We start from the raw sequence: 219,268 nt of genomic DNA, 5'->3' as shown, positions 1-219,268 counted from the left end.
TCTGACACATGAACCACACCACTCATTTCTGAATCTAACTATTGCTCTAGTAATTCTACTGACAATTTCAGTTGCTATGGCTTCACCAGGGTGAAGTTTCTCCAAATTGAAATTTAAAGAATTTTTTTTTAATTTGACAGAGAGAGAGAGCGAGAGCGCACACATGCCCGAGAACTCAATGGGGGAGGGGCAGAGTTTAAAGCAGACTCCCCGCCAAGCCTGGTTTGGCGCTTGATCCCAGAACCCCAAGATCATGACCTGAGCCAAAGGCAGATACTCAGCTGACTACCACCACCCAGGTGCCCCTCCAAATTGAAATTTAAATTAAAAAAAAAAAAAAACTACCCAAGAACTACAATGACTCCAAGTTGTCTAAATTAGTACTACTACTAATAGAACACAAAGTACCTGAAAATTTTGCCTAGAACAATATAAATAATGACTTTGTTGCAATATAGAAAAGAAAAATAAACCTAGCAGCACAAAGATAGAATAATTTATGAATTTTGTCTCTATCACCCATACACACATCACCGGCCCATTAACAAAGTGCCAAGACATTTACAATAATAATTCAAGTCAGTTTCTTTGATATTTTTGCCAACTTTCTCCAAGTAAAAGCCAAGTCTTTATAAATAGAAATGTTTTGTCATTTTGTCATTATGAAGACACACTTGTTGAGACAGGAGGGTAGAGCGTATTTTTATGTATCAGTTGGGAGACTTGTTAATGACTTTTAAACATTTGGACACATGGCATGTGGGCCTCCACTCCCACTCCTGTCCTGGGCCTTGCCGGTGGCGGGGAAGGCCAGGCTGGGGGCCTCCAGTTTCGGCACAGTTTCACGCAGGAGTGGTGGACGGTTCCATTATCGATCATGGGAGCTCCAATGCATCTCCAAGCAGGGGGTTGGCGGGGGAGCCCTTTAGCCAAAGAGCTCTGAGCAAAGCCCATCTAGGGGGCATGGTAAGTAGAAGCTATTCCCCAGACGATGCATTTCTTGTGCACGTCCTTCTCCTCCCTCTGGGTCATTGTACAAGTCAATCCAAGGCCCCAGCTACTGGCTCTAGGTCTTAAGAGAGGGTAGGACCAGGAGTTGGCCGATACGGCTGCCCTGAGCTAGGATGAGCCTCCTGGAGTGGCTGTAAGTGGTACAATACTGGAGGAGCTAAAGTGGAGTGAGCCCACAGGAGCGCTCTCGAGGCACTGCCCAAACCCGATGCTCGGAGGACCTGACCTTCCCTCCTTCCCTGGGCCACGTCCTGAGAGGGCATGAGGGTTCCTGCTGTGCGTCTCTAACAAATGCATCTACACCCTAGGCCACGTGGTCGTCCCGTGGCTGAGGGGTGAAGGATCAGGGTGGAAAATCTGGAGCCCCTGCACTCCCTTCCTGAGGCGGCATCCGTCTCCCCCGACCAGGGGTAGGTTCTGTGCCCCCCACAGAGAGGGGAGCATGTTGGGCACGGCTGACCCTGGGGTCAAGAAGCTGCCGCTCAGGGAAGCCGCCGAGGGGAAGACAACATGCTAAGCCGGTGGTGCTGAGTCTTTGGAGATTTCTAGTCCCCAGCCCCGAATGCCAAGGGACTTTCCAGCCTCGGCAGGGTTTGCAAGGCCGGCATCTGGCAGCTGTGAGCTCAGCATCCTTTGCTCACAGGGGTTCTCTGGCCGTTTTCACAACTGACTGAAGCTCGGTCGGTTGTCAGAGTCAAGAGGCTGATCAGACTTGGGTCTGAAGTGCCCGAGAGCCACGAAATCACCCTCGGGTGTCCCCGAGAAGCTTCCATCAGCCCAGAACCCAAACCCACACGGAACACACCATGCTCTCTCCCAGAACTGCAGCATGTCAGCATTTCCAGGCCATTTGCAGCACCATGGCAACCCACACACGACACACAGCCGAGTCTGGAGAAGCCAGACCGTGAGCCTGGGGCCCAACGCGAGAGACTGAGCTGCGCCATGTAGACAAGAGGCTCATTCACTGAGGGGACTCGAATTAAGAATTTAAGACACGAGGACTTGATAAATTCTTGACTTGATGATAATTTTTCCTCACGTAATCTAGAAGAGGAAACAAACCCGTGTGTCTGGTTTCATTCTGACCAACAGGAGGGACAGAGGAGGGGCAGGGAAGAAGTGGGGTCACTGCAGGGTGCCCAAAGATGCGAGGCCCTCACCAGGCGTTTTTCCTGGGCTCTTAAAAAAGCAGCTCACGGGCTCCTGGGTGGCTCAGTCAGTGATCCCGGGGTCCTGGGATCAAGCCCCTTGTCCGGCTCCTGGCTCAGCAGGGAGTCGGCTTCTCGCTCTTCCTGTGCCGCTCCCCCTGCTCATACTCTCGTGCGCATGCTCTCTCTCTCTCTCTTCCTCAAATGAATAAATAAAAATCTTTAAAAAAGGAAAAAAGAAAGCAGCTCTCAAAAGATGTAGAGGAGAGCTGCATGTCTCAAGGGCCTGGAAAATCCTGGCTCGGCTCCTACATCACTCCCGTGACAAATAGTGGAGTCCAACAGCAACAAGGCCACACAAGGACTTGGCCAGGGGACAGCGGCCGCCTGCAGGAAGGGGACCTGGGAGCTCAGAGTGCCTGTGCCAAGGCCCTGTAGGCCAGACCTTCACAGTCTAGGGGCCACGCTGGGCAGAGGAACACAGCAGCCCAACGCCCAGCTCCCAGCTGGGAGAACACTGCACACCCCAGACCATCTCTCCTCCTTGGTCCTGGGGGCTCGTGCCTTTTCCCAGAGGCTGCGGCTGCCGCCACCTTCGTGGTCACTACCACCACTTAGTCACCTTGAGCTTGTGTGTCCTTCCAGGCTGTGGCTCTTGAGGCTCTAACCCCTGCTGTTATCACAGTTGAGGAGCCCAAAGATTACAAAGGGTTTTGCTGAGACCTTTGTTTCTAGTTTCTCCTAAGGCCGCAAGCAGAGGCGTCTGTCATGCCAAGAAAGAGAAGAGTGACAGAGGCGTGCATGGAGGAGACCCCAGGCGGATTAAAACCAGCACGGCGGGAGCTCCTGGGTGGCTCAGTCAGTTAAGCGTCTGCCTTTGGCTCAGGGGGTGCTCTCAGGGTCCTGGGAGCTCTCCTCAGTGAGGACTCCGCTTCTCCCTCTCCCCGCCTTGCGCTCTCTCTCTCTTAGATAAATAAATAAAATCGTTTTTTAAAAAATAACCGCCATGATTATGCTTTCCAAGATTTCTCTGATCGTGAAGGTTGTCTTCACGGAGTGAGCACACTCGTGACCCACTCCCTGTCTGTGCAGGAGGCTCAGGAGCTCTTGAAAACCATCTGGCCCCTTCCCTCTTGTCTGCGCACGGCAGTAGTTAGACCCTCCACCTCTGATTTGACTTCACCAGGTTCCTTCATTTGTCCCTAGATGGTCTCTCTAGTCAGCCTCTACCAGCTGATGATACTCTGGACCATTTACCTGGCTTTCCATTGTAACATGCTCCCAGAGTCCACCCAACCCTGGCCTTTCAAGGAGAAAATCAAATAAAAGGAATCCTCATTTCTAGGGTGCCTGGGTGGCTCAGTCTGGCTCTTGGTTTCAGCTCAGGTCATGATCCAGGTTGGGTCAGGGAATCAACCCCCGTGTCAGGCAGGGACTCTGCTTCTCTGTCTCTTTATCTCTCTCCCACTCCCTCTGTCCTTCCCCATGCTCATACTCTTTTTCTTGAATAAATAAATGAATAAAACCTTAAAAAAAAGACTTATTTCTTACAGAAGACCTAGAAACTACAGAAAAAAAATAAAGAATACAAATTACCTACATACCCCAAACCAAGAGAGAATCGCCAATGACATTGTAAGGAATTTCCAGGAATGTATTATTTGAGGGTACCATTACTGGACTTGGTGTGTGTATATTTATGTACACATTCTGGTGTTTGTTTACTCACATTTTTCATCTCTACATATGTATGTATATGGGCCTACAAATTCTTTTTTTTTTTTTAAGTAAGCTCTACACCATAGTGGGGCTCAAACGCACACTCCTGAGAGCAAAAGTCACATGCTGTACTGACTAAGCCCGCCAGATGCCACAATACTTTGTAAACATTTTACTAAATAGCTACATGAGATTCTGTTTTAGGAGTACACCAGCAGTCAGCCACTCCCCTACTGCTGGACATTTAGGTTGCTTCTGAATTTGACTTTTCGTAGGAAGAAACAGCTTTGAAGGTCTTCTCCAATGCTCATGCTTCAACATACCCAAGAGCGTGATTCCATAACACACGCTGTTCCCAGTTCCTCCACGAAAGAGGGGGAGTAGCTCATTCCATTGTGCAGAGTTAGACTCTAATTTAGATCAACATTTTACCAAAGATCAAGGTCACCAGGCCTCGAGAGTGGGCACTGTGCAATTCCTCCTTCACAGCCTGGCTCAAACGTAGGCAGCCCTCTTGACTGCGCTGCTCTACTCTGTCCCCTGGTATAAAGAAACCTGGGACTGTCATTCTTGCGGTTGTTGGGTGGAGTGGACATGAATTCGGTTCTACCTTGTCTTGCCGTACCACGCACCTGACCATGTGGAGGCTATATCTAGATTAGGCATGAGAGCGGAGAGACCTTCAACCCCAGGACTGCCCCTGTCCCCCAAGATTGGGGCAGGGAAAAGGGAAGGACAGAGCGAAAATATATTTTTACTTTTGTGTTGTTCTCTTTCAGCAGTTTAATGCCCTCTCTCCAGCAGATGTCTAAATGTGAACTCCTTATCTCTAGGGGTACATTGGGGGGGTATGTGGCAGGGGCAGGGGTTCAAGACCCACCCGTACCTCCAACCCTACCCTTGACATCACACAGGTCCTGGATGTAGGTGAGGCACGGTCATGCTGGACTCCCCTAATGCCTCGGCCCCTGCCCCTCTCTTTCAGGGGTACAGTTGGCACTGTACCCTCCCAAGAGCTTTTCTGAGTTTATCGCTAGTACCCTCCAGGAGATCTGTGCAATTCTGCAGACACTAGAGGGTTGAGCTGGCAGCCCCTCTTATGCGAGCACCCCACTGCCAGGGTGGGGTGTCACCTCGGCAGTCCTGTCAGTTGGTTCAAGAAGGGGAGGGAGTGGGGAGACCACAGCACCCGCTGCCCCCAGGCCAATAGCCCTTCCCAGCCCATCCTCATGGCTGCAGCTTGCAGAACCCGCTGGCACCGCCCCTCTCCCTCTCTGCTGCTGCTTCTGCTGCCATGAGCCCCATTCCTTTCTCTGGAATGGGGACACTTGTCACTCACTGACCTCTCTTCCTAGACAGAAGTAGTTACGTAAGCAAATGGACCACACTTCAACCAGCTGCTGAAAATCATTTGCACTCATTGCAGAAAGAAGCTTTGTTTTATTGTCATCATCAAGGTTGCTTTCATAGCTGGATAAATAAAACAGAGGAAAGCACCCCCTGAAGTGGAGATTCCACGTAAGTTTCTACGACTCCATGGTCACCAGCCCCAGAATTCTGTTCTCAGAAGCAGGGCCGTGGAAGGAGCCAAGTGAGCAGAGGGGAGCAGGAGACCCAAGCCACAGGTCTAGCAGGACTGGGAGGGCTGGCTGGAAGTGACCAAGGAGCTTTGTGCCAGGACTTTCTGGAAGCGGGTTGCAGGCGCAGGTGGAAAAGCTTTGGCCGCACAGAAGCCTCACCAAGTAGACACGGCTCGGGCCGGTGCACAGCGTGTGCTCAAGAAAGTTTCGAGTCCCACATTAAATTCAGACAAGAGAAATTTCAGTACCGTAGGCTGCTTCCAAGAAATTTTGTGCAGTCACTATGAAGACAAAACAAGGCTTTTTCCCAACAGTCTTAAAATGAATTCTGAAGCAAGAACATGAGAAATTCACTAATGTTGGGGATAATATTTCATAGCTCAGAGGGCCAACTTTATATTTAAAAATGCTGCTAGGTCTCTGGAAAACACGAGTGCAGCAATGAAAACATTGTAAGAATAGGAGAGGATTCAGGATATAATTTCATTTAGTTTGTGAAGTAAAAAATAGAAGGAGGATTTCTGGGTTGAACCGATGGATTGAACACACGCATCTACATTCACGTCCCCCGAAATCTCCAATAAACGGATTGAACAAAGAATCAAGCAAACAAAAATAGAAACTAATAAGGAGAGAGAGAACAGGGAAGGGAAACAGTGACCACATTTTCAAGGCTGGACATCAAGCTGCCCCTGACAGGAAACCTAAGAAAGCCAGTTCCTACCCAACAGTGAGAACAGCTGAGAGCCCTTGGTTTATATGCGGAACCTTGAATTGACATTGGAATGGGCAATAGCAGGGACTTCTGGACATAGAGGAAAGGGGATGTGCTGAAGTGAGGGCTGGCTGGAAGCTCTTTGGTAATCACACGGACTCCTAGATGCCCTCCCTGATCTACGCGGCTGCATGACAGCCTCACCCTCAGCACCATCTTGGTAAAACAGGACCCAAACCAGGGGGTGGCAGGAACACTCGAAGATGTGAGTGACATACCAAATGCACATGAAGGTTGAGTACAGAGAGCCTTTGCCGCCTCTTGGACTCCTAGATGGCTGGCATCCAGGCTGTCCCTCTCCACAGAACGACTGTGTCCTGAGGAACCTGGCTAGCCAGAAGAAAACATCTCAGGTTGTGGGCAACAGGAGTGCTCCCAGGAAGTGGTGCCCCGGTCATCCTAGGGAAGAGTGTGAAGACAAGTTCCACCCACATACACCGAGTGTCCAATAGGTTTTTGAGTTCCCACTTCATGATCAAGGATATAAACCATCTGAGAAAACCTATTATCTAGGAAACCCAAGAGAAACAAAAAAAAGAACTTGGTGGAAACGAAAACCGTGTAGAGAAAAGAAAATTAAAAGAAAAAGTTATCAGTGAGAGATAACAGGAGCTATTACATCATGAAAGACTAAGGCACTATGAAAAGGTTATAACCAGAGAACCACTCTGAAAAACATGAGTGCATCAATAAAAACTCGACAGAGTTCTAGCAGCGCATTAAGCCAAGAAAAACAGAAAGGCATAAAGATCAAAAAGGACAGAAGTAAATCAATATTTGTAGACAAAATGATTATATGGAATCATAAGGAATCTATAAAATATTATAATCGATGAATTTAAAAAAGAATACAAGGTCAGTACACAAAATAATTGTATTTCTATACAACAGTTCTATACAACAGAAATACAATAATTGTATTTCTATACAATTTATAAAAATAAATTGTTTAAAATTTTAATATAGAAAAAAGGGCAAAATATCGCTATAGATAACCTCAACAAGGATAGTACACAGATGGCAAATAACCAAGTGAAAAGACACTCAAAGTTATGCCTCACTCAGGATTTGCAAACTCACATGACTGCACATCCAACAGCATGGCCAACATCCAGAATGCGGGCCCCTCCAAATGCTGGTAAGGATGTGGAGCAACAGGAACTCTCATTCACTATTCATGGTAAAGCAAAAGGGATAGCCACTTAGGAAGACAATTCTTACAAAACTGAACATGCTTTTACTGTGTGGTCCCACACTCACACTCCTTGATATTTACCCAAAGGAGGTGAAAATTTCAAAAAAAGTTGCACACAGATAGTTATAGCGGCATCATTCATAATTGCCCAAACCCACAAGCAACCAAGATGCTCTTCAATAAATAAATGAATAAACCATGGTCCATCCAGACAATGGGCTAACCAGCCATGGAAAGACACAGAGGAACTTTAAATGCATATGACAAAGGGAAAGAAACCAATCTGACAAGGCCACATGCTATATGATTCCAACTACAGGACATCCTGGGAAAAGTCAAACTATGGAGACAGTAAAGAGATCAGTGGTTGCCAGGGATTGAACAGAGGACACATGGGATTGTGTGGGCACTAAAAGGACTCTGATGATACTATGATGATACCAGCCCAAAGAATACACAACACCAAGAGTGAAGCCTAACATAAAATATGAACTTGGTTGGTTCATCGATTGCAACAAATGTTCCACACTGATCCAGGGATGTTGATGCGGAGGAAGGCTGGGTGGGGAGGAAGGGTTGGGATGGAGATACATAGGAATCTCTCTGTACATTCTGCTCAATTTTTCTGTGAAACTAAGACTGTTCCAAAACATAAAGTCTACTTGGGGCACTTGGCTGGCTCAGTTGGAAGAGCATGTGATTCTTGATCCTGAGGTCATGAGTTCAAGCCCCATGTAGGGTGTTTTATTTAAATAAATGTTTTATTTAAATAAAACATTTAAAAATAAATAAATAAGGTCTCTTAATTTAAAAAAATACCATACTGTGTTCTGTTTAGGGAGTCCTTTCCCCACTTAGAATGTTCTCATCAGGGGCATCCAGCTGGCCCAGTTGGAAGAGCATGGGACTCTTGATATCAAGGTTGTGAGTTCAAGCCCTACGTTGGATGTAGAGATTATGTAAATATTTTTTTAAAAAAGAATATCCTCTTCTAATATTTTTATGGTTTTGATTTTTACATCTTCATCTTTCAGGAATTTATTTCAGTTAATAGAAATTAAAACTGTCATTCTGTCAAGGGAGGGGAACAGGACAGGAGATCAACTGATAAATGGCAGAAGGGAATTCACTGGAATGGTGGAATGTATACATCTTATTCAGTGGTGGTAACATGAATATATATCTTTGTTGAAGTTTATCAGCTGTGTAGTTTTTTTAAAGATATATGCACTCCATGCTTATTGAGTTTTTTATTTTAATTTCATTAGTTAATATAGTGTTATATTAGTTTCAAGTGTACAATGTAGCGGTTCCACACATCACCCTGTGCTCATTATGACAGGTGCCCTCCTTAATCCCCATCACCTCTTTAAATGGCCATCCCACTCTGGTAAACATCAGATTGTTCTCTGTCATTAAAAGTGTGTTTCTTGCTTTGACACACTCTCATTTTTTTGCTTTTGCTTATTTTGTTTCTTAATTTCTGCATATGAGTGAAATCATATGGTATTTGTCTTTCTCTGACTTATTTTGCTTAGCATTATACTCTCTTGCTCCATCCATGTCACTGCGAATGGTAAGATTTCATTCTTTTTTATGGCTGAACAATATTCCATTGTATATATACACATCTTCTTTATCCATTCATCAGTCAATGGACATTGGGCTGCTTCCATATCTTGGCTATCATAGATAATGCTGCAATAAACATAGGGATGGATATAACCCTTTGAATTAGTACTTTCATATTCTTTGGGTAAATACCCAGTACTGTAATGTGATCACAAGGATCTTTTCATGAGTTTATTGACCATCTGTATGTCATCTTTGGAAAAATGTCTGTTCGTGTCTTCTGCTCATTTTTAACTGGGCTATTTGTTTTTTGAGTGTTGAGTCCTCTAAGTTCTTTACATATTTTGGATACTAGCCCTCTATTGGATAGGCCATCTGCAAATATCCTATTCTGTAGGCTGCCTTTTAGTTTTGTTGATTGTTTCCTTTGCTGTGCGGAGAGTATTTTGCTGTAATCCCAATAGTTTTTTTTGTTGTTGTTGTTTCCTTGGCTCAAGCTGTATGTTTTTAAATCTATGTATTTTATTTTATGTAAATTATACTTCAGCATACATTAAAGTAGCTTACTAGAAGATTTAGAAAGTAAAATTAAAGAAATTTCTCCAGAAAATAGAAGGACAAAGAAATTTTAAAATAGTCAAAAAAAGATTAGAAAATCAGAGGACAGTCCAGGGGACACTACTTACAAATAACATGAATGACCCCAAAAAGAGAACCAAGATTATAAAGGGAATAGAAGCATCAAATAATCTTAGAAAATATCCCAGAAAGCCTTCTATATACACGCTGTAAATCATGACTCTTTATTTAACCTTCCTATTTGGAGATCATTGCCAATGTCAGTATATAAAGACCCATCTCACTATAACCACAAGGTATTCCTTACAGGGTAGCTCAAAATGACTTAACCAGTCCCCTAACGACTGACATTCATGCAGCTTCTAATCTTTTGACATTTTTTAAATTTTCAAATTTTTTAAAATTTATTTGACACTGAGAGAGCACAAGCAGGGGGAGCAGCAGAGGGAGCGGCAGGCTCCCCGTTGAGCAGGGAGCCCAATTGTGGGGCTCAATCCCAAGACCCTGGGATCCTGACCTGAGCTGAAAGTGGATGCTTAATCGACTGAACCACCCAGGCACCCCTAATCTTTTGACATTTTAAGTAATACTGCTAATATCATCTTCACACATTCATCATTTTCCATGTGAGAGTATATGTCTAGGAAAAATCCTGGAAGTTAAATTGCTCAGTCCAAGGAAATATGCAGTTTAGTTTTAATCTAATTTGGCCAGACTCCCTCACCCAGCCCATGCAGGTAGCACCATTACGATCCCGCCCTGGGATGAGCCCCCTTTCCCTCATTCTCAGTAATGCACGGTATCAATAACCTTTCTCATCCTTGTCAGCATCATTGGTGAAAAACACTATCTCTTGTTATATTTTAATTCTCTTTTCTCAAATTGAAGTTTTTAAAAGGTGTTTTGGGGGGCGCCTAGTTGGCTCTGTCAGTTAAGCTCCCGACTCTTGATTTCTGCTGAGGTTGTGATCTCTCAGGGTTGTGAGATCAGGCCCTCCATCAGGCTCCACGCTGTGCATGGAGCCTGCTTAAGATTCTCTCTCGCCTTCTCCCTCTGGCCTTCCCCACTCTCTCTCTCTCAAATAAATAAATAAATAAGGGGAGAAAGTGTTTTTGTGTTGAATATCTGGGAATGACATGAGAAACAAAACAAGTAATATTGGATTATAAGGCAAAGGATAAATATCCATGAGTCCATGTGGATACCAACTATTAGCTGTGCAAGTAAGTAAATGTGAGAGAAGTGACAACTCTTTCTTACAGAAGAATTCCAACTAATCAATTTAGAAGGAATGGAGAATGGCAATAGGAGATCACATTAAAACATCACAGCAAGGGGCACCTGTGTGCCTCGGTCAGTTAAGAATCTGCCTTCAGTCCAGGTCATGATCTCGGGGTCCTGAGATTGAGCCCCACATCAGGCTCTCTATTCAGCAGGGATCCTGCTTCTCCCTCTCCCTCTGCCACTCCCGCCTGCTTGTGTGCTCTCTCTCTCTGTCAAATAAATAAAATCTTTTAAGAAAAAAAAATCAGAATAATGACTGTTATAGGCAAATTCACTGATGGATGCAAAAATTAACGAGTAAAAGTTAAAACACAAACAGGATATTTGCATAATCTCAAAAATATCTCACCCAAAAGATTTCAGCATTTCAAAGGGAAAAATTGTAGAGAAGCCCAGCAGGCACCACTTCAACCAAGTGATCAGGGTTGACATACCAAAATCATGTATTCTTGACGATGCACTGAGAAGGGTACCTATGTGTCCTTCCCAACAAAACACAAGCTCAAACCAATCACAATAAAATGCCAGACAAATGAACAGTGAGGGGTATTCTCCAAAACATTTGATCAGTACTCTAAGAGTGCCAAGGCATGAAAGTCAAGGAAAGACAGAAGACCCATCACAGATGGGGAGAGACTAAGCAGACAGTGGAATGCAGTCCCTTACTGGAACCTGGACCACAAAAAGGACATGCATGGGAAAACTGATAAACTATGAATGAATTCTGTACTGTAATTAATAGTATTATATGGAGGTTAATCTCTTAGTTTTGATAGTTGTGCTGTGACTACATAAGATGTTGATATTAGAAGAAGCTGGAGGAAAGATACAGGGAGACTATATTATCTTTGCAACTCTTCTGTAAGTATACAGTGGTTTCAAAATAAGGGTTTGTTTTATTTATTTTATTTTTTTTAAAGATTTTATTTATTTATTTGACAGAGAAAGATCACAAGTAGGTAGAGAGGCAGGCAGAGAGAGAGAGGAGGAAGCAGGTTCCCTGCCGAGCAGAGAGCCTGATGCGGGACTCGATCCCAGGACCCTGAGATCATGACCTGAGCCGAAGGCAGCGGCTTAACCCACTGAGCCACCCAGGTGCCCCGGGTTTATTTTTAAGCTGTTCTTCCCTTTCTGCTCATACACACTCCTTTTTAAATTTTATTTTCTGCCTTTTACATAAGGATTTTTAGGAATTCTTTCTTACATTAGGGAAAACAGGTTTTGTCATATGTACTACAAATACTTCTTCCCAGTCATTTGTCTTTGATTTTGTTTCTGTTAAATTTTAAAGCAAAGATATATTTCATTTTTACTCAAATTGATTAGCCCTTCCTTTCTATATCATGTATAGAAAGTTATTTACCCATTTGGAAACTTTTCTTCTAATATTTTTATGTTTTCCTTTTCCTCATGTAAACCTTTCTTCCTCCTGGAATTTATTTTGGTATATTTTTTCAAAAATGGCTACCTAGTGGTTTTTTTTTTTTTTTTCAATATTTCCACTAAATTATCTACCTTTTTCTCAGTGGTAGTAAACCTGCCTATATTCTATACTGATTTTTTATTTTTAATTTAATCTTTTTAACAAGGTAGTCTCTGTGCCCAACAGGGGGCTTGAAACTCATGACCCCAAGATCAAGAGTCCCATATTCTACCAACTGAGCCAGGCAGCTGCCCCTATAGGTTTTTCTAATTAAACAAACTGCTTCTGAGATTTCCATAAGTAAATACTCAAAAAGAGCCAAGGAGACTCCGAGAAGGAAATATGATGAGGACAGTACTAACCCAACCAGATAGGAAAGTGCATTTTTATAAAGATTTTATTTATTTGTCAGAGAGGGAGAGAGGGGGCACAAAAGTGCATTGTAAAGCTACTAGTAATTCTAAAGATTTGTTTAGTAGACCATGAGCTTGTGGACTGCGAGGACTGACTCATCTCTGCATATAGCACAGTCCTGGTGAGAACAGGGAACCGACAAATGTTTTCTGAATGAGTAACTGACAGCGTAAACAGGTTGGAAGAGGTCAAAGAAACTACGTTGTTGAGAGCCTATTGTGTTTCCAGTGCTTTACATTTGCTTTCTTTTTTACCTCCATTTTCTACCCCCAGTTTACCCTGAACAACAGTTGAGACAGGGTACTCAGCTGATGGTGAGGGATGGAGCTAAGATGTGGCTTTCACACTCAGTCTACAAAGCTGCCCAGGACCTTGGGGCCCACTTGTCCACATGCCAGGCTGTAAGGGCTCCAGTCCCCATGCAGGAAGGGTCAGGGTGGGTGATGGTCTGCCATCAGGGCTTTCCTGAGCCACCACCCAGAAAAAGGTGGAGAAGGAGGGGATTTTGCAGAAAGGAAAGCCAGGGTCAGAGTGAAGAATACACAAGGATGCTGTGGCCAGAGAGGCAAGGTCTGAAGGCTTCAGTGGGAGAGAACGGCAGGAGGGAGGGAGGCCATACTGCTCTCTGTAGATTATAAAACATTTTCCCACACATTAGCTTTTTGATCTCATAAGCACCCCATGAAGAAAGCAGATAATTATCCCCATTTCATAGGTGCAAAGACTGTAGCTCTGGGAGAAAGAGCTTCAGCAACCCATCATGTCATAGCAAGTGTCTGAATGTTCATTTATTTCTTTTTTTAAGATTTTATTTATTTATTAGAGAGAGAGAGAGAGAGCGCGCGCGCATGGCAGAGGGAGAGGGAGAAGCACTGACATGGGTCTCGATCTCAGGACCCTGAGATCATGACCTGAGCCGAAGGCAGACACTTAACCAGCTGAGCCACCCAGGTGTCCCTGTCCTTCGTTTTAAGGCTGAATAATATTCCAGGACATGGCTGGACCACATTTTGTTTATCCCTTCCTTCGTCAATAGATACTTGATTTGCTTCTACCTTTCAGCGGCTGTGAATAATGCTGCTATGAACACAAATGTGCAAGTATCCCTTTGAGACTCTGCTTTCAAATTTTTTGGAAGAAGTGGAATTGCTGGATCACGTGGTGATTCCATGTTCAAGTTTTGGACAAACTTTGGTTTGTTGGTCTGTGGTCACAGAGCAGAAAAGTTCCATTTGAAGGCAAAGTCCTTACTCAGCCAGGATCTTCACAACTGTTGGAGAGGGCGTACGTGTTCTGAACATCATGGCGGACATTACTGCGGACTTCAACTGCATTAATTGGAGACCCACAGCTAACGAAGAAGTTAAAGTAGTGCTTCGGTAGCTGACTAACCAGGTTAATAGTGGTCATGCCAGGGATCTCTGACCCCAAGGATCCCTGGAGCTTTAATCAAAGACTAAATGGAAATGTGTGAGCATATTAGCAGTGACTGTGTTTAGGAGGAACCCAGAAGTGATTTTTTTCCTGCCTTTTAAAATTTTCCTCATATATATGTATTGCTTTTATCATGGAAAGAAATTAAAACAATCCTATTATCTGTAAGACATTGGAAATACAATTTTTCAACTCTTCTACTAGCTCTGTATTCCACCACAGTTCAGTCGATGTAGTTGTTAACTGATTAGTCATAGCACATTTGCTTCATTTACTAATGTTCTAAAGGAAATGTTCTCACAGTCCTTAGCATTTATTTAGTAGTTTTAAAAAGCTTCATTTATCAAAATGACATGTTTATAATAAAATTATAAACACTCCAAGAATGTGGAAATTATCCAAAATTTCACACCCAGACAGAACCTCTGGTGAATTTTAGTGAATACTTCTGGTTTGCACAAATCCATTTTTTAATTGATTTTATCTCTTAGTTGTGTTTTAAATGGGTTATATATATTTATAAGGTTTAAAATCAAGCTTCAAAATGTGCAAAAGGAGACGCAGAGGAAAGAGCATCTTCCTTAACAATGGATCGGTGAATCTGTAGATGTGCCTTGTTCCTTGGAAGGGGACCACAGTCCGTGCTTGGCAGGTACTCTAACTGATTTCACCTGAGCCGGTTGAAGGACGCTCTGCTGAATTAGATTCATTCTCTCCAAGCTACGAAATCACACACCACATGCAGATAAGTAACCTCTCCGAGATATGCCATCACGGCCTCTGCTTTTGAGCTCACCTGGATGAGACCCATTTCCTGCCCATACCAGCACCTCTTGGTTTCAACAAGCCAGGCCTCATGGATCTCAGTGAAATGCCATTTTTTGCAGGACCTAGATATCTGCTTTCCAAATTAGCTCTGCATTTGAGAACTAAGTTGGCAAGAAAGAGAAAGGTCACCTTTACACATTGAAGGCTTCTCTCTTTTGCAACGTCCTGCCTTCCCATGGGGCTGAGGCCCTTCCGGCACGGCCAGCGAGCAGCACCCCTGACAGTCCCGAAGTACACTTGTATTCTGCAAGTTCATGATAAATCGGTGGGAAGAAAAATCCAGTCGGGACTGGGTGTGTCTGAAACTATCCAAGCATCTAGCACATTAGGAACAATGTTTTTTGGAGTGTTGCCTCCCCTTGTTCAAAAGGGCAATCACTGGCATGTGATGTTGTCGCTTGCCTTCTTTGTTTTTCGAGCTGATTCTCCACCACCCCCGGAAGCAGCAATCTGGTCTGTCTCCTTAGCTAAATATTTCTCCTTTTCTTCTTCCTCAAGGGCACATGTATCCACACACATTTGAATTCGGGGTCACTCCTCTATGCTGCACTGACTATGGTTTGGAAAGACCAAATAAGAAAAAGGAATAACATGTACCTCAAAGATTGCTTGAACTTCCTGGAGCTGAGAGAAAGGCTCAAGAGACCTTGGCCTTTCAAACAAGGTCCCCTGTGTGGCCAGCATGGGACAGGTGCCCCGCCAAGTCTGTGGGCGGGACTGAGGCTGGGGATGGAGCTAAGTGGGGAGACGGCAGCCACCATCTCCCCGTGTCCACACGCATAACACGCCTCACATTTCCCATCCATGCAGGGGGCGTTTTCTAGAGCCATCTCTCCCCGAATCACAGGGGGAAGGACAGCAGGCCGCAGCCTGGCCCATTTCAGAAGGAAGTGGATATTCAGGGAATTCATCATTGTTGGTCACAATGTCCAAGACTGCACAGGAAGGCAGTAAACCATCCCGGTCCAGGGGCGTCCAGGCTCAGGGAAGGGAGAGCAGCTGCTTTGGGGAAGACCATTTTCCAGCTGGAGTCACCTTGCATCTCTCAAAATGGCCCCGTGACCTTGACTGAATGATGGAGTGGCTAAAGCCTCAGCCTGGCTGCCGAGTTCTGGTCCTGGCTCCACCACTGAGAAGTCCTGTGCCCTCAGTTCAAGCCAGTGACATCTCTCAGTGTCCTTAATGGTAGCAGTGGCGCCTAGTGGTAGCGGTATACCTAGGTGGTAGTGGTGCCTAGTCCTCCTGAGGGCTAGCGGAGAAGCAGGTGCCTCACCTCCTAGAGGACTTGACGGCTGTTCACTAGGGTTACTCCCCTGAGCACACCATGCAGGGACCAGCCAGACCTGCTGTAATTACAAGAAACCAGGGAGGGAAGCCACTAGAAGTCTTAGGTCGGATGTGCTGACAGACGGAGACTTTGCTCCTCCTGCTCCAGATGCAGGATGTCAGGGCTAGGCCGAGGCCCTGAGCCCGGCTGCCCTTCAGGAGACACTGAGTTTACAGGGCTGTGGACTGCGCCGGTCTGCAGGTGGCCAGCCTCGTGGAGGACAGTGCGGGACGGCTCAGGGAACGGAGGCAGGGGTGGGGTGGGGAGGGGCCTGTCCAAGGGCCTGCGTGCAGTCGGTGGACAAGCTGGGCCGGCCCCGTTTTCTGTCCTTGGGCCCCCACCGTCTTTCCTCTCCCTCCAGGGTCCCTGCAGCCAGGAGGCCCCTTGGGAAAAATCAAGGAGGATGCCAAATGTCCTTCAAAGTTGTTTTTTTTTTTTTTTTTTTTTTAACCCCAGCAGATAGAAAGTTGCATTTTCTGCCCACATACTTCCTCTCATCTAAAAGCAAGCAAACTTCAGGGTTTCAGACACAGCTGGATCCAGCCAGGACCTTCACTGGCCCCACGTACAGATAATCCACCGGCTGGTGGGCTGAGCTGAGACCTTTTTAATTTAGAGGATTGTTTCCCTGCAACTCAGGAAGACGCGTGCTCAGCTCCACTTTAGAATTCGCTCTTTTCAGGAGGATGAATATCCGTCTGTTGTTTTGAAAGGGAACATATGGGCGTCAAATGACCATCATTTTCCTTTAATGGCAAACATGTGTTGATGAATATGGAAACGTCCAGAGGTGAGGCTGGTGGAGCTTGGCTGTTGCTGGGCTGGATTTCTTTGAAAGAGCCTTTGCACCAGATGGCGTTTGGGCTGCCAGAGACTAAAGCTTGGAGGAAGAGGTCTTTGCTTCTCCCTCCGCATCCTCAGGGTGGGGGTTGGGGGTGAGCAGCCGCAGGGAGGAGCCCTGTTGACTGACTTCTGTGCTCCTGGGCCACACCTCCCCCTACACCCCCTTCCAGGAAAGAGAGGAAGGAGACACACGGGCCTCTGAGTCCAAATGATTCTGCCCACGTGGCCTCAGCTAAATGGGCCTCACTGTCATCAGCACAGAGTGTAGGTGAGGCTACCTGGGTGACACATGTCACGTGCCCAGAGCCAGGCGGGCAGCGGGTGTGTTGTGAGTGACAGCAACTATATTCTCCCAGGCCTAGACTCCCCACCGGCCTGACCTGGTTTGGGGCTGAGATGTTGGCTCACGGCCATGCTGTGCTCTAAAAAGGGAATGTGTTGGGCCACAGCCGCAGAGTAGCAGGAAATAGAGCCCGCTCGCCACCCTGTCATTACTGGCCCAAGAGCTCCTCCTGGGCTTCTGTCTCCGCTCATAGGGAAAGGGCTGGATGGAGGTGCCCCCAGGGTCCCTCCGGCCTCAACAGGCTATGCACTCAAATGCCTGCGGATTTACATCATAATGAGCAGTCGGGTTGAGATGGCCAGTCACCCAATGAGCTCTTCCACACTACCAGTGGCCCTGGCCATGCTCTAGACTGGTGTGAGTGTTGGTATGTTGCTAATGCCCCCCTGGGGGAAGGTAGAGAAGAGCCAGGGTGGAGAAGCACTAATAAGAGAGATGTCCTCTCATGGAACGGTTTGGTGAGCCTCACAAATCCAAGGCCAGCAGTATTCAGGTATGAACTTGGCACCCTGAGCTAACTGCCCCATCCTGGCCAAGTTCTAGGCTGTTATACAAAGGCAAATTTCCAAAGTTCAGCCTACAGGGCCTGTTCCACTCCCCTAGTCTGGAGGTAGTAGATTTGTCTAGGAGTCTTTGGGGTCAGAGGTCAGGTCTAATGTGGGCTAAAATCCTGGTGGAGTGGCTCAGCACCCGCCCACAGGCTATCCTTAAAAGGATCCTGGTTCAACCACACACCCACCCATGGGCTAGGAAGGGCAGCCTGCTGTGGGATGGGTCCACACACTTTCTGACAACTGGGTCAGCCCGTTGACAACCTCTCGACCCTTCCAGATCTTTGATGGTCAGCAAAATGCTAAGGATAGATCCAGTAATTTTAACAACAACTTCATAACCATCTGTTTACTGAGGGCTGGCTCAGTGTCCGGCCAATACTACTTATTTCACATGCATTAGCCAAATTCTAACTCCCACGGCATTCAAGCGAGACAGAGGGATGGTCCCTACTTCATATATAAAAAGAAATAAGCTTGGTAACTAGCTCAAGTTCCCATCAAGAGGAAAGTTGCTAAGCCAGAATTCATTCCCTCGTGTAACAGGCCTGATTGCCCCCGATCCCTCTGCCAAGGCACCCTGCACCGCCCGCCTGGCATGTGAGCCTGAGGTTGCAAGGTAAGGGGGCCCACGGAACACACTTACATCTATCTGTTGGTGCATGTGAAGCTGGGGTGCAACTCCTCTACATCTAGTTCTTTCAGTTGTAATCCCCTGTAGCAGAGCTCAGCTCAACTCCTCGGGAACTTCTGCTTCCAGCTAGGACACTGTAGCTTCTAGAAGACCAATTTTCCCTATGGAAACAACCAGGAAAACTGGGCAGCACACACTAGTGTGCGTGAACACACACACACACTCATACATACACTCCCTTGCTCTTTGAAGGCATCTGAGAACTTCTTAGACAGCCAGGACTTAGAATAACACTAAATAATTCATCAAAAGAAAGAAAAAAGGAAGAGGGAAACAAAATAGGTAGGATAAATGGAAAATAAATGTTAAAATGGCAGATTTAAATCCCAATATATCATTGTATAGATGTAAATAGACTAAATGCTCCATTAAAAGAACCTTTATTTTTAGAGATTTGGGGTAGAATGGCACATTCTTGGGACTGATGCCATAATGTTCTCCCATCTAAGACTGTACGGTTTATTTATTTTTAAATGGAGAGGAAGGGACTTGGACAGATATTAACTATCCTGGACAAAAATGAAACAGATCAATAAAAGGACACGTGGAGAGGTCAGACATTTGAGGTCGAAAGTGGTCTCAAACTCAGCTGCCAAAGACACACTAGTGGCAAGGAGATGATGACGAGAGCCACCAGACACAATGGACAGACTGTGCTCAGAAAACAGACTGACGGCAGCCTGATCAGGCAGAAGGCAGCGAGTTAACACCTTCCTAAGGAGTGGGGGGAAGCAGAGAACTATACACCCAGCACTGTAAACCCAGCAAGAGTATTTTTCAAAGATGCAAATGGAAATGAAGGCATCAGATAAACAAACTACCAGAGCCTCCCTGACTAAACTTCTGAAGGACGTGCCTTTGGGAGCGGACTGTGATCCCAACAGAAAGAGCCAAGGTGCCATCAGGAGAAGTGAGACCAGGACTCCTGGACAGGACTCTCTGCCACCCAGGAAACTTCTCCCAGTTCCCAGCTCTACTGCCAGCTCCTCCCCGCTCGCCTTCCCTGAGACAGCAGCTTTCTACCGTGAGCTGGGGGCTCAGATAAGGACACTGTTTTCTACAGCTGTGATTCTCGAGAACAATTTGGAGACTCTTCTTGGGGGCCCACAATGTCCAAACTATTTTTCTTGGCCAAGCTATTTTTATACTACTACGAAATTATTAGACTCTTGCACTCCTGTTCCTACATGAGCACACCACGGGGTTTTCTAGAGGCTCCATGATGTGTGATACTGCAACAGACTAAATGTAGAAGCCAGTAGGAGCTTTCTTCTGTCTTCTATTAAGCTCTGTATTAGGGGTGCCCATGTGGCTCAGTCAGTTAAGTGTCTGAATCTTTTTTTTGTAAGATTTTATTTATCCATTTGACAGAGAGAGAGCACAAGCAGGAAAGTGGCAGGCAGAGGGAGAAGCAGGTTATCCTATTGAGCAGGGAGCCGGATGCGGGGCTCAATCCCAGGACGCTGGGATCATGACACAAATCGAAGGCAGACACTTAACTGACTGAGCCACCCAGGCGCCCAGCATTTGATTCTCGATCTCAGCTCAGATCTTGATCTCAGGGTCATGAGTTCAAGCCCTGTATTGGGCTCCATGTTGGGCATGGAGCCTACTTTAAAAAAAAAAAAAAAAGCTATACATTAAAGAGTCACAAAAATGTAAAACATTACTACTATTCTAATTTTTTTGACATGGAAAATAAAGCTATTCTTCATAAAAGATATGCTGTGTTCATGTTAACAGGCTTATTGTAATTTTAAGATGAATTGATGTGTTTATTTTGTATTTTTTGTATTTTTAAGGAAGCTCCATGCCCAATGTGGGGCTTGAACTCACAACCTTGAAATCAAGAGACTCACACTCCATTGACTGAGCCTCATAATTTGGTGAATATTTTTAAATTTCCTCAGAGTATAATGCTCTTTTTAAGAAAGTACCACAAGGGGCGCCTGGGTGGCTCAGAGGGTTGAGCCTCTGTCTTCGGCTCAGGTCTTCATCTCAGGGTCCTGGGATCGAGCTCCATCCACATCGGGCTCTCTGCTCGGCGGGGAGCCTGCTTCCCCCTCGCTCTCTGCCTGCTTGTGATCTCTCTCTCTCTATCAAATAAACAAATAAAATCTTAAAAAAAAGAAAGTACCACAAAATCTAGCACTCAAAAAACACAAAATTTACAATGTCTAGTATCTAATAGAAAATTACTAGACATGTAAGGAAGTACGAATAGGTGACCCACAAACAGGAGAAAAATCATTAGAAGCAGACCCAGAAGTGACTGTCATAGTCAGCATGGACTATGACTATTTTAACAGAATCCCGCATGGCTCATATACTGCACAAATGGAATGCTCGTGGTTCTGGAGGCTGGAAGTCTGAGATCAGGGTGCCAGCATGACTGGGTTCTGGTGAGCAATGTCTTTCTAGTTTGCTGATTGCCATCTTCTTGCTGTGTCTTCACGTGGCAGGGCACTAATCCCATTCACCTGGGCTCCACACTTATTACCCCATCTCCTCTTAATTACCTCCCAAGGGCCCACCTGCTAATACTATCCCATTAATGGACAGAGTTTCAACATATGAATTTTAGAAGGACACAAATATTCAGTCCCTGAGAGTGAAAGGGATGATTAAATTAGGCAAGTATATTTAAACAGCTATTATAAATATGCTCAAAGATTTAAAGGAAAGAGGAACCTAACAGAAGAGAAATGAAGATATTTTAAAAAGACTCCAAATGGAACTTCTGGAGATGAAAATTATTATAATACCTGAAATAAAACTTTCACTGGATAGAATGAATAGTAAATAGAATTCTGCGCCAAAAAAGATCAGTAACTGGACAGAGCTACAGAAGCTATCCAAAATGAAAGACAAAAAGAACAACAACAAAAAAGACTGAAAAAGGAAAACAGAATCTTGTGAACCATCGGATGGGAGTCAGCGGTTTGAGGTTTATTTCGTTGGAGTTCCAGAAAGGGAGTGGAGACAGAGGAACAATTATCAGAAGAAATAACTGAACATTTTTCTAATTTGATTAAAAAGTATAAACCCACAAACCCAGAAATTTCAAAGGCTAAGCACGATAAATAAGGACAGTGAAACCAAAAGCACATTATAATCAACTTGATGAAAACCTATGATAAAAAAAAAAGGAGATCTTAAAAACAGCTAGCATTTTAAAAAGGGGAAAAAAGGCATATTAGGAAAAGAAGAAGAAAGGTAACAATTATAGATTTCCCACCAACTACTTAGGCCAGAAGATAAGAGAAAAATCACTCTAAAATACATAAAGAAAAAAGTCATCAAAGTAGATGTGTTTACATAGCGGAAATACCTTTTTTTTTTTTTTTTGGAAATACCTTTTACAGATGAAAGTAACATAAAGACCTTTTTCAGACAAAAGGGGGAAAAAAGTCAAGAGAATTTATTGCCAGAACTAATCTATGAGAAATGTTAAAGGCAATTTTTCAGACAGGAAAAAATGGTATCAAATGAAAATTCAGATCAACATAAAATGAATGAAGAGTGTCAGATATAGTTAATATGTGGGTAAATATAAAATTTGTGGACTTCAGATACAGCTGTATTTAAAGGGAAATTTGTAGTCTTAAATATGTGTCTTAGAAAATGGATACCACTATATCCATCATGGGAAGCAAAGGAAGCAAAAAAAGGTCAAGAATATGTGAAAGTCAAGTAAACAAATAACAGAGATAAAAGCACAAATGAAATAAACAGATTTACCATTTTTTAAAAGTCAAAACTTGTTTTTGAAAATAAAATAGATTTACAGAAAGAATGAGCAAGAAAAAATAGGAACAGCACATGCTACCAATATTGACAGGGAAGATTTAAACTACTTATGAAACAGTTATTAAAAACACAGTGAGAGCCTTGTCCTAAGGAAGTCAATGTTCATTGAAATATTTAAGGATAAATGTAGCAAGATATCCCCAACTTGCTCTAGAAGATTCAGGAAAAAAAAAAAAAGGGGCAGCAAATGGGACAAAATGTAAACAATTTTTGATCTCTGGGTCAAAAACACACAGAGGTTATCTGTACTATACTTGCAACTCTATTAGTATGAAATTACATATAAAGTCATAAAAATCGTGTAATAATATCATAAACAACTTTATATCAGTAATTTAAAAGTGAAATGGACAGATTGCTTGAAAAAGTAATTTACCAGGGTGTCTGGGTGGCTCAGGGGGTTAAAGCCTCTGCCTTCTGCTCAGGTCATGATCTCAGGGTCCTGGGATCGAGCCCCGCATCGGGTTCTTTGCTCAGCAGGGAGTCTGCTTCCCCCTCTCCCTCTTCCTGCCTCTCTGCCTACTTGTGATCTCTGTCTGTCAAATAAATAAATAAGATCTTCTAAAAAAAAAAAAAAGTAATTTACCAAAACTGACACAAGAAATATAAAATGTGAATAGTCCCATATCTACTGAATAAATTGAATTTTGAAATAAAATCTTCGAACACAAGACACACAAACATTCTGGGTATATATAGCTTCACCAGAGAATTCTTTCAAAACAATTCAGGAAGAAATAACTCCAATATTACATAAGCTCTTTCAGAAAATCAAAACAGATGGAACAATGCCCAGCTGATTTTATAAAGCCAACGTAACCTTGATTTCAAAACTTGATAAAGACACTACAAGAAAATGACAAGTGGAGGTCTTTTGTGAACAATAATGCAAAATCCCTTAGCAAAATATTAACTAAAGCCTGGGATAAATGGAAAGGGTAATACCCCATTGAAATTTACAAATCAAAGATTATTTTCACATTTAAAAATCAAACAGTCTAGTCTATTTAACCAAATATGGGGAAGAGTCACTCGCATTTGGTAGTCAGTCATCATTCGTAGTAACAAAAACTCTCAGAAGACTCAGAAGATCATAGACAGCTAAGAAAGCTTCCTCCATCCAACAGAACATCTGCAAAAAGCCCATCATAAACATCATACTGAGTGGAAGTTATTGAAGGCTTTCCCCTGGGATTGGGAATGAGACACGGATATACCCTACCACTTTTATTCAACACTATACAGACGTCCAACAAGAGCAAAAAAGGTGAAAAGAAGTAAAATCTATAAAGAATGGAACTGAAGGAGTGAGACTGTCATTATTCTTGGAAACACGGTGGTATCATAGAAAATCAAGAAATCTGTAGATAAACTCTTGGAATAATTTAGCAAGGTTGCTGAATACAAGGTCAATATCAATAAAAATCAACCGTATTTCACCATACTGGTAACAAACAAGTAGAAATGAAATTTTTTTTTTTTTTTTATTTGAGAGAGAGAGACAGTGAGAGAGAGAATGAGCGAGGAGAAGGTCAGAGAGCGAAGCAGACTCCCCATGGAGCTGGGAGCCTGATGTGGGACTCGATCCCGGGACTCCAGGATCACGCCCTGAGCCAGAGGCAGTCGTTTTAACCAACTGCGCCACCCAGGCGTCCCTAGAAATGAAATTTTTAAATATTACTGTTTCTATTATGTGTGCATGTTTGAACCCACATGCACTCAGACATGCTCACACACCACAAATGTCTTAGAATAAAACTAATTTTAGTTTTGCAAATAAAGATTTGCAAGATGCCTACTGTCAGTATTGCAAGAAATTAATAAAGACATAAATAAATGTGTAGATATATCTGGTTTATGGGCTTACTGTTATAAAGATGCTAATATTCCCAATCGATCTATACATTCAATGCAATCAAAATCCCAGCAAGACTACTGGGAGAATGTGGAAGCTGACAAGTCCATCCTCAAGTTTACATGCAAATGTGAAGAGCCAGGAATAATGAAGATGAACAGAACTCCAGGATTTTCCACTTCCAGACATCAACAGCTGTCATAAACTGACACTGTGATAAACAGCCCACAAGGACAACAGAGAGATTAGAAACAAACCTGCACTGGGGGTTCCTGGGGGGCTCAGTTGTTTGAGTATCCAACTCTTGATTTTGGTTCGGGAGTTGTGGGATCAAGCCCCAAGATGGGCTCTGTGCTTGGTGGGGCGTCTGCTGGAGACTCTCTCTCTTCTTCTCCCTCTGCCCCACCCCTCACTCTCACCCTCTCTCTTTAAAAATAAATTAATTAATTTAAAAAAAGAAGAAGAAAGAAAGAAAAGGAAAAGAAACCTGCACTTGATTCAACAGATGTGACAGCGGGGTGCTATGGGAAAGGGTTATCTTTAATTACTGGGGCTGAGCCCGCTGGATATTCAAAGTGAAAAAATAATTTTTTAAAAAGATTTATTCATTTGACACAGAGAGAGAGAGCACAAGTAGGCAGAGAGGCAGCCAGAGAGAGAAGGGGAAACAGGCTCCCTGCTGAGCAGAGCGCCCGATGCAGGGCTCAATCCAGGGATCCTGAGATCATGACCCGAGCTGAAGGCAGAGGCTTAACCCACTGAGTCACCCAGGCACCCCGGGGAAAAAATAAATTTTGACACTCAGATCACATAACATACAAAAATTGTGCCCTTACTTCATACAATATGCAAAAATCAAAATATGAAAAGTAAAACAATAAAGCTTCTAGAAAAAAAACTCGGAAAATTTTCTTAACTTTGGAATAGATAAGGATTTTTTTTTAAAAGATTTTATTGTTAAGGGGGACCTGGGTGGCTCAGTCGTTAAGCATCTGCCTTCGGCTTGGGTCGTGATCCCAGGGTCCTAGGATGGAGCCCCGCACTGGGCAAAATGCCCGGTGGGAAGCCTGTTTCTCCCTCTCCCACTCCCCCTGCTTGTGTTCCCTCTCTCGCTGTGTCTCTGTCAAATAAATAAATAAAATCCTTTTTTTCAAAGATTTTATTTATTTATATGACAGAGAAAGAGAGAGATCACAAGTAGGCAGAGAGGCAGGAAGAGGGAGAGGGGGGGAAGCAAGCTCCCTGCTGAGCAGAGATTCCCTTGTGGGACTCGATCCCAGGACCCTGAGATCATGACCGGAGCTGAAGGCAGACGCTTAACCCAATGAGCTACCCAGGCACCCCAATAAATAAAATCTTTTTAAAAAGAAGATTTTATTTTTACATAATCTCTAAAACCTACATGAGGCTCAAACTCACAATCCCGAGATCACGAGTCGCACGTTCTACCAACTGACCCAGCCAGGCGCCCCGAGATTTCCTAAATAATCTGTAAAAACACTTAACCACTAAAGGAAAACAGCTGGTAAATTGGGTTAGATTAAAATTTAAAGTTTCTGTGCAGCAAAGTAAAAAGTTAAGTCACTGAGAAAAGATATTTGGTTATCTATGTGCATATATGTGCACACATACACACAACACACCCGCACATACAATATGTACACATATACATATTTGAAAACCATGTCTGGAATATGTAATAACTCCTACAAATCAACAATAAAAAGACCACACAACAGGAAAATAAGCTCAAAGAGGAATTTTACAGAAGTTATTGAATAGGGACACCTGGGTGGTTCAGTCAGTTAAGCATCTGCCTTCAGTCATAATCTTGGTGTACTAGGATTGAATCCCACGTTGGACTCCCTGCTCGGCGGGGCATCCTCTTCTCCCTCTGCCCTGTCCCTTGCCCACTCATGTGCTCACACTCTCTTTATCCCTCTAATAAATAAAAATAAAATCTTTAAAAAAAGAAGAAGTCATTGGATGATCAGAAAACACACAGAAAGCTGCTCCCCCTTTGAAGTTTCCAGGCAAGCATGACTTCAAACCACAGTGGCAGGCGCTCCCACTAACCGTCATGGCTAAAATGTTTAAAGCTGACAGTACCAAGGGCAGACAAGCATGGAGCTCCGGGAGCCCTCCTACCTGGCTGTTGGAACAATGCTGAGGCGACAGCCCCGTGAACTGCTGGTCATGTCTCCTAAAACCAACCAGTTACCTGCGCCATGACCAGCAACACACCCTGAAATACGTACCCAAAGAAACGCGGACACCGGTCTACCAAAACACAGGATAAGAAGGTTCCAACGGCATTATTGGTGTCCCCATCCCCGAAAAGCCTCCAATGTCCACCGTGGTTGGACAGTTGCTGTACTCAGCCACACCGATGGACCCCACAAACCTAACGGTGAGTGGAGGAAGCAGACGAGTTTACGAACAGACTAAGCGAACGGATGGCAAATGTCTTGGCTTGGGCTGCTGTAACAGTACCGCAGACCGAGGGCCTGCAAATACCAGAAATGTACAGAAATGCATCGCTCACGGTTCGGAAGGTCTGAAGCCGGAGATCCCGCGCTGGAGCCGGTGGGTCCCGGGGTGGCTCCTGTTCCTGGTTTGCAAGCTCTCTCCCAGCTCCTCTCAAAAAGTCCCCGGTCCGTGGGGCAGGGAGGTGGGAAACCGCGTGTTGGGTATTAAAGAAGGCACCTGTTGTGATGGGCACTGGGTGTTCTACACAACTAAGAACCACTCAACACTACATCAAAAACTAATGACTTACTGCATGCGGGCTCACTGAACATTAAACAAAAAAAAAAAAGTATTCACAAACTCAGGAAAAAAAAAAAAAAGTCCCTGACCCCAACATGAGAGCCCCACCCTCACGACCTCCTCTAACCCTACTCACCTCCTAAGGGCACCGCCTCCACATACCCTCCCGTTGAGGATTCGAGTGTCAACATAGGCATCTGGGGAGGACCCAAGCAGTCAGTCCCCAGCAACGAGAGAGAGGTCAGGAAGTAGGAGGAACGACTGAGAGGGAACATCAGCGGGCCTCCTAAGGCACAGGTATGTTCTGTTTCTTTTTCAATTGAGGTGTAATTGACATATAACATTAGAATCAGGTGTCCAACATAATGGCTCGCTACATGTACTGTAAAATGATTGCCGCAGTACGTGGATTCCCCGCTTTGTGCTGGTTTCACAGGTTTGTTTGGTTTGTAAAACTTTAACAAGCCGTATACTTATCATTTGTGTCCTTGTCTGTATGTATGTTACACTTCCATAAAAATGTACTCCAACAAAAGGGAAGGGACGGGGAAAGAGGGTGGGGTGGGGGATTAAAAAAAAAGAGAGAGGAAGGAAGGGGGAGAAGATGCCACATCTTCCAGCTAAGGAAACGGGGCGGACAATTGGTCCCAGCAGGTCTCCAGGTGCCTGGAGCACGAGTTCCCAGCACTGGTTGCAGTGATGTGCATTCACACAGGATTTGGTGGGGACAGATGGCTAGAGGAAGGTGCCAGCGATCTCTCCCGCCATCCCCCTTCTCCTGAGGGCTTGGATGTCACTCAGCCTCACTCCCAACTCTGTGCCCGCTCTCCCCGGGTGGGTGGACATGTGCGTGCCAGCCTCCGGATAAAGAATAGGGATTAATTTGATCCTGCACCTGCGTACCTCTGAGTGGGCAGGCCTGGGGAATGAGCAGGTGGCGTGTGTGCATGAGCCGCAGAGATGTGGCTGACCTCCGCCTTGATCCAGCTCTCCCCGCGCAAGCTGGGTCAGGGGAAAGGGGGCGTGCTGGTTGGGAATGGGTGGCCGAGACTGCAGCTGCTCAGGCAAGGTCCCCTGACCCCTGCCGGCTCTGGCCTGCCTGCCTCTGTGGGCCAGGGCACCAAAGAGGGCATCGCAGGCTGAGCTGAGGACAGCCAAGCTTCCTGAGTGGGGTGCCAAACCCCATGGGGGCTCCAGAGCCAATGCTCCAGCCTGTTCCTTGTTTACTTCAATCTGGGACAAATGTGGCCGCGATGATCTCTATTGGGCTAACTTTCTGAGTCTGGGATCGTCTGGAAAGGACGCTGCTGAAAGGAGGCAGGTGGCCTGAGCTCTGGATCTTTCACTGGCTTGGTGACCTGCCACCCATCACAAGCTACCCTTGCCTCAGTTCCCTCCATGTGCCATCAGCAGTTAGCATCCTGTGCTGCCCAGCGTGGTAGCCACTGGCCATGCGGCGTGTGGCCCTTTAAATCTAGATCCCAGTTAGTGACAAATGAATTAAAGTAGGGGTGCCGGGGTGGCTCAGTCGGTTAAGCATCCAACTCTTGATGTTGGCTCAGATCTCAATCTCAGGGTTGTGAGTTCAAGCCCCACCTTGGATGTAGAGATTACTTAAATAAGTAAATAAGTGAATAAAAGTAAAAACTCGGTTCTTCAGTTGTGCTAGCCCCTATTTTAAGAGTTCAGTAAGCCACAGGGGGCCGGTGGCGACCGTAGTGGTTGGTGCAGATGAACTTTTCATCAGGGCTGCACTAAACTAATCCATGGTTTCCAGACCATTTCTATTACCCAAACCCCAGTGTAGTCAAGGCATAAAATAAGGGGTGGCGTGGTGACTGGGGCTCTAGTGGTTCTCCCCAGGTGAGAGGAGAACATTCCATCTCTCCCACCTGCTCAGGGTTTTGACCAGAAGGAACTTAAACAAGCACAGCATTCATCTAAATAAACAGGAGAGAAGAAGAGGAGGAGGAGGAGGAGGGAGAGGACTTTACCGGGATAAGAATCCCCGCTGGGGGGGCGCCTGGGTGGCTCAGTGGGTTAAGCCACTCAGGTCATGATCTCAGTGTCCTGGGATCGAGTCCCGTATCGGGCTCTCTGTTCAGCAGGGAGCCTGCTTCCCTCTCTCTCTCTGCCTGCCTCTGCCTACTTGTGATCTCTCTCTGTCAAATAAATAAATAAAATCTTTAAAAAAAAAAAAAAAAAAAGAATCCCCGCTGGGCACCTTCCATACCTCTTTCTTGGATGCTCTGTGGTTAGTCTCACGGCAACCCTGTGATGTAGGCCAGGCTGGATATTAGCATCAGCCCAGTTAAAGGATAAGTAAACTGAGGCTCAGAACGCCGCATAGCTGAGATGGAACCCACACCCATAGCTTGGCCCGTGTGTGGTCTTAGACCCGGTCCCCACGTTACTCCCTCAGGCTGACCATCCCTTTGTCGGCTCCTTGGCTGAAGACACCATGTCAGTGTAGTGACCTCCCTGGTGAGGGATGCTAGCAGTCCGGGAGCTCTGCATGTGTAGGAGTAGGGAGTGTACAGGAATTCTACTTTTAGCTCAGTTTTGCTGTTAACCTAAAACTGCTCTAAAAAAAAAAAATTTGTTAATTAAAAAAAAAAAAAAAAGTACTGGTTACCCACTGAGCGCATCAAGCTGCCTCCTCTGTCCCAGGCTTTGCACCTGCCATCCACCTCCTCTCGTGGGCCTGGCCAGTTTTCTCTCCCACCTTTCTGACGAGATGTCCCTCCCACCCAGAAGCCTCCCCTGGCCCTCCTTTGTGCTAGTCCCATACTTTGAAGATGCATTGCTCGTTTCATGTATCACATTGTATTCTCGCTTATTTCACAATTATTGTCCCATCTGTGCGTCCCCTGGGGGCCTAGAATAATGCCCGACCCAGTGGAGTCTCTCCGTGTTGTGCTGTGGACTGTCCTGGACCATGCTGCCTCTCTGTAGACTCTCCTGAAGCTTCTCTCTGCACACCTGCCCCAGACCCAGTTCTGCACGGATAGATCCCTTACATCCCTACCGATGATTAACCAAGTGACTGTGTTGGCTGCTCTCTGGAGCTCTAGACCAGCCACTCCTTGAGAGTTGTGTGTCAGCAAGGGCTTTATAGTTGCGAGGAACAAAAACTATTTCTAAAGTTGGCAAGAAAACAGAATTCACCAGGGGGATTCTGAGGAGCACACACTATTGGAGACGAACCAAAGGGCCTGGACCAGGCTGGGCAGGAACTGGGACAGCTCCAGGGATGTCAGGAGTAGGAACACCGTAAGCCCTTCCTCCAGGCTATGGCCACCAGGTGACTCGGCTCCAGCCCCTTCTGACTCTACATACCTCCCTCAAGACGTGAATTTCACCCTTCGTCAGCCTTACTTTCTCCGAGCAGGGAACTGAGATCCAGGAGGGTGAGGTGTTTTGCTCAAGGTCCCTGCATCGTCAGGATAGGTTTCTTCAATCATGTAAAGGTCAGGGTTCATTCCACTGTGCAGCTGTTACCCTCTGTGCTGACGGAGGGGTCCTGGGGAGCCTGGCCTTGGGCCTTTCCTTGGTGATTGGATGTCGGCTGGCTTGTTCCATTTGGAGCCACTTTTGCTTCTTTGGTCCACAGATCCAGGACGATGGCAGCTTGGCACAGACAGGCTGAACGGCACTGTGATTGCCTCATCCTTGGTAAATGTGCAGCACGCACACCTAGGCTTTCTTCTACCTGTATCAGCTAGCTATTGCTGCCTAACAAATCAGTCTCGAAAAGCAGAACCTTCTAAGAATAACCTTTTCTCTTACTCACAGTTCCACAGGTTGGGAATTTAGGCTTAGGTTGGCTGGGCAGGGCTTCTGGTTTGGCTCAGCTCCCTCACTTACCTGCAGACAGATCTGTTACCTTGGCTGGGTGCTCTCCTGTGTTTGGGGATCAGGTGGCTGTAGACACAGTCTAGGGTGGTTTCGGTTGGGACATAATGTCTTTAATGGTCCAGCAGACCCTCCTAGGTTTGTTCTCACGGTGATGGAAAGGGTGAAGAGGAACAGCAGAAACACAGAGGCCTCTGTTACATTCTATTACCCCATTTATTACCAAATCACAAGGTCAGCTTGGATTCAAGGAGCAGAAAATAGACTCCCCCTCTTAAACATGAGAGCTTACCTATTATAGCAAAACTCATGGAAAGCATTATTCAAAATTACCAAAACGAAGAAGCAATGCTAATGTTCACAAGCTGATGAACAGATAAACAAAATGTGGTATATCTGCACAAAGTAATATTTTGGTCATAAAAGGAATGAAGTATGGATATGTGCTACAACCTACAGAGATCTTAAAAGCATTATTCTAAGAGGAAGAAGCCAGATACAAAAGGCCACATATTGTATAATTCCATTTACATGAAATGTTCAGAACAGGCAAATCCCTAGTGTCAGAAGGTAGATCAGTGGTGTCCAAGGACTGTAGTGCACAGGGGAAACGAGATGGGGTTTCTTTTTGGGGATGATAGAAATGTTCCAAACTTAGATAGTGGTGGTGGGGGCATAATTCTGTGAATATACCAGTAACTACTGAATTGTATCATTTGAAAGGGTGAATTTTTTGGTTTATGAATATCTAAATAAAGCAGTTATTTAAGTAGTAAACAAGTGAAACTTAGGGACCCTGGGTGGTTCAGTCTGCTGCTCCCCCTGCTTGTGTGCACTCTCTCTCTGACAAATAAAATCTTAAAAAAAAAAAGAAAAATGAAACTTATTCAAAACAAATCAACCAAAATAAGAAGACCTCTTTTTAGAAATGTATAAATCAGGGCCATGAAATTTTAAATATTTTTTAAAAGATCTATTATGTTTATTTGAGAGAGAGAGCATGCGTGCTCACACACATGAGCGGGGGGAGGGACAGAGGAGAGGGAGAAGCAGACTCCCCACTGAGCAGGGAGTCAGACCCTACTGGGGGCTCCATCCCAGGACCTCAGGATCCTGACCTGAGCCAAAGGCAGATGCTCAACCGACTAAGCTGCCCAGACACCCCAGATTTTAATCACTTTTCATGAACTTTCATCTGATATACATAGAAATTTATTGATAATCTACTCAAAAGAGAGATTTTAAGATTTTTACAGCCATTTAATGATTCTCGTCCTCAATGAACAATATTTGAAGTAGTACAGTGAGCTTTATTGTTACTACTCAATAAAAATGATTCCACTGGAAGAATTTACAAGTAAACATCATTGATTTTGTGTAGATAGTGCTCGTGTAAAGCTATTAAGGAAATCTTAAAATTTGGCCCAAAGTTTAGAATATTTTCTGGATGTTTGATACCTTGTGGATATGTTCAATTATCTATGAATTATACAATAAAATATGTAAATCACCTAAATCACTATCTTTTCCTTTAAAAGCACTGTATTTACTATCACACCAAATAACTATCCAAGAAAATTAGAGAGTGTATCTTATGAGCTGAGAACCTATAAATTGAAAATCAGAAGACTATTTGGATCCATGGGCAGTCCAAGATACTCAAGCTACAGGAAGAGTTTGGAAATTGAATTGAGTCTTCAATTTTATCTTTAATGGAAATTACAGTGTAGGAGCAGTTGGCATTTGGAAAAATGAAAACAAAGAGTTGTAGTTTTAGGAAATAATTTTCAGAGATGTCAGGACTTTGAGTACTTTGTTGAGTTCTACAAGAAAGAAATGTTTTGATGACTGAAGCTGGTAAGTAGAGGGTGAGCATAGAAAACTGATAAAGGAAAACATGAAAGAGGAACAGAAGGTATTAGAAAAACAAAGAAATATGCTGTCTTTGAAAACAACAAAGTGGCAGTTCCTAGGGAAAAAACTATTAAATTGTCTGACGAATTACACGAGAACCTATTTGCTATTTTATCATAAAAATAAAAGAGTGTAGGGGCGCCTGGGTGGCTCAGTCATTAAGTATCTGCCTTCGGCTCAGGTCATGATCTCAGGGGCCTGGGATCAAGCCCTGCATCGGGCTTTCTGCTTGGTGGGAAGCCTGCTTCTCCCTCTCCCACTCTCCCTGCTTGTGTTCCCTCTCTTGCTGTGTCTCTCTCTGTCAAATAAATAAATAAATAAAATCTTAAAAAAAAAAGAAAATGAGCATAAAGGTGCCTGGGTGGTGCAGTCAGTTAAACATCTCACTCCTGGCTTGGGCTCAGGTCATGATCTCAGGGGTCATGAGATCGAGCCCTGAGTCAGGCTCTGCTCTCAGTGCAGAATCAACTTGAGATGCTCTCTCCCTCCCCCTCCGCTCCTCCTGCTCATTCCCTCCCTCACTTTCTCTCTCTCTCTCAAATAAATAAAAATCTTTAAAATAAATAAGTAAATGAGCGTAGTAAGCTTTGCTGTGTTTTAATGGATTTAATTCTGAAATTGACCAACTGACGTTTGCAAAGCTTCGTGGATTTTCAATGAACAAAATTTAATAAAATTGAACCAACTTATCTGACAGTCTAATAAAATATTTGTAAAATAGGTGATAATAGAAATTGGCTGTACAAAAATGTCACTACAATAAAGGCAGAAAAATTCCAAATGCAGATGCTGTGGGTTTAGTAGACACCAGAAGTTCAGGGTTCAAAGCACAACTGTGGATGATAAAAGCGATTCTCTACTTCCTGAGACTCTGTGTCTCCCAATGCTATTGATTTCCCGAGAAAGCCCCTGGAAAAATTTGATGCGATCCCTAAGTCAGACTGTGGCCCAGACAGGGGCGCCATTGAGCCAGCAACAGCTGTACTGAAAAAAGATCCCACCCACAATTTCTGAACTCCAATAAGTGCTTGGAAATGATTAGAATAATGTAATGAACAGTTTAAGTTACTGTATATACCCCTTCATTTTTCTATGTCTTTCTATATGAAATGTCTTTATATATATCTTAGGTTTATTTCAAAAAAATAAGAGAAAATATATTAGCTTTATTATTGCCATGTTAATTTATATTCCCCATTACTGCATATTTTTACTATCATCCTGCCTGTGGAATAGTACAGTAGGAATTGTCATCATCTGTGTTTTTATTTTTTCCCATTCTTTATTCTGTACGTTTTCAAACATACAGAAGAGGAAGTCCGCGAGCATTCGCGTACATTCGGTCACCTGGCTTCCGCAGGTGCTGACCTCTGCTGCATTGTCTTTTTCTGTATCCGTGGTTTTTGAGCCGTCTGAGTGTACATTGCAGACAGCATGACTTTTCACCCCAGAACAGACAGCTCCTGTATTTCCTAAAAGTCAGGAGATCCTCTCACTTATCTTTGAAAACTTCGAAAACTGCTTATCTTTGAAAACTTTCATAGCGGAGAAAAAAAGAAGGAATGAATGATTTTGAGATGGTGAGGGGCAACGCAGCCGAACCAAAGAGCCGCAGCTGACCGACCGCGACCGTGGCCGCCGGGCTGGGTCCCTGCTCCGCCAGCGCACCAGCGAGGCGAGCCCCGTGCAGCAGAGTGAACGTTTCCACCCCCGTTTCAAAGGGCACAATACCTTTAGTCAGCCTTGCCTCTGTAAGATCCACTTAACGCTAGTCTGCTCCATAAAAGGCCACAAACTGTTTTCCCAAATGGCCAAAGGATGATGCTGAAAACGAGTGCTGTTTCTGAAAAGCGGAGTTTGTTCACGGAGGAACCCTTCGGACCCTTCAAGCTCGTCTCCAGTGCGGCGGCACCAGGCCTCGCCTTTGAGCGCAGCTGGCAGAAACCTATTCTGGCCTTGGAGGAAAACCGGACCCATGAAAGAAAGGATACTCACGAGACTGCTTTCCAGGCCCTTCTGTCTCTCCAGGGACTGCCTGCCACTGTCTTCAGAGATGATCCTGGCTTCTTAAAGCACCCTTCCTAGGAAGATGTTAAAATGAGGTCCGGCCCACTGTAAGATAACAACTTCTGTGGCGCTTTTCAGTCTACAAAGGCATTTTATTTCTTTTTTTATTTGACACAGAGAGAGAACAAGGGGGAGGGGCTGAGGGAGAGAGAGAGGCAGGCTCCCCGCTGAGCAGAGAACGTGGGGCTCCATCCCAGGGCCCTGAGATCAGGACCCGAGCCCACGGCAGCCGCCCAACAGACTGAGCCACCCAGGTGCCCCAGGAAGTTGGTCTTGAATGGAAATCCCTCAGTCCCCTCCCTAGCCCCGACGCTGTGCTGGATCTGTGCCTGCCTTGTGCGCGGTATGACGGCCCTAACAGGCTGAAGGAGGAAACTCTGAAGGGTGTTTTCAGGACACGTGCTTAAAGGAGTAAGATTTAACAAGTGAAGATTTATCCAAGCAACTTCCTCAGATGACCATCTTCATCTTACCGCCTTTTCTTCAGAAACAAGTACATCTACGGGGCGGTTTGATTTGGGTCCCCCTATTTTCATTCAACAGTCAAGCAACAGGTCTTTCCTGGTACCCGCTCTGTGCCAAGATTGTGCTGGTGCCGAGTTCTGAGATGCCTCAGAATTTCCTGCCCTTGAGGGCTTCGCGGCCTACGGGGCAGTTCCACACGAGCCGGACTCTGTGCGCCGTGCAGAGTGCTCTGTCCCATACGGGCCGGGCACCCGACAGGTGTCAGAACAAGTACTCAGGTGGCGCAGGCCTCCCAGGTGAGACAGGGAGGTTTCCTAAGGGAGGGGACATTTGATCTGGGCCTTAAATAATGAGTAGGATGTGACAGATTGAGAAGATGGACAAAGTTTTCAGGATTTAAGTTGCGAAATCTCACGTGTGCCAGCTGCCTGCCTTGGACTGTGTTTCTCGAGAATGGTTAGGTAAGGTCTCCAAACTCCTTCCACACACCACACCCTGAAACTGTCTAAAAGGTCTTTTGGATGGCCCACCTTTTAGTACAGCTAAACCACATATATTTATTTTTCAAGATTTTATATATTTACTTGAGAGAGTAAATGGACATGGACAGGAGGCAGAGGGAGAGGGAACAGCGGACTCCATGCTGAGCAGGGAGCTCAGTGCAGGGCTCTTCCCTGAGATGGGACAGAGTCTCGGACCCCGAGACTGCAACCCAAGCTGAAGTCAGACACCTAACTGACTGAGCCACACGGGTGCCCCTAAACTACATCTGTTTTCTAACCAGTCAAGAGTAACGACTAGTGGCCACGAGCTGTACCGAGCGGTGCGCACAACTGGAAGGCCACAGCAAAGGCATCAGGCAAGCGTCTATTTACTTCGGAATCAAACACCTCCCAGACCTGTTTGTACGTGGGATGGACCATCAAGGGTCTGCACCTCCAAATACTGAACACACGGTAAGCTTCCCGGAGCAGGAAGGATACGAAACTGAAGAGTAGTAGCCAGCAGGACACGTGAACCTACTTCTCTGCAAGATGAAGGAAATCGGGGCGCCTGGGTGGCTCAGGTCATGATCCCAGGGTCCTGGGATTGAGCCCCAGATCGGGTTCTCTGCTCAGCAGAGAGCCTGCTTCCCCCCTCCCCCGCCTACTTCTCTGCCTACTTGTGATCTCTGTCAAATAAATAAATCTTAAGAAAAAAAAAAAAAAAAGATGAAGGAAATCACTCTTACAGTTTAACACCCCCAAATCAATTTTGTGGGAAGCACAGTTGCCTTAGAGAAATATAAATAATTGCTTCAGTTTTGAATCACTCCCAAACTCAGAAGGCCTTTCTTATGTGCTTCTTGGAAATTTAGGAAATGGATTCCAAAGGAAGGAAAGTAGAATTGACTCTAGTAGTATTAGGGGAAAAAATCCGCGCCAATGCAAAACAAAATGTAAGTACGTGATTTCATCTGGAAATGAGAGAAAAGTTGAATGCAGGGAAGTTAGCAGCACCCATGAGGCCGTCTATATTGCCTGCAAGTCTAAAACACTGCAGTGCGGTGGCCAAGAGACCCGGGGACCAAGAGCGTTTACCGGATCACCTCTTGGGTGCTGTGCATGAAATAAATCGTGTAACCAGCAACCCATCATTTCTAAGTCTCTTGTCATACAAATACTTATTGCAGAAATACTAGAAAATACAAACAATGGTGGGGAAAAAAATCGCCTGCATTGCCCTGACCTCGAGACAACATGGCTGATACTTTTGGGTGAAGATCCTTCCAGGTTGTTTTCTATCAAAAGCAGTTTACCTCTCTCTCCCCCATAAGAATTAGACCATGACTTACATACTACTTGGAAACCTGGCTTTCTTCATGTACCGAAAACCCATCTTTCCACGGCAAGACATCTTTTTGATTCCCATCTCAGTATTTTTATCGGCTGCAGACTTTTTTTTTTAAGATTTTATTTATTTATTTGACACAGAGAGAGAGATCACAGTAGGGAGGCAGAGAGAGAAGGGGAAGCAGGCTCCCTGCTGAGCAGAGAGCCCGATGTGGGGCTCGATCACAGGACCCTGGAATCATGACCTGAACCGAAGGCAGAGGCTTTAACCCACTAAGCCACCCAGGCGCCCCATGGCTGCAGACTGTTTCTGTCGGTGTACTGCATCTAACCACCCCACTATCAGGAGGATTAACTCCCAGTTTTTTGCTGTTAAGGCAAAGGCTACGGTGAACATCCTTTGGCTAAATCTGAGCACACCCAGAAAGCCACTTCTCAGTGCACATTTTGGTCCGTGCATGGCACCTGGCATTCAAGGACACGTCTCCCTGTTGATGTTCTGAGGCCTCACTGCTAGAGAGGGGGTGCCCCTTCCTCCCTCCCCAGGGGTCAGAGTAACCCCAGAGTAACCCAGTTTGGATGTGCCCCAGGTCCAGACTCTCCTGCTTTATTCAGGACATCACAAAAATCACTGTAAAAAGGAAGGCAATTTAAGCGAAATCCCAGAACTTTTCCAAATCTGTTTGCCATCAAGTTGGAAAGTAAACATTTTCCGTTACTTATTAGTACCACGCTTGCAGAAACAATTTCCCTTTCAGTCTCCCCGTCTGGCAGAATTACGGTTTGCTGTGGAAAGAAGGATGCAGAACCTTGTAGAAGGACGATCTTTTAGTAACTGAAATGAAACGGATGCTCAAGGCCGGACACTCAAGGCAGAGCAGACCCAGCACACAGCTAATAACCATTCTTTCTTTCTATTGTATTTTTATTTTACATTCCCCAGGTTCCACCTCCTTAAGAGACGACTCACAAGGCAGTACATTGAAGTCTTTTTATTAAAGCAGTTATTGTCACTGCTCCCCTCGGTCTGAAATTTTAAAACCTATATCCTTAGGGTCTGAATGTTTCGGGAGGAGATTTCCATTTTTATGTTTTCTTCAGAAACGTATTTGTCTTCTCCAGGAAAGCCAATTGTAACATGTAATTAAGTATCTCCAGACTTCTAATAAGTTAAAAGAATCCAGTCTTCTTTTCTCTCAATAGGTGGAGGAGATAGAGTAGAATCCCACATTTTTTTTTTAAAAGATTTTATTTATTTGACAGACTGAGATCACAAGTAGGCAGAGAGGCAGGTGGGGAGGGGGGAAGCAGGCTCCCTGCTGAGCAGAGCCCCAATGCGGGGGCTCGATCCCAAGACTCTGGGATCATGACCTGAGCTGAAGGCAGAGGCTTTAACCCATTGAGCCACCCAGGCGCCCCTCGAATCCCACATTTTAAAATCCCCCTGAAAACAGCCTATCACCTAGATCTTGGAAGAGATGCCTCACTCACCAGGAACGGCTCCCACGGAATCCAGAAGGCACTTGTTAGCCAACATGACATCCTCCCAAGGCGGTTCTGTCACCCCTCAGACACTCTAACAGCACCAAGTTCTATAAGCTCCAGATGGTTATGCCGACTCAGTCTGAGGGGTCTCTTGAAACAAGATCAGCTCTCCCTCGAAAGGTGCCTTTGGGGGACTTCCTAAACTCAGCCTTGTACTCAACTGGTGCTCCTCTCTTGACACTCAACACACGCTCCTTGAAATCAACAGAACATTTTAGTAAATTGTGTTCTTGGATCTCCCCCGAAAGCAGCCTTACCAAAACGCTGTGTGCAGATGAGTTTTCTGACCTTTACAACTGTATTAAATCCCCTGAGAGCAGCCTGAACGAGAACACCGAGGCGAGACCTTTCTGGGGCGCAGACACACAGGAAGACAACGGTACCATGATTAAATAAGTTTTTATTGTCACATTGAACTGCTTTGTCAGCTATACATTGTAGGTTTCAGTATGGCATAAAAATAAAGATATTTTCCTGAATGTCAAAATCTGAACAGAGAAGATGGCAATGGCACTTAAAACAAAAAAATAAAATAAAATAAAATAAAATAAGTTCACACTGGCGCTGAAGCCGCTAGAAGGGAGCTGATAAAAACCGCAACACGTTTGCAGATAAAGTGGTCTGCAACGTTTCAAATCCAATGGCAGTGGTGTAAGGCCAACAAAACCATGAGAGCAGGAAAACACAGACCCCACAGCGCGATTCTCTGAAGAACGGCAGTTTTAGTATTTCATGTTTCATTCTACACTGGGTAATTTCATATTGGAACTAAAGCTCAGGGAATAAACTTCTCTCCAACAAAATGAAACTTTTTCAGAACCTGGATTTGAAGTCTCTTGGACACCTTCCTTATTCTCCTAGGTTTTAGCTAGTTCAAAGGAAAGGCAGTTATGTCCCAAAGCATTAACTTCATGGGCTGACCTTATCAGTCTCGTCATTTCCAAACCAGGAGCCTAACGTGCTCACAAATGTCTTTAGTGGTTTCACACATTCTGGGCAAAACTAGAAAACAAGCAGTAATTAAATAAAAATATAAGTGCATCCCAACAGAAAGTCTCTACACATTCCACAACTATCCTCCAAATAGCAATGAAAAAAAAATAAGTATGGTTATTTGGATTTAAAATGAATCTTTATTCACCAAGATTCCCAAACAGTTTATTAAATGTCTTTTCCTCCACAAATAAAACTAACACTAGGATTTGTCAAAAGAGCTAAATGAATTATATCCCTTATGTACGAACTTGGCTAAATCCACTGTGTCTGGAATCTGTTCATCAGAAAACTCAGGTCTGGAGCATAACTCCTTTCTGATGTACCCACTGCTGTGTGTCCTTCATCTTTAAGACTCCAGAACAGAGATCATAAACGTGGCTAGTGCAACATAGCAGTCACTGTAATTCCCCGAAAGAAAAATAAGTAATTTATTTTATGACATACTTATTTGGATGATTACTTACTGGTAATTAGTATTTCTACATTTTTTTTTTAAAGGCAACCATTTTAAGTGACAATATATATCAGGCTAGTAGAAAAAAGTTGAAACAAAGCCCTCTCTTTTGATCTCACAAAGTCATGCAGACAAGAGAAGGTATATCCGATTTGTTCCAATCAGGCTTCTTGGAATTATCAAAATTTCTTTCTGGCAAAGATGAATTTGGCTCATCATAAAAAGAAGGTTCTTTGAAGGCTGCTGCTAAACTTGCTTCCCTTTGAAAAAGTAAATTTCAAGGCATGATAGTGCAAGAGGTAAGTTTTTGATTTATAGAATATTTATAGACTAATTGTGCTTAGTCTCTAATTTCCAATTTATCTTAAAGAACAGAAACTATGTTGATAAGTTTCACTTTGCCTGAATTTACCAGTACATCCATGAATCGCACCAGAATTAGGACAATTTGATTATCTCAAGGATTCTGTCATGAAATCTGCACACTGGGTCTGCAGGTGAGAACCGGCGATGTGAGGCCCCTACCAGCTCTGTGCTCGAGGACCCTCCTGTGGGGTGGCCAGGGGTCTGAGAACGCAGTTCCCCCACCCCGGATTAAGTCCTCAAAAAACTCTCTCAATAAGCCGTTAAGAAAAACAGTGCTAAGTGGAGAGTTTCTTTGTTTAGCTAAATCTGGGAGGTCTGAGTGTTCCTGGAGCCCCCGTCGGGATGTGTCAGGGGTCGAGAATCCCGCGAATGGGAGCATTCACTATTAGAGGGTTCTGTGGGGTCAATCAGATTTTCATAATCGCTGTCATCTGATTCCTCAGCACTGTCTGCAGCTGCTCTTTGGGAAGGAGGAAGGTCTGTGACGCTTCCGGGACACTTCAGTCCGGCACTGGTGGAAGCATAACTGGAAGAACCCACGGCTTGAGGTCGAGGCATAAAGACACTGGTTTCCATGCGCGAATGGCTCAAAGTACTTTCTTGATTGTTTGGGTGAAAATCGGAATAAGGGGGAGGAGGATCAGAGGCCTCTGCATCTCCGAGTGGACTTCTACCTTCGGCCGCAAGCCCAGAATAGGGCATCCGAGGGCTGAATGCCGGCCCCAGACTTTCGGATGGCACCTGTCTGTGGATCATCGCCTGCTGCAATCCTGGACGAAAACAGAGAGAAAATTCTAACATTTCCTCTAGTTTCACAGCTTTGCACTCAGTGCATCAAACGGTCAACCTGAATGTTCTGGAAAATGGCAACAAATAAGTGAAACTGACAATTATCTTAAACTTGCACAGTACTTCCCAATTTATAAATCCCGTTGCTATACATCAATCGATTTAGGCCTCAGAAAACCCGAAGTGTTACTGTCATCATCACAAATATCACTGTTTCCAAATCATGAGGCAAAGAAGCCAGAGTTGAGAAAGGGGAAGTGACTTCACTAAAGGAGTGGCTAGCAGCGGGGCCCCTGATACGCAGAGCAGCTGTTTTAGCTGCAGGTCCTGCGCTACTTCCCTCCCCTCTGCTCACCCTGCTCTCAGACTGCGGGGATGGAAAGATGAAATACACAGTCTTTACCATGCTTGGCACTCATCTCTGTGTGAGTTTCTTGGACAGGCCTTGCATCACAAAACCATATTTCTTTTTTCAAGATTTTTATCTACTTATTTGACAGAGAAAGACACAGTGAGAGAGGGAACACAAGCAGGGGGAGTGGGGTGGGAGAAGCAGGCCTCCCGCTGAGCAGGGAGCCCAATGCAGGGTTCAATCCTGGGACCCTGGGATCATGACCTGAGCTGAAGGCAGAGGCTTTAGAACTGAGCCACCCAGGTGCCCCTCAAAAGCCCCCCCCCTTTTTAAAAGATTTTATTTATTTACCTGACAGACAGAGATCACAAGTAGGCAAAGAGGCAGGCAGAGAGGGAGAGAGGGAAGCAGGCTCCCTGCTGAGCAGAAAGCCCGATGCGGGACTCAATCCCAGGACCCGGAGATCATGACCCGAGCCAAAGGCAGAAGCCTAAGCCACTGAGCCACCCAGGCGCCTCAAAAGCCCATTTCTTCCCAATGATGGGACACAACATACACATACACCATTTTCTTTTCTTTAAACAATGTTTTCTCCTTTAAAGTTTAAAAGCCCTGTGTTAGGTGGCCAGTTTTCCAGGTTCTGGACCATAAATACAGCACTTTTTTTGTTTGTTTGTTTGGTTTTTTTAGACATAAGCTCTACACTCCATGTGGGCCTCAAACTCACAACCCCGAGATCAAGAGCTGCACTCTCCACCAACTGAGCCAGCCAGGCTCCTGATACAACGTATTTTCAGGCATATTCTGGAATAGTCCAGAGCATATCTGGACTCATATCGATGAGTCCCTTGCCTTGAAAAATACTGGTATAAAATTTAGAAAAGAACAAGGAAAATAAAATCACCCATAACTCTATCACCCAGATAACACCATCAGACTTTTGGAAAACAGCACAAGATTTGGGGTTAAAAGATAGATGTCGGCCCCTCCCCCCTTTTCTAAATTCCAGTTTTATTATCCAGCCGTGTGTGTGCGTGTGTGTGCGCGCACACGCGTGCCTACTTATCTCTGTCAAATACATAAATAAAATGTTTTTTTAAAAAATAAAAATAAGGGGCGCCTGGGTGGCTCAGTGGGTTAAGCCGCTGCCTTCGGCTCAGGTCATGATCTCAGGGTCCTGGGATCGAGTCCCGCATCGGGCTCTCTGCTCAGCAGGGAGCCTGCTTCCCTCTCCTCTCTCTCTGCCTGCCTCTCTGTCTACTGTGGTCTCTCTCTGTCAAATAAATAAATAAAATCTTTAAAAAAAAAAAAAAAATTAAATAAATAAATAAATAAATATAAAATATATAATTATAATTATAAATATAACAATTTATAAATTTTTATAAAGATAAAATAAAAATTAAAAATAAGTAAAAATTAAATTAATAAAACACAGCTGAGATCATATGTTTATGCCATTTTATATCCTACTGTTTTCACTTAAGATTATATACTAGGGGGGGGCGCCTGGGTGGCTCAGTGGGCTCAGTTCATGATCCCAGTGTCCTGGGATCGAGCCCCACGTGGGGCTCTCTGCTCAGCAGGGAGATTGCTTCCCTTCCTCTCCCTCTGCCTGCCTCTCTGCCTACTTCTAATCTCTGTCAAATAAATAAATAAAATCCAAAAAAAAAAAAAAAAAAGATATACTAGGCATTATCCTGCGTCACTAAAAATTCGCTTCAATGGGACGATATTCCACCATATGGCTACCTCATCATTTAGTCAACTATTCTACTGCTAGTTATTCAACCCCTCCAGTAAGCTGTTTCTCAGATTTTAGAATCATAAGGTTGTGATTAATATTCTTATACATCAATCCCTGTGTGCATTTGATTGTTTCTCAAATAATATAACACTAAAAGTCAGGGCTGCCTGGGTGGCTCGGTGGGTTAAGCCTCTGCCTTCAGCTCAGTGTCATGGTCTCAGGGTCCTGGGATCAAGCCCCGCATCGGGCTCTCTGCTCAGTGGAGAGCCTGCTTCCCCCTCTCTGGCTGCCTGCCTCTCTGCCTGTGATCTCTCTCTCTCTGTCAAATAAATAAAATATTTTAAAAAAATGAATCAGATATCATCTACCCAGAAATAGAAATGACATTTTAATTGGTTTGCAAGTATTCTTTTTCAATTAGGAAAGGTTATAAATTTAATGTACAAACGTTAAATCTGGTAGTATCACAGTCAACATGTCTATTCTCATGCTAGAATCAATAGATTCCCGGGCCGCCTCCTCATTCAACCAGCTGGTTCCTTAGCTCATTTGTATCCATCCATCTACAGCTACCAAAAACCAGACATTTAAAGCCTTTGTTGTGACTGTGACTATGAATCAAATATGAAGGGATAAGAATATTAGGTAGCTCCTTTAAGTGGCTATGTGAGGAACACAGGATGCGGTCCCCACACGCTAGGTTCGCAGGGGGTTAACTCAGTGAGAAACATCCCAGCTGAGGTAGAGATCATAGTAGTCCACTCAGACACGTCTGCACCAACCGCTTCTCGGGATTTACTCTAACTTGCTTCCGCAGAGGCGCTTCTACAGTTAATCTTCTTTTCTTTCCTAGTTTAAAGTAATTGAAGGGGGCGGGGCACCTCAGTTGTTAAGCGTTGGCTTTCAGCTCAAGTCATGATCCCAGGGTCCAGGGATCGAGTCCCGTATCCGGCTCCCTGCTCAGCGAGGAGCCTGCTTCTCCCCCTCCCTCTACCCCTGTTTATGTTCCCTCTCCCTGCGTCTGTCAAATAAATAAAAATCTTTAAAAAAAAAAAAAAAAAGATAACTTGAAAGGGTAGCATGAAAAACAGTCGTCTGTTCTGGAAGTACAAGAATGCTCTTTCACTAACAGCCTCACAGGGGGCTTGAGGACTGTAGAAGGATTCCCGTGATTCATCCTATGGTTTGATGTTTGAAAAAGACATTTCCCTGACACCGAGTGGTGAAAACAATAGGAAAACTCACTTCTTTCTTGCTCCTTTTCATTTTTCCTCTGAGTGATTTGTCTTCTTAATTTGTTCACTTCTGCCTGACAAGATTCAACAACTCGCTCACTCTTTTCTACATCTGCACACACTGCCTGAGGGAAAAATGACAACAGGAACAATCAGTTTCAAATCCGAGCACAAGACAATCCATGAAGAGAGCCCGGACTGCAACCCTAGGAAGAGACCAGATGCTTTACTGAGTCAAAAAGCAGACATGTGAGGCAGAACAAGATCATGAGGGTCCAGGGGACCAGTATAGCGGTTCACTGACTTGTTTTTCTTAATTTTGTTATGATGATTAGCTATTTAGCCTGGAAATTCTTGAAAAGTTAGGGGAAGGTGGGAAAAATTTTATTTTTCCCCTCAATGATTCTTTTTTATTAAACTGAAAGGAGTTTGATACCAGTCTAGCATACAAAGGACGAACAAAAGAGAAGACAGGAATGAGATGCTTTCAACTTTAATTTATAACCAACAAACAAAAATCAGATGTCACAAATAGACTTACTTAACAGAAAATATTTATAACTGGGGGAGTGGGAAAGAAATTATGTTTCAAAGTCAAGAATCTAAATAAAGACAGCGAGTGAGGCTACAGCCCTCCCCTCTGACCATCGGGATCAGGGCTCTCTATGTGAGACCGGGGTTTGCAGAGCAGGCCTTAGTCACTCAGCAGCGAATGCAGAACAGCCACTTTGAAGTTGGCTAGATAGTGCAGTGGCCTGAAAAGAGCATGGTCATGAATTTGGGACAAAAAGCTGTTTTTCACTGCACGTTCCTTCCACAGCAAAAATCCCAGAAACTGCTGGAAAGTAGGCCAGCCACCAGTGAGCCGGTTTCACTGCTAGGTGGGCCGTGACCCGACTGTGGAACGCAAACACTGGAAACTGCCTATTGTAGGCTTTCCCCTTTAGCCCCAGGCAGATCCCTCTGCTTTCTTCTTTTTCAGCAGCTGCCTACATTCCCTTCTCTGTTCCTTGCGGCTTCTTCCTCAAAGCCAGGCTCTCTCTGGGCCTGGGAGAGCTTCTATCAGGCCTGCCACCCTTCTTCTCATTCTCAAAGCCTCTTTTGTTCTTAGGGTTTAGGGTAAATGACTCCTAAGAACACACTGGGGATGATGAAAAGCTCGTGGGAAAGCACTGGGAGCACCTAGCTCAGGAAGTGGCTGGTAGGAGACGTTTCCATAAATATTTGTTGCATGAATGACTAGGAATGAAGAGGCTCCGGCACAATCCTCCCACTCAATGAGGTAGCTGGGGGCAAAGCGAGTGACCCAGAGCGAAGGGGCAGAGCTGTACCAATTACGGGTGCCCTCTGATGCGTCTCAACTTCAAGCATACTGATGGAGACAGCTGGGGTCTTAGCAATCCTCTAAACTCGGAAGAGATTTCCCGAAAGTAAACACGGTTATCAAAGGGGCACGCGCATTCAGAATAGTAACAGAAACGCTGGACTTCAGACACTACTTCGGGCGCATCATGAGACAGCCTTTTGTAGGCCAGCATGAGTAACTACCCTGCACATCTGAGATTATTTTGGGAAGGCACATTCTGACTTTTGGACCATGATTCATTCGTCAGTTGGGAGATTATTAAAAATTAAAGTAGAACTAAAAGCACTGGGCATTAGAAATAAGACAAAAACTAGTGAATAACTCGGTTACCTGCACTTTCTCCTGAAGTGCATTATAAACCTGATAAATCGCCCTGATGTCCTTCATGACTCCGTCCTTGTCAAAAAAGTCAGTACTGGAAGACAGGAAAAAGAGGTCACAAAATTTTTTTAATTGCTATGGACCCGAAAGGCATTTTCCTATCATTTGCACCTTCATTTATTACATAAATGCTGCAACTCCAAGTGACCGTCTGAGCAACAATGCCCACGCTACTAGAATTACAGAGAGGGAAAAAAAAGAACCCATGTTACCAAGACAACTTGAAAAATAATAAAAAGCTATATATTTTTCGTTGGCCACATTTAGCTTTGGAACCTCAGAAATATACATACATACTCTGTCCAAACTTTTACATAAAAAAAATTTTTTTATGTAGCAAATGTTTAAAAAAATTACAGGTAAAAACAAATGATCTTTTTGATCAGTACAAAATTCTGATATTCGGTGGTGGTGGTCTAGAGGATGACCTGACTGCGTTCCTCAGTTTCCATCACATCAAAACTGATTCTACATGTCTCCATAAACCCGTGAAGCTCTCCTCACAAAAGACAGAAAGACATTTTCATTGTACTTTCAACTCACCCATGCTCTTTGATAACTTTGGCGTAACTCTGAGAAGTGTTTGGCACTGAAGACACTTTATACTCCTGCTGGCTAGTGTTGCCTAGATTGGGGATGGCAAGGGTTATCCTTTGATTATACCTGCGGGAGGATCCAGAGAGACCGTGTTAAAGGCGTTGCTCTTCCTGAACTCTGGGTCTCTGTGCTGCTGAACTAACAGGCTTCATGGGGCAGCTACTTGCACAGATGACCCAAGGACGCCTGAGTGAGTAGAAACTTGACGGTAAACTCCTTGAGAACAGAGGTCATGTCCCCACAGCAATGGGCAGAGTGCTGAGGTGGTTTTAAGAGCTCAGGAAATACCTGCTGACTGACTGATGAATGAAACCTTGAGATGGCTATTTAAGAATTTGTTTCCGTTGATGTTGATGTAATATAATCTCCAAGTGAATTTCCAGAAGGAAACCTTTCTCTTATTGACAGACATCATAATCGTATGATTTTTTTTTTTTTTTTTTTTGCTCTCACAAGTTCACAATGCAGAACCTTCATTAACCAGTAGGTGGATCAATTTGACAATTTTGTCTTTGAAATTGGTTTTAAAATTACAGACTTCCAGAGCAGTAAAACCGTGTATCTACATAATGGATCATGGATAAGCAAATGATGATTTCCAGCTGTGTATTCCTGTAAGAATTTATGCACAATTAACATATCTTGCTAATGCTTCTTGGTTCAAAACCATTTTAATTTATACAGCTGACAGGAAAACACCTTCTCTCAAACAAAGAAAACTAGCTGAAAGGGAATTATAAAAGCTTTTCTTTAAAGATGCTACAAAATGCACATTTTCAAAGTTATAAATCCCAATTACATGTACCAACATCTTTACTATTTATTTGAGGCTGGTGGGAACGCTTTCTTTACCTTCGATTTGGTCTAAAGAGAACGTATTCTAAAGCATGAGTGGAATTGTTGGCGGTGGAGATGAAGCTGAAGAGAAGGAACACGAGGTCGGGCACCCCAAGGATGCGGGTGAGCTGCTTATGGATAACCTGCTCTCGGTACGACATCTGCTGCTGTGTGTTTCGCCGGAATCTGTACCATCCAATAACTTTCTGCAGTAAAAACAGAAGGAAAAAAGGATGAAAGGTTGCATGAAATCTTAATGAATTTAATTCTGAATGTATCCATACAAACACTTGTACACATGTTCATAGCAGCTTGACATACAACAGCTCAAAACTAAAAAGCAGCCCAGTTGTTCATCAACAGGTTAATGAATAAACAAACAAAATTCCTAGAAGAAAACATAGGCAGTAATCTTTTGACATCAGCCATAGAAACATTCTTCTAAATATGTGTTCTTTGGCGAGAGAAACAAAGCAAAAATAAACTACAGGGATTACATCAAAATAAAAAGCTCGGACACCTGGGTGGCTATTAAACGGGAGATGATATCTGCAAATGATGCATCCAGAAAGAGGTTACTACCCAAACTACATAAAGAACTCATACAGAGGCGCCTAGGTGGCTCAGTGGGTTAAAGCCTCTGCCTTCGGCTCAGGTCATGATCCCAGGGTCCTGGGATCTGGCCCCACATCGGGCTCTCTGCTCAGCAGGGAGCCTGCTTCCTCCTCTCTCTCTGCCTGCCTCTCTGCCTACTTGTGATCTCTGTCTGTCAAATAAATAAATAAATAAATAAATAAATAAAATCTTCAATAAATAAATAAGTCAGTCTAAACAAAAGAAGTAAAGGTAGCTTAAAATTGTTAGTGTCATATTAAAATTAACAGTAAAGTGGCACCTGGGTGGCTCAGCTTTTATGCATCTGCTTTCAGCTTGGGCCATGATCCAGGAGTGCCGAATGGAGAACCACATTGGGCTCCCTGATCAACAGGGAGCCTCACTCTCCCTCTGCTCCTGCCCCTGTTTGTGTTCTCTTTCAAAGAAATGGATAAAATCTTTTTTAAAAAACTAACAGTAAGTTTAGGGGTGCCTGGGTGGCACAGTCAGTTAAGCGTCTGACTCCTGATTTCGGCTCAGGTCACGATATCAGGGTTGTGGGGTCGAGCCCAACATCAGGCTCCACACTCAGCACAGAATCTGCTTGAGTTTCTTTCTCTCTCTGCCCCTCCCACTCATACTTTCTGTCTCTTTCTCAAATAAATAAAAAAATCTTTAAAAAAATAAATAAAAATAAATAAATAAATAATAATATTAACAGTAAATTTAGATTATATTTTGGTACTTTCATGTAGGAAGTGAACCAACCTTTGTTGAGCCCATGTGCCAGGCCCCCAGGTAGCTTTATTACAACTATTTTCACTGATTTTTACAACCCTGGGAGGCAAGTAATGTCTTCTCCACTGGGTTCACATCACAATTAAGTAACAATTAAGTAACTACAGGAAACCAAGGAATAGTTCCTGCCCGCATGGAGTACTACTCAACATAAAGTATAACTTCTAATTATATAAAGCAATTAACTCTGATATTCTTTATTTAATTTCTAATTTTTTTAAAAGATTTTATTTTGGGAGGCAGTTGTTGAGCGGCTGCCTTTGGCTCAGGTCATGATCCCAGCGTTCTGGGATCGATCCCCACATCAGGCTCCCTGCTCGGCGGGAGGCCTCCTTCTCCCTCTCCCACTCCCTCCACTTGTATTCTCTCTCGCACTGCCTCTCTCTCTCTGTCAAATAAATAAAATCTTAAAAAAAAAAAAAAAGATTTTATTTTTTAAGTAATCTCTACATCCAATGTGGCTCAAACTCACAACTCCAAGATCAAGACTCGCAAGCTCTGCCGCCTGAGCCAGCCAGGCCACCCCAATATTCTTTAAACAAAAAGGAAACCCAAACACTTCTGACACTGTAAATCCTGTAAGAGGGATGTTTTGTGCTAAGTCGCTGAGCTCACAAGTGACAGCCAAGATGGGAAACCTGTCTTTTCCACTGTACAATGGTAACTTCACAATTCCAAACTGGTCACATGACGATGGTCATTAAAAAGTGAAGAGTAGGTTCTAACAAGTTCCCAGGTGCCACTGATGCTGCCCGTCCAGGGACCACAGCTTGGAAAACCAAAGCTCCAGGGGTGCCTGGGTGGCTCAGAGGGTTAAGCCTCTGCCTTCGGCTCAGGTCATGATCTCAGGGTCCTGGGATCAAGCCCCGCATCGGGCTCTCCGCTCATCGGGGAGCCTGCTTCCCCCCTCTGTCTCTGCCTGCTGTTCTACCTACTTGGGATCTATATCTGTCAAATAAATAAATAAAATCTTAAAAAAAAAAAAGAAAAGAAAAACAAAGCTCCAGCTGAAGACCCTCCACATCTAAAGATGAAGGGAGGGAAACAGAGGGGCCTTTTGAACACTTACCCTCATTTAATGAAACATTTAGATTAAAATACCATCATTAATCCTTCCACAATGGGGAAATCACAGTGAATCATTTCACAATGTATACGCTTATCAAATTAACACAATGTACACTTTAAGTATCTTACAGTTTTATATGTCCATTGTACCTCAGTAAAGCTGAAATACCAAAAAAAGAAAAAAAATGTGGAGAGGTAGTTTCCTCTTAAAAAAAAAAAAAAGAAGAAGAAGAAGAAGAAGAAGTCGGTAAGAAAAGCCATCGCCTGGCTAGAGGTATTGATGCCTGAGAACATGGCATGTCGCACTCTGAGCAGTATGTCTGGGGCATGAGGAATAACACTGGAGTCAGCTCCTTCGGAGGCCTGGGGGTGTCTTTACTCCCTTTCCCTGGCACCCTGCAGAGACCTGAGCTTTGCCATAACATTGGGTGCTCTCATGAAACGCTCACGGATGAACAGAATCTTACAGGTGGCTACTGGATGAGGCATAATGCTTTTCACTTACGTGGATTCCAACTGTTTTATTCTACCTGTATTTTCTGAGAGACAGGAGCCTGATGCATTTATTTTGGATATCAAGAGACAGAAATCAACGTATTCATTTGTTATATGCTAAGAGGACAACCCCATTATTCTTATTAATGAAAGATGAGATGCCAAATTAATTCACATTTGTTGACAACCCAAGATTGTACTTTTTAGAGCTAACAAGATCGTTGCAAGGCTACTGAGAAACTTCCTGATGCTAAAAAGCCCATTTCTGACAACTATGCCTGGGCCGTGATGAAAAACTGCGGACATCTTTCCCTACAACCTTATTTCAGCCAAAGTTTCATAGACAATTTCTCACAAAGACTTTCCTCTCTACTCTCAACTAGATATTCACTTATACTTTTTGGAGCCAAAGGAACCGTCCCCAATAGAGGACATGCTTGTTATCTTCACCTCATGAGCCTTTGAGCCTTATGATGGTTTTAAGGTGGCAGTTATGTTTATCATCATCTACTGCACAGCAGATGATTCCAGAAGGCAGAAACCCCCTTCTCACTTGCTTTTTTGGCCTTGGTCCCAAACCTGAGGCTTGTGCAAACTTGGTAAACACAAGACGTAGTCTGCCAGGGCAGTAATTCTGCACGTTGCAGTAGATGACCATGTTGTACCTACTGGAGGATTCTCATATCAAAAACATTAGCCTTTGGATGCCTGGCTGGCTTAGTTGGTTAAGAGTCCAACTCTTGATCTCTGCACAGGTCTTGACCTCAGAGTCGTGAGATCGAGCCCCATGTTGGGCTCTCCACTGGTGTGGAGCCTACTTAAAAAAACGAAAAATAAAACATTAGCCCCTATCTTAAGTCTACGGTTAAAAAAAAGTTTTAGCAATGTTGTAGAGTTTCTACATTTGAGAGCCACATACCTTCCAGATAACAACAGATGCAGGATGTACTAAAGATCAAAAGAGCAAATCCAATTTTATTTTGTTAATTATTATTATTTTAAAGATTTTATTTATTTACTTGAGCGAGAGAGAACAAGTACACGAGCTGGGGGCGGTTGGGGCAGAAGGAGAGAGAGAATCTCAAGTGTGGGGCTCAACAGTAGATCCTATGCATGACCCCAAGATCATGAACTGGGCGGAAATCAAGAGTCAGATGCTCAACTGCCTGAGCCACCCAGGTGCCCCAATTTAATTTTTTTAATAAACTCTACACCCAACATAGGGGTTGAACTCATGACCCAGAGGTCAAGAGTCAAAAATTCTACTGAGTCAGCCAGGCACCCCCGGCATATCTGATTTTTAAACCCCCAAATTAATTAAGAAATGTGTCCTTATCTACAGCTAAAAACAAAACAAAACAAAACACAGAAACAAAACAAAACCCTACCTGGTAGACTCCTCTTTTTTTCCCCAACTTATTTTCAATTAACAAACACTGTTACAAACAAACTTTTCCCATAAAGTTCCCCTTCATCAGCATCACCTCTCCATTCCCTTCCCCAAAGTAAACACTTTTAAGTTTGGCTGCCTTCCTTCCTGATCTTTTTCTGTACATCTAAATACTCATTCAGGGACGCCTGGGTGGCTCAGTTGGTTAAGCAGCTGCCTTCGGCACAGGTCATGATCCCAGGGTCCTGGGATCGAGTCCCACATTGGGCTCCTTGCTCTGCAGGGAGCCTGCTTCTCCCTCTGCTCTGCCTTCCACTCTGTCTGCCTGTGCTTGCTCTTCGCTCGCTCTCTCTCTGACAAATAAATAAATAAAATCCTTTAAAAAATAAATAAATAAATAAATACTCATTCAGATTTGTGTTTTTACATAAAACAGGTTCAAATTATAACACTACTTTTTTCATGTAACACAACTTTGAGATCTTTCTAGGTCATTACCCGAGAACTTCCCTTACTCTTTGCAATGGCTGCTTCATATCCCACAGTGTAGAGGTGTCAACACAACCGACTTGACCGTTTCCCATTGGTGGACATTAAGACTGCTTTCAAAACCCTTACTATTAAGCAAAGACATAATAAGCACCATTGCATGCTGGGTTCCGAGGCCAGACTGCTGGGGTTAACCTTGGACTGGGGACCTTTAGCAAGTCACCCACCCCTGTTTCCTCAATTGTAAAATGGGGATGGTAAGAACAGCAATTTACCTCCTAGTTCCAACACCCGGAAAGTGCTTAGAACTCGGCCTGGCACAGAGTTGAGCTATTCATTAACGCCAGCCTTTCATAACTTTGTTCCTAGATCCAAATGTTTACTTGGGCCAGATTCCTAGAGGTGGGACTGCGTATTTAAAATTCTGTTATAGCAGGTCACCTGGCTGACTCAGTATGTGGAGCACGTAACTCTTGACCTTGGGGTCCTAAGTTTGAGCCCCACATTGGGCATCGAGATTACTTTAGTAATAATAGAAAGAAAATTAAAAATAAAATTCTGTTACTGCAAAACTCTTCTCTTAACTGTTTGTTATCAACTTACATTCCCACCAACTACAGCTTCCCCATTTCCCAAAGCCTTACCCAAAACTGGGTAATAGAAATCCCTTTACACTTTTGCTAATCTGATGAGCAAGAAAATAGTATCATGCTGTTTCAGTTTGCATTTCCAGATTGAAGATAAACATCTTTTCATTATTTCTTGGCCATTTGTGTATTTCTTTTTTCTTTTGTGAATTTCCTGTTCATATTCTTTATTCATTTTTGTCACTTTGAATTTTTTTCATCTATTTAAAAAAATACTTCAGGGCACCTGGGTGGTACTGTCCCTTAAGCATCCCAGTCTTGGTTTCAGCTCAGGTCATGGTTGTGGGATTGACCCCCACATCCGGCTCTGCACTCAACGTGGAGTCTGCTTAAGATTCTCTTTCTACCCCCCTCTCTGCCCCTCCCACTCATGCTGTCTCTCTCTCTCTCTCTCTCTTCCAAATAAATAAAATCTTAAAAAAAAAATACAGGTGCCTAGGTGGCTCAGTTGGTTAAGCAACTGCCTTCAGCTCAGGTCATGATCCTGGAGTCCCGGGATTAAGCCCCACGTCGGGCTCCTGCTTCTCCCTCTGACCTTAATGCACTCTCTCTCTCATTCTCTCTCTCAAATAAATAAATAAAATCTTTAAAAAAAAATACTCCTGTTACTTTTAATGTGTAGTGAATACTCTAGAAAACTGCTCCGAAGAGAATTTTCATGGAAGAAATTTCAGTTTTAGAAAGTATAATTAAAGTTCACTGTCTAAAATATAAATGGAATGAGGAGATAGGTTGGAGGTAGGATAGGAAGGTCGGACTCCTGAGAGATTCCAGAACATATGCTCCTGGGCACGTCACTGAAAACAAGAGAGCTGGACCCCAACGTCTGTGGCTGCTCTAACTCCCTTTCCCGGGTGGATGGTGACAGGGTCCGATTCCAGAGCCCTGAGCTCATCATCATCCATATAGCGGTCTGTCCTTTCTTCCGGTCTTCCCAGTCTTCCTTTCATGCTTTTCTTTCTGCTTTTCCAACTGACGGCGCAACTGAGCCAGCCCGCCCATCGCCCAGGCGGTGACTTACTCTGACTGCACCCTTACTCCTGGTGCCCTTCTCCAGACACCTCAGGAACCAAGGCCTACGGTGCTGATTCTTTTTTTGCACAAGTAATCTTTTAAAAGCTTTTTCAAAATACACACTTCTAAACAAAGGCATTTGTTTGGTGACAAACTGAAAACTTTTATTAATATTTTTTTTCTTCAAGGCATGGTTTAATAACAAATCTACTTTTCTGGAATTAATATTTCAAGGTAGAAAAGTAAAACCCACACATGGTACAACAGAATAAATTATAAATGAGATCATCAGACAATGCCGCAGCAATAAAACTGGTTCATTTTCAATTCTATTCAGACTTGCTTACCATACATAATCAGAACATTATATGCATATGTTGACAGAAATAATAAACACATGACCTTTTGGAAAAATATCTATGTTTGGCATTAATTGAACTTGAAAGGGTAACATATCCAGAGATGTTTAATTATGACTTACCTTTTTTAGAACTATTTTTCCTGGTTATAAAATTAATGCATGTATGTATGATACTTGCAAAATTACTTTTTAAATTACAAAAGAGAAGAAAAGAACCACTCAGAATCAACTCAACTAATTTTTAACTCTCTAGAGTATGGTTCTTGTTTTTCCTTCCGATTTTTACATAATGGAATCACACTATAAATATCTAAATTTTTTTTTCTATTGATAGGTTATAAACATTGTCTCACATCTGCATTTACCCTTAAAATCTACTTAAGTCAACAGAACTCTCATACATTAATATCAAATCCTATTGTTTCATTTTACATTCCCTTCTGGTTTTAAGTTTAGGTAATAAAATAAACAGTGATTTCCAAATCGGACTGGGCAACAAACAGGACATACCTTTCTCCGATCCTTAAGAATCCTGTCCAAACTCTCTTCGTTAACTTTGCTTGCATAGTCATAAAAACTGTTTTTTTTAAAGAAAATACATTTTATTAAAATCGTATGGTATTTTGGAAATGAATATACTTAGCCTCATGTGTCTATGGGTCACTGGATCCTAAAAGTTGGTAATCAAGACATAAAGATACAATTGCTTATCTTCAACAGATAACCAGAGAAATCAATCTCAGTGCTTCACTGATGATTCATCTTTTGCATCAAAGAATACTCAAGAGACTGTTACATTCAAAAGGTATTACTTCCACATGTGGGAGGTACTGATAGCAAGTAATTAGAAAACGTGTGGTTTCCAATGGCTGTAACATCTTTTCCTTGTTTCTAAGTATCAGTTACTTATGGGGGAAAAAAGAATACAGGAGCTTATTTTCTGAGAAATGCAGAAGGGAAATGAACATCTGTTGAATGTTTAAGAGGCCTCGCTGCATGCTTTCTCAGCTTATTTCTTTTCATTCCTGCTTTAGTGCTGGTAAGTAGGTATTACTGCAGCCCAACGTGGCCCAAGTTTTATTCCCAGTTTTGTAGATAAAGATACTTAAGTGACTTGCCCCAAACTCTACAGGTGGAAGATGGAAGAGCTGGGCTTTGAAGCCAGGTCTGCTCCTCAAACAGACCTAGCCGACCAGGATCCTACAGTAAGCAGGCATAATGATGTTTGGGTTTTTCTACCACTGATTGTGCTTTTAGGAATCCCATTCTTGGACACTGGGGGTGGCTCAGGTGGTTAAGCATCTGCTTCAGGCTCAGGTCATGATCCCTGGGTCCTGGTATCGAGTCCCTCTTCACGCTCCTTGCTCAACAGGGAGCTTGCTTCTACCTCTCCCTCTGCTCCTCCCTGCACTCATTCTGCCTCTCTCTCTAATAAAATCTTTTTTAAAAAAAAGGGAAAGCCATCCTTCCTCCCTCAACCCACAACCATTAGGCCCAGGCCTTATAAAGCAGTAAGAAGTTCAAGAAATGGTCAAAACAAAACAAAACAAACAAAGAAAACCCACTGAACTGGGAGTCAAGAGATACCTGCCCCAGCCCAGCTCTGCTTCTCACTGCATGATCCTGGGCGAGCCACTGCACCTACGTGCTCTCCACTTCCCTCTATGCAGAAGAAAGAGTGTGGAGCAGACACATGACTTCTAAGGTTTCCTTCCACTGTAAGAATTATAGGTATGTGATTTAAACTTAGTTAAATCCCTCTGAGACAATTTTACTGACAGCCTTACATGGAATTCCTCAGAAGGGCAAGGCAGGGCACACCTAGAAGAGCTTCGCAGAGTCAGGGCCAAATCAGACACTTGTGTGGACCAAACACAGCCAATGTGTGAACCATGGTCTGAATCCTTTCATTTGCTCTGAGATTCTTCTCGAACGAACTGCTCGTCTTGCTTCCCTCTCCTCTTTCAGTTACATGCAAACCTAAAAGTGATGCGGATCTTGGCTGCCTTTAGACTTTGTCCACAGGTAAACTTCCTGCATGAGGACAATCTTCTAAAATAATAAATGGATGGGTATCTGTGTGTGGTGGGGCAGGGGGCCCCCCAGCAGTTCTTGGGTGCAAGGGCCTAGGTGTGTGGGTCAGCTGAGAATAGGACAGGGATCAGGGTCAAAGCAGCAGGGGACACACAGCAGGAACAGCCAGGCACCAAGGGTTGGCAGGTGTTAGAGAAGGGAGTGCTGACCAAGAATGCCGAATCCTACTCCGGGAAGGGAAGTACTGGCTCCTGGGAAGGTAGAACATGCTGGGCTGGGGGGTGCTGAAGAAGGAGCTTAAATCATCATACCAGCCAGCAGGTGGAGGGCTCTGGGGCCGAGAGAGCAGACAGAGGCCTGCATATTGTCTGGGGAGAAGTCTAGTGAATAGGGGATACTGGCCCTTGTCTCTCTCACCCACCACACATCTGTCATTTGCTCCCTCCCTTCCGAATGTCGCTCCTCCCATTTCTTTCTCTTGCTGTCCTTTAGTTGGTCTTAGTATGCAACTAATGTATGTTAACTTATATACACGCAAAAAGAAAGTTCCATGTTTCCTTTCCTTGCATTTTAAAGTTGAACACTGAACATTTTTTATTCTTCTTAAAAACACCCATTAAATTCTTTTATCTGTATGTGATTCTTGACTAATTTCCTGCTCTGTGGCTGAAAAGCCCTTGCTTGGGAGGCTGCTGGAGTAGACTTTTACTGTAAATCACGGAGGCCAGGATTTACACCATCCCTCCCCTATCTCTAACCTTACACACACTGGACACTCAATAAACAAGTGAATTTGGATGCCCTCAGTTACACCTGGGACTTTATAGCCACAATCAGGTACAAACCTAAATTCAATAGTTTTTAATCAATTAATCTTTCAATAAGGACTAAAAGTGACAAAGGAAGATGTGGCTTACCTAAAAAGCTTTGAACACGGCTGATGATTATGGATTTCTATAATTAGAAAGAAGGAACACAGCTTAGTTAATCACGTAAGACACAGGCAAGTACAAAATAGCCTACTTGTTTGTTTACTGAAACCTCAAACAATAAAAAGACAGTTTTCCTCTCCCAGATAGGTGCCGCATGTACCCTAGTGAGGGCAGTGTGTCTTCTCAACACTGAAACTCAGGGACACCTTTTCCGGACAAATTAAGCTGGAGAACACATTCTGTTTCCATTTGTCCATGGCTGATGAGCACATATCCGAAAGCTTTTACTCAGGAACACACAGCCATTGTGCGCCCTCATGCAATCCCACCTAGTTAAACAAAGCAGAAGAGGGAAAAGTAACAGCTAACTGAAAGCATTTAATCAAAGCGGATAAGCAGGGTGAGGGCAGCTTGGGGAGAGGAGGGCCTAACCGCCCTACCACCAATAACCCACTATTGACTCAGAACAAGCTGGGCCAGGCGTTCTGAACGGAAAGGGAGGAGAAAGCTCTGAACGCCTGTTAACTCCTTCAAAGATGGTCAACACCAAGGAAAATAGTCCTTTGTAAGGCAGATCCTAACAGCTTCTGGAAAGACTGCTCTGATTACCCAGAGGAAACAAGTCCTTCAAGCTCATCAGGGGGCTTAGGATCTGGGTGGCTTTCTAAGACCATGAGACTAATTAACCACTCCATCCTATTCCTAACATTCTTCTAGACAGAAACTCATCACCTGCTGTCTAAAAAGCCACAGCGACAGAGCTCCAGGCTGCCACTTTAACACAATTAAAATGAAACCATGACCCTGGTGGCCATGGGACTCTGCCCGTTAGCTTCTGTACTGATGTCAATGCCGCTAAAACATACGCACAGATGCAATCCTTCCACTGGAAAGACGAGTCTCCTTGCCTGGCACGGCTGTTGACACAGTGATGCAAATAAGAAAGCTTCATCCAGAAATTGTTCCTTCTTTTACCAGCAGCAATAATACAGTGTGCCATCCTACATTATTTCTGAGGTACTATGAGTAAATTAATTAGAATGTGGAACATTTATAGCAAAAACTTTACAGAGGGCTCAGGAGAAAGAAAGAAAAGCCCACCTTCTCCTTTAAAGGAACGAATATTTCTTAAAAACCCTACAGTGGATCTGGATTCCCAAACACACAGCGCTGTCATCAACTGCCCCAGCAGACTTCTGTCGTGATTTACAACCGGGATTAGCAGCACACTTAAGATACACCCTAGATATCATGTGGCATTTGCTAAAGAAAGTTGGACCTTTGTCTGTAAGACTATTTGCAATGCCTAAACCCTCCATGGAAAAAACAGGGTGAAGGCCTCGAACATGATCAAGACGCAGACTGCGGGCGCCTGGGTGGCTCGGTGGGTTAAGCCTCTGCCTTCGGCTCAGGTCATGATCTCAGGGTCCTGGGATCGAGTCCCGCATCGGGCTCTCTGCTCAGCAGGGAGCCTGCTTCCCTCTCTCTCTCTCTGTCTGCCTCTCCATCTACTTGTGATTTCTCTCTGTCAAATAAATAAATAAAATCTAAAAAAAAAAAAAAAAAAAAGACGCAGACTGCAACGAAGCTGGCAGGCACACTGGCTGATAGACCGCTGGAAACCGGCAGGAGCAGGGCAGCCCTGTGTGGGATTCCAGAGTCTACCATGCTCTACAGTTCATCCACACGGCAGATTGCTCTTCCTGTAGGTATGACTGCACTCATTCCCTTAGCAGCTCTCCCCACCCCCTCCTCCGCCTAGTCTCACTGATCTTCCTACCTCTGCTTCTCCTCCTGATGGAGACTCAACAGTTCCACTACTCCCTCCTCCATCCTTTCCAGTAACTGCAGTGGCATCATCTAATTAACTAAGGAAGCTCTTCTGTGGCTGCCTGCTCCCTCCCCTTCTAGAACTAAGGGTAGACAACTCTGCTTAAAGTGAGTCAGCCCAGCTTTTAAAATTAATATGCAGTTAACACAGAATGTGACACTGCGTGTTCAGAATGTAGCACTCTGGATGCAGTCCTTACTGTACAGAGTAAAAGTGTCCGTGCGTGGATTCAGTCATTTGCAACAAATAACAACTTCGGTAGACTCATTTTATTTAAAACATCTTATTCTGGAGTTAGGCTATGCGAGAAAATTTCTTGATACCACTGGTCTGGAATACTACTCATGGCACTTGACCTAACCTTTGGCCTTCCAACCTAGGTTTGGAGTCCCTGTTTCTATTTCGAACATGTACTTAGTTTCAAAAGAAAACTACTGCAATGGTAACAGTGCACCTAAGATAATACCAGTAAATACTTTGCCCATGAGAGCCACAATTGTTTCATACAATGAAGGGAATATAGCTAATAAATTAAACGTTGTGCAGCAGAAGATGGTTGTCATGGCGCTGCATTAACCGGGGCTCTATCGATTGGTACTTCTCTGTATCTACAGTACCATGGAAACGTATTTACTGAAAGAACCAGAAGGTTTATGAATCAGATACAGTGCATGAAGCTGTAGAATTTGATTATTTACCATTCTACTTCTTTTAAAATAAATAAATAGCCAGAATATTCACCAGAAGTGTTATTTTTATGGTCACACCAGGTAACAGAGCTCTTTCTTGCTTGGTGTGCTGTCTGTTAACTACGTCTGACATTTTAACCTTCGTGTACCCAATTAGTTTTGAAAATCCAAGTGCAAACAATAAAACTACACCCATGTTCCATGAAACCAAATTCTCCATTTTAGGATTTTAAAGAGTTCCAAGAAATAAAAACAAAACCTCAGTGAAAGAACAGCTGGAGACAGCATATTGAGTCTTTATTTAACAAGTCAGTATTGTGAGGAATGGGTCTTATCATATGGGTCCTTGAGGAAATGAACTGTTCCTTGTTTTCCCCTAATCCTAAACCCACCTCAATCCTCATCCTGGCCTCCCAACCCATATCCTAGAAGGCTATCAGAACTGGAAGGCTTGAAATTGATGATGTGGTCCCAACATAACCTAACCTTCCAGCAATACTTCAAACCAAAACCACTCACCTTCACACATTCTGTATTTTCTCCACATAGAAACAGGCCAGATTACCTGTATATCTTGTGTACTCCCTGCTCTGTGTTCCCCTGAATCCACTCCCCCCCGACCCCAAGTTCACCATCTTCAGGATACCTTTACTCTCTACTACTTTTACCCACTAGCAGGGATGGGATTTTCTCTGTTCCTTTCTTATAGTACTCATCTTGTACAGTTGTCTGGGACTTCTGTGCACTTGTCCTATCCTGCCCCACTCCAGGAATTAGGGATGCACCTGGGTACTCCTCTCCTTGCTTGGCACACGCTTCACACACAGACGGTCAGTAAATGGTGGTGACCTAAGTGAAGCACCCCTTGCTGAGACCTGAGTATCAGGATACGCTGTTTGGTGACATGCTCAATGTGCAGCTGGAAGGAGTCTGATCCCTATTTATCAAAAGGAGACTGATCCGAAGAGGAAAAAAAAGAAAGACAGAGAGAGAGAGAGAGACTGACCCAAAGACAGTCAGTGCATCTATAAACACTTCTTCGTCTTCCCCAACAATCAACCCCAAACTATTTGGATTGTCCTCCAGAAGGCTGTGTAGATTTAGCCAATAGCTCATATAAACAAGTATGAACACCTTTGGCAGATCCCCCCGGGAAGGACCAGCCCAAAAGATCCTTGCATTTCAGTGTGTGGTGATGTCGACAATGGGGAACAGCCCAGTATGCGATCTAAGGGTGACTGTGGTTTTGAAGAGACCATCATGAGCAAAAGCAGACAGCGATTCAGTAAAAGACCAGTTGGTGGATAAGAGCTTTATAGACTACCCAACCTTACAGCCACCACTGCACGTTCACACTGATTCGTAAAACATTTCATACCAGCTATCAGTGCAAACGATTTGCATTGTGATTTTAGCTGCTTTGTATGTACTCTTTTTATCTTTCAGATTAAAACCAGTTAAGGACCAAAGAACAAAACAAACAGCATTGATACAGAAAAAATATTCCTAAGCTCAGGGGTAAACTCACCAATTACTTGCAGAAATTCTGTGTTGCTGATTTGTGAGTCACTGATGCTAAAGGTTTCTTCTTGTCTTACTTCTCCGAGCAGAAATCCTTCCTAAAAGTAATTAAAAAAAAAAAAAAAAAAAAGAAAAAAGAGATAGTTGCAGACTAAAAGTATTTTTTACTGGAATTAAGACGAATTGAGAGCATTATAATTTTAAAATAACTTTGACATTAATCCAAATAAGCTTACTATTCTATAAACCAATAAGACTAAAGTAATCTGAGATGTACCTATTAACTAGATTGCTTGGAAAAAGGATTCCATACACAATGAAATATTTTAATCCCTTAAAAAAAACCCTGTTTTTTTGAAGCAAAAATAAGCAGAGTGAATCCACTTCCTAAATCCTACCGAGTGTAATAACCAACATCAAAAAAGCTCAGGAAGCAGAAATATTCCAAGGTTGTTTTCCTGTAACAGCATAAAATGTATTTCATTGTTTTAAAAGCCCTATTAACGATACAAGGATAAAGAAGTTAACACAATGCACAACGAATTGCTCTTGTACAGGGTGTGGGAAATGAGGACTTCAGCAAATAAATCACTCACATGAACGTTCTTCCTCAATAAACGCTGAGGTTACTTTCTTTACACCTTTGGTGAACACAGGCCATAAATTCTGGATTACGCAGCACATAACCTACTGTGGGAGCACTCGCTGTCATGCTGAGCACAGGCACGGTGCAGAACATCAACTCTATGTGCCTCGGCAACTTCCCTATGAGGATGGGCTAACAGGCTGCCATGCAATCTCCTTTCTTGAGAGAACCACATGGCTTGCTCCTTCCCTCCATCTGGCTTTTTACTCAAACAGCACCTTATCAGAGAGGCCTTCCCTGGCCAATGTAACAAAAACAGGGCACGCCAGACACTCTGTCCCCTGTGTTTTCCTCTCAGTCTTCTCCCAGTAGCCACATCTTTACAATAACAAATGCCTACACCTACTAAAATCTAAGCCCTGTGAGAGGGACTTTGTGCCTGTATATCTCAGCAACTAGCACAGTGCCCAACACATAGCAGGTGCTCAGTACATACTGGCTGAGGGTATCTGTGGGAACAGTGACCTTGTACTACGTACCTTCCTATTCCAGGCTGACCCTTCGAATCAAATACAGAGATTGCTTAGTTTAAAAACACTCCCAGTTGGAATCTGTGGGGGTGAGGAGGGAGAGACAGATGCTTTACAGCATAGCTTTTGTATTGGAATAGGGGAGGGAGTGTCCTAAGTTCCCAAACCATCACGTATAGGGATTTTCTCAATCTTGAGTAATATACAAAATCTCCCTTAAAAAAATTCTCTCAAACCTGAAGGAATATCTATGACTACTAGTTTGAGAAACAGTGACTAAATAAGCTTGTTTTATCCCATGAAAGCCTTTCAGTTAAGAATTCTCACTACACAAGAGCAGCTTTCTCTTTATAACAAGTTAATAAAAATTAAGGTAAAAGCAATTTTTAAAAATTCCTACAGAACTTTACATTTTAAGAACATATCTCCAGATTCCTAGTGTTCCACAGTCTAGGGATGCCAAACTTAGAAAATAAAAATATAGGATACTGTTAAATTTGAATTTCAGATAAACAACAAACAATTTTTGTGTAATATTTAGGATATACTTACTCTAAAAAATTATTTCCTATTTATCTGAAATTCAATTTATCTGAGTGCCCTATATTTTATCTGGGACCTCTATCATAGTCCTCAGTTTGAAAAAGTCAACAATGACAGCAAGACATTCTAAAGCAAAGTATGAACCAGTGCTTCTTATCTGCTGGTCTGGATTGTCTGAACACTGTTAGTTTATAGAAGGAGGAGGCAAACTATGGTGCGTGGGTTAAATCAAGCCTCATGCCTGTGAGTGTACAGCCCACAAGTGAAGAATAGTTTCCACTTTTAAATGGTTGAAAAAAAAATACGAATATTTCATGATGTGAAAATTATATGAAATTCAAATTCAGGGTCCATAAATAAAGCTTTATGGAAACTCTCACCCTAATTAATTTATTGTCTATGATTGCTTTCTCTGTACAACAGCAGAACTGACCAGTTGCTACCTAAACCACATGGCTCACAAAGCCTAAAATATTTACTTATCTGGAAAAAGCTTGCTAGACCCAGCTCTACAGAATGAGTGGTTTTAAACTAATTTCTTGCCTGGAAAAAACAGGAATGTGCTACGAAGGCAAATTTTGGTTCCTCAACTTAAAAATATGTAAAATTGACAAAAGTATTCCACATATATAATTGTGGCAAGGTTAACATAACCAGACCAGTTATGGTCACATAAAATACACTTGCAAACTACTGTTACGGTGAAAACTTCCATGAAGTCTAGCACCATGCCTGGCACAGAATAGGTATTAAAGGAATAGGTGTTGAATTAAAATTAGTAACAATCTAAGGAATGTAGCCATCTCCCTGCCATTTGTAGAAAAACGATCTGCTTTTCAACAGGTAGCTGCTTATTCTTAGAGTAGCCTCGCCTTTTACATAAACTGTGCTATTACTAAGTACTCCAAGAACTAGCGATGTTAAAAAGCATTACTGAAACCATATTTAGTACTTTCATGGACACTAGGAGTATCACAAACCACCTATTACATTATTAAATAGCTAGCTCCAGCATCAAAGGCCTTAGCATCCAGAGACATCTGCTAACTCTGGAAAAACCCACGTTGTGTGTATTCCTATCGTTAATCTCTACCATCAACACTACACAGAGGAAAGTAGAATAATTTAATGCCATCCAATTATCTAACAGAATCACCTCTATGAGATCAGTTTTTATTAATGGAAGCTAAAGTTGCAGACATCAAACCAAATCCAGTTCCTTATTCTACAGTGTATCATTTTGCTTTGTAATGAGAACCTCAACGCCCCCCCCCGACTTATTAAATGAATTTGAATAACTCATTATTAACATCTCTTAAAACCATCTCTCAACTTCGTGGGCAGATTAATTATGGACTTAAAGATAAAAATTATCTAGTTTCACTAAGAAACTTCCAGCTAGGCGAAAGACATTAAAAGACAATTCGGAAAATAAAGATATTGAAGCAGACAGGCTCTGCTCCCTCTGAGCTCCGAAGCCTATGCGTTTCCGATCACTCATACGTAGGCCTGTCATTTCCCTATTTCACTGCGATTAGCGCCGTGGCTTTAAAACATTCGCCAAGGAACTAAATGTGCAACTTCAAGGCAAGCAGACCCGACACCTAACACTCCTGTTTACATTCTCCATTTTCCATTGAGGCGAAGAAAACACATGAACGCATCTCACAAGTATGAATAGTGACAGCCATGGTTTCCCTCGTCGCACCCCACGACAACCTGTGAGACCGGCGGGCGGGGCTGGGTGCCTCCGCTCCTAGACCAAAGCTCGGTCTCTCCGCTCTCTGCCGACCCCGGGAGACCCTCGCAAGTCTAGAAGCCTGACTCTTAGGGAGGGGCAGACGCTTGGTCTCCAGTTAGCGACTCTTGACACTGCCGGCGGCCAACCTAGACAGCTTTGCTGAAAGGGAGACGGTTGTCCTGAGAGGGTCAGGAGGCGCAGGCACTGAGTGTGGGGGCCCAACCCCGGGACGAAGGAGCTCTGGGTAGCAGGAGCTCGCCGGGGGCGGGAGCCGCCCGGGTCACCAGCCCTTAGGGCCCGCCCGGGAGCCCGGGGGGCGGGGGGCGCGAGCCGCGAGTGGTCCGGCTGGGCCGCAGACACGGGCCCGGGACCAAGGCTGGAGGCTCCAGCCGCCGCGGCGGGGGGCCCGGCACCTACGTGGTCGGCGTTGCTGTTGGCGCTGTGGAAACACACAGCGCTGAAGGTGTAGCCCGAAATGGAAGCCGCCATGATGGAAATCTCCAACTCCCCCATCATGCCCCGCGGAGAGGACACAGCCTTCCGGCCGGTTCCGCCCCTTGGCATCCTGGGAAATGAAGTCTTCGGCGGATGAGGCCAAGGGGTCGCTTTGCCGGCGAGCGAGCGCTGAGAAATGCAGGTCTGCGTGATCGGAACTGACCCCGAGGACGTGTCTTCTTTGTGGGTCTCGCGCGCGGCACATCTCAGACACTGCCTCTTCTGAACAGCCCTCGAAAGTTCCCCAGATCGTCTTTTCTGTTTGCGGGTGAAATTCTTACTGATAAAAGCCAACATTGACGTGCTCAAGGATGAAGGGAGGGCGATGATTCAAGCAATTGTATGGCTTGGGTTTGACGTGGAGTAACATGCTGTGATTTCCATTTATCATATGACCATTCTAGCTGCGGTCGAGACTACAATGTCGGGGAGGGAGACAGGGGATGGGGGTTGGGGTGGGGGAAAGTGTGGCGGCACTCCAGTAACCCGAAGGGACAGAGGAGGACAAAGGTGGTAGCTGTGGAGGTGCTAAGAAGCTATTGGATTCTGGGTACAAAAAAACAAAAAACAAAAAACAAAAAAACATGAAAAATCATGGAAAGAAAAAGAAGAACAACAACAAAATAACCGTGAAAATAAAATATAACAGGAAAAGAAACTCAGGGGTCCTTGTTCTTCAATTCGTTCAATCGCTCAGGGTCAAAACTGGACTCCTGATCTCCGTCAAGGCTCCTTCTACCACACTGTTATCAAGTTCAGCAAATGGAACTGCTTTTGACAGTTGCAAAGGCCAAAAATCTTCGACTCATTATCGACACGCCCCCTTTGATCCATCAGCACAACCTTAAAAATATGTGGAGAATCTTAGAATTCACTGCTAGCACACCTAATACTTATGATGGTGGTCCAAGCCATTAACTCTCTCCTGGATCATTTTAACCATCTCTAACTTAAGAGGTCTGAACTGGGGGTACGTTTGGCAGAGTCTGGAGACATTTTTAGATGTCACAACTATGGGGAGGGTGCCACTGGTAATTTAGTGGTTAGAGGACAAGGACACTGGCTGCTAGTCATCCTACAAAGCATGGGAGAGCCCCTCTCCCCCTCTCCCACATCAAGGGGATGATGTTGAGAAACCCTATATTCCAGCTTCTGTCTTTAACCCCCTCCCTGCCAAATCTATTCTCAACATAGCAACTAAGCTGGTCATGCTAAAACTGAAATTTAAAATTTAAATCATGTTGCTTCTTGGTCTAAACCCAAACCTTGTAATGACCTCGTCTGACTTCCTTTCTTTCTGCTGACCCCTTTGTTCACTCTGCTTCAGCTACAATAGTCTTTCTGCTTCCTGGCTATTCCTATCTCGTCCTACCTCAGGGCCTTTGCACTTGCCCTTCCCTTTACCGAGAGTGCTCTTCTCTTAGAGCAGCTCAAAGTTTCCTCCTTTATCTCGGCTCTAGATGTTGTAATGTGCCAGCCATACCCACCCTTCTGGGATTTATAGACTTATTATCCTAGCCTCAGGAGAAATTGTTTGCTTTCTCTGGGAATTACCCTCAGTGTAACAGAGTGTCATTGCCTAAGGTCATTCCCCTTTTCCTGGGCAACCAACATTCAAGGCCTTATCAGTGCAGACAGATAAAGGTCCACCACCTTCCCTTCAGCTTGGGGCAACTCCAGAGGGTCAGCTCAGTTCCAGAGTGCTTTGTGGGGGAAAGGATGCTAGTGCTAGCTGAGGTGCTGTTGTAGCTGTACCCCGGTCCCAACCACTTCCTCCATCCAGCTCTGTTTCTTTCCCTTCCCCAGTAGGTGGTGAGCCTGAGAGCACTTCCTAATAAACTTCTTTCCCGTTCATCTCAGTGTTAGACTCTGCTTCCCTGGGGATACTACCTATGACGACCTCTTGTAGGTTTCCACTTGGTGCCGCCCTGTCAGAGGATCCTTCCTTATCACCCTAACTGGACTGCAGCCCTCACCTGATGTTCTCAATCTTCCTTCCCTGTTTCCCTTCCCCTTTCCCAGTCAGCACCGCCTCACATCATCTCTGTCTTATTCATTTCTCCAGCATATTGCCTTTGTTCCTCCACTGGCATATGCTGAACTGCATAAAGACAGGGATTCATCTTTGATTTACTTCCTGGTGTATCTCCAGGGGGACTCAGTCCCAGGACCCTGGGATCATGACCTGAGCTGAAGGCAGACACTTAAATGACTGAGCTACCCAGGTGTCCTGCCACAATACTGGTAACAGAAAATGCAACCTACAAACAATGCAAATGGTAAAATCCCATTTCTATATATTTATCAAAACAAAGCAGTGCACTTCTGCAAGTACGTGTATGCCGGCAAATGGCACACTCTGCCACGATGGGTCTGAAAGTAGAAACAAGAAAGTCCAGTTTCATTCGGATTATGCCCATTGGGTAGTCAAGGAAACTGGAACCTAAAAGGGTTAAAGTAAGTGCTTTGCCCAAGGTCACACCTGGTAGGGACAAAGTTGTGATTGAAGTTCAAGATGGCTGACTCCATAATCTGTGATCAGGCAAGAGAACGCAAAGGAAGGGAATGGGTGGCGTCAGGCATCGAAGGAGAGAAAACCCAGCTGGGTTTTAGGGACCTCTGTAGAGGGAGAGAGGGGAAGAGAGGATAGCTGGGAACAGAGAAGGGGCCTAGAGCTGAATGGTTTGAAGGAGGTCTACTGGGAAGGGGCTGTGGTGGCCCCAGTGAGCTGTGAGCCTGAAGAAGCCCAAGGCAAGGCAGAATGATGACAAAAATGTCCCTGAGCCCTGAGACCAGGAGAAGCTGCATGCAGAGGGGTGGAGGAAGGGCAAGACAACAATGATGCTCTGCTTTGGCTGATGGTAGGATGGTCAGGAGCCAAATGAATGGAGAACACAGGGAAGACAGGGTTTGGAGGCATCAGAGCTGGGGGAGAAGGCAGTGCAAGAAAGTTCAGTTTTGAACAGGTTGAATTTCACATAACAAGGGACATCTAGGCCAAAGCAGTAAAAGCCTAGAGCTGGGGATAGAGGATGAACCTGGAAGTCACTAATAGTAAGAAAAATACCTAACATTTACCGAACACTGACCATCTGCCAGGCTCTGTTCTAAGCTCTTTAGATGTACATTCTATGCCCTTATTCAGTTTTACTAACAATGCCCTGAAATAAATGCATTTTGTTGATTTTTAAAATTTTTATATATTTTTAAAAGATTTTATTTATTTATTTGACAGAGAGAAATCACAAGTAGACAGAGAGGCAGGCAGAGAGAGAGAGAGAGAGAAGCAGGCTCCCCGCCGAGCAGAGAGCCCGACGTGGGACTCGATCCCAGGACCCTGAGATCATGACCCGAGCCGAAGGCAGCAGCTTAACCCACTGAGCCACCCAGGCTCCCCAGAATTTTTATATTTTTTAACAATTTTATTTATTTGACAGAGGGAGCGAGAGAGTGTGTGTGTGAACAAGCAGGGGCAGTGGCAGGCAGAGGGAGAGGGAGAAGCAGAACATGGGGCTTGATCCCAGAACCCTGGAATCATGACCTGAGCTGAAGACAGCCGCTTAGCTGACTGAGCCATCGAGGCGCTCCAAATAGACCTATTGTAAACTCTGTTTTATAACCGAAGAAACTGTGCTAGCATTTATTGAGCGTTTACCATGGGTCAGGCACGTAGGAGTTCACGGGAGTTCTCTCATTTAATCTCTACAGGGGCCCTATGCCACAGGCACTATTGTGAAAGAATGGGCATACTGAGGCCCTGAGAACTGACAGAACTTGCCTGTAGTCCTACATGATAGGGTCAGGACTCAAAACCTGAATCCAACTCTACAGCCTTGTGCCTACCTCCCGTTTTAGAAGGCTCACTTAAGAGCAGGTGGTGCTGGGAAAATAGGGAGGGGTTTTCAAGAATGGCATCCTAGGTGGTGTTGATCACTGCAGAGGATCCAGGAAGGTAAAGCCTGGAACTTGACCCTCGGTTTGCCAAATGCGAAGTGTTTGAGAACTCTTGAAAGCACTGTTTCAGGGAAGTTGTAGGTAAGCAGGGTTCCGGGCTGCAGGGATTGGCAGCACGAGAGAGGGTGGAGGCAACCCAGGGCATCCGAAGAGCTCCCCCCACACCCCTCAACCCCGCCTATGTAATGGACACCTGGTGAGAGGACTGTGTTCCTTGGAACATTCCACCTTCTCCTTGGTGATGGGCAGCTCTGCTCCGATTGAGCTTCTCCACCCTCCACTAAGAATCCTGTTGCCCTGGGTGATCAGAGGTGGTGCCCCACACAGCCGTCAGGACTAAACAGCCAGAGTTATCCTGGAGCCAGAGCAGGAACTCTTTATAAACAGAGGGTTTTTCCAGGGCTTCATACCAACAACTGTTTATAGTGTTCATCACACACAGCAAAAACATCTTAAGTGTTGGCAGGACACCAGGTTGAAGATGGCGTTATCTTTCATGGGTGCTTCTTAATTAGAACCTTAAACTTTTTAAGACTTGGTCACATTCAAGCTTGCTTTCTCTAACATCTAGAGCCTGGAAAAGATCAAAATAACCATTTGCCCAGCGCAGCACTAATTGGCTGTGGCATTTGGTGGTTTTATTACACTGTAATAAGGTTACTTCTGTTATTTCTTGAGTCCTTTAATCACTATACACATGGATCCCCATCTGTCTTTTACTGTATTCTAGCACCAGTGGTTGCTGGAATATCTTGGAACATCTTGTCTAGGAGAAGATGCACATTCGGTCCTCACTGGGGTTTCTGTCAACTGTTGGTGCTGTTTACCTCTAGGGACTTATTGGACTTCTGTTTGCTGAGTCAACAGAAACGCAGCCTAGGAAACATTCCTTTTGGTTGGAAGGCAGCTTTCCTAGGGGCCTTTGAGAGCCTTGCCTAGGACATTGGACTGTCAGTGGTTCACTGCTGCTACAGAACCCCCCCCCCCCGCCGCCGATCTTTGGCTCATAGATTTCTCCCATTGTACTACAGAACTCCCAGTGGTAGTCAGACCAAGAGCAGATGAATTTCAGGTTCCTGGTTTGGGAGCAACCTGGTAAGAACCAGTCACCATCTATCTTAGGCATGGTGCAGGTGAGGAAGTTGAAGCACACAAAGGTTAGGAGACTTGGGCAAGGTCAAGGTGCTTGGTTAGGGGCAGAACTAAGACAGGCATCCGAGCATCTCGACTCCCACCATTTTCCTCCACACATTCTGATTCCCATGATTGGAGTACTTTGGTGTGGGGGACGGGAAGGATGTGGTGTGGTGGTGTTGTAAGGCAGTCATTTCTCTGGGCATAAATTCCCGTGTCCACCAGTGATGTCAAGTTCCGAGATGGCAGAATGCTATTTTTAAGGGAGAATCCAAACTACAAATTAAATCTCTGACCAGGAAGCCGAATAATGCAGCAGACTATCCCATCCAATTTCCAGATCTGACCATGGCGTGCATACCTGAGGTGATTTTTGTTTGCAATCAGCAGTGTTATCTTAAGGTAATGTGGTTTTCCCATTGCCAGCCTTTTCCAAAATGCAGTACCTTGAATAGTCCTGTTTTTAAAAAATGTAGCTGAGTAACTTTTTGTATTTTTAAGATCTTGTTTGTTTCTTTATTGAGAGAGCACGAGACAATGCATGTGCAAATGGGGGAGGCAGAGAAAGAGAGAAGGCAAGAGAGAATCTCAAGCCAGCTCTGAGTTGAGCACGGACCCTAACACCCAGCTCCATCACCTGACCCTGAGATCATGACCTGAGCAGAAGTCAAGAGTCAGTAGTGGATTAACAGACTGAGCCACCAGGCAGCTGAGTAACCTTAAATATCTAATAGATCTTATTCATGAATCATGAAGCAGATGACACCCAGTCTATGAAGTAGAAGGGAGCTCAGAGGAGTTGTGCAAAATGGAAGGTTTTTATAGACATCAGATACCGGGTTGGGGGTGGTGGGGGTGGGGAGGGTTGGGGCACCTGGGTGGTTCGGTCCTAAAGCATCTGCCTTAGGCTCAGGTCATGATTCCAGAGTTCTGGGATCCAGCCCCACATTGGCTCCCTGCTCTGTGGGAAGCCTGCTTCTCCCTCTCCCACTTCCCCTCCTTCTGTCCCCTCTTTAGTTGTGTCTCTGTCAAATAAATAAATAAAATTTAAAAAAAAAAAAGCAGGGGGTGCGTTGGCTAGTACATTACGAATGGATTATTTCAACATCCCAAACTAATGTAAGGTTGTCAACTATACTTGAATAAAATAGTAAGAAAAAGAATGGATTGGTTCAGACAATGTCACTCTCCCTTAAGGGAATCTTCTCAGGCAGATTACTTCACTAATGCCCACCAGAAAATTCCATACTGATTGGTTTAAAATTCCATCCCTGGAAGAGGCTCAAATCGCAGTTAACGTTGGATATTAAGTCTCAGGTTCAGCAAACCTGACTCCATTTGGACCTGTTTCTTCCTCACAGTCCCTTACCAACAGCAGTCTTCCCAGGCAGCGGCGCTTAGGCGGGCACCCCAGCAACGGGGTGTCTCTGACTCTGGCGGCAGTGGCCAGAAAGGCAGGCGAGACCCCGGCGACCACGCCTGGGTCCCCACTCGGGACCAAAGACGAGCTGAGGAAGCCGAGGCCAGGAGTAGTAGAGAGGGCGGCCTCCTGCCGCCTAGAGGCGCCCACCGACGAGTCCGCTCTGCCTGTGCCTCGTCTCTATGGCGGCCCCAACGGCCCTCCGGGGCGCGGAGCGGGATGAACTCGGGCACGGGCGGCGGCGGCGGCGGTGCTGGGGCCGCGGAGCTGTCCCGGAGCGGCAGTCCCGGGGAGGATGGCTTCGCCCCGTCGGCGCTGGGGACCCGAGAGCAGTGAGTGTGGCATTGGGCGGGGAGCCTGAGCAGCTCCGCCCGGGTTGGGCCCCGGGGACGGGACGGGGAGGGGGAAGAGGGCCCCGGAACATGGGGAGGACCTTGCGGGGGGGGAGTGGCGCGAGGAAGCTAAGAGGGGACTGGTGGGCTGGAATCCCGAGGGGCAACCCTGGGGGTGGTTAAGAGGCGCTCCAAGGAGCCGACGTGTAAAGGGCACGTGAGGTGCGGAATGGCCTCCGAAGCTCTTGGGGGAGGCCTTGTTGGGGGGTCTGGACCCGGAGGGGCGGGCTTGGGAAAAGCGCGAGGGGCCGGTAGGGCTGGTGGGTAGGGGATGGGGTAGGGATGTGGGAGCCGGGAGGATGACCTGAGGAGGGAGCGAGGGGAAAGTGATCTGACCTTAAATCGGTGTTCGGTATTTATGTGCGGATTAATAGAAGGGTGAGCGAATGCCAGGGGAAAGGTACGGATGGAAGGTGAGTTGGAGGACCGAGAGGGAGCAGCGATTCTGGAGAGGGGAAGTGGGAAGAGAAGGCAAATGTTGGGGAGAGGGAACTAGACTTCCAGGGAGTAAATGTTAAACGCGCAGTTTAATCTTTAGGCAGAGCTTGTGTTTGCTAAGTTCCCTTGTGAGGAACCACTGTATTGGTAGGAAATCTTTGTGTCTGCACGTTTTAGACTGAAATGTGCTATGATGACACTGTGCCTGTGCAGTGAAGTTTTGGGCTCGTGTTTGGGACTTAGGGATCCGTGGACACACACTTGTTTGTGGGTGTGTGGTTTTTTTTTTTTTTTAATTAAGCTAAAATATATAGTGTTTTTATGTGTCAGGTATTGTATTTAGAGCTTTACATGTGTAAACTTATTTTGCTTGTCTGTGTCTTTCATTCTTTTAACAAGGATATTAAGAGCGTGATCTAGTGCACTTACTGAAAACACTGATAATGTCTTAAACTTCTGTCATAAATACCTACAATGTATTAGAAACGTTTACATTGTAATTCAGTTTGATTCAAGAATCTTGCTTTGCATTTGATTATTTATATAGTTGGGATGCTGTCTATGAGAGAGAGCTGCAAACTTTTCAAGAATATGGAGATACAGGAGAAATCTGGTGAGTTAGAAAAAATAGCGGAATTATGATTCAGAAGAGTGTGTGTGTGTACGTCTTTTAAGTGCTAACCCCAAAGAAAATAAAGACAACCTGAAAGTTCTGGGAACCTTGGACTGATCTGGCTTTAGCAGGTAGATTTAAAGAATCTCTCTCTTCTCTCTCTTTTAATGGTCCAGACTTAAATTTGATGAGAATATTGGTATCCTCTGCTTTTTGAAAATTCACATTATGTCTCTCGGCTTTTATGAAAGACTTATATTAGTACTTGTTTTTGTTAACTGAAAGAAATATGAAGATTTTCCTTGTACTAAGAAAGGTGAAAAGCAAAAATAGCGTTCACCGTTTGTTTTTCAGTGAGCCATTAGGGAGGCAGTGCATATCCCAGCAGCAAGAGTGGTGCTGCCAAGCTTCTTTCCCCAGGAACTACACTCAGCATCCCAGCGCAAGGTCACCATAGCTTTGAACAGTGTCTGTGAGCGTCTGTGCTTTATCTTGATTTATTTTGTGCCTGTGTTAGCAAGACGTGTCTTGTGGTATCAGGCCTAAGACAGGTTATTTTTGGAGGTCTGGGAATGCTGAAAAATTCTACCACATAAATTACTGGTCATTGTTTCTTTGCTTTGTGCCATTTTGCCTTAGGAAAGATTTCATAGCAGTGCTCTACTTGCCATTAGTGGGGGAAACCTGTGTTAGGAAGTTGCTATCATCCTGTGATCATCCTTGTTCAGTGAGTAACATTTTGAGCCATCAGCATATACAAGTGCTGATGCTGATGTAGTGAAACGTTAATAAGTAACGTATTGACCTTATCTGTTGTGTCCTCTTCTTGGGAGCATACTCTCTCCAGTAATAGCACAGGTGAAGCTTAAGCAGCCACAGATGCTACGTCTTCTTTCAAAAAAAGGCTTAATTGAGCATATTGTATAAGCTACTTAAATGGAATATAGTTATAATCTTTGCTCTATATTCCTCTGGTCTTTGAATAACGGATTCTCTGTTTCTAATAGGTTTGGAGAAGAGAGTATGGATCGGCTAATAAGGTGGATGCAAAACCGCAAGATTCCATTGGATGCTTCAGTGCTTGATATTGGAACTGGAAATGGTGTTTTCTTGGTTGAACTTGTTGGTACTTTTAGTATTCATGTGTTAAAGCCAAATTTTGAAGTGAAATTAAAAAAGAAATCTTGGAAGTGAGGATACTAATTATGTTATTCTAAAGTAGAAGAGCAAAAAAAAAAAAAAAAAAACCCAAACAACTAATAAATAAACAAAGTAAAGTAGAGGAGTTGTACCACTTACTTTGAGAAGTACACAGTAGAAAAGGGAGGCTGCATGGATTGTGAGAAAGCATTAAATGAGAAGCCAGAGGATCTGAGTCCAGTTTTGGCCCTTCTGGCCTTAGTCTTGACCTTGAGCAAGCCACTTAATTTCTCTGGGTGTAGTGTATTGTAGGTTTTTTCCTAAAGCTTTTGACAAGGTGATCTTAATTGGTTTCTTTAGCTCAGAACTCTGGAAATCTGTGCGTATAAAAGAAAGGTGACTTTTTTACGCTTCTTGTAGGACATAAATACCTTATGTGCATATGGTTCAAAGAGCGTATTTTTTCTATGGAACTGAATTGTGGCACTAACGAAACCATCACTGTTGTGTACCTGTTGTGTGCTCATGGCTGTGGCTTGTACTGTGGAGAAAATTATAAAACTTAGGCTTCCTCCTAGATGGCTTTACTGTCTTAATGTAAACGGATAGATACATAATGGTGACATTTATTGAATGGCTTCCACATGCCAGGCCTTGTGCTAGGCATTGGCAACCTGAAAATATAGACCTTGTACTTGAATACAATAGAGGATGGACAGACATATAAACAATTAATGCTGTAAGTTGATATGTGTGATAATAGATGACTGAGTGTAGAAAAGAGAGTGGTTAATTTGGGGAACAGAGATAGGAAGGGTCTTGGAGGAGCTAATATCCATGTTGGGTGGAAATTGCAGGGGCAGGATATGGTGAGTGTGGGAGAGAGGGAGAGACTTTCAAACAGTGGAAATAATATTTAAAGATTTGGGTTGGGGGTACCTGGCTGGCTTAGTTTGTGGAGTATGCAGCTCTTGATCTTGGAGTTGGGAGTTTAAGCCCCATGTTGAGTGTGGAGATTGCTCAAAATAAATAAATAAATAAATAAATAAATAAATAAATAAATAAGACGTGAAGGTTTGAAGCAGCAGCATGTACTGGGGATGTAAATAATTTGGGAAGTTAGAATATAAAGTGTATTTATGGGATGGACGGAGGCGAGGATTAACTTAAAGGTAGGAGCCATATCATATACCACGTCTAACAGGTTAGATTTTACTTTTAGGTTAGGGGAAGCTATTAAAATTTTTTTTTTTTTTAAAGATTTTATTTATTTATTTGGCAGAGAGAGATTACAAGTAGGCAGAGAGGCAGGCAGAGAGAGAGAGGAGGAAGCAGGCTCCCCGCTGAGCAGAGAGCCCGATGCGGGACTCCATCCCAGGACCCTGAGATCATGACCTGAGCCGAAGGCAGCGGCTTAACCCACTGAGCCACCCAGGCGCCCCACCATTAAGATGTTTTAAGCAGTGGAGTATGATTAGAAAAAAACTTCAGTAAATGTTTTTGAAGCTTAAGGTATAATGTATGTATGTCCAAGTGCACAAATCGAAAGCATGTGGCTCAGTGAATTTCTGCAAAGTGAACACAACTGTAGTCACCTATCAACTATTGCCCTGGTCAAGAAGTAAAAAATATTACAGACTCTAGAAACTCCCCTGAACCCCCTACCAGTCCTTTCTAAATTACTTTCTCCTTTCTCTCTAAAGGAAGCCACTAATGGCAAAGAGTTTTAACATTAGAGATTAATTTGCCTGTTTTTGAATGTATACGTGGAGGACTCCAGTTTGCTTTCCAGTGTGTTCTCCACTTTCTGTGAGAGTCACTCAAGTTGTTGTGTGTAGTAGTAACACATTCATTTTCATTGCTGTATAGGATTTATTTATACTCAGCTTTATTCATTCTCTTATTTACCTGCAGATTCTTTTGGATTTTAGTAGTTTATTTGTAGAAGCTAATGATTTATCCTTTGAGACTTTGAGAAAGTAGATTCTTTCATATTTTTACATATAGTTGACTCTTGAACAACAGCGGTTTGAACTATGCAGGCCCACTTATTTGTGGAATTTTTTTCAATAAATGTATGCATAGTGCTATAAATATATTTTCCTTGTGATTTTTTTTTTTTTTTAAAGATTTTATTTATTTATTTGACAGAGAGAGATTACAAGTAGGCAGAGAGGCAGGCAGAGAGAGAGAGAGGAGGAAGCAGGCTCCCTGCAGAGCAGAGAGCCCGATGCGGGACCCGATCCCAGGACCCTGAGATCATGACCTGAGCTGAAGGCAGCGGCTTAACCCACTGAGCCACCCAGGCGCCCTCCTTGTGATTTTCTTAATCTTTTCCTTTCATTGTCAGAATACAGTATATGATCCACATGGCATACAAAGTACATGTTGATCGATTGTTATTTTCTCAGTAAGGTTTCCACTCGGCAGTAGGCTCTGGGGTGCCTGGTGGGTAACTCCGTTAGGCGTGTAACTCTTGATTTTGGCTCAGCTCTTGATTTCAGGGTTGTGAGACTGAGCGTGGTGTCGTGCTCTGTACTGAGCGTGGTGTCTGCTTAGGATTCTCTTTCACTCTCTGCCCTTCCCTCCAGCTCACTCTCGCCTTAAAAATCTGACTAAAACCAAGCCCCGACCTTTAAATCCCAGTCTTAACCCAACCCTTAAATACCCATAGATGATTAGTAAAGTTTTGTGGGAATCAAATGTTAAATGCAGATTTTTGACTTCATGGGGTGTCAGCACTGTTAACCTCTGTGTTGTTCAATAGTTAACTGTGTAATTATGCAGACTTTGAATAATGGTCATTTTCTTTCTTCCTTTCCAATCCTTTATAACTTTTCTCCTCTTATTACACTGTCTCGGACTTCAGTAGAATGTTGAAAAGAAGTGGTAACAGAAGACATCCTTGTCTTTTTTCCCCTTTCCAGAGATTACTTTGAAAGTTTCACTGTTAGGTTTGATGTTAGCTTGTAAATTTGTTTTGTAGATCACTTGGTATCAGACTAAAGAAGTTTCTTTCTATTCCTCCTTTGCTGAAAGAGAGTGAGTGTGTGTGTTTCTTATAAATCTTGTTATTTATCAAATGTTTTTCCTGTTGTTGAGATACTCATATGAATTTTCTTCTTTAGCCTGTTTGTGTTGATGAATTACATTCATCATTTTTAAATGTCACTTGCATTTCTGGAATGATTCCAACTTATATATCATTGGATTCACTTTGTTAATATTTTGTTTAGGAGTTTTGCAACTCTGCCCATGAGAAAGATTGTCTCAGTAATTTAAATTTTTTGTAGTGTTCTTGTCAAGTTTTAGTAACAGGTTATGCTGACATCATTAAATGAGAATGTATTTTTTTGAAAGAGTTTATTAATGTTAGTGTTTTTTCCTTAAATGTTTGCTAGAATTCACTGATGAAGCCACCTACAGGTGGAGTCTTAAGGGAAGTTACTTTCTTTTTTAATGTGTACTTACTAAATGTAGTGTGATGTACGTATGGAAAAATGGTCATTAAGTATATAGCATTTACAAAATGAACAACTTTGTGTAACTCACCAGACTGATCAAGAAATCAAACATTGTTAGTGTCATAGAAGAAGCCCCTTTGTGCACTCCCCTCACTCCCATTCCTTCCTAAAGCTTTCACTATTCTGATGTCTATCATCATGTTAGGCTGTTTTTGGTGTTAGCTGTACTTGTTTCTCATTGTGATTTTATTTATCTGTTTGTCAGTCAGAGAGAGAGAGAGAGAGAGAGAATATGCCGTGCTAGCCGGGGGAGTGGCGGCAGGGGGAGAAGCAGCTCCTGCTGAGCAGGGAGGCTGATGGGGTAACTGACTGAGCTACCCAGGCGTCCCTATTTATTTTTTTAGGATTTTATTTATTTGAGAGAGAGAGAGCGAGAGAGAGAGCGCATGCACGGCCAAGCATGAGCAAGGTGGGGTGGTGGGCTGGGTCAGAGGGAGAGAGAGAGAGAGAAGCACTCTTTGCTGAGCTGACTCCAGTGCAATCCCAGGTACCCAGATGACCTGAGCCAAAGGCAGACGCTTAACCAGCTGAGCCACCCAGGCAGCCCTTCACTGTGGTTTTAATTAACATCTCCCTAATAATTAATGATGTTGACCACCTTTTCATGTACTTATTTGCCATTTGTATATCTTGTTTGGTGATGGGGGTTCAGATCTTTTGGCCATTTTTAGACTGGGTTGTTTGTTTGCTTATTGGTAAGAGTTGAGGATTCTTTATGTATTCTGGATATAAGTTCTTTACCAGGTATGTGGTTTCCAAATATTTTCTCCCGGTCTTTGGCTTCTTTTTTTATTCTCTTAATAGCATCTTTGGAAGGGCAGAAGTTCTTGATTTTGATGAAGTCTAGTTTATTGACTTTTTTCTCATATGGATTGTGCTTTTGTGAACATAATACCTCTTTGCCTAACCCAAGGTCACACAGGTTTTTTCCTATTTTGTCTTCCAAATGTTTAAGTTTACATTTATTTTCTTTCTTTCTTTTTTTAAATTTTAAGTAGACTCCACATCCGATGTGGGGCTTAAACTCACAACCCTGAGATTAAGAATAGCACGCTCCACTGACTGAGCCAGGCAGGTGCCCCCTACCTTTTACATTTAGATCTGTGATTTTTTTTTTTAAGATATATTATTTGTTTTAAGATATTTATTTATTTGTTTGAGAGCGCGTGTGTGCTAGAGAGAGAGAGTGTGTGTGCGTGAACACGAGCAAGGGGAGGGGTAGAGGGAGAGGTGGAGCAGACTCCCCGCTGAGCAAGGAGCCCGTTATGGGACTCCATCCCAGGATCCTGGGGTTATGACCCGAGCCAAAGCAGAGGCTTAACCAACTGAGCCATCCAGGCGCCCCTGAATAAATAAAATCTCAAAAAAAAATTAATTTCTAGTAGTTCATTGCTAATAAAAGCACAAAGGATTTCTCTATTAATTTTATATCTGGTAATTCAGACATTAATTCTAATAGTTTATTTATAGATTCTTTTAGATTTTCTTATGTACAGTAATGTCATGTAGTTTTAGTTCTTCAATTTCAACTTTGATATCTTGTTTATTGAAATGCTCTGTTCTCTTGAATACAGTGTTGAATAGAACTATGAAGGCAGATAGCCTAGTAGAAGAGGAAGGTTTCTAGTATTTCACTGTTACGTATGGTGCTAGTTATAGGTTTTTTAGATAGTTTATCAGATTGAGGGTGTTCCTTTATACTCCTAGTTTAAGTTTTTAATCATGAATGGGTGGTGAATTTGATCAGCTGCTTTTTTTGATATTGAGATGATTAGATGATTTTTCTTTTGTTTTATTAATGTTGAATTGATTGGTTTTGGGGACAGGGTGTCTTTATTTTTTTTTAATTGACATTTTTATTAAAAAAATTTTACGGATTTTTTTTTTACTATTTTCTTTTTTTTTTTAAAGATTTTATTTATTTATTTGACAGAGAGAGATTACAAGTAGGCAGAGAGGCAGGCAGAGAGAGAGAGAGGAGGAAGCAGGCTCCCTGCTGAGCAGAGAGCCCGATGCGGGACCCGATCCCAGGACCCTGAGATCATGACCTGAGCCGAAGGCAGCGGCTTAACCCACTGAGCCACCCAGGCGCTCTTTGTTACTATTTTCTAAGTAAGCCTTGCACCTAGTGTGGGGCTTGAACTCACGACCTGGAGCTCCAGAGTTGCATGCTCTACCAACTGAGCCAGCCATGTGCCCTTAATTGGTCACTCTTACAACAAACTTCCATTCTTGAAATAAACCAAGTTTGATTGCTGTGTATCATCCCTTTCATATATTATTGGATTTCATTTGGTAGTATTTATTTTGCTTACCATTTGTATAGTTTAATGAGAGAGATTAGTAAGTAATATTCTTCACATGAAATTTTCATGTAAGGTTTTTGTATCAAGGTTATGCTGGCCTCAGAACAAGATGGGAAAACTCTCCTATTATTCTTTGGGAAAATTTGTAATTGGCTTTGTTTCTTCCTTAAACATTCAGAAGAATTCTTGGTGACATCCTCTGGAATATGGAGGGTTTTTTATTGTGTTTTTCAAATTTATCTGTTTATCTAGATGTTAACATTTTATTAGTGTCAAGTTCATAATTTACTGTTAAATTTTAAAAATTTCCATACTATAACATTGACTTTTTTGCATAGAGTTCTGTGGATTTTAGCACATGTACAGGTTGATATAATCACCTTTACAGTCAGGGTACAGAATAGGTGCATCCTATGTAACCACACCTTTTCCCCCTGCTAGCCGCCAGTCTGTTCTCCATCACTAGTTTGTGCTTTTGAGATTGTCCTATAAAATGGAATCATGCAGTATTATCATCTTTTGAGTTTTCCTTCTTTTGCTCAACATAGTACTTTTGAGATTCATCCACGTTTTTGTACGTAGCAGTATTCATTTTATTGCTGAAACGTGGCCAATGTATGGATATATCGCAGTTTGTTTATCCATGTAATTGCTGAAGGACATGTGAATTGTTGGTAGTTTTTGGCAATTATGAATAAGCTGCTGTGAACATTTGTGTAAACATTTTGGTGTGAACGTGTTTAATTTCGCTAATGTAAATATGTGTTTACCTTTATTAGAAACTGCCAAGCCACTTTTCTGTGTGGTTGTACCATTTTGCTTTCACATTTCACATACATAAACAATGTATGGTGGTTGTGCTTGGTCTGTATCTTTGCTGACACAATTGCCCATGTTTGCTGTTTTAGCCATTCTAATATGTGTATAGTGGCGTCTAATGATGGTTTTAGTGTGTAGTTCTCTGATGGCTGATTATGTTGAACGTGTTTTCATGTACTTACTTGCTATCTTTACATATTGTTCAGTGAAATTTCTGTTACAGCCTTTTGCTCATTTTTGGATTGAATTGTTTGTTTTCTGACTGTCAAATTTTGTGTGTTCTTTGTATGTTCTGAATATGAGTCTTCTCTGAAACATAATTGTAAATGTTTTCTAACTTCTCTTCAGTCTAGCTTCTCTTTTTATTCTGTTAAGAGATGAAAAGTAAAATTTTAAATTTTGATAAAGTCCCAGTTTGAGTTATTTCTTTATATTTTTTCTATTAAGTATCTCTGCGCCGGGCTCGAATTCTTGACTCTTAAGGTCAAGAGTTATTTGCTCCGCTGACTGAGTCAGCCAGGCACCCCTAGTTTTTTTTTCTTTAATGTATTGTGTGTTTTTGTTGTTTTTTAAGATTTTATTTCTTTGACAGAGAGCCATCGAGAGAGGGAATACAAGCAGGGGGAGTGGGAGAGGGAGAAGCAGGCTTCCCTCTGAGCAGGGAGCCTGATGTGGTGCTCAATCCCAGGACACTGGATCATGACCTGAGCTGAAGGCAGATGCTTAAGGACTGAGCCACCCAGGTTCCCCTAATGTATTGTGTTTTTGGTGTCATGTCTAATAACTCTTTGCCTAATCTACTTTTTCTTCTTTCTTTTCCCCTAAAAGTTTTTACAGTTTTACTTTTTTATGATGATCCTTTTTGAATTAATTTTTGTATAAGATGAGGTTCAAGTCAAGATTTTTTTTTTTTTTTTTTTTTGCATATAAATGTCCCTTTGTTTTATTAAAAAAAAAATTTTTTTTTAAAGGAGTGCCTCTGTGGCCCAGTTGGTTCGGCTCAGGTCATGATCCCGGACTTCCAGGATCTTGTCCCGCATTGGGCTCCCAGCTCCTTGGGGGGTCTGCTTCTCCCTCTGACCTTCTCCTCATGCTCTCTCTCACTCATTCTCTCTCAAATAAGTAAGTAAAATGTTTAAAAAATTTTTTTTTCAAGTTTTTTTTAACTTATTTATATGACAGATCACAAGTAGGCAGAGAGGCAGGCAGAGAGAGGGGAAGCAGGCTCCATGCTGAGCTGAGAGCCCGATTCGGGGCTCGATCCCAGGACTCTGAGATCATGGCTTGAGCCAATTCAGAGGCTTTAAACCACTGAGCCACCCACGTGCCCTAAAAACTTCTTTTAAAGATTTTATTTATTAGCGAGACAGAGTGCGTACGTGCGCGATGGGGGAGGGTCAGAGGAAAAGCAGACTCTCTGCTAAGAGGTGAGTCTGATGTGGGCGTGATCCTGGGATTTTGGGATCATGAGTTGAACTGAAGGCAGCCGCTTAACTGACTGAGCCACCGAGGCGCCCCGATGTCCTTTTCTTTTAATACCATTTGTTAAAAAGACTGCTCTTTTTTCACTGAATTGTCTTTTCACTTTTGCCAAAAATCAGTTGGCCAGAGTTTTGTGTATCTGTTTCTGGACTCTATTTCATTGATGTGTCTATCCCTTTGTAACACCGCATTGTCTTGATTAGTGTAGCTTTTTAGTAAACCTTAAAAGTTGAGTAGTGGGATTCTGCAAATTTTATTCTTTTTCTAATTTTTTAAAAAGATTGTATTTATTATTAGAGAGCATAATCACAAGCAGGAGGAATGGCAGGCAGAGGGATAGGGAGAGGGAAAAGCGGGCTCCCTGCTGAACAATGAGCCTGATGTGGAACTCACACCCAGGGCCCTGGGATCATGACCTGAGCTGAGGGCAGATGCTTAACGACTGAGCCACCCAGGTGCCCCTTGTCCTTCTTTTTCAAATGTTGTTTTGGCTATTCTAATGCTGTTGCCTTTCCAAATAAATTTTAAAATCAGTTTGTATTTATCTACGAAAGAATCCATGCTGAAAATTTGGTTGGAATTGAACTAAATTTGTAATTCGATGAGAATTGACATCTTTACTATCTATAGTCTTCTAATCCATGAACGTGTTATGTCTCTTCATTTATTTAGGTCTGCCTTGATTTCTTTCATCTGCATTTTTTCATTTTCAGCATATAGAGCCTTTTAGATTTTTATACTTGTATCATTATATATTTTTTGGAGTATTTTAAAGGTATTGATTTTTGAAATTCAGTTTCTGGGGCGCCTGGGTGGCTTAATCATTAAGCGTCTGCCTTCGGCTCAGATTATGATCCCAGTGTCCTGGATTTGAGCCCTGCATTGGGCTCCCTGTTTGACAGGAAGTCTGCTTCTCCCTCTCCCACTCCTCCTGCTTGTGTTCCTGTTCTCCCTGTCTCTTTCTCTGTCGAATAAATAAATACAATCTTTTTTTTTTTTTAAGATTTTACTTATATGTCAGAGAGAGTGTATAAGCAGGGAGAGCAGCAGGCAGAGGGAGAAGCAGGCTCCCTGCTGACCAGGGAACCTGATGTGGGACTTGATCCCAGGATCCTGGGAATATGACCTAAACCAAAAGCAGATGCTTAACCAACTGAGCTGCCCAGGAGTCCCAAAATAAAGTCCTAAAAAAAAAAAAAAAAAAAGTCAGTTTGTAATTGTTTATTGCTAGAAATATGGTTGATTTTTTTGTATCTACCTTGTACTATGTAACCTTGCATTTATTAGTTCTAGGAGTTTTCTGATGGATTTCCTGGGCTTTCCTATGTAGACAGTCATTGTTTATGAATAGGGGAAGTTTTAGTTCTTCCTTTTTAATTTGTATGCCTTTTATTTCTTTTTCTTGCCTAATTACATTAAATATGGCTTCCAATACAATGTTAATTAGGAGTGGTGACAACAGGACATGCCTCCCTTGTTCCAGTTTTAGTTTTCCAATCCACCTGTGCGTTTCACCATTAAAGATGTATTGGCTTTAAAAAAAGTGGGGTTGGTTTTGTCAGCTGTAGGATTTTTTTTTTTTTAGATGTCCTTTATCATGTTGAGGAGATTCCTTTCTATTTCTAGAATAGATGTTGAATTTTGTTGAATTTCTGATTGTCCTATTAAGGTTATTTATTTCATTTGAGTGAGTTTGCAGTTTTTGAGGAATTGGTTCAGTAATATTACAAACAGAATTAGATACTACGACCAGATGGGGCTTATTCTGAGATTGCAATGCCAGTTCATTATATGAAAATCATATAACCTATCATATTAACAGTCTAAAGAAGAAAAACTTCATGATTATACTCACTGATGGGAAAAAATATTTATATCACTCTTCTTTCCTTTTGGGAGTATGGAAATAGCAGTGTTAGAACTTTTCATAGTGTTCCACAGATCTGTGAGGCTCTGTTCATCTTTATTCCCCCTATTTTTCTCTGTTGATCAGATTTGGTATGTCTTCAAGTTCATGGACTTTTTCTTCTCTAATTTCTATTCTGTCGAGACTATATACTGCATTTGGTTGATAGTCTCTCTAAGGCTTTTTTTGCCCTGCACCTTTTCCTTACTTAACTATGTGATGTTTTTGTTGTAAAAGGTAAAGTTTATTAGTCCCAAATGACTTTCCATGATGTAGATTTTTCTAATTGTACTTCTGTCATTTAAAATGTTTTCTGCACCCTGTATTTTTGTAGATCAGAAGTTAGATCTAGAATAAGGTACGGTAAACTACAGTTTGAGGGTCAAATCTGGCCTTCCTCTGTTTTTAAAAATACTGATTGAAACGCATTTATATACATATTGTCTGTACCTGCACGTGTGCTCTGGTGGTAGAGCTGAATATTTCGGACAGAGACTGTATGGCTGGGAAAGCCCAAAAATATTTATGCCTGCCTGCCTGCCTGCCTGCCTTCACTTTCTTTCTTTACTTTCTTCCTTTTCTTTTCTTTTTCTTTCTCTCTCTCTTTCTTTCCTTGCTTCCTCCATACCTCCCTTCTTTCCTTCCTTCTTGTGAGTAGATGATAGAAGTTTATTAAGCAAGGATACAGGAAAAAACCTTTCAGGAACGAGAGGGGTCCCGACAGGGTTGCTCTGCTCTATTCCTTTATTTATTTTTATTTTTTAAGATTTTATTTATTTACTTGGCTGAGAGAGAGAGAGAGAGAGAGAGAGAGAACGAGAATGCACAAGTAGGTGGAGCAGCAGGGAGAGGGAGAAGCAGGCTCCTCACTGAGCAGGGAGCCCCATGCAGGGCTCGATCTCAGGTCCATCGGATCATGACCCAAACTGAAGGCAGAAGCCTTAACTGACTGAGCCGCCCAGGTGCCCCTGCCCTGTTCCTTCAAAGTAAAATTTTGATAATCTCTGATTCAGAGATTTTTACAAATTCAGTTTGCCTTATTTTTTATTTTTTTATTTTTTTTATTTTAAATTTTTTTTTTTTTAAGATTTTATTTATTTATTTGACAGAGAGAGATCACAGTAGGCAGAGAGGCAGGCAGAGAGAGGGGAAGGGAAGCAGGCCCCTGCCGAGCAGAGAGCCTGATGCGGGACTCGATCCCGGGACCCTGAGATCATGACCTGAGCCGAAGGCAGCGGCTTAACCCACTGAGCCACCCAGGCGCCCGCTTTTTTTTTTTTTAATGAACTTAATAGATGGTCATTTATATTTGCTTCTGTGGCACATAATGTTTTGTTGTCTGTTTTTGTGATGTTAGTTGTCATTGCTTATAAAAGGGCTTTTTAAGTGATTCACCTACATTTTTGATAGTTTTTTGTTTTTTTTTTTTTTTTTTTTTTGCTGGGCATAAAATTTTAGACTGCAGTTTTTCCTTTGCTATTTTCTGGCTTCCATTCTTTATGACTTATTGTCACCTTTCAGTCTTACTGTTAGTCTTCGAAGGTAGTCTCTTGTTCCTGTGTTTCTCCCTACCCTCCACTCCCTGGATGCTTCTGAGGTTTTCCTGTTTTGGGTTTTTATCAGATACACAGTACTGGTTTTCTTTTTCTTTTTCAATCTTCTTTAGATTTATATTGCTTTTTTAGTCTGTGGCTTGAGGTCCTTCATTGGTATTAGAAAATTCTGACCCATATGCCATTTTCTCTCGTGCCCCATTCTCATTTCTTCTCCTGAGAGTCCTATTACATTTATTTTAGATTTTATACAGTGTTATGTTTTGTTTTTTATGTTGTTTCCTGTTTTTAATTGATTGTGCCATTTGTTCTTTGCCTAATAGGAGTATTTTCTTTTGACCTTTCTTATAATTCACTAATTTTTTTTTCTGTGTTTAATCTTCTGTCAAGCCTACCCTTGAATCTGTTTAATTATGGCTTTTTTCATTTCTGTTATTCATTTGGTTCTTTGTTACAGTTTTCAGGTCTCAGAATTCTCCATGAACTGTCATTTATTTCAATTGTTTTAAAATTGATTTTTGAGGGCACCTGGGTGGCTCAGTGGGTTAAGCCGCTGCCTTCAGCTCAGGTCATGATCTCAGGGTCCTGGGATCGAGTCCCACATCGGGCTCTCTGCTCAGCGGGGAGCCTGCTTCCTCCTCTCTCTCTCTCTCTGCTTGTCTCTCTGCCTACTTGTGATCTCTCTCTGTCAAATAAATAAATAAAAAAAAACCTTTAAAAAATTGATTTTTGATCATTATTTTATTTGGGTTTCCTGTGGTCTTTTTTTTTTTTTTAAGATTTTATTTATTTATTTGACAGAGAGAGAGATCACAAGTAGACAGAGAGGCAGGCAGAGAGAGAGAGGGAAGCAGGCTCCGCGCTGAGCAGAGAGCCCGATGCGGGACTCGATCCCAGGACCCTGAGATCATGACCTGAGCCGAAGGCAGCGGCTTAACCCACTAAGCCACCCAGGTGCCCCTCCTGTGGTCTTTTCTAATGTCAGTTCTTCTCCCTTGGTTTCTTATCATTTGTTGTTTCCTTGAATATCTGCTTATTTTTCACTCAGTGCCAGAAACCAAATGGGAAAAATGTTGCAGATAGTTTGAGGTTTTGAATGATTGTTCTAGAAACCTAAAACATCTGTATATGATATTTTTATAAGTTCTGTTGTAAGAATAAATAGGCAGGGGAGAAGAGGGAACTGGTAAGAGTCAATTAATAGAATTATCCTGGCTTCCTGTTAGAGAAGGATTTGAGAGAAAACTGGGAGAAAAGGAAGATCTCAAAGAGTATGGAGTGAGACAACTAAAAGAGTTGGCATCAAAGTGGGGATGGTAGACCTTGAGATTAAAATAAAAATAATCAAAGGGAAAAAAATTCTGTGGGATATAATTTGTGTGTTAACTAGAGTTTACAGTTAGTCACTAGGTGAAAAGTCAAGGTAGTCTTAATGGAAGGTGTAGGTGTAGGTTAAGTTTTGAAGGAAATAAATTGGGGAAATAGTGAAGAGCAGGAATAGAATTTCAGGCTACACTGCTTTTCTTCTTCAAATTTCCTTTGAAATTACCTTTAGCCTGATTGTTCTAAAAATGTTCGGCACAGTGTTAAGGGGTGGGGTGAGGACCGGAAGCCATCATTTTTTTTTTTGCCACAGGCTCACACACTAGGTAGGTTCATACGGCTAGTGAACAGCTGGCGCTAGAGTTCTTGGCTCAAAACTCTTAATGTCCTCTGAGCCTTGATTCTTTGGGGATTTTAATACTGTTTTTTAAAAAATATTTTATTTATTTATTTGACAGACAGAGATCACAAGTAGGCAGAGAGGCAGGCAGAGAGGGAGGGGGAAACAGGCGCCCTGCTGAGCAGAGAGCCCGATGCGGGGCTCGATCCTAGGACCCTGAGGTCATGACCTGAGCTAAAGGCAGAGGCTTTAACCCACTGAGCCACCGAGGCACCCCCGGCATATTAATACTTGCCCAACCTACCTCACATAGTTTTTGTCAACATTTCAAAAAAATACTGTACAAGTGTAATGTGGTTAATAATCACATGGCTGGTTGAAAATTGTGATTTGTAGTTATACTGAAGGAAAATTTTTCAAGAACTTACTACGTATTCATTTCATTTATTCATATAACTTAATTGTGCTAAGTAAAATTTGTGACAGATTTATGTGTGAATTAGAGCATGTCAACATCAGAAGTTTCATGTTACATTTTTCTGCTTGAAGGCAAAAATATTACACATACATTCTCATTATCTTTGAGAGAACGAATTTTCTTTTGGAATAGAAACCAAATACTATAAAAACAAATGAATTGTCACTTGATGTAAATTTGAACTCTTAGTGTCTATTTAGATTCTACAATAAAATTTAAACTGTAGATTATTGGATAGTATATGTCACTTGATATATTATGTAAATAAAGCAGTCCCAGTCCTAAAGGAATGTTACAATTCATAAGCAAAGCAGTATGTTAAAACTTTATTTTAAACTAAAGTATAAAATTGTTTCTCTGTCTCTAGGCAAAATTTGGTTTCTCTAATATTACCGGAATTGATTATTCACCTTCTGCAATACAGCTTTCTGGAAGTATTATAGAGAAAGAGGGTTTATCTAACATTAAGTTGAAGGTAACTATTATATTACTATAAATTTTAAAAAATATAGTGTATAAAGTTTAAGCATTTCTAGGGTATATTTGCTAACAATATCTTTGAACTTGTAAATTAAGGATTAATTATAAATAATCCAAATTGAAACATCTTTAAGTAACTGAAAATTTTTAGTCTAGTCAGCTTGGGGAAGTTATTTTCTCCTCTTCCTTATGTATGAGTGTGTTAATTCTCATGTTTGTGAACACACACAAATACTGGCTGCTAACTTTGGATTAACTAGGTCAAAAAGTTGTAAATACGTAAAGTGGTGTAGTGCCACCAAAGATTAGTTCGTTTATTTTTTTTTATTTTTTATTTTTTTTAAAGATTTTATTTATTTATTTGACAGAGAGAAATCACAAGTAGACAGAGAGAAATCACAAGTAGATGGAGAGGCAGGCAGAGAGAGAGAGGGAAGCAGGCTCCCTGCTGAGCAGAGAGCCCGATGCGGGACTCTATCCCAGGACCCTGAGATCATGACCTGAGCCGAAGGCAGCGGCTTAACCCACTGAGCCACCCAGGCGCCCTAGTTCGTTTATTTTTGTGTCCTGTGATCCATAAGAAGATGATGACTCTTGGATTTATAGATCTAGCCCAGGCTTCTCTGAGCTCTAGAATGATTTATTTATTTATTTTTATTTTTGTCTTTTAGAGATTTTATTTATTCATTTGAGAGAGAGTGTGTGAGAGAGAGAGCATGAGAGGGGAGAAGAAGAAGAGAGGGAGAAGCAGACTCCCCGTGGAGCTGGGAGCCCGATGTGGGTACTCGATCCTGGGACTCCAGGATCATGACCTGAGCTGAAGGCAGTTGCTTAACCAACTGAGCCACCCAGGCGCCATGAGCTCTAGAATGACTTAAAAACTGCATATTTTACAGTTCTGCCTGGATAGCCATAGTCTCTCATTTAGTCCAAAAGGAAACTCTTACTTTCTCTTTAAACCTGCTTTACTACCGCCTTTCCATTTCTGTTACTGATACCACCATTCACCTGTTGTATTAACTTAAAACCGGAAGAGTCATCCTTGATGCTTCTCTTTGCCTTAAGTCCTGTGTCTCCTTCTGTTGGTTTTATCTTCAGAGTGTATCAGGCACGTGCTCATTCCTTGCTGTCTCTTCTGTGCCCTCCTAAGTCCGAGCCGCCATCATTTCTTGCCTCGGTGGCTGCAGTGGCCTCTTGCGTGGCCTCTCCATTGCTCCTCTTGCCACCCTCTGTTATCACAGGGCAAGCAGAGTGATCTTTTAAAATGTCAGTTAGCGGGCGCCTGGGTGGCTCAGTGGGTTGAGCCGCTGCCTTGGGCTCAGGTCGTGATCTCGGGGTCCTGGGATCGAGCCCCGCATCGGGCTCTCTGCTCAGCAGGGAGCCTGCTTCCTCTCTCTCTCTCTCTGCCTGCCTCTCTGTCTACTTGTGATCTCTCTCTGTCAAATAAATAAATAAAATCTTTAAAAAAAAAAAAAATGTCAGTCAGCTCTTGTCACCGCCTTGCTCACAAGCCTCCAAGGGCTTCCCTGTTGGATTGAGAATGGAATCCGAATCCCCACCCCCCTTACAAAGCCTCTCCTTTCTCACCTGGTTTCCTCTTCTCACCAGTATTCCAGTCACACTGGGTTGCTTTCTGCTCCTGAAACATGTCGGGCCTGTTCTTTTCCAGTCTTTCTACCTGCTGCTCTGTCTGGAATATTCTTGCCCCGGATCTGAGCTTGTTTGACTCATTCTCATCAGTCACATCTGTGCTCAGATACCACCTTCTGAGACCTTTCCTGACTGCCTTTTCCAAAACATCTCTCTTCCCTGTCACTCACTGTGTTTATTATTCTGTTTCTGTTGTCTTTAAAGCACTTCATCTAAAGTTATTTGTTTAGCTTATTTATTTGTGGTCTCTCCCTTTAGAGAACATAAGATATATTCTCATACACGGACACTTTCTTTTTTGTTTACTATTACATTCTCAGTGACTGAGAAATCCCTGCATTTAATAGGTGTTCACGACATACTTGTTGAATGAATGGGAACTTTGATACAGGTGTTTCAGATAGGACCCTCTCTAAACTTAGCTCCTAAGAATAGTGGTCATCCTTTGCTTCAGGTATAATGAATACTTTGGTGTGAGGGCGGAGGAAAGAAACCATGTTCTAATGTAAATAAACATAAAGATCCACATTTTAAAATCAAAGGGTTTTAGGTAATACAGTGTTATGATTACTGTATTAAGGTTGTATGAATAATAGCTAGTTGCTCAGTTTTTCAAAGTAGCTTTTCAGAATTAAGTATACTGACGAAGTATTGTATTAAATGAAATTGTGGCGGATCACTGGCTCAGGTGCTTAAAATATACTAATAGGTTATTGAAAATGAATGATATGCTGATGTATGACTTCCACAACCTAAACTGCACGGTATTTATAGTTAAGTAACTGCAGTTTGAATAGTCCTCTGATTTCTTTCTTTCTTTTTTTTAAAGATTTTATTTACTTATTTGACAGACAGAGATTACAAGTAGACAGAGAGGCAGGCAGAGAGAGGAAGGGAAGCAGGCTCCCCCCGAACAGAGAGCCCGATGTGGGGCTCGATCCCAGATCCCTGGGATCATGACCTAAGCCAAAGGCAGAGGCTTTAACTCACTGATCCACCCAGGTGCCCCAGTCCTCTGATTTCTCAAGCTTTATGCCATTCATTTTATCCTATAGTTCTTGCTGAGCTGCTGGGTCAGGGCTGAGCAACTTCTGATTTTACTGAGTTTACTTTGAGTCACGTAACTGGTAATCATATCAGCTAAAAATCATCGTATTTCTAATGACCCGTTTTGAGTTCAGCATAGTTTTTGTCATCTTTAAGAACATGTCAAATATTCTGCTTTTTTGATAGAAATAACTTTCATAAGCTGGGCTTGGAGGCTCCGTTATGTGCTGGTATAATTAGGCCGTACACCTGGCTTTGATTTGTTTCCAAATTTGTAGAGATTTGGAATGTCCAGGAAACAGTGTCAGTCTCCCACTAATGTTAGCTTTAATGATCTTAGAATGAAGCACATAAAAGTTAGCTATAAAGTTGAAAATATGTTTATTATATGTAAAATGCCATCATAATTCATTGGTCTTTTTATCCGTAATCTTTTACAGATTGTCACTTGAATTCAGGAGAGATTGTGTGTTAATTGTTCTCATAAAGACATTGATTTTTAATATAGGTAGAAGACTTTTTGAATCTTTCCACAAAGCTGTCTGGATTTCATATTTGTATTGACAAAGGAACTTTTGATGCCATAAGCCTTAATCCTGACAATGCGATTGAGAAGAGGAAGCAGTATGTGAAATCCCTGTCTGGGGCGTTGAACGTGAAAGGCTTTTTTCTAATAACCTCTTGTAATTGGACCAAGGAAGAGTTGCTAGATGAATTCAGTGAAGGTAAATGGCCATGTGTTGTTAATGTGTGCTTACTTCGGGTTTCATGTATTTAAATGTTTTTTTTCCCCCCCTCTTGGTGTTACAGTGTTTTACTGTTCCGTTTGTGGGAATTGCCTGCTTTTCTTCTCTTGTAACTGTATATGCAAGGGACAAAGAAATAATATCCTGAGATCCAGAGCCCTTTCTAAAATTTTCCAAGAAATCCTGGCAGTTAGGTACTAACATTTATGAGTCTATAAAAGTTAAGTTCTTCATTTAAGCTATATAATCTCTTATTTAGAGACTCAAACAGAAAGCATATACATTGTGCTTCTGACTTTAGTGTACTGATACACTGGTCATCAGCAGTAATAGTAATCAGTCATATGCAAATGGGAGTAGTATTTTTAAAAATCTGACATGAGAGTTTGTAGTCTCTAAATACTTTCTGTGTCTTGCTAACGGTCATTTGGGTATTTAGGATTTATCTTTTCATTGTACATAGAACAATTATTTTTAACGTTGCACAGAAAAAAAGTAGGGACTTTGTAGTAGAAATGCTTCCTGTTAATTCTTGAGGACAGCTCTACCTTTTTTAAAGTTTTGGTGCCAAGACAGGATTCTTTCTCGCCCTGTTAAGAAATTATAATTAGTGCTGTGTCTACTACGTGGGAATCTTGTGAGAACTGAGAATCTGTAATCTATGCACAAATATTTTGAGTTCATTGGCAGACTGTTCTTACGTGTTTAAAGGAGTATTTTACCTGCCAGTTTGTTCATGTAGTGCACAGGCATTTCTGGGAAAGTACCTTGACAATCCAGGACTAGTATTTGCTTGTTTTTTTTCCACAGACTCTTTTTAAAATTAGCATGAAGTTTTGTTAAAGAAAGGGGAGGGATTTTTAGGATGGAATATTAATATGATATGGAAGATTATGTTATGTGAAATATGGAATATTAATAGATATGGTACTAAATTTGTGTTAAATTTTGAATCTCAGTTGCCACAAGCTGATGGGAAATGAATTTATAACTATTTGCATGTATTTTTATTTTATTTTATTTTATTTTTTTAAAGATTTTATTTATTTATTTGTCAGAGAGAGAGGGAGAGCGAGCGAGCACAGGCAGACAGAGAGGCAGGCAGAGGCAGAGGGAGAAGCAGGCTCCCCGCCGAGCAAGGAGCCCAATGTGGGACTCGATCCCAGGACGCTGGGATCATGACCCGAGCCGAAGGCAGCTGCCCAACCAACTGAGCCACCCAGGCGTCCCTATTTGCATGTATTTTTATCTTAGAGTTTGTTTTCTTTTTGGTAATAAGGGAATAGGCAGTAGGAGGGAGAACACTTAACACATGTCCTTTTGTGTGCATTGAGTGACTTCGGCAGGTTATATAATGTAAAACTTGAAGTGTTTGAAGCTTGAAATGTGAGCTTGTGGTTTCATTACTCTTGCCTCTGGAAAACAAGAATTATATGTGATTTATTGTCTTGTATTTCATGCCATTAATTTTACTATCTTCCATGTTAAATTTGTTTCGTTTAGAACTGCTGAGGGCCTGTATCCATAGTCTTTCCTTTTTCCTGAAGCTTGACAGTTTTAATAAATGCTTGAAGTTAACACTGTGTAGGGCAAGTTTCTTTCCCGGTTTTTAAATACAGGTGTTCTCTTTTACCCTTGGAACCACCAGACAAAAACATATTTGTCTGTCTTTGATAATGAGGAACAGACTTTAGCCTGGTAAAGTGTGCTTAAAATTGTGTCTGTGTCTGAGAACTACTTTAAAGTTATGTTCAGTTTCAGAGCTTAATGCAGAATTTCAGCAAAATGTTACAACAGGAAATGTTAAATAAATACATAGAATTGAAGACGTTTTTTAGGCATCTGTTTGAGAATATGGTGTTTGGAGTTAGAGATAGAACGCTAAATGAATACATGCATCACTGCCCAGGGGCTTGCCAGTGGCTTCCCGCGACTGGCTTCTGTGGTCCCTTTGACAGTCTTTTAAGGTTCTTTGCTTCTTTCCTTATTTGAAACAAAACCGTTGAAATAAATCTTGTATTTTTCCTTTATAGCGCTATTTACATAAACATTTTGTGATGTCATTTGTTTTGGTGGGGATTACTTGAATCATTTGCCAGATAGTGGGATGTTCTAATTTGATGTCCAAGGAACTTTACTTTCTTAAAACTACTGAGTTAAAAACAACTCCAGAAAACCTGTTTTACTGCGTAAATAATCCAGATTTGTTATGAAAAAGATTGAAGAATGTCAATAACCCCAACACGAAGGATATAGGTTAAAATAACTAAAATGATTTATTACTTATCATTGGCTTACAACCACTTTTAAAATTTCATTCTGTTATTTATTAAAATATAAGCACTTCGGGACGCCTGGGTGGCTCAGTTGGTTAAGCAGCTACCTTCGGCTCAGGTCATGATCCCAGGGTCCTGGGATCGAGTACCACATCGGGCTCCTTGCTCGGCAGGGAGCCTGCTTCTTCCTCTGCCTCTGCCTACCTCTCTGTCTGCCTGTGCTCGCTTGCTCTCTCTCCCTCTGTCTCTGACAAATAAATAAATAAAATCTAAAAAAAAAAAAAAAATATATATATATATATATATATATATATATATATATATAAGCACTTCAATTCTGTAGGTTAGTCCAAGGAGTTAAAAGATTAGTCTTGGAGAATTCACACAGACAGCTCCATTTTCTCTCTCTTTTTTTTAAAGATCTTATTTATTTATTTGACACAAAGAGACAGAGTGAGAAAGGGAACATAGCAGGGGGAGTGGGAGAGGGAGAAGCAGGCTTCCCACAGCAGGGAGCCTGATGTGGGGCTCGATCCCAGCACCCTGGGATCATGACCTGAGCCGAAGGCAGAGGCTTTAACCCACTGAGCCACCCAGGCGCCCCAATATATATCCTTTTATATTTTTTCTGTTTATAAGAGTTAGTTCAGCTGAAGCTCAAGGCAAGGAAGCTTCCAGAATGCAGACAACCCCACCTCGCAGGAAAAAAATCTACCCTCCAAACTAATAGTCCCATCGCTTAGGGAAAACCATGGTTAACTTCAGCCTTGCTTATCTTAGTTTTTAAAAACTAAATAATGAAATTTTAACTTTCCATTTCATTTTATAGTTCAGGAAAATACTGTGTTATCTTATTTTGATCTTTGCAAAATCACTGTGAGGTAGGTAGGGGCGTTGTTATGTGTAACCTCCTTGCATAGAAACTGAGGGTCCCGGCAGCATATTTTTCACCTAGTAAGTGGTAGAGCTGGAACGTGAACCCAGGACTCTTGAATCCACATTAATTTTTAAGTTACACTGTGCTGCTTTGAAAGTTACTACTTCCTTTTCTTCCCAGATCCTTCATTAGTTCAGTCTAGATCTTGGTTTTTGTTTACAAACTTTTTTTTTTGTCGTGGTAAAATATATACAAGGTAAGATTTACCATTTAGCCATTTTAAAGCGTATGGTTCTGTGACATTATGTACTTTCCCATTTTTGTTCAGCCACGAGCACAGTCCATCTCCAGAACTTTTTCATCTTATGCAAATGCATCTTGATTTCCACATTGTTTGACCCCTCTGTATTAAGTACATTTATATGTGTGATGTGGATCGAGTTACTACATATAAACCCCTCAGAACAGTGCCCGAATCCTGGGAAGACCTCAGCACGTGATGGCTGCTTCCTCCAAGTGAGATGGTGCAGCAGTCTGGGGGAGAGGCGGAGTGTAGGGATCGTAGACAGGAAGTGGGGGAAAGAGGAATGGATGGAAAGCCTCTTTTCTGCAATTTGATTTGGGGCTCGTCTGTTCCTTGTTCAGTTTCAAGCATTAGTGGGTATGCACTCTGTGCACACAGTAGAACTGAAAAATTATCAAGTGAAATTCCGTCACAGTTAATAGTTTTATAAAAAAGGTTTGCAAGTACATTGTTCATACAAATTTCCCTTAACTGTGGGATTCAGTTCCTATTAAAAGTATTTTAATCTTGTCTGACAGGGTTTGAACTTTTCGAAGAGCTGCCAACACCCACGTTCAGCTTTGGAGGCAGATCTGGAAACAGTGTAACGGCATTGGTTTTCCAGAAAACGTGAGACTTTCCACTGGACAAATTCAGTTAGCTTCATTAAGAAGCTCCACATCAGAGTTAACCTGACACAGAAAATGCCAGTGCAAATAAATGCTTAGTAAGTACCCAGGATGCACATGTTGAAATGAAATGGGTTGGTAAGAATATGAACATGTAAGCGGTTGAGTTTTAGAGACCAACCAAGAACCATTTAAAGTTTACTTTTGTATTTGAGATGTAAGTATTTTTCTCTTTGATTAAAAAAAATTTTCTGTAACTGCTGAACAGTCAAAAACCTTAAAGCAGTAAATGAATTTACAGAAAGCATGTATTCTTGGTTTTTGTGCCTTGGAAAAGTTGAATCGAATATAGCTGCTCATTAAGATTTGATGAAACTACTCCAGGGCGAGAATAATAAACACCAACCTTCTTAGCATTTTATTAAACTGTCTATGAAACATAATAAGTATAATATTTTGGGTTGAATGGTGGTTATTTAAAAAAAATTTTTAATATCTGAGAAAAGTCCCTTAGTTTTCAAGTGTATAATTAAACAAAATCAGATAAATGTATGAGTTGATCAAGAAATACTTATTGAGCTTGTATTTTGCTGCTGATGGCCTTTTACACACCGTGAAGGATAAACAGGAAGTAGGAAAGACAGCTAACAAATCCTATTATCTGCTAGCACTGTGTTAAGTTACATTATAGTATTAAGTCACTGAATCCTCTAGATATCTTCTCAAGGTATGTATTAACTTATTCCGGTTTCTTCATACTAAAGGGCTAGTACTGGGGCACCTGACTGGCTCAGTTGGTAGAGCATGCAACATGATCTCGGGGTTGTGAGTTCAAGCCCCACATTGGATAGAGAGATTACTTAAAAATAAAATCTTTATTTATTGATTTTAAAGATTTTGTTTGTCAGAGAGAGAGAGAGCACAGACAGGGGGAGCAGCAGGGAAAGGGAGAAGCAGGATTCTTGCTGAGCTTGGAGCCCGATTCGGGACTCAATTCCAGGACCTTAGGATCATAACCTGAGCCGAAGGCAGCCACTTAACCAACTGAGCCACCCAGCGTCCCAAAATAAAATCTTTAAAAAAAAAAAAAAAAAAAAAACCTAGTTAGGATGGAGCCAGGATTCTTTGGGTCTGACTAAAACCCATTCTCTTCCTCTAGCATATTAGCCCCCTCTGCCCCCTCTAAGTCTTTGCCTTATTGGTACTTGCAGTTCAGTAGGGGAACCAGGACTGGTCCCGAGAAGACACTGTCAGAGAAATTGAATAGTTGAATTTTCAAGAGTTCTGCAGCTCCTTGTTGTGACAGTGTTGGTCTGTGGCCTGTGAGTTAGTGCGTCATCCTTCACTACTTTTCTCCATCTCCCTTTTGTCTTAACAGACTTGCCTAACCAAGAACTGAATAGTGGCATTCTTTCGGGAAAGGGTGGTGTAGGCTATAAGTATATATAAGCCTTTGAGGACATGGGGACAAAGATATTTTAGTTAGGGCTAATTAGAAAGAGAAAGCTTATTTGTTAATGTTTTTGAAGAGATATGTTAATATATAATGCCAGTTTTGTATTTGGGATAATATTTTCATATTGGAGCCACAATACAGATTTTAAAGTGATACAATTTTTGATGATTTTCAACTTTTTGGATTGGTTGGGTTTTTGTTTGGCAAATGTTAACCTAGTAACGAGTAAGTCTAGCATTACAATCCTTTTTTCTTTTCTTTTTGTGTCTGAATGGGGGCAGGAGTATGGGGAGAAGAGGGGCTTGATTTAAATCAACATTAATCAACCATTAAGATTACTACCTGCCTTGCACAAGATAACTGAAGACATTTACAAAAGCTTTCAACACAAATAACATTGTTTGAAAACCTTTAATTTTTAACATGTAAAGAGTGAGGAGTTCCTTCAAAATATATGTGATTTAAACTTAACCAAAAAATTGCATTAATGTTACAAATTAGGCAAAGGATCTTAAACCACAGGAAAACAGTTCGTAGTTTATTGAGGAGATCTGCTCTTTGTTGTTTTTTCATATTACTGTTCCTTGATATCAAATAGGATAGTAGTGTGAAGTACTTTTTTTTAGAATTTTGAGTTGTTACATCTGGTATTTTCAAGCATCACTCTAACAGAAAGGGCTTTCTGTGCTCCAGACTAAGGCACTGGGTTTGATTCACCGATAGCTTGGAGTGGGCCTTTGTTGAAAAGCTCCTCGAGTCACCCTTGTGGCGGGGGATGTATGTTCCATTTGCAGAGAAGAAGGATTTGGGGGAATCAGGGAGCTGTTGCTAAGGTCAGGAGAAGGGATTTGTCATCTCTCCTTATCAGTTAATCCTGCTGGAAGCCAGCCTCTCAGAGGTTGAAATTAGAACAAATGGAAGGTCCCAAAATGCGAACACTAAATTAGTATTTTCAAATAATACCACACTTTAAAAAACCAGGCCAGTAAATGGCCCCAAGTTACTGAAGCAAGTCGTAAATATGTGACTGTTAAACTGAGTTTCGTTAAAGCACGTGACTGTGTGGGTAACTGGAAGAAATTATACGGTTATAAAAGGGAGCAGTGAGTTATGTAGTGAGCACTGGTTTCTCTGCATAAAAAGTTGGAATTGTAATTTTATTTCATCAAAAGACACTCTTATTTTGAGGAAACTTGTTTGAAATGCAAACGAAGTTTCTTTCCAGAGCCTGCGTGCCCTTGTTGCTTCTCATTACGCTGTTATTGCTGCAGAGCAGGGCGTCTGTGTGTAGGAAGCGCGCGGCCGGTCCCAAGGGATTTGAGGCTGAATGGGTGGGTTACACCAATTAACAAATAGAAAGTTTCAGAACATTTTGTTTTAAGCCAGGTGCACAAGTTAGAGTTGCTTTTTGGGGCTGGCATTTATGCATATGAGAATCAAACCTGACACTCCTCTTGGCAGCTTGACTGAAGCCATTTTAAAATAAGTACAAACTGTCCTTGAGTTGATTTTTCCCCCCATTGTAGTAGCAGCAAGTTTGCCTTTCTTCGTCTGTGACATGCATGCAGTTTTCTGTTATTTGGGGGGAGGAAGGGAGGTAAACGTATACAAAAGACTTCTATTTATTTTTAGTTTTTTAAAAAAAGATTTTATTTATTTATTTGACAGAGAGAGAGAGAGCACAAGTAGGCAGAGCGGTGGGCAGAGAGAGAGGGAGAAGCAGGCTTTCCGCTGAGCAGAGAGCCCAACGTGGGGCTCCATCCCAGGACCCTGGGATCGCGACCTGAGCCAAAGGCAGCCTTGTAACCGACTGAGCCACCCTGGTACCCCATACAAAAGACTTTAAGTCTTTGAGTTTACTTTTTAGTTTTAATTTTCTGTGGTACTGTAATATTGTATGGTATATGTTGACCTTAATTCACGTTCATCCGGAGTATAGTAGAAAGCTTAATTTTTTTTTTTTTTTTAAGATTTTATTTTATTTATTTGAGAGAGAGAGACAGTGAGAGAGAGCATGAGCGAGGAGAAGGTCAGAGAGCGAAGCAGACTCCCCATGGAGCTGGGAGCCTGATGTGGGACTCGATCCCGGGACTCCAGGATCACGCCCTGAGCCGGAGGCAGTCGTCCAACCAACTGCGCCACCCAGGCGTCCCAGAAAGCTTAATTTTTAAGGAACCTTTGTTAGTCTCTAACCTTTGAAATAATTTTCCTTAACTTGGTATGCAAAGAAATAGAGTATCCCTGCTTATGTCAATAGACTCTGATATATGTTTTCTTGAATAATTTTATTTTATGTATTTATGCATGCATGTGTCTGGTAGTCCATAATGAAAATATATACAAATGTGAAAACTCAGTTGCTCTCCAGGCCAGCATTCTGCTGCTGTGGGGAGGCCTGGGTTTGATTTCCTGTTGTTGGCACTGTGAGCTAGAGTGTACGTGCTCCAGAGAGAGCTTTCTGCTTTGAAAGCAAGAGACCAAGTGTCTTGTGTTCCACAGTAGTAACCTCTTTAGCTAATTGTATGTGTGGGGGTTGTTGATGGGCTCTGAAAGGAGTCTTGTCTAGTACACTTCACTGGAAGGAGGCTGCCCATGACCTAGAGCTTGATTGTGGGAGACCAGGAGCATGGTAGGTTGAAGGACAATTGCTTAGTGGGAAAAAATTAGGAAACCCTTGTCATTTCTCTGTCAAGCAGGAAACAGAGATGTCCTTAGATGAAGGGGGAGCACATGAGCATGTTTTATTAACAGTTAATGGAAGAAAATTAATGCTAATTTATTCTTCATACACACCATGCAATTTGTTAGAAAAGTAAAAGAATAGTTTGAAATTCTTTGGTCAATTGATGGGTTCCTATGTTAGGGGCATAGAAATGAAACTCAACATTAAGCAGACAAATACCGAAGCCCACAGGCTACATAAATGCTGAATAAAACCAGCTCTACAATAGAACTCTGAAAAGCGAGGGGTAAGAAGCCTAATGAATGATTGAATATGACCTTAGCAAAATCCCTGGAGTGTTGTTGAAAGATCATTCATTTCCAGCTTAGATGTCAAGATGGGCTCCAGTAACCAGGAAAAAAGAGAGCTTGAGTCAGTACTTACTGAGTTTTAAAAAATCTTTACAACTCAGTGCATTAGACTAATCATTAAAAGGGCTTCTCTAACTGAATTTTGAGCTGTCACTGTGTAGACCTGTAGTGTAGGCCCAGGGAAACCAAATTAAAAAGATAGGAATAGTTCGCAGGACCTGAATGTATCAATATCATATTTTTATGGAGTAGGACTTCAAAAACTGGATGTAGAGGCTGGCAGAATGTACTTTTGTCATGCTGATACTATTGTAAGGAAGACTTACAACCACGAGATCAATTGTGCCTTAGAGTAATTGCAAATTACTTGCCCAGTTTCTTAGAAGAAGATAGGGAAAAACCAAAATGTACCTTTTTCATTTCTAAGTGGCCTATTCTGAAGAAATGATAAATTCTTTTATGTTATGTTTTAAAATATGTATTATTATTACTGCATCGGAAAATAAGTATTTTGTGAGTGATCTTTGTTGTGCGTGCTGTCCAGAAGCTTTTTAAGAAAAGCCAGTCTAACACATTTGTTTTCCCAAATACCTAAAAATTTACACATGAACCAGGATTAGCGTATCCTGGATATTGTATGAGGAACTTAAATACGAAAACACTCTGTTGCATAAGGGGACCTTGAACTGTATTTCTCATTCTTCATTAACGTACTTACCGATGAAGCAGTTTATTATTGTCTGTGACTCTAGCAGAACCAAAGTGCTGTTGGGAGGGTCGCAGCTCTCCTGCTCTGGCCCTCCATGCTGCTTGTCAGTGCTGGGCAGGGGCGGGGGAGGGAGCTAAATGGAGAAGGGAGTGGGTGCTGCCAGCGCACGTTTTCTCCTCACCCCTCTAGTATGAAAATGTCAGTCCTTTGTTCCCATCTAATTTTAGTACATCCTGGCTAAAAAAAAAAAGAAGTTAGGATGCTTTCCAACCCTGGAACTTTGAGGGGTGGGGTGGGCGGGGGAAAGGGGAGAGGAAGGAGCAGTTTACATTCCATATCCGTCTGCCTTTCTGCAACAGCATCTAGGCCCTACTCTGTTGATTCTGGTAATGAAATAAATTTAGATGCACTGAAGCAGCAATAATTAAGTTTTCCTTCCATGTCCTCAACAAGAAGCCTGGTTGGAGTCTGAATGGGGAAAATCATAATATGGCATTTAATAAAACAAAGTGGGCTGAATTAAAGAGCTGTGTGCAAGGTTTGGAAGACAGGCCTGAAATTGTGAATGAAAAACTGCATGTTGTCTTCTTTATAAATGTAACCTTTGAGGCCCATTTGTGATTCAGTGAATCTGCTTTTATACTTTTGTTTTGAATGAGAATAATATTTGTTGATTTTTGAGAAGCAGTCCTAACCAAGGCGCACGGGTCAGAGCTGTTTATTCCTTGTGGAAACCTTCGCAGGTGGAGAGGGAAAGAGCTGATTTGTGAAGAGAACCAGTTGGGTCAAAAATTTGATAGGATGGTTTGTTCAGCAGATAGGACTGAATTCCATATGGCTTTGTAGTTGGAAGTACTGATCCTTGTGGTTATTATTATTTTTTTTTTTAAAGATTTTATTTATTTATTTGACAGAGAGAGATTACAAGTAGGCAGAGAGGCAGGCAGAGAGAGAGAGGAGGAAGCAGGCTCCCTGCTGAGCAGAGAGCCCGATGCGGGACTCCATCCCAGGACCCTGAGATCATGACCTGAGCTGAAGGCAGCGGCTTAACCCACTGAGCCACCCAGGCGCCCGTCCTTGTGGTTATTATTTAATTAAAAAGTAATTAACCAGATTAAGCTAGGAGGGGAAATCCACTTGTCGGACCGCACCATGAAATAAGCCCATCTTTTCCAGAGGTTTGGTGCTTCAGTGCGCTGAGGTTTCCTCTTGGAATCTCTGTATGGTGAAGATGTTCAGATAGCCAGAGGTAGGAGGCATCATTTTGTTATTAAGTCCATTTGATTAATGATTTAATCTGTGACACATGCAGTATTATTTTCTGAACTTGAAATTTATTTTCATTCCTTTCATTTTATAGTAACCTAGTGTTTAAAATCTGTTAATAGAGTAAATATTGCAGAGAAATGATTTTTTTTTTAAATACTAAATTTGGGAGTATTTATTTTAAATACTAAATGATTGGAATATAGGCAGGTCGCTTTTCTTTCCTGGGCTTCAGTTTTCCTCCCTGTAAAATGAGGGTGGTCAGTAGGTGATATTTAAAGTTCTTTTCCACCCCTGTCCTAGTCAGCTTGGGCTGCCATTGACTGGGGGGCTTAAACAACAGAAATTTATTTTTCACAGTCTGGAGACTGGGAAGTCCAAGGTCAAGGTGCATACAAGGCAGGTTTCATTCTGAGGCCTCTGCTCTTGGCTTGCAGATGGCTGCCAGCCCCTGTGTTCACACGGCCTCCTCCTCATACATGCTTACGAGGGAGAGAGTGAGGGTGGGAGCCAGCTCTCCTGTGTCTCTTCTTAGAAGGGTGCTCATTCCATCACGAGAGCCCCACCCACATGACTTCACCTGACTCTGATTACCTCCTAGAGGCCTCACTTCCAAGTACCTTCACATTGGGGCTTAGGGCTTCAACATGTGAATTTGGGGGCAGGACACAAACGTTCAGTCCATAATACCTGTTGAAATTGATCTAAGATTTAGAGAAGGGCTCATGAGGTAGATTCCACTACAAATGAGAAGTTTAAATGCTCCCACTAGCTAAGTACCAGTTGGTAGGTCACTTTACTGTTCTGTTAAGCCACAGTGTCTATGTATATGAGAAATAGGTGTACATATAATAAAACGTTTGGAGCAAAAAATCATGTATTTTTCCATCTAAAACATCTTTTGTGCATTCATTGGTAAACTTCAGATTTTTGTATTGATTGTCTGTCATATATTTTTTTGGTAATTCAGTTTGCATTTGTTTGACCATAGCTATGTTTTATCCAAGAGCAAATTTACATCTGATTGTTTAGGCTCCTTCAGTTTTACATACAGAAACATAGAAATCAAGCTTGGGCCTAAGCAAACACAAAGGAATCATTCTCACAGATGATCTAGTTTAGAACCATAAAGTCCCAGGGCTCTGAGACTTTCCCTTCTCATGCTACACAGAAACCCATGCTTGAATAGGCAGTACATGGGTCTGCCCTTCTCAGGCCTTGTAACCTCTCTGGGTTACTGTCTTCCTGTCATATACCTGCTTATCCCCTCAGGGAGGCTGAAGTATGTTAAAGATGCCGGGAAAGTGCTTAACAGATAGTAATACTTTTTTTTAAAGATTTTATTTATTTATTTGGCAGAGAGATCACAAGTAGGTAGAGAGAGAGACAGAGAGAGAGAAAAGCAGGCTCCCCGCTGAGCAGAGAGCCTGATGCGGGGCTCCATCCCAAGACCCAAGATCATGTCCTGGGCTGAAGGCAGAGGCTTAACCCACTGAGCCACCCAGGGGTCCCCGGATAGTAGTACTTAAACGTGGTTTCCCTTCAGAATATTTCTTCAAAGCAGTTCCAGTGTAGCGGAGGGAGAAGCAGTTGTGGACACCTTATGTAACAGGGTTAGGAATATTCACTGAGAAGAATCAGTGTGAAGCAGCTAGCAGGATTCCTAGCACACCCCAGTAACCAGTCTCTTCTCCAAGAACCCTTCTTCCCGTTGCAGCTGATGCATTGACTTGTTCAAGATTTTACCCTTCAGTGGCACTGAGTTAATGTATTCAGTTCAGCTGTATTCTAAGAGTGTTTGGATGAGGGAAGAGAGGCGGAGTGGTGGATGAGTGTGTAAGAGTGAACACTTGCAGCAGGTGGGCCTTTCAGAACCTCTTAAACAATCCTACTGTGTAGCTCCTTGAGTCTGTAGATAGGGCTGGTGCTAAAGCACCTTTTTATTTAGCTAAGAAATGAGGACCAGATAGAATGCCAGATTTCCACCAAATGTTCTTTACAATGTGTTTCAGCAGACTCCTTAAGGATATTCAGATTTCAGATATTGTCTGTTTAAGTGGTAATTATTTAGTAATAATTATTTAGTAATAAATAAAGATGATGGGGAAAGTGTTCATGTAGATGTATTGGAATTGGTCAAGGACATGATACAACTTGCATCATTAGGTTTGCTTGCTAAGGCATTATTTCCAGCGACATGAAACAAGGGAACTGCGAGCAGGTCCCTCGACTGACTGTGTAGGTTTAATGAAAACCGAGTTGGATTTGGGTCTTCCTGGGCATTTAGGAAGCAGTGGGCTAAGATTTTTATTATTATTATTATTATTATTTAAGATTTTATTTATTTATTTGACACAGAGAGAGAGATCACAAGTAGGCAGAGAGAGAGAGAGAGGAAGGGAAGCAGGCTACATGCTGAGCAGAGAGCCCGATGCGGGGCTCGATTCCAGGGCCCCGGGATCACGACCTGAGCCGAAGGCAGAGGCTTTAACCCACTGAGCCACCCAGACGCTCCAAGATTTTTATTATTGATTTCTGCCTTGCATCATCTAGATTTGATTTCTTTGATCAGTGAGTCATATTTATTTTCCTTGTTTTAAGTTGAGTTAATAGTGCTATTCACAGTGACATTTCAAGGTTCGATCTTGGGTAATACTTTATAGTTTATCTGATTTGATCTTAATTTAAAGATTTTTATGTATTTATTTGACAGAGATCACCATAGGCCGAGAGGCAGGCAGAGAGAGAGGAGGAAGCAGGCTCCCTGCTGAGCAGAGAGCCCGATGCGGGGCTGGATCCCAGGACCCCAGGATCATGACCTGAGTCAAAGGCAGAGGCTTTAACCCACTGAGCCACCCAGGCACCCCAAATTTGACTTTAATTTATACTGGAACTGACCATATCATATATAATATACAGTGAACCAGTTGTTTATACTAATCTAGAAAACATTTGGTTTTCAGATTTGTTTGTTTATTTAACATTTTTGTTGGTGGTGAAGTCGCTCCCTTAGTGCCTGGGCTGCTTAGTGACTAGAGAAATGCGGCCAGAGCAATGTCACTTTCTCTAGTCAGCCTCAAAGAGTGTGAGTCCTTTGAACTATTTTTAATAAGTTCTGTAGGGATGCAGTCGATATGATGATGATGTATGTCCGTAGGATAGTTTACTAAAGTTAAGTAGTTTAATAGTGTGATGGTTAAGTAACCTGTTTTGTTTTTTTTTAAAGTTTTTATTTATTTGACAGAGAGCACAAGCAGAGGGAGTAGGAGAGGGAGAAGCAGGCTTCCTGCTGAGCAGGGAGCCCAACATGGGGCTTGATCCCAGGACCCTGGGATCATGACTTGAGCCACCCAATAACCTGGTTTTGATCAAGATTTTTTTTTGTTGTTTATTTTGTTTCTTTGTGAAAGTTAAGAGAAGCTGTAAAGTAGTATTTAAAATAGCAAGGTAACTTCTCATGTCATTTCTCTGTTTCAGGTCAGGTCCAGGGTATGTGCATACAAAATGGGCAAACCTAGTCCCTCAGAAACAGTAATGGATACAGTAAAACAAAACGTCTTTGCTTTTGGTTAAAATAGAAGCTTGACAAACTGCTGAGGAGAGTTAAGAAATTCACAGGCTAATATGCTATGTAGGACACATGTTCCTTTCATACTGCTCCCGGGGTGTTCTACACTTTGGAGCCAGAGACCGATTTTTTTCCTTGATATTTTAAATCCGAAGGATTCAATCTTTAGATTGGATATTCAAACTCTATGAAATCACAAACTGTATGTAGTTTCACAGTTTCCTTTCTACCTACTGAAAATGAAATTCACTGTTTCATTTTTATGGGGCTAGGCAGGATGGCAGTAGCTTCCAGCATATCACTAGGGATGAGTTAAAAATAGATTGCTCTTGAGGCAATGACTTATATGGTAGATAGTTGACAGGAGAGAAAAATTAAGTTAAATTTTGGGCTTGTATCATAAATACTCAATCTGAATTCCACTAAAGGATATGTAAGAAAAAAATTGAGATGGTTTTCATTTGAGGACGATAGCATAAACATTTAGTGTGGGTGTGCTGTTGAGATATTTTGTACTTAAAATTTAATGTGTAACAGTATGAAAATATTGTGACTTGTTTTTAGCTATGTATTTGGTGGAATAATAAGGCCAAGCTAGGTTATGGGTGACTAACCGTGTTAATAGTGATATTAGAGTACTTCAGCTCAGATCATAAATAGATCAGGGAAAGGTCAAGAATGAATTATGCTTTTCACTGTTACTATTAAAATAGTAAAATAGGTTTGGTAAGTTTTACAAACACCAGTAACTTTGAATGTAGATCATGAAAAGCCTTCATTATATTTACTTTTGCTTATTTACCATGCTTAAACTTTTCACTGTCTGTTTTTCTCATGTTTGTGTTTTCTGGTAGCACATAACATCAATAGCTACTATTAGCTTGCCAAAAAAAAGGGAAAAAGGTATATATCAAATTGAAATAAGTTTTAACTGTTGCTCTGTTCCTTTTAGCTTATATTACCCAGAGTTCTTCCATCCAGTGAGTTGCAAGCGTGACATTTGCTGTGTTTTCAGCACCTGCCAACTTGGAAACCAGGGTTTGTGCTCAGGACTTAGGCTTACAACCCACACTTTGTGGTGCACAATGCCGTCCCAGCTGGCAGGCTTCGTACCTCAATGGTGCTAGACGTTTGGTTACAAAGCTGTGCAGATTCGCATGCACTGATTTCAATAGGCATTCCGCTTCAAGCTGCTTTCAACTCTCATTTTGTATCAAAGGAGTTAGATTGGTATCATTAAATTCACTGCCATGGTTATTTTTCAATGAAGATAAGTTTGTTTTATTTAGTTCTTGAATCAAAAAGTAACTGTCTTCAGGAACCAAAGTACCTCTTAAAAAAGGTATGTACCTCGCTACGGGAGATGCCGCTGCCTCTGTTCGTGTAGATAGATCTGCCTATATGAGAGAGACTCCAGCCAGAGCTACAGCTCATTTTCATCAGTGGAAAGGTTTCAGAACACAATATAAAAAGGACAGAAAGGAAAGAACAGAAGGATTAGTGTGTCATCACATACTTAGGTAGCTGGCTCATAGATGTGGGAACAATTATAGAACTTACTTTTCTGAATAAGATCTGTATAAGAAAATTGTCCCGATCGTAGAGTCAGAATTTTGGCTTTCATCTTTAACCAGAAACTTTATGTGTTATCCAAAGTGATGTATTTTGCTAACTTGTTTCAGTAGCCAGTTTCTTTGAAAATGCTTCAGGTGGACTTCGTGATGTCTGTCTTCCCATCATCTGTTATAAGCAATTTTAAAAGGTTCTGCTTTATAAAAGATCTTTTCAGATTGAGAAAGGACAGTGTGAAATGTGAGTGACCGGCTTTTAATACAGCAGTCGTGACAAAGAGGCAGAGGCTTTTGGAAGCTGAATAAAGGGGTTAATACTGTGCTGTTGGGTCCAACATATAGCAAGTTTGATGTTTGTTTCACTCACTTTATTCTGAAAAGAATACTACGTATTCTCAGAGAAAAACTGCTTTATCACTTTCTAGTGGTGAACTCTTTACAAGAATAGGCACACATAGATTTGTTGGGTAAAACTGAACAACGTTGACTTCAAAGCATAGCTCCTTATTCCTTGAATATCACATTAATCTGGTTCTAAAGGCACAAAAATAAGATACCCACTAACTACCTAGGACACTCCTTGGTGCATATTAAAACCCAACCTTTACCCTCCCCGGCACAAATATGCTTAGGTGAATACTTGATTAGCTTGTTGATACAAGTTATAGTTGGTTACACCCTTTCTTAATAAAATACACCCTTCTCGTCTTCTATTGCTTAAGAACTTTACACTTGGAATAGGGGAGCTCTTTAGTACAGAGTGATGCTCAGTTTAAATTCTCCTCGGGAGTTTTGAGTAGACATGATGCACGCCATACTCAAGCAGTCCTCCACGTGGTGCTTCTGCTTTGAGCCGGAGCCAGGAGAGCCAGTATTGCTGTGCTTTATCCCTGGGTTTCATGTATGGTCTTGGAGTGCGACTGTAAGTAATCCCTACATTTTATATTTCCCAGGTGTTCGTGGTTTACCCAAGTTAGCGTTGTTGGTCAATGATAATAGAAAAGCTACAAGTGATTGTTTTGGGATTATTTATGGATTTATTCCTAAATTGGCTTATGAATTTGTGTTTAGGTGCCTAGTTGTGCTCTAAGTCTGGTTTTGATTTGGCTTTGACCTTTAAGGATTGAACAATGGTAGACAGTTTAGCCCCCCCATACCCCGATTGCAGCTTACGTCGTTTTACATCCAGAGTTCAACTGCTGAGTTTACATTTTTTAAAATAATAAGTGACTATGTAGTATAGCCCTAAAAAGTGGGCTATAAGGGGGCGCCTGGGTGGCTCAGTGGGTTAAGCCGCTGCCTTTGGCTCAGGGCATGATCTCAGGGTCCTGGGATCGAGTCCCGCATCGGCTCTCTGCTCAGCAGGGAGCCTGCTTCCCTCTCTCTCTCTCTTCCCTCTCTTCTCTCTCCATCTACTTGTGATTTCTCTCTGTCAAATAAATAAATAAAATCTTTAAAAAAAAAAAAAAGTGGGCTATAGGACTTAACTCCATAATGTGGGAAGAACCGCATAATATGGAAGGCTAAGTGACACAATTCTTATTGTATGTATTTTTTAGCCTTTGGAGATTTAAATTAAAGTCCATGAGAGATAGCCATTCATTGGTTAGTAGCACAGCTTCTTAAGGAGATATTTTAGTTCTGTGCACTTGCAAGAAAGCCTCGGAACCAGAAAAACAGGCTGCTTTAGGTTGGAAAGGAGGCGTGCAGCAAAGAGCTTGCCATAACCACAATCGTTGGAATTTTGTGAATCTAAAAATCATCCTGAAAGCAACAGGAATCATGATTGCAATAATTGTCTCCAGGCTCTGGACACCCCCCCCCCCAAATACCCAACCACCCCCTGCGTTTTGTTTCATTGACCCTATGAACTGGTAATTGTAGGAATAAGCTGAATGTTTGCCAGCAGGAGTCACTCTAGGCTTCCTAATAAAAAGTAAATTAAACTATATCCTTAAAAGCTCTCAAAGGCCATGGTGACAGTGTGATAAGATGGCATTAAGAAGTGTAGCAGCATTCTCCAATTATCCCTGTGTTTTTGTCTGTTTAACTTAGGAAGACTTGGTTCTCGTTCCTTCAGAATTGGCCTGTGATAAATTCTTTTAAAGCAATGTTTATGGATAAGGATATCAGTATCTTAGCATTCTGCCTATTAGCTCATTTTGGCGTTTGTAGGATGAATTGATTATATCGCACTTCATCTAATTGAATGAATAGACACATATCCTCCTTCTGATGGTTGTTCATCCTAATCTTGTAGAAGAAATCACTGGAGCTGGAGCTGGTATGAAAGGAGATGTTAGCTCATGGTTTTCTGAAAAAGAATGGTTCCAGTGTGATCGGAAACTGAAATATTTCAGCAATAGCCATGAAATATAATAGTTTCCCAAGTGCATAGAAGCTCAAGAAGTTAATTGTTCATTTATGTTTGATACTGGGATTGAAACATTGGATTAAAACCAATTAAATGTTCCTAGAAGCAACAGAAAAAGTTTCCTGATTTATGAATAGAACCATTCAAACGGCGCAGACACAATCCATGTAAAGTAATGAGGTGTTTTGTTTTTTTGGCAAAGGAGAACAAAAAACAGGCATAGGGGAGTTCTTAAAAACAAAACCAAAAAAACCCTTCTCTTTAAAAATCTCTTTGGATACAAGGTCTATAAAATAACATACACTAGTCGGATCCAGCAGTGGGAAATCTGGGACTTCACTTCACAAGGACAACAGTCCCCCTCCCCCAGGTGAGCAGTGCAATGAAAACACTCCGCCTATTCTATCAGGGTTACATTCCTGAACTTAAGTCAACATCCTAAGTTACAGAACGAAACATGCTCTGCGTCTGCTTAGCAACCACAAACCCTCCTTACCCAGTGGCGTAGATTTTGCATGTGGCTTCTGAAGTACACATTCCTTTATTTCCATCAGCGCCCCTAGTTGGGAAACTAGCGCTTTATTTTCCCAAAGTGTGACAACACTAACACAGCCCTCCCTCCCCTGCTGCCCAGCACGCCCCCGAAACGATCGTTTCTTTGAAACCTCAAAAAACCCAACAACCCGGAAGCTGGACGCCTGGAGTCCACGCGGCCCAGGGTTTTTGCCCCGGTTCGTGCGGGGGGCGGGGGAAGAAGCCTGCGGGACCCCTGGCTCCGGGCCCGGGCAGCCGCGGGGGTGGTGGCGGCGGCGCGGCCCGGGCCCGGGGCCACTTCCCGCGTCCCGGGGCCTCGCAGGCGCGAGCTCGGCGAGCGGCGCGCGGCTCAGCCCGCAGGACGCCCTCTAGCCCTGCCGGCGGCGCGCCGCGACCCCCCCACTCCCCGCCCACCGGCGGCTGCGCGCACTGCACACTCGGCCGCCGCCGCCGCCGCACGCCGCCCGGCTCCTGCACGCCGCCGCCGCCGAGCGCCCGGGCCCCGCGACGCTGCCGGCGGAGAGCCCGACCCAACAACACACAGCCGCGGTCCGGCGGCCCCGCGGCGGCGGCGGGCGCGGCGGGCGAGGGCGGCCTGACCGGGGCCGGTTAAAGGGACGAGTTGCAAACAGTTCAGGAAGTGACAAGTCGATTTCCTCCTCCCTGGGAGCCGCTCGGTACAAAGCGCTCGGCGCCGGCAGGAGAGCGTGCGCGCGGCGGACGCGCGGCGGGCAGCCGGGACGACTTGGCGAGCGCCGGCGGCGACGGCGCGGGGCCCGCGCCCGGAGCGCCCCGTCGCGCACAGTAAGCGACCCTGGGCCGCGCGGCGGCGGTGGCGGCCGGGGGGCCCGTCCCGAGCGGTAGTCCCTGCCGTGTGCGCCGCAGCCTCGGGCTGGAGGGACCCCGCTCGCGCGTGTGCTGGGCTTGCCGTTTTAAGATGATTATTATTATTTTAAATATTGCTGGTTTCCTTTTTTTCTGCCTTGTTTCGCGTTGGGTCGAGTCGTTTCTCGGGGCGCTGAGTGTCGCCCCTGGTGCAGGCGTGAGACTTGTCAGAGCGCAGCCCGGGGAGCGAGCCAGACCGGCCCCTGCAGAAAAGTCTGTGCTTCCCCGGACTGCTGTGCTTGGGGCGGGGGCGGGCGGGGGGTGCTCCTCTCCGCGTCTCAGCTCGAGCCCTGGCTCGCGGCCGCGGCGTAGGCGCCAGAACCCGGGGCCCCGGGCGCCCTGGCTCGCCCCGAAGTTCCCGCACCGTTTGCAGACAACTCTTTTGTTCGCGGAAGTTTGCGTCCGCCACCCCCGGGATGCGGGCGCACAGCGGCTGGCTCCGCGGCTGCCGGACCGGCCGGGGCGGTCGCGCTGGGGGTGAGGGGGCGTTCTGCCCCGGGCGGGGGAAGCCCGCGGGGTGGCGGCGCCGGGGGCTTGCGGAGTGGGGGGCGCCGGCGTGGCTTTGCACATGGCGTGAAGGGCCGTCCGGCACGGGCACACTGGTCGAGTCACATTTTTACCAGTCCTTGATTGGCAAGCCTGTGGGAGTCAGCTTTCCCGCTGGGAGTTTCTCTTGCTGGGGCAGGGACGTAGGAGGCCAGGACACCCAGAGTCCGGGGAGGGCCCTCGGTTTGCGTTGCTCCAAGGGGCTTCTCGGGCACCCCCAGCTCCCCACCCCCGCCCGCAGACTTGGGGAACAATGCTCGTGGCGCGGGACAGAGCGGCGGAGCGCGGGGGAGTCGCGCGAGCTGGCTTGCTCGGGTCCCTCGCCCCGGAAGCCCCCTGAAGCCGGGCTCCCTCCATCTGACCGCCGGGGTTCATTAACACGTACAGTACTTCGTACGATGGTGAACAAAGAACAGCTCTTTGCAGCATTTGATGAATGGGATTCTGCCTCCTATAGGCCACACTCTGAGTCTTCCATACGTTACAGCCTCGGGACTCGGTGGTGTTGGGCGAGTGGCCCCTCCGGTGGGCTGCGTTCGGGTCCCCGGACCCTGGGCCAGGGCATGGGTGCCGCCGCCGCCGCCGCCGCCGCTCTCGCCTTGCCAGAGCGGGTGCAGATGGAGCCAGGCTGATGGTTGTTCAACAGGAACAAATGTTTGTTGAATTGTTGGATGGCGGAGACAAGGGACTGTTTTCTATTGACTGCTGCAGGAGTTGGAATGGCATTGTTTATTGGCCTGGGAAGCCAGGCAAGCGTCTTGCGCTGCTTACAACGTATTAGCAGACTTCCAAATGACATACTAGCATATGTGTTCCCAGCGCTTCCCACGGGCTGGAAGGGGATCCCCTCTTGCTCCAGATCCTAGACTCGGTTGAAAGATGTCACCCGCTTTGAGAACTTGGGAAGGAATGGAATTAGCAGACAGGGCGAAACTCACTGTTGCTGATTTGGCCAGGTTTTAGTTTCATTTTAATTTATCCACTTAGCAGTAACTTGTCTCAGTTACACTTTTGATACTGAATTGCAGATCTGTGGGGTTTTGGTTCTCCTCCCCCCCCCCCAACCTCTGGACAGCCAGATAAGCAGAAAGCAACTATTTGTCCCCATTGATAGGCCTGTTTAGTGGGAGCAGAAGGTTTGGGTTTAAAGGTTTGGGCCCTTGGCCCGGTGTCTGCACTTGGCTGGGATCTGGATGCTGCCAGCCATCCTGCAGACCCAGGAAGGAGGATGCTGATCCAGCTTCTAGGGGGTGGTTCAGTCTAGGAAAGGAAGGAGAGGCTTGGGGGAGGTCTGTGTCCTCCCCCACCCCCCAATGCTCCTCCAGAGAACAAGGTGACTTTAAGACCAGTTCAGATCATTTTGGCCAAGAGCTCACTATTTTCCCCTGAGAAGGTAATATTGATATGCACCCATTTTAACCCTGAAGACAAGGTTTAAATAAGACAAATTTTAAATAAAAGCTAGCAGTACTGGTTGCTGCAGAAGTGGACTCGAATTCCTAAGGCTGGCGGGACAAGTAGAGCATTCCACGATTGTGATTGATAACGTTCGTAGTCAGTTTCTCCCTTCTGTTTTCAATTTAGGGTAAGATGCACCCCTAGTAGCATTTTGGATGTTCATAAATTTCTTTTTTTAAAAATTCTTCTAGGAAGAGCTTTAAGATACCTTGTCGTCCTGGTGGGCTCTCCTTCATTGACATTTTATAGGAAGCCCTGTTGGTATCTTTTAGGCTCTTTCTCTCCATACCTTTTATCTTTCTCTGTCTCCCTATGGGTTCCTTCACTGTGCCCCAGCCTCCATCTCCCTAGTTCTCTGGAAGCCTCACGGGCTGCATGTCTTTTGAGCGGGCTCAGGGGGCAGGCACCTGCCCCATGGTGGGAGCTCAGAAAAGGCCAGCCAGCTCTCTTCCCCTGCAGGAGATGGTAGAGGAGGGAGCCTTGTACACCCTGGAGCTGGCAGCAGAGGACGCCTTGGAGCAGCCTGGTGGTGTCCGTTTGCACTGCTCTTTACAGTTGGCCCGTCTCACCCCCTGCTTGATGCAGGGGTCCCTGGAGACTAGCGCTGGACCCACGGGCGGGTTGTTGAGTTGATGTTTTATTCGGGCGAGTGTGACTTTTCTGAACTGCATACCATACAGAAACTTTTTTTGTTCTCGCCCTTAAGAAAGCCTAAAATAAGCAAATACTCAGACCCGCACAACTGCCATCAGTACCCCCCCACCACACACACCTCTCTGATGTGTAATAAAAGAAACCTGCAGGCATAATTTGTTATGTAATATGCTGATAATACAAGTTTCGGTTTTTAGATGGAAACCAGATGTGGAGGGGCTCTCTTTAATTGATCCAGCAAGGGGGACATGCTAATAGATTGACTAGCTCTTGCAATCTCTGAAAGTGATTTTTTTTTTCCACGTCAGGGGAGAATTCTTAATGTAGGGCTTTTTCGAGGGTTCCCCCGCCCCCGCCCCCCGCCCCAGCTTCTTGCTTTGCTTGCAGCTGTCCTTTTTGTCAGAGTCTTCCTCTCTTGAAAGAACCGGTTTGTTGCCAACATGAAGCACATGGCCGGGTCTGGCTGGGCTCAGCGCAGCCTAACTCTGCTGGGCTCCATGCTCCTCCTCGCCTTGTCCAGCTGCTGCCCTGTCCTCCACCCTAACAGAACAGGGCCTGACTGAGGGACTTGCATGCTGCAAGGAATGTTGACTGGCCTCCTTCAACTCCTTTCTGAAATGTCTGATCATCCGGGGAGAGCTGCTGTTTAAACTTGTCCCATGAATACACTTTCCAAAATCATTGACTCTCCTTCTCTGATTAATTTCTGTGTTTGTTTCCTGCCTAACTTTACGAGGGTTCTTTCTACATGGCTGAGTCACCTTTATTATGGCCCAGGGTCGGGGACTGCACTGTAATAGCTGACCCCATTAACAGCAGTTTCATTGCGTGCTGGGATGTGAGCTCTGGAAACAAACCCAGAGGCTTAGATAACGCTGATGTGCCCGGAGACTTGCTTAGAAAATTTTTGTTTTAGCGCAGTTTACATTAACATGATTAATGACCGCGCCACTGAAAAGTCTATATTCAAAAGCAATTTACGGTTCCCTAGGGTTCTTCTTATGGTGAAGTAATTTTCTTTGCCAAACAACTTTGTTTTAAGGTAATTTCTTCTTTGATGTTTAATCCAAACCTCCTGTGCACACGGTTTTGGATCAAGGCTTGGGCTTCGAAAATTGTGCGTTGTGGTTTTGGTGGTGCCTGTCTTAACCTTCCCTAACTCGGGTCGGAGGGCACCCGGATCCTTGATTTAATAAGAAAGCCCTCTGAGATCCGAAGCAGGGCCAGAGTCTGTGCGGGGCTGGTCAGGACAGGAGGAAATCTTGCAGGGGAAACTTGCCTTCGGGGTGTCTTGGAGGAGGGATGTAAGAAGGCTGGAGCCGAGGACAAGATCTTTTTTCCCCCTCTTTCTTGCATCGGCTGGAGATACTTGAGCTTTTTCAAAAAACAGAGACGTCCTTGCTGCAGCCACCACCTCCTCTCTCCTCCTTTCTTTTCTTTTCTTTCTTTCTTTCTTTTTTTTTTTTTTTGGTTAAATGCTGGTGATTGAGAGGGGAAATGCTGATGGGTGGGTCTGAAAGCAGCCTTAGGAACCCGAGGAAATAAAAACACATTTGAAGGACTCGGGAAGATTTTGCATTTCAAAGGGTCTACCTTGTAGAATTTCACATCACGTCAGGGGTTACGGAGAAGTGTGACAGGCACCCCCTGCTTCGTTAACGGTCCTGCCCCTCTCCTGCTGTGGGGGCTGCAGAGGAAGCTGTATTTTGCAGGGGTGGGATGGGGGCCATTTGGCCAGACTGGGCAGGAATATCTCAGAAACAGCAGTGCTCCAAGGCATCTCTGGTCCCCGGAGGGACTTTTTCCATGGGGCTGCTCTCAGGAGGTAAAAGCAAATCATGCTGCTGAACAGCCCGTTTGACCCTAGAATGCAGGGGCAGGCCGGCTCCTGACGGTTCTTGCTCTTTTCCTTCGCCCCTGAAACAAAGACACAGATTCTCCTTCCGCACTGGTATAATGTGGTTCCCAAGATTCAGGACCATGAAGAGTTGGGCGCAGCAGGCTTCAACTGAAATGGGTGTGGATTGTTCGAAGATTAATAGCAGTGCCTACTAGTTATTGAGGGCCCACCCTGGGCCAGGGGCTTTGCACACGCTCTCTAATTTTCAAAGCGTTCCTGTAGTTTCAGCTAAAAAGAGATGGAGCCTCCGAGAAGCCAAGTTACTGGCCTAAGGCCACACAGCTGCGGGGCCAAGAGGCTAGCAGTTCTGAGAGCATGGTGGTTTTGTACCCACGTGCTGCTGATTGGCGGGTTCAAAAGGTAGAGGCGGTAGGTTCTGTTTTATCTCAAAGCATAAATTTTGTTTAGTCTTGTTAGCACCGCAGGGAAACTTAGAAATTTTGACTGCCTCTTTTCCTTGCTCCCCTTTTTCCTACAGCTTAAAAAAAATTTTGTTTTTAAAGGAGCTCTTGGATTCTAGATCTACCGTAGGACCAAAGGCAGTCCCTCAGCAGGGAAGACAGAGATGTTTTACATCATCCTTACAGAAGACAGATTCACAAGAAAATATAATTATTCCTAGTGACCTTCTAGGGGAAATGGGAAATAAATCTGGCAGCCCAGAAGGAGCATCCCCATTTAATTCAGATTCCGTTTTCCATTCAAAGAGGTTGTTAAAAGGGTTTCTGGCTTTTTTTTTTTTTTTTTTTTTTGTAATTCAGAGCTCTCACAGTAAATCATTTTTGGTGCTTGCCACCCCAGGTTTGTGTAGTATCACGTTTTGTTTACATGCCTCAAGTAATCAAATAATGAAACACAATTGTGTGGCGTCCCGTGTGTGGGAACGTGGTGCGGCCCAGCCGGGGCTGGGCGAAGGCCCTGCATTCTGTCTCAGACAGATGGCTCTTTGCAGGTTGATCCTGGTTTGGGGGTGGAGGGGGGGGTGGCGGGAGGATTCCCATCTCCAGCAGGGCCTGCCTGGCTGGCTCTGCTGTTCCTGAAGGGCTTGTGGGAGGCGGCTGGGGCCTCTGTGCTGAGATTTTTGACTCTGGAGCAGTCGTTCTCAACCTTGGCTGTGCATTAGAATCACCTGGAGAGGATTTAAAAAAAAAAAAAAGGCCTGATGCCCAGTTACATCAGAATCCTGGAGAGAAGGGGGAGGACTCAGCATTGGTGTTTGTGAAGCTTCTGAGTCGATCCTGTTGTGCACCCAGGACTGAGGAATGAGGGCTGGAATAGACCCCAAGCGTACCTCACTTCCTCAGGGACCTTGCTCTTCAGGAGTGGAATAAACCTACTGGAATTTTCCGTTGTTGCCGTGTCTCAGTGCAGGAGGATCTGAAAGGTGTCCACCTCTGGGCGAAGTGCCTGCTGTAGACATCATCCAGGTAGTTCCTATTTCTACTGGGCTGGGTCTTGGGTGTCCCTCCCTGCCCAGATTTGGTACAGCCGCCCTGAGCCACCTTCTTTCTGGAATTCAGAGGGCAAGTTTTGTCCATCTCGTTGCCTCAGGGTAGTTCTCACACGGGCCCTGCCTCCCCTCTACCTTGCTGGTCTTTTCAGCTTCTGGTGCAGGCTTGGCACGTGGGTATCCCTCCGGGCTTCAGGGGAAGGAAGACGCAGTTTGGGTCCCGGCCACATCTTGGGGATTCTCCGTGAGCTCCTCGGTCTGCAGCGACTGTCACACTGTCCAGCCACCTGGTTGTACCTGACCGCTCAGAACCTGTCCTCTCATTTGCATGCTTGAGATTAGGCATCGTAGATTTATGTTTAGAATGACCAGGGGCCGTAGAGAGCAGGAGCGTCTCTGGCCGGCTTGTGTCTGCTTACGGAGGAGAGATTCCCCCCCTACCTCCAGAGGTGCGATGACTTTGCCAAGGTCACACAGCTGGCACACAGAGGGAACAGAACCCATGTTCTCTGTGGAGAGACGACTCTGAGATGCAGTCTTGCTTGCAGAACAGTGTGCTGTACACAGCCGAGCGACAGGCCACAGAGTCACTGCTGAGAGCCCTTCCGGCTAGTGAAACGTGCCATCCGTTTCGCTCGGTCCATATCATCAGTCTGTCGTGTTATTCACCCCCTTCCCCTCCCCTGATGCAGGCTCAGCAGGGATCCCTTAGGTTGCTGAAGGTAGGCTCACTAAACCTCACGGCGGGGGACGGGAAACTGAGTCCCAGTGGAACATAAAGAAACCTTGAGCTTGACAAAGAGAGGCTGTTGGTTTCTTGGCCAAGGTTTGTCCACCTGCTCTTCTGTGCCTTGCTGGTGGGGGTAAATACGGACCCTTTCTCCTCTGCTGGGAGCTGGGCTTGGGCCTAATGAGGTGGGGAAGCGGGGGCGCTCATTTTCTCCAGGCATTCATTTCCCAGGCGTTGATTGGGCACCTGCTGAGCATCCCGAGTGGGGCTGGGCCCTTGACTTCATTAGTTCATTTAATGCTCAGCACAGCGTAGATGGCCGAGGGACTTGCTCCGTCCATTGCTGGAAACACTGCCGCTCAGAGCGGTTACTCGCCCGGAGAGAGAGGGGATCCTGGGATTTCAGCTCTTTCTGGCTGGCTGCGGTCCTACCTGCTTACCACCCTGCCCCCCTTGCTCTTCGTCCTGCCTCCGTGGACAGGTGATGCAGTTCCTGCTGCTCATGGGGCGTGTCGTCGGGGTAGGGGTGTCATTCGGGGGCCGTGCCCTGGTCGCCCTTGCCCGGGCACCGCGCTGCTGCTTCCAGGAGGGGCTTGGGTGGCCGTGCCGCGGAGCCTGCTAGGCGGTCCCGGCAGGCCCAAGCCCGGCTGGCAGGCCTCTCTGTGTCCAGCAGCTCCAGCAGTGCCCCGGAGAGAGGGGTGGCTCGCGTGGGTTCCAGTGCTCCTGCTCGCGCGTCCTCCGCCCCGGGAGGCTGCCCTCCTCCCAGTTGCCCTCTGCTTGAAGTGCCCTGACGGACAAGGCCCAGCTGGGAGAGGCCTTAGCCGTGCCTGGAATTCCCCTTGCTCTGGCATTCGTGTTGGCCAGGGGCCTGGGAGCTGAGGGAGGTTCCATCCGCTGGCCGGGAGCAGCCTCGCTGCGTCTTCAGAGGTGGAAGGACTGTGTCCTCTGTCGCCGGCCACCTCTGTGCTCTGGGTGAGGAGAGGGAGTCGTCACCTGGGGGTTCGGGGGTGGGGGTGTGTCTGTGGTTCTGAGACTCCAGAGGGGGTGTGAAATGCTGGGGTCCCCACGGTATGGTCCTGGGGCCATCCTCCTGTGAAGGTGAGCTGCCCCCCTCTTGCGGGACTGGTGTGCCCTGTGACCCCCTGGGCCCTGGAGTTCTTGTCTCGCTGGCTCTGCCTCCCAGCGCGGTAAGGAGCGGTTAGGAGCTGGTCTGAGAAGGCCCTGTGTGGGGTGTGTTGCCGTGTGGAGGGACGGCAGGTAGGAGATGCGCGTGGGACTGGAAGGGCAGAAGTGCTGCCACGCGGGCCAGGGCTGGCCACCTTCCAGCGAGGGAGGGACCACGGAGGCGCTTCGGGCAGAGCATAGCTGAAACCCAGGTCTGCGTCATTCAGGGCCACGCAGCCTGGTGCTCTGGAGTCAGGGCCCAGGTTCAGATCCAAGGTCGGCCCTGTGCTGACCCTCTGCCCTCGGGCAGGTGACTGTCCCTCCCAGCTTGGGTTCCCTCATCTGAACGATGGCCTTGCCAGCAGCACCCAACCTGTGGGTTTAGGACACTGAGTGAGTCTATGCGTGGAGACCCTTAGCTCCCTACGCATGTCAGTGAGCACCTCGTGCAGCCCGTGGTGGGCCCAGACTGTGTGGAGGACAGATTGGAGGGCTGGCAGGACAAGGGAAGGACAGAGCAGTTGTCCTCATGGCCCTGAGGCGTGACAGGACAGAGCACAAGGCTGAGCTCGGCTGGATGGGCCAGAGTGGGGCAGATAAAGCCTTTCCTCACCGAGCATTCTGCAATCCCGATGTCCTAAGATTTTTTTTTCAGGAGGAAGGATTGAAAGCATGTGTTTGAATTTAGCTCACAGTGTGTCTCTTAACAAGAGTTAAGGCTGGTGAAATCTTTTAAGCTTTCTCCTTAGGGAACAAAATCTGTTTACTAAAAGTGACTGACTCTGGTCCTAAACACAGGGAAATAAATGCGCGTCAGCACGGCCTCGGAGCCTTGGCTCTGCTCCTGCCAGCCTCCGAATGCGAGCATGTTCTTTGCAAGTGTCCCGGGCTGCGCACCTCCCTGGCCTGAGCGCAGGAGGGCGTTTACCTCCTCCTCAGCCTGAGATTCTTTGCAGCTGATGTCTTTATTTGGTTTTGCCCTTTCTTTCGAGTCCGTGAGCTGCCTTCACAGCCGCAGTCAGTGTTGGGGCAGGTCATGGGGTTATAGCTGGGGCGCTTGGCCCCAGCCTGGCCGCCTCTTGCTGACCCCTGGGGTGTGATTCCAGTTGCCTCGGGACTCCTGTGCCACCAGGACGTGGCTGGCCACCTCTCCAGGGGGAAGCGCTCATCTAAGGTCGTTTGGGCTTTTGAACCAAGCCCTTGACGCAGTCGACAGAGGAAACGGCCTTTACCCTCTTCAGTGCTCACCGGGCTTCTCCTGGCGCAGGCCATGGTTCCTGACCGTCTCCCCCCACGTGTCTTCTGAGCATTACACCTCGTCAGCCCCAGCCTGGCCTTCTGTGGGGTAAACAGGGTGGACAGTCTTGGCATGAGAGACTGCCTGCTGGACTTTGGGCAGCCTTGGGGGAGACCCTTGGTACCCCTTGAAGTGCGAAGGCTCGATATTGTTTACTGGGCTTTGGCGGGGGCCCTGGCTCCAGGTGGTGGCAGCCCCTTCCCCCCAGACGCTGGCATCTGTGGTTGAGGCTGGCTTTGGAGAGCCCCCTGCAGAGGGCCCAACACGGTGGTTTGGACTGGATGGCCTTGACACCGACCCTGCTCTTGGACAGGATGAAGCTTTGTGACGAGGGGTTGTGTGAGGGGATAACAGGCGTCTGGACTGCCTCTGGTCTTGGTGGATGTGCCAGAACTCCTTTTCCTCACCTCTGTGTCTTTTCAGATGTGTCATTGTTCCTGTAGTGAGCACAGGCCTCCCTGCCATGCTGGTGGTACCCCGGACACCGTCCAGTCTGTCGGTAGCTCATAAACGCCCTCTGTTGTGTCAGGCCCTGAAAAATTCAGAGATGAGTAAAGCAAGTTCCTGTTTTTGCAGAGCTCACGGGCTTATGTCATGGATAGTGAGACGGCACTTGTTTTTTTTTTTTTTTTACCTTTTTTGTTTTTAGTAAGCTCTGCACCCAATGTAGGGCTTGAACTCAGGACCCTGAGATCAAGAGTCACGTGCTCTTTCGACTCAGCCATGTGGGTGCCCCGAGAGACAGCAGTTGTTTTGACTGAGTTCCTACTGTGTGCCAGACGAAGCATGATGCGTGTAACGGAGATGTGGGTGCACGGGGTGCTGGCGAGTCTGCAGTCCCTTGGGAGTCTCAGGAAGCTCATTTCAAGCCAAAGGGAGGGGGGCAGAAAGGCTCCCCGAGTCTTGACAAATGAGCAGGAATTGAGACAGGTGAAGGAAGGACTGGGAGCGGGAGATGTTCCAGACCAGGGCGCTCTGAGTGTGGGGCCCCAGAAGCATGATGCTTTGGGGCGTTTGGGGAACAGCAGGTGGTTGACCGCCACCGGGACTGGGGCACCTGAGTGATAAGAATGTGTTGGGCTACGCTGGTCAAGGTCAGGATGGCAGCAGGTGCAAAGCAAAGGAGTGCTGTCTTTAAGCAGAGGGCTGGGAGCCGGGAGCCATATATTGATGCTTTGCGCTTTGGGAGGCTCAGCGTTTGGAGTGTGGCAGCTCGGGCCGCTTGGAGCAGACAACTGGGAGCCCACTGACTGAGCCGTGGGAGGGAATGTTGAGCCAGGGCGGGGTGAGGACTGAAGGGGATAGCACTTGTCCCGGCACCACCTGGGAAGGGGGGGGCAGCCTTCTGCAGCAGTCCTCACTTTGGGGTCCACCTTCCAGGAAGACTGCCCAGGGGCCCAGTCCTTTTGACCTTGGAGTGACTTCTCTAGAGGGCACAAGGCTAGCTTCTTAGAATGTGGAACTTCCATCAGGTTCCATCTCCTCAGCCAGAGGGATGTGGCCTTTGTTTATTTTAGTGGGAGATCTTGCTTGCAGCAGGGACACTTGGGATTCCCAAGAACTTCCAAAGTCCCTTGCCTATGCCTACACTGGAACTAAAGAAATCACGATAAATGAAGCCTTTTTTAGCATTGGGTGAATTGAAAACATCCAATTCAGTATAAAACTACCTGTTTGGTTTTTTTTTTCTCTTAACAGAAAAAAGTAGCCATGTTGGTGTGATTGAAACAGGAGCTTCAGTGCCCTTCGGGCTCTGTCATAGCGTGTTCTCCAGGGGTGGGGGAGCTGCTGACACAAACACGCGAGAATGTTCTGCCTTGGGTCACCTGGTTCCTGGCTCCCTACGCTCCTGTGGCCTCCACACCCTCAGATGCCAGCCCAGATTCCAGGCCCTGTTGCCTGTGCGGCATGTGACTCAGGCCCAGAGGAGGAGAATTAGGAAAATAATGAGCCCACGATGCTGGGTGTGGCAGCAGCCCATCTCAGCTTTTGGGATGTCTCTTCCACGCCTTGTAGGGTTTTGCTCATCAGCATTCGGGCCTGAGAAGAGAAGTGCGTTAGCTTTAAAGAGCGTTCAATTCAGCGGTAAACCTCCCTGTTCATCTGATTACCGGGGACGTTAGCTGACACCCTGACGTATTAGAAAGAAAAGTACAAGAGAGATCGGGCCTGGCTGAGGCTACGTTGGCCAACAGGTGAACTGTGACCTGGAGCAGAAGAGCCACATGCTGGGAATAGTGGCCAAGCCTGTTGGCCCCAACACCCGGGCTTCTGACTTGCCATAGAAACCAGTCAGTTTTCTAAACTTGTGTGAGGTTCAGGCATGTCCCTGAGTGTTATGAAAAAGACTCCAGGGCATTTCATGCTCCGGGACGCGGCACAGGGCCCCAGGGACTGCTGTGCCGGGTCAGAGGATGGCCAATGCTTGGCTTTGAACCTCTGTGAGAATGCCTGACCCAGCCCTGCCCCTGGACTTGTGCGAGAGTGACCAAGCAGGCTGCCCCTGTCTGTTTCCGGGCAACACGTGGGGTCTGGGGGAGACCAGTGACCTCCCTCATGAGTGGCATGGTAGTGAGTGGCACGGCCAGGCCCTAGGTGCTCCTGGGGGCACCGTGGGCCTAGCTTCCAGCCCCCAGCTGTGGCAGAAGGAGAGAGCTGGGGCCCCGCTGATTCGGCCTTTGCTTGGGTTTTGGCCCAGCTGCTTGGTGGCTGCAGTAAGGCCGGCGTGTTGGCCACAGCCTGTGGTGTCTTAGGGCTCTGAAGGAGAAGACAGTCATCCCGAGTGCCCTGTCCTCTGCTTGGGAATGATCCTGGCATACTTGCAAAGGAGATGGGGGAGAAGACTCATTCCGACCCAGCTCTGGAACGGGGACCGCACTAGGAGGACGTCTTGTGGTGTGTTGGTGACCGACAGCCTTAGGTGAGGGGTCTCTAGTCCCCAGAGGTGACCAGGGCTCCAGAGGGGTGGACAAAACAGGAACCAGGACAGCACAATATCTTAGAGCCCATAAGAAAGGATCTGCTTTGTTTTTCTTAATGATTTCCTTCACAAAGGAGTGAGCCTCTCACCGGGCAGGCTAGCAGACATGAGCCCAGCCAGCCAGGCCAGGCTGACGTCAGATAGAAGAGTCCCCGTGGAGGAGACACTGAGACTAGGGCACGGAATGGGGAGCCCTGGATCCTAGTCCTGTCATTTTATCACACCTGACTTGGAACCGGCCACTTAAGGTCCCTGTAGGCGGGACCAGCCGTCTGCCTCACCGGATGGGGAGGAATACGCGGGAGACTGAAGTCAGAGCACCCAGGACATATCTGGCTCCTGTTCACCCTGCAAGTACTTTCGGAACACCCACTCAGTGTGGGCATTGTGCTAAGTGCCTTACAGGCTTCTCATTTAACTCTTAGAGCCCCCTTAAGTCGTGGGTGCTACGATGGTCCCCTCTTTATATAAGATGAAAAAATTGAGGTTTAATAAGATAAAGATGGCCAAGTTCGTCCCAATGGTGGGCAGTAGTCCTGAGGTTTGAACTCCCAGTTCTGTGTTCTGTATCAGGGGTTGGCAAACAGCCCACAGGCCAAATCTGGCCCACTGCCTGCCTTTGTAAATAAAACTTTATTGTCACGCAGGCATGCCCATTTGTGTTTGCAGTGCCTGTGGCTGCCTTCCTTACGGCAGCAGAGCTGAGTGGGGACAACAGAGCCTGTATGGTCTACAGAGGCTGAAATGTACCCGGCCCTTCACAGGAACAGCGTGCTGACTCTTCTCTGTGTGGATGCTGTGTGTTCTGTCATGTATGGTGGCCACTAGCCACATACGTAGAGCTATTTAAAAGTTTTTCAGCTTCACTGAGGTATAATCAACAAAGTCGTCAGGTTATTTAAATTTGAGTTGATGACACAAAAGTGGAATCGAAAACTCAGTTCTTCAGTTACACTAGCCCCACGTCAGGTACTTAGTGCTGGACGGCACAGTGTGAACCACCGCCGTCTGCACAGGAGCTTCCGCTGGGGGGACGCGCCCTAAACCGTCTCCCAGTGTGTAGAAAAGCCAGATTGGAGAGAACCAAAGGAGGCATTCCAGTGAGAGAACGAACATTGGCCTTTCCTGGCCCAAAGCAAAGAATTGAAAGTGAGTTCACTGACTTAGAGGTAATGGAGAAATGGGTGACATGACGGAGGGAATGTGGGTCCAGAAGAAGCTGCCCCCCAGACTTCCGTATGACCCGTGGGTAAGCCACCCCGACTGCCCAGGCCCCAGGTCCTGACCGAAAGTGTCCGGTTGCCCTCTGAGGATCCCCCTCAGTGCCGCTCCGCTCTGCTCTCCCAACCTGTGAGCCCTGCTCCTTCCTCTGCACCTCTTGGCTCACCTGGGCTGGTGGCCTCATCAGCGGTGCTGTGCCTGGCACGTCTCTGTCCCCATCTCTCCTCCCTCCCACCACACTGGGGTGGAAACATTTTTGCTCTGATGAAGCGGCCATGTTTTCCGTGGACACAGATAGGGAACTACGTCATTCCTTCTGAACCATGGCTACTGTGGAGCTTGAGGAAAGAAAGAGGAGTCCTGGCTCCCTAAGCCAGCTCAGGTCACGTGGCTTTCCCCTCAAAATGCTCTTAGCTGCAACACTGAGGCAGCTCGTTGACTAGCTTGGAGCTCTTGTCTGCTTGGGTCCAACATTCTCTGAATAAGAATCTCATGCTTGGGTGGCTCAGTCGGTCGGGCGTCGTCTGCCGTGGGCTCAGGTCATGATCTCAAGGTCCTGGGATGGAGCCCCGTGTTGGGCTCCCTGCTCAGCGGGGAGCCTGCTTCTCCCTCTGCCCCTCCCTCTGTTCATACACACTCTCCTCTCTTAATAAGTAAATTAAATCTTTAAAAAAGCTCCTCAGAAGCTAATGAGGGGCAGAGTCATTCTGAGGTGAGAAGGCGAACATAGAGAACGTGGGTTTTCAGTTCATTGGATCCGTCCATGCCAGAACCAACTCCCGCCCCTTTGTGCGCACTGATGGATCTACGTGTGGAGGAAAGCTGTGTGCCTGTTCGCTGCTGGGCCGTCCCTGGTCTGCGGATGGCTGCTCTGGGGTTTCTAATGACATGCCGTGTGTGGTCAGGAGTCTGGTCCACTCCTCCTGGGAGCGGCCGGGCTGGTCTGTGTTGGTTTATATGGGTACATTCTGCACGCGTCTGCCCAGCTTAGCCAGTGCCCACTCCCTGTATAGCCAGAATGAAAACTGGTGAAGTGCAAGAACGAGATGCCGGGCAGAGTTTGCAGAACCCTGGGCAAAAGTAAAGAAAGGGCAAAACCAGCCCAGCCTGGTGGATGGAGCCATGGCATAGGTGCAAGACTGAAGCACTTGGTAAGGAGGAAGTTGGGGTTAAGAGGATGCACACAGACAGGTTTTGTCTCTTGCTTTAAAAAGGAAAAGAATAGCCCCGGAAGGCCAGGCTTGACTGCGTGCCTGCCTCTTGACACTGCTTGCCTCTAGCCAGCCACTCCCCACATGGTCTCCTGTGTCTTCCTTCCGCAGCAGGGGAGGGCTGAGAGCGGGGCAGGTCGGGCTGGGCCCTGAATTGCTCACTGCCATCTCATCACCCCGAGCAGGGGAGAGCCCACATGCATACAGAAAGAACCGTGGCGCAAGTAAGATTACCGGGGAAGTTGTTTTGTACTTGAGAGTTAGCTTTCACTGAGCACCTACTATGTGCCACGCACCGCATATACATTCTCATCTGCCTGTCCCGCAGTCGGTTGTTAGGTAGTTAGCCCCTCTCTGTGGGTAAGGAACCAAGCTCCAGCCATAGCCTTCCGAGTGCGGGTCCCAACCCCAGTTCGCTTGTTCCGAAGCCTGTCTCCTCCACCCCTGGTGTTATCCGCAGTCGGGGACCAAGCTGCCCTTTGAAAGAAGTCTCTGGCTCCTCTGGATGGGCTCCCAGGTCACATTTTTATCAAGGCCTGTGGGCAGAGAAGTAGGTTGCTCTGTGGGTTGACATTTAAGAAAACCCACTTCATTGAGCTTTCCCTTTTAATGTGTTGTTATGGTACAAGAAGTCTTCGTTTGTCCCAGGCTATTTTGAAATAAAAGGCAGGAAACCCCCCTCTCATTTCTATATCTCACATACAAGTCACCAGAACAGAATCCTGTGTTCTGTGCAGGAGATGTGATTGAGGAAGCAGCTGTTCTGTTCCTGCTGACCCGGCCGGAGCCAGCCATCTGTGGGCGTCAGGGAGCCAGAATTGCCTGTTCCATCTGCCGGCTGTACTTGCGTTTGCTTCAAGTGTTTGGCATGGAAACTCTTTCCTGCCCCAAGCCCACGTTGTGAGAGGCCAGAAGGGAGCCCTCTTCATGAGGGCAGGACAGACTCCAGGCCCCTCTCTGCTCTCAGGGACGCCGCAGCTCGCCCTCTAGAGTGGAGGCCAGGCAGGGACACAGCCCAGGTCAGTCCCCTCCCCAAGTACGCAAGTGGGGAGGCGCATACAGTTTGGGATTGGGAGCATCGTGGCTCTACTTGGACGTGCTCAGGATCTCCAGGTCTGTGCTTTCTAGTCATTCTGGGGCCTCGAGCTCACTCAGAATGAGCCAGGAGTGACAGGGACGGACATGCGTGGCTGGGGCACTGACGCCCCATGAGTTCACACAGCTCGCCAACCAAGATGAAGCCTTGCTGTGCAGGCCGTATCAGTTTGAGCAGTCAGCATCCGTGCAACCGGAGCCTGCACCCTTGTGGTCCAGGGGCCAGATGTGGTCCTCGGGCATGATTTGCTTGACCCCCATGAAGCTTTAGGAATTTTTGCATTTCTTGACAACATTTAAAAGCTGGGATTGTACAAAGAAGTCTGGATTTTCACCTTCTCTTGGCAAGGCCAGCGATTTTGAGTGTTACCCTTGGGCCCTCTTTCTCATTCAGTGCCCCAGTGCTGGACAAAGCAGCCAGAGTAGCTCGCTCTCCGCTCCCAGGGTGCGCTCTCCACGCGTATGACAGCTCCCGCCTGGCGCTCTTCACCCAGTCACGTTTCCTGCTTGCCTCTAGAAAGCACTTGAGTTCGAGATCCCTGGAGTAGACCAGACATTCAGAGGACAGACTGAGAAGTTCTGGATTTCCAGGTTTGGTGCAGGGCGAGTGGTGGTGCATGGCTGTTACTGCGCGGGGCTCTGGGTCATTCCCACTGCGATCCTGCAGGCGGACTGCAGAATCAGCCAGCGCTAAGCAAAGGGGACCTGCAGCCTTCTCCTCGGGGCTGGGGGGTGGCGCTCTCCCTGCTGCCCCCACAGTGGCCACTGGCTCTGGGAGGACAGCACCAAAAACAGGGCCCTTAACTCAGAAGCCATCCTCTGCCCAGGTATCTTCCACCCAGGAGGCCCTGCAACGCCCCGTGACGCCCTCCTCCTGTGCCCCCCCACCCCCAGCCCTATAGAGTCACTCAGGTGCTTTACCCAGTTTCATCTTTTTAGTCTAAAAGTGTCTCCATGGCTTTAACAGATACTGCGGGATTTTTTTTTAAACAAAGATTTAATCTTTAAATTATCTCGACAAGCAGTCAAGCTGCCATTTATCAAGTAGATAATTTCTTTCTTTCTTTTTTTTTTTTAAGATTTTGTTTATTTATCCAACAGAGATCACAAGTAGGCAGAGAGAAAGGAGGAAGCAGGCTCCCCTCTGAGCAGAGAGCCCGATGTGGGGCTCCATCCCAGGACCCTGGAATCATGACCAGAGCCGAAGGCAGAGGCTTGACCTCACTGAGCCACCCAGGCATCCCAAGTAGATAATTTCTGCTGGTGGTAGAAAGAGAAATATTTCTGAGAATAAATGAAAATACACTTAGATTCTTCCAGCCCTGACTCTTCAGCAGAGACTCAGCAGAGGAAGCGGAAGTGAGGAAAAGATTCTCCAAATGGCAGTTTTATGTTTTTCCAGGAATTAAGTTTTTCTTCTCATAGTCCCACAAATATTTAGTATCACCTTCCTCTTTCTGCACCTGTTTTGCTCAGTCCCATTTTTCCCCTCCTGTGGCCAGTGTTCTGCCGGCATTTTATTTTCCCCTTGCTGATTCTGACACATTGCACTAGATGGTCAACCTTTGGGCTTCGAGGTGTCCCTCCAGGTTGTTTGCTCCTTATGGACAAGCACTAGGTCATCTGTACCTCGATCCCCAGGTCCTGCCCCAGAAGAGGTGCTGGTGGTGGGCTTAGGCCTCGCACCCCTTACTGACCGACCTCATGAACTGTTACGAGAGACTTGGCCTCAGTGGACCTCAGGTTTTTCATCTGCCACGCTGTCCTCCCCGTTAACAGAGTTCTGGGTACCGAATGCACAAACACATTGGTTTCCAAACTTTTGGGAGCACCAGAAACACCCGGAGGGCTTGCTACCACACTGATGGCCGGACCGCCCTCGCAGAGAGTTTTTTTTTTTTTTTTTTTAAAGATTTTATTTATTTATTTGACAGAGAGAAATTACAAGTAGATGGAGAGGCAGGCAGAGAGAGAGAGAGGGAAGCGGGCTCCCTGCTGAGCAGAGAGCCCGATGCGGGACTCCATCCCAGGACCCCGAGATCATGACCTGAGCCAAAGGCGGCGGCTTAACCCACTGAGCCACCCAGGCGCCCTCGCAGAGAGTTTTTGAATCAGTCAGCTGGGGTGGGGACTGGAACTTCATTTCTGACAAATTCCCCGGTGAGGCGGCTGCTGCTGCCGGTCCGGGGACCACACTTCGAGAAGCGCTGTGCTGAAACCACATTGTTGAAGAGGGTGTCATACGCTGTAGTGTTTACCTCAGCCAGGGTGTGGGGCGGCCTGCACAGGTCCCAGCCGGCGACTTGACTACCTGCCCTTGACAACTCGTGAGTCTTCTCTTCCTTTGTATTTTTGCACTGTGCGGAGGTCCACACTTACACAACTTTGCGTCTTATTTTCTGGGAAACTTGACCCTTGATGCCCAAAGAGGTTTCGTTTCCAGCTGTTACGGTCTGAGTGTCTCCCCCCGCCCCCAGCTTGTATGTTGAGATCAAGGTGTTGGTGTTAGGAGCCGGGCCCTCTGGGGGTGAGTAGGTCATGCCAGGGGAGTCCTCATGGACTCCCATTAATGTGCCCATTAGAAGAGTCCCCAGAGAGCCCTCATGCCTTCTGCCCTGTGAGGACACGGTGAGAAGACGGCTCTCATCTGACGCTGAATCTGCTGGCCCCATGGTCTTGGACTTGACAGTTTCCAGAACTATGAGAAGGAAATGCCAGTTGCTGGTAGGCCCTGCAGTTCCCGGTACTCTGGTCGCAGCCTGAGCGGACTGAGGCGCCCTCCATTTTCAAGCTGTTTGTCTTCAGACTTCTATTCTCGTAGTTAGACATTGATTTCCTACCTGTAGGTGAGTCTTTCTCTGCAGGCCAACCGCTGTCCACCCCTGCCGTCCCTCCCCTCCTTGTCTGGACCCTTAACGCCAAGGGAGGGCAATATTGGTCAGCCTGGGTTTCGGACTTTGTTTTCTTAGGTTTGTCTTCTCTGTTCTCACTGAAGCAGGGCCCCCGCCGGGTTGAGCTAATAACCAGCACAGAGACGTGGTCAACCTCTGAGGCAACTTGTGTCCCTCCTGATGCTTGTGCTTCCAGATGCTTCCCCAGACTTCCCAGGAGCCAGGCCCTGGCCGAGGTGTCTTGGGTGCCCTGGAATCAGCATCCCCACGCACTGGTGGGAGCTGGGCGGGGGGTCACCAGCAGTGTCTCTTCCCTGACAACAGAGGAGCCGGCCTGGGCTGCCAGAAGGGAAAGAGAACTTGCTGCAACTGGGGAAACCGAGGCCCAGAGCTAGGAGCTAAGGTGCCTGCGACCATACAGAGCAGCCCTGCTCGGACAGACCTGAATTGTCTGTCTGTTGGTGGCTGGCGGAGATTGATTTCATCTCGTTTTTGGTTCCCGTTGTCCAGAGTGAGTCTGAGACCCCTGCTCGGTGCGTGTCTTTAGCTTGAGCCGGACTAGCTGGGAGGGGGCGTGGCTTATCCGTTCTGCCAAGCTTTGCAGTTTTCCCTGTGCCTCTGTTCTCTGGAGGAGTGTCCCCCTTCCACTTTTGCCTTTTAAAAACTCGGGGACAATAAAGCAGTCATGGCTTTGAATGCAGCGTTTCTGTGGTGTTTTTCTGAGTCCTTTCTCGCCGCCCCGGTCCTCTGCTGTCCCCAGGCCAGGCCCCGGCAGCTGAAGCACAACGGCCCTTGGGCTTTTGTGCTTTTCATAGCCACATAAACACGTGGTGAACGCGTGCTCCGCACATGCCTTGAGCACATACTTGTAACTCGGGGGTCTGAGACGATGGTGACATTGTCATATGGGCTTGTGCGTGGCCACGCCCCTTTCCGCAGAGAGAGCACAATTCTCGCATTGTGTGTTGGCATATGCCGTGTTAACCGCGTGGGGTGGCTCGGGGCTGCTGGTTCACGGGCAGATTGAAATAACTGTTCTGCGGCTTTGCATCTTTATGCTGTCGTTTTGCGGAAGGGGGAGGTTTGGGATACCCCGTCAAGACCCCCCGGGCCCCTGACGGTGTTCAGCCAAGTAGAGCTCCGGCCGGTGTCCCTTGTGGCTCTGCTTGTGTGCCTGGTGTTCTCGCCAGCGAACGGGAGAGCAGGCCAGGTGTGGTAGGGTAGACCCCGGAGAGCGAGGCTTCAGAGCGAGGGGGAGGTGGGGCAGGGGATAGAGAGGTGGGTGGCGGCCCAAGGCCACCCTCAGCGGCAGAGCCCCCCACACCCCTGGGCCTTAGGAGGGGCAGCTGCATCAGTGGGACACGTGCCCGTTTGGGCAGCGTGGGGCTCCTTCCGCCGGAACCTGGGAAGGGGCCCTAATCTCCCAGCTCCCCAGCCTGCTGGCTTCCTCCTGGGGTGCCCTCGCTCTGTCTTTGGCTGTTGAATTCCTACCCATCCGTGAAGGCCCGACACTCAGGCCACCTCCTATGGGACATCTGCCCAGAATTACCTCCCCATGTGGAATCACAGCCCACTCCTCTGTCCCGTGGCAGTCACCGTGTTTTGGTACTTACGGTGCCTGTGGTGCAGGTGTTGGAACACCTGGCGGGTGGTGTGAACTCGATTGGGTCCGTCTTCCGCCCTCGGTGCCTGGCACAGCTCGTCCGGCGAATGCTGGACTTGGGATAGGACTCTGACACTGGGAGGAAATCTGGTGGAAGAGGCCCAGCACGGGGTATGCTTGGGATTTGCCTGTTAAACTCATGTTCTCTGGAAGGTTCCTGGTGTGTCCAGGAGCAGAACGTCACACACACAATCAGCTTCTCTCGGACCATCGTGCCTGCTGTCCCTCTGCTGCTCACCCTGAGGGCTCCCAGGACCTGTGACCTCCTTGTTCGGAGGAGATGCTGGCCCATGGGGCTGACCCCAGAAGCTCTGGCTCCCAGTGAGCCCCGAGGGGGGCCAGCCCTCGCTCCTAAAAGCAGAAGGAGGAGGACAAAGCCTAGCGAAGGGGCTGGGGCAGGTGTTTCTGAGGATCCTCTGCCAGAAGGGCTGCACCTGCACGGAGGCTCTGGCTGAGGCTTTGACGAGTGTTCGCAGGTTCCCAGGAGGTGCGGGTGCTGTCAGGGGAGGGATTTTGTGCGGGCTGCGGACTCTGCTGGTGTTCTGCTGCTGGAAATCCATGCCTCTTTGAGTGCAGCCCCTCTGCGGACCGAGAGTTATCATACTTGGAGTTAGTGTTAACACCACAATTGTGAAAGCTGCGGGAAACCCCACAAGCAGGAGAGGTTTCAATAGCTTTTGGCACTGGGGAAGTTGAGGCTTGACTTAGCGTGGTGAATGTGTTTTTTCATTCAACAAACATTTCCCAAATAGCTCTTGTTTTGGGTGCTGGGGAGTCGGGACTCTGGCTGGGCTTGTGCCCTCCAGAAGATTACACAGTTCATTTCATGCTCCTATGGTTCAAGCTGTGCCCAGTGAACAAGGCCTTCCTGGAAGAGGTGGCAGCTGGGCGGAGTCTAAGAGGTGAGAGTGTTTCTCCTGGCTGGAGGCTGAGGAGGGCGTGGGAGGAGCAAGGAGCTGGTTATAGCCAGAGAGACCAGCATGGACAAAGGTCTGGACGTGTGCAGTAGCATAGTGTATTTTGGGGAATTACAGGCATTGTGTGTATGTTAAATTTGTAAGAACAGGCAATATATGCATATGTTACAAATTCAGCAGTGACAAGTAACTCTCCCCGTCCCTGTCCCCCAGCCACGTTATCTCCTCCCCCTCCCGGGAGGAACCCCCGGTGGCCTTTTCTCGCTTATCCTCCCACAGCTGCACCCTGCGTGTGCGAGCACATACCGATATGTGTATATATAGTTTAGATTTTTTTTTTAATCTTTTTTTTTTTAAAGATTTTATTTATTTATTTGACAGAGAGAAATCACAAGTAGACAGAGAGGCAGGCAGAGAGAGAGAGGGGGAAGCAGGCTCCCTGCTGAGCAGAGAGCCCGATGCGGGGACTCGATCCCAGGACCCTGAGATCATGACCTGAGCCGAAGGCAGCAGCTTAACCCACTGAGCCACCCAGGCGCCCTATAGTTTAGATTTTTTAAAAAAGATTTTATATATTTATTTGACAGAGAGAGCGCACAAGGAGGCAGAGAGGCAGGCAGAGATAGAGAGGGAAGCAGGCTCCAAGCCAAGCAGAGAGCCCGATGCAGGGCTCGATCCTAGGACGCTGAGATCATGACTTGAGCTGAAGGCAGAAGCTTAACCCACTGAGCCACCCAGGCGCCGCTATATAGTTTAGATTTTTTATAGGTCGTCCTGCATGTGGTTCTCGATTCAAAATGAGCAAAATGGTGTTCTTTGAGGAGTCTCTTCTCATTTCTCTTCCCAGGTACCTGCTTTCCCTCCTTAAAGACCACTGATGTTAAGTTTCTTTCGTATCCTTCCAGAGACTTCCAGATCATTAGAATCATTTAGTTTCACCCAGATGGGAGCTGATGATGTCCAGTGTTCTGGTCTTTGCTACAACTAGATTGGAAGATGATTTCCTAATAGTACGCATTGACGGCTCTTGACCTTTCGAAGAGCTGCCTTTTGTCCGTTGCACAGGTGTTTTTGCATTTGTATACCCTGCTCCTCCTGCTGGGCTGTGAGGTGGCTTTCTGCCCACGAGCAGGACTCTCTGGAAGGCAGATTAATTTGGTACGGTGGGCTCTTGGAGCACAAGGGTCTTACAGGGGCATGGGGACTTTGCCCAAAATATGTGTTGGGTTCCTCTCTCTGGAGGCTGACTCATTCCTCTTTGTGGAAGGCAAGTGAATTTTAAATTGGGTTCTACTGAGAGTTTTGGAGAGAAACTCCCTTATTCCTTTGCTGCCTGCTATCAGTGATGCCCTCTGTGATGTGGGTGGGATTCCCCTGGGCTCATGAAGTGTGGTTGCCCTGGGCTGTGGTCAGCAGCACTCAGAGAAACTGCCTCTTGGGCACCTGTGCCAGACTCAGACCCTCCTGCCACCCACAGTGGCCAGGCGAGGCCAGACCAGGGGCCAGGAGACAGCCCGTAGAGCAGCTTTGCCAGCCGCGTCTGCCGGGATCTCGTGGACATGGAAGACACTCCTGGGCACTGGCTGGGCTTTGTGCTTTGTGGCTATCACAGGTCTAGTAAATGTTTCGTTGGCTTATTAATAATTGAAGTGAGCAAGCATCTGCCCAGGTAGAGAACTGGCCAGAGTGCGGGGGATGGGGGGTAGTAGGGAGAGAAACCCCAGGATAGCTTTGTACTTAACCCATAAAGTTGCGATGCCAGTTTCTGAACTTGAGAAAGTCTGGTTTATTATCGTGTTCCTTGCTTTTTGAAATGTGCTCTGCTTCTTAGTGTATTTCATTTTGCTTTTTATTTGACTCCCGTATCAGTTGTTAGTAGTTCCCACTTCCTTGGGAGGAGGGCCTCTGGCTCCAGCCCCTCCCATGACCTCTCGGCCTAAGTGCTCATTGAGGGCCTGTGGGACCGTGAACACAGCTCGGATCTCATCGGGCTTTTCAGGGGTGATAGCCTGCTGTTCGTCACTGAGAGCACCCAAAACTGGTTTGGCGCCCAGATGACCAGTACCTGTTAAGTTGCACCCGTTCTGATCCCATCCCCTGATGTAGTCTGACAGCTTTGTTTCCTTTAGTGTTACTTGCAACTCTGTCCCCCTCGCCTCGTGTTGCCCCTGGTCAGGGGCGCTGCTGGGTTGTGCAGTGCTCTTGCTCTTGCGCATTTGGTAACTCCTGGAGATGAGGCTCTCAGCGGGGCCAGACCCTTCCCCGAGAGCTGAAGGCCACTGCGTGCTGGCTTTGGGAGGCGCCCCAAGGCCTGGCTCTAGAGTTCCGCTGCTGACTTACTGAAATGGGCTTCCGCAGTGCAGGGCAGGCCGGCACCCACACCGGGTTCTGGTGACTCCAGGCTGGGGACAGTGACAATAAGACCAGCATGGCAGCAGCTGGTGCATTTGGAAGTTTTTCACGCACTCTGTGAACAGATAGTGGAGCGAACCTGTTTCTACCGGGGCCATTTGTGATGAGGAGGATGGTGTGCTCACCTTTGGGAATCGGGTCAACTATCCCAAAGACTCTTGGAATCTCAGAGCCGTCACAGTGCAGGTAGAAGGCTCTAGAATGACTCAGCAGGGCTTCCAAAGCACCTCACCTTGCTCCTGCACCCACCTCCTGCCAAAAAATCAAAAAGGGGCTCAGGACCCAGTAAGCTGCTGCTCCCCAGGCTGCTCGTATTCATTTCACAGTCAGTTCCAAGTAACCTGGGGGGACTGCCTGGGCTTGGCTTTGCAACAGGACCTCAGTGAAGCCCTTCTTACAGGAGGGAGTCTCCTTCTCTGTCGGGCCTTTCTGCAGAGTGCCCCATGGCCAGAGTGAGCCTAGTAGGGTCCGTCTCACCCTTCGGAATCCCCACCCCAGGAGGTAGCAGAGAGATGACTTTGGGGTTTTGACCTGAGAGGTGCCGTGGAGCTCAGGCATACCTGTGGTCCATTGTAACAGATCGGTCAGGCAGCTAAGTCTCTCGAGTTTGCTTTTGGCAGATGACGCTGGTCTTGAGCGCACGGTGGTGCTTGCTGTGTGAAATGGGTCGAGGCGGGAAGGCGGAAGGCTTGGTGTAAGATTGTTGCCTGTCTGATTGATCTGTGTACCCGACCCGGGAAAGCAGGTTGGCCGATATGACTCAGTCGGGTCAGGAGGTTGACGTCCCGTAGGAAGAAGAGATGAGGCTGTGATCTGCGAGTGGGCGGCAGATGGGAAACCTAGCGGTGCTCGTGTCCCTCCCCGTCCCCTAGAGCCTTTTGGTCCGTCCTGCGTCACCTCCCGGGTTTCACTGTGATACTTGTTTTGATAGTGTTTGGGGCCCCCAGGCCCCTGAGATAAAGAGATCGCTGCTCTCCCAGCTGTGTCCCGAGTGCCGGCTGCTGGGTGATTAGGAGCCCCCTGCGGGGTGACCTGGCAGTTCTGTGGGAGTCGCACTGGGCTGCGGCCACGGTCTGAGCTGGAGTGCTTCTTCCTGCCCGGGCCGCTTCTGGAGCCGTGCTAGCGTGAAAGCCACGCATGCTGCCCGGGCTGGGGGTGGCTCGTCTTGCAGGAGCGTGAGAAGGTAGCGGTCTGTGGACCCTGAAAGTCCAGTTTAGGAAGAGGATATTCTTGCTGCAGGGGTGGGAGATGAAGGTGTGAAAGCTGATGAATGACTAACTTCCTGGGCCTCTAAGAAACTTCTAATTCAGAATGCGGTGAGTGTCACTGAAAGACACCGAGATGCCCCAGTGTGCTTGAGGACGGAGCTTGGAGAATGAACGTGCACAACAGCCCCGTCTCTCTCCACTGATCCGTAAGACAGGGGCTGGTTCTGTAACGCCACCTCCCCCAGCCGTGCGTGACCTGGAGGTCGCCAGCAGAGCAGAACGGCTCCCAGCTTCCCACTTCGCTGTGTGGGAAGGCCCCGCGGAAGCTCCTGAGGGCAGTGAGGAAAGAGTAGGCCTTTGCTGTTGTCCAGTTTCCTGAGGCCTTGAGCACCACAGGCCAGGTTGGAGCAGGATCGGGAAGGCTGGCCTGGAAACAGCCCATGCCAGCAGATGCTCCGGGATGGGCACTGTTGCCATCCTCTGTCACAGCTCACACGCCCTCGGATCCATGGTTGAGACTCTGTGGCTCAGAGTTCCTATTTGCATGTCACAGGAGAGGAAACCGAGCCTCAGAGCGTCACAGTGATCTGGCAGGTGGCTGCACGTAACGCTCGCTTGTCCGAAGGAGCTCCTCTGGCCCAGGCCCGCATTTGGCAGGAGGAGGCCCAGAGATGGAGAGCGGCTTGGCCAACAGGCAGAGCTGCTCGGGAGCAGGGCCAGCGCCAGAGCCCACGTTTCCGGAGCCTTGCTGGCTCTACCCGGACCACACTGCCTCTGGTTTGGGCTTTTCTACTTTGGATTTTGCTTTAAAAAAATTTTTTTTTCCTTTAACTCTTTACCTCTTTTGGTTTTTCCTCATGGTTTGATTAAATTCACTGTACTTGTAAATAGGTCCAACTGTAGAACAGGTCATGGTCGTCTTAGGCTAAGTGGCTTAACATTTCAGATTATCTTTGGGGCCCTTGCTGTGTCTCACCATCCTCTGCTCTCTGCCCTTCTCTCCCACGCCCCGGTTTGGAGGCGAAGGCGGTATCTGGCTCTGTGCTCTGTAAGTACTGGTTCTCTTTTCCTCCCTCCCTTGTCCTTCATGTCCTTCCTTTTGAGTTTGCTCAGCAAGTTCTAGTCCACAGCATCTCGTCTCTCGTGGTGGCTGGTGCGTTGAAATGACACGAACCGTAGTGAGAAGTACTGGAGTGCTCATCGGAAACTTGTCTGTTGGGTGTTTCTCATTGATAAACGGGCCCCTGACAAGTCATGCATGCAGCTGGCTTTGGTTTCAAGAAGGGACACCGGCTGTCTCGTTCCCATGTTCAGATTTGTTTTGGCTCTGGGTCTCGACACTCTCATGTCCCTGAATAATGTCACCCCTCCCCTCCTCTCGAAATGCTATTTGCTTAAACCCCAGGAAATCCCTACAACACTGAGAGTGACCATGTAAAGTCCCAGAGAACAGAGTCCTGATGTGGTTCAGTGGCTCATTTTACTGGTTTCTTTTTTCCCCTCCAGGAAGATAGTCTCATAAGGGGGCTTGCTCGACTTTGTTCGGCCAAGGGCGTGGGTGGTTTCCTTGCTGGGCAGTGATGTGACTGCTGGTCCTTCTCCAGATGTGGACCTTTGGTGGCCTTTGGTCACCTGAGGGACTAGGCCAGGGAAGGTATGTTCATCTCAGTTACAAAGAAAATGCCTCCAAGGGGACACCTCACTTTGGGGTGGGGAGTGAGGGTTGGGTTGAGCAGGTGGTTGACCTCTTCTCCCCTGAGAGTCAGATGTGGGCACATGCCAGCTGTGAGGCTTTAGGTCATTTTGTTTCTTGTAGCCTAGTTTCCTCGCCCCTGCCCCCCGCCCCCGGCCCCCCCGGCACGTGTAACTGGGATCCCCGAGTGAGCACGAAAATCAGCAACAGACTCAAACATCCAGCAGCCCCATCCTAGGAGTAAGGTGCTTGGCGGACTCACAAGCCCATTTCCTGCCCCCAGCAGCTCACGCTGCGGCTGAGAAGACATGACCGTGTTAGCCACACACAGCTAATAGAGGCCTGCACTCTGCTTGGCCTGGGGCACGCCGAGGACTTCATGCCTGCAGGGACCACGCTGCAGAGCCTTACCTCCTCAGGCTTCCATGTGAGGGGGCAGAACAAGGATCACGTCTTACAGATGACAGAGGGTGAGCTTAGAAGAATCACGTCGCTCCCCCAGGGTTCTGCCGCTCCTCTGGGACTGAGCTGGGCAGCCGTGTGGCTTCCGGACGGGGATCCACTGCTCTGCCCCTATTCTCCTGACTCCGCCGACAGACCCGGATGTCAGGTTCCTGCTGTGGCAGGCTCCGGGCAGAGACCAGAGGATGACTGAGGCAGGCCTATACCCAGACTCTGCAGGTGGACAGGAGGGCCCCCCATGGGTCCCCTAGGAACGGACTTGGACAGGAGGGCAGGGTGGCCGGTGGAGAGGCCGCTGGAGGCAGAGGCCTGGGGAGAGGTGGCAAATGGACGTGGATTCCAGCTGGTGTAGCAGGAAGCTAGCATGACGTCCCCAGGGGACTGGGGACACCCCAGTGTTCATGGGGAGCACTTCACCTTCCAGGTGGCGCCTGGCCTAGCTGCATATCCATGCGGTTGGGATAGACGGCACTGACGCCCTCTTGCCTCCCCGCGCCCTTGCCAGCTGGGGGACCCTAGTGCTGTGTCTCAGCAGTAGGTTCCGGAAGGTCGGTGCTCGGCCTTGGGATACCTCAGGATGAGCCGTGGAGACAAGGACTGCTACAAACCTCGTGTCTCTGCTTCCACATTTGGTCAGTTTAATTGAGAAATACTTGAAGGGTCATTACGATGAAATGCACAGATCCTGGAGTGGAAGAGTCAGGGGTCAAGACAAAGGTCTTCAGCAGATGTGGCCCAAGTCCTTGTGCTGTCCCTCACAGCTGGGTGACCTAGGGCCTGTGCCTCAGTTTGTTGCTCTGTAGAATGGAACAGCAACAGGCCCAGGCGCAGGGACTCCGTGGATGCACTAAGCTGAGAATCCAGCACGGCTGCCGTGGCTCTCATTTTATTCATGCTCTGCGGAAAGGTGGACTCTGCGTCACACTTAGTTCTGCAAATACAGACCAAGGAGATATTGGCAAATGGTGAAAACAAAATGCAGTTTCTCCCTGGATTCTGTCTCTCCTGTGGAATCCCCTCAGATTGACAGGGTTTGGTGTTCCTTGCGTCTGGGGTGTTACCGTATCGACTGAAGAGGCTGTTTGTCTCTGGTTTTCTGTGTGTTGAAGGTGGTGGAGGCACCGCTGTCTCGCCTCACTGACCCTTCAGGAGGCTGGAAGGCCTGGGCACCTGGGCCGAGGGACATCACTGAACCGTCTCGCTGGAGCCCACACACTTCAGCCCCAGGTCCCTTTACTGAGCCTCCAGGCCCTTTTTCTGACACTAACTGGGTCTGGAAAAGGAAGGGCTCTGGTGAGGTTCCCGCATATTTTAATGTTCCTCCTTCAAACTCTTGGCACGTAGCTATAGAGTCTGCAAGCCAAAAGGTTTGGTTCCCTTTGTGGGACAGCTAGGAGCCTTGATTTCCGCCCCCCGTACCCCCAAGATTCGGCTCCCCTGGCTACCCTTCTAGTGGTTCATCACTGGCAGAAGGCACGGCCCACTCAAAGGTGCACTTCGCCACGTGTCCCTAAATTTGCTGTAGGTCCTGTCCCCATACAGCATTTGTCACACGGATGGCTGAAGTGAGGCAAGTCTAAAAATGCATGTGGCCTTTCTGAAGACCTTGCCGAAGGGGGCTGCTTCCCTTCCATTTCCTTTGCTTCATGGGGGGGGGGGGACAGCGCTGAGGCCCGGCTGGCTCAAGCCCTCAGGAAAGTCACTGTCAGTCACCAGGCCAGACTGGGGTCCGTGCCCAGAGGTGGCCTGCAGGAGGCCTTCATCATGCCACCTGCGGCTCTGGGCACCTACTACCTGGGCCAGAGCCTTGCTCCCAGTTGTTCCTTCAAAGGTGGAGCCAGTCTCCCCTCACCCCCCGGCCCCCAGCCCAGCTTCACTCCCAGCTTTTCCCTGAGCCGTCCCTGGCCCCATCCTCAGATTCGACTCTAAGTCTCTGGATGGGCATTGGCATTCCTTAGTGAACTTGGCCAGGCCCGTGCCACAGATCAAAGGAATCCCAGGGAATTCCAGATTGTGCCAGGCTCTGCTGGTCTGGATTTGCCTCACAAGGCCTGAGAATGTGCCTGGATCATTTCAGATGTTGCTGTGATTTAGCTTCATTCCAAAACGTGTATTGGGCTTGTGCTGTGTTCAGGGCACCGTGCTGGGCATTGCAAAGGACCCCCCAGAATCACTTTTCCTTGACAGGCCGAAGTAGCCCAGCCCCTCGGGGAGCTGCCTGTGGCCACATGGTAAAGTCTGCACTCGGTCGGCGTTGCGAGCTGTCGGCTCGGTTTGAATCTGTCTTCCCCGCTCCTTGTCCCCGTGCTGCCACCTGTCCACACACCCTCTGCTCCTGCCACTGGGGTGCTCCCTGAGTCCCCTGCAGCATGTACGGGGCAGGGCCCCATGCTTTGCTCGCAGCCTTCCCTCTGCTCGTGTGCCTCTCCGGCATGTTGAAATCTTGCCTATTTTCTTTTTCACGGGAAAGGTGTTGTAGGTCCTGGGTGGGGTATTCAAGCAGCCTGCAAAAGCTGCCCAGTCTGTCTTCTACTCCAGAACGGCAGGCGCTTCCATAAGGCGGCCTCGCTTTCAGGACCACACTGTCCTCCTGCTGTACTCATCTCGCAGCGTGTCTCGGAGAGGGTTTTTTTTCTGTCCTGTCAGAGTCGCCTTATTGCGGATGTGCCTGAAGTGGCGTGGTGTCCCTTTCCGTGGTTCCACCGTGCTTCATGGAAACAGCCCCCTGTTGATGGCATCTTGGTTGTCCCCACTCCTGGACTCCTGTAGGTTGTGCTGTGTGTTGTCGGCCCTGTGCAGGGGGTTCTCTTTACAACTCAGTTGCAGTGCCCCCTCGCCCTGCCTGCCTTCATCGGATTTGTGCCAGCGCCCACAGAATTCCCCATGACCCCCGGGGACAGGGCTTGTGCTAGACCTCCTCTCTCCGTTTGGCGCCTGCCGTGTTTGCTGACCGCCCGTTTCCAGGAGCTTACGTCGCCCCGGTATCCCCCCTCGCGCTGCTGCCCCAGGTCCTGGGCTCTCGGAGGGGCGGAGCTGCGAGAGCGGGGCGCCCACGCCGCTCCCTCCGTCCGGCTTTGTGTCTGGTGCCAATCGGCTGCATCCCGATGGCCTAACACGTTTCCATGGCGACGGACTCCCACAGTATCATTCTTACTGGCCACCTACTGTTTCACCAGAGGGATGGGCTATAAGATGGCCTGTTCCATCCTGGTGAAATTTAGCCTTAAAAAAATTTGATGAAATTTCTCTTTAAAATAAAAATCCAAGAGGACAGATAGATGCTTGGGCACCCGCTGCTGAGAACCGACGGGGACCTACCGTCTCCCCGATGAAAGTGGGGACAGTAGCTACTGTTTATCGAGCGCTTCCTCAAATGAGCTAGAGCTTCTCCCTGAGCACAGGGCTTGAGCTCTGTTTTCAGATGATATAGGAATCTTGCGAGGCAGGCGCTGTGGTCCCCATGTTACGGAGAGAGAAACAGGCTCACGGAGTAAGTAACTTGGTAAAAGTCCCTCAGACAATGCATTTCAAGAGCTGGGATTCCAGCCCAGGTGTCTTTGACTCAGGACCTGAGCTTGTAACCACCAAGCCGTCCTGTCTTGTTAGGGAAGAAGGAAATGGGGGGTGGGGGTGGAAGGGCAGGTCCCCCCTGGGCCTTGGGCCAGTGGCCAGCTGCCCCCGAAGTGAATGAGGCTGCCCCCAGAAAGAAGATGGCCGCCAGTGGGCCTTGCCTCCGCCCCTGCAGCAGCACAAAGGGTCCCTTTGAAGGGCGAGTCCATAGCACCCCCCAACCCCGCTCCCCAGCCAAGCGTCCAGGGGGCTGGCGGGCATTTCTGGCTCGGTTTTCTGGCCTGAGCTGGGAGGAGTGGTCTGACATTCTTTCCTGGAGCAGCTCACTCTCTGTCAGAATGTGTTGCTTCTAGACGGAGGTGGTGGTGAAACTCCAGGGTGACCTGGGAGCCTACATGCCACCAAGTCTCTTCCTGAACAACCGTCCTTGGAAAATGTATTGATTCCCGCCCCCCCTTCCCTGCTCTTGCACTTTGGATGAACCTTGTTTTCGAAGAACAGTAGAAGGTAATTTTCCTGTGCTTGCCAGCTGGCCCGTAATTGAGCAATTCCAATAACACCCACTGTAAAGTCTAATCGAAGTAAACAGGAAAATATGATTTACAATCTGGACGGCAAGTAAATACCAGGGTGCAATTAATTTTTACACAGAGCAGCAGATTCTGAAACATTTTCCTGCACGGAGCAGTTTGTTGCTAATTACAGATTAGGAGCTGCCCTTTTCTGCTATTTTTCGTTGTTATTTTTCACTCTGTGACGGTGATCTTCAGGTTCCTTGCATCCATGTGACTTTCTCTGAAGGTGTGACCACAGAGGGCTGGGCTGGGGAAATAGGATCAGAGAAAGTAACGTGTAGGGAGCGAGTTCTCTAGCCTGAGCTAAGGCCCCGTCCTCAGCATTTGCTTGGGGGGGTGACGCGGGAGGAGGCGCTGGTGGGCTGTGCAGAACGGCGCCACGAGGGGTCCTGTCACTGTTGGCAGCTCTGGGGGGCGTGGGCAGGCCCTGTGAAGGCCGTGACTTGCTTCGGCTCAGTCTGCGGAAGGAGGCAACACCGGGGGCCTTGCAAATGTGTGTTTTGAAACGTGGCGCTTCCAGCAGTGGGAAATATGTGCCTTTAAATGGACCTCCCGCCCCCCGGCGACTCTTCCAGTAGCTCATAATTCGGTGTTCATAATTCGGTGGAGGACAGCAGCCACCTTGCTGCCTGAGGCCGCCTGAGGGCCTCAGTTTTGACCGTGGGGTTGGTGCCTGTCTGACCCTCAGCCTCGGGCATATACCGAAGCTGTTAAGCCAGCCAGGTTTAAGATGCCATGTGACTTGAGTACACTCTGGGGACAGCAGATTGTGACCAACCCGGACCCTGAGCTAGGTCTTAAAGGTGCCATGAGGCTGCAAGGAGACCCACTGCTGTACCCACTAGAGCGTGGGCTTTAGGGGTGCCCCAAGGCCAGCATGGGGGATCCTGAGAAGGGGATCCCGGCCTTTGCAGCCATATGCCTGTCCTTCAGCAGCGAGGCAGTTCCGTTTCCGAGCGGGGCCCCAGCATGGGGGTGCGCAGCCGGTTCTCTCGGGGACCCGGTCTTCCCAAGTCCTGAATCCCTTGCCTTTTTTTGTTGTCTTCTCAGGGAGTTAAGTGCATGCAGCCATTTCCTGGAGGAGCCCTTCCCCATGCGTGAGCAGCCGATCGGGAACTGCTCCTGCTGATGCCAGGCCACCTCAGCCCTGGGAGGTGCCCAGCAGGCCACCTGTGCCCAAGTCCGCCCAACTGAAGATGGCTCGTGGCCGCCCTGGGATGGAGCCCAGCGCCTGAGGTCCTTACCATGGTGATGATCCTAAGTAAAAGCCTCGACAACCAGGGAGCCGACGCCATAGCGTGCAGGACCTTGAACCCTGAGCTGGTAAGGACCTAGTGGGCCTCATTTCCCTGATGACCTCTTCTGAGGCCTGATGTCCAGGTGGGGCTGTGGACTGCACTCTGTGGCTCTGCCCTGGGCGATGTGGCAGGTTGGGGCGGTGGGCCGAGGTGACCCAGAGCCCGGCGGCATCCTTGCAAGAAGTAGCTGGCGGAGGGCCCCTGGCATGCGAGGAGGGAAGGCCGGCACCCTGGTGGAGAATACCACGCAGGGCTCTGCTGCCCTGCCGGGCTGAGACTGACATACCTTGTGGCCTCCGCCCGGTAAGGGGCTGCAGTTTCTCCGCAGGGAGGTGTTGCCCCAGTGGGGGCGAGATTAGGCAGCCCTTCGGAAGGCTGGTGCGGAGTGAGAGTGGCTGCCTCAGGAAAGTCAAGGGTGAGAGACGAGGGAGAAAGAAGGTGCGGTCCAGCGGCCAAGGTGGTGGGCCTTGGCGACAGCTGCCCTCCACTGCCTTCTCCCAAAGTTGTCCTATGACCAAGTGGCCTGATGGGGTGGGCCAGAGAGGCGGACTGGCCTTCTCAGACTGAGAACAGGATAGTCCCTTAACCTTCCAGACCTCATTCCTCAGTAGTGAGTGGGGCTGCTCCCCTGCAGGGGGCGGGAAGGGTCCCACTCTGACAAAAATAAACCTGAGGAGGAGTTTTGCAGACAGCTAAGTCCCCAGGACTCTGCCACGTTGCCTGGCACCCTTCCTAGTGAGCCCCTCCTGAGAGCCTACCCTAGCCCCCTTGTCGGCTCCCTCCCCAAGCTCACAGCAGCAGTCAGGCGAGAGCAGACGGGCCAGGCTGGGTCTCCAACCCTTGTAGGAGGGCGGGAGAGCCATCGAGACCTGAGGCCTTTATGTACCACTGTGCATGTGCCGGACACTGGGCTCGCAGAATTCCACAAGCAGAGATGGGTCAGGTCTCTGCCCATCATGGCTTCCTTTCCAGTTTGCACTGAATATGTATCTGGAAATATATTTGATTCCCGCTCACCATCCTCACTGCTGCCGCTCTGGTCCCACCTGCTGCCCTCTCTTGTCTGGGAATGTGGTGTAACGGTCTCCTGCTGTTGGCTGCTTGGCCTGTTCTCTACCAACAGCCAGAGGGACCACAAGACAGGTGCATCTCTCCTCAGCTCCGGCCTTCTGCGGGCTTCCCATCTCCCACCTAGCAAGCGCCAAAGCCCTTACCAGGAGGCCAAGGCTCGTGTACTGTGGCTCTCTGTGACCAGGCTGCTCTTTCTCTGCTCTCATGCTCCCTTCACTCTGCTCAAGCCACACTCACTCAATGTGTCAAGCACGAGCCCACCTCAGGGCCTTTGCACTTCTGTGGCCTGGACCGCTCCCCGCCAGCAGGACTCCTTCCCTCCCTCTCTTTCTTCTTTGTTCACTCAGCCTAAAATTGAACTCTGCTCCAACCACCCTCTCCCCAACACTTTCCTGCCCTTCCCCTTCTCTCTCTTCCTTCTCAGCGCCTGTCACTTTCTGACATTTCGGTCTTGTTGGTTGAATGACTGCTCTGAAATGCGAGCTTCATAAAGGCAAGGAATTTTGTTTCTTTTGCTTGTTGCTGAGTGCCCAGGGCCTGAAACCGGGGCCTGGGACATGGTGGGTGCTCAGGGATGTTTGTAGAGGGAATGGACGCGGGTTCCTGCCGCCCAGCTCCTCACTGCTTTAGTTCCTCTCCGGCTGCTGCCCAGGTTCACAGCCAAGGGTGCGGGAAGAGCCGCTCTGCTTTCTGCTGTGCGGGTGGGGGCGCGGGGCGGAGGGGTGCTTTCCTGCTGAGATCTGAAGAATACCCTGGGAGGACTGTTGGCCAGAAGGGAATGACCTCTGGGGTGAGGGCCCTCCAGAGGTCCCAAGGGAGGGTCCCTGGCCGCTTCCAGCTGTGCTGCTGGCTTCAGCAGCTGCCGCAGAACCTGGTCCCCTCACGGGGCCCGCCTGGCTGGGGCTCACTGTGCGGCTGGTCCTGGGGCACGTGGGCCCCAGTTCCGCTGAGCTCCATGGCCGGAGCGCATGCCTGCCAACGCGGGGCCTTTTAGCCCTCGCAGGGGAAGGGAAACTCATCTCAGAAAAGTCTAGGGAGGCCGACTTCCAGTCCGGCCGTGCACAGGGAGCAGCCTAGAACAACCCCAGATCATCTCGGTTCAGTGCTGACGTCCCTGAGGCGGAAGGGAGGGTGAAGGCACGTTAGAATGCGCCCTCCCCTGCCGGCAAGGTTGGGAGGGAGCGGTCGGGGCTTTGCTTCAGCTTCCTAAACTGGCAACGCCATCCTCCTGTAAATACCATCAAGATAACAACAGCAACAGGGAAAAGCATTTCTCTTTGTTTTCTAATCGGCCTAAGAAGATAACAGAAAGGGGGAGCGGTGGGCTTCATATTAAAAAAGAAAACATGAGTCACAGGCCACTTTGGAATTAGGGAAGCAGGCCCCAGAGGCCCCGGATCAAGAGAGAGAAGGTCTCAAACTGCGGGTGAAAGTCACCTGGGGGCTGGACCCAGTGACCTTGGACACACTGGGCCCAAGGAAGCCTGTAGCCCCTCCCTCCTTGCCCTCCAAGGTCTCTTGTTCTTTTTCTAAAAACGAAATGCGGGTGACAAGTGACTGGTCTTGTTCCCAAGAGAGATGTAGGAAAACAGAAAAAAGGACTGACAAGTGCCCAGCGTTTTGCCTTTCCCGGCACCTGGCCCTGGGGAGAGAGAGGGCTAAGGGCCCCGCCTGGCCCCAGCCTGGGCCTGGCTTACACAATGCACAGCAGTGAAGACCGCTCAGTTCCCTTTACCACCCCCAGCCCGCCCCCCCACCGCCCGCTCTGCTGGTCGCTTCCCTCTGCCGAGTGGGCTCTTCCTCCTAGTGTTCTAACATTAGCTGCTGCTGCTGGAAGGCAGCCCAGATGGTTGACCTCGGGAGCAGTGTTCCCCAGCCCCTTCCCACACACCCACGCTCAGCCCGTGGCCTGTTCTCCCAGGCCAGAGTGACCGTCTTCCCCGGCCGGGCCTGCCTCCTCTCCCTGGCTGGTGTCTCAGACTGTCTTGGAGGAGAGGGTGGAATGTGGCTGTAGGCGGCCTTGCTTTCCCCAGCCTTGAGGTAGTTCCCACAGTAGGCGACACCGGGTTGGGGAGCCGGTCCTTCCTTTCGTTCTTGTCAGGTTAGGAGGCCTGGGCTGTGATCTGCCCAGTGGGGAGAGTCCGTGGCCATGTCAGGCCTCGCAACTGCCTGGGGCGGAGGGTCTTCATGTCGCAGCTCCCCAGAGCTGACACTGGGCTCACCGACCCCAGCCAGCCTCACTGGTGGGCCCAGGCTGGCCTGAAGTCAGACCCCAGAGGTGCACAGATGTCTGGGACAGTCTGAAGCCTCTTGCCTGAACAGGCTGGGCCTTGGCCAACCCTGAAGTCCGGGGAGCCCAGGGAGCCCGGGCCGCTGCTCCATCCCCGTCAGCGAGTCTGAGAACCTCTCTCTACAAGGCCGCTCATCCCTTCTCGGCTTCTCTTGTCCTGGTCAGGCCTGGCCCTGTCTTCTGCTTTCCACTGCCATGGTCTTGCTGTGTTCCTTTTTGGAGGCTGGGGTGTTCTTGCTTGTTCCGCTTGAGGGCATGAGTAGGAGCCTGCCCGCGTCGCCTTGTGGTTCCCCTTAACAGTGTTGTGGGGAAATAGTGACATGACAGCTTTGGTCAGGAATCTGCAGAGCAAAGCTCTGAAGAAGCGCGACGAAGGCCAGAGAAGAGCTGCGCCGTGTTCCGTCCGAGCTAGTTCCTCATTAAGACTTAAGACTGGACTGTGTCTTTATCTAAGTCAGGCCTTCTTTCTTCAGTCAGACTGATGGCCCCTGAAGCCCCGGTGGGATGTCCAGCTTTTGCTCTCCCTTTGGAGGGTCTGATTCCAAAGCCTTCCCTTGTGCCCTGAGGACTCTCACAGAGGCCCGGCTGGGGCGGGCTGGAGAAGAGGTGCGTGGCTGTGGGAGAAGCGTTACAGGGAACTGTGCTCCTTGTGCTCTTCCTGCCAGCCCCAGCCGAGGCCTGGGTGCCGACTCCGGTGTGTGCGGTGAGTGTCGTGGGAGCCCGAGGCTGGAGTCCCCACAGCCTGCTAGGCCTGGGGCGGGCCCGTCCTCCTGCAGTGATGCGGAGGGTGTGAAGGTTGGGAAGGCCGCGCAGACTGGTACAGACCAGCAGGAATTTTGTCACAGTCTGGGCACACCGGGGATGAATTGGCTCGGGCCAGCCTGGAGCCCAGAGGGGACCTTGATGTTGGGCTCAGAGAAACCCGACAGCAGCCAGGGTATGCCTGCGCCTGACATCTTGGGAAGCTGTCGGGAGAGCTGGCGAGGGGGCCCCAGAAAGGTCAGGGACAGGGCAGCTCGGAGGGTTTTGGAAACAGGTGCTCGAGGCAGGCTGGGGGACCCCCACTGGGTAAAGCAGCCCCCGCACTTCTTCAGTCCAGGCTCAGAGCCCCAGAGCAAAGAGGACCCGGTCGGCCACGCCAGCGTCCCATGCCCGTCTCTCATCAGCAGAGACGGAGGCATCGTCCTGCCGAGAAGCTGTGCGGTGTGGGGGGAGGAGTCCCAGTGTAGGAGTCGGTGCTGAGGACAGAAGGAGGTCATCCACTTTCACGTGCTCCGTGAGAGAGCGGGGTTGGAGCTCACTGAGAACAGGGGACGGGAGGTGTTCCTTCACGTCGTGAGATCTGAGTGTGAGTGATTGCTGCCCTCTTAGTCCCCAGCTGTCTGGCGGGTGCTCTCTCCCCTTCTCCACCGAGTTTTGACTTGGCATGAGCCCATCGATTTGGGGAGGTGGCAAGTTCTGCCCAGTGAAAGTCTGTTTCCATTGGCCCTGCATTTGCTGGGTGAGTGGCGGCAGGAGCAAGATAAGCACGGGCAGACAGGTGGCCATCGCTGTCGGTCACCAGATCGTCACGTGGTGCCTAGTCTGTGCTGGGACAAGATGGCAGCCTTAAGAAGCTTCATTCTCAGGGGCAGACAATAAGCACAGAAGCAAAGGAACGGACGCAGGCGGTGCGGACACTAAGAGGAGAGTGTGGGTGGGGAGGGTGCCCTTTGGCTGGGATGGTCAGGGAAGGTGGCCTGGTGAGGAGCCGGTCTTGGAGAGACCTGAGGTGGCAGCACTGCACATGTCTCCTGTGCCCAGGCTTGGCTCTCACGGGCCGGGTGGCTGTGGGGGGAGGGGTAGCCGGGTTCTGTTCTGGTGGCTGTGGGACGTCACGGGAGCAGAAGAGCAACTTGAGCTGGCCTCTGCGTTCTGGGTGGAGAAGGGAGGTGGGCCCAGGACACAGGCCCCGGGACCAGCTAGGAGGCTGGTTCGGTCTCCCCGTGGAGGGTTGTGGCTCGGAGCAGGGCTTCGGGGGCAGTGAGAAGCACTCCCATTTCAAGTGTGAGTCCTCCAGCCTGGGGAATGAACGGTCTGCAGCCAACAGGGCCTGATCCTTGCTGAGGGAATGAATGCGTGAGCCGGGAGAGCCTGGGAGTCCCTGTGGCTCAGCCCGGTGCTCCCCTCTGTACGCCCAGACCCCAGCCTCTCTGGTGCCCACACAGGTGTCCGCAGTCCCTGGGAGGGCCCGGATCTGGAGGGCCCCGCCTTGCCCCTCTGTCTGGAGCACACCGGCTTTGTGGAAGGACAGGTCAGCGGGCTGGTTCCCTGGCTCGCTTCCTATTGTCTGTAAACCCCAAGCCCTCCTCGGTGGGCCTGCGTGCCAGTGCTGCAGACAGCCGGCTCCGGGATCCTTGCTGGCTTCTGCTTTCCCCGGCCCAATCTGGGTTTGGGTTTCTGTGGGCCACCGGCCTTGGCTCGCTTGGCCACCTGCCCCCTCAACCCAAGTGTGGGCCGGGGACTCTGGTTCCCCAGCGGGTATTTGCTTGGCACCAAGGTGCTCCAGCAGTCAGAGTTGTCTCCCTTGGCTGCCAAGGACCCCGGCCTTGGCAGAGCCCGACTCATGACTCTGCACCGTCCCCCTGGAAGCAGAGCCTGCCCGGCGTCCACGGGCCACGTGCTTGGTTGTTTGGGGCTGTGTGGCGTGGAGGCAGGCTCTCAAGTCATTGTCACCCATTCTCCATTTGGTGGCTTGGCTGTGGGCTTGCTGTGCGGATCCCGCTGTGTCAACCACGTCAGTTGGGAGGGAGGCAGACGCAGCCATCTTTCACTTTTTCCAGATAACTCCCCGGATGACTGTGAATGGGATGGTTCAGTCCAGGAGGACAGCCTGTCTTGAAAACACAACGAGTATTTGAAGCTGAGGAGGGCACCAGAGCAGGCCCGCCCCGGCGCCTTGTTGCTTGTAGGCGTCTTCTGGTCCTTGAGAGGAAGCCAGGGCTGACCTCTCGCACCCCAGCACCCTGGCCTGGGCCGTCTCCTCTCTGGTCCCATACTCCCTGTAGTGTAATGGTTTGTGGGACTGTGTCCTCCATGAACTGTGAGCTTCCTGAGGGCCCAGGCAGGCCTCCTTCACCTCTGTGTCCCAGGCTGGGCAGGAAGGACCCTTAGCAACGAGGCTGGTGAGCACATGGCTGACCAAGAGCAAAGGTCTCTGAATCAGGGAGCTGGGGACAGGCACTTGCCACCCTTTTATCTGGGAGGGCCAGGCGTTCCTAGTCACCTCTGCCCTTCTCCTTCCAGTTCCCAAAGCTCCAGGGCCTGGGTTCCCACCCACTTCTCAGACAGGACGCCTGCGTATCCCTGGTATTTGGGGCTCTTCTCAGAAGTCAGAGTTCTCTTGGACAGAGAGCTGCTTCCCCCGTCATGGGCTCAAGCCGTGGTGCAGCCCGCATGTGAATAATCACCAGTACTTAGGAGTGGGCGAAGGAAGGAAGGAGGGAATGAGTCTTAGGAACACTCGAGGCAGACCTTTCTTCCTAGAGCCCCAGTGGGCACCGTCTCCGCCTCACTAGAGGTCAGAACAGGCCACCTGACCCATGCCTCAACTAGCGCAGGGGAGCCCAGAATGTTCTCTGTGCTCAGGTTACTGTGTAGCCATGGAGCAGAACCTAGTCTTGGAGCCTAGGGCCCAACTGGCCTGTCCCTCTCCCAGTGGCCATAGCATTTTGTGAGGCTAGGTGTGGGCCTTGAGGGGAGGCATGGGATCCTTCTGGTGGGAAGGGGAGCCATTGTAATATGGTGCCAAGGAGTTCAAAACCCTAGCTCTCTGCTGCAACCAGACATAACCTCCGAGTTTCTGTTTCAGTTCAGGGAGAGTGCCTGGGGGGCCTCCTTGTAGCAGCAAAGCAGCTTTGCACGGTGCAGGGCCCCCCGCTTGCGCTCTAACTGGTGCTTCTGTGGAGAGGATGAGTTGCTGTTCTCCTGGTGTCTCCAGGGAGGGAGGGAGCTGGGGTGGCAGACGGGCCTCCGCTTCTCCCTGGGGGCTCCTCCTGTCACCAAGAGGCCCCCTCTTCTCCCAGCCTGCGCTGTGGGGTGGCCTCTCTACAACCCAGCTCGGTGACCGTGTGCATCACACCTCCTCCCGCCCCCTCCCCCCCAGCACTCACATGGAAAAATCCCCAAGTGTCAGAAATCGTGGCGCTTTCTTGTGTGTGTTTTGAAGCCATTAACTTGATGGACTCCATAACTCACTGGAGACTTTGGACGGAGAGCCCAGGTCTAATTATGGGCAGATGTTGCCTCTTAGAATGCTTTTTTCTCCTTTCCCTAATCTGACGTTGGCAGAAGGCAGTTACCCCTTTAATTGTGACTTTAGCGAGGGATCAGTGCAGGGTCATGTACAAACGTGCTTCTTATGACTTGAAGAGTGAATAGCTTTTCTGGTTGTTTTCAGCACACGCCAAAGAAGATGAGTCAAGGACCGACACTTTTCTCTTGTGGAATTATGGGTGAGTAACCAAGGTGGCTGTGGAGAGTCCTTCTCTGGTCCTTCCACCAGGGCCTGAGTCCCCCAGGTGAGATGCTGGAAGCCCCTTCTGGACACAGGCACACACAGCAGCCATGGGGTCTCTTCTCTGTGCTTGAGCAGTCTCGGGCCCGGCCCTGCCAGAATGGCACCCGGGCTGTGGGGCTCTGGGAGCCGGTGGGCCCTGGGGTGTGGCTTACAGATGTCCTCTCCGACCATAACGTTGAGAGTTGCTGTCTGGTTATTAAGGTAATCACGTTCACTTTGATACATGGGGACGACGTACCATAGTGTAAAGTATAAAATAAAAATCTCTTCTAGCCCCAGTACCCGGTGAGAACGCCTGTTAATATTTTGGTGTATTTTTAATGTTCTTTGAATTTCTTACATGGCCAAGTCCACAATGAATGAGCGATTGTATAAAATTATATACAAAAAACTTTTTTTCTTCTGGTTTCACTTAGTAGTCCTTACTACCATTTCCCCCAGTGCGGTAGCGTTGGCCCCTCCGTATGGTTTAATGAGTGTGTATTAACACACTATGTATCAACGGGTGCTGACCGATTTCACTGTCTTTTGTTTGTTGGGTGGAATGGCTGTGTTCTGTTTGCCATTGTGATGAACAGTGACTATGTGTCTAAGTCTTTGTCTTTTGTGGGCCTTCTGGATTATTCCTTAGGAGTTCCCAGGAGTGGCTTAGAGAGGCCGGGGGCAGGGACATTTTGAAGGCTCTTGCTTCATATTGTTGACATGCTTTCCGGAAGGGTTGTCTCAGTCTCCGGTGCCCATGCAGGTGTGAATTACTCTTTCTCCTAAGGGGGCGGCTGAGATGACTGTATTGATGATGTTGATTTTTCTGAGCTCCAGATGATCGGGCACCATCTCTCCTTCCACTGTCTCCCCATGGCTCCCGCCCACCATGGGGACACCCTGCTGCACGAGTTTCTGGAATGTTTGCACCGAGGCAGCAACCAAGCTTCCGTGGTGGGTGACCGCTGTAGGCCTTCCGATCCCAGGCCTGTCTTCACAGGACTGTCAGGTCTTCCTGCCTCTTTTCTCAGCCTTTGACTCTGTGCACAGTGTTTTCTTTGTCTTCTTGAGACTCTGTCCGGTAGACGGGGTGGGGAGGGCGGAGGGGTTGCTGGGTGTGTCGTAGTAAGCACCAGGCTCCTTCCTCGCGACGCTGTCTCTGGGACGCCGCAGCAACTCTGCTGTGGGGCCGCTGAGGCCGCCCCATTCGCATAGGGGGACACCAAGAGCTCGTGAGGCGACTCCCCACCAAGCTGCCTTGGCAGAGTTGGGCCCAGGTTGGGGGAGAACAAAGATGGTTTGCTTCTTAGTCCCAAGCCACAGCTCGGTGGGAGAGCCCCAGGTGGGCCTCTTGATGCTGCCCCCCAGAGGACGTGGAAATAGCGAGATCACCTGGCCTTGGTTCCCCCACCGCGACACACTTCTGAAACCTGTCCCCACATGGGGCTTGATTGAGCCCCTCTGGTGGTTAACAGCTTTCAACAAACCCTCAGCGACTTAGCCACGTGGCCCAGAGGCTTGCCTCACTGCCTGCTTCATGGGCTGGGCTCGGTTTTGTGGTGGCAAGACTGCCTTTGTCCCGCCAGGAAGCAGAGGGAGGCTCCCGGGCACACTCAGCTCCTCGGGCCAGCCTGGACTTCAGCTCCGTACCCTGGTGGTGGAGGCGCCGGAGGCGCCGGGCTTCGTTTCAAGGCTGCCTGATGTACGCTGGCCCCAGGGCACGGCCAGGGAGCAGGGGAGCGGCCCGGGGTGGGGGGGCTCCTGCCGAGCCCTGTCGTCTGCCTCCTCGGCTGTTCTCTTCTGTTGGCCAGCCCCTCCTTGATTTGGGGAGACCCTTGCCCCTCTGACGTATGCTTTTCGTTCCCCAGGGTTCACTTTGGTGGGTTGTTCCCATAGGTGTTTATTGAAGATCTACTATGTTGTCAGGCACTTGGCCCAGAGAGGGAGAAAGTCAGCCCCTGCACTCAAGAGGGCTTCTGTCTAGTGGAGCCGAGAGAGCGAGAAACAGAATTCCCTGTGGATTGGGGTCCTCCGAGCTGAGGGCAGATCAGCCTTCCTGAACCCCAGTCTCCTCCTCTTGCAGACTGTAGTTTCTGGTAAGATTTAAAGAGACAGCAGCACACAGAAGGCACCAGCTCAGTCCCTCCCACCTGCATCCCCTTCCTGGGTGCCTTCCCAGGCCTTTGTGCTGGTGGAAGCTCTGGGGACCGCTCTGGCCATTTTACGCTGCGCATCGAGGTGTGGCCCCACCTGCACCGTGAAGGGAGGGCTTCTGAGGCAGTGAGGGCTCACCTTCCGCTTGCCTGCTTTTTAACGGCCCTGGGTGGGTCTAGCTGCACTTTTCAAGAGGCTTTTGAGCCTTTCCAGGACTGGGCGATACTCAGCCAAGACAAAATGTCCCATTACTATAATCACCAACCCCTGTCTGTCTCCCGGAGATAAAGAACTCACGTTCTGGCCCCGATTGGTGGAATTCTCCCGTGATTGCTGGGGACAGGTTGGCCCCATGACTGAGGGCATTTCCCTCCCAAGCGTCCATTGCAAGGGTCCTAGCTGGAGGCCAGGGCAAGTTTGAGTTCCCTGAGCATTCTGAAGAAAATCCAGGCAAGCGCATTGGAGTGGGGAGTGTAGCGGCCTGTTTGCTTCCTCTTAAAAAGCCACCCTTTCCAGAAGCCCGGCCTCCCCTACGCCCACTTAGATAAAGTGCCTTACTCATGTCATCAAGGGCTCACCACAATGTGTTCTCTTTAAGTACTTTTTGTTATCGTGAGCTGAATGGGCTCCTCCCCAGCGTTGTCTCCCCCCTCCCGCCCCCCCCCCACACCCCAAGTTCGGGAACTTGATAGAAAGAAGCAGTTTTATGCCTTCCCAGAGTAGGGGAGAGAACAAAGCCAGGATGAGGGGTGAATGGCAGAAGCAGGGCACAGTGGGGCCCGGCCACCGCCCAGCCTGCTCCGCACCAGGGCCCAGCACTCCTTATTAGGTTGTGAGCCCAGCCTGGTCCCTGAAGGGCTCTTTGTAGCAGAGACAGTGTTTGCCTCTCGGTTTCCTTTCTCCCCTCCCGTAGCATCCCGAGAACGCTTTCTGTGCGGAGCGGTGATTTCCTCTGCAAGCGGCTTCTCTGGGGAAGGGCCACGTACATGGCTGGTTCCTGTGTTCTTAACACGGGAAGCTCGGTCAGGTGGCAGCTTCAGGGCTGTGGCCTGTCCCCCGTCAGCTGGCCTGGCAGGCGGGCCAGCGCTTGCTGCTGGCCGTGATCTCTAGCTGGTAGGGAAGGGGGCGTGGCCGCACCTGACAGAAGTGCTCTGTGCTGGGAGAGGCAGGGGCTCCCCGCTCCCAGGTCAACAGTCACTCGCCCTGCACGACACTTCTTTACGCTGACCCAGTGGCACACGTGTGTCAGTTTAATCTTTTTTGGGAAGCAGGAAACAGGGTGAGAGCACGCTCCGCTCACCACCCTTGGCTAATTGCACCCATTAAATGAGTTCCGTATCGCGGGGACAATGGACACTACACATTCCATTTTCCTCACCACTCAGGCGAGGAGAGACCTGGAAATCAAATAATATGTGAGGAGGCAAATGCGATACCAATTATTGCAGAAGGGCCACTAGGAAAAGTCGTGTAAATACAAGTCAATGAACAGAGAACAAAACAATTCATATGCTAAAAAAAATTGCATGGAAACCCATAATTACTTTAGGAGTTATGGTAATAAATTATTTATTAATGTAAATTATTTCACAGGCAGAGAACATAGAGAAACTTGAGCAGAAGGATCATGCATTATGTATAAAAGGGAATTGTAGAAATATCATAGCTGTCCTGCTTGTGCCGCTCTGGTTCAGGTTTGTCAGCATTTTAATTATAAGCCCGTACTTTCTGTGTTTAATTACTTGGCTGTTAAATTCTGTTCTGTACATGAAAGGGTTGTTCCCGGGGGCACTCTCTGTATTAATTTCTACAGGGTAAACCAGTTGGCCGTGTCGGGCCATGCAGGATGGAAAGATTTCACTTGGAGATTTCATAGCTTTTGGTCCTTTAACTCTGTCACTTGTTGAAAGTGGAATGTGACGGCCCCTCGTATGAGAAAGCTGGCATTCGGAGGTGGGACATTTTCGGTTTCTTAGAGCGGGCATGTGACCAAGGCTGAAGGGATCGTCACAGCAGCCGCTGAGCTGCCCAGGCCAGTTTCTGGTCTCCGCTGCTGCTTCCGTCTCTCAGGGCTAGCCATTTGGAATATGACCATTGGACCAGAGCCTCCTGTAAGGAACAGGTTAGTAACTGTAATTGGCAAAAGGGAGCTTTGTTTTCATTTTTAAAAGTACATCCCTATAGAGGCATGCAGAGGAATGATTTTTTTTTTAATTTACTTTTTATTTTTTATTTATTTTTATTTATCGTGGGCATATGTGTGGTTTTTTAGTCCCTAAGGTAGTTTAAGGTTTGTCTATAGAGAGTGCTCTAAATGGCCCCTCGCACCGTGCATTGGTTTCTGACAGTGTTTCTGGAATAAAATACAGGCTGGAAGTAGGTGCAAAGTGTAGTTGGCACAGGATGGCTGTTTACAGTGTCAAGTGAAAAGGGAGCCTCCCGGGCTGCCTTCTCAGCCAGGCTGGCCTGCCTTGGGGTGCGGAGGGGTCCCAGTGGTGCCAGAGGAAGGGACTGACAACTGCCGGACTGACTTTGGGCAGCACCCAACACGATGCATTGCCAGGTGGGGAGACGGTCCGGTGAGGGGCGGCCCGGCCCCACTGCAGGAGTGTGGCCTTGGGGCCGCAGACGGTGCTGTTTGTGGGCACTGTGCCCCTGGGTGAGGTGTGATGCTCTTCTGAAGCTCGGGCTCCCCACCCATGTGACCGGGTGCACCGCGATGCCCCACGGTTGAGTAGTGAGCGTGCGACGTATGCTGTCTGCCGCCTCAGCAAGGAGCCCGGCAGGGCGTTGGTTGATCACCAGTTAAGACGCGTTTCTCGGCAGTTTCCTGACCCGTTCTCCCGGCTGCTGGCTCTCTCCTCAGCTCTGCTGCGTGTTCATCTCGGAGATGAATCGCAGGCACGTACCTGTTTCTCATGCTCCGCATGTACTCACAGCCAGGACGGGGTTGCCAAAGAGGGTGGGCAAAAGTGACCTTTCTGGCCCCTCACAGCTCTTGTTGTCACTGGGGGTACCGGCTCCCTCCACATTCCTGGATGCCCCCAGGGTCAGGGTGGGCACCCTGCCTCATACAGAGGGGGAGACTGAGGCCCAGGTTCCTAATGGTGAGTCTGGTGTGTTTTTTACCCCTCTATTCTGTCTGTTGGGAGATCCCACCAAGTCTCTTTTTGTAAGAACAGCAGCTTGCCAGAAGCTCTGGCAGCTGCCATGGGCCACCCCTACCCAGCTGGTGACGGCAGGGTCCTGGTTACCACTCGGAAGGTTAGCAGCCTCTCAGCCTCCAAAGCAGGCTCCTTGCTTCCCTGGATGGGGCTGGTGGCGTGTCCTCTCCAGCCATCCTCATGCCCTGTCCTTGCGCCTTAGCCGAGGAGCTTGGTGTCCTGTGTCCCTGTCCCTGAAGCAAGGACGCAGCTGACATTTTATGGTTCATCGCTATCGAGAGGCACCACCGGAGGCGAGGCCTGCTCAGGCAAAGCCCGAGAACCTTTTCTTCCTGACATAGCTTTGAACTCTCTGTTCTGATGACACAGGGAAAGAGGCACTCCAGGGGGCCAGGGGCTCTGAAGTTCATTTAAAAATCAGTGACCCCCTGTGGGATAGCGCAGGTCATTGTCCTTCATGGTTTTCCTGTGTTCTTTTTTGTAAGATTGGCTTCGTAAAGCCGCCTTCAGAAAGATATCTTTCCATTTCCCACTGAAAGGGCTAGGGAGCTTCTACCCTAACAGCGAGCATAGAGTCTTTGCAGTCCTGATGCCGAGTTAGCACCAGCCAACCCACAGGGCGGGGGAGAGAGCGAGAGTCATCATCAGCCCAACTAGATAGGTGTGAAGTCCAAGAATGAGTCAGCCGGTCTTGATGGGGCTGGAGGCTTGAGACCCAGGCTGAGAGGCTGCAGGAGTCTAAATTCTCTGGTCTTTGCTTCAGGTGCTTGGCCTTTTCTAGAAACCACATTCTGCTGTGGTTCTGTCACCATAAGGTGGCCTGTAACACACAGCGCACAGATGTCCAGGGCTGTAAGTCTCCTGGCTTTTGAACCGAAGAAGGCTCTGGTCCCCTAAGAATCTGGGCCCCTGGGAATTTCCCTTCAAGTTTAAGGGTAGAAATGGAAACAAGAACATTTGAAGTCAGAGGCTATTTGTGCTTCTCCGAGTGTTTTCTTTCTTTGAGCTCTAGATCTGTGTACTCAGCAGCCTTCTGAACCTCCCCAGTCCGGGGGTGGCAGGACGGGTGCCTTGTGAGCAACGCTGGGGATCAGGGGTTTTGTTCCCACGCGTGTGAGCGTCGGCTTCTCCCGTGCCTCCCAGGCTGGTGCGAGTCTTCCCAGAGACCTCAGGCTCAGATGTCAAACCTCACGTTGTGGAACCTGGGAGGTCACCTAGTCGGGCCGTCTGTGAGAGACCTGGATGGTTGGTGTGTTTTTGTATGAGTCCGTGGTTTCTCTTCCTGTCTTGAGGTAGAGCCTTGTGCGTGTTTACCACACACACACACACACACACACACACACCTGTGAAGAATCTCAGTCTTGTGAAGCTAGGCTCCCTGGGGAAGGGAGCAGCAGGAGAGGAATGGGGACTGCCCGGAGGGGTGTGGCTGGGGCCGGTGCGCCCAGGCTGTGGGCCTCCGTGCTGGGTGTCCTGGGAGGAAGGAGGGAGGCCTCAGACTCTTCCCCTGGCTTCCCAGGCCTCTTCGCGTGGCTCTCCACCCAGAAGGTGCTGGGCAGCTTGGGCCCCCACCCCCTCCTGTGAGAAAGGGCCCTCCAAGGACTTGAAGGGTTAAAGGTTTCCTTCTCTGTCGTTCTGCTTCTTATTACCGGCTGGAAACAAAACAGACACCAAAGCACCAACTTCTGATGGTGGTCTGAATCCAACTTTGTAGAAACTGGAAGGGTCACGCCTTCAGGGGCGTCCTGGATGTGGCTGGATGGTTCCAGTGAGAGCCCCCCCACCCCCCACCCCCGACAGAGGCGTGAGAACCGCAGCGCCTGGGCAGCCTGCAGGAGCAGTTCTCCATAAGAGCCCGAGGAGCTTATTCAAATGCGGTTCCGTCCCCCCACCGAGATTCTGTTTACCAAGTTAGGGACTGGGCCTGGGAATCGCATTTTATCACCCCAAGGGGCGCTCCTGCCAACCCAAGGGTCGCAAAACCACACTGAGGAAAACCGGTGCAGAGCGTGTGGGTTCCCGCCCCAGCCAGACCCCCAGAGCTTGGCACCCAGGGGCACAGGAGCTGAGCCTCGGCTGAAGATGCGTCGTCCAACACTGTCCTCCTTGTCGTGGTGCTGCCGCTGGCAAAGCCCGCTGTGCCCTCGCAGGCCCTGTCCCAGGCAACTGTCTGATTCTTAGGATAGCCCTGCAAGGTCGCTCCTGTCTGTCTCCCTCATTTTATAGATGAGGGAAATGAGGCTCTGAGAGAGTGACTCGCAGAGCTGAGGTGCAAACGCATGTCCACACCCTCCCGCCGTCCCAGGTGACCCCTGCTCCGAGGACTCCCCAGGTCTGTGGCCATTGTCACTTCTGACAGAGTTATTGCTGTCTGTGCAGAGTGGTACTGAATGGAGGGGCGGGGGTGTCCTGTATCCTCTCCTCGGAGCCCTGCCGGGGCCCTTTGTCCGGAGTGACGTCAGGGCCAGAAGTTCGGGGCTGTTTGCCATGAAAAAGTAGCTTCTATTCCTGTTTCTTTTGTCTGGTGACCTGACCCAGCAAATTGCTTTCTGTTCCCTGAGCGAAGGGGGAAAACACAAGGGCTAAACATAGCCTCGATTGTTTTTACTTTTCTGATATTGTACTTCTTCAAGCGATAAAGATAGTAACAATTAAAATATTATCTGCCTCTCAGACAGACCAAGTGGCCACCTGGCTGGTGTTGACACACAGTAGCAGCACTCGGTGGTGGACAGGGCTTTGTGTTTCCAGACTATCTTAGACCTCACACTGCCGGCCAGACTCCCGGCCGCTTCGCACGCAACTGTCCATGGCCTCGGGAAAGTGGGAAGTTGAAGGCAGAGCCCCCAGGGTGGACCTCGCTGGCCAAGGAGGGGTTACTGGGGCCAAGGATAAGGGGCAAGTGGTGCTCATGGCGTCAGATAACCGCCCGTGGCCGGCTCTGCAGCTTTTATCTGCACATTATCTGTTCCTTCCTCTACCCACCACCGGCTAAAGTCTGCTCTGTGCCAGGCTCCACGCTGGGCACTTGTGGGCTGCGCTGGGTCAGTGCTCAAGGGCTTATGGCTCCGTGGAGGCAGACGTGTAAACAGATGATTAGGGTTCAGTTAACATCTGAGCCGTAAGATTGAGAGTCCGTCCAAGAGCCGTGGGCGCCCAGTGGCTAATGTGGAAAAGGCACATGAACAGAGAAGGTGATGTTGGAGTTGGCTCTTAAATGATGAGGAAGAGATTCTTGCTGGAAGGATAAAGGCAGGAGAACAGTGCAGGCCTATACAAAGGTGTCAGGGCTTGAAAGAGCTGGTGTTTGGGGGCCAGCTACAGATTGACTGCAGACACATGGCTCTCGTGTTTAGCCAGTGGGCCTGCTGGAGAACTGAGTCTTCGTCATCCCCAAGGCACAGGAATCTTACTGCTAAGGTCGTAGAGCGTCCCTTTACAACAGAGCAGAGTGCTTTCCACGGGCAGGCAGGAGCCCATTAGAGTAGCCATCCAACCCCAGGCCCCCCGGGGATTTTGACAGAGACCTAAGGAGACGGAGCTCCCCCTGTTGCGTGTGGATGTTGGCTGTGCGCATTCCCACAGCTGTTCCGTGAATATTCGTTTGATAAGGAATCTTTTTCAGGGCTGTGTACCCCCAGACCGGAAGGGGTGTGCTTCCCGGGTTCTTCCAGGGATCGTCCAGGATGGTTTAGATTCTGCCTTCTTCTTGTCTGACTTCTGATGTCACAGGAGGTTCGCTGTGCCTGGAGTAGGGTGAACAGGGCAGGCGGCGAGTAGATGGGGCTGGACGGCAGGTCAAAACTTTTCTGTTCTTTCTTGGAGGCCACGGGCGGCTGTATGGGGACGGACATGACAAGTGTGGGCCTCGGGAAGTTCTCTGGAGGCAGTGAGTGGGTGAGCCTGGAATAGGGAGGCCTGAGGGCCCCGTCAAGAAGCACCAGGATCACGGGTGGCCGCTGGGGAGGAAGGGCGCTGCCAGGTGAGGGGGACTGAACCTTCATGCTTCACCGGCTCCGAGGTCCCCTTTCTTTTCGTGGCTTCCCTGGAAATGGGGTCAGTTCCAGGGCAGGGAAATTAAAATGGAATGAAAAGTGGTGTCCTTTGGGGGTGGGATCGGTTCTTTTTAACTTCAGGGTTTCCCAGGGCCTGGGATGGAGACTGCCTGTAGTGACCCTCGGGTTCCCGAGGCAGGGCCACTGTGGCTCCAGGTGGGGACCCTGACTGCTCTGTGGCTGGGCCTGCTGGGTCCTTCCTTAGCCACATTCATGGCCCATCTGGTGCCTTAGTGCCTTGTCCCAAAAGAGAAGTTGGTGGCCAGCGTTACTCTAAGGGAACTCCCTGAAAGACCGAAGGAGCAAAACCCAGTGGAGGTTGGGATCATAGGCCCTGACCCTGGCACAGCACCCGGCGGCTTAGTGGCCACGTCCCCCACACATGTGGAAATATATTTGTCCTGAAAGAGAATGTAGAAACTATAGCAAAACAAACAGGAAAAAAAAATAAATAAATCAGCTGGCTCTCTCCCATTCGGTTATGAACATTTTGGTTTATTTTCTTTTTATTTTTAAAAGACTTTATTTGACCGACACACAGCGAGAGAGGGAACACAAGCAGGGGAGTGAGAGAGGGAGAAGCAGGCTTCCTACTCAGCAGGGAGCCCGATGCTGGGCTCCATCCCAGGACCCTGGGATCATGACCCAAGTGAAGGCAGAGGCTTTAACCGACTGAGCCACCCAGGCGCCCGGTTTATTTTCTTTCAATCATCACATATAACATACATATTTTACAAAATAGGGATCATGCTATCTATACAGTTTTTCTATCTACAGTTTCTTTAGGCTTCGAATTACGTAATTAACATTTCTCCATGTCATTAATATTCTTTGGAACTGTACTGTTTTCATGCTCCTGATTATCCCCTGTTCATTTATGTCACCAGCCCGACTGGAGGGCGTTTCAGTTGTTTGCAATGTTGTTACTCGTATCACTTTTTCTTTTGAAGATTTATTTATTTGAGGGAGAGCAGGCGTGAGAGAGCATGGGCAGGGGGAGGGGCAGAGGGAGAGGGAGAAACAGCCTCCGCACTGAGCAGGGAGCCCGACCCAGGGCTCGATCCCAGGACCCTGAGATCATGACCCGAGCCGAAGGCAGAGGCTTAACCCACTGAGCCCCCCAGGCGCCCACTTGTGCCACTTTGAAGAGCGTCATTACACAAATCTGCCCTTTTTTCTGAGGATAACTTTTCTTCTTGTAAATCAGCTAACAGTGACTCAGTTGATGTTAGCTTGTCTTTCTTTTAATTTTACCTTATTATGAGTTTACTGATCTTTCAGTTGCTGACGAATGTCAAATTGAAAGTGTTTTAGAAGAATCACGGCTGCTCTAGGGGCAGTGAGTAGTGAAGACATATTTTGAACAGCATAAACGCTACTTGTGAAAACGCAGCTTATGGCAATACTTTATCAGATTTTGTTAAAGGGACACGCATAGAGACCTGCTGTGTACCAGGGCCCAAGAAGATTCCTGGAGGAGGTGAATTGTACACTTGTGACTGTCCTGTTTTCTTCCCAACTGGTTTAAGGAAGAGCCTCTCCCGCATCTCCAGCTTCTGAGGCAGTCTCCTGGGAACAGCCTCTGGGCGGTTCCTCCTGTGTCCCCTGTCCAGAGTCCCAATCCCTTAGGCGTGTCTCAGGACTGTGGTGGGGTGGTCTGCGTGAAGAAGCAGGCACATTTAGCCCCGATTTGGCTCATCTTGGCTTGCAAGGCTCCTTTTGAGGCTCACTGGTCATTCCCTTTGAACCTGTCCAGTAGCTGCGGACACCGAGCACAGGGTCAGTCCCTCGCTGTGTCTTTCAGTGTCTTTTAAGAAGTGGTCCCCGATTGAGGAGACAGACTTGTGGTCCTTGCTGACTGGTGCACTCATTTGGGTTTCACCATGGTTTGTCTGAGTGGACGGCCCATTCTGCAGGACTCAGAAGGTCACTGAGGGCAGCCCCGATGTTGGGCTCCCCTTCGCTGTGGTGTAGTGAAGAGAGCAGGGCGCTGGGGGGGCAGCCTGGGTTAGCCTCCAGACGATTTTTAGCTGTGTGGCCCCGGGCTACTTTCACACCCTCCGTATGGGGCACCTGGTGGCTTCCAGCCGCCATCCAAGGTAACTGCTCTGTGGCCACTGTAAGTGCTGTGAGAATCCCTGTGTGCCAGAACCTGCCTGAAGGTCATTCCACATTGTGCTTCTGTCCTGACCACTGATGGACCCTAGCCGTAGTTTTCTGTGTATTCTCATGTGTACTGTTCATAGATGTGTGCAGATTAAAAAAACAACAACAACCCAGAAACATGCTAATATGTGGATCCCTGGCAGCACACTGTTTCTCAGCTTTGCTTTTGTATTATAAACTCGAATACGAGAACTCGGTCAGGTTTATCTGTGCCCTCCTAAGGTCCTCAGCACAGTGCCTGATTCTTTAGTAGAAAAACACCAAATAGTTCCTGAATATTTCACTAAAATAAAAGGGTCAGGTGCAAAGTCAGTATTTCCTAGTGGGGTTAGCTTATTTATTCATATGTTCAAGTAGAGACCTGACGATGTAAGTTTAAATCATCCCCTTGTGTCTGTGCAGCCAAAGACACGCTTCTGCAGATTTTGACACTTTAAACATCCTCGATCTCAGTGAGGAATCAGGTGAGCACAAGGAAGGTGCTCCATAGTTGGTGTCATTGCTGATGATGTTGATATTATGGGGCATTTTGATAGAGGGAGGCACAAATCAATACAGTTTCCAGTTTCTGTTGTCAGCGAGTATTTTAGAGATAGAATTCCGAAGAGCTAACCCGCGACACTGCCCGCCCCATTTGACCATGACCTTCCCAAGTACCAGAAGACGCCTCCTGGGTCGTGGTCTTCTGCCAGGGCGTCAAGCCCCAACTTGAATGGAGACGGAACTGCTGCAGGCCGGGGAGGGTTGGGGCAGGTCGGCTTCCCACCTAGAAGAGGGGAAAACATTCAGGTGACAGCTGTGATTTTGGATTTTCCCGGGAGGCAGTGTGGACTGTTGGAAAGAAAGCCGCGCCAGGAGGCCTGGGCGGGGGTGGGATGTGCATCCCCGGCCTCGCTCTGCACCCCACTCCACACCGTGGGACTCACACCCCCGCTCTGGGCCTCCGTTTCTCATCCATAAAGCGAGGTTGGACTGGAGGGGCTTTGAAGGGGCTTCCTGGCTCCAAAGTCCTGTCTAAAATGGGCTCTTGGTTGTGGAGATGGAGGGCTGGCCTGGAGGCCTTCTCAAGTCCTGTTTTCTCTCTGTCGTTCAGAAAATGACAGATGGCGCGAGCTGGACAGGAAATGCCCTCTTCAGATCGGGCACCCGAGCGCCGGCATCTGGGAGTGCCTGCCTGAGAAGTGTCAGGACAGCCCCCTGTGGCACCGGGAGGCCACGACCGCCTGTGCCGTGACCAACCTGATCAAAGACCTCAGCCTCAGCGACCACAACGGGAACCCCTCAGCACCCCCCAGCAAGCGCCAGTGCCGGTCACTGTCCTTTTCCGATGAAATGTCCAGCTGCCGGACATCGTGGAGGCCCCTGGGCTCCAAGGTCTGGACTCCCGTAGAGAAGCGCCGCTGTTACAGCGGGGGCAGCGTCCCGCGTTACTCCGCCGGGCTCGGCACCATGCAGAGGAGCTCCAGTTTCAGCCTCCCCTCCCGGGCCAACGCGCTGTCCTCGCCCTACGACCAGGCGGGATTCCACCACCGATTCGGAGGTCAGCCTTGCCAGGCGGCGCCAGGCTCGGCTGCCTGTGGACAGGCGGGCGACCTCTGGAGCCCCGACCCGAGCCCCGGGGGCGGGGGCCGGCTCGACATGCAGCGGTCCCTGTCCTGCTCCCACGAGCAGTTTTCCTTCGCGGAGTACTGTCCACCCTCAGCCAGCAGCACGCCTGCCTCCACGCCAGAGCTGGCCAGACGCTCCAGCGGGCTGTCCCGGAGCCGCTCGCAGCCGTGTGTCCTGAACGACAAGAAGGTCGGAGTCAAGCGGCGGCGCCCGGAGGAGGTGCAGGAGCAGAGGCCTTCCCTCGACCTGGCTAAAATGGCACAGGTAAGAGCCCCAACCCCGCGGGAGGCATTGCACAAGCATCTCGGTGCTCTCGGGGGGCCTCTGCTGGTCCTGGCCTGTCCCGGGCAGAGGCGGAGCACCACTTTTCAGAAGTGCCCAGAAGCGGGTTAGGAATCCTTGTTTTTTAAGTCTTCAAAGAAAGATGAAATTGAATTTTTTTTTTAAGTATCTCTTTCTCTCCGTTTAAAATCAGAGACCCAATGCTAGCGGTATTGGAGCAGACAGATGGTGAGAGTTGGGGTGTTGGGGAGGCAGAGACCATCGTCATCAAACCCTGGTGGTTCTCTTCCAGCACTTCGCTGGAGCCTCTGTCCCCGGAACCCAGCCCTGCAGCACAGGCCGGGATTCACTGACACTTGGATGATGCTGGCCCTGAGGTCAGGACCACGGGTCATGGTTTCAGAGGGTGAGAGATGGGGGGAAGGCACTTATTCCTTTGATTAAACTGTCAGCATCACGAGACCCGAAAGTATGACTGCCTCCCTCTGTGCCACCTTTGTCATCATCCCCACTCTTGGCTAGGTGAGGCGTCTGGCCACATGCCCTGGCCCTTGCACTCTGTCCTCTGTGTCTTGGAGTCCTGCCTTGTGCTAGCACTGAGCTCAGGGACCAGTTTGAATGAGATGAACTTGGAGTGAATACGCTATCTATGGGACAGTCTCCGAGTCTGGGTGCCAGCTGGGTTTGGTTCTTACGGAGGAGGCCTGGGCAAGACAGTGAGGTTCAGGGATGAGGATTGGCCCTTGTGACCCAAAGTGGGGACGGATGGGTGTGGTGGGCAGGGTGCAGTCTCTCTCTTCTGTGTCCTCACAGGGGACCCTCCAGTGCTTCGTGGTACGGTTTAACTCTCGTCTTTGTGTCTTGTCATGGAAGCATTGGTCACCGCGACGTGTTAAGGGATGGAACCTGGCTGGCCTTGCTCATGAAGCATGTGGCCCCCTCCGGGCAGGCAGACTCCTGTGCCCCTCCTCTCTGTGGGCAGGATGGCCTCCCTTCAGTGCCCGGAGCTGCTTTTGCCTTAGAACAGAAATGCCGCTTCTGTAGATGGCGTTTCCTTCATTTCTCTGGCCCCCCTCCCAGCCTAGAGTTCCCCACCCCCACCAACAAAAGAAGAGGGGCAGGTATCCTGAGCCTTGAGCATGCACCTGGCCCCAGAGTCCAGACTGTCTGGCCCTTTGCTCCGGAGCCCGGCCCTGGCTTGGGGCAGCCAGAGGACAAGCTCGTGATGTGTGTGCTCTGCCCTCCCCTGTGCCGCTGAGGCTCCACCCTCCGCCCCCGCACTGTCCAGGTTCCGTCACTCCTCCACGGGTGTCCCTTTCTTTTTCCTGAGTAGCGGACATTCTTTGCTTTACTAGCTAGGCAACATCAAACCCACGTTCATTTACTTGGACACGCGATTAGAATTTTCCTTCCCTGGAGAAATTTAAATAGGTAAAAAGGCTGGAAAGGTGACAGATTTAGGTGACTTTCGGAGGGAAACCCAGAGCCCTGAGTCCTGGGTGCGATAAATTGCTTCAGTTAAATTTTTAATGTTGAGCTTATTTTATTAGCTAATAAGCTAGATAGGTAATAAAAGCCGCTTACACATGTTATTCTGTTTTACTGCCCACAAGTTGGAGTAACAGCACGGGCATCACTGGAGACGTTTCCCGTCCTCACTTGGGTAGAAGCTGTTTGAAAATATATTGCTCGGTGGGGCTGTGCCCAGTTGTGTAGATTGCTTCATTGGCTCCAGGCAGGCCTCCAAGATCCTGGGGAGGCCGCCCTGATTCTGCCTGGTTTTCTCTAGCCAAGGCCTGGGTAGGGCAGAGTCCGGGGAAAGTGAAGACGGGGCCCCTGGGAAGGGCGTATGCCAGAGGGGGGAGGCTGGAACCCTGGGGATGGACCCTGAACCAAACCACCCCGACCAGGCCTCTGGAGCCCCAGGCAGCCCTCTCTCCACGGGGCCCAGCCTGCTTTGGCTCCCCTGCTGGATAATTTATGGCCTCACGAGGTAGACCTTGCTTTTACAGGAGCTTTGAAAGCCAGGCCTGAGGCAGCCCCAGTACCTTTGCAGAGAGCCCTAGATCCGTCCTGGAATGTGAAGGACCCTGAGCTGAGCCTGTCACTGGCGTACAGACACCTGCCTGTGGCCAGGTGACAGCTGATGTGGGCCTGCTGCCCCCAGATACCAGCCTCTGTGGGCTGCAGCTTTCTGAGCATTTGTCACTGCTGGGGAGGGAGCAGGGTCTGTCCTCTCTGGGAAGACAGGCTTGCACCGGGGTCAGCACGGCTCTGTTTCTCCAAGCTGGATCTTGGACTCTTTTTCATAGGTCTTGTGATCTTGGTTTAGAAATACTCATTTACAGTGGGGCGGGGGGTGGGGGTGGCGGGCAAGGGATGCTAACGGAGCATCTTTGTGAAGGAGCCCCTTTGTGTGTGTCGATCTGGGACCAGATGTGCAAGATGGGTGCGCAGCGCCTTTTCCGTTGGAGTGACTGGGAGTTCTGACAAACCCCAGCTTCCTGCAGGCGCTGACTGGGGCTGGGCACACCTGCCGGCCTGTGATGAACACGCAGGCGCTCTCCTCCAGCTGTTAGGGCACCCAGAGCAATGCGGGTACCCAGAGCCCCTCCAGCCTCATCCATTATGGCCCCTCCTGAGATCCCTCTGGAACACGGTGTTCACTTTTGGCTCTGCATTTGGGGGCTGCCGGGGGGACATCAGCACATCAGAAGGCCTCCAGAGGAGTGGCAGGAAGCTGGCAGCCCTGGCACATGGCCTCCCGTTTCTGCACAGCGGATCCTACTGCTGCCGCCTCTGCCGCCGCTCCTGCCCCCCAGGACTGTCGGGGTCGGGGGGAGGAAGGGAAATAGTGTGCATGCGTGCGCACGTGTGTGGGATGTGTCGGCGTGTACGCATGCATCCGTATCTATGGAGGCGTCTGTGCATGTCTCCTTGTTGGTCTCTGCTTGCGTGCGCGCACACACGCGCACACACGCGCACACACACACACACAACCCAGCGCCCTGGCTGGCATGTGTCGACGGTTACCGTTAGCATTGCTGCTGCACGTCTTGGGAGGGAAGGCATGGGCTCCTTGTGGGCGACTCCAGAGGTGGAACTGGGAGAGAGGGTGACGGCCCCAGGAGGCACACTCCATGCATGAGAAGGGCTCCCTTTTTTTTCTGTATCTGCCCATGTCTTCCCTTCTGTTTTTCCCCCTCCCTTTTCTGTCCTTGCCGATTACTTCTTCTTCTTTGTTCCTCTTCTTGCCTCATCCTTTCCTTTTGAAAATGGGAAGGAGCCTGCCCAAGGGGCGTGAAGTGGGGACAGAGTCGGAACTGCTACCACCAGAGGAGGGGGCTGTGTGTGGGCGTTTTGTGTCCCGCCTGGCGCCCACGGGGCTAGGTAGACGTGATCCTGGGAGCCCACCAGAGGCCCCACCCCTTCCCAGCCTCACCCCTGGCGCAGCTGGCCCACCGGCTACAGCAGTGTCCCTGTCAGGCAGTGAGGCCGCAGCGCGGAGCGTCCAGAGCTAGAAATCGCTTTCACACTGTCTTTGCTCACGTCTTCTTAAAACCTCAGTGCCCAGCTCGTGGGCAGGGAAGCCGAACGAGGCTGCAGGTGCCCCAGCCATCTGGCTTCCGAAGCAGGGAGGATGGTTGCAGAGAGGAAGGTGCCCAGTGGGAGAAATGGCGCCAGGACCCGGCCCAGGAAGGCCCAGCCCGCCCCGTTCGTTGTCCTCGCCACCGCTCGGCTCTCGGAGCCGCTGCTTGACGGCGGCCCAGAGGGGCAGTTGGGCCTGCCCCTGCCCAGGTCACATTTGGCTGACCTCCCCCTCAGCTTTCCCCACGTGACCCCTCCTGCCTGGTGCTTTATGTGAAGCTGAAGCCTCTGTTTGCAGAATGACAATGTGTGCCATTGAGAGCAGGGCCCGGCCTGAGCCCAGGGGTTGTTTACTGGCGGGACTTTGCTGACGTGATGAGTTACTGCTTCTCTGAGACCCGGCTTGACTACCAAGCGCTGGTTGACTCCCAGCGAGACCTGAGCTGTGCGTGGCCCTTCACACTCAGGTCACGTGTATGTGAGCAAAGATCTCGGGAAAAAGGCGATAGTTCAAAAGATTACCCACAGAATGCCATGCCCCTGGGCGTCCCAGTCTTGCTGTATTTTTCATTCGGAGCTAGTCGGCTTGCAGGAGCAGCACGCTGCATTTCTCAACAGTGCTTCAAACAGAAGCGAGACGTTTGTGAGGAGGGGTCGGGACGCTGAAACAGAGGTTTGATTGATCGCAGCTGCCCACGCACTCGGTCCTCCAGCCTCCTGGAGGAGAAGCCCCAGAACAGGCAGCAACTGTTGTGTTAGCAGATGTGTGAGGGGCCCGAGAAAGCTGGCCGGGGGCGGCGCGGCGTAGGGGAGCAGCCTCAGACTAGAAGCTCTGCCGAGAGTTGATCCAGGACTCGTCTCCGGGACGGCCGGATTGGCTGGGGCTGTGGGGGCTCTGCGGGGTAAGACGCTGGTGCCGGAAGCCATCTGAGGGGTAGCATAGACATTCATTGGCAGCTCGTGGCTCTTTGTTGGCAGCGTGTCCCTGGGTCAGCCTTCCACTCTCCGTCCAGCTTGCCAGTGGGGGCTGCCTTCCACCAGGGAGGGGCCCTCCTTAGCCACCATGTGGGGTGGCCCCTCACACCCCTGGCTGCGTGACCTCCCTCCTTAGGCGGCCCCAGCAGCCCCAGCCAGCTGTGCTTTTCCTTGGCAAAGTCCCTGGGCTCAGGCCTGGTGTGTCCGAGCCTTCGCAGCCTCCTCCTGTCTGCACTGGCCCCAGCTAGCCGCTGGGCTGGTTTTCGTTCGCTGCTGCCTTGCACCCCTAGACCATTCCTGCTGCCCTGGAGGACGCACTGACTGCAGACAGAGGCCCTCCGCAATGGGCTGCCCCATACAGCACAAGTACAGGTGGTCACAGAAAGCCCGGGATCGCTAACTGGAATGAAATAGATGCTTAATAAGAGTAAAGGCAAGACCAACTGTGGGCACTTGGGAGTTGCTGCTTCTGATGAGGAAACAATCAGAAAGGGCTTGAACCAAGGGAGAGAATCTTTAAGACTTGGATCGTTAGGGGGCGCCTGGGTGGCTCAGTCGGTTAGGCATCTGACCCTGGGTTTTGGTTCAAGTCATGATCTCAGGGTCACGGGATTGGCCCCATGTCGGGCTCTGCGTGGAGTAGAGTCTGCTTGTGCCTCACCCTCTGCTCCTTACCCCCATCCCTGGCTCATGCACTCTCTCTCTCCCTTAAATGAATGAGTAAATAAATAAATTAAATATTTAAAAAAAAACAAAACCCAAAAACTTAGACCATCATGTGGTTGGTGGTTGGCCGGGAGCGGCGGCTCTGGGCGCTGGTCCAGCGCGTGCTCTCGACAGACAGTGCTGGTCAGTCGCAGCAGTCTTTCTGGTTGAACTGGGAGGTCATAGACTCCTCCCCTCTGCCATCATGGCGGCCACTGCCGAGCGATCTGCCTCTGTCAGTCTCTTCACTTGATGGTGAGGCCTCTGGAGTCCAGGAGAGTCAGCGACTTGCCCAAAGCCACGTGGCTCTTCAGGACGCCAGGAGCGCTAACCTTGGGCCTCCTGACTCTGGGTTCAGGGCTCCTCCTGCTGTTGTGATCCGTCCTCCGCGAGGACAGCCCAGTTGGCCTTTCCAGGTGGGCGACCCTGGCGACCCTTACAGGACCTGGTGGGTGTGGAAGCAAAGGCCTCGGTTCTGGAATCAGAAAGGGGCTCAGTTTCCCCCTCTGCCACTTTTGAGCTGTGTACCTTGGGCAAGTCACCCTCTGTAGGCCTCCACTTCCGTGTCTGTAAAATGGGAATGGCAGTCTGTTTCTCATGGGCGAGGGGAGGAGTCCGGCAGGGTGGATCCCGACAGTGGCTCGCATGCCGATGAACATCGAAGCTGCCCTCTGTCGCCTGTTTCCCTTTGCTCTGGTTCTGGGCATCAGCGGGGCTCGCCACTCCCGGGAGAGGTGATGTCAGCATGAGGCTGGGGTCCTGTCGGCCATGGGGGAGCGGAGAGGGCTGAGCGGGAGACTAGTTTCAGTTCTGTCCAGGGTTTCTTTTCTGTCAGTCGGCCTGTCAGGGACAGTGCGGCACCCCTGATGGGGGTTCTCATGATCCAGGGAAACCCTGTGCGGATGCTTGGATCACTCCTCGGCGTCCCCTGTTGCAGCCACCAGGTTGCATAAGCAATCCGCTTAAGGTCACTCAGACTGGGGCCAAGTGTTGACACAATAGATTTGATCTCCCGGGAAAAGGAAAATAGAAGGAGTTCAGCTGGGGACATGCCAGCGAGGCAGCTTTTAGTGCCACTTGGTGATTTTCCATGCTTTAATTGTGGGCCTTTCTGAGCCGAAGGGTGTCTTAGAAGATGTGAGGCAACACCACTCTAGGGTGCCCAGGGCTTTCCCAAGGGCCTCTGCTTCGGAAGCCGGTCGTTTGGGTGGGAGCCCCTCATGCTCTCCAGGTGTGCTTGGAGCATCTGCAGCTGCTGGGCACTGCTCTGGTCCTGGGCACAGAGGCCTGCGAGCTGGTGGCCCTGTCCTGTGGAGGCCAGCCCACCTGAGGACATCCCTAGTCCCACTCCATGGAGGCCAGAGTGGGAAGGGTCTGTCGGCTAGGTGGCTCCTACCTCTTTGCTTCAACTCCAGGGGCCTGGAGGGGAGGGTTTTGAGGACCCCTGTGTTGCCCCCCAGCCCGCTGAAGAAGAAGCAGACTGTGGGCAGAGACATGGGGAAACAGAGGGCTGGTGGGGATCAGGGCCTTGGCTCTGCCCATGGGGTGGGCTCGAGCCTCACCCTGGGCAACTTCTTGACCCCTTGGCGCGTGTTGGCCCAGCGTCGAGGTGGGGTGGCACCATGTCCACCTGCCGTGTTCTTGGCGGCCCTGACTGAGCTCATCAGCGTGACATGCTTGTGTGTGCCCAGGGTCAGCCCTCAGAGTTCTGGAATCAGAAAGGGGCTCAGTTTCCCCCTCTGCCATCAGGCTACTGGCGGTGACACTTTAGGAGTAAGGGGGAAAATTTTGTCAAAAAGAAGGACCTGTCATTCATCGCTGTGACCTCCTCGCTGTGGCGATTCTTTGTCTCTGCTGCTCAGAGGTCCTCGGCTGTGTCTCTGCTGCCCAGGAGAAGGCATGGAGCCCAGAGACTTCTGTGTCTTGTCCGAGTTGTTGAGTTGCCTTATTGGGGTTTGGACCCAGGGCTCCGGGCCTCCCCGGTGGGGGTTTTGCCCGGCTGCCACGGGATAGACACTCCCACAGTGCCACGGAGACGAAGCAGGGCCTGTCATTGGGAGCACAGCTGTGTCTGGAGCTCGAAGACCCAGGTTGGGACCCAGTTCTGCACCCCGCTGTGCTGTGAGACCGTTGTCTTGCTTCTTCGAGCCCTGGGTTTCTGACCGTGTGTGCATGTGCGCAGGCATGGCTGAGAGGGCCTGCAGCTTCCTGGGCCTGACTTCAGGGCCTGAATCCGTGGGTCTGAGCCCAGGGCCCCCAGGGTCCCCAGTGCCAGGGTGTTGTTCCAGGAGCTCCCCGACGGGGCGGGCTTTGGGAGCAGCAGGGCCCAGCCTGGTGACTCTGCAGAGGCCCCGGATGGACTTACCTTGTGTGGAGACAGCACCAGGAGTCAGGGCCCCTCCGTCAGGAGGCACTGGGTCAGCCTGGACTTGGAAAGGCGTCAGCTGAAGAAGGGATGCAGGAGCCCAGTTTTCTAACTTCCCGGTCCTTGGGTGGCCCTGCTGAGTCCTTGTGCCTGCGGAGCAGCAGCATCCCTCCCCGAGGGTGAACCTTCCCGAGCTCCAGAGAGAGCTTGGGGTCGACTTACGCTGCCTTAGAACTGTCTGGAAAGACAGCTAACATGCAGCGTTGGACATGTGGGAGGCCAGTCCCTGCGCCTGGGTTCTTAAAGGCGGCTTCCGAGTCCCTGCTCACCGTCCGGAGTCTGGGCTTTGGGGCAGTGTGAATGAGCAGGAAGCCAGTGGGACTGTTGATGCCCTGTCCACAGGCTGCGTGTGCTGGGTGTCTCCGGCTTGTGGGAGCCTTTGAAAGAGGCCAGGCTTCCAGAGTGTTCTCACAGCACAGTAGACTCGGCCTCAGGAGGGAAATAAGCCACGGGGCAGCCCTGGAATTGCTGCGGGTGAGATGGGGCCTGGCGGCCCCAGGAGAAGCACAGATGCGAAGGTCGGAGTTAGGAGGGGCTGAGAAGAGCCCCGTGTGGCTGGAATAGCGTGGAGGAGGGGGCAAGGGGCCCTGCATGGGGGCTTCCTCTGTAGGCACGCTCAAGTCCTCTGGCTTTTATTCTGATGCAGGCAGGGGGCTTCAGAGAGTTTTAAGCAGGGGAGGGACAGTACCCCAGAGAAAGCTCCTTACAGGTGGGGTGAGCTGCCCAGACTGAGAGCTGTGGGGAGACAGGAGTCCGTCGGCAGATGGTAGTGGGCGAGCCCAGGGCAGGGGCAGCGCTTGTGTTGGTCTGTGTTTGAGGCTCAGACGTTTTGGAGGTGTACAACAGGCCGGTGGCTTCCTCTGGTCTTTAGCTTCCAAGTCGACTGAGTCACGGACCTCACGGGGCAGAGAAGCCAGAGCCTTAATCCCCAAAGACCGCTTCCTTTAAACTACTGTTTAGTGTCTGCTGGGTGTATGTCTGTCTTGGTATCTGACCTGCAGCCCTCACTCTGTCCGTTTTCTTGATCTTTTCTCAGTAAAAGTGAAGTATAATCAAGCACTACAATTCCTTTGGCTTCCGCAGCCACCCTTGAAACCATCCCACCCCCAAATCCTTGCATCTCGGTGCTTTGCCAACTGGGCTGTCTTTCCCTGTTGTGGAAGCTCGATTCCTACCCTGTCCCTAGACCTCTGACTCCTGTGCCGAAGCTTCTCAGTCCTTGCCCGCCTGAAAGTGGGTGCCACTCTGGGCTGGAGAAGGCTGAGGGCCGCTTAGGGCTGCAGGAGGGTTCTCTTATAGGTCTGAGTGCTTGTCCTGCTGGATTCCACTTCAGCGGTGCCACAGCTGATCTGTTTACAGCAGCTGGGGCAGCAGCTCTGGAAACGTGGCATCTGCGGTGGCTTCTGTGGATCTACTAGCAGAGCATGCAATCCTGGCGCAGCCCGGAAGGATGCAGGGGATGGGATGCTTGACAGCTCTGGAGGGATTCTGGGATTCCCTGCCCTCTTCCAGCTTCCTTATTGGGGATGTTGGGATAACACCTCCTGGGAAGGCGCTCCAAGCCCTTGGCAAGCCTGTGGGGCTGAGAGAGCCCCAGGGAGGGTGGGAGACGGGGAGGCACAGAGCGGTGTCCCTGAGACGGGCCTGTGCTTAATTACGAGGCTGACCCTGAGCCGAGCCATCCGACACGAGCCTGTGCCTGTGCCCAGGGCGGCCGCTGGCTTCCATGGCTCCAGCACAGGGTAGAAGCTTACTGTCGCCCCTTTCGCAGCACAGCCCTCCACGTCCCAAGAACAGAGAATCTCCCCTTCGGACACGGGCTGTTTATTTACAACATTTTTGCAGTATCCGCTGTCCTGAGTTACTGCTGCTGCTCCCAGCTTCGGGCCCCAGTCGAGAACTAAAGACAGGAAAGCCCACACGGGAGGGCAAGCTGCAGTCCCCAAGCCGGTGGGAGCTTGGTTCGATTGGACTTGGAGTGGCTGGTAATTGCCTATTTACGGCCAAATGATGAACAATGCCCCCTTTGAAAGTTGGGCATAGTAGGGCTCTTGGATAGCTCCTTTTGGGGAGGGAGTGGGGTGGCTTTCTTTTCTGTCTTGGAAAACAAAAGAGGTGGTTGGTTCCAAAATACAGCGCAATGACCAGAAGCTCCATTCCCTGGCAGTAGCAGTAAGCTCGGGTTGGTAATGTGTCACTGAAGGCCACCAGGCGCCAGCCCTGAGATAGTGCAGGGCCCTCTAATGCATTTAATCCGCGTGGAGCGGGTGGTCGCGGCGGTGGGGGCTGCAGCTGCTTCCTTGCCAGAGCTCGTGCACGGAGAGCGTGGGGAAGGCTGCCTGGAGCAGCCAGGGCCCTGGCAGGGGACAGAAACCACCCACGTGTCCACGGAGGGCTCACGGCGAGGGGTTGTTAATTGGGTTTCTGGAGAACCGAGAAGCCAAGACATGAGCACAAGATACCATGGAGGAAGCAACGGCAGGAAGCTGCTCCCTCCCCGGCGAGGGTGACAAAGGGGAGGCCGCCGTTCTGCAAGCTGCAGAGCTTGGAGGCCACGGGCCCCGGGGTTGAGGACAGGAAGCGCGGAGAAGCTGCAGCGCATGTTGGGAAAGCTGCAGGCTGCGGCAGCTGCCGGGCACGGGGTAGAGGGCCCTGCCGGGTCAGGAATCAGGCCGGTGATGGTGACAGCCACGGGAAACAAGCAGGAGGATGCAGCCCTACTCCCCCACCCCCAGCGCTCCTGTTCACAGGGACTCGAGGGGAGCAGATGGCAGAGCCTCCGCACCCCACCCCACCGCAATGCTGGGCCCAGAGGCCAGGGAGCCTGGAGCTAAGCCCCTGGCTCTGGGATTGGCCAGAGCTGCCGTGGGAATGCCTGCCCTCTTTTTGCCATGCGGCCGAGCGTGGTCCCTCTGGACCATCGAGCATCCCAGAACTCGGGCTGTGTTCTCACTCTTCCTCTCTGTCTCTCCTGGTCTCATGCGCTGGCGACCCATGAGTGCCGGGCACTCAGCAAGGCCCTGAGGGGGTCTCTACAGGTCGCGCTCGGTTCTCATTTTCATGGAAGCTACTTTCTAGAAAGAGGGGTAGATAATGAACAACAGGCAAGAGACTTGCAGGTGCCAGTAGGTGCTATAAAGAAAATAAAATGGGCCGGATGTGGATGCCAGGTGGGAGGGGGCATGTGGCCCGCTTTAGGTTGGAGTGACAAGGCGGCCACTCAGGAGGTGATCTAATAACGAGACGCCTTCAGCCAGGCACAGGTGATGAGGGACAGTGAGCACAAACGTGGGCAGGTGGGGTGGGCTTGGCAAGTTCAGGGCAATGCAGGCTGGTGCGAGGGGGTGCCCAGGAGGGACTGCAAGGGATTGGCAGGGCCAACTCAGGGCTGGGCCTCGCAGGCGGGGTAAGGAGTGGGTCTTAGTGCTGAGCCCAGGGAAGGCCATCGGGTCCCTGAGAAAGGATCAGATGTCATTTTCTAGGTCTGGGACCCTCTGAATCCATTGCCTTGGGGATCTGGTCTCAAGAGTGCACCCAGGAGACCATTGTGCAAACAGGTCAGAGCAAGAAGGCAAATAAGCATTCATCAGGGGGAAGAGGAAGATAACCAGCTTTGTCCTTGGGGACGCAAACCAAGTGAGATACAGCTTCCTTTTCCTCTCAGGCAGCAGCAAAGCCAGAACAGTGAGACATTGGAGCTTTCTGCTTTAGTTTGGGTAAGATGCCTGGTCAGCCTACCATTCCCTTCTCCCTGGGAATGAGGACAGCTTGGTTCATGCCGGGAACTTTTAGCCGGAGACGTGTACCTCCTGTGGCCTGGGCCCCACTCTCTGAAACCCCAGTGAACGGATAGATGCGTCATTGATGGCTCTCACCACGTGTGACCATGTGCTTGCAATGCCTACGTGTCCCTACCTACCTCACCTGTGGGCCAGAGACGGGATTTATGTTTGTGGTGTTCTGTGTTGTCTTCATTGCAGTCCTGGAAAGTGGGGATTTCTCTTCCCATTTTGCAGAAGAGACTGAGGTCCAGAGTGGTACCCAAACTCCCAGGGCCTGGTGTGCCTGCAAGTTCCATGCTTGTTCAAGTTTCTTTCCCCATCAGGGGCCCTGGGCAGAGCTCAGGGTGCCAGGCCCTTCCTACCCTGGGTGTCTGTACAGAGGGTGAGAGCCAGTGGGGGGATTGGTATCATGGAGCTGAGGCTGGGCTGGAAGCAGGTCTCCTTCCTCAGCTCTGGTGGGTCCTTGATGGGACAGATCATCCCTGGACACGAAGGGCTCTCTGGTTTGAAGACAGTGACAGGGATGGGCTCAAAGGTCAGTACCCAGTTCTGGGATGGCAGCTACGTTCTCCCATGACATTGCCAGGGGACCCTGATCTGGCCCCCACTCCACCAGCTGTTGGAACTGTCTAGACGATCTGAGGTGACAGTTGTCACCAATCTGGATGAAGTAGGCTACGATTGGATTATTATTGAAACCCGAGACCATTTCGAAGCAGTGACAGCAAGCAGCGCCCTAATAGGGGCACTGACGGTGGCCTCGGTGGAGCTCAGGAAGCTGTGTGAGGTGTCGTGGGCTCTCACAGCCATGCCTGTGGCTTGGCACGAGGCGGTGTATGAAGCTGAAGGGCTGCTCCCTCTGTGGACCTTCCCGACTGCCCCGGCCCAGGCCCTAGAGAGATCCACAGTGCGGGGCACTGGCCATGAGGCTAGGCCCACAAACCTGCCATCCTAGAAGGAAGAGAGCAGGGGGGAGTACGGTCCTCATCTTAGGTTTTGGGACCCTGGTGGGTCTCTTCAGAGGCCATGTATCCCAGGGAGCTCGCCTTGCCTTTGCTTCAGTCTGCTGGGGCCGTCTCTGGTTTCTCCAGGGTTTTAGGTGGAACAGAGGGGAGCCATGAGCCCCTGAGCCCCTGAGCCCGTGCTGGGAGGGCATAGGGAATGTCCTCATCACAGAGCAGGACCGTGGAAGACCAGGGCCCAGTGTCCGTGGAGTTCTGTGTGGGGGTGACTTACTATTTTGTAATAGGTTCAGCATTCTAACTAGACTTCTGCCAGGTGGACCCCTGGGGCATGTGTGGTGGGGTGGGTTCCTAACGCTACAGTTGTGGGCAGTGTTTTCCAGTAAAGGTGACAGTTGTCCCCTCAAACCATCTAGATCAGGGATCGGCAAACCACAGCCCACAGGCTGTTGCCTATTTTTGCAAATAAAGTTTTATTGGCACATAGCCATGTTAGCTTACTTAGTAAATTGCCTTGTGATGACTTTCATGTTAAAACAGAGACTGGTGGGACGCCTGGGTGGCGCAGTTGGTTGGACGACTGCCTCCGGCTCAGGGCGTGACCCTGGAGTCCCGGGATCGAGTCCCACATCAGGCTCCCAGCTCCATGGGGAGTCTGCTTCGCTCTCTGACCTTCTCCTCGCTCGTGCTCTCTCTCACTGTCTCTCTCTCTCTCAAATAAATAAATAAAATCTAAAAAAAAAAAAAAAACAGAGACTGGATGGGCCACAGAGCCTAAAATACTTACTGTTGACCCCTTTAAGAGATTTATCCCAGCCTCTGATCTAGATGGCCCCATGCCTTAGTTTCCCTGTATGGAAAGCAACTGGAATTTGTCGGTTTCTCACTGAAAGCTACTCATAGAAATGGCCCCGATACTGTTACCCTGGCGGTCAGGAATGCGGGGGTGATGTAACGCGGCCCACCCGATTGGCTAAAGTTCTGCCGAGCCGAAACTTGGCCCCTGTGTGGCCTTTTCCTGTGCTCCTCAAGTGGCAAATAAGAACACGGTGCTGGAGAGGGGGCAGCGGAAAAGGAGCGGCCAGAGTTTGTGAGTTTTGGCTAACTGGGGCCCTGGCGTCCGAACGAGTCATTCAGTGTATCTCAGGGCACAAAACGTGATTTTTTTTTTTTTAAATGAAAACGGCGTTCTCACGGTGCGTGGCTCTGGGAGGGTGTGCTGGGTTGTTGCCTGTCCAGTCCCAATGCTCCCATCCTTTCCAGGCCGCTCGTCTGTCGCTGCCATGCCTGAGGAGCGTGGGCCAAAGACGATTGTTCATTTCCTTCTGCTTTCCCTCACTGCCTGAATTTTCTCCTGTCCCTCGAAGAATTTTGGTGAGGCTGTTCCTCTCAGTGTGGTGGAACAAAACTCCAGTGAGGCCGCAGGGGGGTTGGGGAGTGGCCCTGGGGTTCTCGTCATTCAAGACAAACCCCTAGAAAGTTCATCCTGGCCAGGGATCCAGAAATCTCTCTGCTGGCCAGATGTGTCCTGGCCCCGGAGGCAGACAACCAGCTCGGAAGTTGCTAGAGGATATTAACTTTGTGGTAACAGAACTTGGCCCTGCGAGGTGGTTTTGGAGCCGCATTGTGAAATAAGGGAGGGACGACTGCTCCGACATGTAAAGGCCTCTGCTGCCCGGGCTTTTGTCCCGCGCTCCACCCCAGACTCCGTTCCCGGAGGCCGGCCTGATCCCCGGCTGAGGCCGCCCGTGCCTGGGCGGCCCGCAGCGGCCCGCACAGAGCCAAGAGGCTGTTTCTGCCTGGGTGAGGCGCATGCTTCCCTGTGCCCCCCAGTAGCACCCCGGGGCCCTGGGAAACACTGGGACGCCGGGACGAGGCTACAGGCCCTTCTCTGACCCCTTCTGCTTCCGGTGCGTGCGAGCTCTCCTGATGTTCAACTCAGCCCCGGGACACAGAGACCCTTTTGTCACGCGGCTCACGGCTGAGGACGGGGTAGCAGAGACATGGTTGGTGACTTGCCCGTGGCGGGTGTGGGACTCACAGCTGGGAGGTACAGTCAGGAGTATGGCTGAGCCCGTGCGCCCGGGGCAGCCTTCAGGAGGCCCTGGAAGCAGGGTCCGAGGAAGAAAGGCCAGAGAAGGTTTCCCAGGCAGGGCCTCCACCTACGCTCCTGGGAGCGTAGGTGGAGGGGAGGAATGCGGTCCTGGAGTCCTGCCCCTGGCAGCCTGTCCTGTCCCGCAGCTCCTGCCCCGCCTTCTGGGACCGGGGAAGGTACGTCTGTCAGGGTGCCTCGCCCGTTGCTAGGAACTCGTCCGCACCTTTGTGCCCGTCTCCCCAGGGGAACTTTGCAGACTCTCTCCCTGTGCTAGACTCATAGAGAAGGTTCTCCAAGGTCTAGCCCAGGGACACAAGTTTCCGAAAGGTGATGCTTCTCTGAGCAGGAATGTGCTGTGTGTCTGAGGGACTGGAGAACGCAGCATTTTGCACGCATGTGTCGGGGCTGACCCCTTCGCAGAGCACCTTCTGGTAAACAGCGTGAACATGTCAGCAGGACTGGGCAGGTGGAAGCACGTGGGAGGGGACCTGCTCGACATCTGGTCTAGGGTCTGTGGCCTGCAACCCTGGCAGAGGTGGCCGGGACTTCTGGTCCTGAAGCCTCCTAGGGTGGCACACAGTGTCAGGCAGCACCAGCGACGGCCAGGCCTCCACCACCTGCCTTGCAGCGTCCCTATTCCCGAACACGCCGGCGTGTTCTTCAGTTTCACGCCTAGCAAAGCCGTTCCCCCAGGCTTCTGCTGGCCCACGCCTCTCCCCTGCCTCACAGTCTGCTGGGGGAGGCCAGGAACTGACCCCGCTCTTCAACTTTGGGAGACAGGTCACCAGAGTGACCCAGACATCTCCAGAGTGCCCACCCAGTCTGTGGCCTCTGTACTATTTGTGGTTTACTAGGACAGCTGTTTCCAGGGGCCAGGCAGGAAAAGGGGCAGAGAGAAAGGAGCCCTCAAGTCTGTGGGGAGGCCGGGAAGCAGGCCGCCCGAGAGCAGGGCCCCGGGAAGCAGACGGAGCTGGTTGCAGATCTAGCTGTGGGTCCCCGAGCCTCCGTGTCCACATCTGTGAAGTGGGTCTGGTAATAGGGAGTTCCAGGAAGTGACATCTCTCTCACACTTACGTGCCACTACATCCTCAGTGGCATGTAGGGCTGCAGTCTTGGCACATAGCAGTGTTCTTGTTGGAGTAGGGACAGACGCTTATATATGAAAGCAGATGATTTCTAGACTTATTTATTTATTGATTACGTTTTATTTATTTATTTGACAACGAGAGAGAGACAGTGAGGGAGGGAACACAAGCAGGGGAGCAGCAGAGGGAGAGGGAGAAGCAGGCACCCCGCCGAGCAGGGAGCCTGATGCGGGGCTCGATCCCAGGACCCCAGGATCATGATCTGAGCTGAAGGCAGACGCTTAATGACTGGGCCACCCAGGAGCCTCTCTAGATTCATTTAAATTTCTTGTTTCTTCTGCTTACAAAATTAATGCATACACGTAAAAATTTCCAAGTTTAGAAGGCAAAAACATTACAGTTCAGAAATGTAAGAACAGAAAGGGAGATCCTTCTGGAATCCACCCCAGAGGTAGCCAGCACCAAATGTCATGGTTCTCAGTCCTTTCTCTAAACAGCTGTGACACTGAGTGGGGGCTCTTGAGGCGCCTTCCAGCCCAATGAGCCCATGGAATCTGCAGGTTCAAACGCACTGCGGAGCTGTGACAAGAAATAGGAATGTGTTCCTTTAAAACAGAAAAATGAAAGAAACAGTCCTTATGAAAACAAAACACGTGAGCTTAGCACCAGTTTCTCACTCTAACCAATAAGAAAAGCAGACACATAATCTTTTTTTTTTAGATTTTATTTATTTATTTGGCAGACAGAGATCACAAGTAGGCAGAGAGGCAGGCAGAGAGAGAGGAGGAAGCAGGCTCCCTGCTAAGCAGAGAGCCCGATGTGGGGCTTGATCCCAGGACCCTGGGATCATGACCTGAGCCAAAGGCAAAGGCTTTAACCCACTGAGCCACCCAGGCGCCCCCAGACACAGTCTTAAAAAAAAAAAAAGTCCCCACAAAATTCTTGGCGCAGCACAAAATAGAATTGAATTCTTTTAGACTCTGTGGTCCAAGGTCTGTGGTGAATGTGTCGATTCTTTCGTACCCTGAGTTTGTAATAACGCAGGTTCCCGTTAGCATCACTGAACCCGCTCCGCTGGCTTGGACGACAGGTCTCACGTGACTCGGTCAACCTGCCGCCTGTCCAGGGGCTCGTAGTGGCTGCACCAAACACAGTGTGACCAGACGTTCCCAGGCCATCCGAGCGCAAGAGCCGTTTCCAGCATCGGCCCCGTCCCACAGCTTGGAGCAGGGGTGCCTCTGGCCAGGGCCCTGCTGGTGCTTTGGTTTTTTGTTTTTGAATAGTTTGCCTGGGCGTTCGGGGAGCTAGCTTGACTCATTTTCTCTCAGGAGCCCATTCTGTTTTCCAGCAGTGGAGCCGGGAACGCCTGCCCACCTACCACAGTGGTGCCCCTGGGGCCTGAGGCCCCCGTGCTCATGCAGGACACGCTCAGTCGTGGGGCCTGCCGTGTGTCCACACTGCCCGTGCACACAAGCGTGTGCATTTTGTGTGGGAAAACCCAGAACATGGCCACGTCATGTCTGCTTCCCAGACTCCCTGGCCTGGCTCCATGTCGGGGGCCAAATCGGCTTCCACCTGAGTTTCCTTCATACCCACATAGGACCCATGTCTGGTCTGTCTCTCACCTTCCATTCAGTCCAGAACCTCTCTCTGGGTTTCTGCTGTATTCGGGCCACCTCAGGGCAGGAAAACTAGAAGCCGGATCCCGTTGCCTCCCTCTGTGCAGATTCTTTTCATTCTGGGGCAGTGCCGCTGGGTGCGCACCTATTGTGCCCGCATGTTGCCCTTATTGCTAAGGCTGCAGTGTGGGGCAGGGTGGCCGCAGGCCCTGGTCTCTAGAAGCTTCCCCCTTGTGTGGGTAGACAGACAATAAGCAAGAGCAAAGAAGGTTACATGAGACATAGCGCTTCATAGACCTGAGATGCGGCTGATGGGGGAGAAACAAGGGGCAGAGAAGCAGAAGGATCTTCCATGGGGAAGGGTAGCGTGAGTGACCTCAGAGGCTAGGGCAGGGGGCATGGTCAGGGACTGCACCTGGGCTGGCCCCAGCTCTACTGCTGAGCAGTGCTCCAGACGGCAGTGACCTGTCACCCAGAGTGGTAGAGCCTCCTTCAAGGAGGGGTCATTGTGCAGAATCCCAGCGCTGGATGGTTCTTCCCCCTTCCTGTTCCCTCAGCATCCGACGTGCCCTTTATTGGCCCAGGACAGTCTGGGGGGGGGGGGCATGTCTTGGTGGGAAAAGGCGAGGAGGAGTCTGGTGCAAGGAGGAGCCCCTTGTTTTCCTATTGATGTCCAAGAGGGCTATGGCTTTGGGGACCCTGACCAGCCCAGCGGGTGTTGGCACAAACCCTTAAGTCATGTGGAGGCTGTAAGCCTCAGAATGGGCTGCCTGTCCGGCGAGAGGGGGCGTCGGCAAAGGGATGGTCCTGGCCTGTGAGTGTGAGATGGGGTGTGACCGTCCTTGAGGGTCTGGCAGCATTGTCACCCGGATGTAGCAAGTCATACCACTGTCTCTGGCTGAGAGCAAGCAGGACAGTAGGGAGGTTAGGAATGGCTGATAGCCCGAGGGCCTCGGGAGGCAGTCCTAGGCACCAGAGCCCACATTCTGCGCTACTGTCAGTTAAAATGGGATTTCCCAGAATTCCGTGACATGTGTGCGCCTCGAGCTCATATAACCTGGTCACTGTTTCGGGACCTGTGGCTCATTTGAGTCCTGACTATTGGCAAATGCTCTCCATGCCCTCTGGCCTCTCTTGCTTTTCAAGGGAGCCAGGATGACCTGGTGCAAACCTGCCCTCGGGGCTCCCTGGACCAGACCTGGGCAGGTGAGTAGTCTCAGGAGGGCTCTTTTGAAAGGCCACTTGCTTGCAGACTCAGGAACTCCCAAGCGGGAGGGGGTCGAGTCAGCAGCCTGGGGGAGACTGAGGCTCCTGCAGCCCTACCCAGTAGTTCTGGCCATTCTGGTAATGGGAAGGAGCGAGCTCCTGCCACCGCCCCTCCGCGAGGCTGGGAAGGAAGCCGTTCCTGCACACGGCAGGGCTCGGCCTTGCTACCCCGGGCCTCCCACAGCGCAGCCACAGGCAGTCCTGGGAGGGGAGGACCTGGGTTGAGGCAGAGGCAGATTCTGCCTTCCGCCACTCCCTTCTGCTTGTTCTGCTGCAAGTGGAAAATAAGCCCTCACCGTTCTACCCCCACCGCCACCCCCACACCTGCAGGCCTCGGGACCGGAAGTGCCATCCCGTCCCTGGGAGTCCCACTTCTCTCCCATTGTCCCCAGCGTGGCAACCATTAGAAATGCCCCCTTTCTGAGAGTCTGTGTTCCAGTGTGGTCCCGTCTGGGTCCCAGGGTGAAGAGGATGTCACTGCTCACACTCGGGTGGGAGGGCCAGCCAGGTCCAAGGCTTTGGGTCCTTTGTCCTAGGGTCTTTTTCTGAGCACCTTTGTGTTGGATGAAGATGACGGTCAAGCGCAGCTCGACGCGCTTTTCTCATTTAATGTTTTGTAATTATTTCCTTTGATAATGATATGACTTTTTTTTTTTTTTAAAGAATACGCCCAAATGTCTTGAGAGCCACATTCTCTCCAAATAAGAGGAGATGTGTGGCAGCCTAGTTAGTGGCTGGAGTCCTGTGGTTCCTTAATGGCTCTGAGCATCCGTTCTTCCTGTGTCCAGACTGACCTGGTTAGGGGCTCACTGGAGCTACTAGAAGCCTGATTTGGGGGTGCCCGGCACATGTGACTTGCCAGCTGAGCCTCTGGCGAGTGCCAGGCGATGTGAAAACATCAGCTAGAGGATCCTAACGCTGCCAGCCCTCAGCCGGATGGCCGGTCTCCGGGCCTGATGTGGTGTGGCCCCTCCCTCCGGGCCTGATGTGGTGTGGGAGGGTCCACACCACATCCAACGGGTTAGATTCATGAAGAACATTTATACGCTTCATTTCCTTTCTTCCTTGCAGGCCCCCTCTGACGTGGGCTGTGCTTATGCAGCTCATGGATGAGGAAAGCAAGGCTCGGGTGGAGGGAGCTGCCCAAGGTCCACAGTGAGGAAGTAGCTGCATAGAGGGCTCTGAGCCCAGGCGTGTCTGGCCCCTTGCCTGACGCCGCCATCCCAGCGGCACCCTAGCGAAGAAGCCACAGCCCGTCTGTCCTTGGCTCTTGGCAGAGCCATTAGAAAGTTGATGGCGGAGAGTGGGGCCTGCTGCCCGGGCACCTGGGTGTGCCTAGTTGTTTCCAGCCTCATAGATACCTCTGTTGAAATAGCATCAGAGTCCCCAAGGGGGGCCGTTCTCGCCAGCCCCTGCTGTGCCCCAGCCTTCTTGGTGTAGAGGAAGCCGGTCACCCCAGCCTCAGGCACAGTGCCTCCTGAAGTCTGGAAGACCGCCCTTCCTAGCTGGCCCTGAGCTTGGGGCTTCAGAGAAACTCATTAAAGCCTACGGCTTTCCTTCCAGGGAGCTGGAATGTAGACTCCTTTCCCCAAGGTGGTTTAGAAACCATCAAAATAGTTTCGAAGAGCAAACCCCTGACAGTGGGTTTGGGGTGCTTGAGGGGCAGGCAGGGAACCCTCGAGGCCGCTGTGAGCTGAGCTGTCTGCAGAGCGCTGGGGGTCCTGATGGGTGGCCTGGCCGAGGCACTGAGTTCCCCAGAGAAGGCAGCCTCTTTTGTCCGCAGTCCCTCGGGAGAGGTTTATCAAGCCCTCGCCAACACGGGCAGCTGTGCCAACGTGCAGCCGTAGCTAGAAGGTCACAGGAGGCGCCTGCGTCTTGGGGACACATCGGGAAGTTTCTGCTGGAAAGACTACATCTCCTTGTGGCTGGACTCCTGCTGCCTTCCAGCCTGAAGGGGCTGGGGCCCTGAGCTGGAAGCCAGGTAGGACAGGGGACCCTGTGGTGTCAGGCCCTCAGCCAAGATACTTCTCTGTAACTGTGTGACCGCACACCATCCTGGCTCCTGGGCTCCCTGTGGCACCCAGTGGAATGGCAGCACCCAGAAATACCAAACTTCCTTCAGTTCCTGGACTCTGCAGGCGAAGCCACTGAGGCCTGGAGGAGGGAAATGGCTGTGCTACAGCCACCCAGGAGCTTGACACCAGGGATGACGGACTGGGACCAGACCCGAGGGTAGCTTCAGGCCAGGCTCCTTCTCAGAATTCTCCAAAGCCCAAGGCAGAGAGGCCATGGCCATGGCTTCCGCTGCCACTGGACAGTAGTGTGCACTGGCCTGTCCCGGTGCTGCCCAGGGCCTCAGTTTCCTGATCTGTGCATTGGGCCGAGTTCTTTGTTTTACTTGCCCCCAGGACTGGGTGTGGACATGCTGTTTGCATGGGAGAACCCCAGGCACCGTAAGCGCTCTTGTGGTTGTGACCTACTGAGGAGAAACGTCTGGGGAATAGGTAATTTTCCCCTTTGCAGAGACAAACTTGGGCAAGTCTTAGGGCCCAAGTAGGAAAAAGGGCTGGAAATTAAGAACTTGGGGAGATGACTCGAACCTCAGAATTTTATTCTCACTGCACTTTGATGAGTTGGGTTTGTGCTGGACTCCATATTCTCCAGGCAGGTCCTTTGGGAGCAGGGCTTCTAGAAGGCAGGGGGCCTGTCTTACTGATGGCTGACTCCGTGGAAGTCAGGACAGCACACCGTGCACAGTGGGTACTTTGTGGGTGGGGATGAGTAAAGGAAGCTGAGTGCAGGCCCCTTGGGCCCTCCATTTCAGGTCATCCTAAACATTCTGGGGTCTGTCAGCAGGGGCTGCGTGAGGGACATGGCGGTCTGTGTCATGTGTCAGTGCTCAGGTTTGCTAACCTGGGGCAGGGGCCAGATGTCTGCAGGGAAGCTTCACCAGCCGTCTCTGCGGCGCTGTCCCCCCAGAGTGGTCAGGCCCCAGGGCAGGAAGTCAGCTGAGTGTCTGCACAGCACTGCAGGAAGCCAGGAGGCCTCTGGGCTGGGATAACCATCGCCGGGGAGGCCTGGCAGAGGAAGAGGAAGGAGAGTGGGTGCTCGGTCTGGGTCCCTGGTGCCCATTTGTGGGCTGGAGGTCTTGTCCAACAGCTGAGCTTGCTGTCACAGTGCCTATGGGAGCGAGACTGGCCCCAGCCAGCGCCTTGGACTCCGCCATGGCCCTCCTCAGCTGGGTCTCTGCCTGGCCTGTGCAGCTCCGAGGCCAGAGCGGGAGGATGCCAGGCGGAGGCCTCCATCCTGCTCCGGCCCTCGCCGCCTTCTCCTGCCCTGTTGCATCAGGTGGAAAGGGAACATGAGGAGCTGAATTGAGGTGCTGGAGGCTTCAGTTGCTGGCAGGAGCCTGGCAGCGTGGCCATGACAGCCTCTGAGGGAGGGCTTGGGGGGACCTGCGTCCGCCGCTCTGCCTCACGGCTGCCCTTGTCGCTGTGCCTTTGGCTTTGGAGTGGTTTGGGCAGGAAGCAGGCTCTGAAGAGAGGTGGGGGGGCTGTCAGGAAAGGGAGGTGTGTGGAACCCAACAGTGCCCCTCATTGTCCTCCCAGTGCCCGTCAGCCCCCGCTGCTCTTCCTTCCTTATAGGAAGAAGTTTGCTTCTTGCGCTCGTTGCTGAAGGCGGGAGAGGGGTCCGAGTCTGCCGCACACAAGGCCTACTTTAGGACGAACCTTCTCCTTTCGGATGAGCCTGCATCTTCTACAGCAAGTGCCGGCGGCTAAGGGCGGTCGACCCCATGTATCTGTGCTCGGGGGCCAGAGCCCGGAAATGGCTCCTTGGCAGGAACGATGTCCCCTGTGCAGCTGGTCCCTCGGGGAGCGTGAGGTAGAGGAGGAGCAGTGTCTTTGGAGTCCAGAGCCCCTGCCTCTCCACTCTCCTCAGGTAGCCACGCTGAGCCTCAGTTTCCTCATTGGAAGATGAGGATCATATTAACTTACCTCAGAGGGTTGGTGTGAGGATCCCATAAGCCGCAGGCTGTAAAGCGCCTGGCCACGCCTGGCCACACTGCAGGCGCTCTGCAGATGGTGGCTGGTCCTCACGGTGACCAGCCCCGCTACCTTCAGCTTCAGCACGAACACCACCGCCTTCATCACCACCACCCCTCCCCCTCCCCCACCCCCCCACCTCCACCATCGCCATCACCACCCCTCCCCCTCCCCCACCCCTCCCCCCACCTCCACCATCGCCATCACCACCCCCTCCCCTCCCCCCACCTCCACCATCGCCATCACCACCCCCTCCCCTCCCCGCACCCCTCCCCCCACCTCCACCATCGCCATCACCACCCCCTCCCCTCCCCCCACCTCCACCATCGCCATCACCACCCCCTCCCCTCCCCCCATCTCCACCATCGCCATCACCACCCCCTCCCCTCCCCGCACCCCTCCCCCCACCTCCACCATCGCCATCACCACCATCTCTAGTACAGAAAGTGCAACCAGAGCACCTTGAACACTTGGCCTCGTGCCCGACTCTGAACCACCGGGCAGACAACTGTCCTGTCACAGGTGCCGCAGTGACCTGGGCTTCTGTCTCCTCACGAAGGCGCTTTACCTTTGGCCTTTTCCATCTGGTAGTGAGTTTCCCGGTAGGAAGAGGTCCCAGTGTTGGTTGCCGTCTCCTTAGCGCTCGCTCCGAGTAAAGCAGAGCCTACAGGATCTCAAAATTATCCTGTGCTCAATTATAATACTAAGAATAAAACATTCTGGCTCCATTAGGGAGAAAAGTTGTCTGGTAGCTAATTATGTTGTCTGTACCTGTCATCAAATCATCTTTTTATGACTTCAGTTCTTAATGCCGTAAATATCCCAGTAGACAGAAAACTGGGGATCTGAGAACACAGTGGAGCAGGAGCCAGCCCGGGGGGCGAGCGGGCCCTGGGGGTCGTCCCCACCCCTGCTCTTCCCTCGCTGAAGGACCCTGGCCGTGCGACTTTTCTGGGCCTCAGCTTGTTTAGTTTTGAAGAATGGGGCCGGGGCGCCTGGGTGGCTCCGTCGGTGAAGCGTCTGCCTTTAGCCCGGGTTCTGATCTCAGGGTCCTGGGATTGGCCGTTGGGCTCTCTGCTCAGCGGGGAGCCTGCTTCCCCTCTCCCACTCCCTTTGTGTTCCCCTTTCTTCTCGCTCCCTCAAACAAATAAATAAAATTAAAAAAACAGAAAAATAGGGCTAACAATATGTCGTGTAGAGGCATTGGGAGCAGTGAGGAGGGGTGATTGGTTCCCGCGACAAGCGTGTTTGCAGTAGCTGTTGGTGCTTTGGGAGTCTGGGGCAGTAGAGACAGTGCCGTGGCCCTTTCGGTGCATGCCAGGGAGACCGTGAGTGCTGGGGAGGGCCGCCGTTGGGTCCTGTTCGTGGCACGAATCCTTCGTACAGTCATGTGAACGTGGACTCGGGCTTGATCCAGAAGTTTGTTGAAACTGCCGTTGTCCAAATCCTTGCAGTTGTCGGGTGTTGGCAATACCCTGTGGCATGCGGTGGGGGAGAAATAGGTTGGGAGAAGCAGCTGCTGACTCACGTGGAGGCGGACCGGCCAGGACTGCTCCTCCGGCTTCCCTCCGCAGCCGCGGACGCCTGGGCCAGCGAGCCAGACAGCACCCTCTCCACCCGTCCACCATCCCCCATCCCGGTTGGCCAGGACGGTGGTCCAAGGGTGCCAGGTGGGTCCAAGAACAGTTTGGGGGCCTCTGCCAAGGTTGGGATGCTGGGGTCTACTGAGACAATGGTATCTTCCTCTGGGAAGACAGTGTGAAAACGTCGAGTAGTCAAGGATGGTTTCCGTGCTCCCGGTTTTGAGAATCAAGAGGTACAGAAGGTTGTAGCTGGAACTCGTAAGTCTCGGAGCTTTGAGGGACCGGAGTCCGGTCCCGTCCATTGTGTATCTGGAGAAAGTGAAGAGAAGAGGCCCCTCGCCTAGGGTCACATAGTGACGCAGTTGATGACAGGGCAGTGACTGGCCCTGGGTCCTCCATCGCTCCCGTCGCCTGCCCTTGCCCCACCTGGACACCCTCCCCTGCGGGCCTGCAGCTGTTCTTGCAAGTGGGTAGGAGGTAGCTGTCCTCTGCCACTGGTTCCATCCTGTCTGCTCGGCCCTTGCCCCGAGCCTCCCAGTGCCTCTCGTGTTGCGGCAAGCTCTTCCCACTGGTCTCTCCAGGGACACCGCCCATTCCTCAAGGGCTGGGATGGTGCCCTGTCTTCCCAGGGCGGCCTCCCCTGATGGCTGATCCCAGCCCGGCCTCTTAGTGGAGAGAGGAGCCCTGAGCAGGTGAGGCAGGTGGCCGTGTCCAAGTGCTGGCTGCACGGCCTTCAGCTCTGGGACCTTGGGCAAGTCACTGGGTCTCTCACCCCGTTTGCTCATCTGCAGAGTAAAGATTAGACACACCTCGTGGGGCTTGGTGGTGGGAGCTCAGGTCTACTCTTTATTATTATTCTGCTGCTACTATTTTAGAGGGTTTCCCTCCGGAAGCTTCACGACATGATTCTTGAGGTCTCCTGGCAATGCTCTGAGGGGAGCTGGTCGGAGGCCCCTTTTGCCATTTTACAGATGGGGACATGGAGGCTCTGAGGGGGGTGGAGATGAGTGGTGACTTTATGCCCCATGCTGTCGGGCCGGGCCAGCGCACAGCAGGCTCATCCCTGCCCCTAGTCCTCCTCCCCAGGCTTTCCCGTCCACAGAGACTGGGCTCATGGGTGCTGGGGACAGTGGTCTGGAGGCAGCCACTGCCCTCCCATCCTCCCTCTCCATTTTGGGGGTTTCCTGCCCCACGCATGGCCCTTTGCTGTGCCCCGGCCTATGGCCTCAGATCTGGAGTTTCTGACAGATGTTCTCAGAGTCAAGGAGCCTTAGTATCTGCATTTCCTCCCAGAAGCTTGAGGGCTCCCTGCACCCTCCGAAAGAGGGCTTTCTCAGGGAGGAAGAGCGTGCCGTTTTGCCTGGCAGAAACAAGCAGATTTTCAACATCTGAGGGAGGCCTGAGAATGCAGAAGTCTGGGGGTGGCAGCCCGGCCTCAACCTGCCTCAGGGGCATGTTCCCAGCGCATTTCCTGTTGACTGTCTCCTCACCCACACCCACTTCCTTTCCCATCCCTCGCGCCACCCCGACCAGCCCGCTGCCTGACAGCTCGGTGTCCCGCTCATGTGCTCCCCGTTCGCCTCCCGCTGTCCTGGGCGCTGCAGGGAGCCCGGGCCCCAGGGTGGCGCCGTCACAGCTGTCCCGAGGTTCCTCCTGCGTGCGTCACCTGAAGCCAGGGATGTTTTCTTGGCTCGTTCTGGGTCTGTCCTCAGCTCCTCCGACAGGTGCGGGCAGGAGCAGCCCTGGGTGGGGAGACACGGGTCCCACCACTGAGGGGGCGGGGCGGGGGGGAACGACGTGGAAAGAACACAGGATTTCTTCGCGCTCTGCTGCGCCCTAGCTGTGACACTGGGCATGTCAGCGTCCGTTAACGTGTCCGTGACTTTCACTTCTCTCCGTACAGCTGTGTGAGGACTTACTCTTGCTCACGTGAAGGACCAGCACAAATGGATGGTCCTCACAGGCTGCCTTCCCTTCCTGCTCTTGCTGAACAATCTGAACGAAACTTAGAGTTCATCTGGGGCCTCAGACTGGACCGTCATTAGCCAGCTTGCGGCCCCAAAGCACCTGATTGGCACCGTGTGGGGCTTAGGAGCAGGAGAAGGAGCCGAGGACGGGTAGGGGGTGGAGGGGGCCTCGGGCATCTTCTGGGATATGGGGAAGCTTGTATGGCTTCCTGCCAGCCATTCACTAAAGCTACTGGGGCTCAAGTCCCCCATTTAGGACATGGGGATGATAGTAGAGTCCCTTAGGGAAGTGGTAGTTGAAAAGCGCTCAGCAGAGCAGCCAGCACAGACCACATGGTCTGAAAACACTGGCCCTAGTACCGCACTCTGAGCACCCCTGACCTTGTCCCTTCCCGGACTGAGAACTCCTCAGACGCAGTGACTGGTCCCCTGCTCTGGGTTCCTAGCTAGGGCTTAGTGCCAGGCGATGGGCCTGGCAGGAAGCTGACCAGGTCACTCTGCCGTGGCCCCTGGCCACCTTGGATCTGTGGATGGAGCCTCACTTTAGACCTGGAGACAACAGTGACCACACGTTCAGACTGACTCTTGGCTTGTCGTAGGCACTTCTGCGGGGGCAAAGATGCCGGCCGCTCTCTCAGAATTCCTGGGCAGCTGTCATGCCCTGCTTCTAGCCTTCCCTAAAGTAACCCTCTGACTCCCCCCAGCAGGGCAGTTGACAGTTCCCGTGGGGGAAGAGCCACAGAGAGTGACCTTTACCACTCGTGCTGGGGGAGCAGGACACAGAGTCAGGTCCACCATGAACCTGAGCTTGTGTCTTTAGCCCTTGGCCTAACATCCCAGAGGCCCAGGGCTGGGAATAAAGGGCCGAGGGAGTACATAGCAGGTGGAGCCATGACCGTGGGAGCACCCTGGTTTGGGGCAGCTGGTCAGAAAGCCGTGGTGTTCGTTCCCAGATTCCTTCCTTCCGCAGAGCTGCACGTTCCTCCTCCCTCTCCACACGCCGGCTCACGGCCTGCGCAGGGAAGGTGTTTGAGCCCCCGAGGGGCCAGAGCAAGTTTCGTCTGCACCGAAGCCACGGCAGGAACGTTCTTACTGCGCCTGGCAAGTGCCTGGGCGCAAGCGAGCTGCCCTCGTGTGTCCCGGGGGGCGGCGCTGCCACAGGGAGACCAGAGCTTCCCAGCCTCGGCCCTGCTGGTGTCCTGGTCCGGATGGTTCTCTGTGGAGGGCGAGGGGCTGTCCTGCGCTGTGGGATCCCGGCTTCTCCCCACCTGACGCCCACAGTCCCCGTGACCTCCGGGGTCCGGACAGTCCCTGGGGTGACGTTGTGTAGGTGGAGATCCACAGACTGGACTGAAAGGTCTTGGCCTCCCTGGGGGCTGCAGTGTCTGGGGCCCTGTTGAGTGCCTGGCCTCAGACCGGAAATCTGAGCCTTCTGAACTAGCAGTGCCTTCTAGGCCCTACACGCCGGGGGGATGGAGCTGGGCAGTGGGGCCTCCTGTTACCTGAAGAGGGGTCACGGGGCCTGCTGCCCCTGGGCTGGGTGTGTTGGCTTTGTTGGCCTATGTTTTCTGTCTCAGAGTCTGCGGCCCCAGGAGCTGGGAACGACGGCGCTGCTGTCTGCGGGCTCGTCGGCCCGCTCTGCCCGAGCCCCTCCAGGAAGAGCAGGCGAGCAGGCACTTGGCCAGGCAGCTGCCAGCAGCGTGCACTGCTGTCTTTCATGAGAAAAAGCGCCAGCGTCCCACTGCCAAAGCAGAGCCATCTTGCCCATTAATCAGGACTTCAGGGTTCTTGGAGCCGTCTTAGCAACTGCTTGGCACAAGCCCTACTCGACTTACCATCACCTGTCTGCCTTGAGAGCTGGCCCCTCCTGGGAGGCTGGAGGAGGAGAGGGGAGGGAGGGAGCTGCCGCCCGCTCATCCCAGCCCCAGAGCCTGTTTCAGGGGCCGAGGCTGCCCCTCTCAGTGGGGCCCCAGGAAGCACTGCGTTAGGATCAGTGTTGTTTTTGTTTTTTTAAAGATTTTATTTATTTATTTGACAGAGATCTCAAGTAGGCAGAGAGGCAGGCGGCGGGGTGCGGGGAGCAGGCTCTCTGCTGAGCAGAGAGCCCAATGCGGCTCGATCCCAGGACCCTGAGATTATGACCCGAGCCGAAGGCAGAGGCTTTAACCCACTGAGCCACCTAGGTGCCCCCAAGATCTGCGTTGTTTTTGTTATGACTCTTGATTTTCAACTTTAAAAAATTTAGAAAGTGGAAGCTGGACCACTAGTCCCCGGTATCCTTCTGAGGAAGAGGAGAAAGGAGCAGGGGCAGGGTCTGATCAGAGAGCACTGTGATGACAGAGCCCCCACTGGTCCTGGCTACCCCTTCCTGCACTGACGGCTCAGCCAGCTCCTCGAAGGGCCACAGGGGCACCCAGGGACTCCCTCGCTGAGACGGAGCCTGGTCACTGTTGTGCTGCTCTTAGCCCCAAGGGAGGTGACCACTGCTGGGGTCTTCGTCTCAAGGGCCTGACTTCTGCCCTGTAGACAGACATGCATACTCCTGGCTCCTTTTCCTCTCGTTCAGGGGAGGATAGGAGAGGCAGACCCCTCGGAATCTGGGGGTGGCAGGGGCCATCCTCACCCACTGTGGGGCAGGTGCTCTAGCAATGTTGGTCCCCATAGTAGCGGGACCCGAGACGCCGTCCCTTCCATCTCCCAGTATCTCGACCAGAGGAGGCTCTGGCTGCCCACCTCTGCATCTCTCTGCCACCCCAGGACCTGCCTGCCCTCTCCAGTCAAGCTCTCGGGCTTTGCTCATGTCCCTAGAAGCCCCCTCCCAACACCATCTGGGAAACAGACATCCCAAGCCTCCCTCTATGGCACAAACCTTTGAGCAGTATAGTTCGGAGACGTTCTTTGGGGGGGACCTCATACAGCTCAGATACCCTGGTAATTTGGAAAAGAGCTGCCGAGTACCACACAGGTCAGCCGGAATTAACATGCATTTTGCCAAAAGAACAGAGTTGCCCCCGTGTCTTCATCCATTGCTGGGCTAGGCGCTGTCCTGGAATTCTGAAGGGCGCCAGGAAGGGAGGCCGCAGGGCAGCAAGGGCACCCCCCATCCACTTCTGGGGGTTCTGATTGGCTCTCATGGAGCCAGAGCTCCTTGGTTTGCTGGCAGAGCTTCTGACGGTGGTGGCCACTGGGCATGGTGTGCGCCATGTACATGCTAGCCCAGCTATTCTGCAAGGGAGCACGTATCCTCAGTGCTTTCCAGTTGAAACAGGCCCGGGGGCGGGCAGAGTGAGCTTTGGATAAACAGCCAAAATGGGGCCAGGCCTGGGTCCCTTCTTTGCACCAATCATGACTGTCTCAACAGTCCGTGTCCCCTAGCTCCCTGGCTTGCTGTCCCCGGGTGTCTTGGGAGCAGGCATGGATGGTAGGTGTATCCCAGAGGCGTGTCAGCCTTGCAACAGGGCCCATTCCTACCTATACCAGGTTTGCCCTGTCTTCCTGAGGTTCAGAGGGTGCAGGGAGCTCTAGAATGTTCCACTGGTCCAAGGGGCAGATGCCCAGGCGGGCCCTGCTCCTTCCAGGGGCCCCTTCCTCCCAGCCTGCCAGTCGCTGCTGGAAGAGCCGGGCATTCAACAGTCGCTCCTTGTCTCCTGAGACCTCTGTCTTTGCTCCACCCCAGAATCAGCCTGGGACGGACCACGGTTTTAATTAGCCTCGTTTGGGGATGGCGGCTTGGAAGCCCTGGGAGGTGAATGCGGCCCGCCTTGCTTTTGGAATCCGCTGCCAGTGGACACAATGTAGCTGTAGGAATGAAAATGAGGGAGAGAATGGCCCACAGGCTGGGCTTTTTAATTGGCACCGTCCTCCCGGCCCTGCGCCCGCCCGCTGGCCCTCCCGGGGCTCTGTTTGGGCGGCCGGACCTGGGCCGCGAGCGGTGGAGGCTTTCAGAGCGTCAGACTGATTTAAGTGGCCCCGTATAGATGCCGGCAGCCCTCGCTGAAAGGCGCCGCGCGGTCCCCTCGTCGAGGAGCCCTGGGAATGTGTCCGCCACCTGCGCGTGGTGAATGGCAGAAACCGCCCGGAGCCCTGCCGGGCAGCCTGGGCTTCAATGGGCCCTGGGCCCTGCCCGAGAGAAAAGGTTTTTCTAAAGCTGCAATTAATTTCTTTCCCCCAATCAATTGAAGGTTGCTTTCTTGTTTTCAGCCGGGTGAGCGGGACGCGTGATTCTCTCTTCCCCGCTAACCTGGGCGCCGACAATTGATGTCCGTCTCAAGAGACAGAGAGTGGCTTTATTTCTCACCGGCTGTGGAGGACGGGACTTTTTTGTTTGTGTTGTGTGTGTGTGCGTGTGTGTGTGTGTGCGTGTCTCCCTCTCTTTTTCTTTCTCTAAGATCATCTCAAGCTAATAGTGAGAAAAAAGGCATGTGAGCGATTCTGCCCAGGCAGGTCCCACAATACCTTCTGGAACGTCCATTTTTCTTGCTTTCATGGGAACACTATGAGGTCTCTCTTGGAGGGGACAATGGCAAGATTAAAGAGGGAGGGAGCGTGAGGGAAAGCGGGAAGTAGAAAGGCTGTTCAGCCGGACCGCTGGAGAGCTTTTTGCCGCAATTTAAAGGGGTTTATCCTGGACGCCCCCGACCCTGCCAGCAGGATTGGCGGAAACCTCTTGGTTTCTACTTAGTTTTGCAGTGAGAACCAGTGTTAAGTGCAAAAGAGAGAAAAGGCCACCCTTTCTTTCAGGAGTCCCTCTTGGGTTTCTGCAAATATAACTGTGAGGGTACATATGTCTGGGTTGGGTACTGACCCACAGGATCTCAGGTTCCTTGTTCACGTGGGGACCCTGCTGGCAGGACGTCAGCCTGGCCGCTCTTGTGCCCAAGCCGGATGCCTCTAAGCCAGCCTGAGCACCGTCTGTCTCTTAGGCCATCAGGGTGCCCCCCCGCCCCACCCCCCGGCCGGTCCTCCTATGGAGGGGAGGGGCCGGACTTGAGAAGTGGCCTCCGGGACTGTCTGGGCTGTGCCAGGTGGCGCGACGGTCACGGCAAGATCCCCCCTGCCCCTCTGCCCCGACCTTGGAGCTGGCCTGCTCTGGCCTCCAGGAGAGATTTTGGCGAGAGGGGAAGATCTGTCGCTTGTGGGTTTGTCCACGGGCTCAGCTTTCATCCCCTCTTGTCTGGGGCCCCAGCCTCGTTAGGATCCATGACCTGCTTGCTGGGCCGACTGCTGCTAAGCCTCGGCACAGTCGGTATGTGCCGCCCCGAGCCCAGAGACATGACCACTGGCTGCGACTGCAGTGACCGGCCGGTTAGGGTCCCCCAGACTCACTGTCCCCTGAGGCTCCCAGGGTGCTGTGTGCGCACGCCGTTTCATTCAGATGGGAAAGGGCCACCCTTGCTCACTGACCTTACAGGCTCCTCAGCTTCCTCATCCCAAAGTGGAGGCTGAACTTTGCCTCCTGAGGGGCACTCCTGGGGGTCGTAGGGGAGCAAGTGAGGCCACGGGCACGGAGTCTCTGCTGTCTGCACTTAGTAGGTGCACAGTTCAAGGGAGCATGTCAGCAGCTGGTTTTCTTAAGACCCACCTACGTCTGTGCTTGGAAGATGGAGGGTGGAAGGAGGCGCAGGGGCAGGGACCTCTCTTGGGGGTGGGTCAGCCTCTGTCTGCTTTTGTCCTAGGCTGTGGTGGCAGCTCCCGCAGGGATCTGAGGACCTTATCGCTTGAGGCCCCTGTGGCTCCGGGCTCCCTGTTCCAGGTGAACGCGGGCCTCTGTCCGTGACACACGGTGTGGCTGCCCTTTTTGTGGCAGCCACTTGCAGATGGAAAGTGAGGGACTTCCCCCTGGGTTCTGTGCTTTTTCCAAAGTGTTACCCATTTTTATTTTTGCAAGAGAGAAGTAGGCTCATTTCCTGACTTGGGCTCAGCCAGTGTTGGTGTGAGGCCAGAGTCTGGGGCCCCAGGCCTGGAAGCTGGTGGCCTGGTGGTGGGCACGTCCTGTGTCCTGCTGCAGCTCGCCTCACCCTCCTGCACCAGGAGGGCCACTGGGGTTCAGAGTCAAACGGACCGTGTCATCATCAGTGTAGGAATTACAGCATCTTGAAGCAATTACAAGATGGCGGTGCTGTGTGTGTGTGTGTGTGTGTGTGTGTGTGTGAGACAGATGCCCACACACATGCATATGCACGCGTTTATATCTAAGGGAGAGAAGGGAGCGAGGGCCGAGGGCTGACCTGGAGCCCCCGGCAGGAAGCCTGGGACTCTGTGCGCATGGAGGATGTTGTGAGGGCCCTCGGCTGCTTCCTTTTGTTTTGTCTTGCTGGTTCTCCGCCTCCTTGCACTTTCAGCCGTTTCGCCCTGACACATCATTCATCACCTGGGAGAGGGCTCCAGAGGAAAGTAATATACTCACGGCCTTTGCCCTTTCCTCCCATCTGGCCGAGGGCCTGGCCCCGCGTGGGGTCAGCCTGGGCGCACCCTCCCGCCAGCCTCTTGCCTGGCTGCCGCCTCGCTGGTGTCCTGGATCAGGGAGGCCCTGTCCTTCCCCTGGCTCCCTCCTTATAGCACCTGGGCACCCGGCCCTACAGGCAGACCGCCGGGGTTCAGGTCCTCCCCAGTTGCTCCCCAGGTGGCCTCGGACCCTCCGACACCAGTGGCACGGCGCCCCCCGCACCGGGGTGGTTGTGCGGGTTCAGAGGGCAGTCCCTGTGAAGACGCTCGCCGTCAGTGCTCAGTAAACATTAGCCCTGCTGTCATCGGAGGCTCCGCAGCTGTTAGGACACAAGAATGAGCCCCCAGAAATGCTGACTTTGTTCCCGAGCAAGATAAGATTCCAGGGGAGGACGGGCGGGATTGACGATCGCTCAGCCTTGTGAGTCCGTTTTCTATGCATGAAGAAATGTCTGGACTTGAGGGGGTTTGGGACAGCTCCCAGCCCTGCACGTTCCCCGGGAGCTGTTTGGGAGTCCCTGTCCCTTTGGAATTGTTACCAGTACCAGGTGAGGATTGCTGGTGGCTCTAGGTGGATAGAAATCAGGTTGGGTTTCTATTCTGAGTTTCTCTGGCATGATGGGTAAGGGCACAGGCCTTGACCAGACAGAGCTGGGTTGAGCCTGGCCCAGCCACTGCCCCCTCTGTTGGAGTTTGCGGAGTCAGCCGCATACACGGGGCTGCCAACAGTTCCTGTCTCGGGGCGGGGGGGCCTCCACCTCAGGTAGATTAGCTCGGAGGTTAAGGGCTTCTTGGGCCTTCTAGGAGCCTCTTGAGATGTGGGTGCCGTGTTTGTGTATCCTGCCAAACATTTAAACAGTAACGAACAAAGGAGAAAAAATAGAAAGGGAAAAAATAAGCCTATCAGGAAATTAACAGTTATGCCGAGGTGTGTCCCTGAGAAAGTCAAAGGGACGGAGACCCGCCCTGGCCAGCGCTTCCGGAGTCTGTGGTCAGGCCTCCCAGTGGGAGCTACATTCTTTCGGCACAGGGATGCCTTAACGGGGCCATCCACACGCACCCTTCCACACGAGGTCAGGGTCGTGATTCCCATCCTGGCTCGAAGAGTGGAAATGACTCGTCCAGAGTCGCTAAGCTAGAGAACGCAGACGCTGCCGTCTATCTGGGTATGTTCCAGGCCACACCCTTTCTGTTGCAGCTGGGCCTCCTCAACAGGCCTTTATGGGCCTCCTGGGACCTCTGGTGCCCTTTAAGCCAGTGTCTCCCAGATGCCTGCTCCTGGCCTGGACTCTGGATTTCCTGCTGGCTAGGTTTGGCCTGGTCCTGTAGGAGAAGCCAGAGTCCCTTCCCATGCTGCCCCATCCTTGCAGCCCAGGAGCCCCTGCGCTAGGGGTGCCCGGTCAGCAGAGACCGAGGCGTGCCTTGGGCTGGTGGCCACGAGCGTCTAGAAGTCCAGTAAGCGCAGCGCAGCCTCCCAGATCTGTGCACCCTCTGGCTTCTGCGGTGGCTCCAGACATTCTTCCTGCGGCTCAGAGGAGCCTGCAAGAGGGCATGAGACCTGCTCAGGTGACCCACGGGGCACTGGGCAGAGTTGGGACTCTGAGCCAGGTCTGCTGTCCAGCTACTCCGAGATGCAGGCCCTGCATGCCGCAGCGCTGGATCCGGTTGGAGGGAGGGAACTGGAATGCGGGTTGTCCTGGGAAGGGCACTGGTGGGCCAGAGACCAGGGTGAGTCTCCCTGGAGACTGTCTGCCCTACCCCAAAGTGAAGCCCTCAGGTGAGGCCGTCCTCTCATGGGGCCTCGGGCTTAGGAGGACCAGGACCCCATGCACTGCGCCCCTGCCACTCATCTTGGCTCTGCGGGGGGGGGGGGGGGGGGGGACAGCCGGCCCTGAGAAGCAGAATGTGCCCAGGAATGTCCTGCTGCACCCAAGGCCAGCAGGCATGTCCGTGGCCACCTGCCGGGCTCGGGCAAGCCAAGACATGCTGGCTGAGCCCGGCTGGGCCGCTCTGCTCCTCGCCCCCACAGGGCTCCGGTGGCCAGTGTGGGCCCACGCCGCCCCTTTGCCCAGCATGCCTGCGATTCTGCTGTCACTGTGAGTCCGGGTGGGTGAAAGGCTCTCCTGCCGCTGCTTCCTCCTGGCGCCTCCATCCTGGCACAGCTGGGCACCATGAAGCGGTGTCGAATCCCACGGAGTCGGCCCTCACGTGATCTGATTTCATCACCATCACGGCCCCACGAGAGCAGTTTTAGTTCCCCATTTTACAGACAGGGAAAGTGAAGTTTAAGTTGCATAAGATGCTGAGGGAGACCTGGCCTGGCGGCAGGGGCAGGGCTCCCCCACAGCTGGTGGCCGCTTCAGCCTTGTGCCCGGGAGCCCAGCCCGTCCCTCCAGAGCCCATTGGTTGGCCCGTGGGTGTGGGCCTGGGGGCTCCAGGACAGTGTGCGGGAGGCCCCGGAGGGTGTTGTGGCTGGGTTCCAAAGGGGGAGAAGGAGGTTTGTGAACAGGGTGATCCTGGCTGGGGGAAGGTAGCCCCAGAGGGAGCTGAGGGGGCAGGGGGCCTGCGGGTGAGGTGGGAACAGGGCTGCTGGGGCTGGGGCTGCTGCCATGAGGTGTTTGCTCTTCGCAGAGGCTCGAAAAGGAAAGTGCTGGGTCAGGTTTGAGCCCCGATGAGCTGAGAGGCCCGTGAGGACATTCACGGGACCCCCTAGGTCTGGAGCTTAGAACAAGGTCTGGCCTCAGAGCGGCTGACTGCGGCCCCTGGGGCCAAGGAAGAGTTCTGATTTGGATTTGGGGCCAGGCCTTGAGTCATGTCAAACCTGGTTGGGCACAGCGGCCTCCCTGGGCAGAGCGGGGACACCCCCGGCTCAGGCAGAGCGACTCTGTCATTGCACAGATGGGCCCAGAGCTGGCAGGACTTTCCAGGGCACGCCCAGCGTGTGGCAGGCTGGAGCCCGAGGCCAGTTGCCTGCGTCCCCACCAGGGGCGTCCCGGGTTATGCTGTCCTCGGAGGATGCTTGTTGCCTCCTGCCTTCTGCAGCCTGCTGGGAGGCCGAGCCAGCAGGGGCGACCCTTGGGACCCACCCATTCCCAGAACAGAGGGCAGCTGGAGGCCCAGAGCAGGGCGGGTTTGCCCGAGGCCCTCCTGAGTGGTGCCTGGACGTCGTGTCTGATGCCCCTTCTGCGGACTGTTCTCCTGCCTGCCGCGCCTTCCCGGGGAGCCGTCGCCCTTGACCGAGTCACAGATCTGGGAGGGGGCCCAGGTCGTCTGCCACGGGCCCCTTTGTGGTCAGTGAGGAGCTCCTCGGGGTTTAGGGAGGAAGCCCAACTTCGTGCTGCGAACGTGAGGGCAGCCGGACATTTGTGCACGTCCCCTGGGGCCTCTTCGCAGAGGAGCTTGGCAGAGCAGGGGACCCCTTCTTCGGGGCCCCAGGACAGCCCTGCTCCCAGGCTTGCCCTCCCACTCCGGCTACATGGACAAGCGCCGAGGGGTGGGAGAGCCGGGGCTGTCTGTGTCCAGCCGGGCTGTGGCTCCTGGGAGCGGGCAGGGCTGTGGGTGGCCCCTGGGAAGCCAGGCTCATCCCAAGATGGGGAGCCCTTGTCAGCTGAAAGGGGCAGCCCCTGCGGAGCTTCTCGGCGTCGCTTGTGTAGTTTTCCACGCGATGAATCCGGTAGCTGTGCTCCCGCACCGTGGGCTTACCTTCATGGTTCAGATTTTATTGCTGCGAGGAAAGACGCGTCCCCCCACCAGCTGACAGCAAGTGCGGCCCAAGTTGACACCTGGAGCTTTGTCGCCGCGTCTCCTCTCTCTGTCAGAGGTGAAGCACGGCGACGGCAGGTGGAACCGGCGGCTCCGGCCGCACAGCACGACCCTGGACGCCAGGCCCAGATGTCCGGCTCCGGCGCGTGTCCCAGAGTCCCCTCCCCCGGGGCGCCGGGGCTGGAGTGCGGCAGGCTCCAGGGGCGGTGCCTCCCCACCCCCTTCTGGCAAACTCGCAGCCTCCTCGTAGCGCCCCCCGCTGGCAGGGCCGGGCAGCTGCTCCGAGCGAGCGGCTGACACCCACCAAACTGCGCGTCGGAGAGCAGAGGTTCGGGGCACCAAGCAGCCCCCAAGCCCCACCTTGGGTTTGCCCACAAAGCCTGGAGCAGGAAGCCCCAAACCAGCCTCTACCCGGCGGGCAGGGAGCCACGCGAACCTCTGCGGCAGCGAGATGTTTTCCCGGGATCCCCCGGCTCCAGCTGCGATCCGTGGGAGCCCCTCCAGCCGCTGAGCGGCCGCTCGCCCGCAGCCCACGCGCAGACGTCTGGCACCTGTGTGGCCGGGGTGGCACTTCTCGGCGTTTTCACATCCCGTGCTTGTATGAACCTCAGGTTTAATTTGGTGATTATTAAGTGCAGGAACTCGGGGCTGGTAGGGGCTTTTCTTTCCTGCCCAGTTCTGCAAAGTTCCATTTTCAGAAATGCACAAGCCTCGTTCCTGCCAGTAAGAAGGAAAGCCAAAAAGAACTTTGATGGAGAAACATAAAAATGACTTAATTTGGAGATGGGGGGGCCTCCTTTTTTTTTTGAAAATGGAAGTGACCATTTGAATAAGATTTGGGCCTGTGGGTCATCCTTCTCTGAATTTCTAACTCAGTGTGTATTCTCCTCTTAAAATTAACACACACATACATACATACATATTTTGTTTTTTGATAGTACCTTCATGTGTTCAAAAATTAAAATAATAGTGGAGAGTCTTGCCTTCAGGTTAACTGCTACTTTGTTTCTTGTGATCCTTCTAGAACTCCTTTATGCAAATAGAAGCAGATGATAATTTCCCTTTTTTTTCCCCCTCTCTTACACAAAAGATAACCTGCTTTATCTACTCTTCTGCACTTTGCTCTCTTAAATGACGGACCCGGGAGGTGTTTTTGTGTCAGAGCCAAGCTGCAGGATGTCCTGTCCTGTGACCATGGCCCCTCTTTCCCAGGCTGCCCTCCCGGGCCCCCGAACCCATGCTGGCGTGCGCAGCAGTGAGCTCCGGAGCTCCTGCGTCCTCTCAGCCATGCAGGTGGGTCCTCCTGGAGATGCAGTCCCCCAGGAGGGCCGCTGGGCCACGGATGGCGTGTGTGTCACCTGGAGGGTGTGGCCCCAGTGACATTGTAGGAGCCACGGCCCCCGATGGTTTCTGCAGGTGGCCCATGTCCCCACTGACACACACTGGCCACACGTGAGTTTTGCCAAGTGGATGAGTGACACATGGTCTCTCCGTGACCCCTTAGTTTGCCTTTCCGTTAGCAGTCACGCCTCTGTCCTTTGTCTGTCTGAAAGCTGTTCAGGTGTCCTGAGCTGGGTTCATTTGTCTTTCTAAGAAAGTTGAGTTATTATTGCTCTTTTTCTTCTCCGTGGTGTATTAGGAAGATGAGTTTTTCCTGGCGTATGAGCTATAGATCTTGATCTCTAATTTGTTCTTTGCCTTGGACTTCGCTTTTGCCATCTTGTAACAGCTTTATTAAGATACAATTCACATGCTGTACCCTCCACTCATTTAAAGTGTACAAGTTCAGGGGCACCTGGCTGGCCGAGTGGGTGGAGCATGTGGCTCCTGATCTCAAGGACGTGAGTGAGAGCCCATGTTGGGTATAGAGATTAAAAATGCGTTTAAAAAATAAATTAAAAATCTTGGGGGGAAAAGGCGTACACATTTTAGTGGTTTTCATATATTCCTGACTTGGTATATTCCCGTCAGTGTGCCAGCGGGTCATTGTAGCCCATCTTAAGACACTTCACCATCCCCCCAAAAAGCCCCATACCTCCCAGTAATCACTTCCCATCACCCTCAGCCACTCCCCAGCCCCGGACAACCTAAAATCGACCCTCTGGATGGGAAGTCGCCAGTTCTGGACTTCCTGTGTAAACGGGATTATGCGGCACGTGGTCTCTCGTGTGGCTTCCTTACTCAGCCTGGCGTCTCCACGGTCCCATCTGTGGCAGCAGGTGTCACGGCTTCCTCCTTCTGTGGCCGGACAGTGCTCCATCATCCAGACAGACTGCATCTTGCTGATCCATTCTTTGTGGGCGGACAGCGCAGTTGTCTCCACGTTGGGGGCGTGGTCAGTGACGCCCCGTGAACGTTGGGCTCACGTGTTTGTGTGGACACGTGTTTGTGTGGACGCGTCTTTCCTTCTCCTGGGTATGTACCAGTTCTGGAACTGCTCGGTCACATGGTAGCTCTGGGTCTCATGTTTTGAGAAACTGCCAGACTGTTTTCCCAAGTGGCCATACAATTTTACATTCCCTCTGATGCTTGTGGCATTTTTTGACCCGTGTATGTTTTTATCGAATTTACTATTTTATGAATCTGGATATGGAGTTTGAGAAAGGTCCCTCTATCCCGAGATGATAAAGAAATTCTCCCATGTTTCTGGGCCTTATACTGCAGTGTTTGGCCCTCGTGGATGGACTTTATCATGGATGTGGCCTGAGTATGGAGCCAGCTTTTCTTTTCTTTGTTAATGGCCCCCATTCATCTCAACACCAGCGACTGAAAATTCCGTCCTTTACTCTCTGCTCTGAGATGCCACCGGCACGGGTGCTGAGGCACTGAGGGGATGTCTTGGTCTCTGCGTGTCCGCATGTGGTAGGGAACTCTTCATTATTGAGACTCTCATGTATGTCTTTGCATCTGGTAGAAAGCGTGTCTCCTCTGTTCCATACAGTTTTCCTGATTAATCTCTCCTGTTAATTTTTTTAATTTTTAAAAAAGATGTTATTTCTTTATTTGACGGAGAGACAGTGAGAGAAGGAACACAAGCAGGGGGAATGGGAGAGGGAAAAGCAGACTTCCTACTGAGCAGGGAGCCCTGTGCAGGGCTCAATCCCAGGACCCCGGGATCATACCCAAGCCAAAGGCAGACACTCAACCACTGAGCCACCGAGGCACCCCTCCTGTTTATTTTCCATTAAAAACTTGAGAATCGCTTTGTTTGAAGATGGTTGGGTTGGGGGGGTTGTGTGCTATTGATATTTTACATTGGGATTGCATTCAGTTTAGGAATTCCCTTGGGGAGAATTTACACATTTTTGAGGTCCAAGTCTTCCTGTCCACAGCACACCGTGTTACTCTGCTTCGTGCAAGCCTGCATTTGTGTTCTTGACAGTTTTCTTCGTATCATTTTGGCCAGTTTTTACATTTCTGTTCCCAGAGATTGTACCTTCTGTGTCACTGCCGTGTCTTCTTACTTCTGAAAGCAGGTTTGGATTAAAAAGGGCATTTGGGGGGCGCCTAGGTGGCTCAGTGGGTTAAGTCTCTGCCTTTGGCTCAGGTCATGATCTCAAGGGTCCTGGGATCAAGCCCTGCATCGGACTCTCTGCTCAGTGGGGATCCTGCTCCCCGCCCCCTGCCTGCCTCTCTACCTGTGATCTGTCAAATAAATAAAATCTTAAAAAAAAGGGGGGGGAAGTTGGGGATGCCTGGGTGGCTCAGTTGGTTAAGCCTCTGCCTTTGGCTCAGGTCATGATCCCAGAGTTCGAGGATCATGTTCACATCGGGCTCCCTGCTCTGTGGGGAGTCTGCTTCTCCCTCGGCCCCCCGCCCCCGGCTCTCATGCTGTCTCTCGTACTCTGTCTCAAATAAATAAAAATTTTAAAAGGGCAGTTGGATTTGGCCCCCTGTGGTACAGATTCTGTTCCAAAACCTGAGCCCTCTGGGCCCGAGTGAGGTGTGGGGCGGGTGGGGGTGGGCGGGCGGCAGGGGCTCAGGTTTGCGGCCCCTTCATTGGCCTCCTTGGTGCTCTCGTTGCAGTCATTTCCCCAGACAGTGCTATGACTTTGGGGCTCTTCTTAGCCTCCTGGTACAAAGGAGAAACTGAGGCTCAGAAGTTTAATGGTTTGCCAGGGTTCCGCAGAGGGCACTCAGGAGCTGGGATTCCAGCCCTGGCTTGTCTAGCCTTTTCTGGGCCGCCGTTCTGCCTGAGGATCAGCTGTTCTCCGGAGCGCAGCCTGGAAGTCAGAGGTCTGGTCGCATGTCAGCTACCAGTCCTAATCCCTGATCTTGACCTCAGTCTGCCAGTCTGCAAAATGCAGTTGTTAAACTGGTTGACGATTTGCTCATTTTTCCAAAAAGAATCCTCTTTCTCCGGAAGTCACTATTTGGAACAGGGACACAGAGCTGCGAGGGCCCGATACTCTGGAGTCTTTGCTCCCTGCGCCCCGCTGTGGCCCTCAGATCACCCAGCTCCAGGCATCTGGACAGAAACCGTGCCCTTCCATGCTCTCCTGTCCTGCTCCTGTAGGAGCTGCCCCCCGACACCCTATACGTCCCGGCAGCATGTTAGCCTTGGCCCCCTGCCAGAGCCCTTGTGTGCTTTGGAAAGGCCCCTGGACTTTTGTTAGGCAAGGAATTCTCCTTACTCCAACCCGAGAGCGAGGTGGTTTCACAAGTCCTGTCCTGAGTGTGTGCTGGCTGGGACGCACGCCGCAGAAACAAAATGTTGGGTTTTCTGATTGCCAGAGTGCTGGAAGGCCCTTTCGCATTGGCTTCCACACCTTCTGTGTCCGGACGGGCCATCTGCCCCCTGGGGTTCCGGTGCAGAAACCATGTCTGTCACAGTGTGGCCTGGGCCGGGGAGGGGGGCACCACTCAGAGGGCTTGCGGGGCTCTGGGCCACCAAGGCCTGTCCTTGCCCACGGCAGTCTGGGGCCCTCCGGGCTGCGCAGGCGCACAAGCCGAGCCAGGTGGGGCTCGCCACGTGCGTCCTCCCTTATGCTCCCAGGCTGCTTTGAGCTCCTCACGTGACCCGTCACCCGAGCCAGGCAGTGGGGTGCAGGGTCAGGGCTGCGTGGGGCTAGGCATGGCACACACAGGCTCATGGATGGCTTCCAGAGGGGATGGGATGCAAAGATGGGTTTTGGTGGGTGAACAGAGCCTGCCAGGTAGAGAGGTGCTCAGTAAACATGTGTGGCCTCTGCGGAAATAAATTGTGGAAGTGGTGGCCCAGGAAGCCAGGGACATCCTAGTAACTGGCAGGGCTGTCATTATGCCCCAGAGATAGTTGCTGGCTCCCTGGGATTTTGATTCTAGAACCTGTGATCTGGGAGAGAGCCCCAGGTAGCCAGTGCCAAATCAGAGGGCTCACTGGGCCCCAAAGGCTCCCCTTGGGGCAACTCTATTTCCTATTTTTACGGGCCTATCTGGGTTTCCCTTGTTTCTGTGGATAGAGAAACAGTCTAGACTCGAAAAGGCTGCCTCTTGTAGAGCCCAAAGGTAAGCATTTCATAGAAATGGGCTGGGCCTCGACACAGGCCTGTGTGAGCAGCTGACCCGCCTGGCACAGAAGTGTGAGCTGGGCTGTGGCTGGGGCACGATGATAAGGGGCACAGAGCGAAGGGCCAGCCTTTCCAGGGCCCTGAGCAGCGGTGTCCAGCACAGGCCGTGCCGCTGGGCTCAGGCCTCTCGAGCCCCAGCATGTCACCCCGCTGCTCCCCCCAACAGTGTTGACCCTGGGCAGCCTTGGCAGAAACTGCCCCCCCCACCCCAACGTGACTCCTTGGGCCCCGGAGCTTCCTCTGAGACAGCTGGCCTTCATGCAAAATTCAGATTTGCCAGAGATGGATTCTCGTTTGGCCCAGCATGTGCTGGGACCTTTTTTTCTTCTCCAAGACATTAAAAACAACAGCACCAACAACAAAGGACAAACCCACCCCCAGGAAATCTCATGTCTTGCCTCCTTAGTTGTTTCTGTGCCAACGTCCAGCATAAATGAGACTTAGAAAACTTCCAGGCCGCTAGCCATCCTCGTGGTCTGGTGCTCTCTTGATGCTTGGAGAGTTGTGTTCTCATCAGAGTGTCTGGGAAGGAAATGGCCTCTGCTTCGCCAGAGCCCTGGACCCAGCAACTTTCAGCAGAGCGGCTGCAAGGCCCCGGGCAGCTCAGGCCAGGAAGGCTCTGGGTCCGATGATCCTGACTTGTGAGTTGGGCTTCTTTAGGGCCCTCTTTCTAGAGGGACTAGAGGTAGCTCCCTCCAAATCTGTGACGCAAAGAGATCTGTAAAGCTGGATTGAAAAGAGGGGGACAGGCTTCCACGGAGGAAAAGCCAAGTGTGCTTGTCTAGTCCAGCAGCCAAAGCTGGAGTGGGGGGCTCTCGCTGGGCTCGTCTGGGAAGCGTGCGCCTCGGGGGCCACGTGTTGTCCCAGTGCAGTGCTAGCTGTAAGGCTCTAAGGCGCGCTTTGTGGGGACACTATGCCCAGGACACAGAACAGCCCTGGAGAGGGGTCCCAGCAAACAGCCGGCCGTGCTCCTGCAGCCGGCCTCTGGCCAGGACCCACATTGCTGTTCTGGAAAGTCAGCAGTGGGGGAGCCAGACCTGGGCCCACTTCCTCCAACTCCAGAAGCTCTGTCCCAACTGTCCACCGCCCGTGCTAGGTTCAGGGCCTTGGGGGGGTTCAGGGCATTGGGGGTGGCCAGGGAGACGGGAATGAGAACAGCTTGCCCTCTTTAGGGTAGGACGGTCGGGAGAAAGGGGACCGGCACTCCAAAAGCCCACGTTTGCCCTTGTCCTTGCGTGGGATGCCCCTAACCCTTCCTCCACCCTCTGGCATCCTGGAACTCTTCTCAGGAGAAGTCTCTTGTTTCCCTACCCACCAGACTTAATGCTCTGGGTCTTTATTGGTAAAGCCTGTGGTGCAGTTCAGCTTGTAGACGATTCTGGGTTCCCTCCCTTGTGCCCCTCTAGGCTGGCATTAAAGCAGTGACACTAGAGGAGGGACTGAGCTTGGGGCCCAAGTTGGTGCATGCAGCCAGCTGGGGCTGAGTGTCTGTTGAGGTAACGTGGGTTTCCTGGGGGCAGGAAACCAGTCCATCTGGAGGGACCGTGACCTTCCTGGACCCTCCACAGTGTGGGTGGTTGGGGGGGCGGGGGAGGGACTGGTTGTCGAGAAGGGAACTGGGCCTGCAGATGAGGTGCTGTTGCTGCCCAGGATCTGGTGGGCCTCTGTCTGCAAGGAGGACCACACAGCCTTTCACTGGGGCCGCACCGCGGAAGGTGAGGACCTTTGTCTCTGTCCCCAGGGCCGGGCCAAGGCCTCCCACCCAGGAGGATGTAGGAATGCGGAAGAGGGGCCCATTGCTCCTGGCTGTGAAACCCGGGGGGACGGTTGGGGTGGGCTGGAATGTGGCTGGCTAGAGCTGAGGTCTGACGGATCTGATGGGAAGATCTTGACGTTTAGGGCTCCTTCTGGAAGCTGCCCCAGACTCTGGGACTGGGGTGCTGAACAGTGTTTCCAGCCACTAGCCTGAGGCCGCGGCGATGGCTGCTTCTGATCTTGGTTACCTGAGCAGGCCTGTGCCCAAGTGGGTGGCCAATCCCTGGGCCAGGGCTGGGCCTCAGGAGAGCAGAGTTTGGGGTGGGGGACTTTTGTCCCGGAGCAACCATTTCACCATGGAATGATGTGTTCACGTGGCGCTTTGAACTTGTTAGCAGCTTTTCCCCAGACATTTTTGAGGGCCCGCAGGCCTCGGGGCCTCCAACAGGCCCGGGCAGTGTTCTTCTGTGGGAGCCGGGCTTCTGGGGAGTGTGAGCTGCCAGGAGAGACTGGGCAGGACCCTGCCCCCAGGGCGCGGTGGGCACAGGTAGCCCTGGGCCCTGGGCGTCGGCACAGGGTAGGCTCACCGGGGACGGAGTCTGGGCAGGACGCACACTGCCACATTGTGTCGGTCACGTTGCTCCCTGGCAGGTGGGACTTGCCACCAGCTGGGGCACTCGGCGGGCTGGTCTCGTTTTTTCCAAGACTGTGGCCGAAATGGCTGAGTTTTGAGTCAACAAAGTTTTCAAGGTGACATTGGCTTTGCAGTCAAGCAGCAGGTGCCTTTGAGGACTTCTGGGGGGTGGGGTTCGGTGACACCCTGGGGTATGCTTGTGTCAACATTCACCAACCACTCCTGGCAGATTCTTGCCCTCTTGCAAAGCAGAAAGGACCTCGTTATCCCAGACAGCTGCCGCAGGGTGGCCCCAGGTGCCCCGGGCCACCCCTTATCTGCCGGGTGTGCTGAGGTCCGTAGCTCGGAGGCTCTTATGTGAAACCCTGGTGCTCATTGGTGGCAGAGCCCAGGTCTGTGATAGCCTGTCCCTCCTCAGCTCTCTCCAGGGACTACATTAGGCAAAGGCAGGAAGGTCCCAGCAGACTGGGGGCCCCAGCGCCCTGCTGCTGGTGCGGCTAATGTTTAACCTGATTAGTGTGCAGACACAGACGGTCACATTTGCCATAAAGCCAGACGCAGAGTCCTCCACCCCCTCCACTTGCACCTTTACCCTGCTGCCCCCCCACCCCAGGATCTGTGGGCGGGGGGCAGTCCGAGCAGCCAGGGAGGGTGAACGCAGTCTCAGGAGTGTTTCCTGTTCAGGTTTACGCCAGCCTTCCCACTGTTGCCATGTTGGGGCTCCCAGCAGGTGTCTGGCACGCTGGGGTGAACGGCCGTGGGCGATCCCCGGGGCCACTGCCTGTGACCCCCTCCGTAGCACATCCGGCTCACATCAGACATTATTACTCTGTAACAGGTGTCACTCGCCACTCTCTGCATGTCCTCACACAACACAGCTCCTCTAGGGCCAAGAGGCTGACTGCGCAGCCCGGCAGCAGGGCCTGGTCGGGCTCCTTGGGTACCTGGGCTCCAGACATGTCCCCACCTTGCTTCTGCTGCTCTGTGTGCAGAGCAGCTGGGGACCCGGCCTGAGGTGGAGGTTGACAATCCTGTCCAGGCAAGGCCATCCGCCCACTTCCTTCTGTCCTGGCTCAGGTCTAGGCAGGAGAAGAGAGTGGCTGGAAGGCAGAAGGGGCCCCCGAGACCCTCCCCTCACGGGGGTCTGGGGCCTCCACCTGCCAAGAGTCAGGTCACATTCTAGTCTGGGGGCCATCTCCAGCTCTCCGCAGTGGTGGGGAACAGAATGTGCACCGTGTGGACGGAGGCCTTGCTGAACCCCACAGCGCCCCTAGGCCAGGGGACGGGAGGGCCCCCAGTCGGCGGGGACCGTCACCTGGGCTTCCACCAGGCCTGGGCCAGCCTCACAGCTCTCATCGGTGGCCTGGCCCTTCTCTCTTTGATCCCAGCGCGCTCTCCCAGAGTCCCCCAGCACCACCACCCGCCCCCCCACCCCCGCCCTCCGGGCTTCACCTTTCTTGGTTAATCAAAAGATTCCAAGGAAGGCAAACCCATGAGACCAGTTTGCTCCGGAGCGTTTGGGAACAATGAGCGAGCCCAAGACGCGGCACAGCCACCTCCTCCAGAGAGGGCGGCTTTTCTTTTCCGTTGGCTGAGCCTGTTTCAGCCGCTCGTTTGCCAGGACAGCCGGTGGTCGTCCTTGCCGCGGAGTGTGTGTGAACACCGCAGCCTGTGAAAGAACCGGGGCCCTTGGGACACGCCTGTGATCTCGGCGCTCCCGGTCCCCACCTCACGCCCCAAAGGCCTCTCCTCTGCCCTCTAGCCCATCTCTCCTCGGGTCCCCTTTGAGAGGAGACTATATGGCTGCTGGTCCTTTGGGGGGTCCCCAGAGCGAGGCTGTGGGCACCCCCAGCCGTCATACCCCTCTGTCCCAATTCGTGGTGAAAGCAGGCGTTTAACCTCACCCACTTGTGCGCAGGACTGGGCCTGCCCCCTCTTGAGAACAGGTGTCCCCAAGCACCCTGGGGTCCTGTTGGAGCTGCACCTGCCACTCAGGGAGCCCCCGGGCTGGCCCCACACAGGCAGCACTTGGCAGGCAGCCTCTGTTTCCCACTGGGCCCTCAGAGAGCCTACGGAACAGGTAGGGACCATTGTTTACCTCTTAACAGGTGAGGCAGCCGGGGCCAGGGAGGCTGAGGGGTCTGCTTGAGGCCCCTGGTGGGCGAGCCCAGCGACCCGGCCCGCAGAGCTGCGGCATCCGCCCGCGAGGGCCCGCCGGAGGGGAGGCGCTGCGTTTCTGCCAGCTCGCCCTGGGGAAGCGCGGTCTGCTCCGGGTTCGGAGCCCGGCCTTCTCGCCGCAGCTTCCCTTCGCCTGGGTGGTATCCAGCTCGGGCCCTTTCCTTCATGTGTGGGTAACTGGATTTTGTGTGTGTGAACCCGCTGTTCACTGGCCGGGGCATATTTCCTCACGCCCACTTGCCGACGGCCCCTCTTCTTGCCCGGCTGTTGGAGGAGGCCGGGCTCTGGTGGGCCTCCACCGCCCCGCCGACCCTTCACCAGGTCGCCCCAGGGGCTGCGGCTGCCGTCGGGGCCGTACAGCCCCTGGGTTTGGGATGGGCGCGGGACCCCGGCTGACCCGTGCGTCTGTCTCCCCACAGAACTGTCAGACCTTCAGCAGCCTCAGCTGCCTGAGCGCGGGGATGGAGGACTGCGGCCCGCACAGCCCCTTTGCCCTCCACGTCAGCAGCACCAGGTCCTGGACCGCCTTGCTCTCGGCCTCCGCCTCCAGCCTGGGGGGCAGGACCCCCGCCGGGACCCCGGTCCCCGAGCCTCTGCCCCCAGCCTTCGACGACCAGCTGGCCTGCAAGGAGGAGCAGAGCTGTGAGGAGTCGGGCGGCTGCGGCCTGGGCGACGGCTGCGCCCGGAGTTGGGGGCCGGCCTCGGCCTGGCGGGACCGCGGGGCAGCCGGGAACAGCCCCTGCTCCCTGGACGGCGAGTTGGACATTGAACAGATCGAGAACAACTGAGGGGCGGCGGGCACTTGAGGCGGGGAGCCCCCCGCAGGCCCGGCCGCGCCGCACCGCCGCCCGCCCCCGCATCTCACCGGCACAGCGGCCGCGGCCGTCCAAGGGGCCGCCGGAGCCCGAGAGCAGCTTCCTGGGCTGGGCCCCTTCCCCCCGTTCCTCGCCGGCCGCCCTGCCGGGTCCCGCAGAGTCCGCTGCTCTGTGCTCTGTGGGGCTGGCGGGGGTGGGCGCGTGCTCAGGGCCGTCCTGCGGGGTCGGGCCCTTCCCGGCCTCCTGCTCAGGTTCATTTCCGGGGGGTCGGCCCCACAGCCTCCTTCAGTCCGTTGTATTCCGTGCCTTCTCTCCCAGGTCTCCCTGCTTCAGGCTTGGGAAGGTTCGGGAGACGCTTTCCTCTGGAGTAACATCAGAACCATTTGGCCTTAATTCCAAGTGTGGGAGACCGAGGCCCTGGGGTGCCGGGGTGGGGGGCACCATGTCGGAACTCTGGGGGCCTGGCGAACAGCTCGGGCTGCTTGTTGGAGGCGTCTGCGTTGGGTAGACGTGGGTGGGTCTGTTGGCGAAAAGAGAACTCCCTGCCTCTCCCGTGGCGTGGAGAGCCTGACCCCCTGGCTCTCTGCCACTCCGGGAGCCGCTTGGGCAGGGCTGGCACGTGGCAGCCATTCTCTTTGGCCAACCTGTCCCTGGGGGATCAGCTGGATTCAGGTGAGCCAGGAGAGGTCACCAGTAACGGGCAACCTCTTGAAAACGTCCTCGGGAGGCAGGAGCTGTGAGCAGGTCCGTGCACCCAGGCCCTGTGCACGTTTCAGGGGTGGAGGCGGCCTGTGGGCTGCTCTGGGGGGCCTGGACCGGGGACCCGCAAGGCCGCCTGCCGTATTCGAAGCACACTGGCGCTGGTCGGTGGGATGCTGGCCTTCATCCCAGTGCACCCCCGCCCCCGATGAGCGCCCCTGCTGCTCAGCCCGGGGAGCAGAGCGCCTCCACGCGGCGTCCATACGGCGGGCACAGTGCAGGGAGCATGCACGGTCCCCAGCTCCAGGCACCCCTGCGGATGCCCTGCTGCAGGGGAGCCCGCCCAACCCCTCCCCAACCCCGACCCCCTGAGGTTTCGCTCTCAGGAAGCCCGGCTGGCAGACACACCACACGGGCTCTGCTCTCTCGGACTCTGGCTTGTAGCAAACTTGGCATCTTCCTCAGACAATAGCAATTTTGTCGGCTTATGAGCAAGTGGCTCCTTTCCCCACTACGGCTAAAAATAACCGGTGTATTCTCTTGAGTTTGCTGACACGTAACAAAGGCACATTCGTAGTCTCCCTGCTTTTGCTCATCTTCTGTGGACAGCGAAGGCCTCACGTGCACAGAGTGAGCACCAAGGTTCTCACTCTCTTTCCCCAAAAGAAAGACCCTGTTTGGGAAACTGTACTCACACCTTCACGGTTTGCCTCCACGAAAAGCGTGGTGCTCAAGTTCTGATTTCTGGGGTGGTGTTTCTTAAAAATCAGCCACAAGATGCTTGTAGAGAAGATCTCAATTCAGTGAACACAATCCCAGATTGTGTTCAAAGCCTCAGGTCAGATAGCATCATGGTTGTGTGGACACAGGGAAGGTCCTGGGGCCGGAAACAGTTCCCTTCAGTGGCTCCCACCAAAGGCACGTCCCCTCAGGACCCCGAAGAGAAAGCAGGGAGCCGGTGGCTCTGGGTGGGCCTGCCATCTTGCCTCGTCCCCCCGTAGTGGGTCATGGAGGCCACATCTTCTTAGAGCAAAGCCAGCGGGGGCTGGGGTCGTTGAGTTACAAATTGGGAGAGCACACTCTGGTGACTCCTCAGAAACCTTGGCACCCAGTACTGGCACCCAACCCACACCAAGAGGGGCCACTGAGGGAGTGTGGTCTCTTAAACCTCCTTCCTGTGGAAGGAGTCCCATCCAGGGTCCCATCTCCTGGTCCACAGCACAGTGAGGGACTGAGGTGAGCCAGACGGACCTGAGTGGTGACCCCCCACCCCTGCCTTTCCTCAGGGTCAGCTGGGCAGGCACCTGAGGTGGTGGGTGTGTGGCACAGCGCCATGGGGCGGGCGACCTGCCTGCATACCCCACCCACCAGCTGCTTCCCCGTTCTCAGGCCTTGTGGCAAGGAAGGCCAAGCCTTCCCACCTCCGCCCGAGCTGGTCCCGTCGACCCTCAAACCCAGTCCTGTGGCACTTTCGGGCAAAAGCTACCCCAGCCCCAGGCAGGGTTTGGCCCTCCAGCCTCCTCAGGCCCCTCTTTGCTGTCCTCACTCCCGCCAAAGCTCCTAGCGCAAGCCCACAGCAGCAGTGGGGGAGAGCGGCCACTGCCCCTTCTTCTCCGAGAAAGAAATGCCCTCCGGTCGTCTCACATTCCCCTTGGACTAGAGCGCCCGCCCCGTGCAGAAGGTGCCGCCCTGCCGTCCAGGCAGGCGTGTCCCTCTCGGCCCTGCTGACGCCGGGACTTCTGGTCTGGAGGCTCTTGGAGGGAGGCTCGCCCAGGGGCTCCCTCTGGCTGCGTGTGCCTGTCCCCGCGGGGCCGTGGGCGGGCTGGCACGCCTCTCCTAGGGGATGCCTGTGAGCTCCTGCCTCTGAAGGAGACCCAGGGAGTTCCGAGCTGGAAGGGGGCCTGAACTAGCCGCCTGCCTGCCCGGGGTCCCTGAAGGACGAACGCAGGGTTGTAGCTCCCAGAGAGCGGGGTGGGGAGGAGAGGCTCCCTGTTGCGTGTGTCCCGACCTGCTCCGGAAGGAGCATCTGCTACGGCCGTAGGACTGACAAGAGCCGCTGTCTGCCCGCAGGGCCTGGGCCGGGCCGGGGTCCGTGGCCTTAACCGTTTACCACAAACCCTCTTGCCTTACTCGCGGTGGAGGCCGGGGCTGGCGCGGGGCCCGCGGGCAGACACGACGTCCAGGCCACGGGGGTGCTTGTGCCGATCACCCATAGATTTTCATTCTCAGAAAGCCTTACTCGTCATCAAAATGTTTGTAGCAGGAAAGTTTTGTGAATTTGTACGCGGAAAGAAAATTTAAATAAAGGAAAAGTCCACGTTGAAAAGAAAATCCCAACGTTCAAATGGGTCTCCTAGTGCACAGGGCGGCGCGCGAGCTCCCTGCTCCCGCGGAGGCTTCCCTGGGCGGCGGGTTCGGGCCGCTGCGGGTCTCGGGGAGCTTCCGCGGTACTTAACACAGAGCCCTGGATGCTCTGCCGCGGGCCCGGCCTGCACCCCCACATCTGCCCGTGAGGTTCAAGTCATGCGCACTCCGTGGCCAGCTGGGCCGTGGCTGCCGTGGCCCAGGCACTCCGCCCCCCACCCCGCCCCGTACAGGTAGTGACGCCGCATCTTGCCACAGCCGCGCAGCTGGTCAAACCTCTCCTGCTGGCTCCAGTCAGAGGAGAGCCTGCCTAAGATAATGCAAACCACCCCCCAGAGCACAGCAGAGATCTCGTAGCCTAGGTAGGATAGCCTGTTCTAGCATAGTCTCTTTGGCAAATAGGTTGTGTTTTCAGTGCGTGGAGGAGATGTCCCAGGAGCTGCTGGGGGGGCTGTAGCGTGCTTTCCCGAGGCTCCGCCCGTGGGACTGCTGAACCCCCAATAGTGAGGCAGCCGAAGCTAATGGCGTTGGGCCAGCCCGCCGGGGGCCGAGCCACATGTGTGCGGAAGGCACTGGGCCTGCACCCCGCACCCCCGCCACGGCTGCCTGTCCTCCCACGCGGGCCACAACTGTCTTGCACTAGAGCCGCTCTAGTCTCTCAGGAATTTGCTTGTTCCTCTTACTGTGTAAATAAAGCTTCCTGGTTCAGTACCCAGCCTCCGGGAGCCTGCTGCGTGGTTTGTCGGCTGTGGTGGATTGGTGGCTCCCCACTCTGTCCACGGGAGCAGTGGCTCTGGGTTGGCAGGGGCCGAGGCCAGGCCCTCCTCTCCCCTCCGAGCCTCAGGGTCAGGGTGGTGAGATGGGGCGAACAGACACCTTAGCTCTCCAGAGGCTGATGCGGGAAGGGGAGCGAGCCACTGCGTGGCCACAGCTGTGGGCATGAGGGAGCCCTCTAGAGGCACCGTCCGAGCTGCCCGGTCCCCAGGGCAACGCGTGTGTACACGGGTGCGTGTTTGGAGGTGGAGGGGCCGGCCTCTCTGTCCATCCGGGAGCCAGAGACCCCAGGACGGCAGAGCAGACACCGGCTCCATGGGATTCCGGAGTCAGGAGCGGGAGAGGAGTCCGCCTTCGCCAGCTGGGCCCCGCACAGGGCCGTGCGCCCCAGGTCGCGCTGCTGCTGCTGCTGCTGCCGCCGCGGAAGGCCCGGCCTGGCGCCCCGCAGCCTGCCGCCTCCCCCCACGGGCTAGGCGAGGACGTGGTGCGGGCGGGCCGTTCCCCACGCGGGCAGCAGGGCTCAGACCCGCACGGCTCCCGCTGGTGGGGGGGCCGGCGCTCCCAGCCTGACCCAGGGTGGGCTCCGGGGCGCACAGTCCGCGTGCCTGGCCCTCCAGACCGCGGGCGCTCGGCTAGCCACGCTCGGGAGGCTGAGGACAGGCTTCAGAGGCTCGTTTACATTTCTGTAACCCAACGTTTGCCCATGAAATCGAACCACAGAGTTTCTGCCTAGAACACTGGCCAGGTCCCGAGGACGTCCCTGTGGCTGTGAGGCACCAGAGCACTCTGGACTCTTCCTGTGGCTGGTTTTCCTTCTCGCAGCCGCCCCCGTTCCAGGACGGTGTAAGTGTTTGTGCCCCAGGTGAAACTCTGCTGCTGTGGCTGAAGCTTGGGGGCTGGGGAGCCCCTCCCCCTCTCCATAGGCATCCCTGCAGGGCCAAGGCCCAGGGACCCAGGGACTCTGCCTCCTGTTCCCTGCCCAGGTGGCCCTAGACAGACCTCCAGCCCTCCTCAGCTGAGGTCCCTGGCTGGGCCCCAGCCTCCAACTGGCCTCACTTAGGGGCATCTGCTCTCCGCTCAGCCTGCCCAGCCACGGCCACCCTGCATCTCCCCCAGTGCCAGGGGAAGGACACGGCCCGAGCTCCTGTGCCTCCAGATCTGCCTGAAAGCCGGACTCTGCCCCGGGCCCCAGCGCCGGGCTCACGGGTCTGTGGCCCCCGGCGCCGGGCCGTCTGGCACCTGCATCCGATGTCAGGCCGCGAGCCGACGGAGCGGCTCCAGGTGTGCACAGGCTGAAACCCCTGCAGGGCTTACACGGGAGTCCGTGCCCCAGACCCCGGCACCACGGCGGACTCGGCCAAGCCGCAGTGTGTTAAAGAAGGCTGGGAGGGGTCTGGAAGGAATCGCCCCGGACAGTCACGGAGGGCAGACTCCGACTTTTGGTTTCTTTTTATACCAATGTGTTCACCCTCTGAATGGGGCACTTTTGAGAGAAAGGGAGAGGTCCTCGGGATGATCACACCAACATGGGGGGGGAACCACGAGCCCCAGGAGGCAGGCACGTGTGTCCTGCCCTGCGTCCCCGTCTCTGCACCACTTTCCACCTGAGAGGGGCAGGGTTGGCCCCCAGGAAGGCCCAGGCCTTTGGAGGAGCCTTATTCGCCCCCAGTCTGGTGGAGGACGGGACACCGAAGCGGCCCGGGCCCTGTGGCGGGCGGGCTTGGTGTTGCGGCTCAGACTCCCCGCCACGCTCCAGCCTCCGGTCACGGCCTCCTGTCCTCCCAGGGTCGCGCCGCCTCCTTTCCTTCGCGGGGGAATTTGGGAGGGGCTGCCCTGGCCCTGCCTCAGGGTTGCCTGGGAATGCCTTGGGATCTGGATCCAGCCAGCCCTGGACTTGGACGTGAGGTGAGACCTAAACTCTCTTGCTGCGTGATTAACCTGGGCGGAACTGGGTTCGCAAAGTTGTCGCGGGCCGGCAGCACGGGGTTACTTGCAGTGCAAGGCCTGGCGGGTAGCTGAAGCCCTTGTGCCCCCAAGGAGGTGACCCTGCAAGACTGTCCCCTCTGCACCATCCACCCCTCCCCCTCCCAGACATGGCTGGGCTCGTGGCCCCCAGAGCCTGGGGTGTCCTGCTGGGCAGCGTGGCCAGACTCAGGCCCCTGCCTCACCCCAGGGCTCTGCAGGGAGGGCCCACGGAGCCAGCCTGGCCTGTTCCCTGGGCTCAGAGGGCCGTTTCTTAGTGGCAGGTCTGGTGCCCCTCCTGACCGCAGACAGGTACTTAGGCCACTGGCGGCCCTGACTCCAGCCCCACCCACAGAAGCGGCTTCGTGACGTGCGTCTGTGGCTTGAGATCCGCACTCGCCTGCTGGGAAGGAGGGTCTGCGGCCGGTGGACCGTGGGTGGCTGGAAGGACCCCAGGGCGAGGGACGCCCTTCTCCCTTCTGGGCTGCAGGACAAGGGTCGTCATCCACAGCAGGTGACAGGGCATCCTGGTGTGGCCTGCCCCCCCCCCAGGGCTCCGACCGTGTCTGTTCAGGAAGGAACCCCCTTTCACA

At 50.0% G+C, this 219,268-nt stretch overlaps 3 protein-coding genes across 8 annotated transcripts; 2 read left to right on the top strand and 1 right to left on the bottom strand.

Moving 5' to 3' along the window:
- Nucleotides 1–39,218: 39,218 nt before the first annotated feature.
- On the bottom strand, nucleotides 39,219–65,742 carry ABRAXAS2 (abraxas 2, BRISC complex subunit). Its single transcript, XM_044240704.1, has 9 exons — nucleotides 65,636–65,742; nucleotides 61,826–61,916; nucleotides 57,763–57,799; nucleotides 55,322–55,388; nucleotides 47,971–48,161; nucleotides 47,065–47,184; nucleotides 46,471–46,555; nucleotides 44,785–44,899; nucleotides 39,219–41,421 (listed from the first exon to the last, which is right to left on the bottom strand). Exons 1-9 carry the CDS (start codon nucleotides 65,732–65,734, stop codon nucleotides 40,952–40,954), a joined length of 1,275 nt encoding a protein of 424 aa, XP_044096639.1. The 5' UTR covers nucleotides 65,735–65,742; the 3' UTR covers nucleotides 39,219–40,951.
- A 6,675-nt stretch (nucleotides 65,743–72,417) lies between these two features.
- Nucleotides 72,418–96,827, top strand: EEF1AKMT2 (EEF1A lysine methyltransferase 2). 3 transcript variants are annotated; one of them, XM_044240700.1, is made up of 6 exons: nucleotides 72,418–72,553; nucleotides 73,599–73,664; nucleotides 74,672–74,786; nucleotides 88,903–89,010; nucleotides 92,221–92,437; nucleotides 96,434–96,827. In XM_044240700.1, exons 1-6 carry the CDS (start codon nucleotides 72,441–72,443, stop codon nucleotides 96,526–96,528), a joined length of 714 nt encoding a protein of 237 aa, XP_044096635.1. In that variant the 5' UTR covers nucleotides 72,418–72,440; the 3' UTR covers nucleotides 96,529–96,827. The 3 variants fall into 3 exon arrangements, with proteins under 3 accessions (XP_044096635.1, XP_044096638.1, XP_044096636.1); XM_044240703.1 differs by lacking the exon at nucleotides 72,418–72,553 and having other exon boundaries at nucleotides 74,672–74,790; XM_044240701.1 differs by lacking the exons at nucleotides 72,418–72,553; nucleotides 73,599–73,664 and adding an exon at nucleotides 73,715–74,111 and having other exon boundaries at nucleotides 74,672–74,790.
- On the top strand, nucleotides 96,542–216,659 carry FAM53B (family with sequence similarity 53 member B). 4 transcript variants are annotated; one of them, XM_044240697.1, is made up of 5 exons: nucleotides 96,542–96,621; nucleotides 144,067–144,339; nucleotides 152,114–152,168; nucleotides 164,848–165,626; nucleotides 212,481–216,659. In XM_044240697.1, the coding sequence occupies exons 2-5, from the start codon at nucleotides 144,262–144,264 to the stop codon at nucleotides 212,847–212,849; spliced, it is 1,281 nt and encodes a 426-aa protein (XP_044096632.1). In that variant the 5' UTR covers nucleotides 96,542–96,621; nucleotides 144,067–144,261; the 3' UTR covers nucleotides 212,850–216,659. The 4 variants fall into 4 exon arrangements, with proteins under 4 accessions (XP_044096632.1, XP_044096630.1, XP_044096633.1 ...); XM_044240695.1 differs by lacking the exon at nucleotides 96,542–96,621 and adding an exon at nucleotides 111,507–111,838; XM_044240698.1 differs by lacking the exon at nucleotides 96,542–96,621 and adding an exon at nucleotides 119,570–119,629.
- Nucleotides 216,660–219,268: the final 2,609 nt, after the last annotated feature.

The sequence above is a fragment of the Neovison vison genome, chromosome 2 (genome assembly GCF_020171115.1).
Source record: "Neovison vison isolate M4711 chromosome 2, ASM_NN_V1, whole genome shotgun sequence".
Taxonomy (NCBI): domain Eukaryota; kingdom Metazoa; phylum Chordata; class Mammalia; order Carnivora; family Mustelidae; genus Neogale; species Neogale vison.
This window is presented reverse-complemented; position numbering and strand designations above follow the sequence as displayed.

Excerpts from the sequence above, each read along its gene's own strand:
- FAM53B (XM_044240697.1), top strand. The coding sequence starts at position 144,262 with ATGGTGATGATCCTAAGTAAAAGCCTCGACAACCAGGGAGCCGACGCC. Across the intron at positions 144,340-152,113 it reads GGACCTTGAACCCTGAGCTG|CACACGCCAAAGAAGATGAG; the intron begins GTAAGGACCTAG and ends GGTTGTTTTCAG. Across the intron at positions 152,169-164,847 it reads TTTCTCTTGTGGAATTATGG|AAAATGACAGATGGCGCGAG; the intron begins GTGAGTAACCAA and ends TCTGTCGTTCAG.
- ABRAXAS2 (XM_044240704.1), bottom strand. The coding sequence starts at position 65,734 with ATGATGGGGGAGTTGGAGATTTCCATCATGGCGGCTTCCATTTCGGGC. Across the intron at positions 48,162-55,321 it reads TTCTTAAGGATCGGAGAAAG|AAAGTTATTGGATGGTACAG; the intron begins GTATGTCCTGTT and ends TTTTTACTGCAG. Across the intron at positions 46,556-47,064 it reads AAAGTTATCAAAGAGCATGG|TACTGACTTTTTTGACAAGG; the intron begins GTGAGTTGAAAG and ends CCTGTCTTCCAG.
- EEF1AKMT2 (XM_044240700.1), top strand. The coding sequence starts at position 72,441 with ATGAACTCGGGCACGGGCGGCGGCGGCGGCGGTGCTGGGGCCGCGGAG. Across the intron at positions 72,554-73,598 it reads GCGCTGGGGACCCGAGAGCA|TTGGGATGCTGTCTATGAGA; the intron begins GTGAGTGTGGCA and ends TTATTTATATAG. Across the intron at positions 89,011-92,220 it reads TATCTAACATTAAGTTGAAG|GTAGAAGACTTTTTGAATCT; the intron begins GTAACTATTATA and ends TTTTTAATATAG.